General features: G+C 40.8%; 9 protein-coding genes and 1 long non-coding RNA gene across 16 annotated transcripts; 5 read left to right on the top strand and 5 right to left on the bottom strand.

Annotated features, from left to right (window-relative positions):
* Nucleotides 1–122331: 122331 nt before the first annotated feature.
* LOC125570141 lies at nucleotides 122332–127636 on the bottom strand. Its single transcript, XM_048731274.1, has 3 exons — nucleotides 127569–127636; nucleotides 125896–126645; nucleotides 122332–123031 (listed from the first exon to the last, which is right to left on the bottom strand). The coding sequence occupies exons 2-3, from the start codon at nucleotides 126365–126367 to the stop codon at nucleotides 122565–122567; spliced, it is 939 nt and encodes a 312-aa protein (XP_048587231.1). The 5' UTR covers nucleotides 126368–126645; nucleotides 127569–127636; the 3' UTR covers nucleotides 122332–122564.
* Nucleotides 127637–127718: 82 nt separating this feature from the next.
* LOC5507951 (choline transporter-like protein 4) lies at nucleotides 127719–170893 on the bottom strand. The gene is made up of 27 exons (XM_048731273.1): nucleotides 170664–170893; nucleotides 168143–168191; nucleotides 167943–168016; nucleotides 167203–167284; nucleotides 167016–167112; nucleotides 163513–163617; nucleotides 160705–160765; nucleotides 160299–160410; nucleotides 159848–159890; nucleotides 159614–159654; nucleotides 159387–159437; nucleotides 156594–156655; nucleotides 156140–156262; nucleotides 155687–155786; nucleotides 154698–154790; nucleotides 154339–154417; nucleotides 154108–154175; nucleotides 144235–144364; nucleotides 137605–137651; nucleotides 136380–136474; nucleotides 135544–135586; nucleotides 135378–135447; nucleotides 130903–130976; nucleotides 130071–130141; nucleotides 129581–129645; nucleotides 129172–129256; nucleotides 127719–128524 (listed from the first exon to the last, which is right to left on the bottom strand). The coding sequence occupies exons 1-27, from the start codon at nucleotides 170734–170736 to the stop codon at nucleotides 128409–128411; spliced, it is 2109 nt and encodes a 702-aa protein (XP_048587230.1). The 5' UTR covers nucleotides 170737–170893; the 3' UTR covers nucleotides 127719–128408.
* Nucleotides 170894–173490: 2597 nt separating this feature from the next.
* On the bottom strand, nucleotides 173491–199052 carry LOC116615067 (golgin subfamily A member 1). Its single transcript, XM_032376708.2, has 29 exons — nucleotides 198656–199052; nucleotides 197280–197370; nucleotides 196663–196737; nucleotides 194095–194192; nucleotides 193501–193560; nucleotides 193056–193144; nucleotides 192253–192364; nucleotides 192085–192180; nucleotides 190875–190948; nucleotides 190743–190797; nucleotides 190218–190313; nucleotides 189847–189942; nucleotides 188557–188652; nucleotides 187582–187677; nucleotides 184564–184620; nucleotides 183623–183718; nucleotides 183166–183255; nucleotides 181921–182076; nucleotides 181709–181746; nucleotides 180330–180402; nucleotides 179727–179793; nucleotides 179222–179283; nucleotides 178007–178030; nucleotides 177802–177861; nucleotides 177223–177282; nucleotides 176759–176874; nucleotides 176405–176453; nucleotides 174634–174720; nucleotides 173491–173928 (listed from the first exon to the last, which is right to left on the bottom strand). The coding sequence occupies exons 1-29, from the start codon at nucleotides 198932–198934 to the stop codon at nucleotides 173911–173913; spliced, it is 2466 nt and encodes an 821-aa protein (XP_032232599.2). The 5' UTR covers nucleotides 198935–199052; the 3' UTR covers nucleotides 173491–173910.
* On the top strand, nucleotides 195206–195644 carry LOC116615069. The gene is made up of 2 exons (XR_004294831.2): nucleotides 195206–195341; nucleotides 195526–195644. It is a non-coding gene; the product is annotated as an uncharacterized LOC116615069 (long non-coding RNA).
* A 123-nt stretch (nucleotides 199053–199175) lies between the features above and the next one.
* On the top strand, nucleotides 199176–201106 carry LOC116615068. Its single transcript, XM_032376709.2, has one exon. The coding sequence runs from the start codon at nucleotides 200057–200059 to the stop codon at nucleotides 200978–200980; it is 924 nt and encodes a 307-aa protein (XP_032232600.1). The 5' UTR covers nucleotides 199176–200056; the 3' UTR covers nucleotides 200981–201106.
* Nucleotides 201107–203133: 2027 nt separating this feature from the next.
* On the bottom strand, nucleotides 203134–219304 carry LOC5507961 (serine/threonine-protein kinase Kist). The gene is made up of 10 exons (XM_001628531.3): nucleotides 219113–219304; nucleotides 217502–217720; nucleotides 215709–215989; nucleotides 214120–214212; nucleotides 213507–213629; nucleotides 212897–212988; nucleotides 207692–207771; nucleotides 205008–205112; nucleotides 203781–203884; nucleotides 203134–203351 (listed from the first exon to the last, which is right to left on the bottom strand). Exons 1-10 carry the CDS (start codon nucleotides 219126–219128, stop codon nucleotides 203217–203219), a joined length of 1248 nt encoding a protein of 415 aa, XP_001628581.3. The 5' UTR covers nucleotides 219129–219304; the 3' UTR covers nucleotides 203134–203216.
* Nucleotides 219305–219444: 140 nt separating this feature from the next.
* On the top strand, nucleotides 219445–223071 carry LOC5507960 (YEATS domain-containing protein 2). The gene is made up of 2 exons (XM_032376714.2): nucleotides 219445–221117; nucleotides 221592–223071. Exons 1-2 carry the CDS (start codon nucleotides 219559–219561, stop codon nucleotides 222304–222306), a joined length of 2274 nt encoding a protein of 757 aa, XP_032232605.1. The 5' UTR covers nucleotides 219445–219558; the 3' UTR covers nucleotides 222307–223071.
* A 214-nt stretch (nucleotides 223072–223285) lies between these two features.
* On the bottom strand, nucleotides 223286–259988 carry LOC5507962 (exosome complex component RRP4). Of its 4 annotated transcripts, XR_007312474.1 has the most exons (11): nucleotides 259752–259988; nucleotides 258711–258812; nucleotides 258464–258509; nucleotides 258059–258148; nucleotides 257418–257483; nucleotides 253479–253547; nucleotides 251744–251935; nucleotides 250817–250942; nucleotides 249449–249531; nucleotides 227571–227625; nucleotides 223286–225675 (listed from the first exon to the last, which is right to left on the bottom strand). XR_007312474.1 is itself a non-coding variant. In XM_048731115.1 (10 exons), the coding sequence occupies exons 1-9, from the start codon at nucleotides 259868–259870 to the stop codon at nucleotides 249460–249462; spliced, it is 882 nt and encodes a 293-aa protein (XP_048587072.1). In that variant the 5' UTR covers nucleotides 259871–259988; the 3' UTR covers nucleotides 223286–225675; nucleotides 249449–249459. The 4 variants fall into 4 exon arrangements, 3 of the variants coding, with proteins under 3 accessions (XP_048587072.1, XP_048587073.1, XP_048587071.1); XM_048731115.1 differs by lacking the exon at nucleotides 227571–227625; XM_048731116.1 differs by lacking the exon at nucleotides 227571–227625 and having other exon boundaries at nucleotides 223286–223950.
* Nucleotides 235112–243985, top strand: LOC5507953 (PR domain zinc finger protein 12). Its single transcript, XM_032376715.2, has 4 exons — nucleotides 235112–235492; nucleotides 237840–238141; nucleotides 239030–239330; nucleotides 243325–243985. The coding sequence occupies exons 1-4, from the start codon at nucleotides 235336–235338 to the stop codon at nucleotides 243723–243725; spliced, it is 1161 nt and encodes a 386-aa protein (XP_032232606.1). The 5' UTR covers nucleotides 235112–235335; the 3' UTR covers nucleotides 243726–243985.
* Nucleotides 259989–260124: 136 nt separating the features above from the next.
* LOC5507948 (conserved oligomeric Golgi complex subunit 7) lies at nucleotides 260125–285871 on the top strand. Of its 4 annotated transcripts, none has more exons than XM_048731111.1 (20): nucleotides 260125–260403; nucleotides 261382–261426; nucleotides 261731–261786; nucleotides 261983–262067; nucleotides 262218–262307; nucleotides 262910–262978; nucleotides 263728–263763; nucleotides 263920–264040; nucleotides 264321–264403; nucleotides 269137–269247; nucleotides 269462–269620; nucleotides 269735–270055; nucleotides 270332–270491; nucleotides 270999–271196; nucleotides 274202–274341; nucleotides 274944–275033; nucleotides 280575–280698; nucleotides 281499–281624; nucleotides 283682–283772; nucleotides 285639–285871. In XM_048731111.1, the coding sequence occupies exons 1-20, from the start codon at nucleotides 260140–260142 to the stop codon at nucleotides 285715–285717; spliced, it is 2448 nt and encodes an 815-aa protein (XP_048587068.1). In that variant the 5' UTR covers nucleotides 260125–260139; the 3' UTR covers nucleotides 285718–285871. The 4 variants fall into 4 exon arrangements, with proteins under 4 accessions (XP_048587068.1, XP_048587067.1, XP_048587070.1 ...); XM_048731110.1 differs by having other exon boundaries at nucleotides 274199–274341; XM_048731113.1 differs by lacking the exons at nucleotides 281499–281624; nucleotides 283682–283772; nucleotides 285639–285871 and having other exon boundaries at nucleotides 274199–274341; nucleotides 280390–280628.
* Nucleotides 285872–288358: the final 2487 nt, after the last annotated feature.

Here is a 288358-nt window from a genome sequence, read left to right as displayed (position 1 = left end):
TAACAAATTGAATACATATAATCAATAACTCTAGCAAGCTTATTTTGCAAACTCACTTTTTTTTATTATTTTTGCGCAAAACCTATCAGGATTAAGGGGGTCCAGCACAAAGAAAAAAACGAATTAAAAAAAAGCCCATTGGTCTGGGATCGAACCCGGTCTGAAGAACAAAACGGAAACCATACATACGGATTACCCAATCGGTATGGCAGCACAAGGCTTTTACGGAAGGCTGTAAAGAACCCGAAGGCCCCAAGCACCGATATTTCCGAGCGAATATGCTGTACAACACTCTTGCAAGGTTATCCCAACCCGCGCATTAATGGGGAGGACAATAACCAGGATCCCAGGCCTGTAATACGGTTACGCCACGCACAGCTCGCCGAGATTGTGAATGACAAAAAATAGAGGTCTATTTGGGCATCTTGGGTCCCTTGGGGACTCGCCATGCGCACGGGCGCATCTCTTTTATTGTGTACATGACATCAAATTAGCGAAGAAAAAAGACGCTGTTTTGGTATCATGTGAAAAGCATAAAATAAATAGAAATAAAGACGTAAGGGGGGAGAATATTGACATATTCATATTAGAATATTGACCAAATCCGCAATATTGTCTACGCTGACTAAGTAAAGCTGTATTTTACTTTAAAGGGGCAGCAGCATAGTACTGCGCATGTCTGGAGTCAGTGTTTATTGTAGGCTTTTAAGTGTCTACAAACAGTTGAACTTTTTTAAAAGCTGTCAATACCTTATTAAATAATATGCAATATTATATTCAAAACTATGTTAATGGCCAGTTTGTGGTCATTTTTTTTTGTTTTGTTTAAAGTCTCCCACATGTACCAAAAGCTCATAAGTCAGTATTAGAATTTCACTGAAGTTCATTGTATCAGGGCTCTAGAGCTATTGCAAATCTCTTAACCATGACACTCCCCTTTTAAAGGAAAGTAAAAAAAAAATCAAAATTGTTGGTGGGGGTCTCTGTTGTGTTTGTTTTCTTTTTAGTTCTGTTCTATTATTATTATTATTATTTTCTTTTTTAGAGGGGGAGGGGAATTCAGCTAAAAAAAGCCAAGGGTCAATTCAAGCAACTAGTACAAAAGATGTTTTTTTGCAGTCCTTTATTCAATATATTCAAGGTTATCATGCAATTCTGTTGTTTGACTGCATATATATATATATTTTATCTTTCTTTTCATTACAAGTTCTATATGTGTAAGTGGTGACCATAGCTATGATTACTATTATTTAGAATAATTTTTTACCTACTAACAGAAAACAACTTGACTGCAAAACACTTACTGTAGGGCACTCGATATTAGGCATTACTTTCATGTGGATGTAAGGTTGAAATGTCAAAACCTTCATTAACCCGTGAACTACGCTTTAGCGTATTACTCTTTGTGGTGATCTGATTCTATTGTTCTTTTTTGTGTTTTTTTCTAACTATTACCGTTTAACTATCACACTTTGTTTCACGGGTTAATGAAAACCACTCTAATTACTTACAGTAGTTCTTTTTTAATATTATCATTTACTTGTATAATTTAGATGAGCAATACATATTTCTTTATGGCTTTGTAGAGCTCATCTCGTTCCTCATAAATAACAAACAAAATGAAGTTTTTTCTTATTTTGGTGCAAAGGAATCTACAGTAGTTTTCTAATCAGATAATTGTTTTTCTTTTAACACTCACCTGTTATTTCAACAGCCTTACTTGAGTTTGCTTATCTCAGAAATAGACCTTGCTTAATAAACAAAGACATGTTACAAACTTATTTAATAATAGGTAACAACTGCAATATTGTATGAAGAGAGTGCCCCTCTCTTCCCCCTGCTATTGTTGAAATTATGCTCAATAAACTTTTACCTCTTCCCTCTCCACCAGTTAAGCATTCTATGTATGCTTCCCTGTACAAAATGCACCCCTTCAAATAGAACATTAAAGTTCACATACTTGTTTACTTCCTCAAACTCTTTGCTTTGTGTTTTTTGTTAACTTCCCAGGAACAAATTGAATACATATAATCAATAAATCTAGCAAGCTTATTTTGCAAACTCACTTTTTTTTATTATTTTTGCGCAAAACCTATCAGGATTAAGGGGGTCCAGCACAAAGAAAAAAATAAACTAAAAAAAAGGCCCATTGGCCTGGGATCGAACCCGGTCTGAAGAACAAAACGGAAACCATACATACGGATTATCCAATCGGTATGGCAGCACAAGGCTTTTACGGAAGGCTGTAAAGAACCCGAAGGCCCCAAGCACCGATATTTCCGAGCGAATATGCTGTACAACACTCTTGCAAGGTTATCCCAACCCGCGCATTAATGGGGAGGACAATAACCAGGATCCCAGGCCTGTAATACGGTTACGCCACGCACAGCTCGCCGAGATTGTGGATGACAAAAAATAGAGGTCTATTTGGGCGTCTTGGGTCCCTTGGGGACTCGCCATGCGCACGGGCGCATCTCTTTTATTGTGTACATGACATCAAATTAGCGAAGAAAAAAGACGCTGTTTTGGTATCATGTGAAAATCATAAAATAAATAGAAATAAAGACGTAAGGGGGGAGAATATTGACAAATTCATATTAGAATATTGACAAAATCCGCAATTTTGTCTACGCTGACTAAGTAAAGCTGTATTTTACTTTAAAGGGGCAGCAACATAGTACTGCGCATGTCTGGAGTCAGTGATTATTGTAGGCTTTTAAGTGTCAACAAACAGTTGACCTTTTTAAAAGCTGTGAATATCTTATTAAATAATATGCAATATTATATTGAAAACTATGTTAATTGACAGTTTGTGGTCATTTTTTTTGTTTTGTTTAAAGTCTGCCACATGTACCAAAAGCTCATAAGTCAGTATTAGAATTTCACTGAAGTTCATTGTGTCAGGGCTCTAGAGCTATTGCAAAACTCTTAACCATGACACTCCCCTTTTAAAGGAAAGTAAAAAAAATCAAAATTGTTGGTGGGGTTCTCTGTTGTGTTTGTTTTCTATTTAGTTTTGTTCTATTATTATTATTATTTTCTTTTTTAGTGGGGGAGGGGAATTCATCTAAAAATAGCCAAGGGTCAATTCAAGCAACTAGTACAAAAGATGTTTTTTTGCAGTCCTTTATTCAATATATTCAAGGTTATCATGCAATTCTGTTGTTTGACTGCATATATATATATATTTTTTTTCTTTCTTTTCATTACAAGTTCTATATGTGTAAGTGGTGACCATAGCTATGATTACTATTATTTAGAATATTTTTTTACCTACTAACAGAAAACAACTTGACTGCAAAACACTTACTGTAGGGCACTCGATATTAGGCATTACTTTCATGTGGATGTAAGGTTGAAATGTCAAAACCTTCATTAACCCGTGAACTACGCTTTAGCGTATTACACTTTGTGGTGATCTGATTCTATTGTACTTTTTTGTGTTTTACTAACTATTACCGTTTAACTATCACACTTTGTTTCACGGGTTAATGAAAACCACTCTAGATACTTACAGTAGTTCTTTTTTAATATTATTATTTACTTGTATAATTTAGATGAGCAATACATATTTCTTTATGGCTTTGTAGAGCTCATCTCGTTCCTCATAAATAACAAACAAAATGAAGTTTGTTCTTATTTTGGTGCAAAGGAATCTACAGTAGTTTTCTAATCAGATAATTGTCTTTCTTTTAACACTCACCTGTTATTTCAACAGCCTTACTTGAGTTTGCTTGTCTCAGAAATAGACCTTGCTTAATAAACAAAGACATGTTACAAACTTATTTAATAATAGGTAACAACTGCAATATTGTATGAAGAGAGTGCCCCTCTCTTCCCCCTGCTATTGTTGAAATTATGCTCAATAAACTTTTACCTCTTCCCTCTCAACCAGTTAAGCATTCTATGTATGCTTCCCTGTACAAAATGCACCCCTTCAAATAGAACATTAAAGTTCACATACTTGTTTACTTCCTCAAACTCTTTGCTTTGTGTTTTTTGTTAACTTCCCAGGAACAAATTGAATACATATAATCAATAAATCTAGCAAGCTTATTTTGCAAACTCACTTTTTTTTATTATTTTTGCGCAAAACCTATCAGGATTAAGGGGGTCCAGCACAAAGAAAAAAAAAACGAACTAAAAAAAAAGCCCATTGGCCTGTGATCGAACCCGGTCTGAAGAACAAAACGGAAACCATACATACGGATTATCCAATCGGTATGGCAGCACAAGGCTTTTACGGAAGGCTGTAAAGAACCCGAAGGCGCCAAGCACCGATATTTCCGAGCGAATATGCTGTACAACACTCTTGCAAGGTTATCCCAACCCGCGCATTAATGGGGAGGACAATAAACAGGATCCCAGGCCTGTAATACGGTTACGCCACGCACAGCTCGCCGAGATTGTGGATGACAAAAAACAGAGGTCTATTTGGGCGTCTTGGGTCCCTTGGGGACTCGCCATGCGCACGGGCGCATCTCTTTTATTGTGTACATGACATCAAATTAGCGAAGAAAAAAGACGCTGTTTTGGTATCATGTGAAAATCATAAAATAAATAGAGATAAAGACGTAAGGGGGGAGAATATTGACATATTCATATTAGAATATTGACAAAATCCGCAATTTTGTCTACACTGACTAAGTAAAGCTGTATTTTACTTTAAAGGGGCAGCAATATAGTACTGCGCATGTCTGGAGTCAGTGATTATTGTAGGCTTTTAAGTGTCAACAAACAGTTGACCTTTTTAAAAGCTGTGAATACCTTATTAAATAATATGCAATATTATATTGAAAACTATGTTAATTGACAGTTTGTGGTCATTTTTTTTGTTTTGTTTAAAGTCTCCCACATGTACCAAAAGCTCATAAGTCAGTATTAGAATTTCACTGAAGTTCATTGTGTCATGGCTCTAGAGCTATTGCAAATCTCTTAACCATGACACTCCCCTTTTAAAGGAAAGTAAAAAAAATCAAAATTGTTGGTGGGGGTCTCTGTTGTGTTTGTTTTCTATTTAGTTTTGTTCTATTATTATTATTATTTTCTTTTTTAGTGGGGGAGGGGAATTCAGCTAAAAATAGCCAAGGGTCAATTCAAGCAACTAGTACAAAAGATGTTTTTTTGCAGTCCTTTATTCAATATATTCAAGGTTATCATGCAATTCTGTTGTTTGACTGCATATATATATATTTTGTTTTTCTTTCTTTTCATTACAAGTTCTATATGTGTAAGTGGTGACCATAGCTATGATTACTATTATTTAGAATATTTTTTTACCTACTAACAGAAAACAACTTGACTGCAAAACACTTACTGTAGGGCACTCGATATTAGGCATTACTTTCATGTGGATGTAAGGTTGAAATGTCAAAACCTTCATTAACCCGTGAACTACGCTTTAGCGTATTACACTTTGTGGTGATCTGATTCTATTGTACTTTTTTGTGTTTTACTAACTATTACCGTTTAACTATCACACTTTGTTTCACGGGTTAATGAAAACCACTCTAGATACTTACAGTAGTTCTTTTTTAATATTATTATTTACTTGTATAATTTAGATGAGCAATACATATTTCTTTATGGCTTTGTAGAGCTCATCTCGTTCCTCATAAATAACAAACAAAATGAAGTTTGTTCTTATTTTGGTGCAAAGGAATCTACAGTAGTTTTCTAATCAGATAATTGTTTTTCTTTTAACACTCACCTGTTATTTCAACAGCCTTACTTGAGTTTGCTTGTCTCAGAAATAGACCTTGCTTAATAAACATAGACATGTTACAAACTTATTTAATAATAGGTAACAACTGCAATATTGTATGAAGAGAGTGCCCCTCTCTTCCCCCTGCTATTGTTGAAATTATGCTCAATAAACTTTTACCTCTTCCCTCTCCACCAGTTAAGCATTCTATGTATGCTTCCCTGTACAAAATGCACCCCTTCAAATAGAACATTAAAGTTCACATACTTGTTTACTTCCTCAAACTCTTTGCTTTGTGTTTTTTGTTAACTTCCCAGGAACAAATTGAATACATATAATCAATAAATCTAGCAAGCTTATTTTGCAAACTCACTTTTTTTTATTATTTTTGCCCAAAACCTATCAGGATTAAGGGGGTCCAGCACAAAGAAAAAAAAACGAACTAAAAAAAAGCCCATTGGCCTGGGATCGAACCCGGTCTGAAGAACAAAACGGAAACCATACATACGGATTACCCAATCGGTATGGCAGCACAAGGCTTTTACGGAAGGCTGTAAAGAACCCGAAGGCCCCAAGCACCCATATTTCCGAGCGAATATGCTGTACAACACTCTTGCAAGGTTATCCCAACCCGCGCATTAATGGGGAGGACAATAACCAGGATCCCAGGCCTGTAATACGGTTACGCCACGCACAGCTCGCCGAGATTGTGGATGACAAAAAATAGAGGTCTATTTGGGCGTCTTGGTTCCCTTGGGGACTCGCGATGCGCACGGGCGCATCTCTTTTATTGTGTACATGACATCAAATTAGCGAAGAAAAAAGACGCTGTTTTGGTATCATGTGAAAAGCATAACATAAATAGAAATAAAGACGTAAGTGGGGAGAATATTGACATATTCATATTAGAATATTGACAAAATCCGCAATTTTGTCTACGCTGACTAAGAAAAGCTGTATTTTACTTTAAAGGGGCAGCAACATAGTACTGCGCATGTCTGGAGTCAGTGATTATTGTAGGCTTTTAAGTGTCAACAAACAGTTGACCTTTTTAAAAGCTGTGAATACCTTATTAAATAATATGCAATATTATATTGAAAACTATGTTAATTGACAGTTTGTGGTCATTTTTTTTTTGTTTTGTTTAAAGTCTGCCACATGTACCAAAAGCTCATAAGTCAGTATTAGAATTTCACTGAAGTTCATTGTGTCAGGGCTCTAGAGCTATTGCAAATCTCTTAACCATGACACTCCCCTTTTAAAGGAAAGTAAAAAAAATCAAAATTGTTGGTGGGGGGTCTCTGTTGTGTTTGTTTTCTTTTTAGTTTTGTTCTATTATTATTATTATTTTCTTATTTAGAGGGGGAGGGGAATTCAGCTAAAAATAGCCAAGGGTCAATTCAAGCTACTAGTACAAAAGATGTTTTTTTGCAGTCCTTTATTCAATATATTCAAGGTTATCATGCAATTCTGTTGTTTGACTGCATATATATATATTTTTTTTTCTTTCTTTTCATTACAAGTTCTATATGTGTAAGTGTTGACCATAGCTATGATTACTATTATTTAGAATATTTTTTTACCTACTAACAGAAAACAACTTGACTGCAAAACACTTACTGTAGGGCACTCCATATTAGGCATTACTTTCATGTGGATGTAAGGTTGAAATGTCAAAACCTTCATTAACCCGTGAACTACGCTTTAGCGTATTACACTTTGTGGTGATCTGATTCTATTGTACTTTTTTGTGTTTTACTAACTATTACCGTTTAACTATCACACTTTGTTTCACGGGTTAATGAAAACCACTCTAGATACTTACAGTAGTTCTTTTTTAATATTATTATTTACTTGTATAATTTAGATGAGCAATACATATTTCTTTATGGCTTTGTAGAGCTCATCTCGTTCCTCATAAATAACAAACAAAATGAAGTTTGTTCTTATTTTGGTGCAAAGGAATCTACAGTAGTTTTCTAATCAGATAATTGTTTTTCTTTTAACACTCACCTGTTATTTCAACAGCCTTACTTGAGTTTGCTTGTCTCAGAAATAGACCTTGCTTAATAAACAAAGACATGTTACAAACTTATTTAATAATAGGTAACAACTGCAATATTGTATGAAGAGAGTGCCCCTCTCTTCCCCCTGCTATTGTTGAAATTATGCTCAATAAACTTTTACCTCTTCCCTCTCCACCAGTTAAGCATTCTATGTATGCTTCCCTGTACAAAATGCACCCCTTCAAATAGAACATTAAAGTTCACATACTTGTTTACTTCCTCAAACTCTTTGCTTTGTGTTTTTTGTTAACTTCCCAGGAACAAATTGAATACATATAATCAATAAATCTAGCAAGCTTATTTTGCAAACTCACTTTTTTTTATTATTTTTGCGCAAAACCTATCAGGATTAAGGGGGTCCAGCACAAAGAAAAAAAAAACGAACTAAAAAAAAAGCCCATTGGCCTGTGATCGAACCCGGTCTGAAGAACAAAACGGAAACCATACATACGGATTACCCAATCGGTATGGCAGCACAAGGCTTTTACGGAAGGCTGTAAAGAACCCGAAGGCGCCAAGCACCGATATTTCCGAGCGAATATGCTGTACAACACTCTTGCAAGGTTATCCCAACCCGCGCATTAATGGGGAGGACAATAAACAGGATCCCAGGCCTGTAATACGGTTACGCCACGCACAGCTCGCCGAGATTGTGGATGACAAAAAACAGAGGTCTATTTGGGCGTCTTGGGTCCCTTGGGGACTCGCCATGCGCACGGGCGCATCTCTTTTATTGTGTACATGACATCAAATTAGCGAAGAAAAAAGACGCTGTTTTGGTATCATGTGAAAATCATAAAATAAATAGAGATAAAGACGTAAGGGGGGAGAATATTGACATATTCATATTAGAATATTGACAAAATCCGCAATTTTGTCTACACTGACTAAGTAAAGCTGTATTTTACTTTAAAGGGGCAGCAATATAGTACTGCGCATGTCTGGAGTCAGTGATTATTGTAGGCTTTTAAGTGTCAACAAACAGTTGACCTTTTTAAAAGCTGTGAATACCTTATTAAATAATATGCAATATTATATTGAAAACTATGTTAATTGACAGTTTGTGGTCATTTTTTTTGTTTTGTTTAAAGTCTCCCACATGTACCAAAAGCTCATAAGTCAGTATTAGAATTTCACTGAAGTTCATTGTGTCATGGCTCTAGAGCTATTGCAAATCTCTTAACCATGACACTCCCCTTTTAAAGGAAAGTAAAAAAAATCAAAATTGTTGGTGGGGGTCTCTGTTGTGTTTGTTTTCTATTTAGTTTTGTTCTATTATTATTATTATTTTCTTTTTTAGTGGGGGAGGGGAATTCAGCTAAAAATAGCCAAGGGTCAATTCAAGCAACTAGTACAAAAGATGTTTTTTTGCAGTCCTTTATTCAATATATTCAAGGTTATCATGCAATTCTGTTGTTTGACTGCATATATATATATATATATATTTTTCTTTCTTTTCATTACAAGTTCTATATGTGTAAGTGGTGACCATAGCTATGATTACTATTAGTTAGAATATTTTTTTACCTACTAACAGAAAACAACTTGACTGCAAAACACTCACTGTAGGGCACTCGATATTAGGCATTACTTTCATGTGGATGTAAGGTTGAAATGTCAAAACCTTCATTAACCCGTGAACTACGCTTTAGCGTATTACACTTTGTGGTGATCTGATTCTATTGTACTTTTTTGTGTTTTACTAACTATTACCGTTTAACTATCACACTTTGTTTCACGGGTTAATGAAAACCACTCTAGATACTTACAGTAGTTCTTTTTTAATATTATTATTTACTTGTATAATTTAGATGAGCAATACATATTTCTTTATGGCTTTGTAGAGCTCATCTCGTTCCTCATAAATAACAAACAAAATGAAGTTTGTTCTTATTTTGGTGCAAAGGAATCTACAGTAGTTTTCTAATCAGATAATTGTTTTTCTTTTAACACTCACCTGTTATTTCAACAGCCTTACTTGAGTTTGCTTGTCTCAGAAATAGACCTTGCTTAATAAACAAAGACATGTTACAAACTTATTTAATAATAGGTAACAACTGCAATATTGTATGAAGAGAGTGCCCCTCTCTTCCCCCTGCTATTGTTGAAATTATGCTCAATAAACTTTTACCTCTTCCCTCTCCACCAGTTAAGCATTCTATGTATGCTTCCCTGTACAAAATGCACCCCTTCAAATAGAACATTAAAGTTCACATACTTGTTTACTTCCTCAAACTCTTTGCTTTGTGTTTTTTGTTAACTTCCCAGGAACAAATTGAATACATATAATCAATAAATCTAGCAAGCTTATTTTGCAAACTCACTTTTTTTTATTATTTTTGCCCAAAACCTATCAGGATTAAGGGGGTCCAGCACAAAGAAAAAAAAACGAACTAAAAAAAAGCCCATTGGCCTGGGATCGAACCCGGTCTGAAGAACAAAACGGAAACCATACATACGGATTACCCAATCGGTATGGCAGCACAAGGCTTTTACGGAAGGCTGTAAAGAACCCGAAGGCGCCAAGCACCGATATTTCCGAGCGAATATGCTGTACAACACTCTTGCAAGGTTATCCCAACCCGCGCATTAATGGGGAGGACAATAAACAGGATCCCAGGCCTGTAATACGGTTACGCCACGCACAGCTCGCCGAGATTGTGGATGACAAAAAACAGAGGTCTATTTGGGCGTCTTGGGTCCCTTGGGGACTCGCCATGCGCACGGGCGCATCTCTTTTATTGTGTACATGACATCAAATTAGCGAAGAAAAAAGACGCTGTTTTGGTATCATGTGAAAATCATAAAATAAATAGAGATAAAGACGTAAGGGGGGAGAATATTGACATATTCATATTAGAATATTGACAAAATCCGCAATTTTGTCTACACTGACTAAGTAAAGCTGTATTTTACTTTAAAGGGGCAGCAATATAGTACTGCGCATGTCTGGAGTCAGTGATTATTGTAGGCTTTTAAGTGTCAACAAACAGTTGACCTTTTTAAAAGCTGTGAATACCTTATTAAATAATATGCAATATTATATTGAAAACTATGTTAATTGACAGTTTGTGGTCATTTTTTTTGTTTTGTTTAAAGTCTCCCACATGTACCAAAAGCTCATAAGTCAGTATTAGAATTTCACTGAAGTTCATTGTGTCATGGCTCTAGAGCTATTGCAAATCTCTTAACCATGACACTCCCCTTTTAAAGGAAAGTAAAAAAAATCAAAATTGTTGGTGGGGGTCTCTGTTGTGTTTGTTTTCTATTTAGTTTTGTTCTATTATTATTATTATTTTCTTTTTTAGTGGGGGAGGGGAATTCAGCTAAAAATAGCCAAGGGTCAATTCAGGCAACTAGTACAAAAGATGTTTTTTTGCAGTCCTTTATTCAATATATTCAAGGTTATCATGCAATTCTGTTGTTTGACTGCATATATATATATATATATATATATTTTTCTTTCTTTTCATTACAAGTTCTATATGTGTAAGTGGTGACCATAGCTATGATTACTATTAGTTAGAATATTTTTTTACCTACTAACAGAAAACAACTTGACTGCAAAACACTCACTGTAGGGCACTCGATATTAGGCATTACTTTCATGTGGATGTAAGGTTGAAATGTCAAAACCTTCATTAACCCGTGAACTACGCTTTAGCGTATTACACTTTGTGGTGATCTGATTCTATTGTACTTTTTTGTGTTTTACTAACTATTACCGTTTAACTATCACACTTTGTTTCACGGGTTAATGAAAACCACTCTAGATACTTACAGTAGTTCTTTTTTAATATTATTATTTACTTGTATAATTTAGATGAGCAATACATATTTCTTTATGGCTTTGTAGAGCTCATCTCGTTCCTCATAAATAACAAACAAAATGAAGTTTGTTCTTATTTTGGTGCAAAGGAATCTACAGTAGTTTTCTAATCAGATAATTGTTTTTCTTTTAACACTCACCTGTTATTTCAACAGCCTTACTTGAGTTTGCTTGTCTCAGAAATAGACCTTGCTTAATAAACAAAGACATGTTACAAACTTATTTAATAATAGGTAACAACTGCAATATTGTATGAAGAGAGTGCCCCTCTCTTCCCCCTGCTATTGTTGAAATTATGCTCAATAAACTTTTACCTCTTCCCTCTCCACCAGTTAAGCATTCTATGTATGCTTCCCTGTACAAAATGCACCCCTTCAAATAGAACATTAAAGTTCACATACTTGTTTACTTCCTCAAACTCTTTGCTTTGTGTTTTTTGTTAACTTCCCAGGAACAAATTGAATACATATAATCAATAAATCTAGCAAGCTTATTTTGCAAACTCACTTTTTTTTATTATTTTTGCGCAAAACCTATCAGGATTAAGGGGGACCAGCACAAAGAAAAAAAAAACGAACTAAAAAAAAGCCCATTGGCCTGGGATCGAACCCGATCTGAAGAACAAAACGGAAACCATACATACGGATTACCCAATCGGTATGGCAGCACAAGGCTTTTACGGAAGGCTGTAAAGAACCCGAAGGCCCCAAGCACCGATATTTCCGAGCGAATATGCTGTACAACACTCTTGCAAGGTTATCCCAACCCGCGCATTAACGGGGAGGACAATAACCAGGATCCCAGGCCTGTAATACGGTTACGCCACGCACAGCTCGCCGAGATTGTGGATGACAAAAAATAGAGGTCTATTTGGGCGTCTTTGTTCCCTTGAGGACTCTCGATGCGCACGGGCGCATCTCTTTTATTGTGTACATGACATCAAATTAGCGAAGAAAAAAGACGCTGTTTTGGTATCATGTGAAAAGCATAACATAAATAGAAATAAAGACGTAAGTGGGGAGAATATTGACATATTCATATTAGAATATTGACAAAATCCGCAATTTTGTCTACGCTGACTAAGTAAAGCTGTATTTTACTTTAAAGGGGCAGCAACATAGTACTGCGCATGTCTGGAGTCAGTGATTATTGTAGGCTTTTAAGTGTCAACAAACAGTTGACCTTTTTAAAAGCTGTGAATACCTTATTAAATAATATGCAATATTATATTGAAAACTATGTTAATTGACAGTTTGTGGTCATTTTTTTTTTGTTTTGTTTAAAGTCTGCCACATGTACCAAAAGCTCATAAGTCAGTATTAGAATTTCACTGAAGTTCATTGTGTCAGGGCTCTAGAGCTATTGCAAATCTCTTAACCATGACACTCCCCTTTTAAAGGAAAGTAAAAGAAATCAAAATTGTTGGTGGGGGGTCTCTGTTGTGTTTGTTTTCTTTTTAGTTTTGTTCTATTATTATTATTATTTTCTTATTTAGAGGGGGAGGGGAATTCAGCTAAAAATAGCCAAGGGTCAATTCAAGCAACTAGTACAAAAGATGTTTTTTTGCAGTCCTTTATTCAATATATTCAAGGTTATCATGCAATTCTGTTGTTTGACTGCATATATATATATTTTTTTTTCTTTCTTTTCATTACAAGTTCTATATGTGTAAGTGGTGACCATAGCTATGATTACTATTATTTAGAATATTTTTTTACCTACTAACAGAAAACAACTTGACTGCAAAACACTTACTGTAGGGCACTCGATATTAGGCATTACTTTCATGTGGATGTAAGGTTGAAATGTCAAAACCTTCATTAACCCGTGAACTACGCTTTAGCGTATTACACTTTGTGGTGATCTGATTCTATTGTACTTTTTTGTGTTTTACTAACTATTACCGTTTAACTATCACACTTTGTTTCACGGGTTAATGAAAACCACTCTAGATACTTACAGTAGTTCTTTTTTAATATTATTATTTACTTGTATAATTTAGATGAGCAATACATATTTCTTTATGGCTTTGTAGAGCTCATCTCGTTCCTCATAAATAACAAACAAAATGAAGTTTGTTCTTATTTTGGTGCAAAGGAATCTACAGTAGTTTTCTAATCAGATAATTGTTTTTCTTTTAACACTCACCTGTTATTTCAACAGCCTTACTTGAGTTTGCTTGTCTCAGAAATAGACCTTGCTTAATAAACATAGACATGTTACAAACTTATTTAATAATAGGTAACAACTGCAATATTGTATGAAGAGAGTGCCCCTCTCTTCCCCCTGCTATTGTTGAAATTATGCTCAATAAACTTTTACCTCTTCCCTCTCCACCAGTTAAGCATTCTATGTATGCTTCCCTGTACAAAATGCACCCCTTCAAATAGAACATTAAAGTTCACATACTTGTTTACTTCCTCAAACTCTTTGCTTTGTGTTTTTTGTTAACTTCCCAGGAACAAATTGAATACATATAATCAATAAATCTAGCAAGCTTATTTTGCAAACTCACTTTTTTTTATTATTTTTGCCCAAAACCTATCAGGATTAAGGGGGTCCAGCACAAAGAAAAAAAAACGAACTAAAAAAAAGCCCATTGGCCTGGGATCGAACCCGGTCTGAAGAACAAAACGGAAACCATACATACGGATTACCCAATCGGTATGGCAGCACAAGGCTTTTACGGAAGGCTGTAAAGAACCCGAAGGCCCCAAGCACCCATATTTCCGAGCGAATATGCTGTACAACACTCTTGCAAGGTTATCCCAACCCGCGCATTAATGGGGAGGACAATAACCAGGATCCCAGGCCTGTAATACGGTTACGCCACGCACAGCTCGCCGAGATTGTGGATGACAAAAAATAGAGGTCTATTTGGGCGTCTTGGTTCCCTTGGGGACTCGCGATGCGCACGGGCGCATCTCTTTTATTGTGTACATGACATCAAATTAGCGAAGAAAAAAGACGCTGTTTTGGTATCATGTGAAAAGCATAACATAAATAGAAATAAAGACGTAAGTGGGGAGAATATTGACATATTCATATTAGAATATTGACAAAATCCGCAATTTTGTCTACGCTGACTAAGAAAAGCTGTATTTTACTTTAAAGGGGCAGCAACATAGTACTGCGCATGTCTGGAGTCAGTGATTATTGTAGGCTTTTAAGTGTCAACAAACAGTTGACCTTTTTAAAAGCTGTGAATACCTTATTAAATAATATGCAATATTATATTGAAAACTATGTTAATTGACAGTTTGTGGTCATTTTTTTTTTTGTTTTGTTTAAAGTCTGCCACATGTACCAAAAGCTCATAAGTCAGTATTAGAATTTCACTGAAGTTCATTGTGTCAGGGCTCTAGAGCTATTGCAAATCTCTTAACCATGACACTCCCCTTTTAAAGGAAAGTAAAAGAAATCAAAATTGTTGGTGGGGGGTCTCTGTTGTGTTTGTTTTCTTTTTAGTTTTGTTCTATTATTATTATTATTTTCTTATTTAGAGGGGGAGGGGAATTCAGCTAAAAATAGCCAAGGGTCAATTCAAGCAACTAGTACAAAAGATGTTTTTTTGCAGTCCTTTATTCAATATATTCAAGGTTATCATGCAATTCTGTTGTTTGACTGCATATATATATATTTTTTTTTCTTTCTTTTCATTACAAGTTCTATATGTGTAAGTGGTGACCATAGCTATGATTACTATTATTTAGAATATTTTTTTACCTACTAACAGAAAACAACTTGACTGCAAAACACTTACTGTAGGGCACTCCATATTAGGCATTACTTTCATGTGGATGTAAGGTTGAAATGTCAAAACCTTCATTAACCCGTGAACTACGCTTTAGCGTATTACACTTTGTGGTGATCTGATTCTATTGTACTTTTTTGTGTTTTACTAACTATTACCGTTTAACTATCACACTTTGTTTCACGGGTTAATGAAAACCACTCTAGATACTTACAGTAGTTCTTTTTTAATATTATTATTTACTTGTATAATTTAGATGAGCAATACATATTTCTTTATGGCTTTGTAGAGCTCATCTCGTTCCTCATAAATAACAAACAAAATGAAGTTTGTTCTTATTTTGGTGCAAAGGAATCTACAGTAGTTTTCTAATCAGATAATTGTTTTTCTTTTAACACTCACCTGTTATTTCAACAGCCTTACTTGAGTTTGCTTGTCTCAGAAATAGACCTTGCTTAATAAACAAAGACATGTTACAAACTTATTTAATAATAGGTAACAACTGCAATATTGTATGAAGAGAGTGCCCCTCTCTTCCCCCTGCTATTGTTGAAATTATGCTCAATAAACTTTTACCTCTTCCCTCTCCACCAGTTAAGCATTCTATGTATGCTTCCCTGTACAAAATGCACCCCTTCAAATAGAACATTAAAGTTCACATACTTGTTTACTTCCTCAAACTCTTTGCTTTGTGTTTTTTGTTAACTTCCCAGGAACAAATTGAATACATATAATCAATAAATCTAGCAAGCTTATTTTGCAAACTCACTTTTTTTTATTATTTTTGCGCAAAACCTATCAGGATTAAGGGGGTCCAGCACAAAGAAAAAAAAAACGAACTAAAAAAAAAGCCCATTGGCCTGTGATCGAACCCGGTCTGAAGAACAAAACGGAAACCATACATACGGATTACCCAATCGGTATGGCAGCACAAGGCTTTTACGGAAGGCTGTAAAGAACCCGAAGGCGCCAAGCACCGATATTTCCGAGCGAATATGCTGTACAACACTCTTGCAAGGTTATCCCAACCCGCGCATTAATGGGGAGGACAATAAACAGGATCCCAGGCCTGTAATACGGTTACGCCACGCACAGCTCGCCGAGATTGTGGATGACAAAAAACAGAGGTCTATTTGGGCGTCTTGGGTCCCTTGGGGACTCGCCATGCGCACGGGCGCATCTCTTTTATTGTGTACATGACATCAAATTAGCGAAGAAAAAAGACGCTGTTTTGGTATCATGTGAAAATCATAAAATAAATAGAGATAAAGACGTAAGGGGGGAGAATATTGACATATTCATATTAGAATATTGACAAAATCCGCAATTTTGTCTACACTGACTAAGTAAAGCTGTATTTTACTTTAAAGGGGCAGCAATATAGTACTGCGCATGTCTGGAGTCAGTGATTATTGTAGGCTTTTAAGTGTCAACAAACAGTTGACCTTTTTAAAAGCTGTGAATACCTTATTAAATAATATGCAATATTATATTGAAAACTATGTTAATTGACAGTTTGTGGTCATTTTTTTTGTTTTGTTTAAAGTCTCCCACATGTACCAAAAGCTCATAAGTCAGTATTAGAATTTCACTGAAGTTCATTGTGTCATGGCTCTAGAGCTATTGCAAATCTCTTAACCATGACACTCCCCTTTTAAAGGAAAGTAAAAAAAATCAAAATTGTTGGTGGGGGTCTCTGTTGTGTTTGTTTTCTATTTAGTTTTGTTCTATTATTATTATTATTTTCTTTTTTAGTGGGGGAGGGGAATTCAGCTAAAAATAGCCAAGGGTCAATTCAAGCAACTAGTACAAAAGATGTTTTTTTGCAGTCCTTTATTCAATATATTCAAGGTTATCATGCAATTCTGTTGTTTGACTGCATATATATATATATATATATTTTTCTTTCTTTTCATTACAAGTTCTATATGTGTAAGTGGTGACCATAGCTATGATTACTATTAGTTAGAATATTTTTTTACCTACTAACAGAAAACAACTTGACTGCAAAACACTCACTGTAGGGCACTCGATATTAGGCATTACTTTCATGTGGATGTAAGGTTGAAATGTCAAAACCTTCATTAACCCGTGAACTACGCTTTAGCGTATTACACTTTGTGGTGATCTGATTCTATTGTACTTTTTTGTGTTTTACTAACTATTACCGTTTAACTATCACACTTTGTTTCACGGGTTAATGAAAACCACTCTAGATACTTACAGTAGTTCTTTTTTAATATTATTATTTACTTGTATAATTTAGATGAGCAATACATATTTCTTTATGGCTTTGTAGAGCTCATCTCGTTCCTCATAAATAACAAACAAAATGAAGTTTGTTCTTATTTTGGTGCAAAGGAATCTACAGTAGTTTTCTAATCAGATAATTGTTTTTCTTTTAACACTCACCTGTTATTTCAACAGCCTTACTTGAGTTTGCTTGTCTCAGAAATAGACCTTGCTTAATAAACATAGACATGTTACAAACTTATTTAATAATAGGTAACAACTGCAATATTGTATGAAGAGAGTGCCCCTCTCTTCCCCCTGCTATTGTTGAAATTATGCTCAATAAACTTTTACCTCTTCCCTCTCCACCAGTTAAGCATTCTATGTATGCTTCCCTGTACAAAATGCACCCCTTCAAATAGAACATTAAAGTTCACATACTTGTTTACTTCCTCAAACTCTTTGCTTTGTGTTTTTTGTTAACTTCCCAGTAACAAATTGAATACATATAATCAATAAATCTAGCAAGCTTATTTTGCAAACTCACTTTTTTTTATTATTTTTGCCCAAAACCTATCAGGATTAAGGGGGTCCAGCACAAAGAAAAAAAAACGAACTAAAAAAAAGCCCATTGGCCTGGGATCGAACCCGGTCTGAAGAACAAAACGGAAACCATACATACGGATTACCCAATCGGTATGGCAGCACAAGGCTTTTACGGAAGGCTGTAAAGAACCCGAAGGCCCCAAGCACCCATATTTCCGAGCGAATATGCTGTACAACACTCTTGCAAGGTTATCCCAACCCGCGCATTAATGGGGAGGACAATAACCAGGATCCCAGGCCTGTAATACGGTTACGCCACGCACAGCTCGCCGAGATTGTGGATGACAAAAAATAGAGGTCTATTTGGGCGTCTTGGTTCCCTTGGGGACTCGCGATGCGCACGGGCGCATCTCTTTTATTGTGTACATGACATCAAATTAGCGAAGAAAAAAGACGCTGTTTTGGTATCATGTGAAAAGCATAACATAAATAGAAATAAAGACGTAAGTGGGGAGAATATTGACATATTCATATTAGAATATTGACAAAATCCGCAATTTTGTCTACGCTGACTAAGAAAAGCTGTATTTTACTTTAAAGGGGCAGCAACATAGTACTGCGCATGTCTGGAGTCAGTGATTATTGTAGGCTTTTAAGTGTCAACAAACAGTTGACCTTTTTAAAAGCTGTGAATACCTTATTAAATAATATGCAATATTATATTGAAAACTATGTTAATTGACAGTTTGTGGTCATTTTTTTTTTGTTTTGTTTAAAGTCTGCCACATGTACCAAAAGCTCATAAGTCAGTATTAGAATTTCACTGAAGTTCATTGTGTCAGGGCTCTAGAGCTATTGCAAATCTCTTAACCATGACACTCCCCTTTTAAAGGAAAGTAAAAGAAATCAAAATTGTTGGTGGGGGGTCTCTGTTGTGTTTGTTTTCTTTTTAGTTTTGTTCTATTATTATTATTATTTTCTTATTTAGAGGGGGAGGGGAATTCAGCTAAAAATAGCCAAGGGTCAATTCAAGCAACTAGTACAAAAGATGTTTTTTTGCAGTCCTTTATTCAATATATTCAAGGTTATCATGCAATTCTGTTGTTTGACTGCATATATATATATTTTTTTTTCTTTCTTTTCATTACAAGTTCTATATGTGTAAGTGGTGACCATAGCTATGATTACTATTATTTAGAATATTTTTTTACCTACTAACAGAAAACAACTTGACTGCAAAACACTTACTGTAGGGCACTCCATATTAGGCATTACTTTCATGTGGATGTAAGGTTGAAATGTCAAAACCTTCATTAACCCGTGAACTACGCTTTAGCGTATTACACTTTGTGGTGATCTGATTCTATTGTACTTTTTTGTGTTTTACTAACTATTACCGTTTAACTATCACACTTTGTTTCACGGGTTAATGAAAACCACTCTAGATACTTACAGTAGTTCTTTTTTAATATTATTATTTACTTGTATAATTTAGATGAGCAATACATATTTCTTTATGGCTTTGTAGAGCTCATCTCGTTCCTCATAAATAACAAACAAAATGAAGTTTGTTCTTATTTTGGTGCAAAGGAATCTACAGTAGTTTTCTAATCAGATAATTGTTTTTCTTTTAACACTCACCTGTTATTTCAACAGCCTTACTTGAGTTTGCTTGTCTCAGAAATAGACCTTGCTTAATAAACAAAGACATGTTACAAACTTATTTAATAATAGGTAACAACTGCAATATTGTATGAAGAGAGTGCCCCTCTCTTCCCCCTGCTATTGTTGAAATTATGCTCAATAAACTTTTACCTCTTCCCTCTCCACCAGTTAAGCATTCTATGTATGCTTCCCTGTACAAAATGCACCCCTTCAAATAGAACATTAAAGTTCACATACTTGTTTACTTCCTCAAACTCTTTGCTTTGTGTTTTTTGTTAACTTCCCAGGAACAAATTGAATACATATAATCAATAAATCTAGCAAGCTTATTTTGCAAACTCACTTTTTTTTATTATTTTTGCGCAAAACCTATCAGGATTAAGGGGGTCCAGCACAAAGAAAAAAAAAACGAACTAAAAAAAAAGCCCATTGGCCTGTGATCGAACCCGGTCTGAAGAACAAAACGGAAACCATACATACGGATTACCCAATCGGTATGGCAGCACAAGGCTTTTACGGAAGGCTGTAAAGAACCCGAAGGCGCCAAGCACCGATATTTCCGAGCGAATATGCTGTACAACACTCTTGCAAGGTTATCCCAACCCGCGCATTAATGGGGAGGACAATAAACAGGATCCCAGGCCTGTAATACGGTTACGCCACGCACAGCTCGCCGAGATTGTGGATGACAAAAAACAGAGGTCTATTTGGGCGTCTTGGGTCCCTTGGGGACTCGCCATGCGCACGGGCGCATCTCTTTTATTGTGTACATGACATCAAATTAGCGAAGAAAAAAGACGCTGTTTTGGTATCATGTGAAAATCATAAAATAAATAGAGATAAAGACGTAAGGGGGGAGAATATTGACATATTCATATTAGAATATTGACAAAATCCGCAATTTTGTCTACACTGACTAAGTAAAGCTGTATTTTACTTTAAAGGGGCAGCAATATAGTACTGCGCATGTCTGGAGTCAGTGATTATTGTAGGCTTTTAAGTGTCAACAAACAGTTGACCTTTTTAAAAGCTGTGAATACCTTATTAAATAATATGCAATATTATATTGAAAACTATGTTAATTGACAGTTTGTGGTCATTTTTTTTGTTTTGTTTAAAGTCTCCCACATGTACCAAAAGCTCATAAGTCAGTATTAGAATTTCACTGAAGTTCATTGTGTCATGGCTCTAGAGCTATTGCAAATCTCTTAACCATGACACTCCCCTTTTAAAGGAAAGTAAAAAAAATCAAAATTGTTGGTGGGGGTCTCTGTTGTGTTTGTTTTCTATTTAGTTTTGTTCTATTATTATTATTATTTTCTTTTTTAGTGGGGGAGGGGAATTCAGCTAAAAATAGCCAAGGGTCAATTCAAGCAACTAGTACAAAAGATGTTTTTTTGCAGTCCTTTATTCAATATATTCAAGGTTATCATGCAATTCTGTTGTTTGACTGCATATATATATATATATATATTTTTCTTTCTTTTCATTACAAGTTCTATATGTGTAAGTGGTGACCATAGCTATGATTACTATTAGTTAGAATATTTTTTTACCTACTAACAGAAAACAACTTGACTGCAAAACACTCACTGTAGGGCACTCGATATTAGGCATTACTTTCATGTGGATGTAAGGTTGAAATGTCAAAACCTTCATTAACCCGTGAACTACGCTTTAGCGTATTACACTTTGTGGTGATCTGATTCTATTGTACTTTTTTGTGTTTTACTAACTATTACCGTTTAACTATCACACTTTGTTTCACGGGTTAATGAAAACCACTCTAGATACTTACAGTAGTTCTTTTTTAATATTATTATTTACTTGTATAATTTAGATGAGCAATACATATTTCTTTATGGCTTTGTAGAGCTCATCTCGTTCCTCATAAATAACAAACAAAATGAAGTTTGTTCTTATTTTGGTGCAAAGGAATCTACAGTAGTTTTCTAATCAGATAATTGTTTTTCTTTTAACACTCACCTGTTATTTCAACAGCCTTACTTGAGTTTGCTTGTCTCAGAAATAGACCTTGCTTAATAAACAAAGACATGTTACAAACTTATTTAATAATAGGTAACAACTGCAATATTGTATGAAGAGAGTGCCCCTCTCTTCCCCCTGCTATTGTTGAAATTATGCTCAATAAACTTTTACCTCTTCCCTCTCCACCAGTTAAGCATTCTATGTATGCTTCCCTGTACAAAATGCACCCCTTCAAATAGAACATTAAAGTTCACATACTTGTTTACTTCCTCAAACTCTTTGCTTTGTGTTTTTTGTTAACTTCCCAGGAACAAATTGAATACATATAATCAATAAATCTAGCAAGCTTATTTTGCAAACTCACTTTTTTTTATTATTTTTGCGCAAAACCTCTCAGGATTAAGGGGGTCCAGCACAAAGAAAAAAAAAACGAACTAAAAAAAAAGCCCATTGGCCTGTGATCGAACCCGGTCTGAAGAACAAAACGGAAACCATACATACGGATTACCCAATCGGTATGGCAGCACAAGGCTTTTACGGAAGGCTGTAAAGAACCCGAAGGCGCCAAGCACCGATATTTCCGAGCGAATATGCTGTACAACACTCTTGCAAGGTTATCCCAACCCGCGCATTAATGGGGAGGACAATAAACAGGATCCCAGGCCTGTAATACGGTTACGCCACGCACAGCTCGCCGAGATTGTGGATGACAAAAAACAGAGGTCTATTTGGGCGTCTTGGGTCCCTTGGGGACTCGCCATGCGCACGGGCGCATCTCTTTTATTGTGTACATGACATCAAATTAGCGAAGAAAAAAGACGCTGTTTTGGTATCATGTGAAAATCATAAAATAAATAGAGATAAAGACGTAAGGGGGGAGAATATTGACATATTCATATTAGAATATTGACAAAATCCGCAATTTTGTCTACACTGACTAAGTAAAGCTGTATTTTACTTTAAAGGGGCAGCAATATAGTACTGCGCATGTCTGGAGTCAGTGATTATTGTAGGCTTTTAAGTGTCAACAAACAGTTGACCTTTTTAAAAGCTGTGAATACCTTATTAAATAATATGCAATATTATATTGAAAACTATGTTAATTGACAGTTTGTGGTCATTTTTTTTGTTTTGTTTAAAGTCTCCCACATGTACCAAAAGCTCATAAGTCAGTATTAGAATTTCACTGAAGTTCATTGTGTCATGGCTCTAGAGCTATTGCAAATCTCTTAACCATGACACTCCCCTTTTAAAGGAAAGTAAAAAAAATCAAAATTGTTGGTGGGGGTCTCTGTTGTGTTTGTTTTCTATTTAGTTTTGTTCTATTATTATTATTATTTTCTTTTTTAGTGGGGGAGGGGAATTCAGCTAAAAATAGCCAAGGGTCAATTCAAGCAACTAGTACAAAAGATGTTTTTTTGCAGTCCTTTATTCAATATATTCAAGGTTATCATGCAATTCTGTTGTTTGACTGCATATATATATATATATATATATTTTTCTTTCTTTTCATTACAAGTTCTATATGTGTAAGTGGTGACCATAGCTATGATTACTATTAGTTAGAATATTTTTTTACCTACTAACAGAAAACAACTTGACTGCAAAACACTCACTGTAGGGCACTCGATATTAGGCATTACTTTCATGTGGATGTAAGGTTGAAATGTCAAAACCTTCATTAACCCGTGAACTACGCTTTAGCGTATTACACTTTGTGGTGATCTGATTCTATTGTACTTTTTTGTGTTTTACTAACTATTACCGTTTAACTATCACACTTTGTTTCACGGGTTAATGAAAACCACTCTAGATACTTACAGTAGTTCTTTTTTAATATTATTATTTACTTGTATAATTTAGATGAGCAATACATATTTCTTTATGGCTTTGTAGAGCTCATCTCGTTCCTCATAAATAACAAACAAAATGAAGTTTGTTCTTATTTTGGTGCAAAGGAATCTACAGTAGTTTTCTAATCAGATAATTGTTTTTCTTTTAACACTCACCTGTTATTTCAACAGCCTTACTTGAGTTTGCTTGTCTCAGAAATAGACCTTGCTTAATAAACAAAGACATGTTACAAACTTATTTAATAATAGGTAACAACTGCAATATTGTATGAAGAGAGTGCCCCTCTCTTCCCCCTGCTATTGTTGAAATTATGCTCAATAAACTTTTACCTCTTCCCTCTCCACCAGTTAAGCATTCTATGTATGCTTCCCTGTACAAAATGCACCCCTTCAAATAGAACATTAAAGTTCACATACTTGTTTACTTCCTCAAACTCTTTGCTTTGTGTTTTTTGTTAACTTCCCAGGAACAAATTGAATACATATAATCAATAAATCTAGCAAGCTTATTTTGCAAACTCACTTTTTTTTATTATTTTTGCGCAAAACCTATCAGGATTAAGGGGGACCAGCACAAAGAAAAAAAAAACGAACTAAAAAAAAGCCCATTGGCCTGGGATCGAACCCGATCTGAAGAACAAAACGGAAACCATACATACGGATTACCCAATCGGTATGGCAGCACAAGGCTTTTACGGAAGGCTGTAAAGAACCCGAAGGCCCCAAGCACCGATATTTCCGAGCGAATATGCTGTACAACACTCTTGCAAGGTTATCCCAACCCGCGCATTAACGGGGAGGACAATAACCAGGATCCCAGGCCTGTAATACGGTTACGCCACGCACAGCTCGCCGAGATTGTGGATGACAAAAAATAGAGGTCTATTTGGGCGTCTTTGTTCCCTTGAGGACTCTCGATGCGCACGGGCGCATCTCTTTTATTGTGTACATGACATCAAATTAGCGAAGAAAAAAGACGCTGTTTTGGTATCATGTGAAAAGCATAACATAAATAGAAATAAAGACGTAAGTGGGGAGAATATTGACATATTCATATTAGAATATTGACAAAATCCGCAATTTTGTCTACGCTGACTAAGTAAAGCTGTATTTTACTTTAAAGGGGCAGCAACATAGTACTGCGCATGTCTGGAGTCAGTGATTATTGTAGGCTTTTAAGTGTCAACAAACAGTTGACCTTTTTAAAAGCTGTGAATACCTTATTAAATAATATGCAATATTATATTGAAAACTATGTTAATTGACAGTTTGTGGTCATTTTTTTTTGTTTTGTTTAAAGTCTGCCACATGTACCAAAAGCTCATAAGTCAGTATTAGAATTTCACTGAAGTTCATTGTGTCAGGGCTCTAGAGCTATTGCAAATCTCTTAACCATGACACTCCCCTTTTAAAGGAAAGTAAAAGAAATCAAAATTGTTGGTGGGGGGTCTCTGTTGTGTTTGTTTTCTTTTTAGTTTTGTTCTATTATTATTATTATTTTCTTATTTAGAGGGGGAGGGGAATTCAGCTAAAAATAGCCAAGGGTCAATTCAAGCAACTAGTACAAAAGATGTTTTTTTGCAGTCCTTTATTCAATATATTCAAGGTTATCATGCAATTCTGTTGTTTGACTGCATATATATATATTTTTTTTTTCTTTCTTTTCATTACAAGTTCTATATGTGTAAGTGGTGACCATAGCTATGATTACTATTATTTAGAATATTTTTTTACCTACTAACAGAAAACAACTTGACTGCAAAACACTTACTGTAGGGCACTCGATATTAGGCATTACTTTCATGTGGATGTAAGGTTGAAATGTCAAAACCTTCATTAACCCGTGAACTACGCTTTAGCGTATTACACTTTGTGGTGATCTGATTCTATTGTACTTTTTTGTGTTTTACTAACTATTACCGTTTAACTATCACACTTTGTTTCACGGGTTAATGAAAACCACTCTAGATACTTACAGTAGTTCTTTTTTAATATTATTATTTACTTGTATAATTTAGATGAGCAATACATATTTCTTTATGGCTTTGTAGAGCTCATCTCGTTCCTCATAAATAACAAACAAAATGAAGTTTGTTCTTATTTTGGTGCAAAGGAATCTACAGTAGTTTTCTAATCAGATAATTGTTTTTCTTTTAACACTCACCTGTTATTTCAACAGCCTTACTTAAGTTTGCTTGTCTCAGAAATAGACCTTGCTTAATAAACAAAGACATGTTACAAACTTATTTAATAATAGGTAACAACTGCAATATTGTATGAAGAGAGTGCCCCTCTCTTCCCCCTGCTATTGTTGAAATTATGCTCAATAAACTTTTACCTCTTCCCTCTCCACCAGTTAAGCATTCTATGTATGCTTCCCTGTACAAAATGCACCCCTTCAAATAGAACATTAAAGTTCACATACTTGTTTACTTCCTCAAACTCTTTGCTTTGTGTTTTTTGTTAACTTCCCAGGAACAAATTGAATACATATAATCAATAAATCTAGCAAGCTTATTTTGCAAACTCACTTTTTTTTATTATTTTTGCGCAAAACCTATCAGGATTAAGGGGGACCAGCACAAAGAAAAAAAAAACGAACTAAAAAAAAGCCCATTGGCCTGGGATCGAACCCGATCTGAAGAACAAAACGGAAACCATACATACGGATTACCCAATCGGTATGGCAGCACAAGGCTTTTACGGAAGGCTGTAAAGAACCCGAAGGCCCCAAGCACCGATATTTCCGAGCGAATATGCTGTACAACACTCTTGCAAGGTTATCCCAACCCGCGCATTAACGGGGAGGACAATAACCAGGATCCCAGGCCTGTAATACGGTTACGCCACGCACAGCTCGCCGAGATTGTGGATGACAAAAAATAGAGGTCTATTTGGGCGTCTTTGTTCCCTTGAGGACTCTCGATGCGCACGGGCGCATCTCTTTTATTGTGTACATGACATCAAATTAGCGAAGAAAAAAGACGCTGTTTTGGTATCATGTGAAAAGCATAACATAAATAGAAATAAAGACGTAAGTGGGGAGAATATTGACATATTCATATTAGAATATTGACAAAATCCGCAATTTTGTCTACGCTGACTAAGTAAAGCTGTATTTTACTTTAAAGGGGCAGCAACATAGTACTGCGCATGTCTGGAGTCAGTGATTATTGTAGGCTTTTAAGTGTCAACAAACAGTTGACCTTTTTAAAAGCTGTGAATACCTTATTAAATAATATGCAATATTATATTGAAAACTATGTTAATTGACAGTTTGTGGTCATTTTTTTTTGTTTTGTTTAAAGTCTGCCACATGTACCAAAAGCTCATAAGTCAGTATTAGAATTTCACTGAAGTTCATTGTGTCAGGGCTCTAGAGCTATTGCAAATCTCTTAACCATGACACTCCCCTTTTAAAGGAAAGTAAAAGAAATCAAAATTGTTGGTGGGGGGTCTCTGTTGTGTTTGTTTTCTTTTTAGTTTTGTTCTATTATTATTATTATTTTCTTATTTAGAGGGGGAGGGGAATTCAGCTAAAAATAGCCAAGGGTCAATTCAAGCAACTAGTACAAAAGATGTTTTTTTGCAGTCCTTTATTCAATATATTCAAGGTTATCATGCAATTCTGTTGTTTGACTGCATATATATATATTTTTTTTTTCTTTCTTTTCATTACAAGTTCTATATGTGTAAGTGGTGACCATAGCTATGATTACTATTATTTAGAATATTTTTTTACCTACTAACAGAAAACAACTTGACTGCAAAACACTTACTGTAGGGCACTCGATATTAGGCATTACTTTCATGTGGATGTAAGGTTGAAATGTCAAAACCTTCATTAACCCGTGAACTACGCTTTAGCGTATTACACTTTGTGGTGATCTGATTCTATTGTACTTTTTTGTGTTTTACTAACTATTACCGTTTAACTATCACACTTTGTTTCACGGGTTAATGAAAACCACTCTAGATACTTACAGTAGTTCTTTTTTAATATTATTATTTACTTGTATAATTTAGATGAGCAATACATATTTCTTTATGGCTTTGTAGAGCTCATCTCGTTCCTCATAAATAACAAACAAAATGAAGTTTGTTCTTATTTTGGTGCAAAGGAATCTACAGTAGTTTTCTAATCAGATAATTGTTTTTCTTTTAACACTCACCTGTTATTTCAACAGCCTTACTTAAGTTTGCTTGTCTCAGAAATAGACCTTGCTTAATAAACAAAGACATGTTACAAACTTATTTAATAATAGGTAACAACTGCAATATTGTATGAAGAGAGTGCCCCTCTCTTCCCCCTGCTATTGTTGAAATTATGCTCAATAAACTTTTACCTCTTCCCTCTCCACCAGTTAAGCATTCTATGTATGCTTCCCTGTACAAAATGCACCCCTTCAAATAGAACATTAAAGTTCACATACTTGTTTACTTCCTCAAACTCTTTGCTTTGTGTTTTTTGTTAACTTCCCAGGAACAAATTGAATACATATAATCAATAAATCTAGCAAGCTTATTTTGCAAACTCACTTTTTTTTATTATTTTTGCGCAAAACCTATCAGGATAAAGGGGGTCCAGCACAAAGAAAAAAAAAACGAACTAAAAAAAAAGCCCATTGGCCTGTGATCGAACCCGGTCTGAAGAACAAAACGGAAACCATACATACGGATTATCCAATCGGTATGGCAGCACAAGGCTTTTACGGAAGGCTGTAAAGAACCCGAAGGCGCCAAGCACCGATATTTCCGAGCGAATATGCTGTACAACACTCTTGCAAGGTTATCCCAACCCGCGCATTAATGGGGAGGACAATAAACAGGATCCCAGGCCTGTAATACGGTTACGCCACGCACAGCTCGCCGAGATTGTGGATGACAAAAAACAGAGGTCTATTTGGGCGTCTTGGGTCCCTTGGGGACTCGCCATGCGCACGGGCGCATCTCTTTTATTGTGTACATGACATCAAATTAGCGAAGAAAAAAGACGCTGTTTTGGTATCATGTGAAAATCATAAAATAAATAGAGATAAATACGTAAGGGGGGAGAATATTGACATATTCATATTAGAATATTGACAAAATCCGCAATTTTGTCTACACTGACTAAGTAAAGCTGTATTTTACTTTAAAGGGGCAGCAATATAGTACTGCGCATGTCTGGAGTCAGTGATTATTGTAGGCTTTTAAGTGTCAACAAACAGTTGACCTTTTTAAAAGCTGTGAATACCTTATTAAATAATATGCAATATTATATTGAAAACTATGTTAATTGACAGTTTGTGGTCATTTTTTTTGTTTTGTTTAAAATCTCCCACATGTACCAAAAGCTCATAAGTCAGTATTAGAATTTCACTGAAGTTCATTGTGTCATGGCTCTAGAGCTATTGCAAATCTCTTAACCATGACACTCCCCTTTTAAAGGAATGTAAAAAAAATCAAAATTGTTGGTGGGGGTCTCTGTTGTGTTTGTTTTCTATTTAGTTTTGTTCTATTATTATTATTATTTTCTTTTTTAGTGGGGGAGGGGAATTCAGCTAAAAATAGCCAAGGGTCAATTCAAGCAACTAGTACAAAAGATGTTTTTTTGCAGTCCTTTATTCAATATATTCAAGGTTATCATGCAATTCTGTTGTTTGACTGCATATATATATATTTTTTTTTTCTTTCTTTTCATTACAAGTTCTATATGTGTAAGTGGTGACCATAGCTATGATTACTATTATTTAGAATATTTTTTTACCTACTAACAGAAAACAACTTGACTGCAAAACACTTACTGTAGGGCACTCGATATTAGGCATTACTTTCATGTGGATGTAAGGTTGAAATGTCAAAACCTTCATTAACCCGTGAACTACGCTTTAGCGTATTACACTTTGTGGTGATCTGATTCTATTGTACTTTTTTGTGTTTTACTAACTATTACCGTTTAACTATCACACTTTGTTTCACGGGTTAATGAAAACCACTCTAGATACTTACAGTAGTTCTTTTTTAATATTATTATTTACTTGTATAATTTAGATGAGCAATACATATTTCTTTATGGCTTTGTAGAGCTCATCTAGTTCCTCATAAATAACAAACAAAATGAAGTTTGTTCTTATTTTGGTGCAAAGGAATCTACAGTAGTTTTCTAATCAGATAATTGTTTTTCTTTTAACACTCACCTGTTATTTCAACAGCCTTACTTGAGTTTGCTTGTCTCAGAAATAGACCTTGCTTAATAAACATAGACATGTTACAAACTTATTTAATAATAGGTAACAACTGCAATATTGTATGAAGAGAGTGCCCCTCTCTTCCCCCTGCTATTGTTGAAATTATGCTCAATAAACTTTTACCTCTTCCCTCTCCACCAGTTAAGCATTCTATGTATGCTTCCCTGTACAAAATGCACCCCTTCAAATAGAACATTAAAGTTCACATACTTGTTTACTTCCTCAAACTCTTTGCTTTGTGTTTTTTGTTAACTTCCCAGGAACAAATTGAATACATATAATCAATAAATCTAGCAAGCTTATTTTGCAAACTCACTTTTTTTTTATTATTTTTGCCCAAAACCTATCAGGATTAAGGGGGTCCAGCACAAAGAAAAAAAAACGAACTAAAAAAAAGCCCATTGGCCTGGGATCGAACCCGGTCTGAAGAACAAAACGGAAACCATACATACGGATTACCCAATCGGTATGGCAGCACAAGGCTTTTACGGAAGGCTGTAAAGAACCCGAAGGCCCCAAGCACCCATATTTCCGAGCGAATATGCTGTACAACACTCTTGCAAGGTTATCCCAACCCGCGCATTAATGGGGAGGACAATAACCAGGATCCCAGGCCTGTAATACGGTTACGCCACGCACAGCTCGCCGAGATTGTGGATGACAAAAAATAGAGGTCTATTTGGGCGTCTTGGTTCCCTTGGGGACTCGCGATGCGCACGGGCGCATCTCTTTTATTGTGTACATGACATCAAATTAGCGAAGAAAAAAGACGCTGTTTTGGTATCATGTGAAAAGCATAACATAAATAGAAATAAAGACGTAAGTGGGGAGAATATTGACATATTCATATTAGAATATTGACAAAATCCGCAATTTTGTCTACGCTGACTAAGAAAAGCTGTATTTTACTTTAAAGGGGCAGCAATATAGTACTGCGCATGTCTGGAGTCAGTGATTATTGTAGGCTTTTAAGTGTCAACAAACAGTTGACCTTTTTAAAAGCTGTGAATACCTTATTAAATAATATGCAATATTATATTGAAAACTATGTTAATTGACAGTTTGTGGTCATTTTTTTTTGTTTTGTTTAAAGTCTCCCACATGTACCAAAAGCTCATAAGTCAGTATTAGAATTTCACTGAAGTTCATTGTGTCAGGGCTCTAGAGCTATTGCAAATCTCTTAACCATGACACTCCCCTTTTAAAGGAAAGTAAAAGAAATCAAAATTGTTGGTGGGGGGTCTCTGTTGTGTTTGTTTTCTTTTTAGTTTTGTTCTATTATTATTATTATTTTCTTATTTAGAGGGGGAGGGGAATTCAGCTAAAAATAGCCAAGGGTCAATTCAAGCAACTAGTACAAAAGATGTTTTTTTGCAGTCCTTTATTCAATATATTCAAGGTTATCATGCAATTCTGTTGTTTGACTGCATATATATATTTTTTTTTTCTTTCTTTTCATTACAAGTTCTATATGTGTAAGTGGTGACCATAGCTATGATTACTATTATTTAGAATATTTTTTTACCTACTAACAGAAAACAACTTGACTGCAAAACACTTACTGTAGGGCACTCGATATTAGGCATTACTTTCATGTGGATGTAAGGTTGAAATGTCAAAACCTTCATTAACCCGTGAACTACGCTTTAGCGTATTACACTTTGTGGTGATCTGATTCTATTGTACTTTTTTGTGTTTTACTAACTATTACCGTTTAACTATCACACTTTGTTTCACGGGTTAATGAAAACCACTCTAGATACTTACAGTAGTTCTTTTTTAATATTATTATTTACTTGTATAATTTAGATGAGCAATACATATTTCTTTATGGCTTTGTAGAGCTCATCTCGTTCCTCATAAATAACAAACAAAATGAAGTTTGTTCTTATTTTGGTGCAAAGGAATCTACAGTAGTTTTCTAATCAGATAATTGTTTTTCTTTTAACACTCACCTGTTATTTCAACAGCCTTACTTGAGTTTGCTTGTCTCAGAAATAGACCTTGCTTAATAAACAAAGACATGTTACAAACTTATTTAATAATAGGTAACAACTGCAATATTGTATGAAGAGAGTGCCCCTCTCTTCCCCCTGCTATTGTTGAAATTATGCTCAATAAACTTTTACCTCTTCCCTCTCCACCAGTTAAGCATTCTATGTATGCTTCCCTGTACAAAATGCACCCCTTCAAATAGAACATTAAAGTTCACATACTTGTTTACTTCCTCAAACTCTTTGCTTTGTGTTTTTTGTTAACTTCCCAGGAACAAATTGAATACATATAATCAATAAATCTAGCAAGCTTATTTTGCAAACTCACTTTTTTTTATTATTTTTGCGCAAAACCTATCAGGATTAAGGGGGTCCAGCACAAAGAAAAAAAAAACGAACTAAAAAAAAAGCCCATTGGCCTGTGATCGAACCCGGTCTGAAGAACAAAACGGAAACCATACATACGGATTACCCAATCGGTATGGCAGCACAAGGCTTTTACGGAAGGCTGTAAAGAACCCGAAGGCGCCAAGCACCGATATTTCCGAGCGAATATGCTGTACAACACTCTTGCAAGGTTATCCCAACCCGCGCATTAATGGGGAGGACAATAAACAGGATCCCAGGCCTGTAATACGGTTACGCCACGCACAGCTCGCCGAGATTGTGGATGACAAAAAACAGAGGTCTATTTGGGCGTCTTGGGTCCCTTGGGGACTCGCCATGCGCACGGGCGCATCTCTTTTATTGTGTACATGACATCAAATTAGCGAAGAAAAAAGACGCTGTTTTGGTATCATGTGAAAAGCATAACATAAATAGAAATAAAGACGTAAGTGGGGAGAATATTGACATATTCATATTAGAATATTGACAAAATCCGCAATTTTGTCTACGCTGACTAAGTAAAGCTGTATTTTACTTTAAAGGGGCAGCAACATAGTACTGCGCATGTCTGGAGTCAGTGATTATTGTAGGCTTTTAAGTGTCAACAAACAGTTGACCTTTTTAAAAGCTGTGAATACCTTATTAAATAATATGCAATATTATATTGAAAACTATGTTAATTGACAGTTTGTGGTCATTTTTTTTTGTTTTGTTTAAAGTCTGCCACATGTACCAAAAGCTCATAAGTCAGTATTAGAATTTCACTGAAGTTCATTGTGTCAGGGCTCTAGAGCTATTGCAAATCTCTTAACCATGACACTCCCCTTTTAAAGGAAAGTAAAAGAAATCAAAATTGTTGGTGGGGGGTCTCTGTTGTGTTTGTTTTCTTTTTAGTTTTGTTCTATTATTATTATTATTTTCTTATTTAGAGGGGGAGGGGAATTCAGCTAAAAATAGCCAAGGGTCAATTCAAGCAACTAGTACAAAAGAAGGTTTTTTGCAGTCCTTTATTCAATATATTCAAGGTTATCATGCAATTCTGTTGTTTGACTGCATATATATATATTTTTTTTTCTTTCTTTTCATTACAAGTTCTATATGTGTTAGTGGTGACCATAGCTATGATTACTATTATTTAGAATATTTTTTTACCTACTAACAGAAAACAACTTGACTGCAAAACACTTACTGTAGGGCACTCGATATTAGTCATTACTTTCATGTGGATGTAAGGTTGAAATGTCAAAACCTTCATTAACCCGTGAACTACGCTTTAGCGTATTACACTTTGTGGTGATCTGATTCTATTGTACTTTTTTGTGTTTTACTAACTATTACCGTTTAACTATCACACTTTGTTTCACGGGTTAATGAAAACCACTCTAATTACTTACAGTAGTTCTTTTTTAATATTATTATTTACTTGTATAATTTAGATGAGCAATACATATTTCTTTATGGCTTTGTAGAGCTCATCTCGTTCCTCATAAATAACAAACAAAATGAAGTTTGTTCTTATTTTGGTGCAAAGGAATCTACAGTAGTTTTCTAATCAGATAATTGTTTTTCCTTTAACACTCACCTGTTATTTCAACAGCCTTACTTGAGTTTGCTTGTCTCAGAAATAGACCTTGCTTAATAAACAAAGACATGTTACAAACTTATTTAATAATAGGTAACAACTGCAATATTGTATGAAGAGAGTGCCCCTCTCTTCCCCCTGCTATTGTTGAAATTTTGCTCAATAAACTTTTACCTCTTCCCTCTCCACCAGTTAAGCATTCTATGTATGCTTCCCTGTACAAAATGCACCCCTTCAAATAGAACATTAAAGTTCACATACTTGTTTACTTCCTCAAACTCTTTGCTTTGTGTTTTTTGTTAACTTCCCAGGAACAAATTGAATACATATAATCAATAAATCTAGCAAGCTTATTTTGCAAACTCACTTTTTTTTATTATTTTTGCGCAAAACCTATCAGGATTAAGGGGGTCCAGCACAAAGAAAAAAAAACGAACTAAAAAAAAGCCCATTGGCCTGGGATCGAACCCGGTCTGAAGAACAAAACGGAAACCATACATACGGATTACCCAATCGGTATGGCAGCACAAGGCTTTTACGGAAGGCTGTAAAGAACCCGAAGGCCCCAAGCACCGATATTTCCGAGCGAATATGCTGTACAACACTCTTGCAAGGTTATCCCAACCCGCGCATTAATGGGGAGGACAATAACCAGGATCCCAGGCCTGTAATACGGTTACGCCACGCACAGCTCGCCGAGATTGTGGATGACAAAAAATAGAGGTCTATTTGGGCGTCTTGGGTCCCTTGGGGACTCGCCATGCGCACGGGCGCATCTCTTTTATTGTGTACATGACATCAAATTAGCGAAGAAAAAAGACGCTGTTTTGGTATCATGTGAAAAGCATAAAATAAATAGAAATGAAGACGTAAGGGGGGAGAATATTGACATCTTCGTATTAGAATATTGACAAAATCCGCAATTTTGTCTACGCTGACTAAGTAAAGCTGTATTTTACTTTAAAGGGGCAGCAACATAGTACTGCGCATGTCTGGAGTCAGTGATTATTGTAGGCTTTTAAGTGTCAACAAACAGTTGACCTTTTTAAAAGCTGTGAATAGTAGGCAGTCTTCGGACAGTCAGTGTCCATGACATCAGCGCGATGAACGTTGGCATTTCTTTCCATGACTAAAAAGCCCAATGCGCGAAGCACATGTGCGACCACATGAACGACAAACGAGGACAGACGTCTGAGATGGGTTTGATCCAGTTCGAATTTTGGATGCCTTTCTCCTCTGCCTTCTCTCTTCGGCCTCTCTTTTCAGCTCTAACTCCCCTGAGTTGAGTGCGGCAGCACATTCAGACCTCCATCTGCTGCGATCCTCGGCAAGCTTCTCCCAGTTGTCCACGTCGAGGCCGATTGCGAGCATATCACGCTTGCATGAGTCCTTGAAGCGGAGCTTCGGGCGTCCTACAGGTCTTGATCCGTGTGCAAGTTCGCCGTAAAGAAGATCTTTGGGAATACGGCCATTTTCCATTCGACAAACGTGGCCTAGCCACCTCAACCTGCGTTGACGAAGTAGGGTAAAAAGCGTCGGTAAACCTGATCTTTCGAGGACCTCGTTATTCGTAACTTTATCCGACCAATGGATACCGAGGATGCGGCGAAGACATCGCATATGGAAGGTATTTAATCGCTTCTCCTGCCGCGCGTAGGTGGTCCAAGATTTGCTTCCGTATAGGAGAGTACTCAAAATGCAGGCGCGATATACGGTGATCTTCGTCGAAATGGTAAGTTTCTTGTTTTCCCACACTCGAGAGGAAAGCTTTGTCATTGTTGTCACTGCTTTACCGATTCTTTTGCCGAGTTCGACATCGAGGCATCCGTTGGCGGAGGTGGTGGAGCCAAGGTAGGTAAACTGAGGAACAACATCTAGGGTGAAGTCGTTGATGGTAAAAGTAGGCGCAATTTCAGAGCCTAGGTGCATCACTTTCGTCTTCTTAAGGCTGATTGCAAGACTGAAGTCCGCGCAAGCGTTCGAGAAACGGTCCAAAAGGGACTGTAGCTCACTCTCACTGTGTGCAACCAAAGCAGCATCGTCAGCGAAGAGAAGATCGCGTATCGTGCACTTGCGGACTTTGGTCTTAGCACGTAGTCTCGCTGGATTGAATAGTTTCCCGTCTGAGCGAGTACGTAGAAGGATGCCTTCATCAGCAGAGCCAAATGCATGTCTCAGAAGGACGGAGAAGAAGATGTTGAAGAGGGTTGGTGCCAATACACATCCTTGTTTAACGCCGATGTTTATGTCGAATGCCTCGGACGAGTTGCTCTCACACTTAACAGTGCCACGGGTCCCATCGTGGAATGACTTTATAAAGTTAAGGAGCTTCGGAGGACAGCCGACTAAAGGTAGGATGTGAAACAGACCGTCTCTGCTGACTGAGTCAAAAGCCTTGGTTAGATCGATAAAGGCGACAAAGAGGGGTCTTTGCTGTTCGCGGCATTTTTCCTGAAGCTGCCTCAGGGAGAATATCATGTCAACTGTTGAGCGATTCGAGCGGAAGCCACATTGCGATTCAGGGTACACCCTTTCAGCAAGTTTCTGCAAACGGTTCAAAGCCACTCGAGCGAATAGCTTACCAGCAATACACAAAAGTGAGATGCCGCGGTAGTTATTCCGATCACTTCTGTCCCCCTTGTTCTTGTAGAGGTTGGTAATGGAGCAATCTCTGAAATCCTGAGGGACGGATCCCAGCTCCCAGCACTTGCAAAGGAGTTTGAAGAGAGAATCGAGGAGCTTGTCTCCGCCACATTTGAAGATCTCTGCTGGGATGCCATCTTGCCCAGGGGCCTTGCCAGAAGATATTACTTTGATGGCTTCACGGAGTTCGACTTTGGTGGGCATTGCATCCAGCTCGGACAGAGTTGGAAGTCTTTCAATATGGTTGATTGCAGAGGGAGAAATGAAACTTGCAGTGCCGTAGAGATCGCTGTAGTGTTCGACCCAGCACTCCAACAATTTGGACTTTTCCGTGATGATCTCTCCAGATGACGACTTTAACGGAGCAAGCTTTATTTGTGTTGGTCCAATTGCCCTCTTTATACCATCAAACATGCCCTTGACGTTGCCAGTGTCAGCAGCAGACTGAATCATAGCACAAAGATTCGACCAGTAATTGTTGGCGCATTTTTTACACTCTTCTTTTGCATGCCTTCTAGCTTCACGTAGAGCTTCGAGAGATTGTGAGGTTGGATTAAGCTTGAAGTTCTGTAAGGCAAGTCGCTTCGCTTCGATCAGGGGTTGCAAGTGTGCTATATTGGCGCCGAACCAATCCTCGCTCCTGCGGTCCGATTTACCGAAGGCAAGCATCGCTGCCTCATAGGTCACATCCTTGACATGTCTCCAGTGGTCTTCAGTCCTAAGCTCTTGATAGTTCTCTAACTTGGATTCAAGGAGTTCTTGGAAGGTAAGAACCTTCTGTGGGATTGTAGTGGCAGCCGCATTGATACGAGCTTTGGCAGCATTACGAGCACGGTGCAGTTTTTTAGGGCGTGACTGGATCTTAGAGCAAACTAGAGCATGGTCGGTGTCACAGTCAGCACTATGGTAAGATCTTGTAATACGAACGTTATTTAGTTGACTCCGTCTAGTGATAATTAGGTCCAGCTGATGCCAGTGCTTAGATCTAGGGTGCATCCATGACAGCCTGTGTCGTAGCTTTACATTAAAGAAGGTATTTGTGATGCAAAGATGGTGGAGAGAACAAAGTTCCAACAGGCGTTGCCCGTTTTCATTGCATCTATCAACGCCAAAGTGACCGAGGCAGATTGGCCAGGACTCCTGATCGTTTCCTACTCTTGCGTTAAAATCACCGAGGAGGAACAGAGCTTCGTTCTTAGGTAACTGTTTGATAATTACATCGAGCTCACTGTAGAATGCATCTTTAGCGTCCGAGGAGGAAGTCAGAGTCGGGGCGTAGACAGCGAGCAGGTTGGTGGTGCCATCATCAGTTTTGAGTTTCATGAGCATGAGGCGCTCAGATATGGGTGGACCAGGCTCTATTAACTGAAGAAGATTGTTTCTTATAGCAAAACCAACTCCATGCTCCCTGGGCTCGTTCTCGTTTTTGCCGTGCCAGACGAAGGTGTAATGTCTCTCTTTCAGGCTTCCAGAACCAGCAAGGCGGGTTTCCTGTAGCGCTGCAATATCGACATTCAATCTGTCAAGTTCTTGGTTGATTATGGCGGTCTTGCAAAGGCCATTGATGTTACGTATGTCCGTGGTCAGTCCGGTCAGCATGGTTCGTACATTCCAACTCTCAAAAATGAGAGCTGGCCATTTTGTGTTTGATCCTTTCTTCTTAGGTGAAGTAGTCCTAGTCCACTTGTCGGTCTGTTTCCAGACTTCAGTTCTGCTCACCCCAGCAAAACAGGCAGACTGTGGCGGGAAGCACCTTATTGACTGGGGGCTGCCCAGTTTAAGCGGGCGGTAGCTATCCAATGGGACTAAACAGCCCCTCCCACTGTCGAGAGTGGCCCCAGGCGTCTGGCCATACGCCAATTTAGCCATAACTTTTAACCGGTAACTGCACACTCCCCGGTTTGATTCATGCTTTACAACATGCTGAAGTTACCTTCTCCAAGCGCTAGCCTGGGCATAAAATATGGAGAGACTGGTTTGCCCAACTCCCAGAATCCCCCTCTCGGTCTTGCTGATAGGGTCCAAAGGAAAGACATAGCCAATACGTTTGGTACCAGGTCGACTGCAGGAGTTGCCAGCGACTGAGGAGACAGGCTGCCTAACGGGGCTCCACTCCGGGTTTTCTGTAGGGGTTTGCTCCCTTAGCCTTTCCCAGAACGGGTATAGCCGCAAGGCAGCGGAGGTTTGGAATCAGGGTTTTCCTTCCCCTAGGTGGACTGCCAACCAAGGCTAACGAGCTCCACCTACCCAGAAGGGAATATACCGTCCCTTACTCGGTCCCAAGTATAACATTTTGTCTAAAACAGGTGCACCACGAGTAGGTAGTTATACTGGATTTAGGTGACCAGCGCCGTTAGGATTAGTCACCCTGTACATACCTGAATACCTTATTAAATAATATGCAATATTATATTGAAAACTATGTTAATTGACAGTTTGTGGTCATTTTTTTTTGTTTTGTTTAAAGTCTCCCACATGTACCAAAAGCTCATAAGTCAGTATTAGAATTTCACTGAAGTTCATTGTGTCAGGGCTCTAGAGCTATTGCAAATCTCTTAACCATGACACTCCCCTTTTAAAGGAAAGTAAAAAAAATCAAAATTGTTGGTGGGGGTCTCTGTTGTTTTTGTTTTCTTTTTAGTTTTGTTCTATTATTATTATTATTTTCTTTTTTAGAGGGGGAGGGGAATTCAGCTAAAAATAGCCAAGGGTCAATTCAAGCAACTAGTACAAAAGATGTTTTTTTGCAGTCTTTCTTTTCATTACAAGTTCTATATGTGTAAGTGGTGACCATAGCTATGATTACTATTATTTAGAATATTTTTTTACCTACTAACAGAAAACAACTTGACTGCAAAACACTTACTGTAGGGCACTCGATATTAGGCATTACTTTCATGTGGATGTAAGGTTGAAATGTCAAAACCTTCATTAACCCGTGAACTACGCTTTAGCGTATTACACTTTGTGGTGATCTGATTCTATTGTACTTTTTTGTGTTTTACTAACTATTACCGTTTAACTATCACACTTTGTTTCACGGGTTAATAAAAACCACTCTAATTACTTACAGTAGTTCTTTTTTAATATTATTATTTACTTGTATAATTTAGATGAGCAATACATATTTCTTTATGGCTTTGTAGAGCTCATCTCGTTCCTCATAAATAACAAACAAAATGAAGTTTGTTCTTATTTTGGTGCAAAGGAATCTACAGTAGTTTTCTAATCAGATAATTGTTTTTCTTTTAACACTCACTTGTTATTTCAACAGCCTTACTTGAGTTTGCTTGTCTCAGAAATAGACCTTGCTTAATAAACAAAGACATGTTACAAACTTATTTAATAATAGGTAACAACTGCAATATTGTATGAAGAGAGGGCCCCTCTCTTCCCCCTGCTATTGTTGAAATTATGCTCAATAAACTTTTACCTCTTCCCTCTCCACCAGTTAAGCATTCTATGTATGCTTCCCTGTACAAAATGCACCCCTTCAAATAGAACATTAAAGTTCACATACTTGTTTACTTCCTCAAACTCTTTGCTTTGTGTTTTTTGTTAACTTCCCACGAACAAATAAAATACATATAATCAATAAATCTAGCAAGCTTATTTTGCAAACTCACTTTTTTTTATTATTTTTGCGCAAAACCTATCAGGATTAACGGGGTTCCAGCACAAAGAAAAAAAAACGAACTAAAAAAAAAGCCCATTGGCCTGGGATCGAACCCGGTCTGAAGAACAAAACGGAAACCATACATACGGATTACTCAATCGGTATGGCAGCACAAGGCTTTTACGGAAGGCTGTAAAGAACCCGAAGGCCCCAAGCACCGATATTTCCGAGCGAATATGCTGTACAACACTCTTGCAAGGTTATCCCAACCCGCGCATTAATGGGGAGGACAATAACCAGGATCCCAGGCCTGTAATACGGTTACGCCACGCACAGCTCGCCGAGATTGTGGATGACAAAAAATAGAGGTCTATTTGGGCGTCTTGGGTCCCTTGGGGACTCGCCATGCGCACGGGCGCATCTCTTTTATTGTGTACATGACATCAAATTAGCGAAGAAAAAAGACGCTGTTTTGGTATCATGTGAAAAGCATAAAATAAATAGAAATAAAGACGTAAGGGGGGAGAATATTGACATCTTCATATTACAATATTGACAAAATCCGCAATTTTGTCTACGCTGACTAAGTAAAGCTGTATTTTACTTTAAAGGGGCAGCAACATAGTACTGCGCATGTCTGGAGTCAGTGATTATTGTAGGTTTTTAAGTGTCAACAAACAGTTGACCTTTTTAAAAGCTGTGAATACCTTATTAAATAATATGCAATATTATATTGAAAACTATGTTAATTGACAGTTTGTGGTCATTTTTTTTGTTATGTTTAAAGTCTCCCACATGTACCAAAAGCTCATAAGTCAGTATTAGAATTTCACTGAAGTTCATTGTGTCAGGGCTCTAGAGCTATTGCAAATCTCTTAACCATGACACTCCCCTTTTAAAGGAAAGTAAAAAAAATCAAAATTGTAGGTGGGGGTCTCTGTTGTTTTTGTTTTCTTTTTAGTTTTGTTCTATTATTATTATTATTTTCTTTTTTAGAGGGGGAGGGGAATTCAGCTAAAAATAGCTAAGGGTCAATTCAAGCAACTAGTACAAAAGATGTTTTTTTGCAGTCTTTCTTTTCATTACAAGTTCTATATGTGTAAGTGGTGACCATAGCTATGATTACTATTGTTTAGAATATTTTTTTACCTACTAACAGAAAACAACTTGACTGCAAAACACTTACTGTAGGGCACTCGATATTAGGCATTACTTTCATGTGGATGTAAGGTTGAAATGTCAAAACCTTCATTAACCCGTGAACTACGCTTTAGCGTATTACACTTTGTGGTGATCTGATTCTATTGTACTTTTTTGTGTTTTACTAACTATTACCGTTTAACTATCACACTTTGTTTCACGGGTTAATGAAAACCACTCTAATTACTTACAGTAGTTCTTTTTTAATATTATTATTTACTTGTATAATTTAGATGAGCAATACATATTTCTTTATGGCTTTGTAGAGCTCATCTCGTTCCTCATAAATAACAAACAAAATGAAGTTTGTTCTTATTTTGGTGCAAAGGAATCTACAGTAGTTTTCTAATCAGATAATTGTTTTTCTTTTAACACTCACCTGTTATTTCAACAGCCTTACTTGAGTTTGCTTGTCTCAGAAATAGACCTTGCTTAATAAACAAAGACATGTTACAAACTTATTTAATAATAGGTAACAACTGCAATATTGTATGAAGAGAGGGCCCCTCTCTTCCCCCTGCTATTGTTGAAATTATGCTCAATAAACTTTTACCTCTTCCCTCTCCACCAGTTAAGCATTCTATGTATGCTTCCCTGTACAAAATGCACCCCTTCAAATAGAACATTAAAGTTCACATACTTGTTTACTTCCTCAAACTCTTTGCTTTGTGTTTTTTGTTAACTTCCCACGAACAAATAAAATAAATATAATCAATAAATCTAGCAAGCTTATTTTGCAAACTCACTTTTTTATTATTTTTGCGCAAAACCAATCAGGATTAAGGGGGTCCAGCACAAAGGAAAAAAAAAACGAACTAAAAAAAAAGCCCATTGGCCTGGGATCGAACCCGGTCTGAAGAACAAAACGGAAACCATACATACGGATTACCCAATCGATATGGCAGCACAAGGCTTTTACGGAAGGCTGTAAAGAACCCGAAGGCCCCAAGCACCGATATTTCCGAGCGAATATGCTGTACAACACTCTTGCAAGGTTATCCCAACCCGCGCATTAATGGGGAGGACAATAACCAGGATCCCAGGCCTGTAATACGGTTACGCCACGCACAGCTCGCCGAGATTGTGGATGACAAAAAATAGAGGTCTATTTGGGCGTCTTGGGTCCCTTGGGGACTCGCCATGCGCACGGGCGCATCTCTTTTATTGTGTACATGACATCAAATTAGCGAAGAAAAAAGACGCTGTTTTGGTATCATGTGAAAAGCATAAAATAAATAGAAATAAAGACGTAAGGGGGGAGAATATTGACATCTTCATATTAGAATATTGACAAAATCCGCAATTTTGTCTACGCTGACTAAGTGAAGCTGTATTTTACTTTAAAGGGGCAGCAACATAGTACTGCGCATGTCTGGAGTCAGTGATTATTGTAGGCTTTTAAGTGTCAACAAACAGTTGACCTTTTTAAAAGCTGTGAATACCTTATTAAATAATATGCAATATTATATTGAAAACTATGTTAATTGACAGTTTGTGGTCATTTTTTTTGTTTTGTTTAAAGTCTCCCACATGTACCAAAAGCTCATAAGTCAGTATTAGAATTTCACTGAAGTTCATTGTGTCAGGGCTCTAGAGCTATTGCAAATCTCTTAACCATGACACTCCCCTTTTAAAGGAAAGTAAAAAAAATCAAAAATGTTGGTGGGGGTCTCTGTTGTGTTTGTTTTCTTTTTAGTTTTGTTCTATTATTATTATTATTTTCTTTTTTAGAGGGGGAGGGGAATTCAGCTAAAAATAGCCAAGGGTCAATTCAAGCAACTAGTACAAAAGATGTTTTTTTGCAGTCCTTTATTCAATATATTCAAGGTTATCATGCAATTCTGTTGTTTGACTGCATATATATATATTTTTTCTTTCTTTCTTTTCATTACAAGTTCTATATGTGTAAGTGGTGACCATAGCTATGATTACTATTATTTAGAATATTTTTTTACCTACTAACAGAAAACAACTTGACTGCAAAACACTTACTGTAGGGCACTCGATATTAGGCATTACTTTCATGTGGATGTAAGGTTGAAATGTCAAACCCTTCATTAACCCGTGAACTACGCTTTAGCGTATTACACTTTGTGGTGATCTGATTCTATTGTACTTTTTTGTGTTTTACTAACTATTACCGTTTAACTATCACACTTTGTTTCACGGGTTAATGAAAACCACTCTAATTACTTACAGTAGTTCGTTTTTAATATTATTATTTACTTGTATAATTTAGATGAGCAATACATATTTCTTTATGGCTTTGTAGAGCTCATCTCGTTCCTCATAAATAACAAACAAAATGAAGTTTGTTCTTATTTTGGTGCAAAGGAATCTACAGTAGTTTTCTAATCAGATAATTGTTTTTCTTTTAACACTCACCTGTTATTTCAACAGCCTTACTTGAGTTTGCTTGTCTCAGAAATAGACCTTGCTTAATAAACAAAGACATGTTACAAACTTATTTAATAATAGGTAACAACTGCAATATTGTATGAAGAGAGGGCCCCTCTCTTCCCCCTGCTATTGTTGAAATTATGCTCAATAAACTTTTACCTCTTCCCTCTCCACCAGTTAAGCATTCTATGTATGCTTCCCTGTACAAAATGCACCCCTTCAAATAGAACATTAAAGTTCACATACTTGTTTACTTCCTCAAACTCTTTGCTTTGTGTTTTTTGTTAACTTCCCACGAACAAATAAAATACATATAATCAATAAATCTAGCAAGCTTATTTTGCAAACTCACTTTTTTATTATTTTTGCGCAAAACCAATCAGGATTAAGGGGGTCCAGCACAAAGGAAAAAAAAAACGAACTAAAAAAAAAGCCCATTGGCCTGGGATCGAACCCGGTCTGAAGAACAAAACGGAAACCATACATACGGATTACCCAATCGATATGGCAGCACAAGGCTTTTACGGAAGGCTGTAAAGAACCCGAAGGCCCCAAGCACCGATATTTCCGAGCGAATATGCTGTACAACACTCTTGCAAGGTTATCCCAACCCGCGCATTAATGGGGAGGACAATAACCAGGATCCCAGGCCTGTAATACGGTTACGCCACGCACAGCTCGCCGAGATTGTGGATGACAAAAAATAGAGGTCTATTTGGGCGTCTTGGGTCCCTTGGGGACTCGCCATGCGCACGGGCGCATCTCTTTTATTGTGTACATGACATCAAATTAGCGAAGAAAAAAGACGCTGTTTTGGTATCATGTGAAAAGCATAAAATAAATAGAAATAAAGACGTAAGGGGGGAGAATATTGACATCTTCATATTAGAATATTGACAAAATCCGCAATTTTGTCTACGCTGACTAAGTAAAGCTGTATTTTACTTTAAAGGGGCAGCAACATAGTACTGCGCATGTCTGGAGTCAGTGATTATTGTAGGCTTTTAAGTGTCAACAAACAGTTGACCTTTTTAAAAGCTGTGAATACCTTATTAAATAATATGCAATATTATATTGAAAACTATGTTAATTGACAGTTTGTGGTCATTTTTTTTTGTTTTGTTTAAAGTCTCCCACATGTACCAAAAGCTCATAAGTCAGTATTAGAATTTCACTGAAGTTCATTGTGTCAGGGCTCTAGAGCTATTGCAAATCTCTTAACCATGACACTCCCCTTTTAAAGGAAAGTAAAAAAAATCAAAATTGTTGGTGGGGGTCTCTGTTGTGTTTGTTTTCTTTTTAGTTTTGTTCTATTATTATTATTATTTTCTTTTTTAGAGGGGGAGGGGAATTCAGCTAAAAATAGCCAAGGGTCAATTCAAGCAACTAGTACAAAAGATGTTTTTTTGCAGTCCTTTATTCAATATATTCAAGGTTATCATGCAATTCTGTTGTTTGACTGCATATATATATATTTTTTCTTTCTTTCTTTTCATTACAAGTTCTATATGTGTAAGTGGTGACCATAGCTATGATTACTATTATTTAGAATATTTTTTTACCTACTAACAGAAAACAACTTGACTGCAAAACACTTACTGTAGGGCACTCGATATTAGGCATTACTTTCATGTGGATGTAAGGTTGAAATGTCAAACCCTTCATTAACCCGTGAACTACGCTTTAGCGTATTACACTTTGTGGTGATCTGATTCTATTGTACTTTTTTGTGTTTTACTAACTATTACCGTTTAACTATCACACTTTGTTTCACGGGTTAATGAAAACCACTCTAATTACTTACAGTAGTTCTTTTTTAATATTATTATTTACTTGTATAATTTAGATGAGCAATACATATTTCTTTATGGCTTTGTAGAGCTCATCTCGTTCCTCATAAATAACAAACAAAATGAAGTTTGTTCTTATTTTGGTGCAAAGGAATCTACAGTAGTTTTCTAATCAGATAATTGTTTTTCTTTTAACACTCACCTGTTATTTCAACAGCCTTACTTGAGTTTGCTTGTCTCAGAAATAGACCTTGCTTAATAAACAAAGACATGTTACAAACTTATTTAATAATAGGTAACAACTGCAATATTGTATGAAGAGAGGGCCCCTCTCTTCCCCCTGCTATTGTTGAAATTATGCTCAATAAACTTTTACCTCTTCCCTCTCCACCAGTTAAGCATTCTATGTATGCTTCCCTGTACAAAATGCACCCCTTCAAATAGAACATTAAAGTTCACATACTTGTTTACTTCCTCAAACTCTTTGCTTTGTGTTTTTTGTTAACTTCCCACGAACAAATAAAATACATATAATCAATAAATCTAGCAAGCTTATTTTGCAAACTCACTTTTTTATTATTTTTGCGCAAAACCAATCAGGATTAAGGGGGTCCAGCACAAAGGAAAAAAAAAACGAACTAAAAAAAAAACCCATTGGCCTGGGATCGAACCCGGTCTGAAGAACAAAACGGAAACCATACATACGGATTACCCAATCGATATGGCAGCACAAGGCTTTTACGGAAGGCTGTAAAGAACCCGAAGGCCCCAAGCACCGATATTTCCGAGCGAATATGCTGTACAACACTCTTGCAAGGTTATCCCAACCCGCGCATTAATGGGGAGGACAATAACCAGGATCCCAGGCCTGTAATACGGTTACGCCACGCACAGCTCGCCGAGATTGTGGATGACAAAAAATAGAGGTCTATTTGGGCGTCTTGGGTCCCTTGGGGACTCGCCATGCGCACGGGCGCATCTCTTTTATTGTGTACATGACATCAAATTAGCGAAGAAAAAAGACGCTGTTTTGGTATCATGTGAAAAGCATAAAATAAATAGAAATAAAGACGTAAGGGGGGAGAATATTGACATCTTCATATTAGAATATTGACAAAATCCGCAATTTTGTCTACGCTGACTAAGTGAAGCTGTATTTTACTTTAAAGGGGCAGCAACATAGTACTGCGCATGTCTGGAGTCAGTGATTATTGTAGGCTTTTAAGTGTCAACAAACAGTTGACCTTTTTAAAAGCTGTGAATACCTTATTAAATAATATGCAATATTATATTGAAAACTATGTTAATTGACAGTTTGTGGTCATTTTTTTTGTTTTGTTTAAAGTCTCCCACATGTACCAAAAGCTCATAAGTCAGTATTAGAATTTCACTGAAGTTCATTGTGTCAGGGCTCTAGAGCTATTGCAAATCTCTTAACCATGACACTCCCCTTTTAAAGGAAAGTAAAAAAAATCAAAAATGTTGGTGGGGGTCTCTGTTGTGTTTGTTTTCTTTTTAGTTTTGTTCTATTATTATTATTATTTTCTTTTTTAGAGGGGGAGGGGAATTCAGCTAAAAATAGCCAAGGGTCAATTCAAGCAACTAGTACAAAAGATGTTTTTTTGCAGTCCTTTATTCAATATATTCAAGGTTATCATGCAATTCTGTTGTTTGACTGCATATATATATATTTTTTTTTTCTTTCTTTTCATTACAAGTTCTATATGTGTAAGTGGTGACCATAGCTATGATTACTATTATTTAGAATATTTTTTTACCTACTAACAGAAAACAACTTGACTGCAAAACACTTACTGTAGGGCACTCGATATTAGGCATTACTTTCATGTGGATGTAAGGTTGAAATGTCAAACCCTTCATTAACCCGTGAACTACGCTTTAGCGTATTACACTTTGTGGTGATCTGATTCTATTGTACTTTTTTGTGTTTTACTAACTATTACCGTTTAACTATCACACTTTGTTTCACGGGTTAATGAAAACCACTCTAATTACTTACAGTAGTTCTTTTTTTAATATTATTATTTACTTGTATAATTTAGATGAGCAATACATATTTCTTTATGGCTTTGTAGAGCTCATCTCGTTCCTCATAAATAACAAACAAAATGAAGTTTGTTCTTATTTTGGTGCAAAGGAATCTACAGTAGTTTTCTAATCAGATAATTGTTTTTCTTTTAACACTCACCTGTTATTTCAACAGCCTTACTTGAGTTTGCTTGTCTCAGAAATAGACCTTGCTTAATAAACAAAGACATGTTACAAACTTATTTAATAATAGGTAACAACTGCAATATTGTATGAAGAGAGGGCCCCTCTCTTCCCCCTGCTATTGTTGAAATTATGCTCAATAAACTTTTACCTCTTCCCTCTCCACCAGTTAAGCATTCTATGTATGCTTCCCTGTACAAAATGCACCCCTTCAAATAGAACATTAAAGTTCACATACTTGTTTACTTCCTCAAACTCTTTGCTTTGTGTTTTTTGTTAACTTCCCACGAACAAATAAAATACATATAATCAATAAATCTAGCAAGCTTATTTTGCAAACTCACTTTTTTATTATTTTTGCGCAAAACCAATCAGGATTAAGGGGGTCCAGCACAAAGGAAAAAAAAAACGAACTAAAAAAAAAGCCCATTGGCCTGGGATCGAACCCGGTCTGAAGAACAAAACGGAAACCATACATACGGATTACCCAATCGATATGGCAGCACAAGGCTTTTACGGAAGGCTGTAAAGAACCCGAAGGCCCCAAGCACCGATATTTCCGAGCGAATATGCTGTACAACACTCTTGCAAGGTTATCCCAACCCGCGCATTAATGGGGAGGACAATAACCAGGATCCCAGGCCTGTAATACGGTTACGCCACGCACAGCTCGCCGAGATTGTGGATGACAAAAAATAGAGGTCTATTTGGGCGTCTTGGGTCCCTTGGGGACTCGCCATGCGCACGGGCGCATCTCTTTTATTGTGTACATGACATCAAATTAGCGAAGAAAAAAGACGCTGTTTTGGTATCATGTGAAAAGCATAAAATAAATAGAAATAAAGACGTAAGGGGGGAGAATATTGACATCTTCATATTAGAATATTGACAAAATCCGCAATTTTGTCTACGCTGACTAAGTAAAGCTGTATTTTACTTTAAAGGGGCAGCAACATAGTACTGCGCATGTCTGGAGTCAGTGATTATTGTAGGCTTTTAAGTGTCAACAAACAGTTGACCTTTTTAAAAGCTGTGAATACCTTATTAAATAATATGCAATATTATATTGAAAACTATGTTAATTGACAGTTTGTGGTCATTTTTTTTGTTTTGTTTAAAGTCTCCCACATGTACCAAAAGCTCATAAGTCAGTATTAGAATTTCACTGAAGTTCATTGTGTCAGGGCTCTAGAGCTATTGCAAATCTCTTAACCATGACACTCCCCTTTTAAAGGAAAGTAAAAAAAATCAAAATTGTTGGTGGGGGTCTCTGTTGTGTTTGTTTTCTTTTTAGTTTTGTTCTATTATTATTATTATTTTCTTTTTTAGAGGGGGAGGGGAATTCAGCTAAAAATAGCCAAGGGTCAATTCAAGCAACTAGTACAAAAGATGTTTTTTTGCAGTCCTTTATTCAATATATTCAAGGTTATCATGCAATTCTGTTGTTTGACTGCATATATATATATTTTTTCTTTCTTTCTTTTCATTACAAGTTCTATATGTGTAAGTGGTGACCATAGCTATGATTACTATTATTTAGAATATTTTTTTACCTACTAACAGAAAACAACTTGACTGCAAAACACTTACTGTAGGGCACTCGATATTAGGCATTACTTTCATGTGGATGTAAGGTTGAAATGTCAAACCCTTCATTAACCCGTGAACTACGCTTTAGCGTATTACACTTTGTGGTGATCTGATTCTATTGTACTTTTTTGTGTTTTACTAACTATTACCGTTTAACTATCACACTTTGTTTCACGGGTTAATGAAAACCACTCTAATTACTTACAGTAGTTCTTTTTTAATATTATTATTTACTTGTATAATTTAGATGAGCAATACATATTTCTTTATGGCTTTGTAGAGCTCATCTCGTTCCTCATAAATAACAAACAAAATGAAGTTTGTTCTTATTTTGGTGCAAAGGAATCTACAGTAGTTTTCTAATCAGATAATTGTTTTTCTTTTAACACTCACCTGTTATTTCAACAGCCTTACTTGAGTTTGCTTGTCTCAGAAATAGACCTTGCTTAATAAACAAAGACATGTTACAAACTTATTTAATAATAGGTAACAACTGCAATATTGTATGAAGAGAGGGCCCCTCTCTTCCCCCTGCTATTGTTGAAATTATGCTCAATAAACTTTTACCTCTTCCCTCTCCACCAGTTAAGCATTCTATGTATGCTTCCCTGTACAAAATGCACCCCTTCAAATAGAACATTAAAGTTCACATACTTGTTTACTTCCTCAAACTCTTTGCTTTGTGTTTTTTGTTAACTTCCCACGAACAAATAAAATACATATAATCAATAAATCTAGCAAGCTTATTTTGCAAACTCACTTTTTTATTATTTTTGCGCAAAACCAATCAGGATTAAGGGGGTCCAGCACAAAGGAAAAAAAAAACGAACTAAAAAAAAAACCCATTGGCCTGGGATCGAACCCGGTCTGAAGAACAAAACGGAAACCATACATACGGATTACCCAATCGATATGGCAGCACAAGGCTTTTACGGAAGGCTGTAAAGAACCCGAAGGCCCCAAGCACCGATATTTCCGAGCGAATATGCTGTACAACACTCTTGCAAGGTTATCCCAACCCGCGCATTAATGGGGAGGACAATAACCAGGATCCCAGGCCTGTAATACGGTTACGCCACGCACAGCTCGCCGAGATTGTGGATGACAAAAAATAGAGGTCTATTTGGGCGTCTTGGGTCCCTTGGGGACTCGCCATGCGCACGGGCGCATCTCTTTTATTGTGTACATGACATCAAATTAGCGAAGAAAAAAGACGCTGTTTTGGTATCATGTGAAAAGCATAAAATAAATAGAAATAAAGACGTAAGGGGGGAGAATATTGACATCTTCATATTAGAATATTGACAAAATCCGCAATTTTGTCTACGCTGACTAAGTAAAGCTGTATTTTACTTTAAAGGGGCAGCAACATAGTACTGCGCATGTCTGGAGTCAGTGATTATTGTAGGCTTTTAAGTGTCAACAAACAGTTGACCTTTTTAAAAGCTGTGAATACCTTATTAAATAATATGCAATATTATATTGAAAACTATGTTAATTGACAGTTTGTGGTCATTTTTTTTGTTTTGTTTAAAGTCTCCCACATGTACCAAAAGCTCATAAGTCAGTATTAGAATTTCACTGAAGTTCATTGTGTCAGGGCTCTAGAGCTATTGCAAATCTCTTAACCATGACACTCCCCTTTTAAAGGAAAGTAAAAAAAATCAAAATTGTTGGTGGGGGTCTCTGTTGTGTTTGTTTTCTTTTTAGTTTTGTTCTATTATTATTATTATTTTCTTTTTTAGAGGGGGAGGGGAATTCAGCTAAAAATAGCCAAGGGTCAATTCAAGCAACTAGTACAAAAGATGTTTTTTTTGCAGTCCTTTATTCAATATATTCAAGGTTATCATGCAATTCTGTTGTTTGACTGCATATATATATATTTTTTCTTTCTTTCTTTTCATTACAAGTTCTATATGTGTAAGTGGTGACCATAGCTATGATTACTATTATTTAGAATATTTTTTTACCTACTAACAGAAAACAACTTGACTGCAAAACACTTACTGTAGGGCACTCGATATTAGGCATTACTTTCATGTGGATGTAAGGTTGAAATGTCAAAACCTTCATTAACCCGTGAACTACGCTTTAGCGTATTACACTTTGTGGTGATCTGATTCTATTGTACTTTTTTGTGTTTTACTAACTATTACCGTTTAACTATCACACTTTGTTTCACGGGTTAATGAAAACCACTCTAGATACTTACAGTAGTTCTTTTTTAATATTATTATTTACTTGTATAATTTAGATGAGCAATACATATTTCTTTATGGCTTTGTAGAGCTCATCTCGTTCCTCATAAATAACAAACAAAATGAAGTTTGTTCTTATTTTGGTGCAAAGGAATCTACAGTAGTTTTCTAATCAGATAATTGTTTTTCTTTTAACACTCACCTGTTATTTCAACAGCCTTTCTTGAGTTTGCTTGTCTCAGAAATAGACCTTGCTTAATAAACAAAGACATGTTACAAACTTATTTAATAATAGGTAACAACTGCAATATTGTATGAAGAGAGTGCCCCTCTCTTCCCCCTGCTATTGTTGAAATTATGCTCAATAAACTTTTACCTCTTCCCTCTCCACCAGTTAAGCATTCTATGTATGCTTCCCTGTACAAAATGCACCCCTTCAAATAGAACATTAAAGTTCACATACTTGTTTACTTCCTCAAACTCTTTGCTTTGTGTTTTTTGTTAACTTCCCAGGAACAAATTGAATACATATAATCAATAAATCTAGCAAGCTTATTTTGCAAACTCACTTTTTTTTATTATTTTTGCGCAAAACCAATCAGGATTAAGGGGGTCCAGCACAAAGGAAAAAAAAACGAACTAAAAAAAAAAGCCCATTGGCCTGGGATCGAACCCGGTCTGAAGAACAAAACGGAAACCATACATACGGATTACCCAATCGGTATGGCAGCACAAGGCTTTTACGGAAGGCTGTAAAGAACCCGAAGGCCCCAAGCACCGATATTTCCGAGCGAATATGCTGTACAACACTCTTGCAAGGTTATCCCAACCCGCGCATTAATGGGGAGGACAATAACCAGGATCCCAGGCTTGTAATACGGTTACGCCACGCACAGCTCGCCGAGATTGTGGATGACAAAAAATAGAGGTCTATTTGGGCGTCTTGGGTCCCTTGGGGACTCGCCATGCGCACGGGCGCATCTCTTTTATTGTGTACATGACATCAAATTAGCGAAGAAAAAAGACGCTGTTTTGGTATCATGTGAAAAGCATAAAATAAATAGAAATAAAGACGTAAGGGGGGAGAATATTGACATCTTCATATTAGAATATTGACAAAATCCGCAATTTTGTCTACGCTGACTAAGTAAAGCTGTATTTTACTTTAAAGGGGCAGCAACATAGTACTGCGCATGTCTGGAGTCAGTGATTATTGTAGGCTTTTAAGTGTCAACAAACAGTTGACCTTTTTAAAAGCTGTCAATACCTTATTAAATAATGTGCAATATTATATTGAAAACTATGTTAATGGACAGTTTGTGGTCATTTTTTTTGTTTTGTTTAAAGTCTCCCACATGTACCAAAAGCTCATAAGTCCGTATTAGAATTTCACTGAAGTTCATTTTGTCAGGGCTCTAGAGCTATTGCAAATCTCTTAACCATGACACTCCCCTTTTAAAGGAAAGTAAAAAAAATCAAAATTGTTGGTGGGGGTCTCTGTTGTTTTTGTTTTCTTTTTAGTTTTGTTCTATTATTATTATTATTTTCTTTTTTAGAGGGGGAGGGGAATTCAGCTAAAAATAGCCAAGGGTCAATTCAAGCAACTAGTACAAATAATGTTTTTTGCAGTCCTTTATTCAATATATTCAAGGTTATCATGCAATTCTGTTGTTTGACTGCATATATATATATTTTTTTTTCTTTCTTTTCATTACAAGTGCTATAAGTGTAAGTGGTGACCATAGCTATCATTACTATTATTTAGAATATTTTTTTACCTACTAACAGAAAACAACTTGACCGCAAAACACTTACTGTAGGGCACTCGATATTAGACATTACTTTCATGTGGATGTAAGGTTGAAATGTCAAAACCTTCATTAACCCGTGAACTAAGCTTTAGCGTATTACACTTTGTTGTGATCTGATTCTATTGTTCTTTTTTGTGTTTTACTAACTATTACCGTTTAACTATCACACTTTGTTTCACGGGTTAATAAAAACAACTCTAATTACTTACAGTAATTCTTTTTTAATATTATTATTTACTTGTATAATTTAGATGAGCAATACATATTTCTTCTTGGCCTTGTAGAGCTCATCTCGTTCCTCATAAATAACAAACAAAATGAAGTTTGTTCTTATTTTGGTGCAAAGGAATCTACAGTAGTTTTCTAATCAGATAATTGTTTTTCTTTTAACACTCACCTGTTATTTCAACAGCCTTACTTGAGTTTGCTTGTCTCAGAAATAGACCTTGCTTAATAAACAAATACATGTTACAAACTTATTTAATAATAGGTAACAACTGCAATATTGTATGAAGAGAGTGCCCCTCTCTTCCCCCTGCTATTGTTGAAATTATGCTCAATAAACTTTTACATCTTCCCTCTCCACCAGTTAAGCATTCTATGTATGCTTCCCTGTACAAAATGCACCCCTTCAAATAGAACATTAAAGTTCACATACTTGTTTACTTCCTCAAACTCTTTGCTTTGTGTTTTTTGTTAACTTCCTAGGAACAAATTGAATACATATAATCAATAAATCTAGCAAGCTTATTTTGCAAACTCACTTTTTTTATTATTTTTGCGCAAAACCTATCAGGATTAAGGGGGTCCAGCACAAAGAAAGAAAACGAATTAAAAAAAGCCCATTGGCCTGGGATCGAACCCGGTCTGAAGAACAAAACGGAAACCATACATACGGATTACCCAATCTGTAATTATACTGTTCTTGGTGTGTCATGACATAAAAAGAAGGTATAGGGACATTTTTATGTACTCTCAGCATCTTTGATGGGTTTTTTTTATTATTTTTGCGCAAAACCTATCAGGATTAAGGGGGTCCAGCACAAAGGAAAAAAAACGAACTAAAAAAAAAGCCCATTGGCCTGGGATCGAACCCGGTCTGAAGAACAAAACGGAAACCATACATACGGATTACCCAATCGATATGGCAGCACAAGGCTTTTACGGAAGGCTGTAAAGAACCCGAAGGCCCCAAGCACCGATATTTCCGAGCGAATATGCTGTACAACACTCTTGCAAGGTTATCCCAACCCGCGCATTAATGGGGAGGACAATAACCAGGATCCCAGGCCTGTAATACGGTTACGCCACGCACAGCTCGCCGAGATTGTGGATGACAAAAAATAGAGGTCTATTTGGGCGTCTTGGGTCCCTTGGGGACTCGCCATGCGCACGGGCGCATCTCAATTATTGTGTACATGACATCAAATTAGCGAAGAAAAAAGACGCTGTTTTGGTATCATGTGAAAATCATAAAATAAATAGAAATAAAGACGTAAAGGGGGAGAATATTGACATATTCATATTAGAATATTGACAAAATCCGCAATTTTGTCTACGCTGACTAAGTAAAGCTGTATTTTACTTTAAAGGGGCAGCAACATAGTACTGCGCATGTATGGAGTCAGTGATTATTGTAGGCTTTTAAGTGTCAACAAACAGTTGAACTTTTTAAAAGCTGTGAATACCTTATTAAATAATATGCAATATTATATTGAAAACTATGTTAATTGACAGTTTGTGGTTATTTTTTTTTGTTTTGTTTAAAGTCTCCCACATGTACCAAAAGCTCATAAGTCAGTGTTAGAATTTCACTGAAGTTTATTGTGTCAGGGCTCTAGAGCTATTGCAAATCTCTTAACCATGACACTCCCCTTTTAAAGGAAAGTAAAAAAAAATCAAAATTGTTGGTGGGGGTCTCTGTTGTGTTTGTTTTCTTTTTAGTTTTGTTCTATTATTATTATTATTTTCTTTTTTAGAGGGGGAGGGGAATTCAGCTAAAAATAGCCAAGGGTCAATTCAAGCAACTAGTACAAAAGATGTTTTTTTTGCAGTCCTTTATTCAATATATTCAAGGTTATCGTGCAATTCTGTTGTTTGACTGCATATATATATATACATATATATATATACATATATATATATATACATATATATATATATACATATATATATACATATATATATATATATATATATATATATATATATATATATATATATATATATATATATATATATATTTTCTTTCTTTTCATTACAAGTTCTATATGTGTAAGTGGTGACCATAGCTATGATTACTATTATTTAGAATATTTTTTTACTTACTAACAGAAAACAACTTGACCGCAAAACACTTACTGTAGGGCACTCGATATTAGGCATTACTTTCATGTGGATGTAAGGTTGAAATGTCAAAACCTTCATTAACCCGTGAACTACGCTTTGGCGTATTACACTTTGTGGTGATCTGATTCTATTGTACTTTTTTGTGTTTACTAACTATTACCGTTTAACTATCACACTTTGTTTCACGGGTTAATGAAAACCACTCTAGATACTTACAGTAGTTCTTTTTTAATATTATTATCTACTTGTATAATTTAGATGAGCAATACATATTTCTTTATGGCTTTGTAGAGCTCATCTCGTTCCTCATAAATAACAAACAAAATGAAGTTTGTTCTTATTTTGGTGCAAAGGAATCTACAGTAGTTTTCTAATCAGATAATTGTTTTTCTTTTAACACTCACCTGTTATTTCAACAGCCTTACTTGAGTTTGCTTGTCTCAGAAATAGACCTTGCTTAATAAACAAAGACATGTTACAAACTTATTTAATAATAGGTAACAACTGCAATATTGTATGAAAAGAGTGCCCCTCTCTTCCCCCTGCTATTGTTGAAATTATGCTCAATAAACTTTTACCTCTTCCCTCTCCACCAGTTAAGCATTCTATGTATGCTTCCCTGTACAAAATGCACCCCTTCAAATAGAACATTAAAGTTCACATACTTGTTTACTTCCTCAAACTCTTTGCTTTGTGTTTTTTGTTAACTTCCCAGGAACAAATTGAATACATATAATCAATAAATCTAGCAAGCTTATTTTGCAAACTCACTTTTTTTTATTATTTTTGCGCAAAACCTATCAGGATTAAGGGGGTCCAGCACAAAGAAAAAAAAACGAACTAAAAAAAAAAGCCCGTTGGCCTGGGATCGAACCCGGTCTGAAGAACAAAACGGAAACCATACATACGGATTACCCAATCGGTATGGCAGCACAAGGCTTTTACGGAAGGCTGTAAAGAACCCGAAGGCCCCAAGCACCGATATTTCCAAGCGAATATGCTGTACAACACTCTTGCAAGGTTATCCCAACCCGCGCATTAATGGGGAGGACAATAACCAGGATCCCAGGCCTGTAATACGGTTACGCCACGCACAGCTCGCCGAGATTGTGGATGACAAAAAATAGAGGTCTATTTGGGCGTCTTGGGTCCCTTGGGGACTCGCCATGCGCACGGGCGCATCTCTTTTATTGTGTACATGACATCAAATTAGCGAAGAAAAAAGACGCTGTTTTGGTATCATGTGAAAAGCTAAAATAAATAGAAATAAAGACGTAAGGGGGGAGAATATTGACATATTCATATTAGAATATTGACAAAATCCGCAATATTGTCTACGCTGACTAAGTAAAGCTGTATTTCACTTTAAAGGGGCAGCAGCATAGTACTGCGCATGTCTGGAGTCAGTGATTATTGTAGGCTTTTAAGTGTCTACAAACAGTTGAACTTTTTAAAAGCTGTCAATACCTTATTAAATAATATGCAATATTATATTGAAAACTATGTTAATTGACAGTTTGTGGTCATTTTTTTTGTTTAGTTTAAAGTCTCCCACATGTACCAAAAGCTCATAAGTCAGTATTAGAATTTCACTGAAGTTCATTGTGTCAGGGCTCTAGAGCTATTGCAAATCTCTTAACCATGACACTCCCCTTTTAAAGGAAAGTAAAAAAAATCAAAATTGTTGGTGGGGGTCTCTGTTGTGTTTGTTTTCTTTTTAGTTTTGTTCTATTATTATTATTATTTTCTTTTTTAGAGGGGGAGGGGAATTCAGCTAAAAATAGCCAAGGGTCAATTCAAGCAACTAGTACAAAAGATGTTTTTTTGCAGTCCTTTATTCAATATATTCAAGGTTATCATGCAATTCTGTTGTTTGACTGCAAATATATATATATTTTCTTTCTTTTCATTACAAGTTCTATATGTGTAAGTGGTGACCATAGCTATGATTACTATTATTTAGAATATTTTTTTACCTATTAAAATAAAACAACTTGACTGCAAAACACTTACTGTAGGGCACTCGATATTAGGCATTACCTTCATGTGGATGTAAGGTTGAAATGTCAAAACCTTTATTAACCCGTGAACTACGCTTTAGCGTATTACACTTTGTTGTGATCTGATTCTATTGTTCTTTTTTGTGTTTTACTAACTATTACTGTTTAACTATCACACCTTGTTTCACGAGTTAATGAAAACCACTCTAATTACTTACAGTAATTCTTTTTTTAATATTATTATTTACTTGTATAATTTAGATGAGCAATACATATTTCTTTTTGGCATTGTAGAGCTCATCTCGTTCCTCATAAATAACAAACAAAATGAAGTTTGTTCTTATTTTGGTGCAAAGGAATCTACAGTAGTTTTCTAATCAGATAATTGTTTTTCTTTTAACACTCACCTGTTATTTCAACAGCCTTACTTGAGTTTGCTTGTCTCAGAAATAGACCTTGCTTAATAAACAAATACATGTTACAAACTTATTTAATAATAGGTAACAACTGCAATATTGTATGAAGAGAGTGCCCCTCTCTTCCCCCTGCTATTGTTGAAATTATGCTCAATAAACTTTTACATCTTCCCTCTCCACCAGTTAAGCATTCTATGTATGCTTCCCTGTACAAAATGCACCCCTTCAAATAGAACATTAAAGTTCACATACTTGTTTACTTCCTCAAACTCTTTGCTTTGTGTTTTTTGTTAACTTCCTAGAAACAAATTGTATACATATAATCAATAAATCTAGCAAGCTTATTTTGCAAACTCACTTTTTTTATTATTTTTGCGCAAAACCTATCAGGATTAAGGGGGTCCAGCACAAAGAAAGAAAACGAATTAAAAAAAGCCCATTGGCCTGGGATCGAACCCGGTCTGAAGAACAAAACGGAAACCATACATACGGATTACCCAATCGGTAATTATACTGTTCTTGGTGTGTCATGACATAAAAAGAAGGTATAGGGACATTTTTATGTACTCTCAGCATCTTTGATGGGTTTTTTTTATTATTTTTGCGCAAAACCTATCAGGATTAAGGGGGTCCATCACAAAGGAAAAAAAACGAACTAAAAAAAAAGCCCATTCTCCTGGGATCGAACCCGGTCTGAAGAACAAAACGGAAACCATACATACGGATTACCCAATCGATATGGCAGCACAAGGCTTTTACGGAAGGCTGTAAAGAACCCGAAGGCCCCAAGCACCGATATTTCCGAGCGAATATGCTGTACAACACTCTTGCAAGGTTATCCCAACCCGCGCATTAATGGGGAGGACAATAACCAGGATCTCAGGCCTGTAATACGGTTACGCCACGCACAGCTCGCCGAGATTGTGGATGACAAAAAATAGAGGTCTATTTGGGCGTCTTGGGTCCCTTGGGGACTCGCCATGCGCACGGGCGCATCTCTTTTATTGTGTACATGACATCAAATTAGCGAAGAAAAAAGACGCTGTTTTGGTATCATGTGAAAATCATAAAATAAATAGAAATAAAGACGTAAAGGGGGAGAATATTGACATATTCATATTAGAATATTGACAAAATCCGCAATTTTGTCTACGCTGACTAAGTAAAGCTGTATTTTACTTTAAAGGGGCAGCAACATAGTACTGCGCATGTCTGGAGTCAGTGATTATTGTAGGCTTTTAAGTGTCAACAAACAGTTGAACTTTTTAAAAGCTGTGAATACCTTATTAAATAATATGCAATATTATATTGAAAACTATGTTAATTGACAGTTTGTGGTCATTTTTTTTTTTTGTTTTGTTTAAAGTGTCCCACATGTACCAAAAGCTCATAAGTCAGTGTTAGAATTTCACTGAAGTTTATTGTATCAGGGCTCTAGAGCTATTGCAAATCTCTTAACCATGACACTCCCCTTTTAAAGGAAAGTAAAAAAAATCAAAATTGTTGGTGGGGGTCTCTGTTGTGTTTGTTTTCTTTTTAGTTTTGTTCTATTATTATTATTATTTTCTTTTTTAGAGGGGGAGGGGAATTCAGCTAAAAATAGCAAAGGGTCAATTCAAGCAACTAGTACAAAAGATGTTTTTTGCAGTCCTTTATTCAATATATTCAAGGTTATCATGCAATTCTGTTGTTTGACTGCATATATATATATATATATATATATATATATATATATATATATATATAGTGTTTAGTGTTGGTTTGAGAAAAATACAAACTACATAGGTTTCCCTACAGGTCTGTTTCGTGGTTGCCCACTCATCAGGGGATTTAATGAGAATATTCCTACCATCGTATATATACTATTAACATTGAAATTTACATAATAATAGACTGATAGTTTTAGCTAATGCGGCAAGAGGAACAATAGCTAGTTACATAAATATGCAGGGCGGAACGTGTGAAAAATTGATAGCGCGAAAATTTAACGGTGACGGGATTAACAGTTCTAATTGTTTCGTAGCAGGGCTTTGTTTCTGTGGCGGCACGAGGACACGAGTTCATTGCGTTTATTTAGAGTTGATAGTTTGGGTTGGCAGATGATCGTCAGCTTTTCCTTGAGGCAGAGGTTGCAACGCTTAGTGGTACTGTTGTAGGCGGAGTGGGAAGAAAGAATGCGCCATGAACTATAGTACTCAATCATGTTGTCCTTGAGAATCCAGACGTGTTTGCTGAGTTCGGTGGAGTTTCTGTGTTTGGCGTGTCGGAATGATGCGGTGTGGTTTCTGTACCTGGTCTTGAAGCTGTTTTCAGTGAGCCCGACGTATGTTTCCGAGGTGTTGTTGTCTTTTCGAGTTACGGTAGCTTGGTAGATAACAGATGTCTGTAGGCAGTTTCCGTCTAGAGGGCAGGTGTCTTTCTGTCGGCAGTTGCATGTATTGTTGTTGGACTCCGAATCACCATTGAGGCAAACAAACAAGTTGTCAATTTCCTAGACGTCACCCTCGACCTAAAACGTAATGCACACAAGCCTTATACAAAGCCGAACTCCTCGCTACAATATGTCCACCGTGAGAGCAACCACCCGCCCTCCATCACCAAGAACATCCCTGCTGGTATCAACAGACGCCTATCTGCCCTATCTTCAGACCAAGCCTCCTTTGACCAGACCGCGCCGCCTTACCAGAAAGCACTCGACGATAGCGGATACAACTACACGCTACGCTACGCTACGATCCCAACACCGTAACCAACCGAAAAACCCGCAAACGCAACAACATCCTATGGTACAACCCGCCCTTCAGCAAGAACGCCAGCACCAACATCGGCCACAGATTCCTCACCCTGATAGACAAGCACTTCCCGAAAGACAACCACCTCCGTAAAATCTTCAACAGAAACACCATCAAAATCAGTTACAGCTGCATGAACAACACCAAACAAATCATCGACAACCACAACAAGCGCATCATCACCGCATCGTCGGCCACCGAGATCGCCAACTCCGCCCCTACCACTACCAACAACAAGACATGCAACTGCCGACAGAAAGACACCTGCCCTCTAGACGGAAACTGCCTACAGACATCTGTTATCTACCAAGCTACCGTAACTCGAAAAGACAACAACACCTCGGAAACATACGTCGGGCTCACTGAAAACAGCTTCAAGACCAGGTACAGAAACCACACCGCATCATTCCGACACGCCAAACACAGAAACTCCACCGAACTCAGCAAACACGTCTGGACTCTCAAGGACAACATGATTGAGTTTTTTATTTCATGGCGCATTCTTTCTTCCCACTCCGCCTACAACAGTACCACTAAGCGTTGCAACCTCTGCCTCAAGGAAAAGCTGACGATCATCTGCCAACCCAAACTATCAACTCTAAATAAACGCAATGAACTCGTGTCCTCGTGCCGCCACAGAAACAAAGCCCTGCTACCAAACAATTAGAACTGTTAATCCCGTCACCGTTAAATTTTCGCGCTATCAATTTTTCACACGTTCCGCCCTGCATATTTATGTAACTAGCTATTGTTCCTCTTGCCGCATTAGCTAAAACTATCAGTCTATTATTATGTAAATTTCAATGTTAATAGTATATATACGATGGTAGGAATATTCTCATTAAATCCCCTGATGAGTGGGCAACCACGAAACAGACCTGTAGGGAAACCTATGTAGTTTGTATTTTTCTCAAACCAACACTATACACCGCTCTACTTTCGAGTATTGAGCACTTTCTATGAAAGCCTTCAACCATCATTTTATCCAGACTCCAAGTTTTTCTTGTTGAGCACTCTACGGCTACTCATTATGGAAAAATTCCACATCAACTACTCAACGAAGAATATTCCCCTACCATCTCGCAGTGATTACCTCCAACGCCTTATTGAAAAAACCGAACACTTTTTACGCTGAATGCGCTGGAAAGCACACTTCTTCCTAAACACAGACACCGCCTCGACCTCCAAAGAAACCTATGGATTCCGCTCAACCAAAAATCCGCCTCCTATAGAAGAACTGAAAGAGTTCGAAGAAGACATGTTAAAAATGATCCAGTCAGTAAAATTCAAGAACCTAAACACTCCTTTCCTGGGCAAGCTAAAAGAAGACACCGACAACATTAAAAAAGAACCTAAACTACTGATCCCCGCAGATAAAACCACAAACTTCTACAAACTAGAGCCAGCTACCTACAAGAATCTCCTAGAAAAAGAAATAAACAAGTCCTACAAAAAAGCACCCTCCGAAACAACGCAATCTGTCCACGAGAAAAACAAAGAGATCGCTACAAAACTGGATTTAGACGATAGGATGGACACCACAGCCAACAAGCAAGCCTTCATAACTCTCAAAGACCATAAGCCGAACTTCGCTAACAAACCTACCTGCAGACTCATCAACCCCACGAAACCCGAAATCGGAAAAATCAGCAAAAAGATCCTCGACCGTATCAATAGCGTAATTGCAAAGAAACGAAACTTCAACCAATGGAAAAGCACTAAAGCCGTCATTGACTGGTTCAAGGCTGCCGAAAACAAACACCAACTCAACTTCATCTGTTTTGACATTGTAGAATTCTACCCATCTATCAGCCAAGACCTACTATCAAGAGCACTCGACTTCGCCTCCAACTATGACGAAATCACCCCTGATGAAAAAGAGATCATAACCCACTCCAAGAGCTCCTTCCTGGTCCACAACCAAACACCCTGGCAGAAGAAAAGCAACACGATATTTGATGTTACGATGGGGAGCTTCGATGGCGCAGAAACCTGTGAACTTGTAGGCAACTTCCTTCTCTCCCAACTTCAGGACCTCAATATGAACGTAGGACTCTACCGCGACGACGGACTAGCCATCACCAACGCCACACCCAGAGCCACCGAAAACCTAAAAAAGGAACTATGCCGCATTTTCAACAACAACGGACTCCGAATCACCATTGAGGCAAACAAACAAGTTGTCAATTTCCTAGACGTCACCCTCGACCTAAAACGTAATGCACACCAGCCTTATACAAAGCCGAACTCCTCGCTACAATATGTCCACCGTGAGAGCAACCACCCGCCCTCCATCACCAAGAACATCCCTGCTGGTATCAACAGACGCCTATCTGCCCTATCTTCAGACCAAGCCTCCTTTGACCAGACCGCGCCGCCTTACCAGAAAGCACTCGACGATAGCGGATACAACTACACGCTACGCTACGATCCCAACACCGTAACCAACCGAAAAACCCACAAACGCAACAACATCCTATGGTACAACCCGCCCTTCAGCAAGAACGCCAGCACCAACATCGGCCACAGATTCCTCACCCTGATAGACAAGCACTTCCCGAAAGACAACCACCTCCGTAAAATCTTCAACAGAAACACCATCAAAATCAGTTACAGCTGCATGAACAACACCAAACAGATCATCGACAACCACAACAAGCGCATCATCACCGCATCGTCGGCCACCGAGATCGCCAACTCCGCCCCTACCACTACCAACAACAAGACATGCAACTGCCGACAGAAAGACACCTGCCCTCTAGACGGAAACTGCCTACAGACATCTGTTATCTACCAAGCTACCGTAACTCGAAAAGACAACAACACCTCGGAAACATACGTCGGGCTCACTGAAAACAGCTTCAAGACCAGGTACAGAAACCACACCGCATCATTCCGACACGCCAAACACAGAAACTCCACCGAACTCAGCAAACACGTCTGGATTCTCAAGGACAACATGATTGAGTACTATAGTTCATGGCGCATTCTTTCTTCCCACTCCGCCTACAACAGTACCACTAAGCGTTGCAACCTCTGCCTCAAGGAAAAGCTGACGATCATCTGCCAACCCAAACTATCAACTCTAAATAAACGCAATGAACTCGTGTCCTCGTGCCGCCACAGAAACAAAGCCCTGCTACGAAACAATTAGAACTGTTAATCCCGTCACCGTTAAATTTTCGCGCTATCAATTTTTCACACGTTCCGCCCTGCATATTTATGTAACTAGCTATTGTTCCTCTTGCCGCATTAGCTAAAACTATCAGTCTATTATTATGTAAATTTCAATGTTAATAGTATATATACGATGGTAGGAATATTCTCATTAAATCCCCTGATGAGTGGGCAACCACGAAACAGACCTGTAGGGAAACCTATGTAGTTTGTATTTTTCTCAAACCAACACTATACACCGCTCTACTTTCGAGTATTGAGCACTTTCTATGAAAGCCTTCAACCATCATTTTATATATATATATATATATATATATTTTTTTTCTTTCTTTTCATTACAAGTTCTATATGTGTAAGTGGTGACCATAGCTATGATTACTATTATTTAGAATATTTTTTTACCTACTAACAGAAAACAACTTGACTGCAAAACACTTACTGTAGGGCACTCGATATTAGGCATTACTTTCATGTGGATGTAAGGTTGAAATGTCAAAACCTTCATTAACCCGTGAACTACGCTTTAGCGTATTACACTTTGTGGTGATCTGATTCTATTGTACTTTTTTGTGTTTTACTAACTATTACCGTTTAACTATCACACTTTGTTTCACGGGTTAATGAAAACCACTCTAATTACTTACAGTAGTTCTTTTTTAATATTATTATTTACTTGTATAATTTAGATGAGCAATACATATTTCTTTATGGCTTTGTAGAGCTCATCTCGTTCCTCATAAATAACAAACAAAATGAAGTTTGTTCTTATTTTGGTGCAAAGGAATCTACAGTAGTTTTCTAATCAGATAATTGTTTTTCTTTTAACACTCACCTGTTATTTCAACAGCCTTACTTAGATAGATAGTTTATTGTACCACTTGCAAATTAATCTGAAATACGGGTGTCTGCGCACACGGAATATAAATACTGACGTACATAAAATACAAATAATTACATGAATTGGAGAAATTCCACAAATTTAACAGTGACAAAGTCCGCCAGCCTGTTAGTGTTGCAAAGGGCGGGTACGATCTTTCTATCTGCTCTTAAATTATATTGGTGTAGTGGCTTTGTGGTTCTCGACGAGGCAATCTGATGTAATGGATTGTCCCTACGTAAGCTTCTCATGAACTCTTTGCAGAGTTCGGCTCTTCTGTCCTTTAGAGATCTAATGCCGGCCTTCATCAGGCAATCGGAGTATGGTATCCCGGGAAAGATGATCTTAAGTGCTCGTTGTTGAATCCTCTCAATAGCATTAGAGAGAAATTCAGTGAGGTTAGAGTATACTGGGGCACCATACTCTAAGATTGAGCGAATAAGGGTGCAGTATACCTCGACAATATCTCTTACATGCACACCTGATCTTTTCAGTATTCTTATCGCGTAAATTCTTTTATTCGCCTTCTTAATAACGTAATCGATGTGGCTGGTCCACTTCAAATCGTCGGATATATAAATACCGAGTAACTTAAACGATTTGACGCATTCCACCGCCGTGGTCCCGATAACCACAGGCTGCCACACACAACTACGGTACGTCTACATCCATGGTCTTACACTTAAATGGATTAAGTTTCATATTATTAGTAACTGCATAATGATTGATGTCGTCTACTATGAAATTAAGTAGAGATGGAGAATTCCTTGGTAAGACTTCGAGTTTGCTTGTCTCAGAAATAGACCTTGCTTAATAAACAAAGACATGTTACAAACTTATTCAATAATAGGTAACAACTGCAATATTGTACTGTATGAAAAGAGTGTCCCTCCCCCTTCTGATGTTGACATCAGTAAATCTAGCAAGCTCATTTTGCTAGATGTATGATGTATACCAGGCTTGTATCCTCCAGGTCCATTTCCATACTCCGATGGATGCCATTACGGAATTGATCCGGAGATCCGGAGAAAAATTCACGAGGGGGAGGGCCAGTCAACACTCCTCTCCCCAAAGTCAGACGGTTGTTTGGATGGTCTGTTTTTTTTGTTTTGTTTTTTTTTTCTTGTTTTTTTTTTCTTATTATTTTTCCGAAAACTACGCAGGAGTGAGAGGGGTTAAGCTCTACGAAAAAAAAAATTAAATAGAAAAAAAAAGAAAAAAATGCCATTGGCATGGGATCGAACCCGACCTGAAAAACAAAACGGAAACCATACCTACGGATTACCCAATCGGTATGGCAGCACAAGGCTTTTACGGAAGGCTGTAAAGAACCCGAAGGCCCCAAGCACCGATATTTCCGGCGAATATGCAGTACAACACTCTTGCAAGGTATTCCGACCCGCGCATTAATGGGGAGGACAATAACCAGGATCCCAGGCCTGTAATACCGTTACGCCACGCACAGCTCGCTGAGATAGAGGGTGAAAAAAAAAATACAGGTCTATTTGGGCGTCTTGAGTCCCTTGGGGGCTCGCTATGTTGGCGCGTGGCATCGTAACGCACGGGCGCATTGTCTTTTATCGTGTACAGGACATCAAACAAGCGAAGAAAGAAAAACGTTTTTTTTAGGAACCGTTTTTTTAATATCATGCAAAAAGCAAAAATAAATAGAAATAAAAAAAGTGCGATTTGGCGATTCTATTTTTCTTTGTAGAGCTTATTAAGCTATTCACCGGCCTAAATATTCATTAAAAAAAAATAAAAAATGCAATGAAAGACGTAAGGGGGAGAGGTTTGTAAAATCGCATAGAATATCGACAAAATCAGCAATACTGTCTACGCTGACTAAGTATAGCTGTATTTCACTTTAACCCTTTCGCTCCTGGGAACTTTTGAGCAACATTGTAAGAAAAACAGACTGAAAACAGAAACCTCCCCCCCTATTTCAAGTCCAACACTACCAGTTAAGCTAAGCTACCGTTGACTGAAAAATGTTTTCAGGCTTATTCTGGGTTCCTTGGACCTGGAAATGTTTTGTTTGGCTTCGGGGCAATGCGACTTATAAAAAAAACTGTTATGATTCTGGGGGAGGAGATTGCCCGCCTGTCTGTCAAGGTGTTTCCAAGACTCCCATGATGCAGTGCAGGCATGCAAAATAGGCTAACAATGGTGACTCGCTTTTAATGGAGGTTCTAGCATTGATTATTGTGACTGATTGCTGTAAAATGGGACCTGACGGAGCGCAATAAAGGTATCTATTGGTGACTTGATCTGTGTTTGCTTGTCTCTATTTGTAGTTCGGAATTTTGTGTCTTTTTTGGTAAGAAATGTTTCTAAGTTTAAGCATTTTATTACGAATTGGTCAGCAATTAAGGTTGATATTTTGAAAAAAGAGTCAATTCTATTACATTGCTTAGATGCGCTTTTGCAGGTCGTCTATGCCTTGGATGAATCTATGAGTATCCGGGTCTGGTGATGTTTAGTTTGCATTTTTGACGTTTTGGAGTTGGGCCTATATTTTACAGGCGTCTCAGGGCGTTATGGCAATGAAAGACTTTAAGGGACAGCGTCATGGTACTGCGCATGTCAGTGTTTATTGTAGGCTTTTAATCGCCTACAAATAGTTGAACTTTTTAAAAGCTGTCAATACCTTGTTAAAATAATATGCAATATTTTATTGAAAGCAATATTTTATAGAAACTATGTTTATTGACAGTTTGTGGTCATTTTCTTTGAATTTAAGTCCCCCACATGTACCAAAAGCTCATAAGTCAGTATTAGAGTTTACTAAATTTCATTGTGTCAGGTTCAGAGAGCTATTGAAAGCACTTACCATGGCACTGCCCCTTTAAATAGCTGTAAAAAAAATAAGAGAAAATAGCTGGAGGTGGTCTCTGTTGGTTTTGTTTTAGTTTTAGTTTTCTTTTATTATTTTTTTTCTGGGGTGGGGGAGTGGGGGAAGGAGGAATTCAGCTTAAAATTGCCCGTGGTCAATTCAACCAACTAAGCAACTAGTACAAAAGATGTTGGTTTTGCAGTCTTTTATTCAATACTTTCAAGGTTATCATGCAATTCTGTAGTTTGACTGGAAATATATACTTTTTTTCTATTCATTTACAGTTCTATATGTACAGTGTGACCATAGTCATGATTACAATTATTTATAATAATTTTTACCCACTAACAGAAACCAACTTGACTGCAAAACACTCACTGTAAAGCATAAGATATTAGGCATTTCTTTCATGTGGCTGTGAGGTTGACCTGTCAACATCTACAGGGGCCACACTCAACTCGGAATCATAGGGGTCCATAAAAGCAAGGTGTCGCAGAACCTTTTCCTGCCCTCCTTACCCTCCTTCATCAGGAACACCTGTGCAGCCGACACCCTTAGGTGGATGGGGTGCACAGGTGCTTTGGGTGTGGCCCTGAAGATGGCACAGTGACCACAAGATGTACCAGAATGAAATTGTATATACTGTAAAAACATGTGAGTACAAAACAGTCAATAGCCATGGAGTTTTTAGTGTGTTGTACATGTTATACATGTTTTAGGATTTACCTAATTACTTACAGTATGTTTTTTGAATAGAATTTTTTACTTGTATAATTTAGATGAGTAATACATACTTTTCATAGTATGTTGTAGAACTCGTCTCGTTCCTCCTAAATAACAATCAAAATTATGTTTGTTATTATCTTCGTGCAAAGGAATCTACAGTAGTTTTTTAATCAGATAATTGTTTTTCCTTCAACATTCCCCTGTTATTTCAACAGCTCTCCTTTGAATTTGCTTGTCTCAGAAATAGACCTTGTTTGATAAACAAAGACATGTTACCCACTTATTCAATAATAGGTAACAACTGCAATATTGTACTGTATGAAAAGAGTGTCCCTCCCCCTTCTAATGTTGACATCAGTAAATCTAGCAAGCTCATTTTGCTAGATGTATGATGTATACCAGGCTTGTATCCTCCAGGTCCATTTCCATACTCCGATGGATGCCATTACGGAATTGATCCGGAGATCCGGAGAAAAATTCACGAGGGGGAGGGCCAGTCAACACTCCTCTTCCCAAAGTCAGACGGTTGTTTGGATGGTCTGTTTTTTTTTTTTTTTTTCTTCTTATTTTTGAGAAAACTACGCAGGGGTTAAGCTCTACGAAAAAACAAAAAATTAATAGAAAAAAAAAAGAAAAAAATGCCATTGGCATGGGATCGAACCCGACCTGAAAAACAAAACGGAAACCATACATACGGATTACCCAATCGGTATGGCAGCACAAGGCTTTTACGGAAGGCTGTAAAGAACCCGAAGGCCCCAAGCACCGATATTTCCGGCGAATATGCTGTACAACACTCTTGCAAGGTATTCCGACCCGCGCATTAATGGGGAGGACAATAACCAGGATCCCAGGCCTGTAATACGGTTACGCCACGCACAGCTCGCTGAGATAGAGGGTGAAAAAAAATACAGGTCTATTTGGGCGTCTTGAGTCCCTTGGGGGCTCGCTATGTTGGCGCGTGGCATCGTAACGCACGGGCGCATTGTCTTTTATCGTGTACAGGGGGGGACTGGGCGGGTTCAGTCTATGGAATGTGTGGAATGTGTGGAATGCGGGCGGTTGTTTCGCCTGCATAAACAATCGGCAAAAGTTAATGTAAGCAAAATAGATTTCGCGAACGCGAATAATCAATCAGGGCCGGTGTTCCGCCGGGAGTCCGTCGGCGGCCATCTGGCCGACTACGTCGACTGTCGGACTGGGTAGTTTGAGTCTGACATTCGGCGAAGTTAATGTAGGCAAAATAGATTTCGCGAACACGAATAATCAATTAGGGGCAGGTGTTTCGCGAACACGAATAACCAATCGGGCTGCGGTGCTTCGCGTTCATGAATAATTAATTAGGCGTTGGGTTTTCAATTAGACATTCGTATGTCCTGTGGTATACCGAGCGTTCGAAGGATGGGACGCGGAAAAGATTACTGCGGGTGGCTAAGGATCGGCCGCGCAAACACGTGCGGCCGGAGGTGCTTGGACACCTACTGCAAGGTGCACCTCCAAAGGCTCCGTAAGGGCAGCCCCCTCCCCGTGCCGTGCAGGTGCTGCGGCATAGGGACCCAGTCGGAGACGCGGCTGTGTCGCCCCTGCGGAGCGAATCGTGAGGGGCAGAGGATGCGCGGCGTCGAGAGGCGCGCTCGGAAGTTGTTCGCACCCGTCTTATCTGACATCGCAGCGGATGTACAAGAGTACATCGAAGCTACGCACTCGATGGGTGGCGCAATAGGGTATCGCTTCAAGAAGTGGACCCGAAGAGAAAACATCAGGCCAACGCCCCTTAAATACAGGGACGTCTGGCGAGCGGCGCAGGTTGAGTCCAAGGTGTGGAATAGCAGGGAAAACTTAGGGGCGCGGCCCCATGAGCATATCGACATGCGTGCGGCGTACCTAGGATGCGAGGACAGTGTCTTCGGCGGCGCCTCGGACGCCATTGATCTGGTACGGAAATACGGCTTCCCTACGAACGTGTATCGTATCGCGGATGTTGCGGGACGGCCATTGAGCGAGGTTCTTCAACTGACCGGGGCCATTCAGTTGACCGAGTGGGGGTTCTCCGAGGCATGCCACCCCTACACTTCCGGGAGGGTAGGGCAGCACTTGGAACAAAACGAGGGCTGGATCACCACGCCAGAGCTCAAGGACCTGCTAGACTCGGGTGACCTCGCCATGGCCGCGGCGAGGGAGGTGTTGTATAGTGTCGGAAAAAAGGACTCCATCAAGTTCCCCCACTCCAGCCCCGGAGGCGAAGACTCGCAGGGTCGAGATCTCGCTGTGCGCTTCGTAGGCAAGTGCGCTCGCCATGGCGACGAGTCCTCGATCGTAGTCCGCGACCGTGAAGAAGCCGCGTATCTGACAAACCTCCTTGCGGGTACCGACCTCTTACTCAACTTCGAGCATGCCGACGAGGTTCATCTGATCCAATACAATGACGGAGTCAGGCGCTCACAATGGTACCACATCAGGGCCTTCGTCTTGGCGTACACAAACATAGCGTTGCGACGCATGTTGAGGCGGTTCCCTCGCGAAGACGTCCTCCGTGTGTGCACAGATGCCATATACGCAAAGGCGGTGCCCAGTGGTGTGAAGCTCGTGGAGCGAAACCCGAGGTACGGAGAGTGGCGCCACAAGAGGCCTGGGTACGAGTGGCGGCCCGAGGCGGCTTGGGGTCCGAAGAGGTCGGGGTGCTTGGCTAGGGAGCCAAGCACTGCGCCGAGTCTGCCGTGCGATCTAGTGGCCGCGACCTCTGCAAGGATGTATCTAGCCGGCCAGGGAGGATCGGGGAAGACCGAGTGGGCGGTGAGCATGTTCCGTGGCCGCAACGCTGTGGTGCTCACCCCCGAGAACGACCTCACCCACGACCATCGCAACAACCCGCGCCTCGCGGTGAAGGCCCAAACCTACCACCACTACCTCTGCATACCAGCGGAGAAGCCGATAGAGGAGTGGAGACCTTCCGAGCTGGGGCACAAACTCGACCGTCTCGCAGAAGTGATCATCATCGACGAGTGCTGTAAGGTGCAGACTAAAGTGCTGCGCGCCATCCTAGGGTATCTCGCCACGCGGCCGTGTCAGGTAGTGTGTTGTGGCGACTATGGACAGGTCCCGCCCTGGGGAGATAAAGAGGGGCCTCACGATATGCTCAAGGAGTGGGCACAAGGGAACATCCGCTGGTTCGAGTCCGACTACCGCTGCCTGTGTGAAGACTGCGGAAGTCCGTACAGTACATGCGACTGCGGCTCTGCCGCCCCTTCCTCCAGGCTCCACGACATAAAGGGCCGGATTTGGTGTCAGCCAGACTCCCAACAGCTTGAGGTGTTTCGGGAGGAGTGGGATGGGGTGGCGTTCGACGCGGCGATCGAGCGGGCCCACCCAAGCGATATGTGGGTGTGCTCGACCAACAAGATGGGGGCCCTTGTCCAGCAGCGGTTGGTCGAGCACCACAGGAAAAACTACCCCCGACTGCCAGCAACCATCCGCGCATCGTTATCGCAAACAAGGACGGCCGGTGCCCGTGCCAGGCAAAAGGGGCGAGAAGGTCGACGCGTACAAAGGCACGGTAGTCGAGGTCCCTCTCGGCGTGGTCCTTAACGGGCTTCCCCTCGAGTGGAAATACGCGGGCTGGGGGACAGTCCACCGGGTGCAGGGCAAGACCATCCAGAACCCAAGACGTCTGTTTATCATAGACCACAGCTTAGAGGGCTGGATCACGAATGCTGTGTACACCGGCATCTCCCGCGTGCGGCTCGCCGAACAGATAGTCCGCGTGATCCCCCCCGATGACACCCCAGGTGCCTTGGTCCCCACAGGACTGCAGGCTACGCCCAGTGAAGAGCTCATTATAGCGCGAATCAAGCGATACGCTATAGACGACAGGCAAAAGGGTCGCACAAAGTACACTGGATCGCAGCACGTTCTGACGGTAGACCACGTACTCGGCATGATTGCTGACGCGGAAAAGAAGTGCACGGTCTGTGGCACTCAGCTTCTGCTTCAGGGGTACACCAAGAGTCATCCCCAATGCTTCAGCATCGACCGGCTGGACGACAGTCAGGGTCACTACAAGTGGAATGTCAGACTCGCGTGCCTTAGCTGCAACAGAAGGCACAAGCGCTGATCACGCAACGCGCAACTGCGATCGCGTGAAGCCGTGCTTAGAGTACGCCGTGTAATAAAACACAGGCTGTCCGGGCTCCATGACCCTCTTTAGTATCGGGTATGCCTTGCTTGTCCACCACGGGTCCGTCGCTCGCCGTCGGCCCTTGTCCTGAAGGTCTTCCTCGTTTACGGCGATGTACACCCCCGTCCCGACCTCCAAGGGGACCTCTAGGGGAGGCTTTTCGGCTTTGAGAGGCACGCGCCTCAGCTTAATTGCGTCCTCAGGCGCAAGGCCAGTTATGCGAGTCTTCGTTGCGTTCATGTCCGAGATGACGATTGGCAGAGTAGTAACCCACTCGCGGTTTGTCTTGCCGGACGCAAGCTCCTTCGAGTACTGCGCACGAAATAGGCGCTGCGCCAGCCAGCGATGGAAAGACTCGGCGAAAGCTTGGCTCCTGTGGTGCCCTGGCTCAGCCCGTCGGACCTCCACCCCGCGGTCTGTTAGGAGCTTCGTGGTAGCGCCCTTGAACTCCGTGCCGTCATCAACCATGAGGACTTTAGGCCATGTGAGAGGTCCCTCTTCATAGATACCAGCGAGTTCGCGGGAGACGACGGCCGCGCTCTTAGTCCTCAGTGGGCGGGCGGCTTTATACCGTGAAGCAACGTCAACGACAGTCAGGCCATACTTGTACCCGCGGTCGGTTGGTAAGAACAGCAGGTCCGACTGGTGGATACGGTTTGGTATCTGCTCCGAGAAGTGGGCGTAGGTAGTCGGAGGAGGGGACGTCTGTGTGTAGCCCCCGACGGGCTGCGAGCCCACCCACTTGCGCACTCGATCTATGGAGGCTGAGCCCTTGGGAAGTTTGGCATGCAGGGCGGTCACTCCCTGGAAACCACCTCTGGCGTAGTATATAGGACGAAGGAACGCATCGAGCTCTTCGTCGGACATGCGCTTGCCGTTCCGGCGGGCCATTACGTGCGTATCGCGACGGGGGAATCAGTCTCTAACAGGCGGATGCCGTCTGCTCAGCCTTCGGCGTACGTATACGCACAGCTTGGAAAAAGGCCGCCTAGACGCATACGCACGTATACGCGTTTCGATGGCAGCTGCATCACAGCAAGCGGCTAGCTGCGTAGCCGATGGCGAGAGCGCCGGCGCCTATGTACGCCAACTCGGCGTTCTTCTGCGTTTTGCTGGGGACGTAGTAGTCGGACAGCTCGGGGCCCGCATCGACTCCAGGGTGGTCTGGTTGTAGAGTTTGAGCGCGTAGTCGGTGTCGGTGAAGTTCTGCTTTGCGAGGGCACCTCCCTCGCGACTTTGAGCTTGCCAATCGAGGATTTTTTGTCGCCGCTGTTGGTAGCGTCCATAGTCTTGTTGGTATTTCTCCAGGGCCTTGTCGTGCCTCTCCTTCTCGGCTAAGGCGGGGCTCTCATCGTTCGACAGGAACTTTGCGAGGTAGTTGCCGCCAACGAATGCAGTCGCGTTCAGGACGGCGCCGCCGATCAAAATCGCGACAGAGGCCATGTTTACGCGAAGCGCACTCTACGTGCTGTGTGTATGCGCAAGGCGCGCACGAGTTTAATACACGGCCTACATGTACCACAGTACACTACATGGGCAGGATCTTCTGGTCCTCAAGGTAACCCTTCAAAGCGACAGCACCTGCGACGGCGGCAGTCATTTTTGCGTAGTTCATGGCATTCGCGGAGGGATCTTTGGTGAAGTCCTCGTGTAAGACCTTGCGCCCTAACCAGCCGATACCGGCGACGAGGCCGGTTATGACTGCGGCGTCGGTGATGGTCTTTGTAATCTTGCTCTGCTGCGTCGTCGACATCGTGCGGATATGGGTGGAGTGCACTCTCGTGTCTAAATGTCTGCTTACTCCATGGATAGCAGCCGAGACCCGGGAGCGCGAAGCGCTGTCGCCGGAGCGCGCTCCTTGGTGCCCGTCCGGGCGGTGGCCGCCAGCGGTGGCCTTGTGGGCGGAGTCCCGCCGTCGGCCGCTGCGTGCGGATCGGTGGCTCGCTCGGCCCCGGGGCCACCAGCTGGTGTGCGCGTGAACGCGGCAGCTAGCTCCCGCCTACGTGTGTAGAGGCCGATCGACACTAGAAGACCAAGGAGCGCGATGATCGAGTTGGCCGACCAGGCAGAGTTGCTCTCTGGGGCAGGTGTGTGTGCCGAAGGCATGCCAGCGCTTGCCGCATCGTCGGCGCGCAAGCGCCGTCCCGGCTGCGGCTCGCTCGGCCCCGGGGTTACCGGCAGCTGCTGCGCAGCGGCGACACGAAGCACCTCTTTCTTCGCTCTGTTGATTCGGTTCCACTTCGCCAAGCGCCTTCCGGCTTCGACTCGTCCAGGGTGAGGTCGGGTCGCGGGCGGTTCGGGGCTCGTGACGCGCGCCGCTGCCGGGAGCGCAGCCACTGGCGTACGTGCAGGTTCTTGACGCTGTTTGCCAGGTTCTTGGGCAAGTTCTTGAGCAAGTTGTTCGTCAGGCTGGGCGCTGGTACTTCCTTGAGGTTCCCCCATCTGCGTCGACGGGTGAACACGCGGTGTCAACTGCTTGGAACCAAGTACTTGGTACCTTGTGGTAGGAGAAGTGGCGAGCTTTCAAATGCGTGTGCACACGCGCGTCTACTCTGGGATGGAGGGCTCGACACTGTCCGCGGCTGCTATCTCGCGTTGGCACCGCGCGTCAGCGCTTGCCGTTCCGGTGTCGGCACGACAGTCCACATGACGCGCTATGTGTATCGCCCCGGCGGCTAAAGCCATCAAACGGCCGCAGCGTAGAGCTAGGCTTCCGCACAAAGCGCGGAGCTCGTTGTTGATGATGTAGTCGGACACTAGGGCGTTGTGAAGATCGGCCACATTGTCTATCGGCAGCGCCATGCCTACCAGCTTGGTCGTTAGCTTCAGAAAGCTGTCTGCCAGGGCGTCTGTAGTCCGGCTGGCTAGAGCGGTCACGTACCGCCTCTCGTACTTCCTCACCTCCTCGGCGCTCATGCGTTTGACGTCGCCGTGGGTCAGGGCTTTGCCTACCATCTCTTTTGACTTCCCCGAGGCTACGAGAATCGCGAGTTTCTCCCTCGCGTCTGCTATCTCGGTTTGCTCACCGGCTTCCGGGACGGCTTGCGTCGGGCAGTCCAACGTCTCGACGGCCGGGAGGTCGGCAGGCTGCCCCCCCTCGAGAAGACTCTCAAAGTAATCGTCGCTCATCATCGTTCGACTAGGGCGATGGTATAAGGATGACGCAAGCAAAACTCTAACTTCGAGAACTTTTTCGTCTTGAGGGCCTTCATGTACTCTTTCATCTTCTCCTCTGAAAGCTCCGCGCCGTAGTCATGCAGGATAGCTTTCATGTCCGCCTTGCTCGGGGTATAGAAGACCACCAGGGCCGCGATGTTCTCGCGGAACGGCTTCGTGATGCTAGTGAGCTGCTGCGTGATCACCCACACGCTGATACCCACGTGGCGCGCGCTGAACGCCAAGTTGACGAGCTGGTCAGAGCGCCTCTTTACGTCTTTCGAGGCCGCACAGTCGTCGAGTATGATAGTGCCTTCGAAGAGAGTGGAGACAAACCTCAGCAGTATGTCGATCTCACCCGCCTCAGGTACGATGACAAACAGACGATTGTCGCCCTCGCCGAAGCCGTCGTATGTTTTGTTGTAGACAAAGGTGGGGCACATGAGTACGATGTAGTCAAACTTGCCCCGGAAAGGGCCGCACAGTCGTTCCACTACGAATTGGGTCTTCCCGCATGACGTCGGGCCCACGATGAGAGCGTTAAATGGGACGTTTTTCGGGTCCATACCGCTCCGGCGTATGTGCTCAGTATTGTATGGACTCTAGTTGTCCGTTCATAAGGTTCATCTGGGCGTCGGCCACTACAAACACGTGACAGTTTACGCTACCCGAGCCGCCTGCCGTGCGTTTTATCTCGAGGTGCACGCCGTCGCGGGTATTGACCAATCGGAGACCACCCCCATGGATGGCGCTGTCGTCCGTCGTTCGAAGGTCGATCCACAGAGCAAATTTGTTATCGCCATAGAACGACTCGGGGCCGATTGCCGGGGCGGCGGGCGCTCCGCTGTGCCCCCCCGGGGAGGGGCGGACGAACCGCCTTTTCGCCTCCCTCCAGAAATCCGTGGGGCGCAGGCCCTGGCTGAAGACTTTGTTTGGCGTGCCGTCGATTGTAACGCGAACGCTCTTGATGTCGGAGTACACGAACTTCTCAGAGTCGCGAGTCCCTGCCGTGTATGGCTCCACGAAGAGGAGCAGCAGACCACTCATAGACCTTCGCGGCAGGTTGACACTCTCGTTGATTATGCTGTCCGTCCCTTTGCTAATCACGAAGGTCTTGTGAAGGTTCACTTGCTCGTAGAAGAACGTTGTGCCGTTGTGGTAGGCGGCGGCTGCAGACCGGGCGAGGTTGTCATCCCTCAGGCTTTCGTACTCCAGCTCTAGATTTTTGATGCCATAGGATAATTTGGTGGCATCAGTTCCGACTACTACCTGGTCAGCCGATGCGAACGTGATCTCGAAGAGCAGCGCCTCGGAGAGCGCCCTTGGGTATAGCACGCCGTGGTCCGTCAGCAGAGAATGGTCTAGCGGGATGGTGTACCTCGCCCCGTGGGTGGCGCTTAGAGCGTTCTCCTTGGCGTTACTGGTCGCCTTATCGCCGGCCTTGGAGCGAAGCTTGCGCATGTTTTCTGTATGCCCTGCTCCAGGCGGTCCTCTCTCTCGACCTTGGACAGGTAAAGCTCCTCATACGTCTTGAAGACGTCGTAGCGGTTGGTGTCCTGGAGCATTTCTCCTGCAAACGTGATTTTCAGGCGGCTCACGAGATTTCGGCCGACGTTGTTCACGACGGTATTATTCGCATGGCCTGAGACGGAGAGTTCGAGACCGACCCTCAAGGAGCCAGGCACGAGCGTGACGCCTTCCGACAGCTTTGGGACCGCCACATACAGCGTCTCCTCTGGGGAGGCCGTCGACGGGTTGAGAGTGACCCGGTGAACTGTTCTCTCGGCTTTCAACCCCAGAGGGATTCTGGGTGTTCGCTGGGGGTCGAGTTTATCGCTGACTGACATCGTGTATATATGCACATAAAGCACGAAGTCGCGTGGCTATGGTGCGGACTGTTAGACATGTCTAACATAGCATAGCACGAGTTATGCGCGCGCATCATGGGTGATGTTGACGTTGACATTGACGATACCTTGCCGGGTGAGTCCGCCGATTGCGGGGTGGGGGACGACGAGACGACACCCCTTATCCCGTTCGACCCCGACGACGGGGAGTCGATCCCGATAACGAGCACGTCGTCGCGTATGCATGCTGCGCATAGGACGGCTTCGCAAACCGCAGGAACGGCAAGTGCTGAAACCTCGTTCATCACAGAGGGTGCGGCGGCAAGACTCGGTCTCCAGTTCCTCAGGGAGGAATACCCAAACCTTAGAGAGAGTCTGCTACGGTTCCAGTCAGACCGGAGGGGAAAGACGCTAATACGGGTTCGCAACCTCGACAAAGGGGGGTGGTCTAAACCAAGACAGCTGTTCAACGAGGACGGGAGCGTCCGACAAGACGTTGCAAACCTGAGAGGCTTCAAGCTGGCGATGGGGTCCGTGGCAGAGATAGACGCGGTCATCCAGGAGAACACAGAACGGATCCAAGAGCTGCAAGGGGTGGCAGCCACAGACAGGGAGACCATCGACGACCCTAACTCGTCAGAGAGTAGCCGCCAAGAGGCCCGTGAGCGCAACGAGGAGAGGCTGTCCGAGATTGACGAACTAGAACGCGAAAACCGAGAGCTCGAGAACCAAAAGCCGCTAAGAGAACACATCAAAGCCATCTTCAAAAAGTACGGCTTCACCGCCACCGCTATCGGGTTGGCCGTAGCGACGACAATCGCGGCCATTGTGACGTCGCTCGGCAAGTCGCTCTCTTCCGTGGCCAGAGGGGTCGGTAACGGGCCTAAGGCCATCGGGAAAAAGCTGGGCGAGCTTCTCCCCGGGCTAGTAGGCAGCATCGCGAACTTCGTGTTTAAGGCCGCAGGAGAAGCGGTGAAATTCCTTGGCGAAAACGCGTGGCTGCTCATTCTAGCCGTAGCCGCGTTCTCGGTTCGTCAAATGCAAAGCAGTCATCGGAACAAGTAATACGCCGCGGCCGCCACGAGCACCGACAACCCCACCTTGAGGGCGGTGTGGTCACTCTTTTCGCCCGACGTGCTATGCGCAGCCTGTCGTGCCGACGCCGGAACGGCACCCGGCAGCCTGCCCAGGTCCGGGGCAGCCGCGCCCTCCGCGTGCACTTTCGCAGGGGCGCTTTGCCGCCGGGGCGGCACGTGGCCAGTCGCGTGTTGCACCCTAGGATGCCCACCGGCCATGTTATGAGCACCGACTGGCTTTGTCTCGGTGTTGATCGCGTTTGCGCCGAGCTTCATGGAGTCCGTGGCTTTCTGCAGCTTATTGTTGTAGCCCACGACGCTTTGCGTGTTTATCACAAGATCGCTCGGCATCAGCCACACACCTGGTGCAACCGCAAGACTCAGTCTCACCTTGGCCTCCTGCACGGCTAACTGGTACCTTTGCACGCTTTGAGCGATGTCGTTTTCTATGATCGCGTCTTCGAGCAGCTCCGTGAACTCCGCCTGCGCCTCCATGGCCGGCCCACCGGCCCCTGCGATGGAGGAACGGACGTTTACCTGTGCACCAAGCACCGTGTAGACGAACGCCTCGACCGAGCGGTCGAGTCTCCCTAGCCCTGCTTTTGTCAGCCCCTCGCCTTTGGGAGGCGCAAACCAGCTATATTGCACGCCCCCGTGGTCGTCGTTGCGTATGTAACCCACCTGCTTCCCACTATTGTACGTCCCACCTTCGTCGCTAAACAGATTGAGGTGGCTCGGGTACTCATCCGCCGCCGTGTCGTAGCCGCGGATCACGTGCACGTTGCGATACCCCTCCCCCGGGTAGAATACAAACACATCGCCTAGCCCGTGGTTCCGCCCGCCTTTCCATCGGAAGTCCGCCTTACGCGGCAAACCGAACTCTATGCACAGACGCTCGAAAGCGGCCTTCTTGTAGGGGTTACCTTTTTGCGCGAACGGGTTGTCGCCAGGCAGGGGGACGCCGAGCTCGTAGAGTATCCTCCGGGTGGTGAAGTAGACGTGAAACCTTAGAAATCCCCTGATGACAGAGGGGAGCGTGGCGAAAGTGGGGTCAGTTAGGGACACCCCACAACCGGCGGTTGCGCACCAGACCGCAAAGTTGAGTTGCTGTGGCCAGTACCCATAGGAAGGCTCCGATAGCCACCGGCGAGACTCCTTGGCGGACTTGTGCGTGACTACTGTCTCTTTGAATATGTCTCGGACCCTAGTCGTGAATGATTTGTCCTCAGCCACGTGTATCTCCAGCTGCTTGAGTAGTGGGGTGATGTCTGAGGCCGTGCTCTCCACGGGGGTCGCGGGTACGGCGTAGAGCAGCTTTTGCGCGAGGGTCAGAGACCTAGGGAAACCTAGGGAAACCGGTTTTTTGGCTTGTTCGGCTATAGCGTGTTTGATATGTTCGGCTATAGAGGCCCCCGCCGCAGCTGCCGCCTTCTTCGTCTCCTCCTCCTTCCTTCGGGGGACCTCGTTCAGCATCTGCCAGCCTTCCCAATCCATGCTCAACCCTATTAAACACGAAGGCGGGCTATGTTCAACACAATGGTGGTCCTACACGCTGAGTTTACCGGAGGTGAACTGACGCTCTTCTTCGGGCAGCCGATAAGGCGCCCACGCTTTGTGGCGCTCCGGCAGTGCTCGCTGTTTAACAGCTGGTATAATCTCGAGCGGGAGCAGCAGATAACGACTATATCCTCCCTCCCGCCCATCGCTACTCTGCCAGCCGGGCACCACACGGCCGAGTCCATCGTGGAGACGATCAACCACGCTAAAAGCCAGATTCTGACCGCGAAGCAGGACCCCCTCACCGGAAAGATCGTGCTCGTGTCCACAGGCGTTGTGTTCCTGAACGCCGAGCTTTGCGCACTATTTGGCCTAGAGGCTAAAGACGATCAGATGGGGGAGCGGGGCCTCGCAATGCCCGTGGGGCGCACCACCCCACTTGAGGTGACTTTGCCGAAAATAGAGGCCATCTACGTCTTCTGCGACATCGTAGACCGTTCGCAGTGCCTCGCCTTAGACGAGCCTTCAAACGTTCTCGCTTGCCTAGAAACCCGCGGGAGGCCGCACGTCTATGGGCCCGACATCCCCATTTGCGTCGCAGCGTCTCCCTCTGAGTTTGTCTCGAGTATCCGAATATGGATCAGGGATGACCGTGGTAGACGGGTGGACTTTAAGGGCAAGCCTGTTCGCCTCGTATTAGAGCTAACCTAGGTCCGACATAGCAGGCATGGCGAACAGCGACGTTAGCAGCGGTGGCATATCCATATATCCCCCGCTCCCCAGTGCCCACCCCCCGCAAACGCCTACCGCTCCGGCAAGCACCGGCGGCGACGCGCAAAGTTTCCGACTCCAGGTAATACGTGACACTCAGGCGGTTCTAGACAATGAGATAACGCATTATCGACAGGTGCGGAAGAAGTATAAGCGCGCCTTCGCCGTTACCCATGCTGTGTCTGTGGCATCCGGCATCGTTGCAGGGGTGCTTTCCAGCGCCGGGCTGGGAGTCTCTTTGAGTGGGATAGGGGTTCTGATCGGCGCTCCGCTGGCAGGGGTCGCTGGGCTGGTCGTTGTCGTGGGCGCGGGCGCGGGGGTGGTCTCTAGGGGTCTTACGAGCAAGGTGGCTAAACACGAAGACACGATGGTTCTAGCGGAGAGTAAGAAAAACTCGATCAGCGAGCTGGTCTCTAAGGCTCTGCAAGACGGGCGTATCTCAGACGAAGAGTTTCGGCTAATACTTCAGGAACAAGAGAGATACAACACGCTCAAGGCCGCCATCAGAGCTCGACACGGCCTCGCACCGCATGATAAAAAAAGCGGGAAGGGGCCCTCCCTGGTGGCACGCGAAAGGGTGAAAAAGAGACTGCAAAAAATTCGCGAGGAGTTCGGGAGCGGGGTGTTCGAGTAGAACTCAGGTTTAAATGCCACGCAGGCGGCTTCGAACTCACAGCCGAAAAACGATTATTCCGCGCTCCGTAGGTTGGCGGCCCTCCTCGTTTTCACGGCTGCCCCAAAAAGTCGTGTAAGCGCAAGTCCTTGGGCTTGCACGCGCCCGGCCTACACCCTGATTATTCATGAACGCGAAGCACCGCAGCCCGATTGGTTATTCGTGTTCGCGAAACACCTGCCCCTAATTGATTATTCGTGTTCGCGAAATCTATTTTGCCTACATTAACTTCGCCGAATATCAGACTCAAACTACCCAGTCCGACAGTCGACGTAGTCGGCCAGATGGCCGCCGACGGACTCCCGGCGAAACACCGGCCCTGATTGATTATTCGCGTTCGCGAAATCTATTTTGCTTACATTAACTTTTGCCGATTGTTTATGCAGGCGAAACAACCGCCCGCATTCCACACATTCCACACATTCCATAGACTGAACCCGCCCAGTCCTCCCCTGTACAGGACATCAAACAAGCGAAGAAAGAAAAACGTTTTTTTTAGGAACCGTTTTTTTAATATCATGCAAAAAGCAAAAATAAATAGAAATAAAAAAAGTGCGATTTGGCGATTCTATTTTTCTTTGTAGAGCTTATTAAGCTATTCACCGGCCTAAATATTCAATAAAAATAAATAAAAAATGCAATGAAAGACGTAAGGGGGAGAGGTTTGTAAAATCGCATAGAATATCGACAAAATCAGCAATACTGTCTACGCTGACTAAGTATAGCTGTATTTCACTTTAACCCTTTCGCTCCTGGGAACTTTTGAGCAACATTGTAAGAAAAACAGACTGAAAACAGAAACCTCCCCCCCTTTTTCAAGTCCAACACTACCAGTTAAGCTAAGCTACCGTTGACTGAAAATTGTTTTCAGGCTTATTCTGGGTTCATTGGACCTGGAAATGTTTTGTTTGGCTTCGGGGCAATGAGACTTATAAAAAAAAACTGTTATGATTCTGTTGGAAGAGATTGCCCGCCTGTCTGTCAAGGTGTTTCCAAGACTCCCATGATGCAGTGCAGGCATGCAAAATAGGCTAACAATGGTGACTCGCTTCTAATGGAGGTTCTAGCATTGATTATTGTGACTGATTGCTGTAAAATGGGATCTGACGGAGCGCAATAAAGGTATCTATTGGTGACTTGATCTGTGTTTGCTTGTCTCTATTTGTAGTTCGGAATTTTGTGTCTTTTTTGGTAAGAAATGTTTCTAAGTTTAAGCATTTTATTACGAATTGGTCAGCAATTAAGGTTGATATTTTGACAAAAGAGTCAATTCTATTACATTGCTTGGATGCGCTTTTGCAGGTCGTCTATGCATTGGATGAATCTATGAGTATCCGGGTCTGGTGATGTTTAGTTTGCATTTTTGACGTTTTGGAGTTGGGCCTATATTTTACAGGCGTCTCAGGGCGTTATGGCAATGAAAGACTTAAAGGGACAGCGTCATGGTACTGCGCATGTCAGTGTTTATTGTAGGCTTTTAATCGCCTACAAATAGTTGAACTTTTTAAAAGCTGTCAATACCTTGTTAAAATAATATGCAATATTTTATTGAAAGCAATATTTTATAGAAACTATGTTTATTGACAGTTTGTGGTCATTTTCTTTGAATTTAAGTCCCCCACATGTACCAAAAGCTCATAAGTCAGTATTAGAGTTTACTAAATTTCATTGTGTCAGGTTCAGAGAGCTATTGAAAGCACTTACCATGGCACTGCCCCTTTAAATAGCTGTAAAAAAAATAAGAGAAAATAGCTGGAGGGGGTCTCTGTTGGTTTTGTTTTAGTTTTAGTTTTCTTTTATTATTTTTTTTCTGGGGTGGGGGAGTGGGGGAAGGAGGAATTCAGCTTAAAATTGCCCGTGGTCAATTCAACCAACTAAGCAACTAGTACAAAAGATGTTGGTTTTGCAGTCTTTTATTCAATACTTTCAAGGTTATCATGCAATTCTGTAGTTTGACTGGAAATATATACTTTTTTTCTATTCATTTACAGTTCTATATGTACAGTGTGACCATAATCATGATTACAATTATTTATAATAATTTTTACCCACTAACAGAAACCAACTTGACTGCAAAACACTCACTGTAAAGCATAAGATATTAGGCATTTCTTTCATGTGGCTGTGAGGTTGACCTGTCAACATCTACAGGGGCCACACTCAACTCGGAATCATAGGGGTCCATAAAAGCAAGGTGTCGCAGAACCTTTTCCTGCCCTCGTTACCCTCCTTCATCAGGAACACCTGTGCAGCCGACACCCTTAGGTGGATGGGGTGCACAGGTGCTTTGGGTGTGGCCCTGAAGATGGCACAGTGATCACAAGCTGTACCAGAATGAAATTGTATATACTGTAAAAACATGTGAGTAGAAAACAGTCAATTGCCATGGAGTTTTTAGTGTGTTGTACATGTTATACATGTTTTAGGATTTACCTAATTACTTACAGTATTTTTTTGAATAGAATTTTTTACTTGTATAATTTAGATGAGTAATACATACTTTTCATAGTATGTTGTAGAACTCGTCTCGTTCCTCCTAAATAACAATCAAAATTATGTTAGTTATTATTTTCGTGCAAAGGAATCTACAGTAGTTTTTTAATCAGATAATTGTTTTTCCTTCAACATTCCCCTGTTATTTCAACAGCTCTCCCTTGAATTTGCTTGTCTCAGAAATAGACCTTGTTTGATAAACAAAGACATGTTACCCACTTATTCAATAATAGGTAACAACTGCAATATTGTACTGTATGAAAAGAGTGTCCCTCCCTCTTCTAATGTTGACATCAGTAAATCTAGCAAGCTCATTTTGCTAGATGTATGATGTCTACCAGGCTTGTATCCTCCAGGTCCATTTCCATACTCCGATGGATGCCATTACGGAATTGATCCGGAGATCCGTAGAAAAATTCACGAGGGGGAGGGCCAGTCAACACTCCTCTTCCCAAAGTCAGACGGTTGTTTCGATGGTCTGTTTTTTTTTTTTTTTTTTTTTTTCTTCTTATTTTTGAGAAAACTACGCAGGAGTGAGAGGGGTTAAGCTCTACGAAAAAAAAAATTAATAGAAAAAAAAAAGAAAAAAATGCCATTGGCATGGGATCGAACCCGACCTGAAAAACAAAACGGAAACCTTACATACGGATTACCCAATCGGTATGGCAGCACAAGGTTTTTACGGAAGGCTGTAAACAACCCGAAGGCCCCAAGCACCGATATTTCCGGCGAATATGCTGTACAACACTCTTGCAAGGTATTCCGACCCGCGCATTAATGGGGAGGACAATAACCAGGATCCCAGGCCTGTAATACGGTTACCCCACGCACAGCTCGCTGAGATAGAGGGTGAAAAAAAATACAGGTCTATTTGGGCGTCTTGAGTCCCTTGGGGGCTCGCTATGTTGGCGCGTGGCATCGTAACGCACGGGCGCATTGTCTTTTATCGAGTACAGGACATCAAACAAGCGAAGAAAGAAAAACGTTTTTTTTTAGGAACCGTTTTTTTAATATCATGCAAAAAGCAAAAATAAATAGAAATAAAAAAAGTGCGATTTGGCGATTCTATTTTTCTTTGTAGAGCTTATTAAGCTATTCACCGGCCTAAATATTCATTAAAAAAAAATAAAAAATGCAATGAAAGACGTAAGGGGGAGAGGTTTGTAAAATCGCATAGAATATCGACAAAATCAGCAATACTGTCTACGCTGACTAAGTATGGCTGTATTTCACTTTAACCCTTTCGCTCCTGGGAACTTTTGAGCAACATTGTAAGAAAAACAGACTGAAAACAGAAACCTCCCCCCCTATTTCAAGTCCAACACTACCAGTTAAGCTAAGCTACCGTTGACTGAAAATTGTTTTCAGGCTTATTCTGGGTTCCTTGGACCTGGAAATGTTTTGTTTGGCTTCGGGGCAATGAGACTTATAAAAAAAAACTGTTATGATTCTGTTGGAGGAGATTGCCCGCCTGTCTGTCAAGGTGTTTCCAAGACTCCCATGATGCAGTGCAGGCATGCAAAATAGGCTAACAATGGTGACTCGCTTCTAATGGAGGTTCTAGCATTGATTATTGTGACTGATTGCTGTAAAATGGGATCTGACGGAGCGCAATAAAGGTATCTATTGGTGACTTGATCTGTGTTTGCTTGTCTCTATTTGTAGTTCGGAATATTGTGTCTTTTTTGGTAAGAAATGTTTCTAAGTTTAAGCATTTTATTACGAATTGGTCAGCAATTAAGGTTGATATTTTGACAAAAGAGTCAATTCTATTACATTGCTTGGATGCGCTTTTGCAGGTCGCCTATGCATTGGATGAATCTATGAGTATCCGGGTCTGGTGATGTTTAGTTTGCATTTTTGACGTTTTGGAGTTGGGCCTATATTTTACAGGCGTCTCAGGGCGTTATGGCAATGAAAGACTTAAAGGGACAGCGTCATGGTACTGCGCATGTCAGTGTTTATTGTAGGCTTTTAATCGCCTACAAATAGTTGAACTTTTTAAAAGCTGTCAATACCTTGTTAAAATAATATGCAATATTTTATTGAAAGCAATATTTTATAGAAACTATGTTTATTGACAGTTTGTGGTCATTTTCTTTGAATTTAAGTCCCCCACATGTACCAAAAGCTCATAAGTCAGTATTAGAGTTTACTAAATTTCATTGTGTCAGGTTCAGAGAGCTATTGAAAGCACTTACCATGGCACTGCCCCTTTAAATAGCTGTAAAAAAAATAAGAGAAAATAGCTGGAGGGGGTCTCTGTTGGTTTTGTTTTAGTTTTAGTTTTCTTTTATTATTTTTTTTCTGGGGTGGGGGAGTGGGGGAAGGAGGAATTCAGCTTAAAATTGCCCGTGGTCAATTCAACCAACTAAGCAACTAGTACAAACGATGTTGGTTTTGCAGTCTTTTATTCAATACTTTCAAGGTTATCATGCAATTCTGTAGTTTGACTGGAAATATATACTTTTTTTCTATTCATTTACAGTTCTATATGTACAGTGTGACCATAATCATGATTACAATTATTTATAATAATTTTTACCCACTAACAGAAACCAACTTGACTGCAAAACACTCACTGTAAAGCATAAGATATTAGGCATTTCTTTCATGTGGCTGTGAGGTTGACCTGTCAACATCTACAGGGGCCACACTCAACTCGGAATCATAGGGGTCCATAAAAGCAAGGTGTCGCAGAACCTTTTCCTGCCCTCGTTACCCTCCTTCATCAGGAACACCTGTGCAGCCGACACCCTTAGGTGGATGGGGTGCACAGGTGCTTTGGGTGTGGCCCTGAAGATGGCACAGTGATCACAAGCTGTTCCAGAATGAAATTGTATATACTGTAAAAACATGTGAGTAGAAAACAGTCAATTGCCATGGAGTTTTTAGTGTGTTGTACATGTTATACATGTTTTAGGATTTACCTAATTACTTACAGTATTTTTTTGAATAGAATTTTTTACTTGTATAATTTAGATGAGTAATACATACTTTTCATAGTATGTTGTAGAACTCGTCTCGTTCCTCCTAAATAACAATCAAAATTATGTTTGTTATTATCTTCGTGCAAAGGAATCTACAGTAGTTTTTTAATCAGATAATTGTTTTTCCTTCAACATTCCCCTGTTATTTCAACAGCTCTCCCTTGAATTTGCTTGTCTCAGAAATAGACCTTGTTTGATAAACAAAGACATGTTACCCACTTATTCAATAATAGGTAACAACTGCAATATTGTACTGTATGAAAAGAGTGTCCCTCCCTCTTCTAATGTTGACATCAGTAAATCTAGCAAGCTCATTTTGCTAGATGTATGATGTCTACCAGGCTTGTATCCTCCAGGTCCATTTCCATACTCCGATGGATGCCATTACGGAATTGATCCGGAGATCCGTAGAAAAATTCACGAGGGGGAGGGCCAGTCAACACTCCTCTTCCCAAAGTCAGACGGTTGTTTCGATGGTCTGTTTTTTTTTTTTGTTTTTTTTTCTTCTTATTTTTGAGAAAACTACGCAGGAGTGAGAGGGGTTAAGCTCTACGAAAAAAAAAATTAATAGAAAAAAAAAAGAAAAAAATGCCATTGGCATGGGATCGAACCCGACCTGAAAAACAAAACGGAAACCTTACATACGGATTACCCAATCGGTATGGCAGCACAAGGTTTTTACGGAAGGCTGTAAACAACCCGAAGGCCCCAAGCACCGATATTTCCGGCGAATATGCTGTACAACACTCTTGCAAGGTATTCCGACCCGCGCATTAATGGGGAGGACAATAACCAGGATCCCAGGCCTGTAATACGGTTACCCCACGCACAGCTCGCTGAGATAGAGGGTGAAAAAAAATACAGGTCTATTTGGGCGTCTTGAGTCCCTTGGGGGCTCGCTATGTTGGCGCGTGGCATCGTAACGCACGGGCGCATTGTCTTTTATCGAGTACAGGACATCAAACAAGCGAAGAAAGAAAAACGTTTTTTTTTAGGAACCGTTTTTTTAATATCATGCAAAAAGCAAAAATAAATAGAAATAAAAAAAGTGCGATTTGGCGATTCTATTTTTCTTTGTAGAGCTTATTAAGCTATTCACCGGCCTAAATATTCATTAAAAAAAAAATAAAAAATGCAATGAAAGACGTAAGGGGGAGAGGTTTGTAAAATCGCATAGAATATCGACAAAATCAGCAATACTGTCTACGCTGACTAAGTATGGCTGTATTTCACTTTAACCCTTTCGCTCCTGGGAACTTTTGAGCAACATTGTAAGAAAAACAGACTGAAAACAGAAACCTCCCCCCCTATTTCAAGTCCAACACTACCAGTTAAGCTAAGCTACCGTTGACTGAAAATTGTTTTCAGGCTTATTCTGGGTTCCTTGGACCTGGAAATGTTTTGTTTGGCTTCGGGGCAATGAGACTTATAAAAAAAAACTGTTATGATTCTGTTGGAGGAGATTGCCCGCCTGTCTGTCAAGGTGTTTCCAAGACTCCCATGATGCAGTGCAGGCATGCAAAATAGGCTAACAATGGTGACTCGCTTCTAATGGAGGTTCTAGCATTGATTATTGTGACTGATTGCTGTAAAATGGGATCTGACGGAGCGCAATAAAGGTATCTATTGGTGACTTGATCTGTGTTTGCTTGTCTCTATTTGTAGTTCGGAATTTTGTGTCTTTTTTGGTAAGAAATGTTTCTAAGTTTAAGCATTTTATTACGAATTGGTCAGCAATTAAGGTTGATATTTTGACAAAAGAGTCAATTCTATTACATTGCTTGGATGCGCTTTTGCAGGTCGCCTATGCATTGGATGAATCTATGAGTATCCGGGTCTGGTGATGTTTAGTTTGCATTTTTGACGTTTTGGAGTTGGGCCTATATTTTACAGGCGTCTCAGGGCGTTATGGCAATGAAAGACTTAAAGGGACAGCGTCATGGTACTGCGCATGTCAGTGTTTATTGTAGGCTTTTAATCGCCTACAAATAGTTGAACTTTTTAAAAGCTGTCAATACCTTGTTAAAATAATATGCAATATTTTATTGAAAGCAATATTTTATAGAAACTATGTTTATTGACAGTTTGTGGTCATTTTCTTTGAATTTAAGTCCCCCACATGTACCAAAAGCTCATAAGTCAGTATTAGAGTTTACTAAATTTCATTGTGTCAGGTTCAGAGAGCTATTGAAAGCACTTACCATGGCACTGCCCCTTTAAATAGCTGTAAAAAAAATAAGAGAAAATAGCTGGAGGGGGTCTCTGTTGGTTTTGTTTTAGTTTTAGTTTTCTTTTATTATTTTTTTTCTGGGGTGGGGGAGTGGGGGAAGGAGGAATTCAGCTTAAAATTGCCCGTGGTCAATTCAACCAACTAAGCAACTAGTACAAAAGATGTTGGTTTTGCAGTCTTTTATTCAATACTTTCAAGGTTATCATGCAATTCTGTAGTTTGACTGGAAATATATACTTTTTTTCTATTCATTTACAGTTCTATATGTACAGTGTGACCATAATCATGATTACAATTATTTATAATAATTTTTACCCACTAACAGAAACCAACTTGACTGCAAAACACTCACTGTAAAGCATAAGATATTAGGCATTTCTTTCATGTGGCTGTGAGGTTGACCTGTCAACATCTACAGGGGCCACACTCAACTCGGAATCATAGGGGTCCATAAAAGCAAGGTGTCGCAGAACCTTTTCCTGCCCTCGTTACCCTCCTTCATCAGGAACACCTGTGCAGCCGACACCCTTAGGTGGATGGGGTGCACAGGTGCTTTGGGTGTGGCCCTGAAGATGGCACAGTGATCACAAGCTGTTCCAGAATGAAATTGTATATACTGTAAAAACATGTGAGTAGAAAACAGTCAATTGCCATGGAGTTTTTAGTGTGTTGTACATGTTATACATGTTTTAGGATTTACCTAATTACTTACAGTATTTTTTTGAATAGAATTTTTTACTTGTATAATTTAGATGAGTAATACATACTTTTCATAGTATGTTGTAGAACTCGTCTCGTTCCTCCTAAATAACAATCAAAATTATGTTTGTTATTATCTTCGTGCAAAGGAATCTACAGTAGTTTTTTAATCAGATAATTGTTTTTCCTTCAACATTCCCCTGTTATTTCAACAGCTCTCCCTTGAATTTGCTTGTCTCAGAAATAGACCTTGTTTGATAAACAAAGACATGTTACCCACTTATTCAATAATAGGTAACAACTGCAATATTGTACTGTATGAAAAGAGTGTCCCTCCCTCTTCTAATGTTGACATCAGTAAATCTAGCAAGCTCATTTTGCTAGATGTATGATGTCTACCAGGCTTGTATCCTCCAGGTCCATTTCCATACTCCGATGGATGCCATTACGGAATTGATCCGGAGATCCGGAGAAAAATTCACGAGGGGGAGGGCCAGTCAACACTCCTCTTCCCAAAGTCAGACGGTTGTTTGGATGGTCTGGGTTTTTTTTGTTTTTTTTTTCTTCTTATTTTTGAGAAAACTACGCAGGAGTGAGAGGGGTTAAGCTCTACGAAAAAACAAAAAATTAATAGAAAAAAAAAGAAAAAAATGACCTGAACCTGAAAAACCTGAAAAACAAAACGGAAACCATACATACGGATTACCCAATCGGTATGGCAGCACAAGGCTTTTACGGAAGGCTGTAAACAACCCGAAGGCCCCAAGCACCGATATTTCCGGCGAATATGCTGTACAACACTCTTGCAAGGTATTCCGACCCGCGCATTAATGGGGAGGACAATAACCAGGATCCCAGGCCTGTAATACGGTTACGCCACGCACAGCTCGCTGAGATAGAGGGTGAAAAAAAATACAGGTCTATTTGGGCGTCTTGAGTCCCTTGGGGGCTCGCTATGTTGGCGCGTGGCATCGTAACGCACGGGCGCATTGTCTTTTATCGTGTACAGGACATCAAACAAGCGAAGAAAGAAAAACGTTTTTTTTAGGAACCGTTTTTTTTTAATATCATGCAAAAAGCAAAAATAAATAGAAATAAAAAAAGTGCGATTTGGCTATTCTATTTTTCTTTGTAGAGCTTATTAAGCTATTCACCGGCCTAAATATTCAATAAAAAAATAAAAAATGCAATGAAAGACGTAAGGGGGAGAGGTTTGTAAAATCGCATAGAATATCGACAAAATCAGCAATACTGTCTACGCTGACTAAGTATAGCTGTATTTCACTTTAACCCTTTCGCTCCTGGGAACTTTTGAGCAACATTGTAAGAAAAACAGACTGAAAACAGAAACCTCCCCCCCTTTTTCAAGTCCAACACTACCAGTTAAGCTAAGCTACCGTTGACTGAAAATTGTTTTCAGGCTTATTCTGGGTTCCTTGGACCTGGAAATGTTTTGTTTGGCTTCGGCGCAAAGAGTCTTATAAAAAAAAACTGTTATGATTCTGTTGGAGGAGATTGCCCGCCTGTCTGTCAAGGTGTTTCCAAGACTCCCATGATGCAGTGCAGGCATGCAAAATAGGCTAACAATGGTGACTCGCTTCTAATGGAGGTTCTAGCATTGATTATTGTGACTGATTGCTGTAAAATGGGATCTGACGGAGCGCAATAAAGGTATCTATTGGTGACTTGATCTGTGTTTGCTTGTCTCTATTTGTAGTTCGGAATTTTGTGTCTTTTTTGGTAAGAAATGTTTCTAAGTTTAAGCATTTTATTACGAATTGGTCAGCAATTAAGGTTGATATTTTGACAAAAGAGTCAATTCTATTACATTGCTTGGATGCGCTTTTGCAGGTCGTCTATGCATTGGATGAATCTATGAGTATCCGGGTCTGGTGATGTTTAGTTTGCATTTTTGACGTTTTGGAGTTGGGCCTATATTTTACAGGCGTCTCAGGGCGTTATGGCAATGAAAGACTTAAAGGGACAGCGTCATGGTACTGCGCATGTCAGTGTTTATTGTAGGCTTTTAATCGCCTACAAATAGTTGAACTTTTTAAAAGCTGTCAATACCTTGTTAAAATAATATGCAATATTTTATTGAAAGCAATATTTTATAGAAACTATGTTTATTGACAGTTTGTGGTCATTTTCTTTGAATTTAAGTCCCCCACATGTACCAAAAGCTCATAAGTCAGTATTAGAGTTTACTAAATTTCATTGTGTCAGGTTCAGAGAGCTATTGAAAGCACTTACCATGGCACTGCCCCTTTAAATAGCTGTAAAAAAAATAAGAGAAAATAGCTGGAGGGGGTCTCTGTTGGTTTTGTTTTAGTTTTAGTTTTCTTTTATTATTTTTTTTCTGGGGTGGGGGAGTGGGGGAAGGAGGAATTCAGCTTAAAATTGCCCGTGGTCAATTCAACCAACTAAGCAACTAGTACAAAAGATGTTGGTTTTGCAGTCTTTTATTCAATACTTTCAAGGTTATCATGCAATTCTGTAGTTTGACTGGAAATATATACTTTTTTTCTATTCATTTACAGTTCTATATGTACAGTGTGACCATAATCATGATTACAATTATTTATAATAATTTTTACCCACTAACAGAAACCAACTTGACTGCAAAACACTCACTGTAAAGCATAAGATATTAGGCATTTCTTTCATGTGGCTGTGAGGTTGACCTGTCAACATCTACAGGGGCCACACTCAACTCGGAATCATAGGGGTCCATAAAAGCAAGGTGTCGCAGAACCTTTTCCTGCCCTCGTTACCCTCCTTCATCAGGAACACCTGTGCAGCCGACACCCTTAGGTGGATGGGGTGCACAGGTGCTTTGGGTGTGGCCCTGAAGATGGCACAGTGATCACAAGCTGTACCAGAATGAAATTGTATATACTGTAAAAACATGTGAGTAGAAAACAGTCAATTGCCATGGAGTTTTTAGTGTGTTGTACATGTTATACATGTTTTAGGATTTACCTAATTACTTACAGTATTTTTTTGAATAGAATTTTTTACTTGTATAATTTAGATGAGTAATACATACTTTTCATAGTATGTTGTAGAACTCGTCTCGTTCCTCCTAAATAACAATCAAAATTATGTTAGTTATTATTTTCGTGCAAAGGAATCTACAGTAGTTTTTTAATCAGATAATTGTTTTTCCTTCAACATTCCCCTGTTATTTCAACAGCTCTCCCTTGAATTTGCTTGTCTCAGAAATAGACCTTGTTTGATAAACAAAGACATGTTACCCACTTATTCAATAATAGGTAACAACTGCAATATTGTACTGTATGAAAAGAGTGTCCCTCCCTCTTCTAATGTTGACATCAGTAAATCTAGCAAGCTCATTTTGCTAGATGTATGATGTCTACCAGGCTTGTATCCTCCAGGTCCATTTCCATACTCCGATGGATGCCATTACGGAATTGATCCGGAGATCCGTAGAAAAATTCACGAGGGGGAGGGCCAGTCAACACTCCTCTTCCCAAAGTCAGACGGTTGTTTCGATGGTCTGTTTTTTTTTTTGTTTTTTTTTCTTCTTATTTTTGAGAAAACTACGCAGGAGTGAGAGGGGTTAAGCTCTACGAAAAAAAAAATTAATAGAAAAAAAAAAGAAAAAAATGCCATTGGCATGGGATCGAACCCGACCTGAAAAACAAAACGGAAACCTTACATACGGATTACCCAATCGGTATGGCAGCACAAGGTTTTTACGGAAGGCTGTAAACAACCCGAAGGCCCCAAGCACCGATATTTCCGGCGAATATGCTGTACAACACTCTTGCAAGGTATTCCGACCCGCGCATTAATGGGGAGGACAATAACCAGGATCCCAGGCCTGTAATACGGTTACCCCACGCACAGCTCGCTGACATAGAGGGTGAAAAAAAATACAGGTCTATTTGGGCGTCTTGAGTCCCTTGGGGGCTCGCTATGTTGGCGCGTGGCATCGTAACGCACGGGCGCATTGTCTTTTATCGTGTACAGGACATCAAACAAGCGAAGAAAGAAAAACGTTTTTTTTTAGGAACCGTTTTTTTAATATCATGCAAAAAGCAAAAATAAATAGAAATAAAAAAAGTGCGATTTGGCGATTCTATTTTTCTTTGTAGAGCTTATTAAGCTATTCACCGGCCTAAATATTCATTAAAAAAAAATAAAAAATGCAATGAAAGACGTAAGGGGGAGAGGTTTGTAAAATCGCATAGAATATCGACAAAATCAGCAATACTGTCTACGCTGACTAAGTATGGCTGTATTTCACTTTAACCCTTTCGCTCCTGGGAACTTTTGAGCAACATTGTAAGAAAAACAGACTGAAAACAGAAACCTCCCCCCCTATTTCAAGTCCAACACTACCAGTTAAGCTAAGCTACCGTTGACTGAAAATTGTTTTCAGGCTTATTCTGGGTTCCTTGGACCTGGAAATGTTTTGTTTGGCTTCGGGGCAATGAGACTTATAAAAAAAAACTGTTATGATTCTGTTGGAGGAGATTGCCCGCCTGTCTGTCAAGGTGTTTCCAAGACTCCCATGATGCAGTGCAGGCATGCAAAATAGGCTAACAATGGTGACTCGCTTCTAATGGAGGTTCTAGCATTGATTATTGTGACTGATTGCTGTAAAATGGGATCTGACGGAGCGCAATAAAGGTATCTATTGGTGACTTGATCTGTGTTTGCTTGTCTCTATTTGTAGTTCGGAATTTTGTGTCTTTTTTGGTAAGAAATGTTTCTAAGTTTAAGCATTTTATTACGAATTGGTCAGCAATTAAGGTTGATATTTTGACAAAAGAGTTAATTCTATTACATTGCTTGGATGCGCTTTTGCAGGTCGCCTATGCATTGGATGAATCTATGAGTATCCGGGTCTGGTGATGTTTAGTTTGCATTTTTGACGTTTTGGAGTTGGGCCTATATTTTACAGGCGTCTCAGGGCGTTATGGCAATGAAAGACTTAAAGGGACAGCGTCATGGTACTGCGCATGTCAGTGTTTATTGTAGGCTTTTAATCGCCTACAAATAGTTGAACTTTTTAAAAGCTGTCAATACCTTGTTAAAATAATATGCAATATTTTATTGAAAGCAATATTTTATAGAAACTATGTTTATTGACAGTTTGTGGTCATTTTCTTTGAATTTAAGTCCCCCACATGTACCAAAAGCTCATAAGTCAGTATTAGAGTTTACTAAATTTCATTGTGTCAGGTTCAGAGAGCTATTGAAAGCACTTACCATGGCACTGCCCCTTTAAATAGCTGTAAAAAAAATAAGAGAAAATAGCTGGAGGGGGTCTCTGTTGGTTTTGTTTTAGTTTTAGTTTTCTTTTATTATTTTTTTTCTGGGGTGGGGGAGTGGGGGAAGGAGGAATTCAGCTTAAAATTGCCCGTGGTCAATTCAACCAACTAAGCAACTAGTACAAAAGATGTTGGTTTTGCAGTCTTTTATTCAATACTTTCAAGGTTATCATGCAATTCTGTAGTTTGACTGGAAATATATACTTTTTTTCTATTCATTTACAGTTCTATATGTACAGTGTGACCATAATCATGATTACAATTATTTATAATAATTTTTACCCACTAACAGAAACCAACTTGACTGCAAAACACTCACTGTAAAGCATAAGATATTAGGCATTTCTTTCATGTGGCTGTGAGGTTGACCTGTCAACATCTACAGGGGCCACACTCAACTCGGAATCATAGGGGTCCATAAAAGCAAGGTGTCGCAGAACCTTTTCCTGCCCTCGTTACCCTCCTTCATCAGGAACACCTGTGCAGCCGACACCCTTAGGTGGATGGGGTGCACAGGTGCTTTGGGTGTGGCCCTGAAGATGGCACAGTGATCACAAGCTGTTCCAGAATGAAATTGTATATACTGTAAAAACATGTGAGTAGAAAACAGTCAATTGCCATGGAGTTTTTAGTGTGTTGTACATGTTATACATGTTTTAGGATTTACCTAATTACTTACAGTATTTTTTTGAATAGAATTTTTTACTTGTATAATTTAGATGAGTAATACATACTTTTCATAGTATGTTGTAGAACTCGTCTCGTTCCTCCTAAATAACAATCAAAATTATGTTTGTTATTATCTTCGTGCAAAGGAATCTACAGTAGTTTTTTAATCAGATAATTGTTTTTCCTTCAACATTCCCCTGTTATTTCAACAGCTCTCCCTTGAATTTGCTTGTCTCAGAAATAGACCTTGTTTGATAAACAAAGACATGTTACCCACTTATTCAATAATAGGTAACAACTGCAATATTGTACTGTATGAAAAGAGTGTCCCTCCCTCTTCTAATGTTGACATCAGTAAATCTAGCAAGCTCATTTTGCTAGATGTATGATGTCTACCAGGCTTGTATCCTCCAGGTCCATTTCCATACTCCGATGGATGCCATTACGGAATTGATCCGGAGATCCGGAGAAAAATTCACGAGGGGGAGGGCCAGTCAACACTCCTCTTCCCAAAGTCAGACGGTTGTTTGGATGGTCTGGGTTTTTTTTGTTTTTTTTTTCTTCTTATTTTTGAGAAAACTACGCAGGAGTGAGAGGGGTTAAGCTCTACGAAAAAACAAAAAATTAATAGAAAAAAAAAGAAAAAAATGACCTGAACCTGAAAAACCTGAAAAACAAAACGGAAACCATACATACGGATTACCCAATCGGTATGGCAGCACAAGGCTTTTACGGAAGGCTGTAAACAACCCGAAGGCCCCAAGCACCGATATTTCCGGCGAATATGCTGTACAACACTCTTGCAAGGTATTCCGACCCGCGCATTAATGGGGAGGACAATAACCAGGATCCCAGGCCTGTAATACGGTTACGCCACGCACAGCTCGCTGAGATAGAGGGTGAAAAAAATACAGGTCTATTTGGGCGTCTTGAGTCCCTTGGGGGCTCGCTATGTTGGCGCGTGGCATCGTAACGCACGGGCGCATTGTCTTTTATTGTGTACAGGACATCAAACAAGCGAAGAAAGAAAAACGTTTTTTTTAGGAACCGTTTTTTTAATATCATGCAAAAAGCAAAAATAAATAGAAATAAAAAAAGTGCGATTTGGCTATTCTATTTTTCTTTGTAGAGCTTATTAAGCTATTCACCGGCCTAAATATTCAATAAAAAAATAAAAAATGCAATGAAAGACGTAAGGGGGAGAGGTTTGTAAAATCGCATAGAATATCGACAAAATCAGCAATACTGTCTACGCTGACTAAGTATAGCTGTATTTCACTTTAACCCTTTCGCTCCTGGGAACTTTTGAGCAACATTGTAAGAAAAACAGACTGAAAACAGAAACCTCCCCCCCTTTTTCAAGTCCAACACTACCAGTTAAGCTAAGCTACCGTTGACTGAAAATTGTTTTCAGGCTTATTCTGGGTTCCTTGGACCTGGAAATGTTTTGTTTGGCTTCGGCGCAAAGAGTCTTATAAAAAAAAACTGTTATGATTCTGTTGGAGGAGATTGCCCGCCTGTCTGTCAAGGTGTTTCCAAGACTCCCATGATGCAGTGCAGGCATGCAAAATAGGCTAACAATGGTGACTCGCTTCTAATGGAGGTTCTAGCATTGATTATTGTGACTGATTGCTGTAAAATGGGATCTGACGGAGCGCAATAAAGGTATCTATTGGTGACTTGATCTGTGTTTGCTTGTCTCTATTTGTAGTTCGGAATTTTGTGTCTTTTTTGGTAAGAAATGTTTCTAAGTTTAAGCATTTTATTACGAATTGGTCAGCAATTAAGGTTGATATTTTGACAAAAGAGTCAATTCTATTACATTGCTTGGATGCGCTTTTGCAGGTCGTCTATGCATTGGATGAATCTATGAGTATCCGGGTCTGGTGATGTTTAGTTTGCATTTTTGACGTTTTGGAGTTGGGCCTATATTTTACAGGCGTCTCAGGGCGTTATGGCAATGAAAGACTTAAAGGGACAGCGTCATGGTACTGCGCATGTCAGTGTTTATTGTAGGCTTTTAATCGCCTACAAATAGTTGAACTTTTTAAAAGCTGTCAATACCTTGTTAAAATAATATGCAATATTTTATTGAAAGCAATATTTTATAGAAACTATGTTTATTGACAGTTTGTGGTCATTTTCTTTGAATTTAAGTCCCCCACATGTACCAAAAGCTCATAAGTCAGTATTAGAGTTTACTAAATTTCATTGTGTCAGGTTCAGAGAGCTATTGAAAGCACTTACCATGGCACTGCCCCTTTAAATAGCTGTAAAAAAAAATAAGAGAAAATAGCTGGAGGGGGTCTCTGTTGGTTTTGTTTTAGTTTTAGTTTTCTTTTATTTTTTTTCTGGGGTGGGGGAGTGGGGGAAGGAGGAATTCAGCTTAAAATTGCCCGTGGTCAATTCAACCAACTAAGCAACTAGTACAAAAGATGTTGGTTTTGCAGTCTTTTATTCAATACTTTCAAGGTTATCATGCAATTCTGTAGTTTGACTGGAAATATATACTTTTTTTCTATTCATTTACAGTTCTATATGTACAGTGTGACCATAATCATGATTACAATTATTTATAATAATTTTTACCCACTAACAGAAACCAACTTGACTGCAAAACACTCACTGTAAAGCATAAGATATTAGGCATTTCTTTCATGTGGCTGTGAGGTTGACCTGTCAACATCTACAGGGGCCACACTCAACTCGGAATCATAGGGGTCCATAAAAGCAAGGTGTCGCAGAACCTTTTCCTGAACTCCTTACCCTCCTTCATCAGGAACACCTGTGCAGCCGACACCCTTAGGTGGATGGGGTGCACAGGTGCTTTGGGTGTGGCCCTGAAGATGGCACAGTGACCACAAGCTGTACCAGAATCAAATTGTATATACTGTAAAAGCATGTGAGTAGAAAACAGTCAATTGCCATGGAGTTTTTATTGTGTTGTACATGTTATACATGTTTTAGGATTTACCTAATTACTTACAGTATTTTTTGGAATATAATTTTTTACTTGTATAATTTAGATGAGTAATACATACTTTTCATAGTATGTTGTAGAACTCGTCTTGTTCCTCCTAAATAACAATCAAAATTATGTTTGTTATTATCTTCGTGCAAAGGAATCTACAGTAGTTTTTTAATCAGATAATTGTTTTTCCTTCAACATTCCCCTGTTATTTCAACAGCTCTCCCTTGAATTTGCTTGTCTCAGAAATAGACCTTGTTTGATAAACAAAGACATGTTACCCACTTATTCAATAATAGGTAACAACTGCAATATTGTACTGTATGAAAAGAGTGTCCCTCCCCCTTCTAATGTTGACATCAGTAAATCTAGCAAGCTCATTTTGCTAGATGTATGATGTATACCAGGCTTGTATCCTCCAGGTCCATTTCCATACTCCGATGGATGCCATTACGGAATTGATCCGGAGATCCGGAGAAAAATTCACGAGGGGGAGGGCCAGTCAACACTCCACTTCCCAAAGTCAGACGGTTGTTTGGATGGTCTGTTTTTTTTTTTTTTTTTTTTCTTATTATTTTTGAGAAAACTACGCAGGAGTGAGAGGGGTTAAGCTCTACGAAAAAACAAAAAATTAATAGAAAAAAAAAAGAAAAAAATGCCATTGGCATGGGATCGAACCCGACCTGAAAAACAAAACGGAAACCATACATACGGATTACCCAATCGGTATGGCAGCACAAGGCTTTTACGGAAGGCTGTAAAGAACCCGAAGGCCCCAAGCACCGATATTTCCGGCGCATATGCTGTACAACACTCTTGCAAGGTATTCCGACCCGCGCATTAATGGGGAGGACAATAACCAGGATCCCAGGCCTGTAATACGGTTACGCCACGCACAGCTCGCTGAGATAGAGGGTGAAAAAAATACAGGTCTATTTGGGCGTCTTGAGTCCCTTGGGGGCTCGCTATGTTGGCGCGTGGCATCGTAACGCACGGGCGCATTGTCTTTTATTGTGTACAGGACATCAAACAAGCGAAGAAAGAAAAACGTTTTTTTAGGAACCGTTTTTTTAATATCATGCAAAAAGCAAAAATAAATAGAAATAAAAAAAGTGCGATTTGGCGATTCTATTTTTCTTTGTAGAGCTTATTAAGCTATTCACCGGCCTAAATATTCATTAAAAAAATAAAAAATGCAATGAAAGACGTAAGGGGGAGAGGTTTGTAAAATCGCATAGAATATCGACAAAATCAGCAATACTGTCTACGCTGACTAAGTATAGCTGTATTTCACTTTAACCCTTTCGCTCCTGGGAACTTTTGAGCAACATTGTAAGAAAAACAGACTGAAAACAGAAACCTCCCCCCCCTTTTTCAAGTCCAACACTACCAGTTAAGCTAAGCTACCGTTGACTGAAAATTGTTTTCAGGCTTATTCTGGGTTCATTGGACCTGGAAATGTTTTGTTTGGCTTCGGCGCAAAGAGTCTTATAAAAAAAAACTGTTATGATTCTGTTGGAGGAGATTGCCCGCCTGTCTGTCAAGGTGTTTCCAAGACTCCCATGATGCAGTGCAGGCATGCAAAATAGGCTAACAATGGTGACTCGCTTCTAATGGAGGTTCTAGCATTGATTATTGTGACTGATTGCTGTAAAATGGGATCTGACGGAGCGCAATAAAGGTATCTATTGGTGACTTGATCTGTGTTTGCTTGTCTCTATTTGTAGTTCGGAATATTGTGTCTTTTTTGGTAAGAAATGTTTCTAAGTTTAAGCATTTTATTACGAATTGGTCAGCAATTAAGGTTGATATTTTGACAAAAGAGTCAATTCTATTACATTGCTTGGATGCGCTTTTGCAGGTCGTCTATGCATTGGATGAATCTATGAGTATCCGGGTCTGGTGATGTTTAGTTTGCATTTTTGACGTTTTGGAGTTGGGCCTATATTTTACAGGCGTCTCAGGGCGTTATGGCAATGAAAGACTAAAAGGGACAGCGTCATGGTACTGCGCATGTCAGTGTTTATTGTAGGCTTTTAATCGCCTACAAATAGTTGAACTTTTTAAAAGCTGTCAATACCTTGTTAAAATAATATGCAATATTTTATTGAAAGCAATATTTTATAGAAACTATGTTTATTGACAGTTTGTGGTCATTTTCTTTGAATTTAAGTCCCCCACATGTACCAAAAGCTCATAAGTCAGTATTAAAGTTTACTAAATTTCATTGTGTCAGGTTCAGAGAGCTATTGAAAGCACTTACCATGGCACTGCCCCTTTAAATAGCTGTAAAAAAAAAAATAAGAGAAAATAGCTGGAGGGGGTCTCTGTTGGTTTTGTTTTAGTTTTAGTTTTCTTTTATTATTTTTTTTTCTGGGGTGGGGGAGTGGGGGAAGGAGGAATTCAGCTTAAAATTGCCCGTGGTCAATTCAACCAACTAAGCAACTAGTACAAAAGATGTTGGTTTTGCAGTCTTTTATTCAATACTTTCAAGGTTATCATGCAATTCTGTAGTTTGACTGGAAATATATACTTTTTTTCTATTCATTTACAGTTCTATATGTACAGTGTGACCATAATCATGATTACAATTATTTATAATAATTTTTACCCACTAACAGAAACCAACTTGACTGCAAAACACTCACTGTAAAGCATAAGATATTAGGCATTTCTTTCATGTGGCTGTGAGGTTGACCTGTCAACATCTACAGGGGCCACACTCAACTCGGAATCATAGGGGTCCATAAAAGCAAGGTGTCGCAGAACCTTTTCCTGCCCTCCTTACCCTCCTTCATCAGGAACACCTGTGCAGCCGACACCCTTAGGTGGATGGGGTGCACAGGTGCTTTGGGTGTGGCCCTGAAGATGGCACAGTGACCACAAGATGTACCAGAATGAAATTGTATATACTGTAAAAGCATGTGAGTAGAAAACAGTCAATTGCCATGGAGTTTTTAGTGTGTTGTACATGTTATACATGTTTTAGGATTTACCTAATTACTTACAGTATTTTTTGGAATATAATTTTTTACTTGTATAATTTAGATGAGTAATACATACTTTCATAGTATGTTGTAGAACTCGTCTCGTTCCTCCAAAATAACAATCAAAATTATGTTTGTTATTATCTTCGTGCAAAGGAATCTACAGTAGTTTTTTAATCAGATAATTGTTTTTCCTTCAACATTCCCCTGTTATTTCAACAGCTCTCCCTTGAATTTGCTTGTCTCAGAAATAGACCTTGTTTGATAAACAAAGACATGTTACCCACTTATTCAATAATAGGTAACAACTGCAATATTGTACTGTATGAAAAGAGTGTCCCTCCCTCTTCTAATGTTGACATCAGTAAATCTAGCAAGCTCATTTTGCTAGATGTATGATGTATACCAGGCTTGTATCCTCCAGGTCCATTTCCATACTCCGATGGATGCCATTACGGAATTGATCCGGAGATCCGGAGAAAAATTAACGAGGGGGAGGGCCAGTCAACACTCCTCTTCCCAAAGTCAGACGGTTGTTTGGATGGTCTGTTTTTTTTTTTTTTTCTTCTTATTTTTGAGAAAACTACGCAGGAGTGAGAGGGGTTAAACTCTACGAAAAAACAAAAAATTAATAGAAAAAAAAAAGAAAAAAATGCCATTGGCATGGGATCGAACCCGACCTGAAAAACAAAACGGAAACCATACATACGGATTACCCAATCGGTATGGCAGCACAAGGCTTTTACGGAAGGCTGTAAAGAACCCGAAGGCCCCAAGCACCGATATTTCCGGCGAATATGCTGTACAACACTCTTGCAAGGTATTCCGACCCGCGCATTAATGGGGAGGACAATAACCAGGATCCCAGGCCTGTAATACGGTTACGCCACGCACAGCTCGCTGAGATAGAGGGTGAAAAAAAATACAGGTCTATTTGGGCGTCTTGAGTCCCTTGGGGGCTCGCTATGTTGGCGCGTGGCATCGTAACGCACGGGCGCATTGTCTTTTATCGTGTACAGGACATCAAACAAGCGAAGAAAGAAAAACGTTTTTTTTAGGAACCGTTTTTTTTAATATCATGCAAAAAGCAAAAATAAATAGAAATAAAAAAAGTGCGATTTGGCTATTCTATTTTTCTTTGTAGAGCTTATTAAGCTATTCACCGGCCTAAATATTCAATAAAAAAATAAAAAATGCAATGAAAGACGTAAGGGGGAGAGGTTTGTAAAATCGCATAGAATATCGACAAAATCAGCAATACTGTCTACGCTGACTAAGTATAGCTGTATTTCACTTTAACCCTTTCGCTCCTGGGAACTTTTGAGCAACATTGTAAGAAAAACAGACTGAAAACAGAAACCTCCCCCCCTTTTTCAAGTCCAACACTACCAGTTAAGCTAAGCTACCGTTGACTGAAAATTGTTTTCAGGCTTATTCTGGGTTCCTTGGACCTGGAAATGTTTTGTTTGGCTTCGGCGCAAAGAGTCTTATAAAAAAAAAACTGTTATCATTCTGTTGGAGGAGATTGCCCGCCTGTCTGTCAAGGTGTTTCCAAGACTCCCATGATGCAGTGCAGGCATGCAAAATAGGCTAACAATGGTGACTCGCTTCTAATGGAGGTTCTAGCATTGATTATTGTGACTGATTGCTGTAAAATGGGACCTGACGGAGCGCAATAAAGGTATCTATTGGTGACTTGATCTGTGTTTGCTTGTCTCTATTTGTAGTTCGGAATTTTGTGTCTTTTTTGGTAAGAAATGTTTCTAAGTTTAAGCATTTTATTACGAATTGGTCAGCAATTAAGGTTGATATTTTAACAAAAGAGTAAATTCTATTACATTGCTTGGATGCGCTTTTGCAGGTCGTCTATGCCTTAGATGAATCTATGAGATTCCGGGTCTGGTGATGTTTAGTTTGCATTTTTGACGTTTTGGAGTTGGGCCTATATTTTACAGGCGTCTCAGGGCGTTATGGCAATGAAAGACTTAAAGGGACAGCGTCATGGTACTGCGCATGTCAGTGTTTATTGTAGGCTTTTAATCGCCTACAAATAGTTGAACTTTTTAAAAGCTGTCAATACCTTGTTAAAATAATATGCAATATTTTATTGAAAGCAATATTTTATAGAAACTATGTTTATTGACAGTTTGTGGTCATTTTCTTTGAATTTAAGTCCCCCACATGTACCAAAAGCTCATAAGTCAGTATTAGAGTTTACTAAATTTCATTGTGTCAGGTTCAGAGAGCTATTGAAAGCACTTACCATGGCACTGCCCCTTTAAATAGCTGTAAAAAAAAAATAAGTGAAAATAGCTGGAGGGGGTCTCTGTTGGTTTTGTTTTAGTTTTAGTTTTCTTTTAGTATTTTTTTTCTGGGGTGGGGGAGTGGGGGAAGGAGGAATTCAGCTTAAAATTGCCCATGGTCAATTCAACCAACTAAGCAACTAGTACAAAAGATGTTGGTTTTGCAGTCTTTTATTCAATACTTTCAAGGTTATCATGCAATTCTGTAGTTTGACCTGAAATATATACTTTTTTCTATTCATTTACAGTTCTATATGTACAGTGTGACCATAGTCATGATTACAATTATTTATAATAATTTTTACCCACTAACAGAAACCAACTTGACTGCAAAACACTCACTGTAAAGCATAAGATATTAGGCATTTCTTTCATGTGGCTGTGAGGTTGACCTGTCAACATCTACAGGGGCCACACTCAACTCGGAATCATAGGGGTCCATAAAAGCAAGGTGTCGCAGAACCTTTTCCTGCCCTCCTTACCCTCCTTCATCAGGAACACCTGTGCAGCCGACACCCTTAGGTGGATGGGGTGCACAGGTGCTTTGGGTGTGGCCCTGAAGATGGCACAGTGACCACAAGATGTACCAGAATGAAATTGTATATACTGTAAAAACATGTGAGTACAAAACAGTCAATAGCCATGGAGTTTTTAGTGTGTTGTACATGTTATACATGTTTTAGGATTTACTTAATTACTTAAGGTATTTTTTTAAATATAATTTTTTACTTGTATAATTTAGATGAGTAATACATACTTTTCATAGTATGTTGTAGAACTCGTCTCGTTCCTCCTAAATAACAATCAAAATTATGTTTGTTATTATCTTCGTGCAATGGAATCTACAGTAGTTTTTTAATCAGATAATTGTTTTTCCTTCAACATTCCCCTGTTATTTCAACAGCTCTCCCTTGAATTTGCTTGTCTCAGAAATAGACCTTGTTTGATAAACAAAGACATGTTACCCACTTATTCAATAATAGGTAACAACTGCAATATTGTACTGTATGAAAAGAGTGTCCCTCCCCCTTCTAATGTTGACATCAGTAAATCTAGCAAGCTCATTTTGCTAGATGTATGATGTATACCAGGCTTGTATCCTCCAGGTCCATTTCCATACTCCGATGGATGCCATTACGGAATTGATCCGGAGATCCGGAGAAAAATTCACGAGGGGGAGGGCCAGTCAACACTCCTCTTCCCAAAGTCAGACGGTTGTTTGGATGTTTTTTTTTTTTTTTTTTTTTCTTATTTTTCCGAAAACTACGCAGGAGTGAGAGGGGTTAAGCTCTACGAAAAAAAAATTTATAGAAAAAAAAAGAAAAAAATGCCATTGGCATGGGATCGAACCCGACCTGAAAAACAAAACGGAAACCATACATACGGATTACCCAATCGGTATGGCAGCACAAGGCTTTTACGGAAGGCTGTAAAGAACCCGAAGGCCCCAAGCACCGATATTTCCGGCGAATATGCTGTACAACACTCTTGCAAGGTATTCCGACCCGCGCATTAATGGGGAGGACAATAACCAGGATCCCAGGCCTGTAATACGGTTACGCCACGCACAGCTCGCTGAGATAGACGGTGAAAAAAAATACAGGTCTATTTGGGCGTCTTGAGTCCCTTGGGGGCTCGCTATGTCGGCGCGTGGCATCGTAACGCGCGGGCGCATTGTCTTTTATCGTGTACAGGACATCAAACAAGCGAAGAAAGAAAAACGTTTTTTTTTAGGAACCGTTTTTTTAATATCATGCAAAAAGCAAAAATAAATAGAAATAAAAAAAGTGCGATTTAGCGATTCTATTTTTCTTTGTAGAGCTTATTGAGCTATTCACCGGCCTAAATATTCATTAAAAAAAATAAAAAATGCAATGAAAGACGTAAGGGGGAGAGGTTTGTAAAATCGCATAGAATATCGACAAAATCAGCAATACTGTCTACGCTGACTAAGTATAGCTGTATTTCACTTTAACCCTTTCGCTCCTGGGAACTTTTGAGCAACATTGTAAGAAAAACAGACTGAAAACAGAAACTTTCCCCCCTTTTTCAAGTCCAACACTACCAGTTAAGCTAAGCTACCGTTGACTGAAAATTGTTTTCAGGCTTATTCTGGGTTCATTGGACCTGGAAATGTTTTGTTTGGCTTCGGCGCAAAGAGTCTTATAAAAAAAACTGTTATGATTCTGTTGGAGGAGATTGCCCGCCTGTCTGTCAAGGTGTTTCCAAGACTCCCATGATGCAGTGCAGGCATGCAAAATAGGCTAACAATGGTGACTCGCTTCTAATGGAGGTTCTAGCATTGATTATTGTGACTGGTTGCTGTAAAATGGGATCTGACGGAGCGCAATAAAGGTATCTATTGGTGACTTGATCTGTGTTTGCTTGTCTCTATTTGTAGTTCGGAATTTTGTGTCTTTTTTGGTAAGAAATGTTTCTAAGTTTAAGCATTTTATTACGAATTGGTCAGCAATTAAGGTTGATATTTTGACAAAAGAATCAATTCTATTACATTGCTTAGATGCGCTTTTGCAGGTCGTCTATGCCTTGGATGAATCTATGAGTATCCGGGTCTGGTGATGTTTAGTTTGCATTTTTGACGTTTTGGAGTTGGGCCTATATTTTACAGGCGTCTCAGGGCGTTATGGCAATGAAAGACTTAAAGGGACAGGGTCATGGTACTGCGCATGTCAGTGTTTATTGTAGGCTTTTAATCGCCTACAAATAGTTGAACTTTTTAAAAGCTGTCAATACCTTGTTAAAATAATATGCAATATTTTATTGAAAGCAATATTTTATAGAAACTATGTTTATTGACAGTTTGTGGTCATTTTCTTTGAATTTAAGTCCCCCACATGTACCAAAAGCTCATAAGTCAGTATTAGAGTTTACTAAATTTCATTGTGTCAGGTTCAAAGAGCTATTGAAAGCACTTACCATGGCACTGCCCCTTTAAATAGCTGTAAAAAAAAATAAGTGAAAATAGCTGGAGGGGGTCTCTGTCGGTTTTGTTTTAGTTTTAGTTTTCTTTTATTATTTTTTTTCTGGGGTGGGGGAGTGGGGGAAGGAGGAATTCAGCTTAAAATTGCCCGTGGTCAATTCAACCAACTAAGCAACTAGTACAAAAGATGTTGGTTTTGCAGTCTTTTATTCAATACTTTCAAGGTTATCATGCAATTCTGTAGTTTGACTGGAAATATATACTTTTTTTCTATTCATTTACAGTTCTTTATGTACAGTGTGACCATAGTCATGATTACAATTATTTATAATAATTTTTACCCACTAACAGAAACCAACTTGACTGCAAAACACTCACTGTTAAGCATAAGATATTAGGCATTTCTTTCATGTGGCTGTGAGGTTGACCTGTCAACATCTACAGGGGCCACACTCAACTCGGAATCATAGGGGTCCATAAAAGCAAGGTGTCGCAGAACCTTTTCCTGCCCTCCTTACCCTCCTTCATCAGGAACACCTGTGCAGCCGACACCCTTAGGTGGATGGGGTGCACAGGTGCTTTGGGTGTGGCCCTGAAGATGGCACAGTGACCACAAGATGTACCAGAATGAAATTGTATATACTGTAAAAACATGTGAGTACAAAACAGTCAATTGCCATGGAGTTTTTAGTGTGTTGTACATGTTATACATGTTTTAGGATTTACCTAATTACTAACAGTATTTTTTTTAAATAGAATTTTTTACTTGTATAATTTAGATGAGTAATACATACTTTTCATAGTATGTTGTAGATCTCGTCTAGTTCCTCCTAAATAACAATCAAAATTATGTTTGTTATTATCTTCGTGCAAAGGAATCTACAGTAGTTTTTTAATCAGATAATTGTTTTTCCTTCAACACTCCCCTGTTATTTCAACAGCTCTCCCTTGAGTTTGCTTGTCTCAGAAATAGACCTTGTTTGATAAACAAAGACATGTTACCCACTTATTCAATAATAGGTAACAACTGCAATATTGTACTGTATGAAAAGAGTGCCCCTCCCCCTTCTAATGTTGACATCAGTAAATCTAGCAAGCTCATTTTGCTAGATGTATGATGTATACCAGGCTTGTATCCTCCAGGTCCATTTCCATACTCCGATGGATGCCATTACGGAATTGATCCGGAGATCCGGAGAAAAATTCACGAGGGGGAGGGCCAGATTACAGATCATCTTCCTAATTTTTTAATTATTAATAAATTAGCACCTTTACCCCAGAGTTACAAAATGTACAAACGAGATTTCTCCAAGCTTGATAAAGAAGCATTATTATCAGATATTCAGTCCATCAACTGGATCGATGTCCTACCATCTAATGATGGATCGAAAAATGTTAACGATATATTTCAATCCTTTTTCTCAAATATTTCTGCTATTATTGACAAACATGTTCCCCTGAGGAAACGGACAAGAAAGGAGATTAAATCACTTTCCAAGCCTTGGATTACCAAGGGCATTATAATATCAATCAAGTTGAAGGACAAATTCTATAAAAAATATCTTGTATCTAGAAGTGAGTACTACCTCTCAAAATACAAATGCTATCGCAATAAGATTAGTCAGCTTATTAGAACTAGCAAACAGAACTACTATCAGAATTACTTTGCTACCAATAGTAAGAATATAAAAAATATTTGGTCAGGTATTAAGGAATTGATAACAACAAAGCCTACTTGCTCAAACCAACCCTCCAAACTTATCATTAATAATAAGACAGTCAAAGACCCCAAAGCTATTGCAATAGCCTTTAATAACTTTTTTGCTACAATTGGTAGTCAGCTTGCTAGTAAAATTCCACATGTAGATAGAAGTCCTGAATCCTTCCTTGGTCCACCGCTAGTAAACAGTTTTGTCCTTTCTCCGGTCACAGCATTTGAGATAGAGGATATTATTTCTGGGTTAAATCCCTCCAAGGCATCAGGTCCTTATAGCATCCCAGTTTGCCTTCTAAAATTTTTGAAGTCCTATTTATCAGTACCCTTGGAAATATTATACAATCACTCATTTAGTAATGGCTGTGTCCCGGATCAGTTTAAAATTGCAAAAACAATTCCAATTCATAAAAAAGATTCAGCTAGCTGCATGGATAATTATAGACCAATCTCGCTGCTTTCAATTTTTAACAAAATCTTGGAGAAACTAATGTATAAAAGACTTATTGCCTTTATTAACAAATATAATATTCTCTATGACAAGCAATTTGGATTCCGAGAGCAACACACTACTTTTCATGCAACACTTCTAATTGTAGACAAAATTCAAAGGGCTATAGAGGAGGGCCAGTATTCCTGTGGGATATTTCTCGACTTCTCAAAAGCATTTGACACAGTTGATCATAAAATTCTTATTAGCAAACTTGCTCACTACGGAATTCGTGGAATTGCAAATGAATGTTTTTCATCATACTTGTCAAATAGAAGGCAATTTGTGTCAGTTAATAATTCAGAATCTGATGAAGTTGTCCTCACTCATGGAGTCCCACAGGGTTCAGTACTTGGCCCCCTCTTATTTCTTATTTATATCAATGACTTTCATAGATGCAGTAGTATATTTGATTTTCATATCTTTGCTGATGACACTAACCTATTTTACTCGAACAGTAGTTTGCTTGCTCTGGAATCCTGTATCAACGAAAATCTTCTTCATGTTTCTAGCTGGCTTGCTGCCAATAAGCTCTCTCTAAATATCGATAAAACAAACTTCATCATTTTTCATCCACCACAGAAAATCTCTAATTATACTCTAAGTATTAAGATAAATGGCAAATGCATCAAGAAAGAGAAGTACATCAAATATCTAGGCATCTATATTGACTCCCATCTTAGCTGGAAATATCAGATACTTCATATAGCTAAAAAGATTAAACGTTGCATTGGTGTTCTCTCAAAAATAAGACATTATGTAAATATTTCAGTCCTAAAAATGCTTTACTATACATTATTATTTCCATTTCTAACTTACTCAGTTGTGACCTGGGGCAACACCTATGCAACTACTCTTAAGCCCCTTTTTATACTTCAGAAAAGGGCAATTAGAATATTAACTTTTTCTGATTTTAGGACCCCTTCAAATCCATTATTCTACCAACTTAGTCTCCTCAAACTTCATGACATAATCTATCTTAACAATGCACTGTTTATGTATGACTTCCATTCAGATCATTTGCCATCTGTCTTCAAATCATTTTTCACAAATATTAACAGGATACATCAATATAATACAAGACTTGCTAGTAGGAAGACTTATTACCTGCCTAAGATACGCACAAACTATGGCAAATTTAATATTCGCTTTCTTGGTGTAAAAATCTGGAACGATATTCAGGATGATTATAAATCTGAATCTCGCTCCAGTTTCAAGACACTAATGATCAGCTCTCTTTTAGATCGTTACAAAAGCTAACTCTATTATTGTTGTAATTTACAAACTTAAGATTCTCTCCTATATATAAATGATCCCTATAATCGACCTCCCCTTGCTTGTGCGTGTTTTGTTCTTGTGCGTGCATCTATTGTCGTCTGTTTTTCGTTTCTATTTGTATTGATATTATATTGATGTATCATGTTGTTTACCCATGCAATTTTCCGCTTGACCTAGCCGCTTAAGCTCGATTAGCTATGCTATTTCTTAATGCGGCTGGTGCCCAATTATAAAAATTATATTTATTTTTCTCCTTTTCTTATTTAATAAGTAATATCTGTATAATAGAGGGTGCTAATAAAAATATGTTGTTGTTGTTGTTGTTGGCCAGTCAACACTCCTCTTCCCAAAGTCAGACGGTTCTTTGGATGGTCTGTTTTTTTTGTTGTTGTTGTTGTTGTTTTGTTTTTCTTCTTATTTCCCCCGAAAACTACGCAATAACCAAAAATGCAATGAAAGACGTAAGGGGGAGAGGTTTGTAAAATCGCATAGAATATCGACAAAATCAGCAATACTGTCTACGCTGACTAAGTATAGCTGTATTTCACTTTAACCCTTTCGCTCCTGGGAACTTTTGAGCAACATTGTAAGAAAAACAGACTGAAAACAGAAACCTCCCCCCCTATTTCAAGTCCAACACTACCAGTTAAGCTAAGCTACCGTTGACTGAAAATTGTTTTCAGGCTTATTCTGGGTTCCTTGGACCTGGAAATGTTTTGTTTGGCTTCGGGGCAATGAGACTTATAAAAAAAACTGTTATGATTCTGTTGGAGGAGATTGCCCGCCTGTCTGTCAAGGTGTTTCCAAGACTCCCATGATGCAGTGCAGGCATGCAAAATAGGCTAACAATGGTGACTCGCTTCTAATGGAGGTTCTAGCATTGATTATTGTGACTGATTGCTGTAAAATGGGATCTGACGGAGCGCAATAAAGGTATCTATTGGTGACTTGATCTGTGTTTGCTTGTCTCTATTTGTAGTTCGGAATTTTGTGTTTTTTTGGTAAGAAATGTTTCTAAGTTTAAGCATTTTATTACGAATTGGTCAGCAATTAAGGTTGATATTTTGACAAAAGAGTCAATTCTATTACATTGTTTGGATGCGCTTTTGAAGGTCGTCTATGCCTTGGATGAATCTATGAGTATCCGGGTCTGGTGATGTTTAGTTTGCATTTTTGACGTTTTGGAGTTGGGCCTATATTTTACAGGCGTCTCAGGGCGTTATGGCAATGAAAGACTTAAAGGGACAGCGTCATGATACTGCGCATGTCAGTGTTTATTGTAGGCTTTTAATCGCCTACAAATAGTTGAACTTTTTAAAAGCTGTCAATACCGTGTTAAAATAATATGCAATATTTTATTGAAAGCAATATTTTATAGAAACTATGTTTATTGACAGTTTGTTAACCTTTTTTTTTTAATATAAGTCCCCCAAATGAACCAAAAGCTCATAAGTCAGTATTAGAGTTTACTAAATTTCATTGTGTCAGGGTCAGAGAGCTATTGAAAGCACTTACCATGGCACTGCCCCTTTAAATAGCTGTAAAAAAAAATAAGTGAAAATAGCTGGAGGGGGTCTCTGTTGGTTTTGTTTTAGTTTTAGTTTTCTTTTATTATTATTTTTTTTGGGGTGGGGGGGGGTGGGGGAAGGAGGAATTCAGCTTAAAATTGCCCGTGGTCAATTCAACCAACTAAGCAACTAGTACAAAAGATGTTGGTTTTGCAGTCTTTTATTCAATACTTTCAAGGTTATCATGCAATTCTGTAGTTTGACTGGAAATATATACTTTTTTTCTATTCATTTACAGTTCTATATGTACAGTGTGACCATAGTCATGATTACAATTATTTATAATAATTTTTACCCACTAACAGAAACCAACTTGACTGCAAAACACTCACTGTAAAGCATAAGATATTAGGCATTTCTTTCATGTGGCTGTCAGGTTGACCTGTCAACATCTACAGGGGCCACACTCAACTCGGAATCATAGGGGTCCATAAAAGCAAGGTGTCGCAGAACCTTTTCCTGCCCTCCTTACCCTCCTTCATCAGGAACACCTATGCAGCCGACACCCTTAGGTTGATGGGGTGCACAGGTGCTTTGGGTGTGGCCCTGAAGATGGCCCAGTGACCACAAGATGAACCAGAATGAAATTGTATATACTGTAAAAACATGTGAGTAGAAAACAGTCAATAGCCATGGTTCTTCAGGCCGGGTTCAAACCCAGGCCAATGGCATTTAAAAAAAAATTCAATTCTATTTTCTTATTACTTAGTGCTAAGCCCCCTCAATCCTGCATAGTTTTGCGCAAAAATAAAAAAAAAAACAGATAAAAAAAAGGAGCATAAATAGAATGCTTAATTGGTGGAGAGAGGAGGGGTTTTAAGTTAATCTAGATTTCTTATTACCATAATGCCAACGAAAGCAGAGGGGAGGGGCACTCTCTTAATACAATATTGCTGTTGTTACCTATTATTGAATAAGTTGGTAACATGTCTTTGTTTATCAAACAAGGTCTATTTCTGAGACAAGCAATCCCGAGAAAGAGTGTTGAAAGAACAGGTGAGTGTTAAAAGAGAAAAAAATATCTGATTAGAAAACTACTGTAGATTTCTTTGCACCTAGATCATAACAAACATCATTTTGTTTGTTATTTAGGAGGGAAGAGACAAGCTCTACGAGGCCAATGAGAAGTATGTATTACTCTTCTCAATTATACAAGTAGTAAATAATATTTTTTTTAAACTACTGTAATTTAGTAAGTATAAGTAAGTAAATCCAAAAACATGTATAACGTACAACACACTAGATATTCCATGGCTATTGACTGTTTTCCACTCACATGTTTTTACATTTTTAACAAGTATACAACCTCATTCTAGTACATCTTGTGGTGACTGTGCCATCTTCAGGGCCACACCCAAAGCACCTGTGCACCCTATTTACCTAAGGGCATCAACTGCATAGGTGTTCCTGATGAATGAGGGTAAAGACAGGAAAAGGTTCCGCATCACCATGTTTTCATGGGCCCCCATGATTCCGAGTTGGGTGTGGCCCCTCTGGATGTTGATATGTCAACCTCACAGCCGCATGAAAGAAATGCCTAATATCGAATGCCATACAGTGAGTGTTTTGCAGTCAAGATGGTTTCTGTTAGAAGGTAAAAAAATTTCTAAATAATTGTAATCATAGCTATGGTCACACTGTATACATAGAACTGTAAATGAAAAGAAAGATAAGAAAGAAAAATAAATATATATTTGCAGTCAAACTACAGAATTGCATGATAATCTTCAATATATTGAATAAAAGACTGCAAAACCAACATCTGTTGTACTAGTTGCTTAGTTGCTTGGCTATTTTGAGCTGAATCTCCCCTCCCCCCAAAAAAAATAATAAAGCAAACTCAAAATAAAATGAAAACAACAGAGACCCACCACCACCTATTTTGATTTGTTTACAGCCTTTAAAGGGGCAGTGTCGTGATAATAGCTTTGCAATAGCTCTCTATCCCTGATACAATGAATTTCAGTGAAATTCTAATACTGACTTATGAGCTTTTGGTACAGGTGGAAGACTTAAATTCAAAGAAAATGACCACAAACTGTCAATAAACATAGTTTTCAATAAAATATTATATTATGTCAACAAAGTATTGACAGCATTAAAAAAAGGTCAACTGTTTGTAGCTAAATAAAAAGCTAAGCTTACAATAAACACTGACTCGAGACATGTGCAGTACCATGACGCTGCACCTTTAAAGTGAAATAAAGCTTTACTTAGTCAGCGCAGACACTATTGCTGATTTTGTCAATATTCTATGCGATTTTACGGCCCCCTTCCCCCTTACGTCTTTAATTGCATTTTTGCATTTTTGATTTTTTAATGGATATTTAGGCCGGTATGTAGGTTAATAGGCTTCGCAAAGAAAAAGAGAATCGCCAAATCCCACTTTATTTATTTGTATTTGTTTTATGATTTTTACATGATATCAAAACAACGGTTCCCAGAACAACATCTTTTTTCTTCCCTAATTAGATGTCCTGTACACAATAAAGGACAATGCGCCCGTGCGTTACGATGCCACGCGCCGACATAGGCAGCCCCCAAGGGACCCAAGACGCCCAAATAGACCTGTATTTTTTTTCATCCAATATCCCGGCGAGCTGTGCGTGGCGTAACCGTATTATAGGCCTGGGATCCTGGTTATTGTCCTCCCCATTAATGCGCGGGTTGGAATACCTTGCAAGAGTGTTGTACAGCATATTCGCCGGAAATATCGGTGCTTGGGGCCTCCGGGGAGGGGACTGGGGGGTTTCATAGAAACGAGTGGGAGGCGCGAACCCCCCCCCCCTCCGCCCCCCCCCCCCCCCCCCCCCCAGCCCCATTCCATGCTGGGGACTTTCAGTGAGACCGAAACGCGTTTCGCGTAGATTAATAATTGCTGGTTAGTAATCTACGTCGGGACCACTTCGCGTAGATGGGTAAATCTACGCAAAACACAACAGTCTATGTCGGGGGGACGCCAGCGCCTTGTGCTAGGGCCTGAGGGCCGTGAAAACTAGGGGCGTGGATCGGGCCGTTAACCTACGGAGCGCGGAGTAACGGCCGTAAGTTCAAAGCCGCTGGCGTGGCGTTTAAACCTCAGTTTTACTCGAACACCTCGCTCCCGAACTCCTCGCGAATTTCTAGCAGCCTCTTTTTCATTTTTTCGCGTGTCTCCAGGGAGGGCCCTTTCCTGCTTTTTTGCTCACGCGGTGCGAGGCCGTGTCGAGCTCTGATAGCGGCCTTGAGCGCGTAGTATCTTACTTCTTCCTGAAGTATTAGCCGAAACTCTTCGTCTGAGATATGCCCGTCCTGCAGAGCCTTAGAGACCAGCTCGCTGATCGAGGTTTTCTTACTCTCCGCTAAAACCATCGTGTCTTCGTGTTTAGCCACCTTGCTCGTAAGACCCCTAGAGACTACCCCGCGCCCACGACACCGACCAGCCCAGCGACCCCTGCCAGCGGACCGCCGATCAGAACCCCTATCCCACTCAAAGAGACCCCCACCCCGGCGCTGGAAAGCGCCCCTGCAGCGATGCCGGATGCCACAGACACAGCATGGGTAACGGCAAAGGCGCGCTTATACTTCTTCCACACCTGTCGATGATGCGTTATCTCGTTGTCTAGAACCGCCTGAGTGTCACATATTTTCTAGAGTCGGAAGCTTTGCACTTCGCCGCCGACGCTTGCCGGAGCGGTAGGCGTCATGTGCTTACCCTTCGGGGGGCAGACGCTGGGAAGCGAGGGGTATATGGCACCGCTGCTAACGTCGCTGTTTGCCATGCCTGCTATGTCGGGCCTAGGTTAGCTCTAATACGAGGCGAACAGGCTTGCCCTTAAAGTCCACCCGTCTACCGCGGTCATCCCTGATCCATATTTGGATACTCGAGACAAACTCAGAGGAAGATGCTGCGACACAAACGGGGATGTTGGGCCCATAGACGACTTTCTCGTGCGGCCTCCCGCGGGTTTCTAGGCAAGCGAGAACGTTTGAAGGCTCGTCTAAGGCGAGGCATTGCGTGCGGTCTACGATATCGCAGAAGATGTAGAGGGCCTCTATTTTCGGCAGAGTCACCTTAAGTGGGGGCCCCCCAAGGGCAGTGCGAGGCCCCGCCCCCCCAACTGATCGTCTTTAGCCTCTAGGCCAAATAGTGCGCAAAGCTCGGCATTCAGGAACGCAACGCCTTTGGACATGAGCGCGGTCTTCCCGGTGAGGGGATCCAGCTTCGCGGTCAGAATCTTGCTTTCAGCGCGGTTGATCGTTTCCACGATGGACTCGGCCGTGTGGTGCCCGGCTGGCAGAGTAGCGATGGGCGGGAGGGAGGGTATGGTCGTTATCTGATGCTCCCGCTCGAGATTATACCAGCTGTTAAACAGCGAGCACTGCCAGAGCGCCACGAAGCGTGGGCGCCTTATCGGCTGCTCGAAGAAGAGCGTCAGTTCGCCTTCGGTGAACACAGCATGTAGGATCACCATTGTGTTGAACATAGCCCGCCTTCGTGTTTAATAGGGCTGAGCATGGATTGGGAAGGCTGGCGGATGCTGAACGACGAGGCGATTCCCCGAAGGGAGGAGGAGGAGACGAAGAAGGCGGCAGTTGCGGCGGGAGCCTCTATAGCCGAACATATCAAACACGTTATAGCCGAACAAGTCAAACGCGCAAAACCCGGTTTCGCTAGGTCTCTGACCCTCGCGCAAAAGCTGCTCTACGCCGTGCCCGCGACCCCCCGTCATCAGGGGATTTCTAAGGTTTCACGTCTACTTTACCACCCGGAGGATACTCTACGAGCTCGGCGCCCCCCTGCCTGGCGACAGCCCGTTCACGCAAAAAGGCAACCCCTACAAGAAGGCCGCTTTCGAGCGTCTATATATAGAGTTCGGTTTGCCGCGTAAGCCGGACTTCCGATGGAAAGGCGGGCGGAATCACGGGCTAGGCGATGTGTTTGTGTTCTACCCGGGGGAGGGGTATCGCAACGTGCACGTGATCCGTGGCTACGACACGGCGGCGGACAAGTACCCGAGCCACCTCAATCTGTTTAGCGACGAAGGTGGGACGTACAATAGTGGGAAGCAGGTTGGTTACATACGCAAGGACGACCACGGGGGCGTGCAATATAGCTGGTTTGCGCCTCCCAAAGGTGAGGGGCTGACAAAAGCAGGGCAAGGAAGACTCGATCGCTCGGTCGAGGCGTTCGTCTACACAGTGCTTGGCGCGCAGGTAAACGTCCGTTCCTCTATCGCGGGGGCCGGTGGGCCGGCCATGGAGGCGCAGGCGGAGTTCACGAAGCTGCTTGAAGACGCGATCATAGAAAACGACATCGCTCAAAGCGTGCAAAGGTACCAGTTAGCCGTTCAGGAGGCCAAAGGGGAGACTGAGTCTTGCGGTCGCACCAGGAGTGTGGCTGATGCCGAGCGATCTGGTGATAAACACGGCCGGTGGGCCGGTGTGCATCCTAGGGTGCAACACGTGACTGACCCTGGGATCGATCGCGTGCCGTCCCGGCGGCGAAGCAAGGCTTCCGCCCCTGCGAAAGTGCACGCAGAGGGCGGGGCCCCTGCCCCCTCTCCACGTACGCACGCTGCGCATAGCATGACTGCCGCCGGAACGGCAAGCGCACCCTGACCGGGCGAAAAAAGTGACCACACCGCCCTCAAGGCGGGGTTGTCGGCACTCGCGGTGGCCGTGGCGTATTACTTGTTCCGATGACTGCTTTGCATTCGACGAACCAAGAACGCGACTACGTCTAGAATGAGCAGCCACGCATTTTCGCCAAGGAATTTCACCGCTTCTCCTGCAGCCTTAAACACGAAGTTCGCGATGCTGCCTACTAGCCCAGGGAGAAGCTCGCCTAGCTTTTCCCGATGGCCTTAAGCCCGTTACCGACCCCTCTGGCCACGGAGGAGAGCGACTTGCCGAGCGACGTCACAATGGCCGCGATCGTCGTCGCTACGGCCAATCCGATAGCGGTGACGGTAAAGCCGTACTTTGTGAAGATGGCTTTGATGCGCTCTCTTAGCGGCTTTTGGTTCTCGAGCTCTCGGTTTTCGCGTTCTAGTTCGTCAATCTCGGACAGCCTCTCCTCGCTGCGCTCACGGGCCTCTTGGCGGTGACTCTCTGACGTGTTAGGGTCGTCGATGGTCTCCCTGTCTGCGGCTGCCACCCCTTGCAGCTCTTGGACTTGTTCCGTGTTTTCCTGGATGACCGCGTCTATCTCTGCCACGGACCCCATCGCCAGCTTGAAGCCTTTCAGCTTTGCAACGCCCCGTCGAACGCTCCCGTCCTCGTTGAACAGCTGTTGTGGTTCAGTCCAACCCCCTTTGCCGAGGTTACGAACCCGTATTAGCGTCTTCCCCCTCTGTTCTGACTAGAACCGTATCAGATTCTCGTTAAGGTCTGGGTATTTCTCCCTGAAGGACTGGAGACCGAGTCTTGTCGCTGCACCCTCTGTGGTGAACGAGGTTTCAGCGGTAGTTTGCGTTGCGCTTCGCGTAGCCATGCTATGCGCAGTATGCAAACGCGATGACGTGCTCGTCATCGTCGGGGTCGAACGGGATAAGGAGCGTCGTCTCGTCGTCCCCCGCTCCGCGATCGGCGGACGCACCCGGCAAGGTATCGTCAATGTCAACGTCAACATCACCCATGATGCGTGCGCATAACTCGTGCTATGCTATATTAGACATGTCTAACAGTCCGCACCATAGCCACGCGGCTTCGTACTTTATGTATACATACGTATACGATATATAATATACGTAATATACGTAATGTCAGTCAGCGATAAACTTGACCCCCAACGAACACCCAGAACTCCTCTGGGGTTGAAAGCCGAGAGAACTGTTCACCGGGTCACTCTCAACCCGTCGACGGCCTCCCCAGGCGAGACGCTATATGTGGCGGTCCCAAAGCAATCGGAAGGCGTCACGCTCGTGCCTGGCTCCTTGAGGGCCGGTCTCGATTTCTCCATCTCAGGCCATGCAAATAATACCGTCGTGAACAACGTCGGCCGAAATCTCGTGAGCCGCCTGAAAATCACGTTTGCAGGAGAAACGCTCCAGGACACCAACCGCTACGACGTCTTCAAGACGTATGAGGAGCTTTACCTATCCAAGGTCGAGAGAGAGGACCGCCTGGAGCAGGGCATACAGTCAGAAAACATGCGCAAGCTTCGCTCCAAGGCTGGCGATAAAGCGACTAGTAACGCCAAGGAGAACGCTCTAAACGCCGCCCACGGGGCGAGGTACACCATCCCGATAGACCATTCTCTGCTGACGGACCACGGCGTACTGTACTCAAGGGCGCTCTCCGAGGCGCTGCTCTTCAAGATCACGTTCGCAACGGTTGACCAGGTAGTAGTCGGAAGCGATGCTACCAAATTATCCTATGACGTCAAAAATCTAGAGCTGGAATACGAAAGCCTGAGGGACGACAACCTCGCCCGGTCTGCAGCCGCCGCCTACCAAAACGGCACAACGTTCTTCTACGAGCAAGTGAACCTTCACAAGACCTTCGTGATTAGCAAAGGGACGGACAGCATAATCAACGAGAGTGTCAACCTGCCGCGAAGGTCTATGAGTGGTCTGTTGCTCCTCTTTGTGGAGCCATACACGGCAGGGGCTCGCGACTCTGAGAAGTTCGTGTACCCCGACATCAAGAGCGTTCGCGTTACAATCGACGGCATGCCAAACAAGGTCTTCAGCCAGGGGCTGCGCCCCACGGATTTCTGGAGGGAGGCGAAAAGGCGGTTTGTCCGCCCCTCCCCGGGGGGGCACAGCGGAACGCCTGCCGCCCCGGCGGTCGGCCCCGAGTCGTTCTATAGCGATAACAAGTTTGCTCTGTGGATCGACCTTCGAACGACGGACGACAGTGCTATCCATGGGGGTGGTCTCCGATTGGTCAACACCCGCGACGGTGTGCACCTCGAGATAAAACGCACGGCGAGCTGCGCGGGTACCGTAAACTGTCACGTGTTTGTGGTGGCCGACGCCCAAATGAACCTTATGAACGGACAGCTAGAGTCCATACAATACTGAGCACAGACGCCGAAACGTGTTTCTGCGCGAAGCGCTGCGGCAGCGCGGTATGGACCCGAAAAACATCCCATTTAACGCTTTCATCGTGGGCCCGACGTCTTGGGGGAAGACCCAATTCGTAGTGGACCGGCTGCGCGGCCCTTTCCGGGGCAAGTTTGACTACATCGTACTCATGTGCCCTACCTTTGTCTACAACAAAACGTACGACGGCTTAAGCGAGGGCGACAATCGTCTGTTTGTCATCGCACCTGAGGCGGGTCAGATCGACATACTGCTGAGGTTTGTCTCCGCTCTCTTCGAAGGCACTAATACGCTAATCATACTCGACGACTGTGCGGCCTCGAAAGACGTAAAGAGGCGCTCTGACCAGCTCGTCAACTTGGCGTTCAGCGCGCGCCACGTGGGTATTAGCGTGTGGGTGATCACGCAGCAGCTCACCAGCATCACGTGAGAACATCGCGGCCTTGGTGGTCTTCTATACCCCGAGCAAGGCGGACATGAAAGCTATCCTGCATGACTACGGCGCGGAGCTCTCAGAAGAGAAGATGAAAGAGTACATGAAGGCCCTCAAGACGAAAAAGTTCTCGAAGTTAGAGTTTTGCTTGCGTCACCCTTATACCATCGCCCTAGTTGAAGGGTAAGCGCAGTAAACCACCGCCCACGTATACGCATCGATCACACCGCCCTCAAGGCACGTGAAACGTACACACGTGTTGCACCCTAGGGTACATGATGAGCGACGAATACTTTGAGAGTCTTCTTGAGGAGTAAATCAACCAAGCTCATTTTGTAAGAGGTAAAATGTATACCAGGCATGTATCTTTCGTATCCTGGCTGAGGTAGACTAACCTGCCACAACACTTTTTTAGATGAGTATTATTGAAAAAGACTCCAAAACGCTATCTCAAACCATATCATTTCAATTAAAAATGCACTCCTTTACATTGGCAACTGCTCTAAAACGGAACACTTTTCCAGGGCCGTAGCGAAAAGTCAAAGGCAAAAGACAAATCAATTCAAGCGCTATCGCTAGACTCGAAAGACCTCGCTGTGAATTGTTGGAGACTTCAGTGCATATCGACTTGGGTCAGAGTTAACTAAAGTGAAGAGTTTTTTTTACATTTTTGCGCAAAACTACGCAAGAGTGAGAGGGTTGAGCACTAAGAAAAACAAAAGAAAAAAAAGAATTGAAAAAAAAATCGAACCCGGCCTGAAGAACAAAACGGAAACCACACATTCGGACTACCCAATCGGTATGGCAGCACAAGGCTTTCACGGAAGGTTGTAAAAGACTCATACGTCCCAAGCACCGATATTTCCGGCGAATATGCTGTACAACAGTCTTGCAAGGTATCCCAAACCGCGCATTAATGGGGAGGACAATAACCAGGATCCCAGGCCTGTAATACGGTTACGCCACGCACAGCTTGCCGAGATTGAGGATGAAAAATAATAGAGGTATATTTGGGCGTCTTGGGTCCCTTGGGGACTCGCCATGCGCACGGGCAAATGTCTTTTATTGTGTACATGACATCAAATTAGCGAAGAAAAAAGACGTCTTGGGAACCGTTGTTTTGGTATCATGTGAAAAGCATCAAATTAATAGAAATAAATAAATTACGATTTGGCGATTCTGTTTTTCATAATGAAGCTTATTAGCCTATTCACTGGCCTAAATATCCATAAAAAATAAAAAAATGCAATTAAAGACGTAAGGGGAAAGAATATTGACATATTCATATAAAATATTGACAAAATCCGCAATACTGTCTACGCTGACTAAGTAAAGCTGTATTTCACGTTAAAGGGGCAGCGTCATGGTTTTGTTTTATTTTTAGATTTTATTATCATCATTATTATTATTATAATTTTGCGAGAAAAATTCAGCTAAAATAGCCAGGGGTCAATTCAATATAATTGTTTTTTATGTGTGAGTGTGTATTTTTTTTACTGAAAAGGCGATAAAATTGTAAATTCAATATTGGGAACGGCTTTTTTTTACATCCAAGATGCTCAAACATATAGTGAGTCAAACATAGGTGGACCTTTTTCAGCCTTTAACAATGAGTTGTCTACTTCATTCTTGGCTGCAAGTTTTTTTTTCTGAAAAGAGTCTATGGATGTTATGATCGGACTACTCACAACATCTCCCTTTTAAGCTAAGCTATGATATTAAGTGAAAGTATCAAAACATAACAAAAAAATTCTAACATGGAGTATGTGTATATGTAAAATAGGACTGGGCTATGTGCCCATGACATAGTCATTGTGCCAAGGGGGTGCTGATCTGATGCGAGTTGATCTGCGTGGCGCTGGGTTGACTTCAGTGGTTTCATTCTCTAAGTCTATAATGTCTTCTAAAACATTATCTTGTACATACAGTGGTGGTTCGTTAGATTTGCTGAGTGTGCGCCTGTTTCTGCGGTATTCTCTCCCAGCTTGATCAGTTATCACATACGACCTGGGTGTGTCATGGGTTCTGGTTATTCTAGCAGGGGTGTATGTTTTCTGACCTGGCTTCTGAAACCTTACCGTGTCACCCTTTTTCAATGGGGGGAGGGCTTTTGATCCTTTGTCATAATACTCCTTAGTTTTCAACTGGCGATCCAGCAACTGCGAGCGTATATCATTATAAACACGTGGCACTAGAGCATTAGGGTGACCTGGCAACTTGGTGCGCACTTGGCGACCCATAATCATCTGGTTGGGTGAGTAAGGTAAAGTGAGTAAAGTTACTCACAGGTGTGATGCGGCATACCATCAACCCTTCATTCAAGTTACTACCCTTGCCTAGAATACTCTTCACTATTCCCACTGCTTTCTCTGCAAGTCCATTGGACTGACTATACAATGGACTGGTATGTATGGTTTTAAAAACATATTGATTGGCATACTCATTCATTTCCACAGAGTTGACTGGATTATTATCTGCTGTGATAGTCTCAGGGTACCCATGTCTGGAAAAGATTTCCATCAGGGCCTTCGTAACACCCCCCATTGAGTGCCTCAATGTATTTTGAATAGTAATCAATTACCACTAGATAGGGCTTTCCTTCATATTCAGCGATGTCAGCTGCAATATGTTGCCATGGCAACAGTGGAATTTCTCTCGGTTGCATGGGCTCTTTTTGCTGTTTCTTCTGCAAACTCAAGCATTTTTCACACTTGGAGATTAAATTGGAAATGTCAGCACTCAGACCAGGCCAGTAAACTACTGCCCGTGCCCTAGCCTTACTCTTTTCAATTCCAAAATGGCCATTGTGAACTTGCTCTAGGATATTAGATCTCCAAGACACTGGAATTACCAGTCTGTAATTACTAGACCGTCTAATAAGTGTAAATCGTGGCGCACATTCCAAAATGGTCTTACTTGTGTTGGAACATTTTGCCTGTTTTGGGGCCACCCTTCCCTGATGTACTTACTTAACAACTGCATGTCCTGGTCCTCCTTAGTAATCTCCCGCAGCTGTAACAGTTTCACGTCTGTGATGGGCAGGTACTTGATGATGCAATGGACCATGTGCTCCATCTCGTCTCGTGATTCCCCGTCATAAGCCCTCGACAAGGTGTCTGCAATGTACAAATATTCCCCAGGCACATAGCGGACCCTTACGTGATATTTTTGAAGCCGCAACCTCATCCTCTGCAGCCGCGGAGGTTTTCTCCAAATTGATTCTAGAGGCTTGTGGTCTGACATTACTTCAATGTCTGCCCCATACGTGTACATGTTGAACCTTTCACACCCAAAAACAATGGCTAGCATCTCCTTCTCTATTTGTGCATAATTTTCTTCAGCACTTGTCATTGCCCTAGAGGCATAAGCCACAGGCTGACCATTCTGTAAGAGACAGGCACCTAGCCCACTCTTTGAGGCATCCACCTGTAGGGTGGTAGGTAGGTTGATGTCGTAAAACCGCAGCACCGGTTTGCTAGTAAGTACTGACTTTAACTTAGTTAATGCTGCATCATGTTCAGGGTACCAAACCCAAGCTACTTCTTTCTTTAGCAGGGTTCTTAGTGGGGCAGTTAGTTCAGCCATATTGGCAACATACTTTGACAAGTAGTTGATCATCCCCAGCAGCCTCTGCAAATCTTTCTTGCATTTTGGGGTAGGCATGTTAAAAATAGCTGAAACCTTGGATGGATCTGGAGTGAAACCCTTTTCACTAACAACTTCCCCCATGTAACTCACCTTGTCCAGGCGATACTGTATCTTCTCCTTATTGAATCTGATGTTCCTGTCTCTGGCTCTCTCCAGTACCTTGCGCAATGCTTTGTCATGTTCTGTCTCTGTTTTTCCTGAAACAATTATATCATCATAGACAGGAAGCACACCCTTAATGTCACCAAAGTGTTCCTCAACCATTTTTTGTGCTACCTCGCTAGCACAAGAAATGCCAAATGGCATTCTCCGGAGCGAAACCTGCCAATTTGGGTGTTAAATGTGCATAGTAGTGATGCTGCATCAGTAAGTTTATTATGGCAATAGCAGGTAGACATATCTATAACAGTGAAAACCTTGCACCCATTCAACGTACTTGATATTTTCTCAATTGAAGGGGGCTTATAATCCTCTCTTACTATTGCCTCGTTGAGGTCAGGGGGGTCTAAGCAGAAGCCTCATGGATTTGTCTTTTTTTTCTACGATTACTAGGTTGCTAACCCAGTCCACAGGCTCATTGACTTTGGCTATTACACCCTTTTTTTCCAAATCATGGATTGTTGATTTCAGCTGATCAACTAATCGCAATGGGACATTACGCTGAGGTTGAATTGTGGGTCTAGCACCCTCTTTTAAGTTAATGTCATACTCACCATCAACACACCCCAGTCCTGTGAAAACATCTTCAAACTGATCAAGGAGGTTGTGTAGCTGTTCCACAGTATTAATGCACTAGTGGCACTTCCACTCACAGCAATCAAACCTAACTTAAGGCAAGATTCTAGTCCCAGAATGGGCTTTACATCATGATCTACAATATAATATTTTGTTAACACAGGGTTCCCTCGGTCTTGTACATAAGTGTTTACATAACATTTGCCTACAGTTTTTAGGGGGTTGCCCCCAAATGATCTACGATTAGTGTTTGTAGGTTCTATCTTACAGTTGGATAGCTCTTTCACTGCAGTTTTAGGGAGTACATTACACTCAGCTCCTGTGTCCAACTTGTAAAACATGGGCTGGCTTCCAACAATAAGGCGCTGCTCTAGGTACTTCTTTCTTGGACTGGCTATTTCCTCAATATACAGACTTTCGATTTCTTTGTACGTCTCCTGGTAGTCGTCATCTTGTTTTGCAGGCGTCGAAATCTGTTTTGAACAGCAGCGTGCATAGTGATGCTTAGCTTTGCATCGAAGGCAAATGGCGTTGTAAGCTGGACAGTTTCCCCTGTCATGTTGCAGCCCACAAAATCGGCCAACAAAAAAGTCAGCCCACAAAAACGGCTCGGTCTAGCACGCGCTTGAACTGAATCGACGTTGCTAGTTTCTTGGTGATCTTCAGGCTTCGTGATCAGCCTCTATTGTTCGATGGCTTGTTCGGAGGCACGGCAAAGATTGATCGTTTTGGTGAGTTTTAATTCGGGTTCCCGTAAAAGACGTTCTCTTAATACAGGGCTGTTTGTTCCTACAACTATCTGGTCTCGTATCAGCGAGTCCTCAATTTCTCCAAATTCACAAAGTGTGGCCTTGTGGCGAAGTTCTGTCAAAAAGACATCGAATGGTCGATCGTCTTTTGTGGTGGTTTGAAAAATGTAACTTTCGTAGGTCACATTGGTTCTTGGCATGCAGTATTCCTTTAAAACTTTCAGCGTGCCCTTCACCTTTCTATCTGCCAGACTTTTTGGGACATTTGGTAGCGTTTTCAGTACTCTGCGAGCCTTTAATCCTAGTACACTATACAGCGTCGCCACTTGAACTTTCTCCTCTTTCGCTGTGAGACCGCTCGAAATCTTGTACAGCTCCCAACTCTCCTGCCACTCGCGCCACGTCTCCGCTAAATTTCTGCTATCTATATCAAGTTCTGAAGGCGGCTTGATTTTCTCCATTGCCCTGGACTTCCTTTATAACACTCCTGGTACCATGTTATGATCGGACTACTCACAACAATGGATGCTACTGGCAATTCTGTGTAAACTTCCCTTTACAAAATGCACCCCTTCAAATAGAACATTAAAGATTACTTGTTTACTCCCTTAAACTCTGTGCTTGGAGCTCAAAGAAGAAGTGTACCTTGTGTGGTGGTGTAGTGTGCTGGGAGCTCAAAGATGAAGTTTACCTTGTGTGGTGGTGGTGTAGTGTGCTGGGAGCACGAGATGAAGTGTACCTTGTGTGGTGGTGTAGTGTGCTGGGAGCACGAGATGAAAGTTGCCTTGTGTGGTGTTGTAGTGTGCTGGGAGCACGAGATGAAGTGTACCTTGTGTGGTGGTGTAGTTTGCTGGGAGCTCACAGATGAAGTGTATCATGTGTGGTGGTGTAGTGTGCTGGGAGCTCAAAGATGAAGTTTACCTTGTGTGGTGGTGTAGTGTCGAGTAGTGTGCTAGGAGCACGAGATGAAGTTTACCTTGTGTGGTGTTGTAGTGTGCTGGGAGCACGAGATGAAAGTTACCTTGTGTGGTGGTGTAGTGTGCTGGGAGCACGAGATGAAGTTTACCTTTTGTGGTGGTGTAGTGTGCTGGGAGAACGAGATGAAAGTTACCTTGTGTGGTGGTGTAATGTGCTGGGAGCACAAAGATGAAGTTTACCTTGTGTGGTGGTGTAATGTGCTGGGAGCACAAAGATGAAGTGTACCTTGTGTGGTGGTGTGGTGTGCTGGGAGCACGAGATGAAAGTTACCTTGTGTGGTGGTGTAATGTGCTGGGAGCACAAAGATGAAGTTTACCTTGTGTGGTGGTGTAATGTGCTGGGAGCACAAAGATGAAGTGTACCTTGTGTGGTGTTGTAGTGTGCTGGGAGCACGAGATGAAAGTTACCTTGTGTGGTGTTGTAGTGTGCTGGGAGCACGAGATGAAGTGTGTACCTTGTGTGGTGGTGTAGTGTGCTGAGAGCTCAAAGATGAAGTTTACCTTGTGTGGTGGTGTAGTGTGCTGGGAGCACGAGATGAAGTGTACCTTGTGTGGTGTTGTAGTGTGCTGGGAGGACGAGATAAAGTGTACCTTTTGTGGTGGTGTAGTGTGCTGGGAGCTCAAAGATGAAGTTTACCTTGTGTGGTGGTGGTGTAGTGTGCTGGGAGCACGAGATGAAGTGTACCTTGTGTGGTGGTGTAGTGTGTTAGTATATAGGACCGCCACACGCACAGAGGATTAGTGAATGAGCAATATGCTAATGAGAAGGTTAACTTCACACTAATACGTCCAATAGTAAGTTCAAACGCTCGAAGATCAAACGGAAATCCCCTCGTTTCTGTAAGATTGGCTATCTTTATTATCTCTTGTGCTATGACAAATACATGATAACAGGTATATATATTATAAGCATATTTCGTCTGTTCTTTATCCATAAAATTCATAAAATGACAAAAATATCAAACACTGAAGCATGCTTGTAAAAATACTCTACAACTAATTGACAGTACGAAATTTACTACGCGTAGGTAGATACTGCATGTAAACACACTGTTGGGGCATGGCGAACTATATCAAGTGTGCAGTGGATAGGGCGGTACAATAAACCTATCCTCTAGACTTGTGAGGATACAACACGCGTACATCTATAAATATTATTACGACTGAGTAAAACATCGAATTTATATTTCCCTAACCAAAAAGGCATTCCAAAGAAACTTCTCTTTCAAATTGTACAAAAATAAAAACCTTTGCTAATCACCACTGCGTTTCCCTGACAAGCTGTAAGCTAGCCCTAGTACTCCTCCTCATCAATGTTGTTCTTGCCCATATCTCACCCCCACCCCTCCCTTGCCAAGTAGCTAGCTAGTCCTAGTCCTCCTCCTTATCACTGTTATTCTTGTCCATATCTCACCCCCACCCCTCCCTTGCCAAGTAGCTAGCTAGCCCTAGTCCTCCTCCTCATCACTGTTCTTCTTGCCCATATCTCATCCCAACCCCTCCCTTGCCAAGTAGCTAGCTAGCCCTAGTCCTCCTCCTCGTCACTGTTCTTTTTGTTCTTCTTGCCCATGATCTTCTTCAGACGCTTGGACATGTAATACGGTTTTGTGTCCGAGCCGTCATTTCTCTCCAGGTCTTCCACTAGTAAGAGCAGAAAAAGCACTGTGAGAAGGATCGTCACACGTAACTCATCGGCACGACCGTCACGCAACAAGCAGTTATCGTCACGATAATATCGCTGTCGTGCAAGCACCGGTGTTACAAGCGATATTTCCAAGCCATACGCCTTATTTTCGGTGTAACAAGCGATATTTCCCAGCCATACGCCTTATTTTTGGTGTTACAAGCGATATTTCCCAGCCATACGCCTTATTTTCCGGGATGGTTTCACGACACTTCTTTATGACCACAAATGGGAGAAAACCGACAGAAATATCATCCCCGAAGGGGGTGGGGCACAGGGGGATCTTGCCCCCCCCCCCCCCCACACAATATTTCCAAAATGTGTATAGTAAGTATATGTAGTTGCGTGCCTGCAGCCCCAATAGTTTCCTAATGTATCTGCATCATGTAACCCATCTCACCCCCCCACACAATATTTCCAAAATGTGTATAGTAAGTATATGTAGTTGCGTGCCTGCAGCCCCAATAGTTTCCTAATGTATCTGCATCATGTGACCCATCTCACCCCCCCTCCCCTAATATGGCGAGACGTGCTGCATTTCTGCACTTAAGTGTCATTAAGAGCCGTCACGCAAATCAAAGCGAGCCAGTGTGAGTATTCTTACAGAAGCAGAGGAAGACTGTGTCGATGGCCATGTTGTAGACGTTGAAGAAGGCGGAGGCAATCACATATGAGCCAATGACGATTATCTGGGGAAAGCGGATCAGTCATTATTATCATATTACCATGACCATAACCATAAACATGATCACCATAACCATCTCCATTATTATAACCATTACAACCACTATCTTTAACATAAATATAATCAACATTATTACCATAACCATTATCATCACCATAACCATCATCATCACCATAACCATCATCATTATCATAACCATAAACACTACAATCACTATAATCAACATTGATATCATAACCATTATCACCATCATCATCACCATAACCATCATCACCATCGCCATTGTCATAAACAGACACATGACAACAGCAATCAAGACAGTACTCACAAAGACGGGCGCGAGGTAGTAGTTGAGATTCTTCTGTCTCTCAAACCAGTAGAACGCCCCGACCCCTAAAACAACGAGACAAAGGGAAAATCGAGTTGCCTTCTCAGGCCGCTGTCAATAAGAGCCATGAATGACACATGAGCATAACAGTGCTGCAGTAACGTCCGAATAATGGAAAGGACCCCATCATGTTTACAAAAATACCATTTGAAAGACCTTATTTGGTGGAACTAGATAATAGAGTCATTGGGGATGGGAAAGGCAAATGCCCCCAATGCCTCTTCCCTGCTCCAGGCCTGCATATATAAGGGGTTGAAAAAATTCATCTTTAAGCAAGTATGTTTGAAGCTGTAAAAACTTCAGAACCAGCAAATACAATCTATAGAAGTCATACAAAGTATTTTTTAATTCTTAAAAGAAATAAAAAATGTATCATCCATAGCACATCAAGTGACGGGAAACCAGATGAATGTCGCTCAAGGACACGTACCGACACCAAGAGTGATTGATAGTTGTCCGATAAAGAGCAAGAAGTCGGTGACTTTGTCGATTACCACAACTCTGTCAAACATTATGAAAATAATTAAAATACTTATAATGATATATTTTAATAATCATACCAGGGTTCAAAATAATTTTATTAAATCCGCTAGATTTTGCCGGCTTTGTGGATTTTGGTCGGAATAAAAAAGCCTGCATACTAAAAATATGATAAGGGGATAAAGAAAAAAAGAGCCAGTAAAGACCAGAAAACAGCCGGCTATCCCCGGAAACCGGCCACTATTTTAAACCCTGCATATACCACATATATTAATTTAATGTTACTAATCACAGACTACAAGTTTTTATGTCGACCAATCACATACAACATTTTTTTAATTTAGACCAATCACAGACCACAATCTTTTTTTTTATTTCGACCAATCACAGACCACAATTTTTTTTATTTTGACCAATCACAGACCACAATTTTTCATTTCGACCAATCACAGACCACAATTTTTTTTATTTTGACCAATCACAGACCCCAATTTTTCATTTCAACCAATCACAGACCACAATTTTTTTATTTCGACCAATCACAGACCACAATTTTTTATTTCGACCAATCACAGACCACAATTTTTTATGTCGACCAATCACAGACCACAATGTTTTTTATTTTGACCAATCACAGACCACAATGTTTTTTATTTTGACCAGTCACAGACCACAATTTTTTTTATTTCGACCAATCACAGACCACAATTTTTTATTTCGACCAATCACAGACCACAATTTTTATTATTATTTTTTATTCAACCAGTCAGGTTTAATCTCACCTGAGTATGTTCCTCATTAACAGGAAAAAAGCGTTCTTGGCAGAGACGCAGAAGTTTTTGCCATAAACAGCGATCTACGGCAGATAATAATAATATAAAAATTATAGAAAAAGAGATCTACAACAAACAATAATAATACCGACAGTAGACTAGGGCAAATAATAATACCGACAGTATAGACTACGGCAAATAATAATACCGACAGTATAGACTACGGCAAATAATAATACCGACAGTAGACTACGGCAAATAATAATACCGACAGTATAGACTACGGCAAATAATAATACCAACAGTATAGACTACGGCAAATAATAATACCGACAGTATAGACTACGGCAAATAATAATTCCGACAGTATAGACTACGGCAAATAATCATAATACGGTTAACTACGGCAGATAATCATAATACGGTTAACTACGGCAAATAATCATAATACGGTTAACTACGGCAGATAATAATAATAATAATAATAATAATAATAATAATAATAATAATAATCATAATCATAATCATAATCATAATCATAATCATAATCATAATCATAATCATAATCATAATCATAATCATAATCATAATCATAATAAAGAAAGTAATGAACTGCTATTATAATGCAAACAGTAAACTACGGCAAATAATCATAATTGAGACAGTGAACGAAAATAACCTCACCCCCTCCGATATTGTATTCAAGAAGACCCCCCTCCGATATTGTATTCAAGAAGACCCCCCCTACGATATTGTATTCAAGAAGACCCCCCCTACGATATTGTATTCAAGAAGATCCCCCTACGATATTGTATTCAAGAAGACCCCCCATTCGATATTGTATTCAAGAAGACCCCCCTCCGATATTGTATTCAAGAAGACCCCCCATTCGATATTGTATTCAAGAAGACCCCCCCTACGATATTGTATTCAAGAAGACCCCCCTACGATATTGTATTCAAGAAGACCCCCCTACGATATTGTATTCTAGGAGACCCCCCATTCGATATTGTATTCAAGAAGACCCCCCATTCGATATTGTATTCAAGAAGACCCCCCCTACGATATTGTATTCTAGGAGACCCCCCCTACGATATTGTATTCAAGAAGACCCCCCTACGATATTGTATTCAAGAAGACCCCCCCTACGATATTGTATTCAAGAAGACCCCCCCTACGATATTGTATTCTAGGAGACCCCCCATTCGATATTGTATTCAAGAAGACCCCCCTACGATATTGTATTCTAGGAGACCCCCCATTCGATATTGTATTCAAGAAGACCCCCCATTCGATATTGTATTCAAGAAGACCCCCCCTACGATATTGTATTCTAGGAGACCCCCCCTACGATATTGTATTCAAGAAGACCCCCCCTACGATATTGTATTCAAGAAGACCCCCCCTACGATATTGTATTCAAGAAGACCCCCCTACGATATTGTATTCTAGGAGACCCCCCATTCGATATTGTATTCAAGAAGAGCCCCCTACGTTATTGTATTCTAGGAGACCCCCCATTCGATATTGTATTCAAGAAGACCCCCCTACGATATTGTATTCTAGGAGACCCCCCATTCGATATTGTATTCAAGAAGACCCCCCTCCGATATTGTATTCAAGAAGACCCCCCCTACGATATTGTATTCAAGAAGACCCCCCATTCGATATTGTATTCAAGAAGACCCCCCATTCGATATTGTATTCAAGAAGACCCCCTTACGATATTGTATTCAAGAAGACCCCCCCTACGATATTGTATTCTAGGAGACCCCCCATTCGATATTGTATTCAAGAAGACCCCCCATTCGATATTGTTTTCAAGAAGACCCCCCCTACGATATTGTATTCAAGAAGACCCCCCATTCGATATTGTATTCTAGGAGACCCCCCATTCGATATTGTATTCAAGAAGACCCCCCTACGATATTGTATTCAAGAAGACCCCCCTACGATATTGTATTCTAGGAGACCCCCCATTCGATATTGTATTCAAGAAGACCCCCATTCGATATTGTATTCTAGGAGACCCCCCTACGATATTGTATTCTAGGAGACCCCCCATTCGATATTGTATTCTAGGAGACCCCCCTACGATATTGTATTCTAGGAGACCCCCCATTCGATATTGTATTCTAGGAGACCCCCCTACGATATTGTATTCTAGGAGACCCCCCATTCGATATTGTATTCAAGAAGACCCCCCCTACGATATTGTATTCAAGAAGACCCCCCTACGATATTGTATTCTAGGAGACCCCCCATTCGATATTGTATTCAAGAAGACCCCCCTACGATATTGTATTCTAGGAGACCCCCCATTCGATATTGTATTCTAGGAGACCCCCTACGATATTGTATTCAAGAAGACCCCCCTACGATATTGTATTCTAGGAGACCCCCCATTCGATATTGTATTCAAGAAGACCCCCCTACGATATTGTATTCTAGGAGACCCCCCATTCGATATTGTATTCAAGAAGACCCCCCTACGATATTGTATTCTAGGAGACCCCCCATTCGATATTGTATTCAAGAAGACCCCCCTACGATATTGTATTCAAGAAGACCCCCCTACGATATTGTATTCTAGGAGACCCCCCATTCGATATTGTATTCAAGAAGACCCCCCTACGATATTGTATTCTAGGAGACCCCCCATTCGATATTGTATTCAAGAAGACCCCCCTACGATATTGTATTCTAGGAGACCCCCCATTCGATATTGTATTCAAGAAGACCCCCCATTCGATATTGTATTCAAGAAGACCCCCCTACGATATTGTATTCTAGGAGACCCCCCATTCGATATTGTATTCAAGAAGACCCCCCTACGATATTGTATTCTAGGAGACCCCCCATTCGATATTGTATTCAAGAAGACCCCCCTACGATATTGTATTCTAGGAGACCCCCCATTCGATATTGTATTCAAGAAGACCCCCCATTCGATATTGTATTCAAGAAGACCCCCCTACGATATTGTATTCTAGGAGACCCCCCATTCGATATTGATTTCAAGAAGACCCCCCTACGATATTGTATTCTAGGAGACCCCCCATTCGATATTGTATTCAAGAAGACCCCCCTACGATATTGTATTCTAGGAGACCCCCCATCCGATATTGTATTCAAGAAGACCCCCCTACGATATTGTATTCAAGAAGACCCCCCTACGATATTGTATTCTAGGAGACCCCCCATTCGATATTGTATTCAAGAAGTCCCCCCTACGATATTGTATTCTAGGAGACCCCCCATTCGATATTGTATTCTAGGAGACCCCCCATTCGATATTGTATTCTAGGAGACCCCCCATTCGATATTGTATTCAAGAAGACCCCCCTACGATATTGTATTCTAGGAGACCCCCCATTCGATATTGTATTCTAGGAGACCCCCTACGATATTGTATTCAAGAAGACCCCCCTACGATATTGTATTCTAGGAGACCCCCCATTCGATATTGTATTCAAGAAGACCCCCCTACGATATTGTATTCTAGGAGACCCCCCATTCGATATTGTATTCAAGAAGACCCCCCTACGATATTGTATTCTAGGAGACCCCCCATTCGATATTGTATTCAAGAAGACCCCCCTACGATATTGTATTCAAGAAGACCCCCCTACGATATTGTATTCTAGGAGACCCCCCATTCGATATTGTATTCAAGAAGACCCCCCTACGATATTGTATTCTAGGAGACCCCCCATTCGATATTGTATTCAAGAAGACCCCCCTACGATATTGTATTCTAGGAGACCCCCCATTCGATATTGTATTCAAGAAGACCCCCCTACGATATTGTATTCAAGAAGACCCCCCTACGATATTGTATTCTAGGAGACCCCCCATTCGATATTGTATTCAAGAAGACCCCCCTACGGTATTGTATTCAAGAAGACCCCCCTACGATATTGTATTCTAGGAGACCCCCCATTCGATATTGTATTCAAGAAGTCCCCCCTCCGATATTGTATTCTAGGAGACCCCCCATTCGATATTGTATTCAAGAAGACCCCCCTACGATATTGTATTCTAGGAGACCCCCCATTCGATATTGTATTCAAGAAGTCCCCCCTCCGATATTGTATTTGAGGAGACCCTCCTCCGATATTGGTCATTTTTACCTACTTCCTGGTGAAATATGTTTACAGTAAAAACCACGAAATTCTCTTGCTAGTCTGGAAATTCGCACTGTAAATTCAGGGATTGAATTTAGGAAGTAACCTGCGGTAACCTCAAATGCTTGGTAAGTAAAAACTACCCCGGCTCATCAAGTTTGCCAAGAACTGCGTTATTATACTTTTAAATCAGTTTTCAACCTCTGAAATCATGCTTATAATCTTATATCTATATTACTTGTTAGTACTTTACCCTGTGACTCATGCTCAGCTCGATGAACTCAGATAAGATTGAAAAATAAAACTTTTCTTAAAATCCTTATTACTATAAGTACTTCCCCTGTGTCCCTCGCTCACCTCGATGTATGCATTCTTGTTCAAAAACTTGAGAAATTTCTCCAGACACCAGAAACAGCACTTGAGGCACCTGGAAAAGACATGACACGTTTAACAATCAAAGAGGTCCATTTGGGTCCATCACTCTTTTTACGTGAGGCAATGGATACACTGATTCTAGACTTACTTCATCAGATACTTGGCTATTTCACTCTGCTGTCCAGGCTGACCTGTAAAGTTGACCAAATTATAAGCATCCCAGCACCACCATAGCCACATTGTCTTCATCATAACTATCTCTAATAACATCTTATTATCAATTGTCCTAACATAAGTAATAATCATCATTATTGTAAAATAGTGCTTCCATCATCATTACTAATATCACCACCACCATCATCATCACCACCATCATCAACACCATCATCACCACCACCATCATCATCATCACCACCATCATCACCACCATCATCACCACCATCATCACCACAAACATCACCACAAACATCACCACCACCATCACCACCACCACCACCATCACCACCACCATCACCATCACCACCACCATCACCATCACCATCACCATCACCATCACCATCACCATCACCATCACCATCACCATCACCATCACCATCACCATCACCATCACCATCACCATCACCATCACCATCACCATCATCATCACCATTATCATCATCATCATCATCATCATCATCATCATCATCATCATCATCATCATCACCACCAACATCATCATCATCACCATCATCACCATCACCACTATCACCATCATCATCAATATCACTACGAAAATCAAAATAACCGAATGTCACTACTACCATCAACATAATCTCCACCACCATCATCATCACCACCATCATCACCTTTATTATAACCATATTAATATCAACGTCATTGATGGGATGAGTACAAAAAAACTAGATGAAAAGATAGATGGCAGATGATTGATTTGATAACCCTTCTAATGACTACCATAATATATAACCGTCTCTTATTTCTTACCTCTGAGCTTATGGTCCAGATACTCTAGGGCGGCGCGGATGAGTTGAACGATAGCGATGATGAGAGAGCCGAAAGCTAGCGACCCCGTGTGATACCTAAATAACAATGAACCGATACTTATAAAACCACAATGAACTGATTCTCATAAAAAAACACGAAAACTCAAAATCAGAAAGCAGAACGCTAGCGATTTAGCGTGATACCTAATAAACAATAAACCGATACTTATAAAAACCATAATGAACCGATACTTATAAAAACCACAATGAACCGATATTTATAAAAACCACAATGAACCGATACTTATAAAAACCACAATGAACCGATACTTATAAAAACCACAATGAACCGATACTTATAAAAACCACAATGAACCGATACTTATAAAAACCACAATGAACCGATACTTATAAAAACCACAATGAACCGATACTTCTAAAAACCATAATGAACCGATACTTATAAAAACCACAATGAACCGATACTTATAAAAACCACAATGAACCGATACTTATAAAAACCATAATGAACCGATACTTATAAAAACCACAATGAACCGATACTTATAAAAAACACAATAAACCGATACTTATAAAAACCACAATGAACCGATACTTATAAAAACCACAATGAACCGATACTTATAAAAACCACAGTGAACCGATACTTATAAAAACCAGTGAACCGATACTTATAAAAACCCTAGCGATTTAGTGTGATATAAGGACAAGAAATCATGGGCGACCCAATGTGTTAGCATCTGGGGCCGCTCACATCTGCTTAAACGGGTTTGATTCCTGGTCGAGACATAGATAGTATCTTTATGTTTTTCGGTCCTGAATTTGACTTGACTTGAACACATGTGCGCTTTGACCAATCGAATGACCATCTTTGGATGTGTGGTTGCTTTTATACCCAACAGTGCACTCTACATTTCGAAAGCCTGGGGAGGGATATAGTGGGTAAAATAGAGAAACAATGAAATGCAAATGAAGCATTATATCATGTCACTTATTATCTAATTTATCCTAAATTATCCTTCAAATCGATTTTTATTCCCTCGCTGGCTTTAGAAATTTAGAGTTTCTTAAAGTCTACTCACACGTCCAAAGAGGGTCATCCAGAGGTTTTACGGTAATACTATTAGTATGAACAACCACGATAACTCAAAACAAAGACTTTACTGTAAAAAATTGTTTGTAGGGTGTTTGTTAAGACCACTGACCTTAAAGTGCGGTAGAATGACGCAGCAACTGGAAATGTGGGTATGTCCTGTCAGATAATAAGATCAAGTATTATAAGACGCATTAAAATATTAAAACAGTAAATTATAACGAATGTTATACACAAGTAGAACAAGATGCATTAAAACATAAAAGAGTAAACTATAACGAATGTTATACACAAGTAGAACAAGATGTATTAAAATACTAAAACAGTAAACTATAACGAATATTATACACAAGTAGAACAAGATGTATTAAAACATAAAACAGTAAACTGTAACGAATGTTATACACAAGTAGAACAAGATGTATTAAAACATAAAAGAGTAAACTATAACGCATGTTATACACAAGTAGAACAAGATGTATTAAAACATAAAAGAGTAAACTATAACGAATGTTATACACAAGTAGAACAAGATGTATTAAAACATAAAAAAGTAAACTATAACTCATGTTATACACAAGTAGAACAAGATGTATTAAAACATAAAAGAGTAAACTATAACGAATGTTATACACAAGTAGAACAAGATGTATTAAAACATAAAAGAGTAAATTATAACGAATGTTATACACAAGTAGAACAAGATGTATTAAAACATAAAAGAGTAAACTATAACGAATGCTATACACAAGTAGAACAAGATGCATTAAAACATAAAAGAGTAAACTATAACGAATGTTATACACAAGTAGAACAAGATGTATTAAAACATAAAAGAGTAAACTATAACGCATGTTATACACAAGTAGAACAAGATGTATTAAAACATAAAAGAGTAAACTATAACGAATGTTATACACAAGTAGAACAAGATGCATTAAAACATAAAACAGTAAATTATAACGCATGTTATACACAAGTAGAACAAGATGCATTAAAACATAAAAGAGTAAACTATAACGAATGTTATACACAAGTAGAACAAGATGTATTAAAACATAAAAGAGTAAACTATAACGAATGTTATACGCAAGTAGAACAAGATGCATTAAAACATAAAAGAGTAAACTATAACAAATGTTATACACAAGTAGAACAAGATGTATTAAAACATAAAAGAGTAAATTATAACGAATGTTATACACAAGTAGAACAAGATGCATTAAAACATAAAAGAGTAAACTATAACGAATGTTATACACAAGTAGAACAAGATGTATTAAAATACTAAAACAGTAAACTATAACGAATATTATACACAAGTAGAACAAGATGTATTAAAACATAAAACAGTAAACTGTAACGAATGTTATACACAAGTAGAACAAGATGTATTAAAACATAAAAGAGTAAACTATAACGAATGTTATACACAAGTAGAACAAGATGCATTAAAACATATAACAGTAAACTATAACGAATGTTATACACAAGTAGAACAAGATGTATTAAAACATAAAAGAGTAAATTATAACGAATGTTATACACAAGTAGAACAAGATGTATTAAAACATAAAAGAGTAAACTGTAACGAATGTTATACACAAGTAGAACAAGATGTATTAAAACATAAAAGAGTAAATTATAACGAATGTTATACACAAGTAGAACAAGATGTATTAAAACATAAAAGAGTAAACTATAACGAATGTTATACACAAGTAGAACAAGATGTATTAAAACATAAAACAGTAAATTATAACGCATGTTATACACAAGTAGAACAAGATGCATTAAAACATAAAAGAGTAAACTATAACGAATGTTATACACAAGTAGAACAAGATGTATTAAAACATAAAAGAGTAAACTATAACGAATGTTATACGCAAGTAGAACAAGATGCATTAAAACATGAAAGAGTAAACTATAACAAATGTTATACACAAGTAGAACAAGATGTATTAAAACATAAAAGAGTAAATTATAACGAATGTTATACACAAGTAGAACAAGATGCATTAAAACATAAAAGAGTAAACTATAACGAATGTTATACACAAGTAGAACAAGATGTATTAAAATACTAAAACAGTAAACTATAACGAATATTATACACAAGTAGAACAAGATGTATTAAAACATAAAACAGTAAACTGTAACGAATGTTATACACAAGTAGAACAAGATGTATTAAAACATAAAAGAGTAAACTATAACGCATGTTATACACAAGTAGAACAAGATGTATTAAAACATAAAAGAGTAAACTATAACGAATGTTATACACAAGTAGAACAAGATGTATTAAAACATAAAAAAGTAAACTATAACTCATGTTATACACAAGTAGAACAAGATGTATTAAAACATAAAAGAGTAAACTATAACGAATGTTATACACAAGTAGAACAAGATGTATTAAAACATAAAAGAGTAAATTATAACGAATGTTATACACAAGTAGAACAAGATGTATTAAAACATAAAAGAGTAAACTATAACGAATGCTATACACAAGTAGAACAAGATGCATTAAAACATAAAAGAGTAAACTATAACGAATGTTATACACAAGTAGAACAAGATGTATTAAAACATAAAAGAGTAAACTATAACGCATGTTATACACAAGTAGAACAAGATGTATTAAAACATAAAAGAGTAAACTATAACGAATGTTATACACAAGTAGAACAAGATGCATTAAAACATAAAACAGTAAATTATAACGCATGTTATACACAAGTAGAACAAGATGCATTAAAACATAAAAGAGTAAACTATAACGAATGTTATACACAAGTAGAACAAGATGTATTAAAACATAAAAGAGTAAACTATAACGAATGTTATACGCAAGTAGAACAAGATGCATTAAAATACTAAAACAGTAAACTATAACGAATGTTATACACAAGTAGAACAAGATGTATTAAAACATAAAAGAGTAAACTATAACGCATGTTATACACAAGTAGAACAAGATGTATTAAAATACTAAAACAGTAAACTATAACGCATGTTATACACAAGTAGAACAAGATGCATTAAAACATAAAAGAGTAAACTATAACGCATGTTATACACAAGTAGAACAAGATGTATTAAAACATAAAAGAGTAAGCTATAACGAATGTTATACACAAGTAGAACAAGATGTATTAAAACATAAAAGAGTAAACTATAACGAATGTTATACACAAGTAGAACAAGATGTATTAAAACATAAAAGAGTAAACTGTAACGAATGTTATACACAAGTAGAACAAGATGTATTAAAACATAAAACAGTAAACTATAACGAATGTTATACACAAGTAGAACAAGATGTATTAAAACATAAAAGAGTAAACTATAACGAATGTTATACACAAGTAGAACAAGATGTATTAAAACATAAAAGAGTAAACTATAACGCATGTTATACACAAGTAGAACAAGATGTATTAAAACATAAAAGAGTAAACTATAACGAATGTTATACACAAGTAGAACAAGATGCATTAAAACATAAAACAGTAAACTGTAACGAATGTTATAAAACAAGTAGAACAAGATGTATTAAAACATAAAAGAGTAAATTATAACGAATGTTATACACAAGTAGAACAAGATGTATTAAAACATAAAAGAGTAAACTATTACGAATGTTATACACAAGTAGAACAAGATGCATTAAAACATAAAAGAGTAAATTATAACGAATGTTATACACAAGTAGAACAAGATGTATTAAAACATAAAACAGTAAACTGTAACGCATGTTATACACAAGTAGAACAAGATGCATTAAAACATAAAACAGTAAACTATAACGCATGTTATACACAAGTAGAACAAGATGTATTAAAACATAAAACAGTAAACTATAACGAATGTTATACACAAGTAGAACAAGATGTATTAAAACATAAAAGAGTAAACTATAACGAATGTTATACACAAGTAGAACAAGATGTATTAAAACATAAAAGAGTAAACTATAACGAATGTTATACACAAGTAGAACAAGATGTATTAAAACATAAAACAGTAAATTATAACGAATGTTATACACAAGTAGAACAAGATGCATTAAAACATAAAAGAGTAAACTATAACGAATGTTATACACAAGTAGAACAAGATGTATTAAAACATAAAACAGTAAACTATAACGAATATTATACACAAGTAGAACAAGATGCATTAAAACATAAAAGAGTAAACTATAACGCATGTTATACACAAGTAGAACAAGATGTATTAAAACATAAAAGAGTAAACTATAACGAATGTTATACACAAGTATAACAAGATGTATTAAAACATAAAAGAGTAAACTGTAACGAATGTTATACACAAGTAGAACAAGATGTATTAAAACATAAAAGAGTAAACTATAACAAATGTTATACACAAGTAGAACAAGATGCATTAAAACATAAAAGAGTAAACTATAACGAATGTTATACACAAGTAGAACAAGATGTATTAAAACATAAAACAGTAAACTATAACTCATGTTATACACAAGTAGAACAAGATGTATTAAAACATAAAAGAGTAAATTATAACGCATGTTATGCAAAAGTATTATAAGATGCATTAAAATATGGAAACTTTAGTCAATCAGTGATAACAATAATGGATAATACTGGATTGGACAATGATGGACAATAATGGATTTGGGGCTGCAAATTTTTTGGGCGTCCGGTCAGGAGGGGGTCACGATTTTTGGGCTTGGATTTGAGGGGCGGGGGGGGGGGGATGGTTCAAATTTTTTTAGCCCAGGGTTTTGCAAAATTGCCTGCCCACCCCCAGTACGAAATATACCCTACTATAGTTTTGTTTTTTATTGTCTTGTCATTACAGGCATATCTGAATCAGGGCATATGGAAGGAGCCAGCTTTGAAGTACATTCATTTTGAGAATCTTACACCAGACCTAAGGGACCTCCAATTGGCATCTAAGGCCAGTCCAGAAGTACAGAAGTACAGACTTGGTTGGGAGAGATGGTGTTGTCGGCTCAGTGGATATAGTGATGCCCGCCAAGCCGGTCCATGTTGTGGGCTCGGCTCAGTGGATATAGTGATGCCCGCCAAGCCGATCCATGTTGTGGGCTCGGCTTAGTTGATATAGTGATGCCCGCCAAGCCAATCCATGTTGTGGGCTCGGCACAGTGGATATAGTGATGCCCGCCAAGCCGATCCATGTTGCCTTATATATCACGCATCTTACACAGAAATCTGCACAGGTGTTTCCGCAGCAGAGACAGAGGTATATAGCATAAGATAGGCCAACATATTGGCCGGTAGATTTCTACGGACAACCTTTTGTCACACTAAGGTGTAAAAAGGAAGCTAGCTAGACCAGTTCAATATCTAAAGAAACGTTTTCAGTTGATTAGGTCAAGAGAATAGCTGATTCTTTTATACAGAGCCACAAGTTTAGCTCAACATCAGATTTTCATTTGCTGCTTTAGTCGGTTATTCTGCTTTTTTTTTGGCCCAGTGAGCTATCTTGCTATCCTTTCGATATCCCAATTCAGATGGCTATCAATGTTCCTAGACGCAAAAACGACCAGTACAGAGAAGGTCGCAAATCAGGGTTTGCAAGGACAGAGAAGGTCGCAAATCAGAGTTTGCAAGGACAGAGTAGGTCGCAAATCAGGGTTTGCAAGGACAGAGAAGGTCGCAAATCAGGGTTTGCAAGGACAGAGAAGGTCGCAAATCAGGGTTTGCAAGGATAGAGAAGGTCGCAAATCAGGGTTTGCAAGGACAGAGAAGGTCGCAAATCAGGGTTTGCAAGGACAGAGAAGGTCGCAAATCAGGGTTTGCAAGGACAGAGAAGGTCGCAAATCAGGGTTTGCAAGGACAGGCAATTTCTGTTGTGCTGTCGCTATAACTGAGCGCTTACTTAATCGCTTGACAGATAGTTCTTCATCAGACGTGACAGTTACGAGGAGAATCGTGAGTACCAAGAACGGTGAATACTTCCACGAGTCATTAGGTATTTCGTATTCTAAAAGGGTTAGAAAGAAGTATCTCAAAGATGTCATCAGTGATACTTCAAACTACGGCCTTCATAGCATCAAGTCCGGCGCAGCTTCAAAACCTCTATGTAAAGTGGCAAACAGTGACTTATTAAATTCCCACGCTGTTTAGTGTCATCTGCGTCAAAATCTTAAGAAATGAAGTTTAAAGAGCGCATAGAATTTGCCAAATCCATTGCATGGTCAGCATTATTTTTTCTCCTGTCGGGTGATCTGAAGTTATAACTCGGCCCGATGCAGGTCTACTAAGAATTTTTCATATATAGTTTTTCAGCGGTTTTCCTGGCCTGCCTGACACACCGGTTAGTTTTTTTTTTTTTCATGGATTACTAACATTGTATGACATTTCCATTTATATTTGTATTTATACTATTATCAATATCAACATGTGTAGAATGTGTATGTTATCCTACAAACGAACAAATACACAATTCTCCAAGCGAAATTGTGTTTATTGTCTATATTTCGGTGTTAGAACAGAATATTACATTTTTGATGAATGGGAGATCACATTTTGCGATCACATGACATGTATTGAGCCAATGGGAGATCACAGTAGCAATCACATGACACGTCTTGAGCCAATGGGAAATCATATTCGCGATCACATGAAATTAACGAGCCAATGGTATATCACATTCGCGATCACATGACATGTATTGAGCCAATGGGTGACCATGGTTTAGTGAGATGTTGTGTACTTACGTTTTTCTTGTCAAAGGCCCAGTAGTAGGAGGCGAAGGCGCCTGCAAGAACACACTGGCCAAGGGCGATGATGAAGTTCATGATCCAAAACCATCCGAACAAGTGGTACACTTGCATGCGGAACACGTGACTAGAAAGAGAGGGGTTAACGACAGGTAAGGACAGACTTAACTCATGAACATTATTAGGGAATACAAACATTAGATTAGGGCACGCATGATAAGGGAATACAAACATTAGATTAGGGCACGCATGATAAGGGAATATAAACATTAGATTAGGGCACACATGATAAGGGAATATGAACATTAGATTGGGGCACACATGATAAGGGAATATCAACATTAGATTGGGGCACACATGATAAGGGAATATCAACATTAGATTGGGGCACACATGATAAGGGAATATCAACATTAGATTGGGGCACACATGATAAGGGAATATCAACATTAGATTGGGGCACACATGATAAGGGAATATCAACATTAGATTGGGGCACACATGATAAGGGAATATCAACATTAGATTGGGGCACACATGATAAGGGAATATCAACATTAGATTGGGGCACACATGATAAGGGAATATAAACATTAGATTGGGGCACACATGATAAGGGAATATCAACATTAGATTGGGACACGCATGATAAGGGAATATCAACATTAGATTGGGGCACACATGATAAGGGAATATGAACATTAGATTAGGGCACACATGATAAGGGAATATAAACATTAGATTGGGACACGCATGATCAGGGAATATAAACATTAGATTGGGGCACACATGATAAGGGAATATAAACATTAGATTGGGGCACACATGATAAGGGAATATCAACATTAGATTGGGGCACACATGATAAGGGAATATGAACATTAGATTGGGGCACACATGATAAGGGAATATCAACATTAGATTGGGGCACACATGATAAGGGAATATCAACATTAGATTGGGGCACACATGATCAGGGAATATCAACATTAGATTGGGGCACACATGATAAGGGAATATGAACATTAGATTGGGGCACACATGATAAGGGAATATCAACATTAGATTGGGGCACACATGATAAGGGAATATCAACATTAGATTGGGGCACACATGATAAGGGAATATCAACATTAGATTGGGGCACACATGATAAGGGAATATGAACATTAGATTGGGGCACACATGATAAGGGAATATCAACATTAGATTGGGGCACACATGATAAGGGAATATAAACATTAGATTGGGGCACACATGATAAGGGAATATAAACATTAGATTGGGGCACACATGATAAGGGAATATCAACATTAGATTGGGGCACACATGATAAGGGAATATGAACATTAGATTGGGGCACACATGATAAGGGAATATAAACATTAGATTGGGGCACACATGATAAGGGAATATCAACATTAGATTGGGGCACGCATGATAAGGGAATATCAACATTAGATTGGGGCACACATGATAAGGGAATATAAACATTAGATTGGGGCACACATGATAAGGGAATATCAACATTAGATTGGGGCACACATGATAAGGGAATATCAACATTAGATTAGGGCACACATGATAAGGGAATATCAACATTAGATTGGGGCACACATGATAAGGGAATATGAACATTAGATTGGGGCACACATGATAAGGGAATATGAACATTAGATTGGGGCACACATGATAAGGGAATATCAACATTAGATTAGGGCACACATGATAAGGGAATATCAACATTAGATTGGGGCACACATGATAAGGGAATATCAACATTAGATTGGGGCACACATGATAAGGGAATATGAACATTAGATTGGGGCACACATGATAAGGGAATATGAACATTAGATTGGGACACACATGATAAGGGAATATCAGCATTAGATTGGGACACACATGATAAGGGAATATCAACATTAGATTGGGGCACACATGATAAGGGAATATCAACATTAGATTGGGGCACACATGATAAGGGAATATCAACATTAGATTGGGGCACACATGATAAGGGAATATCAACATTAGATTGGGGCACACATGATAAGGGAATATAAACATTAGATTGGGGCACACATGATAAGGGAATATGAACATTAGATTGGGGCACACATGATCAGGGAATATAAACATTAGATTGGGACACACATGATAAGGGAATATAAACATTAGATTGGGACACACATGATAAGGGAATATCAACATTAGATTAGGGCACACATGATCAGGGAATATAAACATTAGATTGGGGCACACATGATAAGGGAATATAAACATTAGATTGGGGCACACATGATAAGGGAATATGAACATTAGATTGGGGCACACATGATAAGGGAATATCAACATTAGATTGGGGCACACATGATAAGGGAATATAAACATTAGATTGGGACACGCATGATAAGGGAATATCAACATTAGATTGGGGCACACATGATAAGGGAATATAAACATTAGATTGGGGCACACATGATAAGGGAATATAAACATTAGATTGGGGCACACATGATAAGGGAATATCAACATTAGATTGGGGCACACATGATAAGGGAATATCAACATTAGATTGGGGCACACATGATAAGGGAATATCAACATTAGATTGGGGCACACATGATAAGGGAATATCAACATTAGATTGGGGCACACATGATAAGGGAATATAAACATTAGATTGGGGCACACATGATAAGGGAATATAAACATTAGATTGGGGCACACATGATAAGGGAATATCAACATTAGATTGGGGCACACATGATAAGGGAATATCAACATTAGATTGGGACACACATGATAAGGGAATATAAACATTAGATTGGGGCACACATGATAAGGGAATATCAACATTAGATTGGGGCACACATGATAAGGGAATATAAACATTAGATTGGGGCACACATGATAAGGGAATATCAACATTAGATTGGGGCACACATGATAAGGGAATATAAACATTAGATTGGGGCACACATGATAAGGGAATATAAACATTAGATTGGGACACGCATGATCAGGGAATATAAACATTAGATTGGGGCACACATGATAAGGGAATATGAACATTAGATTGGGGCACACATGATAAGGGAATATCAACATTAGATTGGGGCACACATGATAAGGGAATATAAACATTAGATTGGGGCACACATGATAAGGGAATATCAACATTAGATTGGGGCACGCATGATAAGGGAATATGAACATTCGATTGGGGCACACATGATAAGGGAATATGAAGATTAGATTGGGGCACACATGATAAGGGAATATAAACATTAGATTGGGGCACACATGATAAGGGAATATCAACATTAGATTGGGGCACACATGATAAGGGAATATCAACATTAGATTGGGGCACACATGATAAGGGAATATCAACATTAGATTGGGGCACACATGATAAGGGAATATAAACATTAGATTGGGGCACGCATGATAAGGGAATATAAACATTAGATTGGGGCACACATGATAAGGGAATATCAACATTAGATTGGGGCACACATGATAAGGGAATATGAACATTAGATTGGGGCACACATGATAAGGGAATATAAACATTAGATTGGGGCACACATGATAAGGGAATATCAACATTAGATTGGGGCACACATGATAAGGGAATATCAACATTAGATTGGGGCACGCATGATAAGGGAATATCAACATTAGATTGGGGCACACATGATAAGGGAATATCAACATTAGATTGGGGCACGCATGATAAGGGAATATGAACATTAGATTGGGGCACACATGATAAGGGAATATAAACATTAGATTGGGGCACACATGATAAGGGAATATAAACATTAGATTGGGGCACACATGATAAGGGAATATCAACATTAGATTGGGGCACGCATGATAAGGGAATATGAACATTAGATTGGGGCACACATGATAAGGGAATATCAACATTAGATTGGGGCACACATGATAAGGGAATATCAACATTAGATTGGGGCACACATGATAAGGGAATATAAACATTAGATTGGGGCACACATGATAAGGGAATATAAACATTAGATTGGGGCACGCATGATAAGGGAATATAAACATTAGATTGGGGCACACATGATAAGGGAATATCAACATTAGATTGGGGCACACATGATAAGGGAATATCAACATTAGATTGGAGCACGCATGATAAGGGAATATAAACATTAGATTAGGGCACACATGATAAGGGAATATAAACATTAGATTAGGGCACACATGATAAGGGAATATCAACATTAGATTGGGGCACACATGATAAGGGAATATCAACATTAGATTGGGGCACACATGATAAGGGAATATCAACATTAGATTAGGGCACGCATGATAAGGGAATATCAACATTAGATTGGGGCACACATGATAAGGGAATATAAACATTAGATTGGGGCACACATGATAAGGGAATATCAACATTAGATTGGGGCACACATGATAAGGGAATACAAACATTAGATTAGGGCACACATGATAAGGGAATATAAACATTAGATTGGGGCACACATGATAAGGGAATATCAACATTAGATTGGGGCACACATGATAAGGGAATATCAACATTAGATTAGGGCACGCATGATAAGGGAATATCAACATTAGATTAGGGCACACATGATAAGGGAATATAAACATTAGATTAGGGCACGCATGATAAGGGAATATCAACATTAGATTAGGGCACACATGATAAGGGAATATAAACATTAGATTGGGGCACACATGATAAGGGAATATCAACATTAGATTGGGGCACACATGATAAGGGAATATCAACATTAGATTGGGGCACACATAATAAGGGAATATCAACATTAGATTGGGGCACACATGATAAGGGAATATAAACATTAGATTAGGGCACACATGATAAGGGAATACAAACATTAGATTAGGGCACACATGATAAGGGAATATAAACATTAGATTGGGGCACACATGATAAGGGAATATCAACATTAGATTGGGGCACACATGATAAGGGAATATCAACATTAGATTAGGGCACGCATGATAAGGGAATATCAACATTAGATTAGGGCACACATGATAAGGGAATATAAACATTAGATTGGGGCACACATGATAAGGGAAAATCAACATTAGATTGGGGCACACATGATAAGGGAATATCAACATTAGATTGGGGCACACATGATAAGGGAATATCAACATTAGATTGGGGCACACATGATAAGGGAATATCAACATTAGATTGGGGCACACATGATAAGGGAATATCAACATTAGATTGGGGCACGCATGATAAGGGAATATCAACATTACATTGGGGCACACATGATAAGGGAATATAAACATTAGATTGGGGCACACATGATAAGGGAATATAAACATTAGATTGGGGCACACATGATAAGGGAATATCAACATTAGATTGGGGCACGCATGATAAGGGAATATCAACATTAGATTGGGGCACACATGATAAGGGAATATCAACATTAGATTGGGGCACACATGATAAGGGAATATCAACATTAGATTGGGACACGCATGATAAGGGAATATCAACATTAGATTGGGGCACACATGATAAGGGAATATGAACATTAGATTAGGGCACACATGATAAGGGAATATAAACATTAGATTGGGACACGCATGATCAGGGAATATAAACATTAGATTGGGGCACACATGATAAGGGAATATAAACATTAGATTGGGGCACACATGATAAGGGAATATCAACATTAGATTGGGGCACACATGATAAGGGAATATGAACATTAGATTGGGGCACACATGATAAGGGAATATCAACATTAGATTGGGGCACACATGATAAGGGAATATCAACATTAGATTGGGGCACACATGATCAGGGAATATCAACATTAGATTGGGGCACACATGATAAGGGAATATGAACATTAGATTGGGGCACACATGATAAGGGAATATCAACATTAGATTGGGGCACACATGATAAGGGAATATGAACATTAGATTGGGGCACACATGATAAGGGAATATCAACATTAGATTGGGGCACACATGATAAGGGAATATGAACATTAGATTGGGGCACACATGATAAGGGAATATCAACATTAGATTGGGGCACACATGATAAGGGAATATAAACATTAGATTGGGGCACACATGATAAGGGAATATAAACATTAGATTGGGGCACACATGATAAGGGAATATCAACATTAGATTGGGGCACACATGATAAGGGAATATGAACATTAGATTGGGGCACACATGATAAGGGAATATAAACATTAGATTGGGGCACACATGATAAGGGAATATCAACATTAGATTGGGGCACGCATGATAAGGGAATATCAACATTAGATTGGGGCACACATGATAAGGGAATATAAACATTAGATTGGGGCACACATGATAAGGGAATATCAACATTAGATTGGGGCACACATGATAAGGGAATATCAACATTAGATTAGGGCACACATGATAAGGGAATATCAACATTAGATTGGGGCACACATGATAAGGGAATATGAACATTAGATTGGGGCACACATGATAAGGGAATATGAACATTAGATTGGGGCACACATGATAAGGGAATATCAACATTAGATTAGGGCACACATGATAAGGGAATATCAACATTAGATTGGGGCACACATGATAAGGGAATATGAACATTAGATTGGGGCACACATGATAAGGGAATATGAACATTAGATTGGGGCACACATGATAAGGGAATATGAACATTAGATTGGGACACACATGATAAGGGAATATCAGCATTAGATTGGGACACACATGATAAGGGAATATCAACATTAGATTGGGGCACACATGATAAGGGAATATCAACATTAGATTGGGGCACACATGATAAGGGAATATCAACATTAGATTGGGGCACACATGATAAGGGAATATCAACATTAGATTGGGGCACACATGATAAGGGAATATAAACATTAGATTGGGGCACACATGATAAGGGAATATGAACATTAGATTGGGGCACACATGATAAGGGAATATAAACATTAGATTGGGGCACACATGATAAGGGAATATCAACATTAGATTGGGGCACACATGATAAGGGAATACAAACATTAGATTAGGGCACACATGATAAGGGAATATAAACATTAGATTGGGGCACACATGATAAGGGAATATCAACATTAGATTGGGGCACACATGATAAGGGAATATCAACATTAGATTAGGGCACGCATGATAAGGGAATATCAACATTAGATTAGGGCACACATGATAAGGGAATATAAACATTAGATTAGGGCACGCATGATAAGGGAATATCAACATTAGATTAGGGCACACATGATAAGGGAATATAAACATTAGATTGGGGCACACATGATAAGGGAATATCAACATTAGATTGGGGCACACATGATAAGGGAATATCAACATTAGATTGGGGCACACATGATAAGGGAATATCAACATTAGATTGGGGCACGCATGATAAGGGAATATAAACATTAGATTGGGGCACACATGATAAGGGAATATCAACATTAGATTGGGGCACACATGATAAGGGAATATCAACATTAGATTGGAGCACGCATGATAAGGGAATATAAACATTAGATTAGGGCACACATGATAAGGGAATATAAACATTAGATTAGGGCACACATGATAAGGGAATATAAACATTAGATTGGGGCACACATGATAAGGGAATATCAACATTAGATTGGGGCACACATGATAAGGGAATATCAACATTAGATTAGGGCACGCATGATAAGGGAATATCAACATTAGATTAGGGCACACATGATAAGGGAATATGAACATAGATTGGGGCACACATGATAAGGGAATATAAACATTAGATTGGGGCACACATGATAAGGGAATATCAACATTAGATTGGGGCACACATGATAAGGGAATATCAACATTAGATTGGGGCACGCATGATAAGGGAATATCAACATTAGATTGGGGCACACATGATAAGGAATATCAACATTAGATTGGGGCACGCATGATAAGGGAATATCAACATTAGATTGGGGCACACATGATAAGGGAATATAAACATTAGATTGGGGCACACATGATAAGGGAATATAAACATTAGATTGGGGCACACATGATAAGGGAATATCAACATTAGATTGGGGCACGGCATGATAAGGGAATATGAACATTAGATTGGGGCACACATGATAAGGGAATATCAACATTAGATTGGGGCACACATGATAAGGGAATATCAACATTAGATTGGGGCACACATGATAAGGGAATATAAACATTAGATTGGGGCACACATGATAAGGGAATATAAACATTAGATTGGGGCACGCATGATAAGGGAATATAAACATTAGATTGGGGCACACATGATAAGGGAATATCAACATTAGATTGGGGGCACACATGATAAGGGAATATCAACATTAGATTGGGGCACACATGATAAGGGAATATCAACATTAGATTGGGGGCACACATGATAAGGAATATCAACATTAGATTGGGGCACACATGATAAGGGAATATAAACATTAGATTGGGGCACACATGATAAGGGAATATAAAACATTAGATTGGGGCACGCATGATAAGGGAATATAAACATTAGATTGGGGCACACATGATAAGGAATATCAACATTAGATTGGGGCACACATGATAAGGGAATATCAACATTAGATTGGAGCACGCATGATAAGGGAATATAAACATTAGATTAGGGCACACATGATAAGGGAATACAAACATTAGATTAGGGCACACATGATAAGGGAATATAAACATTAGATTGGGGCACACATGATAAGGGAATATCAACATTAGATTGGGGCACACATGATAAGGGAATATCAACATTAGATTAGGGCACGCATGATAAGGGAATATCAACATTAGATTGGGGCACGCATGATAAGGGAATATGAACATTAGATTGGGGCACACATGATAAGGGAATATAAACATTAGATTGGGGCACACATGATAAGGGAATATAAACATTAGATTGGGGCACACATGATAAGGGAATATAAACATTAGATTGGGGCACACATGATAAGGGAATATCAACATTAGATTGGGGCACACATGATAAGGGAATATCAACATTAGATTGGGGCACGCATGATAAGGGAATATCAACATTAGATTGGGGCACACATGATAAGGGAATATCAACATTAGATTGGGGCACGCATGATAAGGGAATATGAACATTAGATTGGGGCACACATGATAAGGGAATATAAACATTAGATTGGGGCACACATGATAAGGGAATATAAACATTAGATTAGGGCACACATGATAAGGGAATATAAACATTAGATTGGGGCACACATGATAAGGGAATATCAACATTAGATTGGGGCACGCATGATAAGGGAATATCAACATTAGATTGGGGCACACATGATAAGGGAATATAAACATTAGATTGGGGCACACATGATAAGGGAATATCAACATTAGATTGGGGCACACATGATAAGGGAATATCAACATTAGATTGGGGCACGCATGATAAGGGAATATCAACATTAGATTGGGGCACACATGATAAGGGAATATAAACATTAGATTGGGACACGCATGATAAGGGAATATAAACATTAGATTGGGGCACACATGATAAGGGAATATAAACATTAGATTGGGGCACATTAATGATAATATGGAAAAAGGATAGAAAGGTTAGAAATAGGTAAGAGAGGTTAGAAATAGGTAAGAGAGGTTAGAAATAGTATTAAACAGTGCTTCAGTGGCCCATATTTTGGTCTTAAACTTCCTATACTTACTCATTATATAGGTACAGACCAGACAAACATCAAATTCTTAACTTCTTATACTTACTCATTGTCTGCGAAGTTGATATATTGGCATGTGATGTTACTGCTGACTCCTGTCTGTGTCACAATGCCCTATACATCAAAGCACAAAAAAAAACTGTTAACTGTTAACTCTTTTTTTCCCAAAAATCTGTAACCTTATACTATACACAAGTCACAACATATGATATATATATCAAAAACACAAGTCACAACATGTGACCTTTAAAAAACACAAGTCACAACATTGACATACTGGTGTCGAGCAGGTAGAGCCTGTGGTTCCGTTGCCATCCACATTTTTGTAGACAGTAGCTCCTGATGTCACCAGGAAACTAAGGAGCCAAGTCAAGGGTCCAAAAACTTGAGGTAAAAGTAACAGTCACTAAATTAACTCAATGAAAGATGCAAGTGCAATCATTAATTTCACAAACTTTGTTCGATGAAAATATGCTCTTTCTGACAAAAAAATTTGGCTATAGGCGTAGCATGAAATATATTGCTTTTTCTTGTTCTGAATTTGTAGCCAAAAGTAGAAGCACTCTTGGGTTTGCCTTCCAAAAGTCGCATCTGTTAGGGCAAGATGCCCTGAGAGCACATGGTGCTAAAGGATACACCAACACAGAGACAAACCATCCAAACAGAATCAGCTGCAAAATCCACGGGATGAACGGAAAGAACAGGGTGAACACTATGTTGGTGATGGCGCTAGTAGAACAGAAAACACAGCCGTGAATATCATCCCTGCACCCCTTCCCTACCTCACCTACCTTACATACAAGGTAGAGTATTGTAAAAATACCATTTAGATCACTTGGTACCCCCTTTCCCACATCACTCAGTGCCCCCTCCCTCCCCCCCCCCAATCACTCAGTGCCCCCTCCCTCACCTCCATCATTCAGTGCCCCCTCCCTCCCCATCACTCAGTGCCCCCTCCCTCCCCCATCACTCAGTGCCCCCTCCCTCCCCCATCACTCAGTGCCCCCTCCCTCCCCCATCACTCAGTGCCCCCTCCCTCTCCTTCATCACTCAGTGCCCCCTCCCTCTCCTTCATCACTCAGTGCCCCCTCCCTCCCCCCATCATTCAGTGCCCCCCTCCCTCCCCCATCACTCAGTGCCCCCTCCCTTCCCCCATCATTCAGTCCCCCCTCCCTCCCCCTCATCACTCAGTGCCTCTTCCCTCCCCCCATCACTCAGTGCCCCCTCCCTCCCCCCATCACTCAGTGCCCCCTCCCTCCCCCATCATTCAGTGCCCCCTCCCTCCCCCCATCACTCAGTGCCCCCTCCCTCCCCTTCATCACTCAGTGCCCCCTCCCTCCCCTTCATCACTCAGTGCCCCCTACCTCCCCTCCATCACTCAGTGTCCCCTCCCTCCCCTCATTACTCAGTTCTCCCTCCTTCCCCCATCACTCAGTTCCCCCTCCCTCCCCCTCATCACTCAGTTCCCCCTCCCTCCCCCTCATCAGTCAGTTCCCCCTCCCTCCCCCATCACTCAGTGCCCCCTCCCTCCCCCCATAACTCAGTGCCCCCTCTCTCCCCCCCCCCCCCCCCCATCACTCAGTTCCCCCTCTCCCTCCATTCAGGGGACATGACTGGTGGCCTACCGGCTGGACTCTTTGATCAGAGCGATGGCAATTTGGATTCTCTTGCGTAGGGCGAGGAGGATCAGTACAAGGATGCCGAGGATAACGCCCAGGATAATTGCTAAAAGCAAAGGTCACTAGTTAGTTTATAAAAAATAGAATTAAGTCTTGCAAAAATCAAGTCAACATGTTAAAAATCCCCAGCAATGCCTTTTTATAGGTAACTCTTTCAGTTTTTCCGTTTATCAGGGTTTTCTTTAATTTGTGGAAATTGTTCTGGTCACATTCAGGCAGGGCTATACTGCAGACCGAAATATACAACATCCATAGACTTCTAGCAAAGGTAAAACTATAATCGTCCTACCACATGTTATCCAAGTAACTTACTGGGGTAGTATAAGGTCTTCTTGCTTTAAGGCAAGTCCCCTGATCATAGAAAACACATGTAACCCAACAAGGGGTGGATGTACTTACTGAGATAGTACCAAGTTTCTTTGCTATTTGTGTAGGAGTCAAGTCCCCCGATCATTGAGATACTGCTGTCATAAGTGGCTCCATCCCGAAGCTTGGTGTAAGTGGTCCAACAGTAGTAGATGCCTTGAAGCGTGAGGTGCAAGTTTATATATATATATATTTTTTTAAGTTAATTATATTAACTCTCACCACTACGACACAGGTTAGAATCCTGGCTCTAGGTGGAACTGTTTTCTGAGTTCACGACTTGGCTTAAATTTGTGTCCAAAGTGGGTTGGAGCTACTTTTTATGTGTTGTCAGTCTTCTTGGATAAAGACTATTCCCCCTTTATTTAGACTAGTGTATACACTAAGTGTTGTGTATACAGTAATGTATATAGACTGTTGTGCCTCTGCAATACCCAAGTTTATGACACATTCGGCACAATACCAAATAAAACGAGTCATTTCTTACCAAAGCCAAGTAGAGTCAGCACTGCATATGTTGTTATCCATACAAGCAGCCCAGCAATCCATCTGGAAGGAAATAAATAACTGCTATCAGTGTATCTATACGTCACTGGGTCTAGCAAATAATAACTGCTATCAGTGTATCTATACATGACTGGGTCTAGCAAATAATAACTGCTATCCCTGTATCTATACGTCACTGGGTCTAGCAAATAATAACTGCTATCAGTGTATCTATACGTCACTGGGTCTAGCAAATAATAACTGCTATCAGTGTATCTATACGTCACTGGGTCTAGCAAATAATAACTGCTATCAGTGTATCTATACGTCACTGGGTCTAGCAAATGATCACTGCTATCAGTGTATCTATACGTCACTGGGTCTAGCAAATAATAACTGCTATCAGTGTATCTATACATCACTGGGTCTAGCAAATGATCACTGCTATCAGTGTATCTATACGTGACTGGGTCTAGCAAATAATAACTGCTATCAGTGTATCTATACGTGACTGGGTCTAGCAAACAATAACTGCTATCAGTGTATCTATACGTCACTGGGTCTAGCAAATAATAACTGCTATCAGTGTATCTATTCGTCACTGGGTCTAGCAAATAATAACTGCTATCAGTGTATCTATACGTCACTAGGTCTAGCAAATGATCACTGCTATCCCTATCATCATTCAGTCTAGCAAATGCTGTAGAACAATGTTGTATAGTGTTAGCAAATGCTGTAGAACAATGTTGTGTAGTGTTGGCAAATGCTGTAGAACAATGTTGTGTAGTGTTGGCAAATGCTGTAGAACAATGTTGTGTAGTGTTGGCAGATGCGGTAGAACAATGTTGTGTAGTGCTGGCAAATGCTGTAAAACAATGTTGTGTAGTGTTGGCAAATGCTGTAGAACAATGTTGTGTAGTGTTGGCAAATGCTGTAGAACAATGTTGTGTAGTGTTGGCAAGTGCAGTAGAACAATGTTGTGTAGTGTTGGCAAATGCTGTAGAACAACGTTGTGTAGTGTTGGCAAATGCTGTAGAACAATGTTGTGTAGTGCTGCCAAATGCTATAGAACAATGTTGTGTTGTGTTGGCAAATGCTGTAGAACAATGTTATGTAGTGCTGGCTAATGCTGTAGAACAATGTTGTGTAGTGTTGGCAAATGCTGTAGAACAATGTTATGTAGTGCTGGCAAATGCTGTAGAACAATGTTGTGTAGTGTTGGCAAATGCTGTAGAACAATGTTGTGTAGTGTTGGCAAATCCTGTAAAAAAATGTTGTGTAGTGTTGGTAAATGCTGTAGAACAATGTTGTGTAGTGTTGGCAAATGCTGTAGAACAATGTTGTGTAGTGCTGGCAAATGCTGTAGAAGAATGTTGTGTAGTGTTGGCAAATGCTGTAGAACAATGTTGTGTAGTGTTGGCAAATGCTGTAGAACAATGTTGTGTAGTGTTGGCAAATGCTGTAGAACAATGTTGTGTAGTGTTGGCAAATGCTGTAGAACAATGTTGTGTAGTGCTGGCAAATGTTGTAGAACAATGTTGTGTAGTGCTGGCAAATCCTGTAGAACAATGTTGTGTAGTGCTGGCAAATGTTGTAGAACAATGTTGTGTAGGGCTGGCAAATGCTGTAGAACAATGTTGTGTAGTGTTGGCAAATTCTGTAGAACAATGTTGTGTGGTGCTGGCAAATGCTGTAAAACAATGTTGTTTAGTGTTGGCAAATGCTGTAGAACAATGTTGTGTAGTGTTGGTAAATGCTGTAGAACAATGTTGTGTAGTGTTGGCAAATGCTGTAGAACAATGTTGTGTAGTGCTGGCAAATGCTATATAAGAATGTTGTGTGGTGTTGGCAAATGCTGTAGAACAATGTTGTGTAGTGTTGGCAAATGCTGTAAAACAATGTTGTGTAGTGCTGGCAAATGTTGTAGAACAATGTTGTGTAGTGCTGGCAAATCCTGTAGAACAATGTTGTGTAGTGCTGGCAAATCCTGTAGAACAATGTTGTGTAGTGCTGGCAAATGCTGTAGAACAATGTTGTGTAGTGTTGGCAGATGCGGTAGAACAATGTTGTGTGGTGCTGGCAAATGCTGTAAAACAATGTTGTGTAGTGTTGGCAAATGCTGTATAACAATGTTGTGTAGTGTTGGCAAATGGTGTAGAACAATGTTGTGTAGTGTTGGCAAATGCTGTAGAACAATGTTGTGCGGTGTTGGCAAATGCTGTAGAAAAATGTTGTGTAGTGTTGGCAAATGCTGTAGAACAATGTTGTGTAGTGCTGGCAAATGCTGTAGAACAATGTTGTGTAGTGTTGGCAAATGCTGTAGAACAATGTTGTGTAGTGCTGCCAAATGCTATAGAACAATGTTGTGTAGTGCTGGCAAATGCTATAGAACAATGTTGTGTAGTGCTGGCAAATGCTGTAGAACAATGTTGTGTAGTGTTGGCAAATGCTGTAGAACAATGTTGTGTAGTGCTGCCAAATGCTATAGAACAATGTTGTGTAGTGTTGGAAGATGTTGTTGGAAAGTTGCTATTTTAAAAGGCATTTATTATTTGCTGACAATACTGGCAATGTTTGCACAGGACTTAAGTCTGTAGATCCGATTGCATTACAATGTTGTTCTTGTTTTGGATAATCAAAACTCTCATCATTTTCAAAATTGTCAATACTAATATTTTTTATGTGTGTTCGTTTTTATGTCACCAGTGCAGTTAGTGTATACCAAAAGACAATCACACCTCAGAGTTACATACAACAAATAGTACGCCCATACAGGTGTTTTGTAGGTGTTTACCTCATAACCAAGATGTAAATAAATGATGCAACCATCGCAATGCCAAGACCACTAGAGACAAAATGATAGAATTAGATGTTGAACAACTTTACACTAGACTGTGTAGTGGGTCAGTCTCCCTCCCCTTCCCTTGAGCCGCTACGCAGGCTACTGTACATACTCAACATGAACAAAAGAAGAACTGCTTTGCTTCTAACATTATCAGTATCTATGTCAATTTCACTTACCCCAAAATTGCATACCAGCTCTCTTGGACATCTTGAATAACCTGCCGTAAAAAGAAAGAAATCAGGACAAATGCCTTATATCCGTTCCATCATTTATTTGAACAAACTCATTTGATATCAGGAATGTTTCCATTAAGTTTTAAGTTTTGTACTTGAGGTAGGCAGTCTTGAAAGTCGTCTGAATTATTAGTTGGCTGAGGCTGAGGTTGTAAGGTGAAGAGGTTTCTTTTTTACCTTTTGCCCAAGGTTTTGCAGATTGAGCATGGCTTGAACCATTCTATGTAAAGAAGGCAGAGCTATTAGCCATCAGTGAAGGACCTATTGTATACTTGAGAGAGCATGACACCTTCAAACTGTTGCACTTACAGTGATCCCTTCATTACTAACCCACACGCCGCTGATACAAGCACTATACAAATACTACACTGTATCATGCAACACTTAAGAGATCCCTCTTTTACTAACCCACACCTGTGGCAAGCAGTATATCAGCCGTACACTTAAGTGATCCCTCTTCTACTAACCCACACCTGTAGCAAGCAGTATATCAGCCGTACACTTAAGTGATCCCTCTTCTACTAACCCACACCTGTAGCAAGCAGTATATCAGCCGTACACTTACGTGATCCCTCTTCTACTAACCCACATGTGGCTGACAAGCGGTATAATTCAGCTGTACACTTACAGTGATCCATCCTCTACTTGTTTTGCAGTGATGTTCTGCCCTGTGGCCTGGTTCGTCTCCAAGAGATTTCCAAGTTGATTGTTCACAATAGTTGGGACACATCGATTAAGAACTGAGAATAGAATTAATTTAACTTTAGACTGGGACAATTAGGATAAGATGATGTCATGAATTTGACTGAAACTATCAATTCGACCTCAATAAAGGTCAATCTCCAAGATGTTTTAAACTTATAGACCAAGTTCTACTAATCAAATCCGACAATTCAGAGGAAGAAACTTATTCCAGAACCCACAATATTACAATGTGAACTTATGTCACTACAACTTCCAAAATGCATCATGCCCAATTAATAAAGGGAACAAGGTAGTCGAGGAATGGATACATATAATGGTGGAATATTTACCATCTGTGCTTTTCAGATAGTATGGAGCACACTTCTTCTGTTTAATGAGTTCCATCTTTTCCTGATGATTCAAATAAACACAACAAGATTCCAATGAGAGGTGATCTTTTACGGTCATCAGCCTACTTATTGTAAGATATTACTGCCAACTTATTGTAAAAAATTATTGCCAACTTATTGTAAGATAATGTTGCCAACTTATCGTAAGAAATTATTGCCAACTTATTGTAAGATATTGTTGCCAACTTATTGTAAGAAATTATTGCCAACTTATTGTAAGATATTACTGCCAACTTATTGTAAGATATTATTGCCAAATTATTGTAAAAAAATTATTGCCAACTTATTGTAAGATATAATTGCCAACTTATTGTAAGATATTATTGCCAACTTATTGTAAGATATTGTTGCCAACTTATTGTAAGAAACTATTGCCAACTTATTGTAAGATATTATTGCCAACTTATTGTAAGATATTACTGCCAACTTATTGTAAGATATTACTGCCAACTTATTGTAAGATATTATTGCCAAATTATTGTAAAAAAAATATTGCCAACTTATTGTAAGATATAATTGCCAACTTATTGTAAGATATTATTGCCAACTTATTGTAAATTATTGCCAACTTATTGTAAGATATCATTGCCGTGTTATTGTAAGAAATTATTGCCCACTTAATGTAAGATATTATTGCCAACTTATTGTAAGCTATTATTGCCAAGTTATTGTAAGATATTATTGCCAACTTATTGTAAGATAATGTTATTGCCAACTTATTGTAAGTTATTATTGCCAACTTATTGTAAGATATTATTGCCAACTTATTGTAAGACATTATTGCCAAATTATTGTAAGTTACTATTGCCAACTTATTGTAAGATATCATTGACAACTTACTGTAAAACATTGCCAAATTATTGTAAAATATCATTGCCAAATTATTGTAAGATATTATTGCCAATTTATTGTAAGATATCATTGGCAGCTTATTGTAAGATATCATTGCCAAATTATTGTAAAAAAAGTTTTGCCAACTTATTGTAAGATATATTTGCCAACTTATTGTAAGATATTATTGCCAACTTATTGTAAGATATTACTGCCAACTTATTGTAAGAAACTATTGCCAACTTATTGTAAGATATTATTGCCAACTTATTGTAAGATATTACTGCCAACTTATTGTAAGATATTACTGCCAACTTATTGTAAGATATTATTGCCAAATTATTGTAAAAAAAATATTGCCAACTTATTGTAAGATATAATTGCCAACTTATTGTAAGATATTATTGCCAACTTATTGTAAATTATTGCCAACTTATTGTAAGATATCATTGCCGTGTTATTGTAAGAAATTATTGCACACTTAATGTAAGATATTATTGCCAACTTATTGTAAGTTATTATTGCCAACTTATTGTAACTATCCCCAAACTTATTGTAAGATATAATTGCCAACTTATTGTAAGATAATTGCCAAATTATTGTAAAAAAGTATTGCCAACTTATTGTAAGATATAATTGCCAACTTATTGAAAGATATTATTGCCAACTTATTGTAAGATAATATTATTGCCAACTTATTGTAAGTTATTATTGCCAACTTATTGTAAGATATTATTGCCAACATATTGTAAGACATTATTGCCAAATTATTGTAAGTTATTATTGCCAACTTATTATAAGATATCATTGCCAACTTATTGTACGACATTATTGCCAAATTATTGTAAGATATCATTGCCAAATTATTGTAAGGTATCATTGTCACTTATTTTAAGATATATGTTACCCTTGATATAAATGTCAACTTACTGTATAATATTTGATACAACTTACCTATGATATTTCTCATCTTACTAATTATATATGAGAACTTACTGTATAATTTTTACTTTAACTTACTTATGATATTTGTATATTGAGTTGATATTGACTTACAGTAAGGAATGGTTTTTTTTTTACTTTTAATATTTTTTTTATATTCAATGCAAATGAGACACATTTAACTTTTGGGAAAGTTTATTTGCTATGCTTAGCGAGAGGGAGGGGGGGGAGGGTGGTGTGAGGATTTGGATAAAAATATGGGCTAAAATTGCCCCCGTTTCAGAAGAAACAAAATTTTCAATGCCCCTCCTTACCCTTACCCATATTCTCAGTGCTCCCCCATGTTATGCTTGCTTTGGGATAAAAAATGAACTTTCCCTTAGTTCCACTTAATAAATGGCTTTACTCTCTTGAATAAAAAAAATTCAAATATAACCTAACAACGGGACCAGAAATATGTATGGAATGATTTTTCCAACCAACCACCACAGGCCAGTGCTGGAAAACCCAAGACTTTTCCAGTGCAGCGCGGTTAAACCAGCCTTTTTTTTTTAAATTGTGGCTTTCTACCGGCGAACTGTGACATTTTGCAGAATGCCAAGAAAAGTAGCACAAAGCTAAGGCTATAATTTTCGCTATGACTCCCTCATTATCACACAAATCTGTCATCTTTTGTACATTATGGTTTTAATGCAGTCAAAACAGCGACTGAAGTCAGCCTTTCATACCTTTACTCAAACGATTCAACTACGATTGTGTTTGTTTTTGCCAGAACACAAGCATGTGCATACGTTATTCCACCATCTCACTCCATAGATATTGAAACAGTCAACTAGAAACATCTCTTAGCGTGGAATTTCTTATGTCTGATTCACAACACAATAAAAATTCCACACATTTTCACGTTTTCACGGTTTTACTGGTTGCACTGTTACTTTTTAAGCTTAACTCATAAGAAATGTGGACCCCACCTACCAGTATAGTAAGTCCTGTAGGGTTGACATCATAATCACACACCATCTGGCTGGCATTCACATTATAGCCAAGAGCATTTATATCAGGACAGCTCGGCCGGCAAATCTAACATCACATGATAAAAACGGGTTGTCATTCTTATTATATCTAAGACAGGTCAGCAAATCTAACATCACACAATAAAAGCAGGTCAAAAGGCTACACAAATGCTCAATTTAGCACCCTTCACATTTATAAAAACCTGGCACACTATAAACCAAGTGTTTTACAGTATATAAGAGAATCCAAGGGTTTTACAGTATATAAGAGAATCCAAGGGTTTTACAGTATATAAGAGAATCCAAGGGTTTTACAGTATATAAGAGAGTTATCCAAGTGTTTTACAGTATATAAGAGAGTTATCCAAGTGTTTTACAGTATATAAGAGAGTTATCCAAGTGTTTTACAGTATATAAGAGAGTTATCCAAGGGTTTTACAGTATATAAGAGAGTTATCCAAGGGTTTTACAGTATATAAGAGAGTAATCCAAGGGTTTTACAGTATATAAGAGAGTTATCCAAGGGTTTTACAGTATATAAGAGAGTAATCCAAGGGTTTTACAGTATATAAGAGAGTAATCCAAGGGTTTTACAGTATATAAGAGAGTAATCCAAGGGTTTTACAGTATATAAGAGAGTTATCCAAGGGTTTTACAGTATATAAGAGAGTAATCCAAGGGTTTTACAGTATATAAGAGAGTAATCCAAGGGTTTTACAGTATATAAGAGAGTTATCCAAGGTTTTTACAGTATATAAGAGAGTAATCCAAGGGTTTTACAGTATATAAGAGAGTTATCCAAGGGTTTTACAGTATATAAGAGAGTTATCCAAGGTTTTTACAGTATATAAGAGAGTAATCCAAGGGTTTTACAGTATATAAGAGAGTTATCCAAGGGTTTTACAGTATATAAGAGAGTTATCCAAGGGTTTTACAGTATATAAGAGAGTTATCCAAGGGTTTTACAGTATATAAGAGAGTTATCCAAGGGTTTTACAGTATATAAGAGAGTAATCCAAGGGTTTTACAGTATATAAGAGAGTTATCCAAGGGTTTTACAGTATATAAGAGAGTACCCAAGGGTTTTACAGTATATAAGAGAGTTATCCAAGGGTTTTACAGTATATAAGAGAGTACCCAAGGGTTTTACAGTATATAAGAGAGTACCCAAGGGTTTTACAGTATATAAGAGAGTTATCCAAGGGTTTTACAGTATATAAGAGAGTTATCCAAGGTTTTTACAGTATATAAGAGAGTTATCCAAGGGTTTTACAGTATATAAGAGAGTTATCCAAGGTTTTTACAGTATATAAGAGAGTTATCCAAGGGTTTTACAGTATATAAGAGAGTTATCCAAGGGTTTTACAGTATATAAGAGAGTTATCCAAGGGTTTTACAGTATATAAGAGAGTTATCCAAGGGTTTTACAGTATATAAGAGAGTAATCCAAGGGTTTTACAGTATATAAGAGAGTAATCCAAGGGTTTTACAGTATATAAGAGAGTTATACAAGGGTTTTACAGTATATAAGAGAGTTATCCAAGGGTTTTACAGTATATAAGAGAGTTATCCAAGGGTTTTACAGTATATAAGAGAGTTATCCAAGGGTTTTACAGTATATAAGAGAGTAATCCAAGGGTTTTACAGTATATAAGAGAGTAATCCAAGGGTTTTACAGTATATAAGAGAGTAATCCAAGGGTTTTACAGTATATAAGAGAGTTATCCAAGGGTTTTACAGTATATAAGAGAGTAATCCAAGGGTTTTACAGTATATAAGAGAGTAATCCAAGGGTTTTACAGTATATAAGAGAGTTATCCAAGGTTTTTACAGTATATAAGAGAGTAATCCAAGGGTTTTACAGTATATAAGAGAGTTATCCAAGGGTTTTACAGTATATAAGAGAGTTATCCAAGGTTTTTACAGTATATAAGAGAGTAATCCAAGGGTTTTACAGTATATAAGAGAGTTATCCAAGGGTTTTACAGTATATAAGAGAGTTATCCAAGGGTTTTACAGTATATAAGAGAGTTATCCAAGGGTTTTACAGTATATAAGAGAGTTATCCAAGGGTTTTACAGTATATAAGAGAGTAATCCAAGGGTTTTACAGTATATAAGAGAGTTATCCAAGGGTTTTACAGTATATAAGAGAGTACCCAAGGGTTTTACAGTATATAAGAGAGTTATCCAAGGGTTTTACAGTATATAAGAGAGTACCCAAGGGTTTTACAGTATATAAGAGAGTACCCAAGGGTTTTACAGTATATAAGAGAGTTATCCAAGGGTTTTACAGTATATAAGAGAGTTATCCAAGGTTTTTACAGTATATAAGAGAGTTATCCAAGGGTTTTACAGTATATAAGAGAGTTATCCAAGGTTTTTACAGTATATAAGAGAGTTATCCAAGGGTTTTACAGTATATAAGAGAGTTATCCAAGGGTTTTACAGTATATAAGAGAGTTATCCAAGGGTTTTACAGTATATAAGAGAGTAATCCAAGGGTTTTACAGTATATAAGAGAGTAATCCAAGGGTTTTACAGTATATAAGAGAGTTATCCAAGGGTTTTACAGTATATAAGAGAGTTATCCAAGTGTTTTACAGTATATAAGAGAGTTATCCAAGTGTTTTACAGTATATAAGAGAGTTATCCAAGGGTTTTACAGTATATAAGAGAGTTATCCAAGGGTTTTACAGTATATAAGAGAGTTATACAAGGGTTTTACAGTATATAAGAGAGTAATCCAAGGGTTTTACAGTATATAAGAGAGTTATCCAAGGGTTTTACAGTATATAAGAGAGTTATCCAAGGGTTTTACAGTATATAAGAGAGTTATCCAAGTGTTTTACAGTATATAAGAGAGTTACCCAAGTGTTTTACAGTATATAAGAGAGTTATCCAAGTGTTTTACAGTATATAAGAGAGTTATCCAAGGGTTTTACAGTATATAAGAGAGTTATCCAAGGGTTTTACAGTATATAAGAGAGTAATCCAAGGGTTTTACAGTATATAAGAGAGTTATCCAAGTGTTTTACAGTATATAAGAGAGTTATCCAAGTGTTTTACAGTATATAAGAGAGTTATCCAAGGGTTTTACAGTATATAAGAGAGTTATCCAAGGGTTTTACAGTATATAAGAGAGTTATCCAAGGGTTTTACAGTATATAAGAGAGTTATCCAAGGGTTTTACAGTATATAAGAGAGTTATCCAAGGGTTTTACAGTATATAAGAGAGTTATCCAAGGGCAGTGGCAGGGGGTGCACTTGTATTTATTTGAATTGGAGACCATAACAAGACACAAGTGAATGCAAGTTGGAACAATTGCATAAAAATTTGAACATGTTGAAATTTGACGCAGGTGGTTGCAATTTGTTAGCCAAAAGAAAGGCAAGCATAATTACAGATGAAACCACTTGCATTTTTTTTGCCAGGTATTTAGTCAGGGTTGGAGATTGGACTGACCTGTTTGGTTGGACAGGAGTATGAGAACAACTGAGTAGACAGAGCTGTGGGGTTGATACACTCAGTCAAGTCAAAGAACACCAGCTTTGGCTTGTCGCTATCATAACAAAGAATGGCAAAACCATTACAGGGGTACACATGGAAAATGGGTTTTATTCAACTTAAAAACAAAGTTGTCATAACTTACACAAAGCCTGTGTCATAGCCACAGATGTTTCCATAGGAGTCAACTGAATTTAGAAGTTTGTAGGGGTTGCCCATGGTATATGCTAGGAAAGACATGATTATCTTCACCAATAAATTAACATATTAGTCACCACCATTACAAAAGAATCTTAATAACAATATTGCTATCATTATCACCACCACAGCCATTATCATCATTAACACTACATAATTATTACACCACAATCATCATCACAAGTATAATAATAATCATCATCATCTTCGTCATCATCATCTTCGTCATCATCATCGCCATCATCATCATCATCATCATCATCATCATCATCATCACTAATATCATTATCATCATCACGGCTGTTATTATCATCATCATAACCAACATAACCGTCCTTATCATCATCACCAATGCCATTATTATTACACCATCTTTATTATTGCCATCATTGTAACATTGTTGTGAACTCATCATCACTACCACGGCCATAAACAATTTCATTTCTATCATCATCACCATCACTACCACCATCATAGGCAATTTCATTTCTAACTGGGGCCGGTTCCTAGAAAGCAGGTAAGCGCTAACCCAGGGATAAATATGACTATCTTGACATTTGATTTAATAAAAAGAGAATTTATCCCTGGGTTAGCGTAAACCTGCTTTCTAGGAACCAGGCCCTGTTAACTACTAAAAATCATTGATCAACATCAACATTCTAACATCTCTTCTTCATCTGAATTTACCTGCGATACCAAGGGCCACCATCCCAAGGACATACAGAACAAATAAAATACAGCAGGGAATATCTGTGCAACTCCTGAGAAAAAACATCACCATTAAAGAGCTATTGTAATCAAGGAAAAAGACAGCAAACATATTCATTATTGTTTTTTTTTTTTTCAAAATGCTTAAGAATAGTAAAAAAAAGGCTGAAAACTTATACCTGTTTTTGATTGGTCCATTGAAGCTAGGGTCAAAGGAGTTTGGTTTGCCTGCACAATTAAAAGAAATCAGTTTGCCATTATATATATTGGATATCATTAGGGGTTTGATTAATAACTCAAGGGAGGATCAAGGGGGGAGGGTAGGGGGTTTGATTAATAACTCAAGGGAGGATCAAGGGGGGAGGGTAGGGGGTTTGATTAATAACTCAAGGGAGGATCAAGGGAAAGAGGGTAGGGGGTTTGATTAATAACTCAAGGGAGGATCAAGGGGGGGAGAGGGAAGGGGATTTGATTAATAACTCAAGGGAGGATCAAGGGGGGAGGGTAGGGGGTTTGGTTGGCCACTCGAACCCTGATTGGTAATTCTTGTGCTATGATTCAAAGATGCAAATAATTCCTTTTTAAATATATTAAATACTTATTAACGAGCGCAAGGTCTGTACAGAGAAATATCAGACCGAAATCTTGAATGTACTGCCCAAGACCGCAGGATGGTTTCATCCCAAAGGATGCTATAGATCCAAACAATGAGAAAGAAATCTCAGATGTCAGTCTTCATAGCATGAATGGACTGTTTGGTCTGAAAACTCCATGGTATATTCATGTAATTCTTGGCTATCAGATTGTTTTACTTCTTGTCAAAATTTTCTTTAACCTAATCTTCAGGATAGTAAAACTGCAACTCAAAGCACTCTTCATCACCCACCCTCGACTTCTAAGAACTTTTAATTTTCTTTTTGTGTTGCTTGATTTTGGTTTTTTGGTCTGAATTCACAAACTCACTCGGCTATGTAAACAAAGACTGCTGCGAAAAAAATATCCAAAACTACCCACGGCCAATATCGTAGGATTCCAGTCGACTCAACAGCCAATCAGAGTGCATGTACTATCATAGCCATTATATTGTTTTGTCCCTTTTTCAAAGACACCCAAAAATACCGACATATGGTACATGACAAATAGGATACCTCTCAAAAACATTCATAAGTATGTGTTTATCAAGCCATCTTAAATGCAGTTGTTAATATAATATTACCAATACACAAATCATCAAAATTCAATTAAACAATAAAATTTAAGAAGAACTGCTTTGTAATTCTAATAAAGTACTTTAAATAAACTCAGTCCAGAATATCTACTATAAAAAAATCAATGGTAGGCTTAACTGAAAAGATTTGCGGGCTCATAGATAGAAACTTTAGATAGATAGAAACTTTATTAAAGTGTCATAAACAACCTCTAGCCGGGGATAAGACCCCTACTAATTGGGGGACACAAAAAAAAAGATGAAATTATAAAAATTATACTGATTATTAAAAATTTAAAATTGTAGATTCTTACTGATAAAGCTAAATAAATATATATATATATATATAAATACATGTAAATTGATTGTAATCTATATGAAATTATGAAAAAAAATTGACTAGATTTAAAAATTATCATGCGGAACATAGGGCACAGCCCTTGCAATTTTCTATAAATTCGAAATCCTTTTTTCTCATAGTCACTTTAAAACTTTTTAAACTGTCAATTGATCTTTCTGCCCTAGGTAGGCTATTCCATAGTTTAGCCCCCATATATCTTAGGGAATGTTTCCCGTAAGTGACTGTGTTAAATCTTGGAATAACAAAATCGGACAATCTTAAATTATAGTTCGTGTTTTTTTTTAGAAAACAAATCACTAATCCCAGATGGACAAAGGCCATTTTTAACTTTGTACATTAAGATGCAAATGTCTTGCAGTCTACGATTACGTAGAGTAGATAAATTAGCCTTTATTAATAGTTCGTGGTAAGTGCAATTCCAGTCTTTAAAAACAGCTCTTAAGCTCTTAATTTCAATCATTTCTTTATGCTTTGTTGCCAAACGTCATGTCTATATCTGTATATAAAAGATATAGTAGTTTCGACTGTGAAAGATGTTTAGCAGAATCTATTTTTTGATGATAACAAGTACACGAGATGGCGAAAAGACAAGTGATCAAACCCCATCAACACCAATTTACAAAGCCGGTGACAAGTTCAAATATTTCTTTTATCTCAAAGTGAACTTAAAATTCTTTTAAAAAAATTCAAGGACTTCACGTCATGTAGCGCTGGATTTAAATAGATTTTTTTGTTTATGAATATTTGTGGGAGCAGACTTGATTTAAAAAAACTTGAGAAAAGTTTGTTAATCTCTCATCTGGGTATTATTTTCGCGCACTTGAGCGTTTTCAATGATAAGAAAACCGTCAATTGAATCAAGATGTCTTTCTTTGACAGTAATTCTAAAAATATCTAAGCGGAAATAATTGCCTTAAAAATAATGCGTACAGGGTCCGAAGAAAGCGAGTACGCTATTTGAATGAACAGCGACTGCTGGGAAAGATTTTTACAGCCTTGGGATCATCGTTATCGCTACCAGATAACGATAGATGACTAACAATGAGCGAAAATATTTAATAAGTAATAGCTAGCGTTTAGCAAGAAAGAAGAACATAGCAAAAAGCGAACGATAAAAGAACTCAAAACGTACCCCATTTTGAAGTTTCCTTCATTTCGACATCTTCGCCATCGTTGGCCCCCGTTTTCTTGCCACAGCAACCCATACCGCCTCAATCCAGGACGAAAATGAGTTTCTCAGTAAATCGTGCAGGTTTCGGTGTCTTCTTTACGAGGCCATAAGTCTAACTGACCTTTTTTGCTCAATATGGGGACAAGAATTGCTAAAATTACAAGTTTATGCAAATTATTTTATGCGGTAAATGTGTCCTAAGAAAGCAACACATCCCCAGGGATCACCCCCACAACAATTTCCAATAATTTGCCTCATCTGATTGGTTAGACTTGGTAACTCGATGACAAATTCATATTCTTTAGGGGGAGGGAGGGCGATTCCTTGCTCAATGTTTATTAGTAACGCTGTGTTTTATGGAAACGTTATGCAAATCATGTGAACACTCGTATTTAATTTTAGCTCGATTCAAAGAGAAACGCAGCAACAACTACCGTACTTTATTTATTTTGACAACGCTTTCATTCGCAGTTTTATGGTTTTGTGTTCGAGTTCGAAGCCAAACGTATATTTAGGATTCAAAGTAAGCGATGATTTCAAGTCACGCGGAAGAAAATACAATAACGGATATCTGTTTAGAACAAATCTCCCTACGCAACGCCAACGTCATAATATCAACAACTCATAAACAGATTAGTAATTGCTAGCCTGAGTCAAACCCGCTAGGGTGGGGTGAGCTTTTTAGAATTATAAAAAATATCAAAAAAGTAAAAAAAAAAATAATAATAATAATAATAAATAAAAATAACCCTAACCTTATAAAAGTTCTTGACGACTCAAGCCAAGGCGAACTATATCCTTCGTGGCCCAGTGGAAACATAGCTTACAGTCAGGAACCACTTTTTTATTTTGCTTCGTTTTGTTTATTGACGGCTCACAGGTTTTTACTATCTTAACTTTATTTATAGCGCTGAGTTAACCAAACCTTGAGATCCTTTTGGGGGTTGAAACAATTTTACGGAACGTGGGAAAACCTTCCGTAGAATCTAACGGCTAGGCCGACTAGTGATACATGTGAAGTAAACGCCGCGTTGGGGTGAATACTGTTTGTATACATAATTTGGAAACATCTCAATCAGCATTATATATTTCTTAAAAAATGAAGAAGCAAGAGATAATTCAATAATTACTTGGCATTCTGTTAAACGCATCTACCTTATTACACTTTATTTTCGCGACGTCAAAATTTCGCTATTTTGAGATGGCGATATTTCGCGGCACGTTATTTTCGCGATTTTCCTATTTTCGTATAAACCAGATCACTATTTTCGCGATTTTTGGATAATAGAATCAAGCAAAACAAGTAGAATTAAAATGTGCTGTAATCATCAAAACTGAAACAATTTGTAACAAAAAGATGCGTGGGCATCAAGTCCAACTCAACCCCTTACCGCACTTTATGGACCTTAGAAGACTAAATAGACAAATTGTTTCCTTAAAGCTTATTTTTCGCAACACTTAATTTTCGCGTCACTCTATTTTCGCGAATCTTTTAAAATCGCGAAATTCGCGAAATTAAAGTGACGCGAAAATTAAGTGTTATAAGTTAACTAAAGTGCGATTTGGCTATTCTCTTTTTCCTTATGGTTTAATATTATTAATCCATTGACCGGCCTAAATTTCCACAAGCAAAAGAAATCCTGACTACGCTATTTCACTTTTAAAGGCATTAAAAAAATTAAAATAAGGGTATGGGATCCGTGAGTGTGAGTGTGTGTGTTTTTGGAAAATTATGTTTAAAATAGCCAAAGGCCAATCTGATATATATTTTTTACTGAAAAGGTCACAGGCAGCCCAAGCTCATTATGTGTAATTTGACGGTCAAAATTAATTGACGACACAACAAGTGAGTCATTGCGAGTCATTTTACTAGAAAATACACAATTTTGAAGATTTTTAATTTTGGCCGTCAAATTACATTTAATGAGCTTGGGCTGCCTGTGAAAAGGCAATAAATATTGGGAACAGTTTTTTTTTTCATCCACGATACCGAAACAAAAGTGAGTCATAGTTGGACCTATACAGCCTTCCACAATGAGTTGTCCATGTGGGATGATTTTGATTTCTCAAGCGCATTTACGACGTCAATTGTATTTTTATCTCTCAATCACTTCTTTTCTTTGAGCGTTTACTCGTTTATTGTGATATCCACCGTGAGATTATTTACAGTCGCTCCACTAAGTAAACCACTTTATGAACGTTATCTTGCTAGCTTGTTGCAAAGAGTTGCAAATAACCCAAAGAAATCTGTAACTATCTAAATTCATCTTTTGAATGTGTGAATATTTAATTTCAGATTGTTTGTGCAATTTGATAGGGTGGTCTCTAGAGAGCTAAAGAACAATAATTGAAAAAAAAAAGAATAGAAAAAAAAAGTTATTGGCCTTGGATCGAACCCGCCCTGAAGAAAAAAAAGGAAACCATACATACGGATTACCCAATCGGTATGGCAGCACAAGGCTTTTACGGAAGGCTGTAAAGAACCCGAAGGCCCCAAGCACCGATATTTCCGGCGAATATGCTGTACAACACTTTTGCAAGGTATCCCAACCCGCGCATTAATGGGGAGGAAAATAACCAGGATCCCAGGCCTGTAATACGGCTACGCCACGCACAGCTCGCCGAGAATGAGGATAAAAAAATAGAGGTCTATTTGGGCGTCTTGGGTCCCTTACCCTTTGAGGGCTCGGTATGTGGCCGTGGCGCGCCTGATCAACGCCCGTGAAATCCTAGCTACAAGCCTTGCACCCTCCCCTCCCCCACCCTGAGGTTTGTCACGCGCTCATCGTTTTGAGGAACAAAGTTTTTTTTAATATATTATTTTTGCTTGCTTTCTTTATAACAATAAATAATATAGAGTTAAAATCTGTATAAACTATTTTTATATGCTTCAAATGTAGTAGGGATTTTAACAGAATTTCATTTGGATATGAAATCCCTTTGGATAGACCTAATAAATATCTTCTGCTAATTTATAAATACTATATTATTACGAATTCATTCTTATATGTACAAAGTATGAAATATCCCAGAAAACGAGAGCAATATGTAGGTACCTATAGAATTTTGTATTTTCTTTTAAACCTTATCAATTAATTTTCTATACAAATAAATTAACTCTCTTTCATAGCATCAAGAGCTTATGTGAAAGAGCTACTGCGGATGGTGTCCATGTTGTAGACTGCTGACCACAAGTACTGAGGGACAACTAGCTTTCCAATGGCAGCTGAAAGGTAGAAGGTTGAGATTTATAAATAAACAAAATAAACATCATGAACGCATTCAGGCTGGATTTGGTAATATGCGGGTTTGATTCGGTACTTTTTCGGGATTGAATCGGTTATTATCAGGATTGATTCAGTACTATTCGAGATTGAATCGGTTATTATCAGGATTGATTCAGTAATATTCGGGATTGATTATGGTTGGGTTCTAAGAAGGCGGGCCAATAGCCGGGAAGGGGGGGGGGGGGGGGTGCAGGGGATGCGTTCGCACCCTTCCCCCCCCCGCCCCCACAATGGCCAAAAGTCCACTTTCGGTTGGTAATAGACGTACTGTTTTTTAGACAAAACTATAAAGCATAAGCGAATTAGATAGTCAACCATTTTTGTAGGCAAATCCAAAAATAAACGTCACGTGGAGATACTGCATAAAATCCGCCCCCCTTTTTTTTCCACAGGCGTGATCAGATATTTATCAGAAAACTCCCCCTTCTCCTCTCCCCCCCCCCCCCCCCGAAAAAAATGGTCCACTTTTTCGGATTTCGCACCCCCGAAAGTAAACTCCTGGGTACAGTCCTGGAAGGGATGGGTTCTAAGAATGGATGGTTCTAAGAAGAAACGCGTTCCAAGAAAGGATGGATTGTTAGAAGGAAGGGTTTTAAGGCGGAAGGGTTCGAGGGATTGGTTGTAAAAAATGAGCCTTCGCCTACCTTCCAATCTACGGCATCGTAGACGCATTTTTGTTCCTTCGGCGAAAAACGTAACAGATGTGCGATGACGTTGATTAGTTGACGAGACTGGTGACAGAAAAAGGACAGAATACACATAAGGCGAGGCAATCTTGTTTTGAAAGTCGTTATTTTTGTAGCTCACTCGGTCAAATTCCTTATTAGGACATTACAGGCCATATTTGAGAGTCGTTTTCAGTTATTTTTTATCGCCCTAGAACTGTGCGGGAGTTCGTGTTTACATCGATTTTGCTGGCCGCCATCTTGAAAATCGGCCCAGACCCTAACGTTTTAGATTATCACAGGTTTTCTCGCGAAGCTAGATCTCGTCCCTTCTAAGATAACGAGTTTATTCTCGACCTGGTCATGTCGTCCTAACCGTGGGTCTTGTCACATCTTATAGTCCGCACACCCGACATGCATGAAAATGCTGCTTGTTTCGAAAATTCAAAGCTCTCATCGTTTTGAAAAATACAACTTGACCAGCATTACTTGATACTTTATAAATAGAAATGAACCGTTCCAATTGTAGGATGAATTGAAATTCACCGCGATTCAAGAAGTTCTGATTCACTACTGAGATGAACGTCGCCTACGTAGTCTGATCGTGGCCTGAGAAACCATACATCACGCAAATCAGATCAGTGGACTTAAAGATCCAGCTACCTGAAGTTATATAACGCCCTCGGATTATCTGGAATACCACGCCCTCTCAATATCTGGTATGCCACGCCCCCTCATGATCTTTAACACCACACCATCTTATTATCTGGAATACCACGCCCTCCAATTATCTGGTAAACCAGGCCCACTTATTAGCTGGAATACCACGCCATCTCATTATCAGAAATACCACACCATCTCACTATCTGTAATACCATGACCTCTCTTCATCTGGAATAACACACCATCTCATTATCGGGAATACCACACCATCTCAATATCTGGAATACCACACCATCTCACTATCTGTAATACCATGACCTCTCTTCATCTGGAATAACACACCATCTCAATATCTGGAATACCACACCATCTCAATATCTGGAATACCACGCCATCTCATTATCTGGAATACCACGTACTTTAATTATCTGGAATCCCACACCATCTCAATATCTGGAATACCACGCCATCTCATTATCTGGAATCCCAAGCCCTATAATCATCTGGAATACCACTCCCCCTAATTATCTGGAATACCACACCATCTCATTATCTGGAATACCACACCATCTCATTATCTGGAATACCACACCATCTCATTATCTGGAATACCACACCATCTCATTATCTGGAATACCACGTACTTTAATTATCTGGAATATCACGCCATCTCAATATCTGGAATACCACGCCATCTCATTATCTGGAATACCACGCCATCTCATTATCTGGAATCCAAAGCCCTATAATTATCTGGAATACCACGCCCTTTAATTATCTGGAATACCACACCATCTCATTATCTGGAATACCACACCATCTCAATATCTGGAATACCACACCATCTCATTATCTGGAATACCACGTACTTTAATTATATGGAATATCACGCCATCTCAATATCTAGAATACCACACCATCTCATTATCTGGAATACCACACCATCTCATTATCTGGAATACCACGCACTTTAATTATCTGGACAACCAGCTCTCTCATTATCTGGAATACAAGCTCTCTCGTTACCTGGAATACTTTCTCTCTCATTATCTAGAGTATCACGCTCATTCATTATCCTCCATCTCACCTGTTTGTTATCACTGCACATGTACTTCAGAATGACATGTTTTAGGTATCTACGTAAGAGTAAAGGAGTAAAATAACATTATTTACAGGTCATGCACACGTAAATTTTGAGAGGAATGTGGGTATGAAGCTATTGTCGGCAATGTGTGCGTAGCTAATTTGCGATAATCACCCTTCTGGAGAAATTTGGTACTACTTGTGTTTGATTCGGTACTCTTTGGGAGAAATTCGGTACTACTCGTTCTTGATTCGGTACTATTCCGGGGTGATTCGGTAATACTCGGGAGTAATTCGTAGATAAAGGCCAGTTAATAAGACGTACGATATGATAGAGTTTTAAACATAACAAGGATACTTGAAGTTCATATCGAGGTATTCCAGCCTGTCTTTATCTGCGACGATACTATTAGTGTCACTTCCGGGTGAGTCAGGCGTGCTTCCTGTCAACTCTTCGCCTGGAACAGGAAGTTTCTAAAAGGGAACAAATATCTTGATCATAATGTGGGCTTTTACTGACTTTCTCTTGCTTGAGAATTGTCCCCTTTCGAATTCGAAATGGTCTACAAAAAAGGCTGTGAACAGCACGTGGGACGCCTGTGTTATTCTAAAAAGAGTCTTGGCCGGTTTATCAAGATGGCGGCCTACGAATTTGTATACACAAATTCCTGAAAGTTAACGTGAAAAGTGGATTTCCAAATATGGTATGTAATGTCATAATAAAGAATTGACCGAGCGATCTAGAAAATCGACAGCATTGAAAACACGATTTATTGATATGGTGGCCCTCAGACGAGCCCTGTATTGTAAGATATGACTCACCAGTTCTCGCTGAAAGGCTTTCTTTAACTCCGTAACTTTAGATTGTAGAAGTCGAATTTTCTACAAGATAAAGAACATTAAAGGGGGTATTTTTTGCACGAAAAAAAATCAAATTCTATGCATAAATAAACACAATACATTCTAGTTATAATAAAAACTCGCGAAAACCCAAAAGCGCAACGAATGAATACCGATAAGGGGGCGAGTGAGTGCCGAACACGCCCCGATCTCGCCCTCTCGCCGGCATTTGTTCGCTGCGCTTTTGGGTTTTCGGCGGTGCAAGAATGTATTGTGTTTATTCATGCATAGACGAAAGGACAAGAAGCAGTATGCACAGCTCTGCTTATTTTTGAAGCTTGGGGTCACTTTGGTAACCATAGTAACCAAGGTTTGTTTATAACCTAAGCCTGGGAGCCACTCTGGTAACCATAGTAACCAAGGTTTGTTTATAACCTAAGCCTGGGAGCCACTCTGGTAACCATAGTAACCAAGGTTTGTTTATAACCTAAGCCTGGGAGCCACTCTGGTAACCATAGTAACCAAGGTTTGTCGATACGTTAAAAGTGCCCAAAGCGGTACCTTTTCTTTTTCGGTGAGTTCCCTATCGTGCCGTAAACGCTCTTCTCTCAGCTCTCGGAGCTAAAATTGTTGAAATAATTATAACATATTTTATCATTTTCATGGGAATAATCTGCTTATTCTTCAATACTATAATGTATTCAACATAATAATGTAAAAAATTCTGGTAAGAAATAACCAGCGAAAATCAGCTACCGTTACTTACCTCGTTTTCGTCCAATTGGAGCATCTAAAAACAATAGGTTTAGAAAAAACAAAAGGATTAGAAAAAAACAATAGGATTAGAAAAAAACAATAGGATTAGAAAAAAACAGGAAAAGAAAAAAGCAATAGGATTAGAAAAAAACAGGAAAAGAAAAAACAATAGGATTAGAAAAAATAGGAAAAGAAAAAAGAATGGGATTAGAAAAAAACAATAGGATTAAAAACACTAGGATTAGAAAAAGCAATAGGATTAGAAAAAAAACAATAGGAAAAGAAAAAACAATAGGATTAGAAAAAAGGCAATAGAATTACAAATATAACAATAGGATTAGAAAAAATAATAGGATTAGGAAAAAAACCATAGGATTAGAAAAACAATAGGGTAAGACAAAAAAACAATAGGATAAAAAAAACGATAGGATTAGGAAAAATAATAGGATCAGAAAAAACAATACGGTTAGAAAAAAGCTGGGGTCACCCGCTAAAATGCCCAAGGCCATGATTGATATTTGGGAGAAGCGCGTCCTGGGACGCTAGTAAGCAGATATATACCGCGAACATTTGCGTCTTTATCCCGCGCGGTGGTGGTGGGGGGGGGGGGGGGGGGGGGAGGGAGATGAGCGATAAAATCCCCAAACACACAATATATAGCATTGGGGGGGGGGGGGGGGGGGGGGGGGAGGGAGATGAGCGATAAAATCCCCAAACACACAATATATAGCATTGGGGGGGGGGGAGGGAGATGAGCGATAGAATCCCCAAACACACAATATATAGCATTGGGGGGGGGGGGGGGGGGGGAGGGAGATGAGCGATAAAATCCCCAAACACACAATATATAGCATTGGGGGGGGGGGGGGAAGGAAATCCCCAAACACACAATATATAGCATTGGGGGGGGGGGGAGGGAGATGAGCGATAAAATCCCCAAACACACAATCTATAGCATTCTATTATCGCAATGAAAGCAAGCAGAAATCTGTTAGCCTTTCTTATTGATTTATTTAATGTTGGAAGAGATATTATGTGATGCCGAAATTACCATCTAAACACAAAGTACCAGACTTCATCTCCCAAAGTAATAAAAAAAGAAAATCAAAATAACGTCTCCAAATCAATCGATGGAAAAGGATGCTTTATCACACTTGGTAATTTACAAGGATGGCGACTGGTAGCGGTAGCAAGATACTTTTTTTATGGGTGAAAAACAACTTGCCTCTCTTTCGTGTTCCATCTCTTGAATTTGCTGCCTAAGGGCTGAGATCACCTTGTGGCTATCTGTCACGCAAAACATCGTTACATGTATGTCACGCAAAACATCGTTACTATCTGTCACACAAAACATCGTTACATGTATGTCACGCAAAACATCGTTACATATATTCAAAATCACCAAACATCGTTACATATATGTAAAATCACCAAACATCGTTACATATATGCAAAACATCGTAACATACACTGTTTTTTTGTTCTTCATTTTAAGACTGAATATGTTCTTAACGATGTTCTTAAATTTTAGTATATATAAGAATATAAAACCCAATGAATTATTAGGAAGAGAATTACACTAATGATCAATAGCAATAACAAGGTTGTTTACTATGAGCACAATTTGATTCTGCATTTTAGGACTAAAAAAAACTGAGCACGATTGCAGTAGTGTTTTGACAGATCACTTTCTAAACATACACAATAATGGATTACAATGAACATCTCACCTCGTGCATCGGATGCATAAATCCTGTCATTCTTGATAAACCGGTTATTTTCTTCGTATTGTTTTAGCTACAACACAATTCATACAAATTATTTTGTATCATGCACCAGCCCTGATGGTGCCCATCATGCACCAGCCCTGATGGTACCCATCATGCACCAGCCCTGATGGTACCCATCATGCACCAGCCCTGATCATACCCATCATGCACCAGCCCTGATGGTACCCATCATGCACCAGCCCTGTTAATACCCATCATGCACCAGCCCTGATCATACCCATCATGCACCAGCCCTGATCATACCAATCATGCACCAGCCCTGATCATACCCATCATGCACCAGCCCTGATTATACCCATCATGCACCAGCCCTGATCATACCCATAATGCACCAGCCCTGATCATACCCATCATGCACCAGCCCTGATGGTATCCATCATGCACCTGACCGTAAAAAATATGAAACGCACGATGCATAATTTAACCTAGGGCGTGAACCCAGCTTTGAAGTATGTGTCAATCAACACAATTTCCGCAATATGATTGGTTATCTCTATCACATCTTTGTCTTGGTTGCCATAGTAAACCCAAACCCGTTCGTACCTTAGTGGTGGATCGGTTCAGTAGTTCCTCTCGGTCACTTGCTTCTCTCCTCAGTTGCATGATGGTCTTTTCCCTGAGATGAGACAAACAAGGACCATCAACACAAGGACCATCAACACAAGGACCATCTATACAAGGACCGTCAACACAAGGACCATCAACACAAGGACTATCAACACAAGGACCATCAACACAAGGACTTTCAACACAAGAACCATCAACACAAGGACTATCAACACAAGGAGCATCAACACAAGGTCCATCAACACAAGGACTATCGACACATGGACCGTCAACACAAGGACTTTCAACACAAGGACCTTCAACGCAAGGACCATCTATACAAGGACCATCAACACAAGGACCATCAACACAAGTTAGCGAGGGTGACCCCAAGCCCATGATGGTCTCCCTGTGTTAACACAAGTTAGCAAGGTTAACCACCTAGCCCATGATGGTCTTCCTGTGTTAACACAAGTTAGCAAGGTTAACCCCTAGCCCATGATGGTCTTCCTGTGTTAACACAAGATTGCAAGGTTAACCCCAAGGGCATGATGGTCTCCCTGTGTTAACACAAGTTAGCAAGGTTAACCCCGAGCGCATGATGGTCCCCCTGTGTTAACACAAGATAGGGAGTTAGACCCATAGCCCATGTTGGTCTACTGTGTTAACACAAGTTAGCAAGGTTAGCCCCTAGCAAATGATGCTCTTCCTCTGTTAACACAAGATAGGGAGTTAAACCCCTAGCCCATGATGGTTTCCCTGTGTTAACACAAGTTGGCGAGTAAAACCCCTAGCCCATGATGGTCTCCCTGTGTTAACACAAGTTAGCGAGTAAAACCCCTAGCCTATGATGGTCTCCCTGTGTTAACACAAGTTAGCAAGGTTAACCCTGAGCCCACGATGCTCTCCCTGTGTTAACACAAGATAGCGAGTAAAACCCCTAGCCCATGATGGTCTTCCTGTGTTAACACAAGATAGCGAGTTAAACCCCTAGCCTATGATGGTCTCCCTCACAAGATAGCGAGTAAAACCCCTAGCCTATGATGGTCTCCCTGTGTTAACACAAGATAGCGAGTAAAACCCCTAGCCTATGATGGTCTCCCTGTGTTAACACAAGATAGCAAGTAAAACCCCTAGCCCATGATGGTCTCCCTGTGTTAACACAAGATAGCGAGTAAAACCCCTAGCCTATGATGGTCTCCCTGTGTTAGTACAAGATAGCGAGTAAAACCCCTAGCCTATGATGGTCTCCCTGTGTTAACACAAGATAGCGAGTAAAACCCCTAGCCTTTGATGGTCTCCCTGTGTTAACACAAGATAGCGAGTAAAACCCCTAGCCTATGATGGTCTCCCTGTGTTAACACAAGAGAGGTTACCTTTCTAGTAACGCTTCTTCGGCCTTTTTGCATCGAGCCTAAAGAGATAAAAATAACGTTAGGCTTGACAACTATTTTTTCTGTCATTTCTACTCAAATAACTCGAAGTAGGCCCAACCGCATTTTTTTTCGTCACTACAAATTCTCTAAACTTTAATGAAGGGAATGACCATGTCATCGTAGGGAGAACATCTATCCCGATCATCACTCACCCGAGTGGTGTCAAGGTCTCCACGCAAGGCATCGTAAGCATCGGAATGGTCGACTGGACTCGAGTAATAAGAGGATGGACCGGAATCGCTCTTGGAGCTATTATAGCACGTTAGCAGACTTTCTTTCTCTTTCAGATTATCTTGCAAGTGGGCAATCTAGAATTTCGACAGGAATTTGAATATGTGATAAAGTTAGGTATTTATAGGAAAAGAGGGCGACTTTCAGCGAGTTGTTCTGAAATTACAGGGTCTTATTCAGACGTAAGAGGTTCTTTTTTGTGTTTGCAATAGCATCCAAAATTAATAAGCAGATGGAAATGGATGTTTTTTTTTCACAATTGGTACTTTGCTAGGGTGACAAAATGGCGGCCGACAGAATAACCTGGCTTTTGGGTTCGTATGTTCTTTTTATCGCGTGACAGACTAACCTGGCTTTTAAGTTTGTATGTCTCTTCATCGCATGGCAGACTAACCTGGCTTTGAGTTCGTATGTTTTTCCATCGCGCGACACACTAACCTGGCTTTTGGGTTCGTATGTTCTCTTCATCGCGTGACAGACTAACCTGGCTTTTGGGTTCGTATGTTCTCTTCATCCCGTGACAGACTAACCTGGCTTTTAAGTTTGTATGTCTCTTCATCGCATGGCAGACTAACCTGGCTTTGAGTTCGTATGTTTTTTCCATCGCGCGACACACTTACCTGGCTTTTGGGTTCGTATGTTCTCTTCATCGCGTGACAGACTAACCTGGCTTTTGGGTTCGTATGTTCTCTTCATCGCGTGACAGACTAACCTGGCTTTTGAGTTTGTATGTCTCTTCATCGCATGACAGACTAACCTGGTTTTTGGGTTTGTATGTTCTCTTCATCGCGCGACACACTAACCTGGCTTTTAAGTTTGTATGTCTCTTCATCGCATGGCAGACTAACCTGGCTTTGAGTTCGTATGTTTTTCCATCGCGCGACACACTAACCTGGCTTTTGGGTTCGTATGTTCTCTTCATCGCGTGACAGACTAACCTGGCTTTTGGGTTCGTATGTTCTCTTCATCGCGTGACAGACTAACCTGGCTTTTGAGTTTGTATGTCTCTTCATCGCATGACAGACTAACCTGGTTTTTGGGTTTGTATGTTCTCTTCATCGCGCGACACACTAACCTGGCTTTTGAGTTCGTATGTCTCTTCATCGCGTGACAGACTAACCTGGCTTTTGAGTTCGTATGTTCTTTCCATCGCGCGACACACTAACCTGGCTTTTGAGTTCGTATGTTCTCTTCATCGCGTCTTCAAGACACAGTGAGACCTGTCTTAGCTCCTCAGTCTGAGAGTCCAGCTCATTCTGTGAATTACAAGGGGTTGATGATAGTTATCAAGATAACTAAGATAGCTCAACGAGATGATCAAGATGATATAAATGATGATGGTGATGATAATGATGACGGTGATGAAGATGACTGATCAAGATGACGGTGATTGAGATTATTAAAGCGATAATGATGACGGAAATGAGTATATTGGTGATGACACTGATAATCATAATAACAATGTCTTTGATGACAATAATTATGATGCTGCTTTCGATGACTTAGCGATTTGGTTGTTGGGCGCGCAACGATCTTCAAGTATCTACAGACGTTTGGGTGGAAAACCAACTAGCGGTGCAGCAAGCAACGCAATCTCAACATTGAACTAAATTTGAATCTCACCTGAAGTTGGTCCTTCTCTTCTTCCAAGTCCGCGATATGCTGCTTGTACTGATCCGCCTTTACCGAGTACTCGTTCTCAATCTCCTTCAGCTGCGCCTGCGCGAAAACAACAACGGATTTGGGATTAATTTGGTGCTATTCGGGATTGATTCGGTACTATTCGGGAATGATCCGGTGCTATTCGGGATGGATTTGGTACTATTTGGGATTGATTCGGTACTATTCGGGATTGATTCGGTACTATTCGGGAATGATCCGGTGCTATTCGGGATGGATTTGGTACTATTTGGGATTAATTTGGCACTATTCGGGATTGATTCGGTACTATTCGGGAATGATCCGGTGCTATTCGGGATGGATTTGGTACTATTCGGGAGTGATTCGGTACTATTGGTGATTGATTTGGAGTTATTCGGAATTGATTCGGTACTATTCGGGAATGATTCGGTGCTATTCAGGATAGATTTGGCAGTGAGTCGGTAGTCTTGAAACAGTTCTATATTATAACTTTTATTTGGTTAGAGCACAGGTAGCCCAGGCAATGGTTTTGAAGCTAATTCGTTGCTTGGAATCGGTTGTTCTTCTCAGAAGTAAAACGAGTGTATTGAAGAAGCGATTGTTTTTTAAATGTTGCCAATAAAATTGCCTTAAAACTTGAACATGTCTTGTTGTTGTCAAATGTTTGTCTAATAACGCTTTGGGGATGGTTTTCTTCGCGAAATATACAGCTTCTCTACAAGGCATGTTCTAGGTTTTAAGGCAATTTTATTGGCAACATTTCACATAGAATCGCTACTTCAATCAACTCGTTTTACCTCGAAGGAGAACAGCCGATTCCAAGCTACGAACAAGCTTCAAAACCATTGCCTGGGCTACCTGTGGTTAGGGTTGGGCGACGATTAATATCAAGAATTAGCCTGGGATATATGAATTATTATTACCATTTTAAGTTCCATCTCCGCTTTCTCTTGGTGTCTCGTTTCTTCTAAACGGTTTATCTGAGACAGAAATATATGTAAAAAAAATTGTCAACAACGCCTCGCAATTCGTGCTGTGTTGCCGAATTTGTTTTGTGGTGCAAAGGGACGATGTTGGTGAGGTGTGATGTAAAGGGGCAATGTTGGTGTGGTGTGGTGTATAGGGGCGATGTTGGTGTGATGTAAAGGGGCGATGTTGGTGTGGTGTATAGGGGCGATGTTGGTGTGATGTATAGGGGCGATGTTGGTGTGGTGTGACGTATAGAGGCGATGTTGGTGTGGTGTGATGTAGAGGGGCAATGTTGGTGTGGTGTGATGTATAGGGGCGATGTTGGTGTGGTGTGATGTATAGGGGCGATGTTGGTGTGGTGTGACGTATAGGGGCGATGTTAGTGTGATGTGATGTATAGGGGCGATGTTGGTGTGGTGTGATGTAAAGGGGCGATGTTGGTGTGGTGTGATGTAATGCTCGTTTATTTCAACCGTTTGCAGTTCTTTTACAACTGAATTACCGGTAGGGTCAGCTAACTACAAAATACATTACACCATACATAATTCATAATAACATTAAATCCCCAGCATATTGCGCTGAGACGAATTTGGAAAAACGGTCCGTGCGACCCGGAACCACACTATGTGAGCGCTTAGATCTTAGGGAGTATGGCGAGTTGGAGGATATAAGTCTGCTTGACACTAGGGGGTATAAGACGCTCCCCTGTTTGATATTGCTTATGAATTTTCTGCACACATTGTGACGCCGCGCCTCTAAAGAAGACAAGCATGCGCGTTCGAGGGCGTCCTCGTAGCTAAGGCCACTACCGAAAATTATTCCTAGAGATCTTTTTTGAATTCTTTCTAAGGCAGCACATAGGTATTGCGGAAGGTTGGAAAAGACAACGCAGGCATACTCTAAGATGGACCTTATAAGAGGTAAAGGGGCAATGTTAGTGTGATGTGATGTATAGGGGCGATGTTGGTGTGGTGTGACGTATAGGGGCGATGTTAGTGTGATGTGATGTATAGGGGCGATGTTGGTGTGGTGTGATGTATAGGGGCAATGTTGGTGTGGTGTGATGTATAGGGGCGATGTTGGTGTGATGTGATGTATAGGGGCGATGTTAGTGTGATGTGATGTATAGGGGCGATGTTGGTGTGGTGTGATGTATAGGGGCAATGTAAGTGTGATGTGATGTATAGGGGCGATGTTGGTGTGATGTGATGTATAGGGGCGATGTTAGTGTGGTGTGATGTATAGGGGCGATGTTGGTGTGGTGTGATGTATAGGGGCGATGTTGGTGTGGTGTGATGTATAGGGGCTATGTTCGTGTGGTGTGATGTATAGGGGCGATGTTGGTGTGATGTGATGTATAGGGGCGATGTTGGTGTGGTGTGATGTATAGGGGCGATGTTGGTGTGTTGTGATGTATAGGGGCGATGTTAATGTGTTGTGATGTATAGGGGCGATGTTGGTGTGGTGTGATGTATAGGGGCGATGTTGGTGTGGTGTGATGTATAGGGGCGATGTTGGTGTGGTGTGATGTATAGGGGCGATGTTGGTGTGGTGTGATGTATAGGGGCGATGTTGGTGTGGTGTGGTGTATAGGGGCGATGTTGGTGTGGTGTGATGTATAGGGGCGATGTTGGTGTGGTGTGATGTATAGGGGCGATGTTAGTGTGATGTGATGTAAAGGGGCGATGTTAGTGTGGTGTGATGTATAGGGGCGATGTTGGTGTGGTGTGATGTATAGGGGCGATGTTGGTGTGGTGTGATGTATAGGGGCGTTGTTGGTGTGGTGTGACGTATAGGGGCGATGTTAGTGTGGTGTGATGTATAGGGGCGATGTTGGTGTGGTGTGATGTATAGGGGCGATGTTGGTGTGGTGTGATGTATAGGGGCGATGTTGGTGTGGTGTGATGTATAGGGGCAATGTTGGTGTGGTGTGATGTATAGAGGCGATGTTGGTGTGGTGTGATGTATAGGGGCGATGTTAGTGTGGTGTGATGTATAGGGGCGATGTTAGTGTGGTGTGATGTATAGGGGCGGTGTTAGTGTGGTGTGATTTATAGGGGCGATGTTGGTGTGGTGTGACGTATAGGGGCGATGTTGGTGCGGTGTGATGTAAAGGGACTATGTTGGTGTGGTGTGATGCATAGGGGCGATGTTGGTGTGGTGTGATGTATAGGGGCGATGTTGGTGTGGTGTGATGTATAGGGGCGATGTTGGTGTGGTGTGATGTATAGGGGCAATGTAAGTGTGGTGTGATGTATAGGGGCAATGTAAGTGTGGTGTGATGTATAGGGGCGATGTTGGTGTGGTGTGATGTATAGGGGCGATGTTGGTGTGGTGTAATGTAAAGGGGCGATGTTGGTTTGGTGTGATGTATAGGGGCGATGTTGGTGTGGTGTGATGTATAGGGGCGATGTTGGTGTGGTGTGATGTATAGGGGCGATGTTGGTGTGGTGTGACGTATAGGGGCGATGTTAGTGTGATGTGATGTATAGGGGCGATGTTGGTGTGGTGTGATGTAAAGGGGCGATGTTAGTGTGGTGTGATGTATAGGGGCGATGTTGGTGTGGTGTGATGTATAGGGGCGATGTTGGTGTGGTGTGATGTATAGGGGCGATGTTGGTGTGGTGTGATGTATAGGGGCGATGTTGGTGTGGTGTGACGTATAGGGGCGATGTTGGTGTGATGTGATGTATAGGGGCGATGTTGGTGTGGTGTGATGTAAAGGGGCGATGTTAGTGTGGTGTGATGTATAGGGGCGATGTTGGTGTGGTGTGATGTATAGGGGCGAAGTTGGTGTGGTGTGATGTATAGGGGCGATGTAAGTGTGATGTGATGTATAGGGGCGATGTTGATGTGATGTGATGTATAGGGGCTATGTATGCGATGTGCACAGAATAGGTGTGACGTCATGGTGTGTATGAGTGTGTTGTGATGTACAAAGGTGTGCTGTCGTGGGATCAATTTGTAGTCACCTCAGATTCCATATCAGATATCTGTTCATCCGCGACTTTACTGCTGCTGTTTAGATTTTGTCTCGCTCGCTCGAGCTCCAGCTCTAGCTGATCGTTCTATTAAAATAGCAATTGTAAGTTATTGTGAGGAAAGGCAATAGATAACAAAAAAGTCAAGAGTTTGATCATATAGCATCCAAGTGCCTTTTATTGTTATTACATTAAATCAAATCATGACAGTTTTACTAAGATAATTTTAAATTCTTTAGTGAAACTCTTTATTATGACCCTTAAAAAGCATACCCATTTATATTGTAAAGATACCAGTTCAAATTGCAAGCATACCCGTTTATAATACATGAATACTCATTTATATTTCAAACATACTCGCTTATATTGCATGCATACCCGTTTATATAGCAAGCATACCCGTTTATATTGCATGCATACCCGTTTAAAATGCAAGCATACCCGTTTATATAGCATGCATACCCGAGCATATTGCAAGCATACCCGTTTATATTGCATGCATACCCGTTTATATAGCAAGCATACCCGTTTATATAGCAAGCATACCCGTTTAAAATGCATGCATACCCGTTTATATTGCAAGCCTACCCGTTTATATTGCATGTATACCCGTTTAAAATGCAAGCATACCCGTTTATATAGCATGCATACCCGAGCATATTGCAAGCAAACCCGTTTATATTGCAAGCATACTCGTTTATATAGCAAGCATACCCGTTTATATTGCAAGTATACTCGTTTATATAGCAAGCATACCCGTTTATATAGCAAGCATACCCGTTTATAATGCATGCATACCCTTTTATATTGCAAGCATACTCGTTTATATGGCAAGCATACTCGTTTATATTGCAAGCATGCCCGTTTATATTGCTAGCATACCCGAATATATTGCAAGCATACCCGTTTATATTGCAAGCATACTCGTTTATATTGCAAGCATACCCGTTTATATTGCAAGCATACCCGTTTTATAAGCGCCTGTATCCTTCCACTCTCGTCATTCTTTGTACTTGATATAAGCTGGTTTGTACTCGATAATCGCTCCTCTAAATTTTTAATCTGGCAAAAAAAATAAAGGCTTGAGGGACAGCCTCGCCCCAGGACAGCCGAGCCCTGATTGGGCTTCCTGTGGTCGGTGATAGTTGTGACGTCACAGGGTGAGCTGCCTCACTGTTCCCCAAAGACAGGACCCCCGGGACAAGACCCCTGGGACAAGACCCCTGGGACAAGACCCCTGGGACAAGAAACAATAGGACAAGAAACAATAGGACAAGAAACAATAGGACAAGAAACAATAGGACAAGAAACACAGGGGTATGGATCCAGGGGCAAATGGGCGAGGACATTATTCATGCAAGGTAAACGTGAAAAATAAAAGGATAGAAGGATGGATGGGTGATGTTTGGATAAAAAGTGGTCATGGTATGATCATGTAACCTTCAAACGTATGATTATCCTGTTCCAGTCAACAGCATATCATCAAAGACTGGTTGTAAAATATACTGGTTGTCTAACTGTTCAAGAGCCCTGTCTTAGTTGTACCTGTAATCCACCTCGAAGCTTCAGGGGGGTGGGGTGAAACAAGCGCATTCTACAAACCATTTATTCGACTTAGAAGAAGATCTCTGGGGGGGGGAGGTGGGTTGAAACAAGCGCATTCTACAAACCATTTATTCGACTTAGAAGAAGATTTCTGGGGGTGGGTGGGTTGAAACAAGCGCATTCTACAAACCATTTATTCGACTTAAAAGAAGATCTCTGGGGGGGTGGGTGGGTTGAAACAAGCGCATTCTACAAACCATTTATTCGACTTAGAAGAAGATTTCTGGGGGTGGGTGGGTTGAAACAAGCGCATTCTACAAACCATTTATTCGACTTAGAAGAAGATCTCTGGGGGGGTGGGGGGTGGGTGGAAACCAGCGCATTCTACAAACCATTTATTCGAGTTAGAAGAAGATCTCTGGGGGGGGGGGGGGGGGTTGAAACAAGAGCATTCTACAAACCATTTATTCGACTTACAAGAAGATCTCAGGGGGGGTGGAAACAAGCGCATGTTTAGAGCAATTTATTCGACTTTCAAGAAGATCTCAGGGGGGGGGGCGAAACAAGCACATCCTATGAACCATTTATTCGACTTAAAAGAAGATCTCAGCGGGGTTGAAACAAACACATCACATACTCCATTTATTCAACTTACAAGAAGTTCTCAGCGGGGGTGGAAACAAGCGCATCAAGTTTTTAGCATGTTTTTACCTTTTCCTGTAATGACGTTAATTCTTCGTCGTGCCGTCGTCGACATTCCATCAATGTAGATTCCTTTCTTTCCAGTCTTTCATTCAATGTACTGACCTAAAAAGATACAAATTAATTTCCATTATCCTGCTTGCTTAACAGAATTGCGTTACTCAGTAGAGGTAACATCAACCAATAAACGTGAAGAGAAGCACCAACAGGAAAGGTACGCCTATATTAGGAAGCTTTGCAAAAGGCTGAGTGTCTTTCTAACTACCTATCAAGCAAACACCCAGGTGTTTTTGTCCGATAAATTTAGAAAACTCGCCACAGAGTTCAGTGTGTAAATTCTGTATAAAATTAGGAATTTAGCCCTGTCAAGTTTTACTCACCAGGGAGTTCAAAGTGTTAATTCTGTCATTGGTACTCGCCCGGGCTTCATTTAGCTGATCACGTGCCTCAGATAAGCGCTTTTCAAGTGTCTGCCGCTGTTAAAAGAAACAATGATACAAAGTAACATACCAGGTACAATTGCTAAATAGATAATGTAGGGATGTTTGACTCGATAAAGCTGTTTAAAAAATAGCAGAGCAACTGCTACAGAGGCCTTTATTAGTTGATTAGAGTCTTACTACGCGAGCTCTCATTGGTTGATTACACTACAACGCCTGCTCTCATTGGCCTATTAGCGGGCGGTACATTTTTTCTCATAGAATGGTTAATAATATCTTGTTGTCCTCCCTTATTTGGGCTGTACGGAATGTTACAGCATGAGCCTCAATTTTTCCATTGTTTTATGGGCTACGAAAGTTGCTTACTCCGCGCGTTCACATGGTCAATAATAGCTATATTGCAGATCGGTAATATGGGATTTGAGTGATCATGCTGCAAAACTTTGCAGTCATATTTTCACCTACCTCTCTCTCCAAAGAGTCATATTTATCATTTCCTGATAGCTTGCAGTCTTGTAATCTGTAACAAGACACAGCAGTGTGTTATAAATCACGCCTGCAAGAGTATAACACAGAGGATCTAGAACATTCTAGTACCTTCTTTCCAGATCGCTGTTTCGCTCATGGACACTCTCTAACATGGTCTGTTTATCTTGCAACTCAGCAGTCGTCTAAAAGAAATGAAGTAACAACTTTGAATAAGTGCACACAAATGGTATTTATTTAAGGGAAAAGGATTACAACTTCGAATTCTTGAATGAATTCTGGTAACAATATTGAATTCTTGTACACAAATGATAATGTGGTCACGGGATACCAGTGTTCTGACTATGTGAGCCCGAGCATAAATTTAGTGCTTTGGTGGCGGGTATAAATACAGGGCATTCATTTTAAAGAGTCACTTTTGCTCGCCCTTTTTCGTAGCAAAGTACCAAGTGTAAGAAGGCACCGGTTCCTTGCTGATTTTACTTTCGATTGAATTCGTTATGTAAAGGTGGTTGTTTTGAGATTGTCTCTGACAATTTCTTTTCCAGTATTGGTTGAAAACAATAATAGGTGAGGCCGACAAGGGCTCTTGAATATTGCAAGTAAGTTATTGTATGCATTATTACATGCAAAATGCAATTCTTCATAATTTGGAGTTTCGGAATTTCATATCTGCTGGTGTACGTGTTGGCTTAAAGAATGAAGATCCCCCATTCCTTTGTTGTCGTTTACAATTGAAAATAAAACAGTGAAGTCTATTTGCAGGCAAGCTTCAACAATTGCCAAATGCCTATTAGAGATATTTGAGTGAGAGATCCTCGGTTACTTCCTTGCATCATTATGTAGCTGATTGAAATGGATTCTTTGAGTGACTTGGTGATGTGCAGGAGCCTAAGGTGCCATGATTGGCTTTCTTGGTGAACAGGAACTAAAGTTGGCAATACAAGTATGGATGGTACCAACTGTGAGGCCTTGAAAAGTCAAATTTCATGATCGTTTTGTCGATATATGTCATTCTATCTTTAAAGCTATATTTTTGCAATTTGCTTTACCGTTTATCATTAGTGTGCAATATAATTAGCATTTTTCACTAAGAAATCACATGACTTTTTATCGGCAAACTCACACCAAAATAAACACAGAAATAACCAGAGAGTAACAAAAAAACCTTTAATGAAAATAAGCATTTCCAGGAAAAGAAACTTTCTGGTCAATCTGTGGTCCCTGAATGAGTTGCAGTTTTTATTTTATTTCCAACACGTTTGCCACCAAAAGTCACATGATTTCTTAATGCATGTTGTCTATTGTCCAGTCATATCACCTTGTTTTTCAATAGTGTATAGGACTGTCGCACAGTATTCAGTTCCGATTCTGTTTGGGCTAAATCCTTCTCTACTCTGCTCAGTTGCAGCGATTTCTAGATCAGAAATAAATTCCAAATCAGTTACCCCTTAAAATATAGACAAAATCAGACAATAATGATAAGCACCTGTGTGAGTTCACTGACAGTTTTGTTCAGTTCGTCCCTTAAGGAATTATTTTCTTTTTCTATGCTTGTTATTTTGCTTTGTAGTGTTTTCTCTCGTGTTTCATAGTTTTCCCTGGATAAGACAAGAAAATAAGACATGTCAGACAAGAGCATGTACGGTACTACACAAGTAGATGCAGCGGTGTAGCCAGGATTTTTAACTGGAGGGGGCCCAAACGGCCCTTTCGAGGCATTTTCTCCTGTATTTAGACAATGTCTCATACATTTACTGTATTTTTGGCTGTTGGAAGGGGGGCCTGGGCCCTCTGTGCCACCCCCTGGCTACGCCCCTGACCTCGATAGTCTCGCAATCTCAGCGTTTTTTATGCAAATCTTGAAGCCCTTTTTTAAATCAAAATTTTGGGGCCTCAGAGCCTCGTTTTTTTTCTACCATGGTCTCAAAGTCTCGGATTTTAAATGCAATCTCAGAGTCTCTAATTTTGTTGAAGCAATCTGATTTATGTTGTCACCATACTACAGGTTTCCCTTTTTTTGAGTACAAGTCTTGAGCCTTTCAGATCTAAACAAAAACTTTAGCTACCTCGAGCAAGTTATCTGAAGACAACCTCAAAAAAAAAAGCTCGGGCTCTGTTGTTTAGATACCGGAAAAGCTGCGGGGCTAGGATTCTAAGATTGGAAAAAAGTATCTGGCAAGTGTCAGATTTACCCATTACTACCCATAGCTACTGTAATACTAACATGCTTATTACCATGATCAGTAGGTACTTTACAAAAGTTTTTCTAGAAAATGAAACCTCATTTACCTCTCTTGTGTAAGGTCATTCAATCTCTCTTGTAATTCGTCCAGCACATATTTTTGTTTTGTGTATTCTTTATCAAGATACTCTAGTTCCTAAAACAGAAAATATCAAAAAAATCCAAGCATGAAATATAACTGTGTGTAACTTACACTACAGTGATGCTCACATTTTATTATAGCCATTGAGTCCTATAAAATAACAGTCACGTTTCAAAGAAATGACTTGCTTTTTGTAAGCCTACAGTGGCCTTGGATTTGATTGGCACGTTTGAGCCACATTCTTCCATTCAATATTTTGAATGTGATTTTAGATGGCCACAGTGTTCAGAAGGGTAATAAAGCTAGGGTGTAATGGCGAGTTGGCAAATTCTACACAAACACATTTCATCCCCCAGACTATCTGAACTCTAGACTCTAAACTATCTGGACTAATCTAAATCATCTTTTACCTTGCTTTTTTCTAAAATTTCAGTCGCTTTTCTTGTTGAGTCCGTCTGGTACTCAATGACCTGGGAAAAAATGAACCAATTGATAGAGTGTCAGTCAAAATGAAAAAATTGATAGAGTGTCAGTCTGATGATGTCAAGTGGTATACAAAGTTTATGCGAATGAAGCATTTTTCGGTAGCTACAGACAGCCTCTGCCATAAGGCCAGCAACACAATGTAAAACTTGGATAAAGCTCACACAAAAAGTATTCAAAATGTAATTATCATCCCTGTAAAAGCCATAGAAATGGACAGGAAATGGACAACAAATACATTTAAATTTTCTTATGTATACCCCCCATCCTCTTTTCTGCACAAACCCCCCCATCCCCTTTTCTGTGCAACCCCCCATCCCCTTTTCTGCACAACCCCCCCCCCCCCATCCCCTTTTCTGTGCAACCCCCCCCCCCCCCCCCCCCGATCCCCTAATCCGCACACAGAAGATCAACAACACACTCCTCAATAAACAAACACCCAAGGTGCAACTGGGGTAAATCAAGGATTTCGCAATGGGGGAGAGGCAATATTCTGATTTTCTGATCGGACTATTTTATACCTGTGATCTTTCCCGTAAAGCTTTTGCATGATCTGCCTTCATCTTCTCAATTCTCTGCTCGTACTCATCATCAATATCCTGAAGCTTTCTGCTGTGGTCTGGGTGATTTAAAGGGATACATATCAAAGTCAGCTGGAATACATATTAAAGTAAGATGGAATTTTGTCATTCTTATAGGAAAATTGTCATTCTAGAAAATTAAATACAGTTTTATTTGAACTAAAAAAATAAAAATAATAACTTCCACCCCCTACTTATCAATCTCCACCGCCTACTCTGAAACTTAATGAAATCCTTGGTGTTAACTTAAGTATGTGAGTATTACATAGCTGTCAACCCAACTTGGACAGAAATTTTGTAAAATCGGGTGAAAAACAGTAAATATGTGAAAAAAACCCAAGAGAGCCAATGCAGGTGAATACAGGTGTAAACATTGTCTCGAAAATTAGGCTTGTGATGTGGTCCAAAAACTTGTGACACCTGGAAATGCAGGTGAGTTGACAGCTATGGTATTAAAAAAAACTCATGTCTTTGCCATACAACACTACTGGGAGGAACCATGTGAAAAAACATGTGAAATTGATGTGAAACACAGAACATGTGAAGTATACCATGTGAAATACACCATGTGAAGAAGTAGATCATGTGAAATTCATGTGAAATATTTCAGGTAGAAAATATAATGTGAAAATGATGATGTGAAAATCTTGATGATGTGAAATTGATGTGATTTATTTTCTTGCAAAACTAAAATTTATTTCACATGGATGTGAAATATTTTCATGGCGAGAAATATCTCAAGATTCACCAAAAAGTAGTAATAACACATTCTTTAGAAAAACTTTTAGTAGTTAGCCGTTTTATTTCTAGATTACTTCTATTCTCTACTCAGGGTTGAAACTTTTTTTTTTATCAAAACTCAAACAAATTCCACATACAAACATCTGACATGGAACTAAGGATTATTGAACAAAATATATAAATTGCTTCTGATAAAAAAATATTCTTGAGGTTCGAAAAAGCAAGTCCGCTTCACCGAAAGAAGCTGGCGGGTCATCATCAGTGCAACCAAAATATTCCGGGCTTCCCTTGCTTTAGTGTCCGAAAGGGGCCTGGGCCCAAGGCGCTAAGCCATTCGAGCGAGCTATAACGGTCGAGATTATAGAAGCCTTTATATCAGCCGGTTGTGTGTCTTCTCTGTGCTCAATTTAAGGATTTAATTCACAAAAGACGAATTGAAGCCAAAGGTAAGAGGTATTATGAGCTTTATAATTGATACAATCAAGCATACATACAATATTTGTGACTAAACTTTATCATTCATCGAGCAATCGATTACTCTACTATTAAGTTACGTAACTTAATATAAAAGTGTTTTGTGTTCTTTTTGCTATCTTCTAATAACGTGATTCTCTTGATTAAATTTTGCAGGGCATAAGTATATAGAGAAAGCAAAAATGTGCTCTAGTTGCAAAGCAAGAAAAATAGGTGATTGCAGGTACAAAAAATGTATTATAAAGAATCGAAAATAAAATGTGCCTGAACATTAAGCTACATAATTCCATGAATCACTGACTTAGAATATACAGCACCCATGTTTTACTAGTTGCTTAAAGTCGTTGATGAAGCATATAGTACATATATTTGCCTGATTGAGCTAAGAACTTAATACTGCGGTAAAGCAGAGCAGTCTTTACTCACAATCAGTTGAATGTCTTAAACCTAAAGTTTTGTCTTCTTCAATTTTGATTTATTTTGGGCAGCTCTCTTGATTTTGTCTTATTGATGTATTTAATGTATTATAAATGGCTCATTGATTTCCCTATGCCATTTTCTTTTGTGAATAGCTTTTTCTTAAAAGTGTTGGTAATATTGCCTGGATATAAAGCATGTTTATCCTGAATAGCTAATGCAAAAGAAAGTTTAAAAGCACCAACATTTAAAGTAAAGCCGCTGGCTGCAGAAGCAATTTCAAGCTTTGACTATCTAGCACAAACTATACATATATATCATGGCCAGGAGAATCAAGGATCTAAAACTATCTGGAAGTAATGGAAACGATTCACCAAAAGAAAAAGCTCACCAATACAAAGGTTTGGTGTTGACAATTGCCATTCAAGGTTGTACTAATATTAATCTCATAGTGATAAAAAAAACTTATTCTGTTGTTTTATATATATATTTCACATGACAACTGAGTTTAGATGACCAATTATTTCACATCAATTTCACCGTTTCTTAGTTGAAAGCAAAAGAGGGTATTTCACATACATTTCACATGGTAACTAACGTTCGGATGACCAGTTATTTCACATCAATTTCACATGTTTTGATGATGTGAAAAGGAGGGCAATGTTTCACAGTAGCTTTACATGGTTTTCACATCATCATTTCACATGGTCACTTCACATCAATTTCACACGTATTTTACATAGTCCCTTCCAGTAGTGCAAGAAGAACTCATAAGTCTTTGCCATACAAGAAGGACTCACAAGTGTTTGCCATACAAGAAGGACTCACAAGTCTTTGCCATACAAGAAGGACTCACAAGTGTTTGCCATACTGTACCTGTCTTCGCTTGTTCTAGAGTTTCCTTCAGTTTCTCATTAGCTCGGGAATGTTCCTTCAGGAGCCCTGCCATATCTGAAAATAACAAATAACAACCATTTGACATTATTGGATTCTTTTATCTACTGTCTTTTTGTCTGTCTGTCTTTCCGTCTGTCTATGTGGTATATCTAGAAAGACTGCAGGCAAGCTGAAAAAAAAAACTAGATGATATGCGTAGGCGTGGTGTTAATAAGGTATGTTAAACGACCTCTTTGAGCGTTGACGCTGACGTTCCGAGCGTTAGCCCTTCGTCAGAGCAAAAGGGCAATAGCAAGGGCAAAAATTTTAACGCGTTTTAACAATAGCAAGGGCAAAAATAAATATCAAAGTTTGGGGTGGTATTTACATGAAGATATCAATAAATCAAAAAGCAAAAAGAAAGGGGGAGGGAAGTAACAGAAAATGACAATAAAAAGAGAGGAGGGAAGTAAATAACAAATAACGACAATAAAAGAGAGGAGGGAAGTAACAGAAAATGACAATACAAGAGAGGAGGGAAGTAACAGAAAATGACAATAAAAGAGAGGAGGGAAGTAACAGAAAAATAAAAAGGGCTGGATAGGGTCAAGCTGTACCTGAGATCTTGACTTCAAGTTTGGAGACTTGTTCTGTCTTTCTCGCTAACATGGCAAGTATCTCCTCGCGCGATGCCCTCCCGGCGTCATTCTAGAATTCAGACAAATGTGGTAACCATACACATGATAAATGTTCTGTTATTATGCAGTTTGTTATTATAAAGTAATTTACAAATATAGGTGGAGCACCATATGTGTGCATAATCAAAATTGCAGTATTTTGCACAATGTAGGAAATTATTAATAAGATTGGTAGATTGCTTGAGATAACAATTGAGACCCTAACTGTTACTATTAATAATAATATAGTCCAAGAAACTCAACAACTACAGCTTTTTTTATAGAAGCTTTTCATAAGGAAAGAAGAAAGTTTATAGTAAGGAAACCATAGATTTCACCAAATTCTATGAACACGCTAAGGGTCAGATAAAAAAAGTATTTTTATTAGAAGGATTCATCTACAAAATGCAAGATGGTTTTCATATAGCAATTTAGAATACTATTGTTATTTCTTATTTGTGTATTTGAGGCTTTAGTTTCAGCCATAAAATGCTCCAAAAATAACAGCATCTTACCAGCCTCAACTGAAAATAAGATGTTCTTATAAAAATTAGTCTATGTAGTAAAATGAACACAGTAATCATATAATCAACCAATTGCAATATACATTTCTTGCAAACCGAATGTTTTTATGTCTCAAGATAGCCTTTTGAAAATGATCAAAGCAAAAACTGACATCTGTAATTTATAAAATTGAATGAATTTTAGTGTGATTTGAAAACAATAAATGACACTAATTTGCAATAAATCAGATACAGCATAAATTACTATTAAGCGATAGAGCAGTTCATATTATATTTTTCGGGGAGGAATTTTGCTTAGAATTCTTCCCTGTGTTAGTCATGAGGTTAAAAGTTAAAGCAAGTCTCTCATAATTTATTAATCTCAAGAAAAACCTTCCAAATTTGCATCAGTTTGGTGGATAGAATAATGAAAATCCTCTATGAAACTGGATAAGAAGTCTTTCACGGTCAAAATTATGAGTTGACTATGGTCATAATAAAGAGAATTAGAATTTCTCTTGATTTGTAGTTATAGAAACAAACATTGTGTAATGACTGCAGTCTTCCAAATGGGCAATAAGACAATGGAACCCTTTGCTAAGGAATTTGCACGAAATGACCGAGTGTAATCCGTTGCCAAAGGTAAGATCTCAGGGAAATCCATATTTGTAGCCTTTAAAACAAATGTCTTTTATCTTAAATAGCCACAAAAAGTAGCCAACCATGCATGGAATTAAAAAGTAATGACGAGTGGTCGCCGGCGAAGGCAATCGCTCGTGAGAGATTGTGAATCGAAGCGTACTGATAACTAACCGTGCTATTTGGAGGCTCAACTGGAGTAATAGGCGTAGCAGTAGAAGATCTACTCGTGAATGAACCTCTCCTGGATAAATAGCTCGAAGCGCCTGACTGCGAACTCAATAAAGACTCCCTCGACTCGTACAAACTAGCGTTACTCAGGCGCCTTCGCTCCCATTTATTTTCCGTCCAACCATTAACTCGAGGGGGCGGTTTGCTTTTTCGTGCTGTCCTGGGGCTGACAGGGGTTGCTTCCCCCTCTTGTTCAATCTTTTGCTTGAGTTTTGTGAACATTTTGGGGGTTTTCTTCGGCCGGATGTGGGACTTTTAGGGCTTTTCCCCGACTCGTCTTACTCGTTGTTTTCGAGACTTCATTTTTAGTTCACTTCCTCTTAAAACCACTTCCGCTGACCTCACGACATGCTGTCTTTGGTTTGTGATTTGCCACTGTTAGCTTGCGGGCTCATTATCCTTTGGTACAGGTAGACCATGACCGGAAAAAAATTGTCTACGATAGTTGAAGAGCGGAGAAATATTTATTCTGATGAAGAAAAACTAAACTGAATAGAGAACATTCGCCTGGATCGAGGCAAGATATCGAAGTCATAAATCCGAATGATACCTAGAAAAAGGTTTTATATTCGACACACGACCTTCGCACTTTGGCAGCAAAAACACAGAATATTAAGTAGAAAAATTATTCGCTTTCTACGTACATACCCCATCGAGCTGACCGTGTTGCGTCCACGCGTAAAATACATTTTACACGATTAGCTATACCTCGGATGAGTGAAGTAGCACCATTGGTAAGCCACGAAATAAGAGGCAATAACTATGAACAATTACACCCCCCTCCCCCCGGTTTTCTGCTGATCAAAAAGGTTTAATGAAAACTGGGGAATTGAAATAATCAACATTCCAATCTTTGTCGGGTCCGAAAAAGAACTTAAAACAAATTATTTTTTTAATCATTTTTGTATGTATCAGCGAATAATATGCTGAAGAGCAGACAGATTCACTTAAGTTTTTTTAACAACATACAAAAAAAGCAGAATAATGCAAACAAGTTCTGTCTCTGTTTATCCAAAGTCTAAACGTCTGCTAGAGTTTTGTAAAGGTGTTTTAATTGGCCTGAATTATATGGCCATTTTGACGTTTCTAAATTAGTCTAAATCCTTAAACTCAATGCAATTAAATCGCCCACAAATCCCTCCTTTCTTTTAACAAATTTATCGTATGGTGTTTGTTGTGATCAACTGTGGTGTTGTTCGTATTGTTTAAGTAGAAACTCCACCTCGATATTGTAATGCTAAGTAACCCAGACCAATCGGTCATCACTCAAAGATAGCTACACGTTGGGGGTCCCAGCAAAAATAATATTTTGCGAACTACAAGAAGGCCGTTCAAAAACAACAAATGGCCGAGAAAAGTCCGCGAAGGCCGGCGATTCCGGACTTTTCAGCAGAGAAACTGGATTATAAAGAAAGCTTAGCGCGGACGGACAACAAACGAGCAAATAATAGACTGAGGTTGCGAAAGGGATACATCCGAGGGCAAGAGAATACGAATTTAAGTTCAATGAATTACGAGATGCGGATGTTAAAGCACGAGTTAAGAGGCATCAAGCAGAACTCGGGTTATTTTGTAGTGGACGGGGACGGAAAAGGAGCAAGGCGAAGTGAGAGGAGGGAAACAAGGAAACGACATGTAGTCGCAAAATCACGGAGTCAAGAGGGCAATAGTAAACACACGGCCCAGGAAAATGGGTTACTGAACCTACCCGATATAACACTCAGAAATACAAACCTGGCAGTCATTAACAATACTGAGCCACTCTCTGTGGTACCTGACGACAAACAGACTAAAGATGCCAAGGAATTAAAAAACAAATGTCTTATTCAAAATAATGCGAGCATTGTGAAGACAGCGGAAAGTAAGCAGCGCGCGGCGTCTCCCGTAGGTATCTCCATATCTCCTGCTCAAAGCCTTGACCGAGAGAATATTTTCGAGGAAAGTTCACTAAGACCAGAGTCTAGGGAAATCTCTAAATCGGAGTCCTGTTTAGTTACGGATTTAGAGGCTGCGAGGGATCGTATACAGAATCGCCTGGCGGGAAAACACATGTCTAAAGATGATGGTGATATAACCCCATACATGCATGTCCCGCCTGATGGCCTACCGAGGACTGTGTATTTACTACCGCCTATGGAAGACTTGTTAGAAGAGGCGAAGAAAGCGCGGTACGTCAGGAAACTTAGGAGACGGTGCAAGGAGTTGGGAGAGGATGACCCGGAGCGCGAACTCGATATTCATGAAATTTTTAGCAAAGATAAGAGTTGAGTTTGTTAAAACGGTCTTTCTGGAAAAGCACAATTGATATTTTTTTTACTATCAGGAGTAAATTTCAGCTTTAAGTTAATTAGTTTATCGGTTTTACAAAACGAAAATAATAAATTCATGGATGCAGTTTTTCGTTTGTTTGTATTGGTACACTATTACAAATATTCAGGTCTATTGTTCGTCACAGTTAGAAACGTTCATTCTCTAAGAAAAAGCTGTGGCATTGTTGAATTTCATTTATTTTTATCACATCTTTTGGAGTCTATAACCTTGGATCGGCTTATCATGCACATCATAAAACATCTACAGGTTTAATCTCCCCTTTGATTGATAGCCGACATAAATCTGCTTTTATAAGACCCAAAAAAATCAGATTAAAACATGGAACGTCTTCTGTCTTCTCGAAAAAAAATTCTAAGGAGTGAAAAAAAAACAACACTTCGTGGGAAAGGCAATAGGTATTGGACCATAGGGGAAACCCTTATGAGATATGCTGACTTTTAGAGTAAAGATGGTAAAAAAAAAACGTAGTCCGGTAAAAAAAACGAGAAACAGAGGTCTATTTCAGATCTTATACAGTACTCCCATTAGATATGAAACATCATACTGAAATATTAGTACACAGTCAACAAAACACGGCACACAGCAGATAATCTTACTCAAGAACGGATGAGAGAGCGAACAAGATGACAATATAATCACCAAAGGTTGACACAGCTTGGCTTTTCACATATAAAATGCTACAATTTTATGTCTATGAAAGTGACAACTTGCTTTGAATAACGTGCAGGGTTCAGCGAACTCTCGCCGAAGATATCAATATTCAGCGAACATTCGCCGAAGATAAAACGCCGCGTTTTATTGGCCAGTACTGGGATTGTTTTCGCCACCTCTTCGCATAGCGCTGGCCAATCAAAAAAGACCCAATTTTATTCTGATAGTTTGAATGACGGAAGGAAGCGGACGAGAGTTCTCAGAATATTGACAACTAGAGTAATATGCAATGTTTACAATGTGGAAGTGAAAGTCTGCTTTATGATGTTTCTTTATTTGCTTACTATTAGGAATGACAAAGTGACATGACGGAAAAAAGTGCATGGAAATGAGATAACGCAAATATTTAACGAGAAGTTACTTTTTTTGCTTTCCCATCAAAATATGCCACTTGCACTTTGAAATCACGTGAGGCACTTTTGAGTTAATAAACCCACGCGCGCTCCGGCTTTTGGTGGCAAAATAACAACAACAAACAAGTTATTCAGCTGTTACGAATCATCTCGAAAGTTTCTATGTCAGGTTGAAAGATTTCATTTTTCGTCGCTCTCTGGCGTGACGGCCAAAAAAAAAATTGTTTAAAATTTCATCACATATTTTTTTTTTTTTTTTTTTTTTTTGGGGGGGGGGGGGGGGGCTTTTTAAATACGGTCAATGGGAGACGTGGGCGAGCATGCATAAATGTCTGCGGCAGTGAAATAAGAGGTTTCCTGGGGCCTTATTTTAAGGGCAATCACACGCAATTATGTAAACCGGTATAGGTTAATTCATGCATGTTTTAGATATATATTTTTAACTTATGATTTTAACCGTGTCTAAATAAACCATATGTATGTATGTAGGTTGGTAGGTAGGTAGGTAGGCCGCCACAAAAGACCAAGGAAATCAATCTCTCAATCAGGACACCGTTAAATAGCCAAGAAAGAAACATTAATGAAATAGACTTTAAAATTTGTATGCAGGGGTTTCAATAACTTTAAAGTAGAAGGCTGTGCTTGGCGGCTAGGGCTTCGATGCATAGACTAATGGCTAATAATGGCTACTGCTACTTTGCACAGAGTAAAATACAACGACAATTGTCACCCCTCATGAAAAAAACAAACAAACAATAAAAACGATAGAACACTACTGAACAAGGTTTCCTTTACCTATTTTCTTTGCTGAAGACGCTATTTTTGATCAGGAAGACATCTCTGTACAGTTTAGGCTTAAGTTACCCATGATCCTCTTCGATACAAATCAAAGATGGCGGCAACAAGAGACCTACGATTCTCGATCGAAACAAAGAATGAATCCGTTCGAAAATAACAGACAATTAGATTAAGGGAAACAATTTGTTGAATGGAATTCAATAGAATAGGATATTTAGTGAACAAAACCACTGTTGAAATAGCTTTTAATGTCCTCGTTGATTGTTGGAAGAGCGGACGCTAGTGATACCATTACAAACCGGCCGGACTTGTCAATAAAACCGGTTTTGACAGAACTCCCGCAAAGGGAAATAACTTGAGATAACTGTCCTACAATTGAAGGTAATACCCGTCAGGCTTTGTGCGGCTAGCTCGCAGGCTGACGCATCTTCAAATACAACGAACACCTGGAAGCAATAGAACGTTGGATGTATGTGATTAGATCGCGAGCTTACTAGTCATCACCATCACCATCACCATCACCATCACCATCACCATCACCATCACCATCACCATCACCATCACCATCACCATCACCATCACCATCACCACCACCATCATCACCATCATCACCATCATCACCACCACCACCACCCACCACCCACCACCATCACCACCGCCATCGCAGCCGCCGCCGCCAACAACACCACCACCACCACCATCATCACCATCATCATCACCATCATCATCACCATCACCACCACCATCATTGCTTTTAGCCAGGGGGAGGTGCTTAGGTGGTCTGATGTAATCATTATCATCATCATCATAACCCACATCCTCACCATTTCCTTCATAATCAATTTATACTGAAAGAGAGCAATGACAGGCCTCACCTTTCCCATACACGACACCCATTGCTTGCTCTCCATATATGGTATGCGCAGTGAAGTGACATCACCAAAAGTTGAACACTTCTCTCGAATATCTTTTACAAAATCTGCCATAGACATCCTGGCATTATTACATGTAAAAAAACACTTATGTACTACCCCATACCTATTTCTAAGAGAAATCTATTAAAGGACTTCGAAAAACATTCCCCTTTCATTCCCTTCCCTCTCACTCCCCTCTCTCCCTCTCCCACCCCTCCCTCTCACTTATCTCCCCTCCTTCTCACTCCCTCCGTCACACATTCCCCTTTCACTCCCTTTCCTCTCATTCCCCCCTCCCTCTCACTACATCCCTCCCTCTCACTCCTCTCCCTCCCACTCCCCTCTCTCCCCCTCCCTCTGACTCCCTCCCTCCCATCTTCCCCCATCACCCTCCTCCATCTCACTTTTCTACCTCCCTCACTCCCTCCCTCTCACTTACCTCCCCTCCTCTCCCTCCCTCCCTCTCACTTTCCTCCCTCTCACTACCTTCCTCTCACTTTCCTCCCTCTCACTCCCCTCCCTCTCACTCCCCTCCCTCTCACTCCCCTCCCTCTCACTCCCCTCCCTCTCACTCCCCTCCCTCTCACTCCCCTCCCTCTCACTTTCCTCCCTCTCACTTTCCTCCCTCTCACTTTCCTCCCTCTCACTCCCCTCCCTCTCACTCCCCACCCTCTCGCTCCCCTCCCTCTCACTCCCCTCCCTCTCACTCCCCTCCCTCTCACTTTCCTCCCTCTCACTTTCCTCCCTCTCACTCCCCTCCCTCTCACTCCCCACCCTCTCGCTCCCCTCCCTCTCACTCCCCTCCCTCTCACTCCCCTCCCTCTCACTCCCCTCCCTCTCACTTTCCTCCCTCTCACTCCCCTCCCTCTCACTCCCCTCCCCCTCACTCCCCTACCTCTCACTTTCCTCCCTCTCACTATCTCCCTCTCATTCCAATACCCTCCCTCTCGCTCCCCTTCCCTCCCTCTCACTTACCTTCCCTTTTTCTCACCCCCTCCCATACCACCTCCCTCTCACCCCTCCCTCTCACACTCCTTCCCCCCTCACATTCCCCCCCCCCTCTAACCCCCCTCTCATTCCCTCACCTCCAATATCACCCCTGCCCATTCATTCCAGCCCCTTCCTCTCCCCTCCCCTCCCCCCCCCCTCCCCTCCCCTCCCCTCCCCTCCCCTCCCCTGTCCACTGACCTTCATAGTCCTCTTCAGAGTCAATGAGCTCACTTGCATCCGCAAACATGTTGGTCAGCTGTAACACTTTAGTAGGTAGCAACAATAAGTCGCTCAAGCTAGGAACTAGAGCACAAAACAACCGTGAATAGAAAAGAAACATTAAGAAAATATTGGGTGGTACAGCCACACCCCACCACTGGTCATTTCCTTATATATTGGGGGGGGGGGGGGGGGGGCACGCGCCCCCTGCTACGGCCCTGAAACACTTTACACAAGCTCACGTTATACCTAGTAACGCAAGCTAGTAACTGGGGCAAAAATAACAAACCGTTAATAGAAAAGCGTGACAACACGTTACACAGCCTCACAGAAACCTAGTAACGCAAGCTAATAACTGGGGCGAAAAAAACGAAACGTGAATAGAAAAGCGTGACAACACGTTGAACAACCTCACAGATACCTAGTAACGCAAGCTAGGAACTGGGGCAAAAAAAAAAAACGAACCGTGAATAGAAAAGCGTGACAACATGTTATAGAGCGAGAAACACGTTATAGAGCGTGACAACACGTTATAGAGCGTGACAACCCGTTATGGAGCGTGACAACACGTTATAGAGCGTGAAAACACGATATGGAGCGTGACAACATGTTATAGAGGGTGACAACACGTTATAGAGCGTGAAAACACGTTATGGAGAGTGACATGTTATAGAGCGTGACAACACGTTATAGAGCGTGCAAACACGATATGGAGCGTGACAACCCGTTATAGAGCGTGCCTTCACTAGTTCATGTTCGACCGCGTTACGGAAAAGTATTCAACTAGATTCGGGCGAACCCGTTAGCAGGCTTGTACCCAGGGGGGTGGGGTGTGCAAGGGGAGCGAACACCCCCCCAACACTACATCACAAGGTCCCCTTTTCGGTTCTCAATAGAGGTGCTATTTGGAGACAAAACTATAAAGCATAAGCTAGATCACTCCGGTATGTAGCCAAATCCGTCAATAAACGTCCCGTGGAGATACTGCAAAGGCATAAAAATCCTTTTTTTTTTCCCCGAAAAAATTTGATCACATTTTTTATCTTAATTTTAAAATAGTCTCACCAAATGATCAGCATAAATAATAGACACGTCTGTTTATCGTACAAACGTTTTCCTCGCCCTTGAACGGCCTAAACATTTCGATAATCACTCAAACGATCTCAGGATGTCTGAGTTTGCTTTGTTCAAACGATTGATTGCCGAGGCGGTAAAACAAGTCACAAACCACATCAACACATAGTACTACTAACTATGAACATTATGAACACCCAGGGTAGGAGCATCTCCAGAATACCATTCCAAAAGGAAATCACAATGGGACTTCACACCTCGACTCCTTTAGAACTAGCCAGTAGCCAGGTATCCTAAAGTTTAGCATTAATTCTCGCTGTCTAAACATTCACCTCGACTCCTTTAGAACTAGCCAGTAGCCAGGTATCCTAAAGTTTAGCATTAATTCTCGCTGTCTAAACTTTCACCTCGACTCCTTTAGAACTAGCCAGTAGCCAGGTATCATAAAGTTTAGCATTAATTCTCGCTGTCTAAACATTCTCCATAGCGTTTTCACTCGACGATCGTTTCTATTTGAAATCTTTATATCACAGAGGTCGGGAAAGACTGGGACGAGACAGTCACATAATGTCTGCGCAAACCTCGTGAATTCCTGGCCTAAAGAGCGCAGGTCACTCGTCACAGATAAGAAGGAAAAATGATATTTTCTGAAATAGTTGAGAATAAAAGGTAACGAGCAAATTTCCTTCTCCAGATAAACATTTCCTATTAGTTCAGGCAAAAATATCGCCGAAATTATATCCTTAAACATAGCTTAACCTAGATTTGTTATGACCGTTTAAATTATATTTTGTGCATGTTTATTAGTATATCTGTAGTTATGTTTGTATGAATGTACTTGTTTATAAGCATTGACACTCCCAAATCAAGGTCTAGTTATAACATCCAAAGATGGGGTGAAATCTACTACACCTTGTGATCTGCTGCCTCCCACATGGTCAAGATTTAGGTACATAACTAGTGTATAAATAATTTTGAAGAACACCTCATGCGGATGCTGCCCCTGCTAAGGCCGAAACCTACCGAGTTGGGGACTAGGGGCATTGGGCAGCACCCCTTGTTCGCCACTCCCCAGCGAGCAGCTCACGCCTCTCGCGAAAGCGTGATCGCTCCCGCCGGGGGAGGCGAACTCGAATAACCTTTTAGCGTTCGGATCTATGGGTGCTGTTAACTACATGCATTTTTAGCGTTCGGATCTACGGGTGTCGTTAACTTCGATGCTCTTTTAGCGTTCGGATCTACGGGTGTCGTTAACTTCGATGCTCTTTTAGCGTTCGGATCAACGGGTGTCGTTAACTACGATGCTCTTTTAGCGTTCGGATCAACGGGTGTCGTTAACTTCGATGCTCTTTTAGCGTTCGGATCAACGGGTGTCGTTAACTACGATGCTCTTTTAGCGTTCGGATCAACGGGTGTCGTTAACTACGATGCTCTTTTAGCGTTCGGATCTACGGGTGTCGTTATCTACAATGCTCTTTTAGCGTTCGGATCAACGGGCGTTGTTAACTTCGATGCTCTTTTAGCCTTCGGATCTACGGGCGTTGTTAGCTTCAATGTTCTTTTAGCATGTGAATATCTCAAGGTCTTACTTTGTAGCAGGCCTTGTAAAAACGGATGAGAGAGAAGAGCATCTGGTGTGATCCTTGCAGCGGGAGAACACTTGAGCGCCCTGGAAACAAGACACCAAGGTTAACACTTAAGAGCGCCCTGGTAACAGAAGACACCAAGGTTAACAGTTAGGAGCGCCCTGGTAACAGAAGACATGAGCGCGCTGGTAACAGAAGGCATTAAGGTTAGCAGTTAGGAGCGCCCTGGTAACAGAAGACACCAAGGTTAACACTTAAGAGCGCCCTGGTAACAGAAGACACCAAGGTTAACACTTAAGAGCGCCCTGGTAACAGAAGACGCCGTGGTTAACACTTAAGAGTGCCCTGGTAACAAAAGACACCAAGGTTAACACTTAAGGTAGTGGTTAACCCTTAATTTGTATAAATATAAAAAAAAAATAATAATTTGCTGAGTATTTACCCAAACAACGCCAAATTTGTAACACATGAAGACATTAAATAGCACAACAGGGCTATGTAGCTTTAGAATGGCTTATTTACTTTGTCTCCATGGTAACGCCCCTTTAATAGAGCTGACATTTCCCTTTTCATTAATATCTCTGTCTAAATTTATTATATCGGTTTTAAACTTTGTACATATGTTCAATTACGGGTATTCTATGCAATAAATAAAGGAAAATTATTATTTTTTTATTTTTAAGTTGCCAATTACTAAAAAAATGAGTTTCCATAGCAACCGGCACAGGATTGCCTTTGACACAAAATCCTTCATTCATTGCAAGTAACTCAATTAAAGGGATAACCCCTGAAAATCTTAAGAGAAAATGTTAAATCCCTTTCTTTTTATCAGTGTTTTTCCTAGCAAACACACAAAATGAGAAAATTCACTTGAAAGATAAGGAACAAGATATTGGGGGAAAAATGTGTCTACATTTAGTAATGTTTAAATAACTCACTCAAGTTATATTACACTACCTAAGGTAAGTTGGATAATGTAAAAAAAGTACACTTATTAGGAGAGTTTTGCTCTTTTTGCCTTTTTCTTAGTTTTTGGTCTCTTCTGGATAACCTGAAGAACAGGCACTGGGGCTATACAGTAAGAGGAACATCAGGGCAAGTGGAGTAAGTAAGTTCTGGCTCTACTACTGACTCTGGTTCTGCTTCTGTCTCTACTTTCCTCTTACCCTGTTTTCCTTGCTTTCTCTCTGGTTTAGAGCTTAGACCAAACTTCCCTGAAGAGTTGGCCTTCTTGTCTACCTTTGACTTTTTGTTTGCCCTAAGTTCTCGTCTCCTCTTCTGGTACTTTACGCTGACTTTATAGGCAGCATTCTTAACCCGTTTGCTATCTTGCCTCCGCAAGGCCTCTAAAGTGTTCTGCCCAGGGGCTACACCACAAAACTTTAATAAAACACCCTTGCTTGCAGCCCCTGTATTCGAGACTCTAACTGTCTGACACACAGCAATGACAAGTTTTCGCTTGCCACAGAACTTGTTCTTAGGGCAGTTGAGCCATAGCTGCCCATTGACTGCCTCGTTCTGATTTTGGGTGAGGCCCTTTAAACATCTACCCAGCAGATCATCATTGGTCAACCTTACAAAGATTGGCTCAAGCTCATAGAGAAAAACCTCTGGGAGGCGGACCACATCCTCATATTCATGTGTCCCCTCCTGTTTTATCCTTCCAGAATGAGCACCATGTGCCTGCTTCTTTATGGCAGAACTTGTGCTGCTGCTCTAGTGCCACATCTCCTCCATCAATTTTATGATAAAATATGGCTCAGATTGCCTTGACCATACCAGCCTTATCACCAGGGTTATTTCGTATGGCGTCACCATAGTAGTTTTGGATTTTGTCACATTGTTTCTCAGTCAATCTTCCCTGGCCCCCACAATTTTCCCGTCTGAGAGCTTTCTCCCTTTCATTTCCATTTTGTATCTTCGAAGGGCAGACCCCATTCTCTTTTGGACATGGCCCACACACTTCTCCTTCACTACATCATACTGGTCTTTCATGGCATCTCGCACACTACCATAGCAACTGCTGTCGCCGTCCCCAACAAAAATTGTATATAGCAGTCCACGCATCTCAATGCTTCTCTTGAAGATATCTATGGCCCCTGCATCCATGGCTTCAGAGGAGCCATCATGGTTTATACCACAGATATGTGTAGCCTTCCACTCATTATAGGCCTCGCTGTCCCTGTCAAATCTCTCATGTGACTTGCACCCTTGACACACAAGGGACTTAACCTCGTAGTCTAGGATCTCACCAGTGTCTACAGAAATAACAAACACAACTCCCAGCTTTGATGAATGACCCCGCTTCTGCCACGTTCCTTCGACTGAAACCGCCACGTCTGCCACTCTGGTCCCATCTGCTAGAGTGTGTATTTTCTCAGGTCCCACAGCCTGTTAGCCCCATCGCGCATTAGCTTTTCAGCAGTCTCAATAGCCTCTTTCTCTATCAAAATCAAATGGTCATTGTAGGCCTTTTTGGTTACAGCGGGAGCTAAGTTCATTTCCCCACAGAACTTGGTTAGTCCTGCTAGACCCATAGACGTAGAGGCGAGAACCGATCGCCTATTTACTTCGAAGGCGCCACCTCCCCTCCCCCTATTTTCTTGCTGGTGTCGAGTACAGTTTTATGACCACAACAATCACAGAGCAAAAACAACTTTTCTGCTAGTCCATTTCTCTGTCCATCCTCTTGGCATAGTTGGAGCTTGCTGTCTTTTCTTCTTCATGAGCTACAAATAGCAGCCTTGACAATGGTCTCGGACAAGAGGGAAGAGTCTTGAAGCTTGAAGCCATGTGCTTTAGTGGCTTTCTTTGTGCTCGAGCCAAGTCCAAGTTTTCTTGCCTTCGAACGAGTCAAATTCCCTGCTTCACGTTCTAATTCACGAAAGGGAGTGTTTCTCAGTTTCTCAGCTGAGATATTGCGTGCTTCTTGTGGCGTCTTATCCTTAGTTTGCGGGGTCGAGATCACCACATTGCTTCAGCTTGACCTTCGCTCGGGACAACATGGCTTACTTCCGAGGCAGAGTCGTCTTGTTCAGCAGTAGTTTCTGGCCTGCTGTTAGCGATTTCCCAACGATTTTTGCCGTGAAAAACCTTTCTCTTCTTTCTCTTAATACTCCGAAACTTTTTAGCTTCTTTCGAAGAATCCATTTCAGTAAAAACGAGAAATACTCGTGGTATTTACATGGCTTGGGGAGTGCAAAGGCTCACGGGACTGGAAAATCAGCAATGGAATAAGGGATTAGGAATGTCCTCGGACTGCGGATCGAAGTTTTTTTTGTCTTTAGCGTTTTTAGATTCAAAGATATTCTCATAGCAACCACCTTGTCCCAAAACAAACAAAGCGTTGTCAGGGGTCCTTTTTTGTTGATTACAGGCGGTACATGAAAAGTACATGAAAATAGAATAATAAACGAAAGGGATAAGCTTCTTTTTAAAAAAATTGAGTTCAACATAAAAAATAGTGAAAATTAGAGGTTTTACGAGCGCCCTTGTAACAGAAGACGCCGTGGTTAACACTTAAGAGCGCCTAGTAACAGAAGACATGAGCGTACTGGTAACAGTAGATGTTGTGGTTTACACTTGAGCAAAGCAGTTTATGAATTTGAGTTAATGTGTAAGCATTGTCACTGAAGATGGTAACACGGGCAAGCCTTCCTTCTTTTACGTTCCCCCTAAATGCAGTGTGTTTGGAGAGACAGCATCCCCAGCTTAACGTCCTTATCTGAGAGCCGAGGGATCAACAGTCACCAATGTAAAGAGCCAGGTTTATAAACCTTTGAAAAAATTCGGCTTGACCTGGGATTGAGCCCTGGTCCACTGGCTCGAGAAGAGAAGACTGTGTCACTTAGCTATCGCAGTTAGTAAGCTACTAGAATCAGGGGAGATACTGGGGCATGGATCGAGAGAAAGGTTGTGGGAGATGAAGGCGTGTCTTCACTACCCCCAATGTGTGACCAAACCCTCCCCCTATGTGTGACCACACCCTACCCCTAATGTGTGACCACACCCTAGCCCCAATGTGTGACCACACCTACCCCCAGTGTGTGACCACACCCTAGCCCCAATGTGTGACCACACCCTAGCCCCAATGTGTGACCACACCTACCCCCAATGTGTGACCACACCCTAGCCCCAATGTGTGACCACACCCTACCCCAAATGTGTGACCACAACCTACCCCAATGTGCGACAACACCCTACCCCAAATGTGTGACCACACCCTACCCCCAATGTGTGACCACACCCTACCCCAATGTGTGACCACACCCTACCCCAATGTGTGACCACACCCTACCCCCTAAAATATGCCCCTATTCCTCCAAAATTAACTGCTCGAATGGCAGGGCAAGGCACTTATATGTGTGGTGCTTATATTTGAAACTCCCTTTTATACCATACAAAACAAGCTTTCACTAATAAAAAGTTATGGTAGCACTGACAATAGGCGAGGTGCTCATTCAGGCGAGGTGCTTATTCAGACGAGGTGCTCATTCAGGGGAGGTGCTTATTCAGACGAGGTGCTCATTCAGGCGAGGTGCTTATTCAGACGAGGTGCTTATTCAGAGGAGGTGTTTCTTAAGGCGAGGTGCTTATTCAGGGGAGGTGCTTATTCAGACGAGGTGCTTATTCAGGCGAGGTGCTTATTCAGAGGAGGTGTTTACTAAGGTGAGGTGCATATTCAGGTGAGGTGCATATTCAGGCGAGGTGCTTATTCAGACGAGGTGCTTATTCAGAGGAGGTGCTCATTCAGGTGAGGTGCATATTCAGGCGAGGTGCTTATTCAGACGAGGTGCTTATTCAGAGGAGGTGCTTATTCAGAGGAGGTGCTCATTCAGGTGAGGTGCATATTCAGGCGAGGTGCTTATTCAGACGAGGTGCTTATTCAGGGGAGGTGCTCATTCAGGGGAGGTGCTTATTCAGGGGAGGTGCTTATTCATGCGAGGTGCATATTCAGGTGAGGTGCTTATTCAGGCGAGGTGCTCATTCAGGCGAGGTGCTTATTCAGGGGAGGTGCTTATTCAGGGGAGGTGCTTATTCAGGCGAGGTGCTTATTCAGGGGAGGTGCTTATTCATACCTTTTTCTCTTAGGCAAGGCACGTATTTGGGAGAGGGAGACGCTTATTTTAGCAATTACGGTACACTTCCTCTCAAATAAAGCTTCACTCTTGAGAAAATGGTGCATGTTTAGTTCTCTATAACTGTTACCTTGCAAGCAAGTCTTCAAGTATCAACATGCTGGTCTTATTGGTTGGGCATTGAGGTTCAAACACATCACACAAACTATGGCAAGTCTTGCCCTAGCAGAAAACAAGAATAAAATAATATTCGATTGTTATTGTGAATCTTGATATTGTGTATCTGCTATTTCAGTAATAAAGGATTTAAGCCAACAAAATTACCAGGCTTTCATTTTTACCCTTTCACTGGGTTGTAATTTTCTCAAAAAGACAATGAAAATGAAAAAAAAGTATCTTTTGGAAACCTGGGTTAGTTAGGGGATTTGGTTCAAGGCTTCAGCTACAATGTGCTGGATATTGAAAACTGAATAACAACGAAACCACCACCAACAACAGCCACGATAATGACAATGATGGTGATAAAGAAAGGGACGATGACGGCGGCAGCGACGATGGTGATGATGATGATGATGATGATGATCATGATGATGATGATGATGATGATGATGACGACGACAATGATGGTGATGATGCTGGCGATGATGATTATGAAACTTATCATTTGCTATTCATGATCTATTTTCATTGTGAGAAAGTAGTTTTAATGTAGAGGAGAAATGGACTCCCTTTATACTTACTTGCATGCAGTTGTTACATGATTGTTGCCATGGTAATGCGGGTAGATGCTGACGCTTATAGAGAAAATACAGTAGGCACCCAAGGCTCCACATGTCACTGGCCAAGCCACACCCTTTAACAGCCTAAAGGTGGATAAACAACACAAATATTAAGCCCAGCCCCACTATGTCACCTCAGACACTATATATAACTATAAATTATTATATAATACATTGAAATTTAATTAAATTATATAATAATATATGAGTGGGCAACCACGAAACAGGCTTGTAGAGATGAAACGGTAGTTCGCATGTTTTTTTCCTACAAACCAAGATATATCCCGCTCTACACCTATGTATTGAGCACTGTTATATGAACGCCTGCACTCGCGCATTATATATATATATATATAGCAGCATGATAGCTCAGTGGAATGGACTTTGCCTTTTAAGCAAGTGGACCAGGATTTAACCTCTGGCTAGGTGACTATGTTAAGCCAGAGGTCCCTTTATCCAAAACGTTGAGCTTTGGTGGGTTATTTTTTATGCACATAGACTTAGTTAATCTAATCTAACTAATGTTAACTTGTGCTAAATACTTGAACACCCAAGCTTTGTAGGCAGGCTTTACCATATCTTCCAGATTCGCTGGATCTTTCAGCTTTGAGTTCCATCTCATGACCTCTGGGGCCTGGTAACCAGCACTCTGAATTGGCTGTAAGGGCTGTGGCAGAAATTAAACATTTAAATGCTCTTCTTAAGGAAAGGAAAGTAGTCTGGATTAGATATGGAGACTATAGCAGAAACCTCACCCCATGCCTCCCCCCCCCTTTACCCCACACATGAACCTGCCCTCCACTCATAACTTTCCCTCTTCACCCATAACCTTCCCTCTCCCCCATAACCCTCCCTCTTTCCATAACCTTCCCTCTCCACCCATAACCTTCCCTCTCTCCATAACCTTACCTCTTCGCCCATAACCTTCCCTCTCCACCAATAAACTTCCCTCTCTCCATAACCTTCCCTCTCAATCCACAACTTTCCCTCTTCACCCATAACCTTCCCTCTCTCCATAAACTTCCCTCTCTCCATAACCTTCCCTCTCAATCCACAACTTTCCCTCTTCACCCATAACCTTCCCTCTCTCCATAACCTTCCCTCTCCACTCATAACCTTCCCTCTCTCCATAACCTTCCCTCTTCACCCATAACCTTGCCTCTACACCCATAACCTTCCCTCTTCCCCATAACCCTCCCTCTCCACCCATAACCTTCCCTCTCCGCCCATAACCTTCCCTCTCCACCCATAACCTTCCCTCTCTCTATTACCTTCCCTCTTCATCCATAACCTTCCCTCTCCATCCACAACCTTCCCTCTCCACCCATAACCTTCCCTCTCCACTCATAACCTTCCCTCTCCACCCATAACCTTCCCTCTCCACCCATAACCTTCCCTTTCCACCCATAACCTTCCCTCTCCATCCATAACCTTGCCTCTCCACCCATAACCTTCCCTCTCCACCCATAACCTTCCCTCTCCCCCTATAACCTTCCCTCTCCACCCATAACCTTCCCTCTCCACCCATAACCTTCCCTCTCTCCATAACCTTCCCTCTCCATCCACAACCTTCCCTCTCCAACCACAACCTTCCCTCTCCAACCACAACCTTCCCTCTCCACCCATAACCTTCCCTCTCCACCCATAACCTCCCCTCTTCACCCATAACCTTCCCTCTCCCCCCATAACCTTGCCTCTCCACCCATAACCTTCCCTTTCCACCCATAACCTTCCCTCTCCACTCATGACCTTCCCACTCCACCCATAACCTTCAATTCCCCCTATAACCTTCCCTCTCCACCCATAACCTTCCCTCTCCACCCATAACCTTCCCTCTCCACCCATAACCTTCTCTCTCCCCCCATAACCTTCCACCCCCCCATAACCTTCCCTCTCCACCTATAACCTTCCCTCTACACCCATAACCTTCCCTCTCCACCTATAACCTTCCCTCTCCACCCATAACCTTGCCTCTCCACCCATAACCTTCCCTCTCCACCCATAACCTTCCCTCTCCACCCATAACCTCCCCTCTCCACCCATAACCACCTCTTTTCATCCATAACCTTCCCTCTCTAACCATAACCTTCCCTCTCTTCAAATAAACTTTTCCGTTCCCCACATAACCTTCCCTTTCCACTCCAAACACTACTGTTACTTTACCTGCTTTCCTTCATAGAAACTCAGTCCAAAATCCCCAAGAATGAAAACTTCTTTTACAGGATTCCACATGATGTTTGTTGGCTTGATGTCACCATGGATGATCCCCAAGGTCCTGAGACAGTCTAAGGCTTGCCCCAGATCACGGCAGCAGTTTTGGATGACATACAGTGGGATAGGTTCCTCTGGGCATGCCTTCAAGGTTATGTGATACAGGTTACAGGTCAGTAGCTCCATGATGATGCAAAGATGGTCATTTGAATAAACAAAGTCATGGAGGGTGACTAGGAGAACAAAAAAAAAAGGATGGAAGATGAAAGTCTTAGAGAGTGACAAAGAGTATCAGGGAGTATATTACAAACCAATAAGAGAACAAGGTTCAAATTTAGTTATGAAATGTGAATTGGCTAACAGAGGCCAGAAAGCATTTGGAAATTGTTGGCAAGAGCTCAGAATAATTGCCATCACAGTAAAGCTTCTTAAATTTATTTATGGCTTCCTTAGTTTCACGTCAAAAGTAGATCTACTGTGGGGGGCAAGACAATGGGCTGTTGCAAAGTGCAACAAAATGTGATAATAATGAAAAGAGCTGAATAGGTTGTCCATCTAGAAACATGTTTCCAATGTTAGAAATGACATGTGATTTATCATTATAATTTACTTGCTGCACCTGAAAAATATCTGGACTGTCACACCATTACAAGTGTCACACCATTACTATGGACTGCCTGTGATGAGTGTCACACAATTACTATGGACTGCTTGTGACAAGTGTCACACAATTACTATAGACTGCCTGTGATGAGTGTCACACAATTACTATGGACTGCCTGTGATGAGTGTCACACAATTACTATGGACTGCCTGTGATGAGTGTCACACAATTACTGTGGACTGCTTGTGACAAGTGTCACACAATTACTATGGACTGCCTGTGATGAGTGTCACACAATTACTATGGACTGCCTGTGATGAGTGTCACACCATTACTATGGACTGCCTGTGATGAGTGTCACACCATTACTATAGACTGCCTGTGATGAGTGTCACACCATCACTATGGACTGCCTGTGATGAGTGTCACACCATTACTATGGACTGCCTGTGATGAGTGTCACACAATTACTATGGACTGCCTGTGATGAGTGTCACACCATTACTATGGACTGCCTGTGATGAGTGTCACACAATTACTATGGACTGCCTGTGATGAGTGTCACACAATTACTATGGACTGTCTATGATGAGTGTCACACAATTACTATGGACTGCCTGTGATGAGTGTCACACAATTACTATGGACTGCCTGTGATGAGTGTCACACCATTACTATGGACTGCCTGTGATGAGTGTCACACCATTACTATGGACTGCCTGTGATGAGTGTCACACAATTACTATGGACTGCCTGTGATGAGTGTCACACCATTACTATGGACTGCCTGTGATGAGTGTCACACCATTACTATGGACTGCCTGTGAAGAAGGTCAGTTCAAATAGGTGACCAGTGCTTTCAAGGAAAACGAGAGATATGATTAGTCACATGACATTTCTAACATTGTCTTTTGGGTGGACATGTTATTCAATAAACGGTCTGGCACATGACTTTTTGAGTGGCAAACTCAGACGCACACACACGCACGCAAGCACACACAAAGCAGAAATGGCTGCAGCTTCAAACAAGAGAGTGATAAAGAATATATATGTTTCAAAGAAAATAAGCTCTTTGTGTAACAGAAATTTTCTCACAAGTTTGCCACCCGAAAAGTCACAAGATTTTTTAGTCACTAATTACCAAAGTACTGCTGGACTGTAGATTGCAATGCTCTTAATTTCTGCAGCATGTGTAGCTCATTTATTCCTGCATCTACATACTGATCACTAGACTTAAATACTTTTACTGCAACAGCCTTGACATGTTTGACATCACCATGATGACAAGCGGAATAGACAGTGCTACATGCACCATGGCCTAGCACTCTTGTGATCTTCCATCCTCCCTCAAGGGTGGTGCCTGCAGAAATTCAGGATTTGTTGTGATATACTAAAGTCATGGCGGGCTGGGGGAATTTTATGTAATCAGCTTATTATTTCATCAGATAAAAGAGTAAGTATGAGGTTGGAGAAGGTGGGTGGAGGTTTGAGGAAGGGGTACTGAGGTGGAGGTTGGGGGAAGGGGTACGGAGGTGGAGGTTGGGGGAAGGGGTACGGAGGTGGAGGTTGGGGGAAGGGGTACAGAGGTGGAGGTTGGGGGAAGGGGTACGGAGGTGGAGGTTGGAGGAAGGGGTACAGAAGTGGAGGTTGGGGGAAGGGGTACGGGGGTGGAGGTTGGGGGAAGGGGTACGGAGGTGGAGGTTGGGGGAAGGGGTACGGAGGTGGAGGTTGGGGGAAGGGGTACGGAGGTGGAGGTTGGGGGAAGGGCTACGGAAGTGGAGGTTGGGGGAAGGGGTACGGAGGTGGAGGTTTGGGAAAGGGGTACGGAGTTGGAGGTTGGGGGAATGGGTACCGAAGTGGAGGTTGGGGGAAGGGGCACGGAAGTGGAGATCTTTAAAAAGTCACATCAAAGTTTAAATTGTTGCCGAATAACTAACTTAAATAATATAATGCACTAGTAATTTGAAACCCACACCACATCTGTCCCAGGGGGTGGGGGGATTGACAGTTTTTTACTCTTAGACTTGTCCCCACCCTGGAGGTTTGGGACAAGTGAATAGGGATGCAAATGTCCTTGGCAAAAGTCATGTCAGTCTCTGGTTTGAGATGCTTTCTCTTTTGTAGCAAGCAATTCCATGTATCAGCGTGTGACAAGCTGCACGTTGAAATGTGCAAAAACGAATATGAATGATAAATAACGCCGGATGAAGATGACTAACTTTTCCATTTTTTTAAAAGTTATTGTTATCTTCATAGTTATTGGTACAAGTGTGCTCACTGAAGTGTACTGGGTTTAAAAGATGAAGGCTTATTTCAGATGATTTGTTGCCTATAGTTTGCATCCCGAGGGGTAGGGGCAATTGACTGCAGTTTTATCCCGAGGGGGTGTGGAATTTTCTTAGTTTTGTACAGGGTCAAAGTCTAATCCCCCACTCTTCCCCGGGACCATGGGGGTGGGGGTTCCAATTGACTAGGGCATAAGTAATAGTCATCGTTGAAATCCATTCGGGACCAAAATGTGTGACCTGGAAGAGAACAAAATAAACTTCGAAGAAATCAATTATAATAAAATCGGTGAGAAAGTACAGATCTATCTAGATCTTGAACATATGTCTAGTTCGATGTTCGCCTTCGTGTTTGTTTTTCGAGGTTGTGCGTGTACAGTCAAAGAAAGGCCTTAGTCACCTCTTAGAAATCAATCAAATTGGCACCTCATTACAGAAACTAGCGTATTTATAATCAGTACACTCACCTAGGCCTAATTCCATGCAGTTGTCGCATCTCCCCAAAGTACTATTTTTTTTGTGAGTCTGTGATGTCTTTTCCAAATTCGCCGCCACTTCCAAAATTGTCGCGAGGGAGGGGAGGCACGGGTATTCGGATTAGTCTCATAAAGAGAAAAATGTTAGCATTTTAAAATATTCTCGCCAAATACCAATGTATTTATCAATTGATAAATGGTTTTGAAGTCTTTCTATGCCTATTATGTGCTGTTTAGGAAGTACACAAAAAAAAATATATTAAATGCCACCGCAATACAGACTTTTCCCCACCCCTATCATCTTGTATCTCAGCGGTTGTCGTTCCAGGTCATGCGCACTATCGTGTAAACACGTGCGAATTTGAAAACTTTGAGGGAAAATGTCTTTTAAAAAACTCACTTAGAATTGTAAAGTTTTTGCTACCTCCATTTTTGCAATGGAGGAAGAAGTTCATTTGAAAGATAAAATAAAATCAGGCGAAGACGACGATCCGGATTATGTTTCTGTAGCGGTCGAGAAAAGCCAGAAACAAACCAGCCTCAGCTTACAACAACAAGATGCCAAAGATCTCGCAGTCAACAAAATCGAGAAAATTATTCAGGATCAATTCGCGCTGGAAATTCGCCTGAAGGAGAAGGAAGTGGAGCTAATAGATCATAGGATATCTCAGACGAAGGCCATGTTGGACAGGCTGCGAGCCTGTGTTTTAGCGAGATATTACGGGACATCCGAAAGGCTACTGGCGGGGGAGGGGTTGAATTTGAGGCGGCGCACCAGACGAACTGTCAGCGGTAGGAGCGGTCACGTGTTTGGGATTGGAGGAATGATGAATGGGAATTGGAACGGCACGGAATGCAACACAATAAATAAATCAGTTGACCCTGGACTGAAAACTCAAGAAAATGCCATTAGTGAATGTTTAACAGATGTAATTAGGGCATCTGAAAGAACATCTAGTAGTGCATTCACACAGTCTGAAACTAATAAAGATAATTCTACTTTACATAAACATGAGAAGGACTGTAATTGGCTAGCTACTGAGGCAGCAGTAGGGCCAACAGCAGGTCCCATAACAACTAGCCAATCAGGAGGCAAAGCTACTTTGAGCAAAGCTGGACAAAATTCTACAACTTGTGTCACTGTTGTAGGGTCTAGATTCTATATCAAGAAAAGGATAATAATAGGTAATACCTCTAAATACATTCCGGTAGAAAGACGAGAAGAGAATGACAAATCTACTCACAAATGGATGGTGTATGTGCGTGGACTTCCTGACGATTTGCCAATCCATAGTTATGTACAGAATGTTTGGTTCTTCCTTCATCCAAGCTATCGGCCTAATGATATTGTAGAAATCAAGAAGCCGCCTTTCCAGATCACTAGAAGAGGCTGGGGGGAGTTTCCTATTAGGGTGCAACTTCATTTTGTGGACAGTAGGAATAAGCGTGTTGATATTATTCATGAGTTAAAACTAGATAAGACATACACGGGGCTTCAGACAATGGGAGCAGAGACTGTTGTTGACCTTGAGATAGAGAGGAGAACGTTTGTTGATCTAGGGCTCCCTGTGCCAGTCAACAAACCTGTCTTATCTTCAGTGAATGCAAAAACTCGTAGCCCTTTGCCCTCATTCATTCCCAAGGATGAGAAGCCTATTAATCAAGATGATTTGAAGGTGAAACTAGATGAAATCATTGATGCAGGAAAAGATTCACCTCATGGAGATGACATTACGCAGGGCCCTATAACTAATGCGTCATTGTCAACTTGTTTTTCCTCATCCACAAATAGCCAGCTTGCCCGTAGTCCAGAAAGCCCTGTAAATATTAAGTTAGAAAGACAACTTCAACATGCTGCAACATGTTGCCCTCTAATCCATGCCGATAGGAACGTCACTAGATTCCCATATTGTGCCGCAAGTCTTAGCCAATACTTGAGTTGGAGTTTGATGAAGAGGAGAGCAGCCGAGTGGCAACGAGCGCTGCACATTACTAGGTAAATGTAATCCCCTTATCGAGGCTATATATTATGATGGCCTGCCATTTTATTTATTCTATATTCCATATTTCAACTTTTATTTTAACTTGAATAGAATATATTGAATAACAAAGTACAAACAATTTTATGTTTTACAAGTTCAAAAGCTTTGTATGATATTAGGTGAGTATGATGTAGGTGTATGATATGTCGCTAGGTATATGTCATGTTGCTAGGTGTAAGGAATGTTGCCATGGTGATGGCATGTTAGTAGGTGTATCATATGTCGCGAGGTATATGGCAGGTTTCCATTATGATATGTTTTTATGTGTAAGAATTGTTGCCATGTTGATCACATGTTAACATGCGCCTTTTTTTCAGGGCCCTTGATTAGAAGGCTTATTTATAGTTTATAATGTAACCCACTTTAAATAGAAGATAGTTGTATTGTAGTTTATTGTGTGGTCCAAAATTCTGTATGTTTCTATCCAGGCACCTGAAGTCCTGTAACATCTCAAGTGACCTCACCACCAAACAGGTCATGATCTGGTGCCGTTGTTATGGCTACACCCCCACCCCCACCCTCCCAAGTGACCAAGACCTCTTGTACTGTTGTGGGTGTGGCACGTCAGAGCTTGGTGCTAGCGATGGTGAGAATGTAGAAGAGGATAGCAAAGAAATACATCTAACATGCCACTCCATGCGCAAATCACCCCCTGATACACACACAACCTCGGTTGAACTGATTGAAAGCTTGGAGGCCAGAGAAAGGGAACTTTCAAGGGCTAGAACGATTGATGAGGAGGATGAAGATGTGGATGTAACTAGCATTCCTATTTCAAGACGTCTGGGCATTTGCACCCAAGCTCTCACAACTTTGCCAACCCCCATTACGGTAGAGCAGCTATGGATCAAAGACGTGTGTAATGAGATAGGTATCAGCCTAAGACCTGTAGTCCACCACGGGGTGGAGGTGCATGCAGTGGAATCTGCCCTGTTCACCCTCACAAGGAGGTTTGCGGAGGATTTGATGCGGAAAGCTCTTAGTCTAAGCTCGACCTCACGTTCCACCCTTGAGCCGCGAGTTCTGGTCCCTGGCATGATCTACGCTGCCCTGAGGTCTATGGAATGCTGGGACTTTCTTACTAATGTCCATACTGGACACATGGTCACTGACAATACTATAGCTAAGAACCCGACAAGCTGAAGCTGGTAACTGATCTATCTAGGAACCCTTGTGATATTCTGAGAAATGACAAGAGATATTGGGATATTCTAAGAAATGGCGAGTAGTGTTCTAGGAACCCTTGAAATGTTCTGAGAAGTGACAAGAGATATTGAGAAATTCTGAGAAATGACGAGTGGTGTTCTAGGGCCCTTGTGATATTCTGAGAAATGATAAGTAGAGTTCTAGGAACTATTGTGATATTTAAAAAAAATGACGAGTAAAGTTCTAGAATTCTCGTGATATTCTTAGAAATGACTAGTACAATTCTAGGTAATCTTGTGATGTTCTGAGAAATGTCGAGAACAGCTCTAGAAACCCTTGAAATATTTTAAGAAATGATGAGCACAGTTCTAGAAACCCTTTTAATGTTCTGAGAAATCACGAGTAGAGTTCTAGAAACCCTCCTGATATTCTTAGAAATGCTGAGTGTTGTTGTAGGAATCCTTGTGATGTTCTGAGAAATGACGAGAACAGTTCTAGGAACCCTGTACTAATACCCATATTGGGCATGTGATCGCTCAGGATCCAAAAGACACGAGTGGTATGTGAGAGGAATGGACTATGATGCTGATGTCCATATTGGGCATGCGATCACTGGGGACATGTCTGCAAAGGTTTGAAATAAATATGCAGATGGACGATTGCATGTTATTACAACGTGCCATGAAATATCGAGCAATTGTCACAGGGGCTTTTTCCTTTAAAATATAGTCATATCTTGACCAATACAAAGGATCTAAACGTTTAGAACATGCACTGGGACATTAGTTGTAGTATATCCATCGACCGGCGCACGATCATCTTCAACTTCACTTTCAGGGGGGAAAATCACTTTTGTGGGAAAAAGTTTGCGCGCGCGAATTTCGGTAGAGATCTAGAAACCGCATTGGCTTGGGATGTATTATTTTCCGAACAAAAAAGTTTGGGACTCCAAGGTATTTAAAGAAGACAAGGCAGCTGCACTTTAAGTAATGTTTTAATTTCATATTAATAACAAATTATGTGGAGGAATCTGCGGAATAATCAACTGAAAAATATACTTAATTTACCAAATTCATTCGAAATGGCGCAGTACCCTTCCCAAATCAGCCGATGGTAATGGGAGACTTACACCCTGTCCACGTATCCGTTTTCGTTTGGAAACACAACCTTTTTGTTCAGTTTTCAAAAGAATCCGCCTCCACACAAAGGGTTTTCATTTCGATACGACCCGTCCCCACGAAAACGCAGAAACGACAACAATAACAAGTTCTACAGCGCATGCGTATTCTCGCGCCAAGTGGACTGGACCTGAGTTATCACGTCGTCCCCACGGCATCGAAAATGCATCGTTTTCAAATCGTTCCACTCTGGATATCGTTTTCAAATCGTTCCGTTTTCGGTCATCGTTTTCGCGTTTCCGTGTGGACGATACCCGTATCCGTAACAAAAAGGATGCGTTTTTAAACGAAAACGAATACGTGGGGACGGGTTATAAATGGTGACTAACAATTGTCAGAAACAAAGCAGAGCTCCTCTTCAGAGGCGTACAGCATACTTTTTCAACTTTGTGATGATCCATAGCTTGTCTACACCGCGGTTATGCAGACCACATAGTATTTCTCCAGCTTGTCTGTTGTCTTTCTAGTAATACCAGACAGAAACAAAGCTCTGTTGCACCAAGTGGAAATATATGAATAGTTACAGACCTTATATAATGTGGGCTAATTAAGTCGTAGAAACTAGAGGCTACATTTGAGGTGTATTTAAAAAGTTTTTGTCAGCCTTTGTTATCTTTCTCATATTCATTGAAAGACAAATTATGTGATGACCTTTTGGCATACACTTCTAAAAACAAAGCTTTGTACGTCATTTACCAAATTCAGTTGGAAGTTCACCCAAATCACCCGATGGATGCTTTCTCACACCTAGTATTTTGGTAGGATGACAAAATGCCGGTTGGCGGAGGCTAATTAGTTGTACAGACATAATCTTCTAGGTGCCGCTTTGTTAAACTTATTTAGGTAGCTCGCAATAAGAAATTATCTATCTTTTTTGGTAGCAAATTCCCGCGCGCTCTAGCTTTTAGCGGCAACAAATAACAACTTATTCAGCGCTTACACACAGCCTAGAAAGTGTCTGTCAGAAAGGGCTTATTTCCATTGCAATATATTATTTTTGTTCGTCGCTGTCTGGGTGTGATTGCCGCAGCCTTTCTGTGTTTATTTTAGTGCGAGTTTGCTACTCAGCACGTCACGTGACTTACAAGTTGCCCTTGTTCGGAAATGACATTCATGTTTTTAAGACATTAATTTTATTTTATTTTTAGCTAACCTGAATTACACATAAATAAGTCGTCCACTTGAAAAGTAACGTATCCTTATTCGATATTGTATGAAGATTTGCGCCATAAAGAGTTATTTTATGAAAAATATATATATGGTAAAAGCAAACACATTGATGACAATAAAAGGACCCTAAAATGATGATTTGAAAATATATATTTTAATCTTTATTAGTAGATGAGACACTGCCCTAAACACAACATCAAGCTGGTTGTACCTCTCTTCACTACCGCTTTTAACAGCCTCTGCCAGCCGCCATATTGTCATCCTAGCAAAGTACCAAGTGTAAGAAAGCTTCCATTTTCAACGTCTGATTTGGAAAAACTGTTGCGATATTTTTTATTGAATTCAGTAAATAAAGCATAAGATTTTGACTTTTTGTGGCCACTCTGAGATATCTCATAATTTGACTCCCAATATTTGCTGAAAACAATAACAAAGTAGTGGCGGACAAGGGTTCTTTAATAGAAACACATCCTGACTCAAAATAAGAGTCCTTTGCAGATGCTTTGTAAAGTAATTACTTTTCTCCTTTAATGTGCGGGCTCTTAGAAACTTAAAAACCCTAAACACAACAAGATCCGGAGTGAAGTACAAACAACGCAAAGAATAATATACAGACAGGTTTTGCTTGACTTATAAGAGAGGTGAGTGAGTAATTGATTAAGACGAGATTCTTTGTAAATACTGCCGCCTTAGGAGAAGGGGAACTATAAATTTAGCCGATCTAATAAATACATAAATCACATTCCTAGCTTATAGCTGTAGGTATAATATTCCTCACTATATTGGTAACCCCCTACAATACGTGCTCATTATTTTTCTTGGGGGATCTTAAAGCAGTTTTAGAATCAGTTTAAATCTGAACACGTCACTTCACACTCACTCCACATAATATAAATTTCCTTGGAAATATTGTTAATCCTTTATTAAAAGGATTTATGCGGTACTTTCACCAACGCAAGTATCACGCTGACAGGAACATGCCGGATTTGTCGACTCCTTGAACTTTTCCGAGATTACCCTGTGTTGATCATAAAAGCACATTAGTTAATACACTTGTGCGTGCCAGTTATTGTCATCACAATTAACTGGGTAAGAAATCTTCTATATGGACAGCACCATCAGCCCTCGGGGTGGCACTTTAAGTAACGACAAACAGTGCTTTCCGGTCAAAGTCTATTAAAGCGCTCATAAGCGCCCAGTCGGCAAAATCCCCTTCACAATATAGGTATTCCTAATTTGTTGCATGTTTACCTTGCGTTGTTTTTTACAAATAACATTTTATTTATATCAACAAAATTAGGGAGGGCAAGACGAAGTTAATACTTCCGGGAATGAGTAGAAACGAGTTTTTGCGGCTGGAAGCGTGTTGTTATTTGGCGCCCGGAGTTATCAGTAGAAAAAGGCCCTCGAGAATTTGTTGGTGCGAGCGTGTTGTTATTTCGCGTCAAAGGTCCCGATAAGAGACTAAATCACGTCGAATTAGAAATACCCCAAATAAATGAATAACCACTAGCTAATTACTAGTCCTTAAACGCTTACCGAGTCGATGAGAAGAGCATTGTTAGTATGAAGTCACATTAATAATCAAGGTCAAGTTAAGCCGATTTCGGTGATTTTAAGTCATGAATTGCTAGGGTGGATCCACGTAGAGCTCAACAAAGACAAAGACAATTGGTCTTATCTTATAGATAGCGACACGAGTCACAAAAATCGGACTTCTCCTTTTCTTTTCTTTTCTTATTTATATCCACAATTCAACCCCCTAAATGTAAAAAAGACCACAGAATTCGAGAGCGCTTTATCAAAAGAGAAAATCTATTCGCGAACAATGACAAACAAGAAAAAGTAAACTAATCGAGTTGGTTAGCACCTGGGTGACTTGTGCGAGTAAGGGAAACCGCTTAAAACTCGGGTCATTTTCCTTGTTGCCTTTACAAAAGCATCACTTTGGAGCCGTAAATGCACCTTCCCCGCGTCATGTGCAACCGGCAAACTCTAATTGAGAATGATGGCTCAAGGGTGGGATGTTAATACGAGCCAGCGGGCGGGCGATCTTAGTTACACGCGAAATCCGATTGATGAAAAACAATAGACCCCGTGCCATCTTACACCGACTCATACACAAAAATGGCACCCCATACTGTGAAAACCCTCAATACATTCGCCTTAACCTGTGTCGATGGATAAGGGAAGTGTACGAGGGAAATTACAAGCCTGACGGAGTGGGATTTATTTCTTTGTGAGGAGTAGCGGTACTCCCCGCGGATCTCGTTATAGTTTCACTTCTTATCTCAAACTTGAAATACAGCCATCAGTTGGGGGCAAGCCTACCATTGTAATTTGCTTTTGATGACGCTGATAATGGCCTAATGTGTATGGCCCGTGATTACGCTAAATAAATAGGCTCGCGATGTCCTAGGTCGCTTTTCAATACTATTTCACCCGAGCTCACTAGAGGAGAAGGTTTTCCCTTCAGAGTCAAGTATTTCAAAGGAAGTTGGAATACGAAAGCTGATCTCTTCTCGATAAGAGAACGGTAGCAACCACTGGAATCAAGAGTTTGGCGCTTATACAAAAGAAGTTAAAGGGTTGATAACAGCCATGACCAGGCACCTGTATAAAGCCAAAACGGGACGCAGAGTTACGCGTTTCTCGCACGATTGCTTACATACTGAATATAATACAATCTGATGAGATGATTACGATCAGAAATGTAGAAAAATAATCGAAAATTTCTATCAAACTAATAACCTGGTTATATTTTCAGTAAATTATGGGCCTCCTAGTGGGCTGCGGACAATACCTTCGCACATTTAACTTGTGTTGAAGTTTTATAGAATGACGCATTTAGGGCAATAGACCGACAAACATGAACTTGCACAAATATATACAAAATAAATGGTATTTATTTACCATCACGTGTCCGAATCCATGATTGAACGATCCTTTCCGTGAGCTGTTTCAGCATCTGGCGAGACCAATTGTTTTCCAATTATACGGAGCAAGTGCTTGTTTTACTTCTTTCTGGTCGTTGAAGTTTTCAAATGACCCAGAGTGAGATTGGATTAGTAAATAATCTGTTAATTCCGTCAAGGGATGACCATTCATTATAAAGTCCAAAGTGTGGCAAAAATCAGCTTATTTCTAACCACAGAGCACGCTCTTAGTATTTAGCCCCCATTCGATCAAAAAGACACAAGAAACCCGCCCATCGCTTTTAAATGTACAGGAGCGTGGCAAGCGAGTATTTATAATCATTTTGTTTGCTGCCTTGTGTTAGACATCAGGTAAAAGAATGACCAAACTACCTTTCAGTAATAATTATATTTCTATTATACCTCCATTAGCATGAGCACTTTATATGTTCGATAAACTGAAAGTCAAATCGATCTTAAACTTACCCTCAAAAAGCGGGCAACGAACAAAAAATGTCCTTAAAGTTTGCTACTTCATTTAATGATTGGCCATTACGGGGTCACATGTAACAAAATCCCTAAAGAGAAAAAGGGAAAAGACTAATGGAATTACCGACTAGCTACATGTTATAATGTTTATTTGGCCATCGAGTTCTCGCGTGCGTCAGGGAACGAATACGTACATTAAAAAGAATTAATAGATGCCCTAACAGATTTTAGAGAACAATTTGTCACGCTTTCGACCATCCAAAGTCAAACACACGTGGATATAGGTTGTGAGAGTGTTCACTTTAGGATCAACTTTCACCGGTCTTGCACTAAACTGCACTGCTAGGCATAACCGAAGCTAGCCCTCGGCACCAATGAAGTGTACAGTGAAATATAGATCGGAGTTAATGACTGATTTCTCCGTGTGCGGAACCAATGATTAAATGATTATATTAAAAGTGTAAACGATTTAAACTCCAAACTCCAAACAGTGCTTATTCACATATAGAAATCGCTTGCTGAGCGGGTATTTACACCAATAACATGCGAATTTCATTCATTGATTGGAACAAGTACACTAGTAGTGCGGAAATATCAACCAATCGCTGGTATTTTGTTATATATTCCCGTTGAGTTTTGATAAACTAAGAAATTAAGGCAAGGAAGTTGAAAAGAGTGGGCACCTAAAGTTAGTTTGTTTTGAATAAGCTCACTCATTGAATGATTAAAAAAGTCACAGTATGTGTTTCTTTATTTCAATTTTTACTTGAATCAACTAGACGGTATAAAAAAATGAACGCAAATATAAACACATAGAAAGAAAATTATATAATTCGTGAATAGTAATTATCAGACGAACGATTTAGATATCATTTCAAACCTGTGCTTAATGTCAACAAAATACCCTCAAAAGTTTGATCCTGTAAACCCATCTCAATAATCTAACGCTAGATATGGGTCTTACTTCTTACTATGAATGTTAAAAACTGCATGCCAACTATTAATGTCCTTAAGTCCTCCTTAAACATTTAGAGGTCTTAATAAAATCCAGTAACTCCACCTCAATTATCGAAGAATAGATGATAGGTCTGTAATTTCAAATTAAAATGTTAAGCGAGCAAGTTCTGTATCATATTAACGGGAGTCGGGTGTAATGGCGACATCGATTAAGCTCCCGAGGTATATTATACTCGCTTTGCACCTTCAAACTTCATCCGGTAAAATACATTGCCCAAGGGTGCATTCACACTCAACACTGATTCATAGAATATTAGTTTAGACCAATAACGAGTGGACGAATAAGGAGCCGACATTCAAAACACGCGGATACTTAATGTTAGTACTCAAATTATATTACACGGGGAAAACGGCGCAGGCATTACTCGAGATGCACTTTGATTATTAGTTAACCCAATGCGCCTAAATCAATTAAGCAAAAAACTAGTAACAGGGCATTGGACTTTACTGACCAGGGAATAAAACGACTTTGTTTTTCTTGTTCTCTGGGGTTTAATTACGGGCCGCGTCAGCTGGCCTGGTTTAAAGCAGTATTAACTGGTAGATGATTCCACTCACGGTGGGGCAAGATCTCGTCTTTCTCAAAAACTCGAGGAAATTATCCGTCTGCTGGTTTATTTGAAAAACTCAAATTTTCATTTCCTCCATTCGAAAAACCTACTTCCTTAATCTCTAAGCCACTATGTGTGAGGCCATTGAATTGATTTTGTAATCTTTCAAAGCGTTGGGGGCGTTATTTTTTTATCAAACGCTGATATTCCACATCGTTTTTCTTTTTTGTCAATTTGACAACTGGCCAAACGCTGCTTGCAAATATTGACACAAGAGGTTTACTTAAAACATTCTTATCGACTAGCTGCCAGTGGCTCAAGAAATCAAAAGAAAGTCGCTGTTCTTCGTTATCTCTGGTAGTCTAGTATTGCTTGATTTATTTGATCTTTACAAGTTAATTTTGTGGCTAACGAGATAACGAGTAGCTACTAATAAAACAGATAAAGTCGTACTGCAAACTTCAGTAAATTTGAGGAGCGTAATGACAAGCCCTTATCTACCCCAAGGCCGAATATCAAGAAAAGCCTCGCTAATATATTTGCTAAAAGAGGAATTACGGAGTTAATGAAGCGGTGAGCGTTACCCTGATGAGGCCCCCGATTCTCGATTGTCTATTCACCGTATGAGCGAAGTTTGCCTTGTGAAGTAAACCTAATATCACTTGGCATAAACGTCTCAAGACATGACAACTTTGCTTTCCCATTACATATGGTGATTGCTTGCTCAAACGAAGGATTAAGGCTTCCAATCTTGTTCAACAGTTGAACACAATTCGCCCAGCATGCAACTACAAAAAAACTATTTCCATTATCAATGCTAGATATCTCTGTGGTTAAACTTCTTAAAGCGATTCTAGTTAGAAACAAATTGTCCTTTGGAAGATAACAACCATGCTTAATTCTTTAACCCGATGGTGGAATCGCTGGGTGGGCCCGAGATTGAGTTATCTAGTTTGAGTTTGAATTAAACATTAATATGAGCTTTTTTTTGATAAACAGGCGAACTCTGTGGTTGCGAGTCTAGCGGGAACGCGCAGTTGATCAAAAGTGAAATCTCGGCAATTAACAGCCAGTGTAATTTGACGTCTTTAAATTTTAAATATCTTAGTTAGGATTATCTCGCGAAAAATAAAATAAAAAGAAATTACTCAATCCATTATTTAGGAGGGCATATTTTGTGTTTTTTTTCGTCCTACCTTACGAAATTCTAAAATGTCTCCTCGAGGTAGAGCTCCTTAAGATTCCATAAAGGGCTTTATTTATCTTAATAATTCATCACATCTAACTAAATAAATGTTACCCGCGAAAGTCCCAGCAAAAAAATCTAATACTTTATTATATTATAGTAAAATGTCGTGATACGGGGGTGAGATGTATGAAATTGAGATGTACGTAATTGTGAGAGGGCTGAACAGCCTTGTGCTGGGAAGTTACCCCCTCAGCTGACTGTAGTCGCGTACATGACAATTTGAAGCATGCGGGCGCGTACAGCATGTCGTCTAAGGAACTATAGTTAAACGACTCAACAAAAACTATAGTAGCATGGTAAAGACCTCTTGAGCTGAATTTACGGGAATTGGAGATGGAATTTAGTCAAAGAATTCGGCTTTTTTCAATCGGTCCGCAGGGCAAAACTAGCGTTCATGGTGGATTGATGATATTATTTCGCTTTTTTTTCTATCTACTAACGGCTCTATTACAACTTGGTATATTATAACGAGCCTACAACAAAAGAACAAGCAAGTTTTGGAGGTGATCGAAAAGCAAATAATATCTAAAAGGCATTCATACAACAGGCAGAATAACTATATAGCTCATGATCATTTATAGAAACAAAACTTCAGGAATTTGCAATTTTTTGAAGCTCATTCATCAAACATAAACTAGAAAATGGAACGCTCTTACGGCACACTTAGGTTTAAGTATGTCGTTTTTAATCGAAGAGCGTGTATTTTATACTCTTAAAGTTGAACTACTCAACAAAGTCAAAATCCTCTGCGGTTAATGCGAATTCCATAAACAAACCTATGCGAGACAACCCTCTTTTGTGGGTAACTTGCTTTCAATGAAGTCGCCCAAAATGCCAACGAAGGAAACTGCTAAAAAGGGCCGGGTAACTACAGACGGCACCTGGGATACGCACATCCATGGAACATCCAGGGAATTAGGAGGGAGAAGTTTATTCATGTTAAATTGCCATTTAATTATTTATATATCGTTAGAATATATTGTTGCCTGTGTGTTTGTTTACTCCAGATCTCCCTTCATATTACACGTGCGGGCTAGAGATGTTAAACGAGCGCGTTTCAACCTCTTGAGACATATTCCAGCCAGCGCCTCATTCAGCCGAGACGTTTTATTGAGCGAGAAATTAATATATATATATAAGCTTTAAGAATACTCAATCATAATTCTGCCTTGCCCTATCTTGAAGCCATTTAGTGAATTTGAAGAGAATAAGATCGAAACAAATCCTACAAGATACGACAAATTAAACACGCCATCTTTCCACCTTTTAAGTGGAGTCCGAATGTCGCTTGTTTGGTTCAAATGTGAATTTAGCAAATTTCCCAGTTTTCCGGTGTTTTTAGACTTACAGTGAAAATAAGGCGCTCAATTTTAATGTTTATCTCGCCGGGGGGAAGTGAGAAATTAATGCTGCATTGAATCAAGTCCTCTTAAGGTATTTTTCTCCTTGTTTTCTTGGGGCCAAGTAATTTCCTCCGTGCAGGGGGACTCATAATTAGTGCCTCGGCTCAGTGAGTTTTGCAAACCATGAGGCAGACTATCACAAAAAACAACAACATCAAATTTAATACAGAGAAATAACTCTTAATACTAGCAGTTTCCTCTAGGCGTTTTGTTTGGAAAAATAATAGAGTATAGACTGTGTAGGTAGTGAGTAAGCTGGAAGTGTTTTGCTCGACGTATTATTAATGAATGAGGTATTTAGTTGGAGTAATCAAATCAGAAATAGTCACTGTTTATTCCCCGTTGAGACAAACCGTTCAGTGTTTGTCGTCTCAGCGAGCGCACGACTTGGTTTGCATAACCTGGCCATTACAGCAAAACTGTTATGATTGAATCAAAATACGATCAGCCTCTTGGTATAATCAAAAGAAGTCTTTTCAAATGGAAATCCAATTTCCCTCGAAAGTTCCTACAAAGCTCAGTTTTGATTTTTTTTAATACCTTCAATCATAAACTATCATCTTTAATTCAATTGCCAAATTTAAGTCTTTTGCAAACTCCTCTCTTTGTGTTGCTCAAAAAACCATTTAAAAGCAATAGAAAAGTGGTTAATGCCCCCCTTTTAACGCGCGAGCTGCTTAGCAAATGGAGAAACGCGAGTCGAGATGGCGTATCTGTATCTCGCTCGCTCCTCCCGTATCCTGAAAGAGATTTTGTTCTCCCGGTTAGATGGCGGAGTTATTCTCTCTACAGATGATGAGCCGATTAAAGCACGGGACACCAATTATCAAAGAAAGGCCCTTTTCTGAGTAAATATCTCTTAAACACTTTTGTTTCGCCACGAGCCGGCCACGCGCCAACACAGCAGGTGGGACACGGGCAAAGAACCTTTCACTGCCTGAACTAGCGAAACGAAGGCACAGAAATCAACATAGAAAATATCTCACTCTCTGCGCTAGCGAAACAAAGGCACAGAAACCAACATAGAAAATATCTCACTCTCTGCGCTAGCGAAACGAAGGCACAAAAATAAACGTTGAAAATATCTCACTGTATGCGCTAGCGCAACCAGGGCGCAGAAATCAACGTAGAAAATATCTCACTCTCTGCGCTAGCGCAACCAGGACGCAAAAACCAACATAGGAAATATCTCACTCTCTGTCTAGCAAAACACGGACTCAGAAACCACCTGAACAGAACCTCTCACTGCACACAGTTTTAATTCTCGATACAGTACTATCACAAGACTTTAGCCAGCAAAGGAAGGACTGGGCGCAGTACAGGAAAAATCTCGCTGAAAATAGTCTTAACGAGCGAAAGCATAAAAACCAGGCTCGACTGACGTAAGGCGGACCTACAAATCACAGACTTAAACGATCGACAGTACTTGCCCAGAATCAAACTACAATAGAAACATAACACCCGGTGTATAGTCCGGAAAACATGACTAAATGAATTCAACTCTAGAACCAAGAGAAAGAATGTTTTTAATAGCTTCTAATAACCACCAAGCAAACTTCAAAATTAAATTCGATGGGAGCTTTCATGAGGAGAATACGACCTACAAACCTTCCTGAGAAACCGCCTTATAGTGAAAGCAACGAAACGAAAACCATTGCAATCAAAACTACAGAATTCCTCAGATAAGAATAACATGTTAGTTCTAGAACATCCCATAGGAATACAGCTAATCACCATTATCCAAAAACTCAGCTCCTTTTCAAATATCATTACTTAAAAACCTAGAGCTCTGCGATTACCCCAAGAGCGTAAACACAACGGAATTCTCTCACCACCAAAACCTACACAACGGCTCAGTAATAACGCGCCACTGGCATGCAGACAGCGTCAGCTCTCAAGATGAGCCCTGTGTAACACAGTGGAGAGGCGCGCTTTTACTTAACAAGACCGTATGCAAAACCAGCCTCTTCTGCTAAACCCCGTATTTATTTTCCATTAGGCGCGGGTATACAAGTCCTTAATAGAGTACTGGTGACAATTTTAATAAGGTTTCTGTTCAAAGGAAACTGTTGTCGTACCTTTAATTACGGCATTCACTCTAATCGCGGGTGATTGATCCGTGAAGAAATCCTTTTGTGCCAGAGAGGTCGTAAAGGCTAAAACACCAGTCTCTGGAAGCGTTCGACGCATGGATCCTTATCGTAGCAGAAAAATTTAATAGGCCCCTTCCAGAGGCAATTTGACCGAATCATGGAAATCTTTGTTGTGATTTTTTGCGGGCTGGATCGCAGTTTTCCGGGGTTGTTGCGGTTTTTAACATATACTTTATTAGCAAAATGAGTTCCCAGTCCTCTTACTGGTTAAGCGCGGGATCTTCTCATCAAGAAAAAAAAAACAAGGAAAAATGGATAAAAGTTTATTGAAAGGGCCATAAAAGCGGAAAGCTACACTAACCCTATCAACCACAGTAAATTATCTAAGACTTTATCGGATCTACTTTAAAGAAAAAAAAGTAAAATTATTATATTTAAGCATTGATTCGATAACAGCGAAATACGCACCCTTTGAATTGGGATTTAGAGAAGTAACCATGATTGCGCCGTGCTTTGTGCCGTAAACAAAAAGCATAGCTGTTGTAAGCAATTACCCCGGGCCCAAGTTAAAAAGAGGATATGCAGTAATGAAGTGAAGATAAACAGACCGTTTATGTGCCGTGCACGTAATTACGCGCCCCTCCGCCTAGCGCGCGCACCACCAAATCTCGGCTCAACGGGAAACGCGCGCATGCGCTTTAGGCATCCGATGCAGGTGTTTAAAAGAGTCCGCGCGAGCTCATTAAAACAGTATAAAGCCCGAACCCGGTAACGTGCGAAAGGCTCCGTGCAAAATATTTGATTTATTACAAAGGATTATTTAGTTTGGCATTGCTATTGTCCGTGACAAGATCATTGTCAGAGACAAACATCAGGACGCGTATAAAAGCGCGCACGCTCATTTATCTCCGGCCATAGTGCGTTGTAGAGGGGTTCGAATCAGTGAGCGTACTCATCTGTCATGGAGGCCTGGAACAGACCCGCGACTCCCTTGAGCATCAGCCAAGAAGTGCTACGGAGTGTTCTTTATGGGAAATGGTGTAATGTTTTTGGAGGGCAGAAGGAGTTAACCTTCAAGTCCAGTATTTTGGAAAAACTAGACTACGCCTCAGACGAAGGTATGTGCTTTATTTCTTAGAATATTTCCTTCTTTTTATTTTTCACATGTGAGTTGGTTTATTTTCCGGGTTTCTAGCGCCGCGCGCAAATTGTGTAAATATGAGCTTTTAGGTGCTCCAGCGAATTGTCAGCGAGACGAAATGATGTAATTACTATGGTTAAAAAGTGAAGTTATTTAACCTTGCTTTTAAGCGGCGCAAGTGACGGTCCACATCTTTATTCAGAAAAGAGGAGTCTGTCAACACTGCTCTCCTCGGAATTTAACCAACAAGGGGCATTAAACATTTACGAACGCTAAGAGGTTTTTTTACTATAGTTGCTGGTTTTAATAATGAGTTACATTTCGCCTCATTAGCAAGTAAAAGCCCTTGAGATTCTATTTCTAAACAAGGCAAGGGGAAATCCGTATTCGCGCGCGCGCATCATATTTCGACTCAATATTTCTAAATCGCCAAGGCATACGAGAAGTTCATTGCATCTTTGTTTTTCATCTTGAAAATCCTAACAGAATCAAGTAGTGTGTTTGGGGGCTTGTTACCGCCACGCGCACGATGGGTGGTTTTGATTTCAAACAAACCACTCGACGTGCGCATGGTGGTGCAAAATACCGAGTTTTTTATCCTCAGTGTTTCCACCGACCAATCAAGTCGTTTTACTACCTGTAACTAGGAACACACGCTCACGGTCTCACTCTTAACAAAGTGTTTCTTAAAGTAACTGGTTAGACACCCTGAGTTAATTTCCGGGCAAAGTACAAAACTCTCATTAGTATGTTATATGCGAACAAACACCATTTTGAGAAAAGAAATGCTCACAAACGCTTCCTAGTTTCAATTGTAATTTCAGCGAGATAATAAGATCTAAATGCCCAATTTACCAGCGCAGGTGTATCAGTGATGAATACATAAACAGTCGATGGGTTGGCCAAGAAATCACCTTGACAGAAATATCCCCAGATAGAAGAACGCCACTATTTCTAGATTCCGAGAGTAAAACACGGTGAAGAAGTAATCATCAATACTAAAATTACCGCAAAATTCCTCGTGGATTGTACCATGAATATGTCTAGATTTTACGCATGTCCTACCATCACTTCTTACAAAATAATTCTATTGGTGAATTAGCGAGTGTTCATCGCTTTCATCGCGTAATTAATAGAGTCTCGGTATTGTGCTGGGATTTGCATGGCTCGTAACTAGGACAAGTAACAAAGAGACAAGAATAGCGAAATTGAAAGAACAAAACCTTCTGACACGGCCATTAAACAGCGACACAAATCCTTGAAACTTACTTCGCGTAGACGAAGGAAATTATTATTGTTATTTCCCCAGAAATGGAAGATAACTGGTTGCAATCAAATGACCCGGGGTGTCTGTACAGGGGAAGCGCGCCGTTTTTTTCTTGTTAACCAAATCGAGTTGTTTAGATCGGTGATTTAAACGAGTTTATAAGCATTGTCCCCCACCCAGCCTTTTCTATTATCTACTACACATTCATTTCTCGTAATTTTACCAAATGCGCTTTCCGAATAAACCCATTGTTCAAATGGTGGTCCAGTATAATAAAACATTAAAAAACATCCTTCCTGCGAGATAAACTTCCTTAACCCGCTTGAAATTTACTCCCCGACTCAGCGAATACTACAATACGGTGCAAGAAAACAGATTGAGAGAGTAAGATAAGAGTGTTAGCATAACAATCCATCTAGATTAATACAGCGCATAAAACAAGACCATTTGAAATTGTTATCGTTCACTATTTAGTTCGCTCCATAAACCACTTGCTCTAATGTACGATCAAAGATTACAAAACACCTGATACCAAACACAGGGAAAACCGTCTCTAACTCATCGCTAAAAAACATGTGTCCAAGGAGTTCTGACCCTAAGAACTCAATTCGAGTTATGTTTTTAACAAGTAGCCCTTGAAAGATCTTCCTCTCGTAGACTTGAATAAAAATGCATCAATTATTTATTCAAAGTGCCTTTTGTTTTCGTTAAATCGGGGGTTTACATATTTTGTTGAGTTGCTTTTATATAATTCGGCGAGACGATTGCTTCTCACCATGGAATCACGATAAAAAATCTACAAAAAAAAAGAAAAAAAAAGAAGGAGAAACTGATGTGGGCCTTTAAAACACAAAAATACCTTAAAATATACACAAAGATATACCTTTAAATATACACATAAATATATCTTAAAATATACACAAAAATAAACCTAAAAATATACACAAAAATAATCCTATTTATCGCGATATCAGTGTTTAGGTGAAAATGCAATAAACTAACCAGAAAAAAGGGTAAGTCCTGCGAGCATTCCACTGATACTGATTGTTTTCTTTAGAAATTGAGCAAATGCCAATACCCGAAAATCTTAAAAGACTCGAGTCCCCGACAATGCTGCCAAACATTATGAACGAGAACGTGAGATCCAAACAGCTCTGTGTGGACGCGGATTCGTACTACATGGCTTTCGTGTCGCTCCCAGAACAAGTGACGATAGCGCCGAGCTCGATTCCCGGCGTGCAGCTAGGAGTGTTTAGTACTTGTTGGATTAAGGAAGGGACGCAGATGGGCCCCTACACGGGCAGAATAGTCAAGCCAGACCAAGTGAACTACGAGATCGACAATAATTTGATGTGGGAGGTATGTGAACTAGTTTGGGCTTAAAAATTGAGTTTTTCAATTTTATATTGTGGACGTTTTACTAATATTCTAATTCTATATTGTGGATGTTTTAGTGTTATTTCACTTCTCTGGAGGTGTTATATTCCTTCTCTTTAGCTTTTCATGTGGCCCTGAGGTTTCGCGTTCATTAAACTCTGAGGGTTTCGAAATTATGGTTGATGATTACCCATGGGGTCGAAGGCAAGTTTATTGCAGGTTGCCAGACCTGGCTCGTTTGCGCTAAAAGAAAAAAATATATATATGAAAAAAAAAACTTTATTAATTTGTCTCATTGGAAGTGGTTATACTGTCAGAGACAAGTTGACCACAGCTGTGACAATGAGTAAGAATATATATCGTATACAAACTTATGTGATCTGATCTCTGATATACGAGCTTCATTGAAATTAGGGCACTTTGTAATGTATCTAGAAAAGGTACAAGAATCGCGTTTATACTGCTAAAAGTGCTAGACAGTAAAGTAGAAATACCAATAACCGTGAAAGCAAATATCACGAGCTTCGTCAGTGCGCAAAAGTGTGAATGTTTGCGTGGGGAATTGTATTTTTGTCCTTAAGAAAAAAAAGCATCGACCTTGGTGACAAACAGACGAGGCGATAAAGACTCTATCGTAAACGACTGTATATTTGGTTAAACGATTTTGTTTTGTTCCAAATGTCTAACGGATCCGGTTAATAGTTAATTGGGAAAGAGAGTGATAAAAATTTCTGCGGAAAAAAAGATTACGTTATGTAATACTCTCAACAGCCTTTTAAAATGAGGTAATAAAACATCTACGGGTAAGGGATTTCACAATAAAAGGATTTGGAGTTGATTTGTTAGACTCACTAGCATTTATATTTTTAGGTTTTGAATGAGGATGGAAGCGTCAGCCATTTTCTCGACGCGAAAGAAGAAAACCCGAGAAATTGGATGGGGTTTGTCAACTGCGCTCGCAACGAACAAGAACAGAATTTAGAAGTGTTTCAATACGGCGGGAACATATACTACCGGGCTATCAAGGATGTCCCACCTGACCAGGAACTCTTAGTATGGTACGGGGGGACATATATGCAATTTCTTGGTATTCCTGGAATTCCTCCTGTTAATGACTACCGACGCAGACGAAGAGGGCAGAACGCCGAAGACACACAATCACCTATACCTAGTAAGTATATGATTACTATAACCACCAATACCTAGTAAGTATATGATTACTATAACCACCAATACCTAGTAAGTATATGATTACTCGAAACACCAATACTTAGTAAGCATATGACTATCACCGAGTATAAGTTTTATTCTCGCTTGGACGAAAGCGTATCGCATCTCATTTTCACGATTCTCACTGGGAGACAAGCACAAGCGCAAGAGAACGCAACTGCTTAATGATTTTGTGTTGCGCTTACGTTTCACCGATTCTCACTTGTGTTGCGCTTACGTTTCACCGATTCTCACTTGTGTTGCGCTTACGTTTCACCGATTCTCACTTGTGGTGTATTTGTGTTTGACTGATTCTCACTTGTGGTGTACTTGTGTATGACTGATTCTCGCTTGTGTTGCGCTTGGATTCTAGTGAGAGCCAATCTTTTGATAATAAGTTATGATTACAGTAATCAACATTGCGTGCGCTACCTAGTGAGTCTATGATTACACCATCATCATTTTCTGTATCGCCGTTAATCGTGTTCCGTCATGCCCGCACCAGGCGCCTATCACAAACTACTAATGTGCCGGGGCCCGTTCCGGTTAATACTAAACTCTAACCTCATTTGTTTTTCAATAACTCAAGAGCGCTTATGCCTCATTTCGGATTTCTTCAATAAAACTTTAGTGGTCTTTTCCGCCACTAGACCATCTTTGCTTTACATGTAGGGGACGGACCATAAACCTCTCGACCTCTCGAAAACAAAACTCCTTATCACGAGAAATGGTCATTTCCCCTTCAGTACAAAGCTTCCCTAAGTGCTTTACTCCTCTGGGGGGATTCCGCGCTACCTGATAAAACCAAACCCAACTTTTTTACAAGCTTTAGTTAATGCAAAGGTAACTTAACGAGTTTTGTGGGCTCGTAATTAATAGCCGGACGTGATCATATTATATTCTTGACATTTTATCCAAGATGCATTTGTGCCCTTTAAATTCGCTAATCCATTTTCGCTTCGAGAATAGTGGAAAATTCTTGAAAAGGTGTCGCATTAACGAGATTGAGAAATTGGAATGAATGGCCGCCAACCTTGTCAATATTTCATTTCGCCCGGAGAAAAATGCGTGCTTGTTTAAGTCGAAGGTAAAAATACTATGAAACTGTGGCTTAATTGAACACTATAATGGTGAATCTGATGGATCTAGTCGGCACTTAATGGTTGTAAGCCCAGGAGCGATGCAAGTGATTGCTATCTCGCTGGTTTTAGTAAAATGACCCAATACCCATTGACAGCTTGGCTGAAACATGATAGAAAAATCCCAACATCGACAGAGGAAACAATAAACAAGTTTAAATTGATATCGGTCAATTTGTCACGGTTAAAAAGGATGCCTTGCAAGAGATCTAGGGTTTGGTTTAAATTTACAAGGCTAGTCAACCAGATAGAGTGCTTAAAAGGAGAAAAATAGCAGAAATAAAGGTAGAGAAATCTGCGGGAAGAGGAACAAGAATTAAAAACGGTATCAAACTAGTGATAGACAAAATGCCAAGAACACAATGTTAATGACACAGTTATTTTCTTGTTTTTGAATAAGTGACAGTTTAAAGATATCGCGCATTCACGAGGAAAAGTGCATGGATTGTCGATAGCAGTTTTTTTTTTTCTTCTTTTCTACCAGCACACAAGGGCAGGTGGAGGTGCTACCATTGATTTACCCAACTTGCCGGGAAACCGTCCCCACAGCGACATGAATAACTCATGCAAAACTATAATGATTTGTAAACGGTTCCAATTCGGTATGTTTAACAGCGATCAATTAAAGCGAAGTTTATTTAAACGAAGTGGTTCCATCAAAGAGATTTCTTCAAACAAGGAAGGTGGGCGCAGCGCGCGCAGGGATAGTCTCCTTCACGCCGATGCCTAACTATACTTGCGCGAAAACTGCGCAGAGTTTATGCCAAATCGATACCACACCTAGAATTTGGGCATAGAAAGCGGTCATGGGGGAAATTTTTGGCCCCGTAATAAATATTTTAGCAAGAGAGTCGCGGTGAATGGGGGAATTTTAGCCATTAAATACAATGCAGGTGGAAATTCTTGCTATCTGAATCTGTCTCTTTGTTTGCGATAAAATCGAGTCGTGTTTTTGTCGAAACACAATCTAGGTCTCAACGGCAATCTAGTTGCATTCTCATCTCTAAACTGGAATAATGGATATTACAAATTGCGCAAAAATGGGTCTTTAAAGAACGCAAATTACGGGGATATTTGCGGAGAGCTCTTTTATCGTGTTTGGCTAGGATCTCTGAAGGACATGTACGTCATTCAGTAAATGTACAGAAATGTGCGAAGAATAAAATAATCGAAAAGGACGCCCTTAATCTCGTATTTAACTTGACGCGTCCGTAAAAAAAGTTTTGTTGATCGAAGGTTAGACTTAAAACGCAACCAAAATCCTATTCACAAGGAATTGCATTTTTACATATTTCATTTGTGTAATCCTCAGTGAGTGCAGAAAACCACATTGTTAATTACGCCTGTATGCTTCTAGTAATTACATCAACAGAACGAGAAATCCCGGCTTGGGCGAACAGTTAATTATTAGTTCCAAATTGGTGTTCTACAGAATGATCAGCTGTTTTAACAGCGTCTTTACTTTCAAGCGAGATAATTAGAAACAGGGCCGTGTCACATATCTGACAGACTACTTTCTCTAACCCAACCCTAGAAATAAAGCCATTGCAGATAGAAATTAGAGGTAACTCTAATTCCGGAATACCTGGCGAAATGATGAGGAAAGAAACGGATGTTTTGTCGTAGTAAAGCCCGCACGGGTCCCTAAGTAATTCACGCTATCTCTGGATTCCAGTCATTTCCACCCTAATAAACGCAGCCGATAATATGTTCTGATTTGTTCTACCGTGGGGATATAACAAGGCTTAAGTATTACATTTTTAGCTTATTTTCACAAATAGATTTCATTTATTTTATTTAAAAGATAATAAATGCTCAACCTTTAAATCACACCGTTTACCCCTAGTAGACCGTAAAGTCCTCAGACACTGAAATAGGATACCTATATTGTACAAGAAACGCAGTTTACATTTGCTTTGTTTTTAAACCAATTTTGCAGCTGTGGCAGAACGCATTAAATAATACCGGCAACTCACAGTTCGACCTGTCTTTTGCAAGCATAACAACCAGTTGTAAATAATACACCGAGATTTGCTCGGTAATCGAGATAGACTAAGGCGAAAACAGTGGCTTTTGTGTCCATAAATTACTTAAGCTTCTCTTTTCATTCTGATCCAAAACGGTTTATTCTTGTTAAAGCGAATTCACCCTGCTATAAGACTAGAGAGTTTCCATTTCCTAACATATTGAGTTACAGCGAAAGACAGGTGATCAACTGAATGTAAAACGCACATTTACAGTACAAAAAGCTTCTTAATTCCTTTTTTAGATGAAAAGCCATAATGTGGTTTACCTTTTATTTGAAGAAAAGACAGTAAAAGCGTAACACGGAAAACATTTGCTACTTTTAGACTCACGCTACCTCCTCCCAACAGACACACAAAAACGCGTTTCCCTAATTTACTGTCATATTTTCACAACAAATGACTGGTTTTGACTGTAACTCTGTCAGTGGCTAAAAAGTGAGTCAAGTGCATTAACTCTCCGTCACTTCAGGTTCTCGCGCACCGGGGCGCTTGATTAAGTCTCTTTCCGAGAAATATTTTCCCGCGCTTTGGGGGAGTTAATATATATATGTGACTTTCAAGTAAAAGAACATTTAAAAAGCAAAATCAAAATATCCAAGAAGTAAATTAATCTTAGTTCATTGTTTAGCCTTAATGTACCCCGTAAGATAAACATTGGAAAGGTTAAATCAGTTGAGCACCCCGCTAAGATCTCCCTAGCAAGCGCGCAGTTCGATTATTAACAAAGCAAGACTGTTATTCTTTGGTAGATGCTAGGCGTGAATTAACTGTTTTCTTTCGCTCTTTTCAGGAGAGCCCATTTACAAGTTCACCCCCGAGAATAAAGGAAATGTGGTACCAGGACGCTTAAAGTGCACTCTTTGCCGAAGAGGGTTCAACTCAAGAAGCAATCTCCGATCTCATATGAGAATTCATACGATGGAAAAGCCGTTTCAGTGCAAATTCTGCAAAAAATCCTTTAGCCAATCATCTACCCTACGCAACCACACGCGCCTTCACACGGGCGAGAAACCATACAAGTGCACTGTCTGTCATTTTGCTTACTCGCAATTGGCCGGATTGCGCGCTCATCAAAAGTCGGCGCGTCACAGACCTACAACCGAACTATCCTTAGATCAGAAATCCCAGGACGATTTTTCCGAGACGCACTCGAGAGATTCGAGTGGGATGGATTCACCAGTGCATTGTTAAATGCGTTATTGAACAATTAAAATTCTAGATATGAACGCGAGCGCAAAGTTAATTTTGGGCTGCGGTCAGTTTGGTAAAAAGGGGTGATTTACCATGGTTAGAGCCCCAAAAAATCCAATCAAAGTTTTGCTGATTTGAAATGAGAAATTGTTTGAAGCATACGCTTGCAAACATTACTTGTATAGAACAATATTTTGCTGATATAAAATAATGTAAATAGTTTGTACAGTCGCGACATATTAAAAGAAAATACACCGAAACTGAACGAACCTACTTGCTGTCTTACAGAATTCTAATTTCTCTTAAGCATGTATTATGACAGAGGGACAATTCACGCTTTAAGCTTCAACAGCATTCAAAACATAATAACTTTCCCAAATAAAAAGGGCGAACGATAAAGACGGTTTAATAATTACCATCGAATATCCACTTTATCGCGAAGCGAGCTAAAACCTATTGTTGTACTATTTACCTTAACCTTGAATGCATCGATATACCGAACAATCGCTAAAAGCTCTTGCTAGCAGCAGCATTCTTTAGAATTAATTGTTTTAGTTAAAATCTTACTTAATTTGAAAGGCCAGTGAATCAAGATTATTTTTGTTAAATGTCTACTTGGTTAATTCGATGCAAGCGCGCATTTTAAGTCGTTTCCCCGTTCTATGACATACAATATGAAGTGTGTAGAGCTCTGCATGTATTCATCTAGTGCTTTGGGCTGCTCAAGTGGAGGTTTTTACGAAGTTTTGCGATAAAGGCTCAAGTGTTGGCGAGACAGGTGCTTCGGGCACGTGTCATGGCGCGAGCAAAACACCAAAACAAACTGTCAGGGTCCTTACATTGTGTTCTTGTCTACATTGTCTTGTGCTAGTAATGTAACCAAAGCAAGTCTCAATGAACGAAAGCTTTCCAATTTCCTAAAAAAAAACCGCAAAACTCACCGCCAGTTTATTGCAAACTTTTTCTCTATTTGCGCCGCTCTTGTGTTCGATTGAAAAAAGGTCATTTTGCTTAATGGCAGAAGGAATTGACAGCTATGAAATAACACTGGCGTGATTGAAAGAAATTCCATAGCTTTAATGCGCATATATTGTCAATAAGAGTGGACAAAAAAACTCATTAGCCGTTAATTCACAACTAGAAATACAGGACAGCTTGATTAAGCTTGTGGTTTTTAACACATTTATTTATACCCCTTTTAGGAGGCGGGCGCAAAGCTGAGAACAAGCACCTTTAACTAAAAACTATAAACAACTTTGTAAAAAAACTAATTTCAAAATGAAGTTTACTTTAGATGAGTTTCCTGTTTTTATAATGTGTTATTCTTGGCTTGGAGGAAAGCCACTAGTGTTTTGAACTTGTTTAAAATAAACAAAATAAAAACGCAATGAAATTCGAACGAATCGAAACAAAGCTCTTCCATGACTCAAATGGTTACGAAAAGCGATCATTTCTAGTAAAAAAAAAAAAAAAAAAAAACGGCTGTCACAACGAAGTGTTCTTTTTCTTCCTTGGAACTTTTTCCTTATTGACTAGCGCAGTACTAATAAAGACAAAAATGATTAAATCCGGGTTAATTCCTTTTAAATTTTGTCTCCGTAACAGAATTTATTAACTTGTGCTACGCTGACTCGGAAGCTTTTGAGAATCAACATAACCACCGATTCCATTATGATAGTGCGCCACTGGTTAATCGTCTTAGCTATCAATATATATTATATTTAGGAAAGTTAGATTAATAGAGGAAATTGTTTTCTGAGAACAAAATCAATATGGCACAAGTATTTGTAGTCATAGGGCAGTGAATAGAATAAAGACACCACAAATTATAAATAGGAAAAGATAATATTAGCAGAAGCTTGTGAGATCAAAGTGATAAAAAACTTGTTTCCTCACTCTGACTGTTCAAAGCTAAATAGCGGATATTCCGACAGAGTCAAATTTCCTCTAGTTAGACTCGCATTTCTGTTTATGCTTTTCTAGATTAAGGGAGGGAAGCAAAGACTAGTTAACGGTTATCGCGTTATCATTGATCAAACTTCAATTTGCCGAAGGAAAACAAGTTTTTTCGAAAGCTCGGACATAGCGGCGGCACGCCAGATAAACACACAGCTTGGCACAAAAATCAAAGTTGGGGTTTATTTAAGGTTAAAACTAAAATTTCATGAAACACAAATGTTGACTTTGGTCTTCAAGTGCTAAAATGTTGAGATTTTCTAGAGGAAGAAGCGTGAATTGAGCGCCGTTCGGCGGTGGGTTGGGTAGTGCCAGGGTTAGAGTTATCTGGTTCAAGGAAGGAAGCTTTCATACGGTTTCCAACCGTTATGTCATAAAGACGCCGGGGAAATGACCACTACCTTCAAGGCAAACTTAATTCCATGTTTCCTACGCATTCCTAGATTGTAATTAATGATTTTTTTAACAGAGTCTGGAGCGCTGTTTTGATTGGCTGTTGAGAAGTGGGTTTAGAAGGAAAGGTGATTTTTTGCATTACCAAGTTGGAAATGCCCTAAATATCCCCAAGGGGTCCTTCGGCTCACTGTTTAATCACACAACATACGAAAAGCATAAACCAAACAAAATTATTACTATCTTGGACTCTATCTAGGAGAAGTCAAAGTTTTGTCGACTCAGTGATTAATTTGGACTTCCTAGAGGGTGATAACAAAGGAGAAATTAAAATGTCTACTGTGTTATGTTTCAGGTCGTTTCCTGTTTGCTAACGCACATAACGAGAATACTCAATGTACAGATAACATCAACTCGAGCGAGCATCTTGGCTCCAAAGCAATTGCTTAAGCGTTTTAGCGGGAGATGGAAAAATTTCTTTGATTGATCAACCGAATTTGGCGCCAACGGCATTGCGCCTTTGAAGAAAAAATGGGAAATCGTGTCAAATGGAATAGTAGTACTTTGGCTATTTCTTACTTACAGGTTTTATCATTGTTTTCTTTGAATATATAACAAGAAGGTCAAGCAAAAAACACATTTTTCTAAGTTATTATTTGCAAGTTGAGATACTATAAGAACAAAGACAAAAAAATGCTCAGGAAAGTACGCAATCGATAAATAATCTGAACGATCATCTTTGCTACGTAACTTGTACAAACAGCTATGGATGTAAGCATTTCCTAACAATTCTAAAGAGGAAAGCTCTAAAGGACATTTTTAGAGCCAGTCACGAAATTCCCATTTTGATTATTTTTATGCTGGTAATTAGAACTCTGATTTATTGAGTTGTAAATTTACAAAAGTAAATATCATCTAAAACAGTGGAATATTCCATATGCAGAAACAGCTGAAACTTGAATATCGCAGAACACATTGGTAAAGGGACCTAAAAAGCCCTTGCCAACCACACCTTTATTATTGTGCCCAACAATACAGGAAGAGAAATTATGAGAAGACATCGCACAGTAACCACCTAGTATCAAAATCTTATGCTTTATTTTTCTTGAATTAAATCGAAAAAATCACAACAGTTTCTAAAAATTACCCGATGTAAATGGATGTTTTCTCACCCTTGCAACTTGGCAACTTGGCGGCCGACAGAGCCTAGTTTGATTAACGTGAGCATCTAAGATTGGAGACACAAAATGGTTAATTCGCCAACGGTGCCGCATTGGTTAACCTAATTTAGAACAAGCTGGTGGCTGAGGGGGAAGAGACACTCGCATGAACCCTCAAGGCGTCACGATGTAAAGTGTCGCGGTGGAGTTTATGAGATTTATGGTATGATTCAGTGTCGCAATCAACGGAGCACTAATTAACAGTGGTCGCCATTTTGTCATCCTAGCAAAATAGTTAAAGTGAAAGAGAATCCGTTTCCATCGGCTGATTTGTGAAAGCTATTGTAATATTTTCCATTAAATTCACTTGAATGTATCATTATTCAAGATGGTAATTTCGAGATTTCTTCACATATTTGTCTTGAAAAAAAAATAGAGGTGTGGCCTTTAAGTGAGGTGGTGGAGTTAATTAGATAAATGTGATGATTCGGTGTCGCAACCAGCCCGCGGACAAATAACATACGTTCTATGTTAAACACTAAATTCTTTTTTTTGTATTTGTTTTTGACTTGTTATAAAGCTAGCTTTAGTTATGTACGACAAGATGACTATTTCTGTCTTTGGATAAGTCTTGACTGCTTCACGCCTTGACGTAAAGTTGTTTGTAAGACGAATGAAAATAATCTCCAACCTGCGAAAGCCTCGCTTTCACGAATTCGACTCATTACTAAATCTCATGTGTTTCAAAGAAAAATAGAATCCAAGTGGAAACCTGCTGATCGCTACATTTCATGTGTTTCCTCGAAAAAATAGAATCCAAGTGGAAAGTTACTGATCGCTACATTTCATGTGTTTCCAAGAAAAATAGAATCCAGGTCAAACCTTCTGCTTGCTACATTTCATGTGTTTCCAAGAAAAATAAAATCCAAGAGGGGACCTACTGATCGCTACATTTCATGTGTTTCCAAGAAAAATAGAATCCAAGTGGAAACCTTCTGATTGCTACATTTCATGTGTTTCCAAGAAAAATAGAATCCAAGTGGAAACCTTCTGATTGCTACATTTCATGTGTTTCCAAGAAAAATAAAATCCAAGTGGAAACCTTCTGATTGCTACATTTCATGTGTTTCCAAGAGAAATAGAATTCAAGAGGGAACCTACTGATCGCTACATTTGTTTGAAGGTCCAAACACAGACCCTTAGGAATCCAGTGTCATCGCCTGATTTGGGCAAGCATGAGATTTTAGTTTTAGGTGGCTACTTCGAGATTTAATCACATAATCTGTCTTCCCATATTGAATAGATAACAAAGGCATGTGACTAGGGTTCTTTAAAAGGGCTTCAATGCGACACAAATTCATTTTGTGCAAAAAGTCGAAACACTTTACAATACATTTAGGTTTATCTTTATTTACACAGAGATAGAGGAATAGAGTCGATTAAAGTCGACACTTTATCAACATTTCTTTACATTTAGGAAATGTGTCCGAAGCCACAACACGTTTAAAGCATCATGGGTAATTTGAGGTTCGGGTTGATTAATAATTCCTGGAACAGACCCCTGAGGAGTACATCTATATTTTACATAGTAATTTGAGAGTCAAGTTAGTTGAATAAAAATTGATTGTTAAAAAAAAACTTAAAAACTACATGTTCAATTTGCACACTAAGCGTGTCTTCGTTTCTTGAAACATGCGTATTAAACGTACCTTTATATCTGAAAACCTGCGCACTAGCAGGGTGAAAGGTTTCTCTGTGCCATATTTTTCTCATCTGATTAATGTGGGATTCTATTAGTTAGCTTGCGTCTCTCCTTTTTAAGAGGCCTAGTCAGCCCAATATTTGAAGATATTACGAGACGAAATTTAGAAATAACGAATTAAAACAAAGTTCTGTAAATCCAATAAAAGATGTCACAATAACTGCATCAAATGAGCCGATGGAAGAAGATGCTTGTCCACACATGATATTTTGCTAGGATGACAAAATGGCGGCTGGCAGAGGCTGCTTAATTCAAGTGCAAAACTCCCCTTGACAAGAGAAGAAATGGAAGCTAGCTTGTAGAATCCCACACGGATTTCGGTGGTTGTCTTGGTTATGCAAATGTAAAACTTGAGAGATTCATGGAGAGTTGACCCAGTAGACTCACAGGAAAGTTATATCACCAAAGCACAAACTAGTTACGTAACATGGATCATCATAACTGAAGCATACCTTTCCTACATTCACTCCTGGAGCCGCTGACGTACCATCGTACCTATCTCTTCTATCACTTCTGGCTTTAGAAGTTCTTTCACCTGAGAGTGAGAATAAGTTCTTAAAAAAAGCACCAAAGTTTGCAAGCTTGGTGACCAAGTATTTGCGTGTCTCAAAGATATTTGAGTAGATTGTCGTAAGCCAGCTTTGCGACTACATGAAGAGCCCACATGTAAGCATTGGTGAAACCACTGAAGTGCCTCCCCGCATATATAAGCCACCACCCGCGTCTAAGTCTGAAGTAATGCAGTGGCTAATATATGCAGCCAGGCGCTTCAGTGTTCTTTTACCCATGCTTACATGCAGGCTTGTCGCGTAGTCGCAAAGCCGGCTGATGTTTCGTCAAACCTCTGTATACTCACCCATCACTTGCGTGACATAACGGTGTGTAATATTGAATACTTGCGTGACATAATGGTTTGTAGTATTGAATACTTGCGTGACATAACGGTGTGTAATATTGAATACTTGCGTGACTGAAAGACGTACTCACCCATCACTTGCGTGACATAACGGTGTGTAATATTGAATACTTACGTGACTGAAAGACGTACTCACCCATCACTTGCGTGACATAACGGTGTGTAATATTGAATACTTGCGTGACTGAAAAACGTACTCACCCATCACTTGCGTGACATAACGGTGTGTAATATTGAATACTTGCGTGACATAATGGTGTGTAATATTGAATACTTGCGTGACATAACGGTGTGTAATATTGAATACTTGCGTGACTGAAAGACGTACTCACCCATCACTTGCGTGACATAACGGTGTGTAATATTGAATACTTACGTGACTGAAAGACGTACTCACCCATCACTTGCGTGACATAACGGTGTGTAATATTGAATACTTGCGTGACATAATGGTGTATAATATTGAATACTTGTGACATAACGGTGTGTAATATTGAATACTTGCGTGACATAATGGTGTATAATATTGAATACTTGTGACATAACGGTGTATAATAGTGAATACTTGCGTGACATAATGGTGTATAATAATGAATACTTGTGACATAACGAAGTATAATAATGAATAATTGTGTGACATACTGGTGTATAATATTGAATACTTGTGACATAACGGTGTATAATATTGAATACTTGTGTGACATACTGGTGTATAATATTGAATACTTGTGACATAACGGTGTATAATATTGAATACTCGCGTGACATAACGGTGTATAATATTCAATACTTGTGTGACATACTGGTGTATAATATTGAATACTTGTGACATAACGGTGTATAATATTGAATACTCGCGTGACATAACGGTGTGTAATATTGAATACTTGTGTGATGTACGTACCGAAAACTTGAGCGACTCGTCATATGCATACATCAAACTTGAATCAAATAACAAAATAGACTCGTGGGCCAACAACACCACACAATTACGGAGCCGAGCCAGCATTTCACGGTCAGCAGCACGTATCTGAAACACACAACTGGCTCTATCGATTAAGACGTTTGAATTAAGCCCACCATATCTTATATCTATTTTAAGGTTCAAGTAAAGCACACAAACCTCTGCGTTGTCTGGTTGGTCTGGTTGGTAAGGTTTAGGCAAAGCACACAAACCTCTGCTATGTCTGGTTGGTAAGGTTGGTCAGGTTTAGGTAAAGCACACAAACCTCTGCTATGTCTGGTTGGTCTGGTTGGTAAGGTTTAGGTAAAGCACACAAACCTCTGATATGTCTGGTTGGTCTGGTTGGTAAGGTTTAGGTAAAACACACAAACCTCTGATATGTCTGGTTGGTCTGGTTGGTAAGGTTCAGGTAAAGCACACAAACCTCTGCTATGTCTGGTTGGTCTGGTTGGTAAGGTTTAGGTAAAGCACACAAACCTCTGATATGTCTGGTTGGTAAGGTTGCTCTGGTTGGTAAGGTTCAGGTAAAGCACACAAACCTCTGATATGTCTGGTTGGTAAGGTTGGTCTGGTTGGTAAGGTTTAGGTAAAGCACACAAACCTCTGCTATGTCTGGTTGGTCTGGGTGGTAAGGTTGGTCTGGTTGGTAAGGTTTAGGTAAAGCACACAAACCTCTGACATGTCTGGTTGGTCTGGTTGGTGAGGTTGGTCTGGTTGGTATGGTTCAGGTAAAGCACACAAACCTCTGCTATGTCTGGTTGGTCTGGTTGGTGAGGTTGGTCTGGTTGGTATGGTTCAGGTAAAGCACACAAACCTCTGCTATGTCTGGTTGGTCTGGTTGGTAAGGTTTAGATAAAACACACAAACCTCTGATATGTCTGGTTGGTCTGGCTCTGCCATGCCATCGGTACCTAATGCCTCTGGTGTTATAATGGTACTCAGGAAAATGTACCCATTATTACCAATGATGACGGTGGCACCGCATGGGAGGTTGTGGAAATGGGTCTTGCACCGCTTGACCATGGTGGGCGGAATCTTCACAAGTGTACCATGCTTGAGCTATGAAAGAATAAGAGCACCACAAGCGCTCAGTTACATGGGCTTCGCTTCTCAAGACAGTGGACCAGGGTACAATCTCATGCCAGGTCAGCTTTGGATTTTTTTAGAGATGTAACAGGCTGTCTATATTGGGAACTGTGAATCCCTTTTCTTATTCTTGTTTCCCCCCAATACATTTACTTGTATTGGGGGACGTGAAAGAAATGCTGGGGACTCTGGCCTGTGGTTCTGCCTTCAGTGACATTGCTTATAACTCACTCACTCCCATCATGGCATCTTACAAATAGAAACTTTCTGAACGGCTATTTGTTACCACAAACAGTACCTTGCCATACTTCAGACTGCTATTTATTACCACAAACAGTACCTTGCCATACATCAGACTGCTATTTATTACCACAAACAGTACCTTGCCATACATCAGACTGCTATTTATTACCACAAACAGTACCTTGCCATACTTCAGACTGCTATTTATCACCACAAACAGTACCTTGCCATACTTCAGACTGCTATTTATTACCACAAACAGTACCTTGCCATACTTCAGACTGCTATTTATCACCACAAACAGTACCTTGCCATACATCAGACTGCTATTTATCACCACAAACAGTACCTTGCCATACATCAGACTGCTATTTATTACCACAAACAGTACCTTGCCATACTTCAGACTGCTATTTATCACCACAAACAGTACCTTGCCATACTTCAGACTGCTATTTATTACCACAAACAGTACCTTGCCATACTTCAGACTGCTATTTATTACCACAAACAGTACCTTGCCATACTTCAGACTGCTATTTGTCACCACAAACAGTACCTTGCCATACTTCAGACTGCTATTTGTTACCACAAACAGTACCTTGCCATACTTCAGACTGCTATTTATCACCACAAACAGTACCTTGCCATACTTCAGACTGCTATTTATTACCACAAACAGTACCTTGCCATACTTCAGACTGCTATTTGTCACCACAAACAGTACCTTGCCATACTTCAGACTGCTATTTATTACCACAAACAGTACCTTGCCATACTTCAGACTGCTATTTGTCACCACAAACAGTACCTTGCCATACTTCAGACTGCTATTTGTTACCACAAACAGTACCTTGCCATACTTCAGACTGCTATTTATCACCACAAACAGTACCTTGCCATACTTCAGACTGCTATTTGTTACCACAAACAGTACCTTGCCATACTTCAGACTGCTATTTATTACCACAAACAGTACCTTGCCATACTTCAGACTGCTATTTGTCACCACAAACAGTACCTTGCCATACTTCAGACTGCTATTTATTACCACAAACAGTACCTTGCCATACTTCAGACTGCTATTTATCACCACAAACAGTACCTTGCCATACTTCAGACTGCTATTTATTACCACAAACAGTACCTTGCCATACTTCAGACTGCTATTTATTACCACAAACAGTACCTTGCCATACTTCAGACTGCTATTTGTCACCACAAACAGTACCTTGCCATACTTCAGACTGCTATTTGTTACCACAAACAGTACCTTGCCATACTTCAGACTGCGTGTATGAAGTGACAGTGATCCATCCGAGAAAATCGACTGGACTTCAGCCTGCTTGATGTCAAGGATTAAATAAGGATGCACAACCCAAATGACGATTTACTAAGGGACCCATGTGGCACAGCCCATGTAGCAAAGGGGATTGCATGTGCATGTGAGTGTGTGTGTGGGGTGGGGGGGGGGGGGGGGAAGGCACATGCTGTAGGGAAAGTGTGTAGGGTGTAGAGTGTGTGGGGGTGGGGTGGGAAGGGTGTGTCGGGTGGGGTGGGGAGAGTGTGTGGGGTAGGGTGGAAAGAGTGTGTGGGGGTGGGGTGGGGAGAGTGTGTGGGGTAGGGTGGGGTAGGGTGGGGAGAGTGTGTGGAGGTGGGGTAAGGAGAGTGTGTGAGGGTAGGGTGGGAAGAGTGTGTAGGGGTGGGAAGAGTGTGTGGGGTAGGGTGGAAAGAGTGTGTGGGGGTGGGGTGGGGAGAGTGTGTGGGGTAGGGTGGGGTAGGGTGGGGAGAGTGTGTGGAGGTGGGGTAAGGAGAGTGTGTGAGGGTAGGGTGGGAAGAGTGTGTAGGGGTGGGAAGAGTGTGTGGGGTGGGGTGGGAAGAGTGTGTGGGGTAGGGAGGGGAGAGTGTGTGGGGGTGGGGTGGGGTAGGGTGGGGAGAGTGTGTGGAGGTGGGGTAAGGAGAGTGTGTGAGGGTAGGGTGGGAAGAGTGTGTAGGGGTGGGAAGAGTGTGTGGGGTAGGGTGGAAAGAGTGTGTGGGGGTGGGGTGGGGAGAGTGTGTGGGGTAGGGTGGGGTAGGGTGGGGAGAGTGTGTGGAGGTGGGGTAAGGAGAGTGTGTGAGGGTAGGGTGGGAAGAGTGTGTAGGGGTGGGAAGAGTGTGTGGGGTGGGGTGGGAAGAGTGTGTGGGGTAGGGAGGGGAGAGTGTGTGGGGGTGGGGTGGGAAGAGTGTGTGGGGTGGGAAGAGTGTGTGGGGTGGGAAGAGTGTGTGGGGTAGGGTGGGGAGAGTGTGTGGGGTAGGGTGGGAAGAGTGTGTGGGGGTGGGGAGGGTGTGTAGGGGTGGGCTGGGGAGAGTGTGTGGGGGAAGGGGTTGGGAGAGTGTGTAGGGGGTTGGGGTGGGAGAGTGTGTGGGGATGAGGTGGGGAGAGTGTGTGGGGGTGGGGTAGGGAGAGTGTGGGGGTGGTGTGGGGAGAGTGTGTGGGGGTGGGGTGGGGTGGGGAGAGTGTGTTGGGGCGGGGTGGGGTGGGGTGGGGAGAGTGTGTAGGGGTGGGAAGAGTGTGTGGGGGTGGGGTGGGGAGAGTGTGTGGGGATGGGGTGGGGAGAGTGTGTGGGGGTTGGCTGGGGAGAGTGTGTGGGGGAAGGGGTTGGGAGAGTGTGTGGGGGGTGGGGTTGGGAGAGTGTGGTGGTTGGGGAGAGTGTGTGGGGGTTGCGGTGGGAGAGTATGTGGGGATGGGGTGGGGAGAGTGTGTGGGGGTGGGGTAGGGAGAGTGTGGGGGTGGGGTAGGGAGAGTGTGGGGTGGGGTGGGGAGAGTGTGTGGGGTAGGGTGGGAAGAGTGTGTGGGGTAGGGTGGGGAGAGTGTGTGGGGTAGGGTGGGAAGAGTGTGTGGGGTAGGGTGGGGAGAGTGTGTGGGGGTGGGGTAAGGAGAGTGTGTGGGGGTAGGGTGGGAAGAGTGTGTAGGGGTGGGAAGAGTGTGTGGGGTGGGAAGAGTGTGTGGGGTAGGGTGGGGAGAGTGTGTGGGGTAGGGTGGGGAGAGTGTGTGGGGTAGGGTTCGGAGAGTGTGTGGGGTAGGGTGGGAAGAGTGTGTGGGGATGGGGTGTGGAGAGTGTGGAGAGTGTGTGGGGGTGGGGTGGGGAGAATGTGTGGGGGTGGGGTGGGGAGAGTGTGTGGGGGTGGGGTGGGAGAGTGTGTGGGGGTGAGGTGGGGAGAGTGTGTGTGGGTGGGGTGGGGAGAGTGTGTGGGGTAGGGTGGGAAGAGTGTGTGTGGGTGGGGTGGGGAAAGTGTTGGGGGAAGGGTGGGAAGAGTGTGTGGGGGTGGGGTGGGAAGAGTGTGTCGGGTGGGGTGGGGAGAGTGTGTGGGGTAGGGTGGGAAGAGTGTGTGGGGTAGGGTGGGAAGAGTGTGTGGGCTAGGGTGGGAAGAGTGTGTGGGTGGGGTGGGAAGAGTGTGTGGGGTAGGGTGGGGAAAGTGTGTGGGGGTGGGGTGGGAAGAGTGTGTGGGGTAGGGTGGGGAGAGTGTGTGGGGTAGGGTGGGAAGAGTGTGTGGGGTAGGGTGGGGAGTGTGTGGGGATGGGGTGGGGAGAGTGTGTGGGGGTGGGGTAGGGAGAGTGTGGGGGTTGGGGTGGGAGAGTATGTGGGGATGGGGTGGGGAGAGTGTGTGGGGGTGGGGTAGGGAGAGTGTAGGGGTGGGGTAGGGAGAGTGTGGGGTGGGGTGGGGAGAGTGTGTGGGGGTGGGATGGGGAGAGTGTGTGGGGATGAGGTGGGGAGAGTGTGTGGGGGTGGGGTAGGGAGAGTGTGGGGGTGGTGTGGGGAGAGTGTGTGGGGGTGGGGTGGGGTGGGGAGAGTGTGTTGGGGCGGGGTGGGGAGAGTGTGTAGGGGTGGGAAGAGTGTGTGGGGGTGGGGTGGGGAGAGTGTGTGGGGATGGGGTGGGGAGAGTGTGTGGGGGTTGGCTGGGGAGAGTGTGTGGGGGAAGGGGTTGGGAGAGTGTGTGGGGGGTGGGGTTGGGAGAGTGTGGTGGTTGGGGAGAGTGTGTGGGGGTTGGGGTGGGAGAGTATGTGGGGATGGGGTGGGGAGAGTGTGTGGGGGTGGGGTAGGGAGAGTGTGGGGGTGGGGTAGGGAGAGTGTGGGGTGGGGTGGGGAGAGTGTGTGGGGGTGGGATGGGGTGGGGAGAGTGTGTGGGGGTGGGGTAGGGAGAGTGTGGGGGTGGGGTAGGGAGAGTGTGGGGTGGGGTGGGGAGAGTGTGTGGGGTAGGGTGGGAAGAGTGTGTGGGGTAGGGTGGGGAGAGTGTGTGGGGTAGGGTGGGAAGAGTGTGTGGGGTAGGGTGGGGAGAGTGTGTGGGGGTGGGGTAAGGAGAGTGTGTGGGGGTAGGGTGGGAAGAGTGTGTAGGGGTGGGAAGAGTGTGTGGGGTGGGAAGAGTGTGTGGGGTAGGGTGGGGAGAGTGTGTGGGGTAGGGTGGGGAGAGTGTGTGGGGTAGGGTTCGGAGAGTGTGTGGGGTAGGGTGGGAAGAGTGTGTGGGGATGGGGTGTGGAGAGTGTGGAGAGTGTGTGGGGGTGGGGTGGGGAGAATGTGTGGGGGTGGGGTGGGGAGAGTGTGTGGGGGTGGGGTGGGAGAGTGTGTGGGGGTGGGGTGGGGAGAGTGTGTGTGGGTGGGGTGGGGAGAGTGTGTGGGGTAGGGTGGGAAGAGTGTGTGTGGGTGGGGTGGGGAAAGTGTTGGGGGAAGGGTGGGAAGAGTGTGTGGGGGTGGGGTGGGAAGAGTGTGTCGGGTGGGGTGGGGAGAGTGTGTGGGGTAGGGTGGGAAGAGTGTGTGGGGTAGGGTGGGAAGAGTGTGTGGGCTAGGGTGGGAAGAGTGTGTGGGTGGGGTGGGAAGAGTGTGTGGGGTAGGGTGGGGAGAGTGTGTGGGGTAGGGTGGGAAGAGTGTGTGGGGTAGGGTGGGGAGTGTGTGGGGATGGGGTGGGGAGAGTGTGTGGGGGTGGGGTAGGGAGAGTGTGGGGGTTGGGGTGGGAGAGTATGTGGGGATGGGGTGGGGAGAGTGTGTGGGGGTGGGGTAGGGAGAGTGTAGGGGTGGGGTAGGGAGAGTGTGGGGTGGGGTGGGGAGAGTGTGTGGGGGTGGGATGGGGAGAGTGTGTGGGGTAGGGTGGGAAGAGTGTGTGGGGTAGGGTGGGAAGAGTGTGTGGGGTAGGGTGGGGAGAGTGTGTGGGGGTGAGGTGGGGAGAGGGACAAGGATACGCTAATGAGGTCCCCCTCAGCAAAGTAGTTCCGCATCATCAATTCATCCTGTGTTGATCTTCTTCTCTGTGAGGAAAAGAAATATTGTGAGTACATTTACTACTTTTGTAGTAAGAGAGCTGCAATAGCTCAGTGACATGGGTGTTGATTCTCAAGCCATTGAACCAGTGACCCCAGTCAGGACAGCTTGAGATTTTATTTTTGTATTTTTTTTGGGGGGGGGGGATGAGAAAAATCCTAGCTTTCCACAATGTTGACTGTGAATCCCATGTCTTTCTCATGTAAGGATGTTAAGCTGGAGGCCCCGTCTCTCACATAAGGATGTTAAGCTGGAAGTCTCTCACCACACATTATTTATCTGTATAAGGGGGATCTAAAAGGACTGTTGATAAGAGTTGGTCTTTAGAGATACAAACTGTTACTGTAAGACTAACCCTAAGCCTCACGGGCGATAAATTTTTGGTGATGTATGTTATAAAGGTTATCTGAATCTAACCTCTACAGTTAAAAGTTAATTATATGTAAATAGAGTTCAGCAATAGTGTCATTAAGTTTCATGTATCTTTGTATCTACACAGAGGTGCGTATAATAACCATATGCTCATGATTAATATACTGAATTTTATGGATAATACCCTTACCAATTCCCCTCCAGGTAAGTTCACAGATGATAGCATCAGAACTGAATCTAGTTTTGAAAAGGTCTCCACTTTCCATCTTTTTTGGCCAACCTAAAGATAAATTGTATTTGAAATTAAACTGCAATTAAAAAGCCCCTACCAGCTACACCTTTGCTATTGTTTTAATAAAATATTGGAAGACGAATTCTGTGAAGCAATTTCAATATCCATCCAAAAACTAAGGTTTTCGTATGTGAGCAAGCTTTATACTCCATTTACCAAATTCATTCGAAAATGTTGCTAAAGCTTTCCCAAATAGCCCACTAGAAATGGATGCTTTCCAGCATTTGGCATTTTTATCTGAAATGACATAGTAGCAGCTGACAGAAACCCTTCAGCTAAGCAACAATGGCATGTTACATTTACCTCTGTTATTCGTCCTACAACAACATCACCAATTTCTCCATTGTACCTGAAATGGACATATTGTGGACACATAAGAATGAGAAATTTGAATGATATATACTAATAGTGTACCCGCCTTATGAAGTCCGCCAATTAGCCTGTCACCAAAAGCGGGAATCTTTAGGAATCTCAAATTCAACAAGACATTCGCTACAAATAGATGTAAGGTTATCTAAAATCTAAAACTAAATGACATGTTTTTGTTAACCTTGTTTTAAACGGCTTCACACAGATCAGTTTGTTTACTCTCTCTACGACTCCAGCGACTGACGCAATCAGCTTTTCATCTTGAACATACGTACCATGACCCCTGCCAAGATTAAACCAAGCGTAGTCAACCAGTATTCTGTACAGCGGGTTTACTTTACAAATCACAGATAGAATATAAGGTAGTGGTACCTATTATTGGACAGTGCCCTATTATCGGACACCCGAAAAAAATCATAAATATCTCAAACAATTGGGAAAACACACAAATAAAAAACCATTGAGTCCGAGAAACAACATTCAGAAAACATGTATTCCAAAGCTTTTTACAAGAGTTTATTGTTTCGCAAAACTAGAAATAATTTACTCACAAGCACCGCAAAATGGTGATTGAAATCCTCTCTTTGACTTGAATACGCGAGGATGAAAAGAAGCCATAAAAATCCAAGATACCGATCGTGATGAAAGTCGCTCAGCCAATCTGCCATTTTGTTGTTGATCTACCAGGATGCTATTTGGTCGCTGTTTCCGTAGACACTTCGGGATAGCGAATTGTTTGAACCCAGCCTCAGTGCCCTATTATCGGACAGCCGAGCAAACGCCGAACGATTCAACATAAATTTGAGCGATCGCCAAGCGAAAGCACAATTCGACGTGCAGTTTGTCATGCACGAATTGCATGTGTTTTGAATTTCTTGCAACAGCAGAGAAAGAGTCTCAAACTAGATTCTATCGTGAATTGCCTGCTGTATTTGATTGGAAATGAAGAATGATTTTCCCGTTATGTTTTGCGAAGAAATCCGCTGTTCAATAATAGGGCTAGGGTGTCCGATAATAGGTAAGTGCATCTGACAATAGGGCTTCACAACACTTCTTATTAACGATTATTTCCTCCCGAATTTAACCATCAGTTTAATAGTAAGTGATTTCTAGCTGTAAAACCTAAGATTCAATTGTGTTTAGTACCCGAGATATTTTAGCGTAAATCTTAAGTGTCCGATAATAGGTACCATTACTTTAAACTCTTGAGTTTCACGCTTACCTCATGTACCCAGTGTCTTCGGTTATCACGTCTCCGGGGGTAACGATATGTTTGGGCTCAGATACCGATATACTTGCTACGCTCTTACGCTTGCATGGTAGTCTAGCATCCACAGACATGGCTCCTGTTGTCTTCTAGCCCAATTATTAAGAATAAGAGCGAAATACTTAGTAGAAACCAAATGACACGAAAACACGCGGGAGAGCGGCCATTTTGGAAATTTAAAGACGAGAGAGACTAGGTTTTAAAGCACAGGGCTCCCACCATAGAAGCCTGTTAATTTAAAAAAAACGCGCATTTATAACAATAAAAATAGCAAAAGTCTAGAAACATTTAGAGGACCGATAAAGTATCATATCATGAATATTAGATATCAATATTATCGCATATGCATTTTATGATCGTGTCATTGATTCTAAGACAACGGGCTACCTGTGTCTCGCCCAGCGGTGTTCCACGTATCCAAGATGGCGGGCCAAAAAGCACTGTTTTCAACTTTCTACCAAGATATCTCCTGACGCTTCCACAGAAGAAGTTCTTAGCTGTTACTTGGGATAAAATGGACTTTTCGAAGTTTTCTAATGACAATTTTGACGTCAAGGAGTGGGTGAATTCAGCGTTGCGCGCCCGCGATGACAAGATCCCTGTTGATGTGAGTCGTGGATGACGTTGAATGTTTGTGTTTTGTTCTGAAAATTCGGCAAAAAAATTACTGTTATAAAGATCTAACATGTTTTTATTTTGTTCAACTCTTTACGCATTGAAGTTTATGAATGAATTTGTTTGTCTTTTAACAATGTTCATCTAAACAAACATTAGAGTTTGTGTATCATTGTTGAAATCCAGGAAACCCCTCATCCACGCGTTATGAGGAAAAAGAAAGATGAACTTGATTTTCAAATGCAAGGGCCTTTGTGTTCACACTTCTAAGATCTGTCCCTAATTGAGTCTGCCTGCTATTCAAGCTTTATGTTATCTAATCGAATTGTATTTTTTTTGTATTGTAACTGTCACACTTTAGTAATCTACTGTATTGTGAATTCCACCCCCGACATGCAAATCAGCAGTTTTGTTATTTTAAAATCCGTTGTTGTGGCCAGCATTGTTAAATAAAGTTGTACCTGACCTGCCCTGTGATAACACCAAAGTCCGGGCATGTAGCCGGGATTTGCTTATAGGGGTGCGTGTGTTCCTTCTACATTAAATGACTCACTTTATGGGAGTCCAGGAAGGGTGCCACGCCCCCTGCACAGCCTGTTTTCTATGCATCTGAAAAACTGTACTTAGACTGACACTGCAAGCAGAATGAGTGCAATCATTCTGTGCAACTACGCAGCCTATAAAATTAAAATATTTAGATCATGTGCTAGCATTTTTCAAATACAATAGAAAAAATATCACCAATGAGAGGATTCCATGGTAAATTTCCTGCAAAAAAGATGGAATTTAAGAATTGGTGATTAACTTTCTTAAATCCCATAGTGGAATTATTTCTGATTATTTCTGATGTCTTGCTGCACATATGGAAAACCTGTGTTTTCATTGCATCCACTCTAGCCAATCAGAGCATTTTAAAGAAATCCAATATTGGATTCTTCCTAGAATTGATTATTCATATTTTTTCCCCCAGGCCCATGCCTCCACGCTTGTCATGAAGCTTCAACTTTTCATTCAGGTAAACATTTATTTGATGAGCAATCACTGTTTGCACACTGCACTACGTCTTAAAGGCAAAGATTTGATTAGCCTTTGGCTATCACCCTAGCCAACACTGAATTATCATTATTGACATGATATTGTTGTTGCTGTGTGCAACAGTTTAAGAGAAGTGTCAACAAATTTTTAAAGTTAATTATAAGCCTACGCCCTTTGAATAGTAGAGTTTAATTCATTTATAGATAGTTATTGTGTTTGTACTCAGTCTATTGAACATTTCAATTTATCCTTATATAATAATATTATATATTATTTATCCTTAGGAAGTAAATAATGCCCTTGAAGAAACCAGCGTGCAGGCAGTTAACAATATTCCAAGGTATGATGTATACTACATGGCGTAGAGGGTATGATATGTCATCTTGCGATTAGTCGGTTTAGTATTGCCCGTCAAGTCTAAACACAGACATGCAAAACAATTTGAGCAGCTGTTTATTTGGAGGGATTTCAGGCTGATGCTAAGTATGGCTGCATGGGCATAGGTATGTTCATTTTTTTAACACTTCATTTGGCAGAGTTGTGAGAGAAATAGACAATGTCCAGCATGAAGCGTCTCTTTTGAGGGAACAGATGCACATGGTCAAGGAGGATATTAAAAAGGTCAGGTAGATTTACTAGTAATGAATCTATGAGAAAAAAGAAGAGAAAAAGAAAAAAATCAATCTTGGTATTCTCATATTAAAACCAAACAAAATTTCATGGACAAATAATCAAATATTCAAACTTTATTTGCAAATTTGCCTTTGTTAGGTTGAAGAGAACACTGCTCAGTCGATGAAAATGCTGATGGAATTGGACACAGTCAAGTCTCACATGCAAGCGGCGTCCCAAGGGCTACAGGTCAGAAGTCATGGGACTGCCATTGTGAGCCTGCAACATGGGCATAGTAGCACCTCCCTTTGCAGCATTTAAGTCATGGGCCCCATCAACCGAATGCTTGCATCACTACAATATGTTGCAGAAGGGGGACAGGGTCCTCTAAAACTTGAATTGCACCTGTCACCCCTAGTTTCAGGGCTTAATGAGAATTCAGATTTTTACAATAAAGCAAATTGTATTTTAAAAAATGCTATCTTGCCAAATTCGTTGTTTTGCAACCTTTGCGCATCCAAAATCCTTGTCTCTTTGGGAATAGCACATAGTCAATCTTCTGACAAAACCAATAGATGGCTTACATGTTTTCACTGTCACATCCTAAACTATTTGACCCCATACAGGATATAGGAGAGTGGCAATAGCTCATTTATACAGCAAGGGAATTGATTGGTAATGGTGGTATGGTTGACTATCCGCTATTTTCAGATGAGAAATCGTTTTGAATTCTTGGTGCAACAACAAATTTGGCTATAAGCTTATGATAAGTTTTTATAGTTATTTTATGCTTTCCTCATTCCTAAAACTTATGTGACATTATTGTAAAAGACACTTTTTTTTTGTTTTAGGAGGCTGATAACTGGACTACCCTCTCATCCGATGTTGATAAAGTGTTTGAGTCTGGCGATATCATAGCTGTGGGTTCTAAACCTTTTTTTTTTCAATTATTGGAATCCTGCTAGAGACACCATAATCACATACCTTTTTCTCAACTTTATTGAGTCAACAAGAAAAACTAATGCTGTACATTACAAAAACATACAAAACAAAGAAGTTAACACAAAGGATTGGAGCACAGGGAAACAGAGTAATGTGCGGGTCATCACCCCTATTGTCCAACAAGCCCCAGCCTACCCCCCTAGAACCTGTTATTGCATTCAATATTACTGGAGCTTTGGTTAGGGGCATGATTAATTAATTTATAATTTATTTATAATGGACTAAACCTATGTAAAAATATTCTAAAGTGCTCAACAGAAGACAAATTTTTACAAAACCTCTAACTTAAATCGATGTAACAAATTGTAACACATCAAGCTTATTAACAAATCCTTTTTTTAGTTTTTTTAGTGCCTGTTTAAATGGCTAAAGGCCTTTTATGTCCCTAAATAACTTAGGTAGCGAGTTCCACGCAGAAGGCCCAGCATGGGCAAAGGCCCTGTCACCAAAGGTTTTTCATCTTGTGCGTGGTACTGCAAGAACCAGGTCTTTGTTTGAACTTATTTAACTAAAACATTTATAAGATAACTAAATTAGATATTACTTTTACAAAAACAATTTGTGACATGCACAGGTAGGAACAATAGTCTACATACACAGGCATACAATGTCAAATGTGGTGTTGAGACTGTTGAAAGCAACTCATTGATTTCTAAACTATTTTCAGATATCAGATAAACTTGTTGGAATGCATAAGAGTCTGGTAAGATGTCCTATTTTAGTCCATTCTGTGATTCTCCATTAACACATGTGAGAGGCTTTCTAATGTTCCACTTTCCATGTTAACTCTCTTTTTATGTTTTTTTTTTAAGTTTTTATTGTTGTTGTTGTTGCTTTTAATACTTTCTAATCACTTTAGAATGTACTCCAAGATGTCCCAGATTATGCAGAGCGTCGTCGCATGCTTGAAGGATTAAAAAACAGACTGGAAGCCTTGTTGAGCCCAAAGATCGTGGCTGCCTTCAACAACCATTGTCTAGGTGTGCATAATCTGTTCAGCTCTGCAAATTAATTATTTCCAGCTATTTATCTCTTATATTACATATTACAATAGGCCATTTTTGAATTCCACTGTGGGCGATAAGGATAAGAACGAAGAGACTAAGTGTTCATAAATACAGTACAAGCCTCGGTTTCAGGTGAACAGTTTGCAAACACACATGTATACACATGGCATTTTCCCAAACCAAGCAGGGATATAGTAGAATTCAAAACCGTGAAAACAGGTAAATTGTAACCATATGTGCTTTTTTGTTTTAGATGAAACCAAAAGTTATGTCAAAATATTTACTGCTATCGACAGACTTGACCAGTTACAGAACTATTACATCAGATGTCATAAGGTAGGTCATGTGACGGCTGATATACATTCACAGTCAAATTAGTATTTGCTTCTTTGTTTTAACTCTAAGATAAATTTGGGAAACTAATAACTCTCCTTGCAGCTAGAATACTGAATTATGACAGCACTGATACACAATGGTCCAATCATAGTAGACACTGATACACAATGGTCCAATCATAGAAGGCACTGATACACAATGGTCCAATCATAGAAGGCACTGATACACAATGGTCCAATCATAGAAGGCACTGATACACAATGGTCCAATCATAGAAGGCACTGATACACAATGGTCCAATCATAGAAGGCACTGATACACAATGGTCCAATCATAGAAGGCACTGATACACAATGGTCCAATCATAGAAGGCACTGATAACACATTTTTGAAACAATATGGAGATGCCAAAAGCAATATGGAGATAAGTGGGTTACCGTGATTACCATCTCTTTAACCAATCAGATTGTAAGGGATAAGTCCCTTGAGTCTGGCAGTAAAATTTACTCAACATAAGCCAATCACAATTGACCATTTGGTAAGTAACTCAAACTTAAAACAATATGTTTTCAAAAATGGGCCGATTGCTTACTTTTTATCTCGATACAAAAAACGTATCTGTTTTAAATACATATAAGAAGAGTTTCCATGGTAAAAGTTAAATAAATTCTTTAAAACACCTGAGTTCTGTATCAAATTATGCTTGTTATGCCTAAGAATCTTTGCGCCAAAATGCATTCCGGAGTTTAGGCTCGTTTTAACAAGGAAACAGCTACCTGTGGTATCATGACTATACACTGAACGTGTTGCTACTATTATTTTACTGATTTGTCTTAAGGGAAAAATATTGTGAAACACCAAAAGCTATTTATAGCTATGAGTAATTTTGCAGGCAACTTGAGAACTGTTGTTTACACAAGATTATGAGCAATTGGAGTTATTCGAATTAGAGCTGGATACATGGCAGGTTGCATTCTTTTAGATTTGCGTCGTACTGATACAGTGGGCTATCAATCCCAATGCATAAAAAAATTGTTATTATATAGCTAATGTAGCCAGATTTTAGAACAGATCATTCAAATGATTCTATTTATTTACACAACCCACACTCGAGGTTATCAAGAGGTCAGATTATGACTATCCCTTCAGTGGTTCAGTGAAAAAGTCCATTTCCTTTGTTCTTTTATCACGAATTGTTCACTTTCAATATGTTCCACAAGAATTTGGTGCTTTGTGAAATACATCCAATACACACACACAACGTCAAGGATTTCAAATTGCGTTAGACTTCCAAATGCACAAAAGGGCGCATAAATTACAGGTCAAGAATAATTTGCTTAACAGTAGCCAATGATGATAAGCCAATAAGTGGTTCATCAAACTTTAGAGAAGCAGTACTATCTCTTCTCGACTATCCCCCTTCAATCTTGTTAAAGTCTATGCTGGAAGTTTTTTTTCATGAATCATCCGTTTTCAATAAATTCAAGGTGCTATTTGAAACACATACAGATTATGAGACTTCAAATCCGTAGACTTCTTATGTTAAAAAAAGGCGCATAAATTACATGTCAAGGGTAATTTACTTAGAAGTAGCGAATGATGATAAGCAAATATGCATATCATCACATTATTAGAGAAACAATGACAATCCTATCTCTTCAGCTACAACTTTAGTTATTGTGAGAGTATCTGCATTCTTTTTGCTTCCAATTAGAGTTCCAGAAAAACCGGGTGCTATGCGAAATACATTCATGCTATGACACTTCTATGGTCCGTGGTCGTCTTACGCAAAAGCGGCGATAATTCGCAGGACACGAGTAATTTACTTTTAAGTAGCCAAGGACAATAAGCATTCCCTTGAATCGCGGAAAACAATACAATAATATTACTTTGACCCACTTCGCTCAGAAAAGAGCACCCTAGTCACGTCAGGTGAAAGTAAGTTTGAGATGGAAGTGATCTATTTTATCAAAAGTTATTTGGTATAACGCCTTTTCTTTGAATGGTAATCTCAGGAAATCGTGATGATCGTGATGATGAAACGTGAGAAAAGTGATAAAATAACTATTTCACTGAACAACTGAAGGGATAGTCATAATCTGACCTCTTGATAACCTCGAGTGTGGGTTGTGTAAATAAATTGAATCTAAGTGAATCATTTGAATGATCTATTCTAAAATCAGGCTACATTAGCTATATAATAACAGCATATTTTTTATGCATTGGGATTGATAGCCCACTGTATCAGTACGATGCAAATCTAAAAGATACACAATGGTCCAATCATAGAAGGTACTCATACATAATGGTCCAATTATAGAAGGCACTGATACACAATGGTCCAATCGTAGAAGGCACTGATACACAATGGTCCAATCGTAGAAGGCACTGATACACAATGGTCCAATCATAGAAGGCACTGATACACAATGGTCCAATCATAGAAGGCACTCATACACAATTTTCCAATCACAGTAGGCACTGATACACAATGCTCCAATCATAGAAGGCACTGATACACAATGGTCCAATCATAGAAGGCACTGATACACAATGGTCCAATCATAGTAGGCACTGATACACAATGGACCAATCATAGAAGGCACTCATTCACAATGCTCCAATCATAGAAGGCACTCATACACAATTTTCCAATCATAGTAGGCACTGATACACAATGGACCAATCATAGAAGGCACTGATACACAATGGTCCAATCATAGAAGGTACTGATACACAATGGACCAATCATAGAAGGCACTGATACACAATGGTCCAATCATAGAAGGCACTCATTCACAATGGCCCAATCATAGTAGGCACTGATACACAATGGTTCAATCATAGAAGGCACTGATACACAATGGTCCAATCATAGAAGGCACTGATACACAATGGCCCAATCATAGAAGGCACTGATACACAATGGTCCAATCATAGAAGGCACTGATACACAATGGTCCAATCATAGAAGGCACTGATACACAATGGTCCAATCATAGAAGGCACTGATACACAATGGTCCAATCATAGAAGGCACTGATACACAATGGTCCAATCATAGAAGGCACTGATACACAATGGTCCAATCATAGAAGGCACTGATACACAATGGTCCAATCATAGAAGGCACTGATACACAATGGTCCAATCATAGAAGGCACTGATACACAATGGTCCAATCATAGAAGGCACTGATACACAATGGTCCAATCATAGTAGGCACTGATACACAATGGTCCAATCATAGTAGGCACTGATACACAATGGTCCAATCATAGTAGGCACTGATACACAATGGTCCAATCATAGTAGGCACTGATACACAATGGTCCAATCATAGTAGGCACTGATACACAATGATCCAATCATAGAAGGCACTGATACACAATGGTTCAATCATAGAACGCAATGATACACAATGGTCCAATCATAGAAGGCACTGATACACAATGGTCCAATCATAGAAGGCACTGATACACAATGGTCCAATCATAGAAGGCACTGATACACAATGGTCCAATCATAGAAGGCACTGATACACAATGGTCCAATCACAGAAGGCACTGATACACAATGGTCCAATCATAGAAGGCACTGATACACAATGGTCCAATCATAGAAGGCACTGATACACAATGGTCCAATCATAGTAGGCACTGATACATAATGGTCCAATCATAGTAGGCACTGATACACAATGGACCAATCATAGAAGGCACTGATACACAATGGACCAATCATAGAAGGCACTGATACACAATGATCCAATCATAGAAGGCACTGATACACAATGGTCCAATCATAGAAGGCACTGATACACAATGGTCCAATCGTAGAAGGCACTCATTCACAATGCTCCAATCATAGAAGGCACTCATACACAATTTTCCAATCATAGTAGGCACTGATACATAATGGACCAATCATAGAAGGCACTGATACACAATGGTCCAATCATAGAAGGTACTGATACACAATGGACCAATCATAGAAGGCACTGATACACAATGGTCCAATCATAGAAGGCACTCATTCACAATGGTCCAATCATAGTAGGCACTGATACACAATGGTTCAATCATAGAAGGCACTGATACACAATGGTCCAATCATAGAAGGCACTGATACACAATGGTCCAATCATAGAAGGCACTGATACACAATGGTCCAATCATAGAAGGCACTGATACACAATGGTCCAATCATAGAAGGCACTGATACACAATGGTCCAATCATAGAAGGCACTGATACACAATGGTCCAATCATAGAAGGCACTGATACACAATGGTCCAATCATAGAAGGCACTCATACACAATTTTCCAATCATAGTAGGCACTGATACATAATGGACCAATCATAGAAGGCACTGATACACAATGGTCCAATCATAGAAGGTACTGATACACAATGGACCAATCATAGAAGGCACTGATACACAATGGTCCAATCATAGAAGGCATTGATACACAATGGTCCAATCATAGAAGGCACTGATACACAATGGTCCAATCATAGAAGGCACTGATACACAATGGTCCAATCATAGAAGGCCTGGGCATAGAGTGCAGCTGCCATACTACTGACTCATTTAAGATGAAAAAAACTTATTTACAAATTGATGCAATATTTTGTAAATAATAGAAACCACCTGCGTTTATAAGTTCCTAATAGCCTTTAAAAAGTATTCATAAACAAATCTTAATTTTCTTTTTCTTTTTGCAATTCAGACCAAGCTGCAACAGGCGTGGAACAATACTCGGACAGAAGACCCCAATCGACCTATGGTAGACTGGTTAGCCACCTTTTACGATGTTATACTCTCGACATGGCATACTGAGGTAACTATGGCAACCATATCACGTTGTCCATCCACCCACTCATCACTTTCATCATGACATTGCCTTATCATCATTGCTTGTTACCTAAAGTTCACGCAATGAAGTAAAGCCCCACTTGGTATTGAATCGTCCTCTCCCTCTTTTCCTATCATCTTGGCTCAAATCTTATTAACCTCTACTTCGACTACTCAACTACTCTGCTTGCACCCTACAGGTCACGTGGTGTAGTCAAGTCTTCCCTGAGCCTGGGACGGTTCTGTGTGTTCTTTTGACCCAGGCCCTTACCCACCTGACCCCGTCTCTACCGCAGTGTATCACAGAGTACATCAAGGATGATGATAACGTACTGGTGCGACTCATTGAGCTTAGACAGGTACAATACCCAAAAGGAAATCTACTCACTTGTATAAAATGCTTTTATTTGCGGAGAGTCTAGATCTTAATCAGCTTGGAACTGTCTAATGTGACGATTGTTCTTCTGTTTTAGGTATCCACAAGGTTTGCCCTCGGCTTAGAAACAGCCATCAATCAACAACAATCAAAGTGCAATCCAGCATCCATCACTACCCTCGTGGATGCTGTCTTCTCCCCCTACACCCACTACCTACTAGACTACCCCTCCCTCCAGCAGACACACCTCTCCTCCCGGCTACAGGGGATACCCCTCAGGGTGGAGGGGTTCCTGGAGATGGCAGGGCTGATGGCGGAGTCGGTAGATCATGTATTCTGCCTGGCTGATGAGGCTGTCAATCACTGTGTTCTGCTTACTGATGGTTATGCTGCCTGCTGCCTTTGTCAGGTGCTTGAGGTAGGTGTACAAATTATGAAGTGCAAGTGATGAGAGACCAGGCTCTCTCGTCAACCGAGAAAACGATGGTTTAATAGTCCCTAATGTTTAGAGCCAGGTTTCTACATACATACATTGAAAATAATCAGTTATAATTGCGATGAGAGAGAACTCTGTATGTCCTTATCTGAGAAGATGATTGATTCACCATCCCCAATTTAGAGTTTTTGTACCTCTGGGCTGGTAGTCATGATGTTCTTTCACTCTGTCTTATAATGACTTAATGCTGATATGCAGGAGTTCTTCAGCGCTTATGCTGGAAGTCTGGGAGAATGTATAACACATCTCAGGCAGCAGTGTCGACTGGATCAGGAATCCTCCCCCCTCCCCCCCTCAGAAGAAATGCATGAGGACTGGACTCTCTTTCAGAATGCCTTCCGGTTAATCCAGATCTGTGGTAAAAATTAGATTTAAACTTTGAGAATTGAAAAGCAGGTAGGACCGTCATAGACAACACGCTTTTTCTCCTTAACCCCAGGCGACCCCAGGTGACCCTAGGCTACTCAGTCACTTCATTATGACATCACCTATTGATTTCCTTCTTGGTTTCAAGGACATCCGCCATTTTGAATCCAAAGGAGTAAAGTTTCTCGAAGGGGGCCTGGGAGAGGCTAGCTGGCTTCCATTATTATTTTAGTAGCTTTCAAAAAGGATGTTATGATAAGGAGCTGACAAACCCAAGGTCCCAATATGGAACCAACTATGTTAATTGCCTCATTTGATTGACGTTTTGATCAGGTGATCTGATGATAAGGCTGCGGTCACATGACAGGAACTTGTGTGATATGTTAACTGCCTCATTTGACTGACGTTTTGATCAGGTGATCTGATGATAAGGCTGCGGTCACAGGACAGGAATTTGCATGATATCTTAATTGCCTCATTTGATTGACGTTTTGATCAGGTGATCTGATGATAAGGCTGCGGTCACATGACAGGAACTTGCGTGATATGTTGACCTCATGTGGCAGCGACATCAGTGGCAAAGGGACTGGTGACCGGTCCAGGCCCGCTCGTCCCTTCAAATGGTACAACTACTTGCAGAAGGAGAGGCCAACTGACTTCAACACTTTACTCGAGTTTATACAGAAACTTCAGACAGGTTAGTTAAGATTGCATTCAGACTGGAGTTTATACAGAAACTTCAGACAGGTTAGTTAAGATTGCATTCAGACTGGAGTTTATACAGAAACTTCAGACAGGTTAGTTAAGATTGCATTCAGACTGGAGTTTATACAGAAACTTCAGACAGGTTAGTTAAGATTGCATTCAGACTGGAGTTTATACAGAAACTTCAGACAGGTTTCAGGCCCATGCCCAGGATTTTTCTTGGGGGGTGTGCGAAGTCCAAAAAAGTGGACCAAATTTTTCTGGGGGAGGTGGGAAGTGAGTTTTCTGATAAAAATCTGACCACCCACCAAAAGAACAAAAAGGGATTTTTTGCACCCACTGCACCCCCCCTTGGTATGGGCCTGGGTTGGTAAGACTGCACCCCCCTCAGGTACGGGCCTGGGTTGGTAAGACTGCACCCCCCCTGGGTACGGGCCTGGGTTGGTAAGACTGCACCCCCCTGGGTACGGGCCTGGGTTGGTAAGACTGCACCCCCCTGGGTACGGGCCTGGGTTGGTAAGACTGCACCCCCCCTGGGTAAGGGCCTGGGTTGGTAAGACTGCACCCCCCTGGGTAAGGGCCTGGGTTGGTAAGACTGCATCCCCCCTGGTTACGGGCCTGGGTTGGTAAGACTGCATCCCCCCCTGGTTACGGGCCTGGGTTGGTAAGACTGCACCCCCCCTGGTTACGGGCCTGGGTTGGTAAGACTGCATCCCCCCTGGTTACGGGCCTGGGTTGGTAAGACTGCATCACCCCCTGGTTACGGGCCTGGGTTGGTAAGACTGCACCCCCCCTGGTTACGGGCCTGGGTTGGTAAGACTGCATCCCCCCCTGGTTACGGGCCTGGGTTGGTAAGACTGCATCCCCCCCTGGTTACGGGCCTGGGTTGGTAAGACTGCATCCCCCCCTGGTTACGGGCCTGGGTTGGTAAGACTGCACCCCCCTGGTTACGGGCCTGGGTTGGTAAGACTGCATCCCCCCCTGGTTACGGGCCTGGGTTGGTAAGACTGCACCCCCCCTGGTTACGGGCCTGGGTTGGTAAGACTGCACCCCCCCTTGGGTACGGGCCTGGGTTGGTAAGACTGCATTCAGACTGGACTGCCTTTGCCTATCACCACTGGATTTCAGTTACCAGTTCTGAGTTGGTTGGTTCTCACCTTTGCTTTGAGTTTTTTTGAGGTTCTATGGTTTTCTGCCCAATTTGAAGACCCCCTTGTCCATCCCTTGTTATGAAATTCTGAATCTGCATACCCCCCTCCTTGTTATTATGTTTGATTACACCAATGCATTCACTGACAAGGATGGGAAGCCTGTGGTATGTTTGATTACACCAATGCATTCACTGATAAGGATGGGAAGCCTGTGGTATGGTTGATTACACCAATGCATTCACTGACAAGTATGGGAAGCCTGTGGTATCATTAATTACACCAAATGCATTCACTAATAAGGATGGGAAGCCTGTGGTATGATTGATTACACCAATGCATTCACTGACAAGGATGGGAAGCCTGTGGTATGATTAATTACACCAATGCATTCACTGATAAGGATGGGAAGCCTGTGGTATGATTAATTACACCAATGCATTCACTGACAAGGATGGGAAGCCTGTGGTATGATTAATTACACCAATGCATTCACTGATAAGGATGGGAAGCCTGTGGTATGATTGATTACACCAATGCATTCACTGACAAGGATGGGAAGCCTGTGGTATTATTATTTACACCAATGCATTCACTGATAAGGATGGGAAGCCTGTGGTATGATTGATTACACCAATGCATTCACTGACAAGGATGGGAAGCCTGTGGTATGATTAATTACCCCAATGCATTCACTGATAAGGATGGGAAGCCTGTGGTATGATTGATTACACCAATGCATTCACTGACAAGGATGGGAAGCCTGTGGTATGATTAATTACACCAATGCATTCACTGACAAGGATGGGAAGCCTGTGGTATGTTTGATTACACCAATGCATCCACTGACAAGGATGGGAAGCCTGTGGTATGATAAATTACACCAATGCATTCACTGATAAGGATGGGAAGCCTGTGGTATGTTTGATTACACCAATGCATTCACTGACGAGGATGGGAAGACCGTGGTATGATAAATTACACCATTGCATTCACTGACAAGAAAGGGGAGCCTGTGGTATGTTTGATTACACCAATGCATTCACTGATAAGGATGGGAAGACCGTGGTATGATTGATTACACCAATGCATTCACTGACGAGGATGGGAAGCCTGTGGTATGTTTGATTACACCATTGCATCCACTGATAAGGATGGGAAGCCTGTGGTATGATTGATTACACCAATGCATTCACTGACAAGGATGGGAAGACCGTGGTATGATTGATTACACCAATGCATTCACTGATAAGGATGGGAAGCCTGTGGTATGATTGATTACACCAATGCATTCACTGACAAGGATGGGAAGCCTGTGGTATGTTTGATTACACCATTGCATTCACTGACAAGAAAGGGGAGCCTGTGGTATGTTTGATTACACCAATGCATTCACTGATAAGGATGGGAAGACCGTGGTATGATTGATTACACCAATGCATTCACTGACGAGGATGGGAAGCCTGTGGTATGTTTGATTACACCATTGCATCCACTGATAAGGATGGGAAGCCTGTGGTATGATTGATTACACCAATGCATTCACTGACAAGGATGGGAAGACCGTGGTATGATTGATTACACCAATGCATTCACTGATAAGGATGGGAAGCCTGTGGTATGATTGATTACACCAATGCATTCACTGACAAGGATGGGAAGCCTGTGGTATGTTTGATTACACCATTGCATTCACTGACAAGAAAGGGGAGCCTGTGGTATGTTTGATTACACCAATGCATTCACTGATAAGGATGGGAAGACCGTGGTATGATTGATTACACCAATGCATTCACTGACGAGGATGGGAAGCCTGTGTTATGATTGACTCAACTTTCGTCCCTAGCAGATGATGGCAACAGTGATGTGACTATCCTACAGACCGTGCACGAACAGATGCAGGCACTGAACGAGCAGGCTCACAGGCTGGCATTTGACATCACGTTCGTCCCAATTCGTCAGCAACTGGATGTCATGCCACGTCTTGAGGTAGGGGGGGGGGGGGAGGTGTTTGACATCACGTTCGTCCCAATTCGTCAGCAACTGCATGTCATGCCACGTCTTGAGGTAGGGTGGGGGGGGAAAGGTGTTTGACATCACGTTCGTCCCAATTCGTCAGCAACTGCATGTCATGCCACGTCTTGAGGTAGGGTGGGGGGGGGAAAGGTGTTTGACATCACGTTCGTCCCAATTCGTCAGCAACTGCATGTCATGCCACGTCTTGAGGTAGGGTGGGGGGGGGGGAAAGGTGTTTGACATCACGTTCGTCCCAATTCGTCAGCAACTGCATGTCATGCCACGTCTTGAGGTAGGGTGGGGGGGGGAAAGGTGTTTGACATCACGTTCGTCCCAATTCGTCAGCAACTGCATGTCATGCCACGTCTTGAGGTAGGGCGGGGGGGAAAGGTGTTTGACATCACGTTCGTCCCCATTCCTCAGCAACTGCATGTCATGCCACGTCTTGAGGTAGGGGCGGTGGGGAAAGGTCACGTCTTGAGGGAGGTGGGGGGATTGAGTAAAGGCGTTTGACATTAGTTTCTTTGAGAGGCAATCAAATAAGTTTAACATCTCTTTTTTGTTTTACTTGTCAGGTCTGGTCAGCGGTATCTGCAGAGTCGGGCTCAGCTTTAAGAAGTGAACTGCCGATCTTCAGCCTCTCACCGCAGGGCTACATAACCCACGTGGGTAATGGGGGAGAGGGGTGGGTGATGGGGGAGAGGGGTGGGTGGGGGTTCATTATCCACTCATGGGGGAGGGGTGGGGATTACAATACCCAAATAAATGAATACGTTGCAGCTTCCATTTCACCATGAAGGGGGTAGGGGTACATTGGCTGTTTGAAGTTTCCCAAATGTGAGAAGTGTGAGGCCCAGCTCAACTCACTGTGATCTGAAAAGTGGACAAGACACTTAAGTAGTTACATAAGAAATGAAATATATGTCTGTCAGCCTCCTCCATCTGTCCGTCCCTCCACCTGACCTCCCTTTCCATCCATCCATCTGTACACCCAACCTCTCCATCCATCCGTACACCCAACCTCCCTCTCCATCCATCCGTCCACCTGACCTCCCCCTCCATCCATCCATCCATCCATCCATCCACCCTACCTCCCTTTTCATCCTTCCATCCACCCACCTGACCTCCCTCTCCATCCATCCATCCACCCGACCTCCCCCTCCATCCATCCATCCACCCGACCTCCCCCTCTATCCATCCATCCATCCACCTGACCTCCCTCTCCATCCATCCGTCCACCCAACCTCCCTCTCCATCCACCCGACCTCCCTTTCCATCCATCCATCCACCCGACCTTCCTCTCCATCCATCCATCCATCCACCCGACCTCCCTCTCCATCCATCCATCCGCCTGACCTCCCTCTCCATCCATCCATCCGTACACCCAACCTCCCTCTCCATCCATCCACTTGACCTCCCTCTCCATCTATCCATCCATCCACCCGACCTCCCTCTCCATCCATCCGTCCACCCAACCTCCCTCTCCATCCACCCGACCTCCCTCTCCATCCATCCATCCACCCGACCTCCCTCTCCATCCATCCGTCCACCCGTCCACCCGACCTCCCTCTCCATCCATCAATCCATCCACCTGACCTCCCCCTCCATTCATCCATCCACCCGACCTCCCTTTTCATCCTTCTGTCCACCCGACCTCCCTCTCCATCCATCTATCCACCCGATCTCCCTCTCCATCCATTTATCCACCTGACATCCTCTCCATCCATCCATCCACCCGACCTCCCTCTCCATCTATCCATCCGTCCACCCAACCTCCCTCTCCATCCATCCGTCCACCCGACCTCCCTCTCCATCCATCCGTCCACCCGACCTCCCTCTCCATCCATCCTCCCACCCAACCTCACTCTCCATCCCTCCACCCGACCTCCCTCTCCATCCATCCATCCGTACACCCAATCTCCCTCTCCATCCATCCATCCACCTGACCTCCCTCTCCATCCACCCGACCTCCCTCTCCATCCATCCATCCATCCACCTGACCTCCCTCTCCATCCGTCCACCCGACTTCCCTCTTCATCCGTCCATCCAATCTCCCTCTCCATCCATCCGTCCACCCGACCTCCCTCTCCATCCATCCGTCCACCCGACCTCCCTCTACATCCGTCCACCCGACCTCCCTCTCCATCCGTCCATCCGTACACCCAATCTCCCTCTCCATCCATCCGTCCACCCGACCTCCCTCTCCATCCATCCGTCCACCCGACCTCCCTCTCAATCCATCCACCCGACCTCCCTCTCTATCCATCCATCCACCCAACCTCACTATCCTTCCATCCGTCCACCCGACCTCCCTCTCCATCCATCCGTCCACCCGACCTCCCTCTACATCCATCCGTCCACCCAACCTCCCTCTCCATCCATCTGTCCACCCAACCTCCTTCTCCATCCATCCGTCCACCCAACCTCCCTCTCCATCCATCCGTCCACCCGACCTCCCTCTCCATCCATCCACCCGACCTCTTCCTCCATCCATCCGTCCACCCGACCTCACCCTCCATCCATCCTTCCACCCAACCTCCCCCTCCATCCATCCGTCCACCCGACCTCCCCCCCACCCATCCGTAAACCCAACCTCCCTCTCCATCCATCCACTCGTCCATCCATCCGTTCACCCGACCTTCCCCTCCATCCATCCGTACACCCAACCTCCCTCTCCATCCATCCATCCACCCGACCTCCCTCTCCAACCATCCACCCGACCTCCCCCTCCATCCATCCGTCCATCTGACCCCCCCTCCATCCATCCCTACACCCAACCTTCCTCTCCATCCATCCATCCGTCCACCCGACCTCCCTCCCCATCCGTCCATCAACCCGACCTCCCCCTCCATCCATCCATCCACCCGACCTCCCTCTCCATCCATCCGACCTCCCCCTCCATCCATCTGTACACCCAACCTCCCTCTCCATCCATCCATCCGTCCACCCGACCTCCCTCTCCATCCGTCCACCCGATCTCCCCCTCCATCCATCTGTTCACCCGACCTCCCTCTAAATCCATCCACCTGACCTCCCTCTCCATCCATCCATCCCCCCAACCTCACTATCCTTCCATCCGTCCACCCGACCCCCCTCTAAATCCATCCACCTGACCTCCCTCTCCATCCATCCATCCACCCAACCTCACTATCCTTCCATCCGTCCACCCGACCTCCCTCTCCATCCATCCATCCATCCACTGGGCCTCCCTCTCCGTCCATCCGTCCACCCGACCTCCCTCTCCATCCATCCGTCCACCCGACCTCCCCCTCCATCCATCCGTACACCCAACATCCCTCTCCATCCATCCATCTGTTCACCCGACCTCCCTCTCCATCCGTCCACCCGACCTCCCCCTCCCTCCACCCCTCCACCCGACCTCCCCCTCCATCCATCCGTACACCCAACTCCCCTCTCCATCCATCAATTCGACCTCCCCCTCCATCTATCCAACCGACCTCCTCCTCCATCCATCCATCCATCCACCCGACCTCCCTCTTCATCCATCCGTCCACCCGATCTCCCCATTCATCCATCCATCAACCCCATCTCCCCCTCCATCCTTCCATCCACCCGACCTCCCCCTCCATCCACCCGACCTCCCCCTCCATCCATCCACCCGACCTCCCCTTCCATCCATCCTTCCACCCGACCTCCCCCTCCATCCATCCATCCATCCACCCATCCACCCGACCTCCCCCTCCATCCATCCATCCACCCGACCTCCCTTTTCATCCTTTCGTCCACCCGACCTCCCTCTCCATCCATCCATCCACCTGACCTCCCTTTCCATCCATCCGTCCACGCAAACCTCCCTCTCCATCCGTCCGTCCACCCAACCCCCCTTTCCATCCATCCGTTCACCTGACCTCCCTTTCCATCCATCCATCCACCCGACCTCCCTCTCCATCCGTCCACCCGACCTCCCCCTCCATCCATCCTTCCACCCGACCTCCCTCTCCATCCATCCATCAATCCATCCGACCTCCCCCTCCATCCATCCATCCATCCACCCGACCTCCCTTTTCATCCTTCTGTCCACCCGACCTCCCTCTCCATCCATCCATCTATCCACCCGACCTCCCTTTCCATCCATCCATCCACCTGACCTCCCTCTCCATCCATCCATCCACCTGACCTTCCTCTCCATCCATCTGTCCACCCAACCTCCCTCTCCATCCATCCATCCACCTGACCTTCCTCTCCATCCATCTGTCCACCCAACCTCCCTCTCCATCCATCCGTCCACCCGACCTCCTTCTCCATACATCCATCCACCCCACCTCCCTCTCCATCCATCCATCCGTACACCCGACCTCCCTCTCCATCCATCCATCCACCCGACCTCCCTCTCAATCTATCCGTCCACCCGACCTCCCTCTCCATCTATCCGTCCATCCGAACTCCCTCCCCATCCGTCCACCAGACCTCCCTCTCCACCCATCCGTCCATCCGACCTCCCTTTCCATCCATCCGTCAATCCGACCTCCCTCTCCATCCATCCATCCACCCGACCTCCCTCTCCATCCATCTGTACACCCAACCTCCCTCTCCATCCATCCATCTGTCCACCCGACCTCCCCCTCCATCCATCCGTCCACCCGACCTCCCTCTCCATCCATCTATCCATCCACCCAACCTCCCACTTCATCCATCCACCCGACCTCCCCCTCCATCCATCCGTCCACCTGACCTCCCCCTCCATCCATCCGTCCACCCGACCTCCCCCTCCATCCATCCGTCCACCTGACCTCCCTCTCCATCCATCCACCCGACCTCCCCCTCCATCCATCCGTCCACCTGACCTCCCCCTCCATCCATCCGTCCACCCGACCTCCCCCTCCATCCATCCGTACACCCAAAATCCCTCTCCATCCCTCCACCCGACCTCCCCCTCCATCCGTCCACCCGACCTCCCCCTCCCTCCACCCGTCCACCCGACCTCCCCCTCCATCCATCCGTACACCCAACCTCCCTCTCCATCCATCAATCCGACCTCCCCCTCCATCTATCCACCCGACCTCCTCCTCCATCCATCCATCCACCCAACCTCCCTCTCCATCTATCCGTCCACCCAACCTCTCTCTCCATCTATCCGTCCACCCGACCTCCCTCTCCATCTATCCGTCCATCCGAACTCCCTCTCCATCCGTCCACCGGACCTCCCTCTCCATCCATCCGTCGATCCGACCTCCCTCTCCATCCATCTGCAACCCGACCTCCCTCTCGATCCATCCGTCCACCCGACCTCCCTCTCCATCTATCCGTTTACCCGACCTCCCTCTCCATCTATCCCTCCATCCGACCTCCCTCTCCATCCATCCGTCCATTCGACCTCCCTCTCCATCCATCCACCCATCCACCCGACCTCCCTCTCCATCCATCCATCCACCTGACATCCTCTCCATCTATCCGCCCACCCGACCTCCCTCTCCATCTATCCGTCCATCCGACCTCCCTCTCCATCCATCCGTCCATTCGACCTCCCTCTCCATCCATCCAACCACCTGACCTCCCTTTCCATCCGTCCAGGCCCGTACCAAAGGGGGTGCGTCCGAATAAGACGTGCTATTTGTAGACAAAACTATAAAGCATAAGCGAAATCGCTCTGGTATGTCATTAGTCAGACTTTATATGTAGCCAAATCCGACAAAAAAACGTCCCGTGGAGATACTGCAAAGGCACAAAAAACCCTCTTTGTTCAGATTTTTATCCGAAAACTCACTCCCCCCTCCCCAAGAAAAATAAGGTCCATTTTTTCGGATATCGCACCCCCCAAGAAAAATCCTGGACACGTGCCTGCTGTCCGTCTGATGTTGTTCGGTGTTCCTGACAGATTGGCGACCATTTACTGACCTTCCCCTCCCCTACAGATTGGCGACCATTTACTGACCTACCCCTCCCCTACAGATTGGCGACCATTTACTGACCTTCCCCTCCCCTACAGATTGGCGACCATTTACTGACCTTCCCCTCCCCTACAGATTGGTGACCATTTACTGACATTCCCCTCCCCTACAGATTGGCGACCATTTGCTAACCTTCCCCTACCCTACAGATTGGTGACCATTTACTGACCTTCCCCTCCCTTACAGATTCGCGACCATTTGCTGACCTTCCCCTCCCCTACAGATTGGTGACCATTTACTGACCTTCCCCTCCCCTACAGATTGGTAACCATTTGCTGACCTTCCCCTCCCCTACAGATTGGCGACCATTTGCTAACCCTGCCTCAGCAGCTTGAACCGTTCATCACCCAAGAAAACATGGCACTGAGCACAGCTATGAAAATGGGCAAACTGCCCTACCCTCCCGACCCTGGCAGTCGTGGTATGTCTATTAACGCTCTTCGCCCACAGGAAGACCGATCAGGCATACAGAAGATCATAACTTGCGTTATATAGATTATCCGCGTTGTCCTTCGGGCGACGTCTCCAATTTGCTAAAAGTCGAGGCATTTGCATGGGCGTGCTAGGGTAATGGTTGGGGGGAGGGGATGGGAGTACGTGGTGAGGGAGGGGTGGGGGGAGGGGGGTTGGAGTAGGGGGTGAGGGTGGGGTAGGAGGTGGGGGGAGGGGGGTGGGAGTAGGGGGTGAGGGTGGGGGGAGGTGAGGGTTTGGAGTAGGGGGTGAGGGTAGGGTGGGGGCAGAGGGTGTGAGTAGGGGGTGAGGGAGAGGTAGGAGGTGGGGGGAGGGGCTGGGTTGGTGGGAGGGGTGCTCGTGTACTCACCCCTAGCTTCTCGCTAGTAGACACTACCGCTTCGTCTTGGAGTTCATATTTCTTCATTACTTCAATTACTCTACTCGCAATCCGCACTAATTTGTGTTACTTCTGTTTAGAAATATTTGAAAGAATGTTGCCAGCCACACCTTTGTTATCGTTTTCATCCCATCCCATTGTGATATTGGAAGAAATTTGAAAGAGACCATTTCAACACAAATTTTGTACTTCAGTTATCAAATGTAATTAAAAACATCTTAGAAGCCTCTGCAGCCGATGGAAATGGACTCTGTCACTCTCGTTATTGTCCTCGGATGACGAAATGTCGGCTGGCAGAGGTTGTTAAAAGCTGGATGACCTATTTATTGAGAGCCCTCGTTGTATCTAACTTATTGCTTTTTTCTGATCAGAGGAGGACCCCGCTAGCCAATGGCTCGGTTCTATAGCCCGCGGCACAATGCATACGTATGTCGAGGGGATTCTCCGACTGCACCAACTCACAGCTTATTCCTGCCGACAAATGATCGCTGATATTGGTAAAACGATCTCTCTATCTCTTGGCCTCAAACCCCTTATAAACACATAAATGTTTAGGATTGACTGAGTCGTCGCTTGCGCTTGTTTGGTGCAGAACCATAACATTCGTTTTCTAGAGATTCGACCCCATTGGCCTCTAACAAAAATAAAGTATCTAAACTTCTAAGTACGTTACGAACCTTCGCCCCTGGACCCGCATATAGTATAGTAAGATAATACAATATAGCATAATAAGGTAATACAATATAGTATAGTAAGATAATACAATATAGCATAGTAAGGTAATACAATATAGCATAGTAAGGTAATACAATATAGCATAGTAAGATAATACAATAGTATAGTAGGATAATACAGTATAGTATAGTAAGATAATACAGTATAGTAAAGTAAGATAATACAATATAGTATAGTATGATAATACAGTATAGTATAGTAAGATAATACAATATAGTATAGTAAAATAATACAATATAGTATAGTAAGGTAATATAATATAGTATAGTAAGATAATACAGTATAGTATATTAAGATAATACAGTATAGTATATTAAGATAATACAGTATAGTATAGTATAGTAAGATAATACAATATAGTATAGTAAGATAATACAATATAGTATAGTAAGGTAATACAATATAGTATAGTAAGATAATACAATATAGTATAGTAAGGTAATACAATATAGTATAGTAAGATAATACAATATAGTATAGTAAGATAATACAATATAGTATAGTAAGGTAATACAATATAGTATAGTAAGATAATACAATATAGTATAGTAAGGTAATACAATATAGTATAGTAAGATAATCCAATATAGTATAGTAAGGTAATGCAATATAGTATAGTAAGATAATACAATAATATAGTAAGATAATACAGTATAGTATAGTAAGATAATACAATATAGCATAGTAAGGTAATACAATATAGTATAGTAAGATAATACAATATAGTATAGTAAGGTAATACAATATAGTATAGTAAGATAATACAATATAGCATAGTAAGGTAATACAATATAGCATAGTAAGGTAATACAATATAGCATAGTAAGATAATACAATAGTATAGTAGGATAATACAGTATAGTATAGTAAGATAATACAGTATAGTAAAGTAAGATAATACAATATAGTATAGTATGATAATACAGTATAGTATAGTAAGATAATACAATATAGTATAGTAAAATAATACAATATAGTATAGTAAGGTAATATAATATAGTATAGTAAGATAATACAGTATAGTATATTAAGATAATACAGTATAGTATATTAAGATAATACAGTATAGTATAGTAAGATAATACAATATAGTATAGTAAGATAATACAATATAGTATAGTAAGGTAATACAATATAGTATAGTAAGATAATACAATATAGTATAGTAAGGTAATACAATATAGTATAGTAAGATAATACAATATAGTATAGTAAGATAATACAATATAGTATAGTAAGGTAATACAATATAGTATAGTAAGATAATACAATATAGTATAGTAAGGTAATACAATATAGTATAGTAAGATAATCCAATATAGTATAGTAAGGTAATGCAATATAGTATAGTAAGATAATACAATAATATAGTAAGATAATACAGTATAGTATAGTAAGATAATACAATATAGCATAATAAGGTAATACAATATAGTATAGTAAGATAATACAATATAGTATAGTAAGGTAATACAATATAGTATAGTAAGATAATACAATAGTATAGTAAGATAATACAATATAGTATAGTAAGGTAATATAATATAGTATAGTAAGATAATACAGTATAGTATAGTAAGGTAATACAGTATAGCATAGTAAGATAATACAGTATAGTATAGTAAGATAATACAGTATAGTATAGTAAGATAATACAGTATAGTATAGTAAGATAATACAGTATAGTATAGTAAGATAATACAGTATAGTATAGTAAGATAATACAGTATAGTATAGTAAGATAATACAATAATATGCAGATAGTTATTTATCAGTAAAATACACACGCACATAACAATAGATTCTACTTGCATTCTAGAGTACCTCTGTAACGTGCTTGAAGCCCTTGAAGTAGAACCTACGCCAGACCTGAAAGGCATTGATCTGTTGTTACGTGCCAGTCCTGACGAGTGAGTATGATATAGCTTTACCCTAAATAGCACAGGGTTCCATGCTCTTGCGTACGCACCAGTCCTGACGAGTATGATATAGCGTTACCCCTAATAGCAGAGGGTTCCATGCTCCCGCGTACCCACCAGTCCTGGTGACGAGTATGATATAACGTTACCTCTAATAGCATAGGGTTCCATGCTCCCGCGTACCCACCAGTCCTGGTGACAAGTATGATATAACGTTACCCCTAATAGCAGAGGGTTCCATGCTCCCGCGTACCCACCAGTCCTGGTGACGAGTACGATATAACGTTACCCCTAATAGCAGAGGGTTCCATGCTCTCGCGTACCCACCAGTCCTGGTGACGAGTATGATATAACGTTACCCCTAATAGCAGAGGGTTCCATGCTCTCGCGTACCCACCAGTCCTGGTGACGAGTATGATATAACGTTACCCCTAATAGCAGAGGGTTCCATGCTCTCGCGTACCCACCAGTCCTGGTGACGAGTACGATATAACGTTACCCCTAATAGCAGAGGGTTCCATGCTCCCGCGTACCCACCAGTCCTGGTGACGAGTATGATATAACGTTACCTCTAATAGCAGAGGGTTCCATGCTCCCGCGTACCCACCAGTCCTGGTGACGAGTATGATATAACGTTACCTCTAATAGCATAGGGTTCCATGCTCCCGCGTACCCACCAGTCCTGGTGACGAGTATGATATAACGTTACCTCTAATAGCATAGGGTTCCATGCTCCCGCGTACCCACCAGTCCTGGTGACGAGTATGATATAACGTTACCCCTAATAGCAGAGGGTTCCATGCTCCCGCGTACCCACCAGTCCTGGTGACGAGTACGATATAACGTTACCCCTAATAGCAGAGGGTTCCATGCTCCCGCGTACCCACCAGTCCTGGTGACGAGTATGATATAACGTTACCCCTAATAGCAGAGGGTTCCATGCTCCCGCGTACCCACCAGTCCTGGTGACGAGTACGATATAACGTTACCCCTAATAGCAGAGGGTTCCATGCTCCCGCGTACCCACCAGTCCTGGTGACGAGTATGATATAACGTTACCCCTAATAGCAGAGGGTTCCATGCTCTCGCGTACGCACCAGTCCTGACGAGTACGATATAACGTTACCCCTAATAGCAGAGGGTTCCATGCTCTTACGTACGCACTAGCCCGAGAGAATTGGTCAAACACAAGCGCAACAGAAGTGCGAATCGGTCAAACACAAGCGCAACAGAAGTGAGAATCGATCAAACACAAGCGCAACAGAAGTGAGAATCGGTCAAACACAAGCTCAACAGAAGTGAGAATCGGTCAAACACAAGCGCAAAAAGAGAGGTTGCGAAGGGCCTAAGTTCGAGAATTCCGTTTCCTTAAACTATTTTCCTGTGGTTTTAAAAGCTCGAGAATACGGTATTTTTATACTATTTTCCTGTGGTTTTACAAGCTCGAGAATACGGTATTTTTACACTATTTTCCTGTGGTTTTTCAAGCTCGAGAATATGGTATTTTTAAACTATTTTTCTGTGGTTTTACAAGCTCGAGAATACGGTATTTTTACACTATTTTCCTGTGGTTTTACAAGCTCGAGAATACGGTATTTTTACACTGTTTTCCTGTGGCTTTACAAGCTCGAGAATACGGTATTTTACACTATTTTCCTGTGGTTTTACAAGCTCGAGAATACGGTATTTTTACACTATATTCCTGTGGTTTTACAAGCTCGAGAATACGGTATTTTTACACTATTTTTCTGTGGTTTTACAAGCTCGAGAATACGGTATTTTTACACTATTTTCCTGTGGTTTTACAAGCTCGAGAATACGGTATTTTTACACTATTTTCTTGTGCTTCTTTTACAGGTTTCATGACATAGCCGCCGAGCACAACGTTCAGGACAGAATCCAGATAGCTCTTTCAGGGATAAGGAAAATACGCTGACGAAATGTGGGCTTGGAAGAATACAGATAGCTCTTCCAAGGATGAGGAAAAACACTGACGAAATGTGGGCTTGGAAAAATACAGATAGCGTTTAGTAAGGAATGTACACAAAAGGACATGAAATACAAATGAAATACAGAAATATAAACTGAAATACAGAAAATAAGGCAATGGAATGAAAAATCGCTAAAACATGGTGAATCCTATAACCAAAGGTTTTTGCCCTTGGTTTTTGATAAACGCCGTAGCGCCCCGTTTGGAGTGTCCCGTGTCCCGTGTCCCCCGTTGTTTGACTACCCGTGTCCCGTAGCTCGTCCCGTGTAGTATTTGTCCCGTTTTGCGTGTAACGTGTTCCGTTTGGCGTGTCCTGTGTCCCGTGTCCCCCGTTGTATGAATACCCTCGGCCCGTAGCGCCCTCTCGTGTCAACAGTAATTGAGTATTCACTGATCTCTAAAGGACCGAGCAGATGAATTAGGTGGTGAGTCAGAAATGTGTTGAAAGACGTTCAATTAAGTCATACGATGGTCATACAAGGCCACCGGGCGTGCAAGGCAGCGATCCTAAGGATTTTGATGGCAGATACGTGAACCTTTGTTTTCTACCATTTAGGAGTTATCCATCAGCTCAGACTTGTGGATTCGCCAACAAGTTTTATAGAAAATATTACACGTTTTTGCTTTGAAAAAGTAACTTTTTTTATTTAAAAAACATTTTTTAGAACAATTTGTTTAAATAAAAAGACGCATCGGTCTCTTCGTGGAGTTTCTGGTATCTTTCTCATAAATGACGAAAATATAAACTATATGTTCGACTCAATCGTATCACACAAACAAAAACTGGAAACATTTTCAAAATTCAAATATTTATGTAGATAATTAGCCAAGATTATCGTAAAAGCTATCAATTCGAAGCCAATTTAGAAGATCTCGCAAAAAGAAACTTAGAAAACATATGCGTCAGCAAGGAAGAGAAATGAAAAGTCAAACCTGATGTTATGATTTCACGTCAACGCCAAAAAACAAGATACGTATTCTTTTTCTAATGTTTTCAAAATAAATCGCTGCTAAAAATAGAACTCGAAAACGGCAACATTTCGCGCTCAACTGGTCAGACAGGTGACCGAAAACACTTCGACACTCGCAGTAATTTGCCGGGTTTTTGAAGGAAACAACCGTAGCGCTACGCTACCCACTTTCTCTATCCAAGCAGAGAATTCACGATGAATTCATAGCGGAGCCATGAAAAATGACAGACATGTTGACTGATTGTGGTAAGATAGCCGGCCCGAGAACGACCGGTCTCTCAATGCAATTGACCTCTAGGTTAATGTGAAGTGTTTCCGACTCGTTGCGTTTCGGGATAATGGCGAGCCGGCTAAGTTTCCAGCGAGAGTTGGTGTTCCTCGGGGTTGTAATTGTGGCGCTATTTGCTCTTTTGGCTTTACGAGACGGGGGCAATTATTACGTTCGATATCTCCACCAAGATGCTTCTAGAGCTCAGTTTGAGATCGATGAGTCATACGTATTGATGATATCCCAGGCTGAGGAAGGAGACTCGAACACCACACCTCGGCGAGTTGCCTATGAATCAAGCGTCATAGATGCGATGCGAAAATCGATAGAACCACCGCCTGCCACGGGAATCTCGGATTACGAGCTGGCAAGAAGTATTATAAGTTCATCTTACGACGAAGATGTGATAGCGTTAGAGAGAATGTTAGATGGGAAGCGAGATGGATTTTATGTTCTCTGTTGTCAGATATCAAAGGGGGGGTTAACACTCGCAGCAAATCTCCATTACCGGGGGTGGATGAGTATGGTTATGGAGAGTGACTATGAGAGATTTCAGACTTTGAAGGATTCACCAAGGAGATATTTCATCGTAAACGCAGCTCTACCAGAAGTCCTTAACACTACCATGGATCTACTCAACGGTTCCCATAGCCACCAAATGAGATCAGAGGATAGTCATAACAACACGGGTGACAATTCGACTGACAAAAACACACAGGGACCCCACCGAGCTGGTGTTATTCCCTTGGATCTGCTTGCTCAAGGCTTGGAGAGGAAGAAAGTCGACTTGCTGGTTTTGAGCAGCCAGGGAAATGAATATGCTATTTTAAAGGTGCTACCATTTGACACACTTGAAATAGATATGATTAAGGCAAATCTAAGCGCGAATGCGGATGTTGTTACGGGTTTTCTAGGAAGCAAAGGATATAAGAGAATGGGTAGCGAAGGTTCTGCGAAAGGGATGTTTCAAAAAAGGACACAGGACGGTAGTGAGTTGTCATCGGTACTGGAGAGACTAAGACAAGCCAAGCTGCAGAGGGAGATAGTAGCCTAGGTGCGTACCCAGGATTGGCTGAGAAGGGTGCGCAGTTATAGGTATCATATGGAAAAAAATAGAATTTGAAGATTCCTTAATAAGAAATGACCCACTTTTACCGCCCAAGGGGGTGCGCGCGCACCGCCCTGTGTACTCGCCTGTAGCCCCCTACTCGCGGAACGAATCTTAAACACAGGCCGGGGGAGGGACTGACAGGCCGGGGGAGGGACTGACAGGCCGGGGGAGGGACTGACTAGGGAAAACCTTAGACTGCTTCTTCTTACTTTTATTCAATATTGGAAGAGGGGGATG

This window comes from Nematostella vectensis, chromosome 8, assembly GCF_932526225.1.
Source record: "Nematostella vectensis chromosome 8, jaNemVect1.1, whole genome shotgun sequence".
Classification (NCBI taxonomy): Eukaryota; Metazoa; Cnidaria; class Anthozoa; order Actiniaria; family Edwardsiidae; genus Nematostella; species Nematostella vectensis.
Note: the sequence above shows the minus strand (reverse complement) of the source record. Positions and strands in the feature narration are given on the sequence as shown.

Bases quoted from the DNA above. Each gene is read 5' to 3' on its own strand.
- LOC125570141 (XM_048731274.1), bottom strand. From the start codon at position 126,367: ATGGAGAAAATCAAGCCGCCTTCAGAACTTGATATAGATAGCAGAAAT. The intron at 123,032-125,895 runs AACTCACCAAAA...CTTTACCTTACT, and splicing joins TTTACGGGAACCCGAATTAA to CACCCAACCAGATGATTATG.
- LOC5507951 (XM_048731273.1), bottom strand. From the start codon at position 170,736: ATGGGTTGCTGTGGCAAGAAAACGGGGGCCAACGATGGCGAAGATGTC. The intron at 168,017-168,142 runs GTATAAGTTTTC...GTTTTTTCTCAG, and splicing joins AATGGACCAATCAAAAACAG to GAGTTGCACAGATATTCCCT. The intron at 156,263-156,593 runs GTAAGAAATGAC...TCACGCTTCAAG, and splicing joins GCTGACTCTACTTGGCTTTG to GCATCTACTACTGTTGGACC.
- LOC116615067 (XM_032376708.2), bottom strand. From the start codon at position 198,934: ATGTTCACAAAACTCAAGCAAAAGATTGAACAAGAGGGGGAAGCAACC. The intron at 196,738-197,279 runs GTACAGCTTGAC...TGTTATTTTCAG, and splicing joins ACTTGAAGTCAAGATCTCAG to ATATGGCAGGGCTCCTGAAG. The intron at 179,794-180,329 runs GTACGAACGGGT...ATTGTGTTGTAG, and splicing joins TGAACCGATCCACCACTAAG to CTAAAACAATACGAAGAAAA.
- LOC116615068 (XM_032376709.2), top strand. From the start codon at position 200,057: ATGGCCGAGAAAAGTCCGCGAAGGCCGGCGATTCCGGACTTTTCAGCA.
- LOC5507961 (XM_001628531.3), bottom strand. The intron at 214,213-215,708 runs GTAAAGTAACAG...TTTCTGCCACAG, and splicing joins GTTTCTATGAAGGAAAGCAG to CCCTTACAGCCAATTCAGAG. The intron at 205,113-207,691 runs GTAAGACCTTGA...TTTGTGCTCTAG, and splicing joins TTTACAAGGCCTGCTACAAA to TTCCTAGCTTGAGCGACTTA.
- LOC5507960 (XM_032376714.2), top strand. From the start codon at position 219,559: ATGGAGGAAGAAGTTCATTTGAAAGATAAAATAAAATCAGGCGAAGAC. The intron at 221,118-221,591 runs GTAAATGTAATC...GTTTCTATCCAG, and splicing joins CGAGCGCTGCACATTACTAG to GCACCTGAAGTCCTGTAACA.
- LOC5507953 (XM_032376715.2), top strand. From the start codon at position 235,336: ATGGAGGCCTGGAACAGACCCGCGACTCCCTTGAGCATCAGCCAAGAA. The intron at 235,493-237,839 runs GTATGTGCTTTA...TGTTTTCTTTAG, and splicing joins AGACTACGCCTCAGACGAAG to AAATTGAGCAAATGCCAATA. The intron at 239,331-243,324 runs GTAAGTATATGA...CGCTCTTTTCAG, and splicing joins CACACAATCACCTATACCTA to GAGAGCCCATTTACAAGTTC.
- LOC5507962 (XM_048731115.1), bottom strand. From the start codon at position 259,870: ATGTCTGTGGATGCTAGACTACCATGCAAGCGTAAGAGCGTAGCAAGT. The intron at 258,149-258,463 runs GTAAATGTAACA...ATTTATCTTTAG, and splicing joins TTGTAGGACGAATAACAGAG to GTTGGCCAAAAAAGATGGAA. The intron at 250,943-251,743 runs GTTTGTGTGTTT...TGTGTGTTTCAG, and splicing joins ACCAACCAGACATATCAGAG to ATACGTGCTGCTGACCGTGA.
- LOC5507948 (XM_048731110.1), top strand. From the start codon at position 260,140: ATGCATTTTATGATCGTGTCATTGATTCTAAGACAACGGGCTACCTGT. The intron at 262,068-262,217 runs GTCAGGTAGATT...TGCCTTTGTTAG, and splicing joins TCAAGGAGGATATTAAAAAG to GTTGAAGAGAACACTGCTCA. The intron at 275,034-280,574 runs GTGGGTAATGGG...CCTCCCCTACAG, and splicing joins CGCAGGGCTACATAACCCAC to ATTGGCGACCATTTGCTAAC.